At 44.9% G+C, this 253,050-nt stretch overlaps 2 protein-coding genes across 2 annotated transcripts; one reads left to right on the top strand and one right to left on the bottom strand.

Moving 5' to 3' along the window:
• Window positions 1-10,327: 10,327 nt before the first annotated feature.
• LOC101935709 (aryl hydrocarbon receptor) lies at window positions 10,328-148,339 on the bottom strand. The gene is given in 12 exon segments (XM_005311491.4): window positions 10,328-10,548; window positions 12,484-14,560; window positions 15,207-15,348; window positions 30,766-30,875; window positions 33,802-34,004; window positions 34,650-34,783; window positions 37,668-37,749; window positions 37,751-37,792; window positions 46,464-46,553; window positions 64,226-64,344; window positions 142,070-142,257; window positions 147,921-148,339. Coding segments are annotated over 12 exon segments (3,330 nt in total). The 5' UTR covers window positions 147,980-148,339; the 3' UTR covers window positions 10,328-10,464.
• A 33,794-nt stretch (window positions 148,340-182,133) lies between these two features.
• Window positions 182,134-243,175, top strand: NDUFA10 (NADH:ubiquinone oxidoreductase subunit A10). Its single transcript, XM_005311490.5, has 10 exons — window positions 182,134-182,291; window positions 189,391-189,559; window positions 190,174-190,389; window positions 191,739-191,825; window positions 198,794-198,915; window positions 201,963-202,042; window positions 208,581-208,635; window positions 217,561-217,646; window positions 227,934-228,042; window positions 242,724-243,175. The coding sequence occupies exons 1-10, from the start codon at window positions 182,211-182,213 to the stop codon at window positions 242,790-242,792; spliced, it is 1,074 nt and encodes a 357-aa protein (XP_005311547.2). The 5' UTR covers window positions 182,134-182,210; the 3' UTR covers window positions 242,793-243,175.
• The last annotated feature ends 9,875 nt before the right edge of the window (window positions 243,176-253,050 follow it).

Raw genomic sequence — 253,050 nt, 5'->3', positions numbered from 1 at the left:
GTCATATACAGAGACCCAGTAGATGCTGGTCCCAGTCCAGGGTCCTTGCTCCTGGGGGAACTTGAAGAACGTGTGAGTTGTGCGGTGCAGCTGTGATATGAGTGTGCTATTAATGTCTCACTGACACTGCACGTGCATTGGGACCTGTAAGCACTGGGAAATGGACTTTCATTATGGGCACCCATTTATGTCATGCCTGTGAATCGCTTGATGTGTGTTACGAGTATGGAGATGAAACTTATTGACGCTACTGTGCCACTTGAATGCAACCACACGCTGCGTTTCTAACAGCACATGCCCGAGTGAACGCTCCACTCCAGAGCCGGCAGGGTAGAACTAACCGTGTGCAAGAAGCACTATTAAACAGGATTCCGAGTAGCAGCTCTTGAGTACCTCCACACACACATCGCAGGTGCACTTCTCTGAGCCATCTCCAACTGCTGCCAGTTCTGGGATTTAATCTCTCCTGTCATTCTGGACCGTAGTCCCATTCCTAACTCCCATTCCCTACTGAGACACGCTTCTGTGAATACCCTTGGCCGTGCCTACTCCAGCACCCGAAACCTGTCAAAGATGATCTGATTATCAGTCCGACAACCCATCATCTGCAGTTGGCTCTTCAGGCACCAGAGCGGAGGGTGTTATGACAGCTTTTAGGTTAACACTGCCCCTTTCCTATACAGAATTCCTACCTTCTCTGAAACTGCCCCTACTGGTTGCTAGTGTGACAAAGCTTCCTCTCCACCTCAGTGGAGGCTGGGGTATTCCTCTTTTCCCTCAGGATTTTCCCCACACCCCTGCATTTACTGTCCACACCCTCTCGGCCTCCCAGTCTCTGGTAGCTCCTCTGGGCGTGGTGGCAACAGACCAGACACCCAGTTCAGTCTCTCCCCTCTGGCAGTGTCTCTTCCCTCAGACCTCTGGGGCCCGGAAGGGCCGTCCACCCTGTTGGGCAGGGATCTCCCGTTCTTCGCCTCTGTAACTGTGTGGCTTCTCTCCTAATGCTTGTCAGAGTCTGCGCTGCCCAGCTCTCCAGTAGTTCACCTTCTTCCCTCAGCTCCTATCGTGCACCTCTATCTGGCTGGAGGGGAGGCTTTTAACAGGTTCTGTCAGGCCCTTGGTTGCCCCAAGTGTCCTAATTAACTTAGAGTAACCCCTGTTCAGCTACCAAGGGAAAAGGGACCCATTTATCCTAGGGCTAATATATCTGCCTTCCAAGGAAACATCTGTACACGCTCGTGTGCCACATCCTTCATTTCCTCACCCTTGTGTCCTGCCCCGATACGAAGTGGCAGGACCTACTATCACCTCTTGAGGGTGAGGCATCCTGGTGGGCCAGCCAATCTTCCACCTAGTCCCATGGCCCACCAGGGTATTAGTTGGTGGCTCCTCCACAGAGCCATGAGCATGGGCATATACTTGGCGCAGTTCAGCCCCATCCCTGACACCTGCCCCTTTTGCAGCATGAGGGAGATCCTGGCGCACGTGTACCTGTTGTGTGCCAGGTTGCAGCCCCTATTCCGGCTCCTCCCGGACATCCTTTTATGTTTCTGGCTGCACTTTTCCTCTCACCTTTTCCTATACTCACACCCTATCAATGGCCCCACACAGTCATGGGACCTCCTTGTCAACCCCCTCCTGGCGATGGCCAAATGGGCCATCTACAAGACCAGTGAGAGGAGATTGGCTGAGGGGGTTTCCTGCAACTGTGGGACCTATTTCTGATCCTGCCTTCACTCACGTATCCAAGCAGAGTTCCTTTGGGCAGCGTCCACTGGCTCCCTTGCCACCTTCGAGGAGCAGTGGGCACTGTCCGGGGTTCTCTGCTCTGTGTCTCCTTCAGGTTCCCTTTGTTTGACCTTCACACCTGTCCCTGTTATATTTTTTGTTGTCCCCCATAATATTCTGAATTCCTGGACCTTGTGGATTCTCCCCACTGGCTGGGGGAAGGTCCTTTAGCAGTGGGCCGGCTTGCACCCGCCCACTTCCCGGGACCCAATATTAGCACTCTCCTGTAGCCATCTGGCCTGACCCTGTCACACTAGTTACGTGGGCAATTCACACACTTCTGATGGCAGAAGAGGGGATAACTTTCTTGCCTGGAGTAATTTATTGTTGGTCCATCTTTTTCTTTCCAAAATTTTTATTCCAAGGGGATATCCAGTTCCAGTCAGTCCTTTGCCTCATTACTGAGATGGGCACCAAGAAAGCCAAGTCGTGGCAGTCAGGGTAGCTTCAGTTTGTGGACTCTGGTCCACTAGAATCATATTGAGAGATTTCATATAAGGCACCGAAGAGCTGCCATAAGGTGACTTCGAGCAAGCATGAACCTGGGTTGGATGAGAATAACAAACTCGCTGAGAACTGCTGGGTGCCCGTCTCAGCTCCCTGGCCCACCCCTGCTGTCTATTCGTACGTGAACCGTTCAAGACAGAACTAGTGAGTGCCAGTGGAGATTCCTGTGCAAGCTGAGCTGGGCAGGCAATTTGGTGAACTTCCCCCTGCACCATCCTGGAAGAGAGTGTTCTGCTCTTGCCCGATCCTGTGGCTGAGATGTAGACTTTCTATGGAAACCAAGCAGTCAGGGACCGTACTACTCTTATAAGAAGATGGCTCTGTTTTGCCATGCTCTGCCAGAGGTGCACTGTTTTCTGCCAGCACATCTCGGGAAGACTTTCCTTCTCTCTGAAATTGGCTGCTGGGCTCTTAATCCCTCAAGGATCTCTCAGCACCTGACTTTGGCTGCAGCCCAGCTGTCGTAGCTCAGAGCTCTGCAATAGAAACAGTGGTGTAAATATTCTTTCTGTCCCTTTGGACTGGAAGTTGCCAAGATCTGCTTTCTGCTCTAGGAAACTCTTGCTTTCCACTAGCAGCCAGAGGTCTCTGCTATACAGGACATGGGGATTAAATATGGGTTGCTAGAGAGAATCTCTGTCCTGTTAAGATATTTTTATTTGCATCCCGGACAAATTTCCCTACATGTAGTCAGAAAGGCAGGAAGGTTAAGCACACGGCAAATGCATTCCCATGGCCAATAAATCAGAGATTTAAGAGCGCCTTCCTAAGGAACCTGGCAAAATGAAAGTTGACCATGACTTTTAAGACAGTGAGGACATACTCCAAAGGTCACACACACTCATGCAATGACTGTTCCTGCAGCAAGATTGACTTGAAAGCATTCTGGAGGAATTCTGTTTATGGTCAATTAGCTCAGTTGAATGCTCCCAGACATTCAATAGATGACTGTAGAAATATGCCCTCCCAGCCCTATGTTGTAGATCACAATGAACTAGAGGTAAGACAAACACCATGAGTATGTGTAGCAGATGTTTGGCCTGATAGGTACAGGCCCGGATGACAAACGGAGGAGCTAGTTTGTGTCTCTTCCCCCAGCACTCTGTGTGGTCCTCAATTCCCAGCACTCCATACTTGTGTTCATCTGCACATGTGTACATGGGGCACACGATCCCAGCATTTGGCTTCCCTTGGACCCCCTGGCTCCCTAGTCACAGCTGCTCCTGAGTCTGGCAGGGTGGCAACAATAACACACCATCATGCTGTATCAATGGCTGGAGGAAGGGCAATGTGTGCCCACCCTCTCCCTGCCATGTCTCTGCCACCTTTTCCTGCTGCATCCTGGACTCCGAGGGGCCTTCACAGGGTCTTGGAGAGGAGGGTTGGGGGTCAGCAATGACTATGCAGGCACCACCCTCCATGCTGGAGTGAGGAAGTCCATCCTTCATCCTTATCATACCCAGATATGGGGAGTGAAAGGAGAGGGGATGGTCTTATCTGATTGAAGCTACACAGCACGAAGGCAGCGTCAGAGTGTAACATACTCATCACAAGGGGTGGGAAGGCTGTAACGTAGAAGGAAAAGCTACCAAGAGAAGACGGCAGCTCTGCATATGCCTTTTTGTATCCTGCTCCCTCATTGCAGCCTTGCATCTCCATCGCTTCATCCTTTATGGTCCGCCAAAGGACGCTCTTGACCTGGCCCCTTCACGCACAACAAATCTGTTCCTTGTGCGTATCCGGAGTCATAGCTGTTGACTGGATTGATGTAGCTTAAGTCTCTATTATGTTTTACTCTTGTTAGCATTTGAAAAATGAACACAGCTATGGGAGAGGGGATTGGATTCATTGGGGCTGTGCACGATCAATGGACTTGCCAACTAAGGGCTTGTCTCCACTTACTGGGGGACCAACGCGTGGCGATCGATCCACCGGGGGTCGATTTAGTGGATCTAATGAAGACCCACTAAATGGACTGCTGATAGCTCTCCAGTCAACTCCAGTACTCCACCAGAATGAGAAGCATAAGATAAGTTGATGGGAGAGTTTCTCACATCTAGACTTTAGTAAGGCATTTGATACGGTCTCGCATGATATTCTTATCGATAAACTAGGCAAATACAATTTAGATGGGGCTACTATAAGGTGGGTGCATAACTGGCTGGATAACCGTACTCAGAGAGTTGTTATTAATGGTTCCCAATCCTGCTGGAAAGGCATAACAAGTGGGGTACCGCAGGGGTCTGTTTTGGGACCAGCTCTGTTCAATATCTTCATCAACGACTTAGATATTGGCATAGAAAGTACGCTTATTAAGTTTGCGGATGATACCAAACTGGGAGGGATTGCAACTGCTTTGGAGGACAGGGTCATAATTCAAAATGATCTGGACAAATTGGAGAAATGGTCTGAGTTAAACAGAATGAAGTTTAACAAAGACAAATGCAAAGTGCTCCACTTAGGGAAAAAAATCAGTTTCACACATACAGAATGGGAAGAGACTGTCTAGGAAGGAGTACGGCAGAAAGGGATCTAGGGGTTATAGTAGACCACAAGCTAAATAGGAGTCAAGAGTGTGATGCTGTTGCAAAAAAAGCAAACATGATTCTGGGATGTATTAACAGGTGTGTTGTGAGCAAGACACAAGAAGTCATTCTTCCGCTCTACTCTGCTCTGGTTAGGCTTCAGCTGGAGTATTGTGTCCAGTTCTGGGCACCACATTTCAAGAAAGATGTGGAGAAATTGGAGAGGGTCCAGAGAAGAGCAACAAGAATGATTAAAGGTCTTGAGAACATGACCTATGAAGGAAGGCTGAAAGAATTGGATTTGTTTAGTTTGGAAAAGAGAAGACTGAGAGGGGACATGATAGCAGTTTTCAGGTATCATAAGAAGGAGGGAGAAAACTTGTTGACCTTAGCCTCTAAGGATAGAACAAGAAGCAATGGGTTTAAACTGCAGCAAGGGTGGTCTAGGTTGGACATTAGGAAAAAGTTCCTAACTGTCAGGGTGGTTAAACACTGGAATAAATTGCCTAGGGAGGTTGTGGAATCTCCATCTCTGGAGATATTTAAGAGTAGGTTAGATAAATGTCTATCAGGGATGGTCTAGACAGTATTTGGTCCTGCCATGCGGGCAGGGGACTGGACTCTATGACCTCTCGAGGTCCCTTCCAGTCCTTGAATCTATGAATCTACCCAGCATGGTGTAGACACCGCAAAAAGTTGACCTACCGTACGTCGACTCCAGCTACATTATTCACGTAGCTGGAGTTGTGTCGACTTAGCCCCATAGTGTAGACCTGCCCTAAGACTCTGAACCTACACTGAACAACATGAGGGCAGACCCCCATGGCTTAGTCTATACGGCAAAGTTTTGCTGGCATAACTATGCGAGCTAGGAGTATGGGGGGGAAAAAATCAGACATCCCAACTGACATAGCTAGGGCAGCAAAAGCCTTAGAGTAGATGCAGAGATACCAGCAAAAGAGTCGATTCACTGACATAGCTTATGTCATTTGCGGAGGGGGTTTAACTGTGCTGTCAAAAGAACTCCTTGTGTCAGTATAGCCCGTGTCTCTTCTAGAGGCTTTTTAGGCATAACTCTACTGGTATACCTATGCCAGCAAAGCCTTTGTAGTGTAGACAAGCCCTTAGAGTCAGTGAGGCTCAGAGCGGGCAGACGTGCCTGACCACATAGAGTTGTTTGCAGGATCTAAGTCCCAATCAGCAAATCTGTATCAAACACGGAGCCCCCAAATGCCAGTTTTGCAGGGTCTCTTTTCAAAGTATAATGGCACTTGAACATGTAATAGATGTGGTTCTATTTCAGTACTTGGTGTAGTAAATGGTTTCTTGCTAACTGGACTCATTGGATATTAACAAAACAAGCAGCTCCTTGGAATCACAGCTCAGTCTCTCTGGCATTTCTCAATCATGCACCTCTCTTGTGAATGCTTTGAACCAACAATCAATAAAAAGCAAAGTGCATTTTAATGTATAACAAAGTAGGTTCACTTTAAGTACATTTTTTCTCCAAATTCACAACCTACAAGGTCACCATGAAGCATAAAATAATCAAAGTGTACCCAACATTATATATGAATATACATAATATATAGAGAGCAAGTCATAAGTAACAGAGCTAGGCACTAGATACACTGAAAAGTCTCTTCTCTGAACCCTGATCAACAGTACAGTCTCTTTCTGACTGCACATGTGTGCTGCAAAAGGGTGATGAACAGAGCTTTTAATTAGAACAGCTATTGTTTTCATTGCAACTCCTACAGAATTTAGGATTCTATTCTTCTCTTAGGTTTGCACCACACAGTTTTTGTATCAGTATAATTATGTCAACTAGGGGGCTGATTTTTATATGAATGAGTTACACCAGCCCAACCCCTGCTGTTGATGAAGTTATAAATGTGCTCAGACTGGTATAACTACACCCACAGTAGGGGCATTGTATTACTTTAACCAGACTGGCATAGTTGGTGGCACAACTATTATGTACAGACAAAGCCATGGGGTGTACCAGGAGGGAAGGGTTTAAAGAAGTGCTTAGTATGAAACTATGTTAATGCAAACTAGGTATCTTTTAGTTGGCACCAGCAGGGTCTACCTGGGGCAGTTAGAGGGCAAGACTTTGCAGCATGCTACAAAGCACATCCCCATAGTCCGGACTGCCCTAACTCTTCGCCTGTTGGCTTCAACAGGAGCAGAGTTTGGCCACCGCTGAGTGCTTTGGCAAAGCCGACGTCATTCTATTAGTAGTAAAGGGAGGTAGGCACACACACCGTGGTGGGAGGGAGTCAGACCATTGACACAGCTTTGATCTGCCAAGGGGAGGGTGAATTTAGGAACTGTAAGTAAACTCAAAGTTGCTTTTTCAGCTGAAAACTTGCACTTGGTGCTGCCTACTATTCGGATTCAGATTATAGGCACCTTTATTATAACGGAAAACTGCATCTTTTTTTTTTTTAACTCTGCTTATTTTTTGTGGTTCACAATATCTTTCATTTTATTTGAAAACCCCTTTGGCCCTGTAGGCCTCTGAAATCAAACTAAATTACAGATGCCTATTTCTTTTTAGTTTTGGCTTTATTAAGGGCCCAAAGTTGTCATTGTCTTGAGTGGGAATTGATACCTGAAAGATCAGGCTTTAAATTATTCATTCAAATCACAGACATTCTATACCATTAACCAAGCCTTCTTGATATCTGTTTATAATGAGGGCAGAAACATTTAAAATTACTGTACTAAAGAAAGCAGGAGTATTGTTTGAGGCTGATGTAGACTTTGCATTACTAGCACTGGACTTTCGATGAATAAAGTACATGCACTAGAGCTGATTGGAAAAAAGTGCTTTTTCCCTATGAAACACTTCAACTTTTTGGTGTAAAAATCAACTCCCCAAATATTTCCATTTAGAAATGCCACAGTGGTGTCTCCTGGGAATTGTAGTTCTGGTACCTTGTGTTCCCATTCTCCTCTACAGGCCTCGCTCCCTAGTTGGACTACATCACCCAGGATACATCATGGGAGTCTCATGGCCATGGTGCATCATGGGCAATAAAGTCTGGCTGGGGGGCACAGCCCACAGAGGAGAATGAGGACATGAGTCACCCAAATTGCAACTCCCATAAGGTACTGCTGAATAAAATATTTCAATTTTTGGCCAAAATCAGAAAACTTTTCATTTGTTTGGCATTTGGTTATTCAATGGAAAATCAAAAATTTCCATGGAAAGCAGACACTTTCAATGTAAAACTGCATTTTGTCAAAACCCCAATTTTCCATCAAAAAACAGTTTGACAGAAAATTTTCGACCAGCCCAAACATACACAAAACTTCCCAATATTTTTTCCACTTAACTGACAGTAGTTGGGTCTTTGTGGCTCCATTTAAATACAGAGGACTTGATTGAGCAAAGCACTTAAGTTCTTTTCTAAAGAGAGATGGAGCTAAGCACATGCTGAAGTTAATTAGGTGCTTCAGTCGTATTGAGGTCAGTCAAACACATGCTTAACTTTAGCATGTGTGTAATTTGTTTGGTGAACTGGGGCCAGAAAAAGGACAACAGATATGTACTGGGGCACAGATAACTTTGCTCGGGGGCAGAACCCTGGTGGAGGCACTAATGTATAAAGTTTTGTGAAAGTCCAGAAATTTGATATAATGGATAATCAATGACATGACAAAAATATAAATAAACTGTTGAACTATGTGACACCTGGCTTTAAGATCCAATATTTCATAACTAGAAAAGGGCAAGGGGGGAATAAACAAAAAACTCCCTTGGCGGGTCATTGAAAATAAGTTTGGAGTGGGTAAAATCTTCCTGAGCTGAGTGATCAAAAAGATACGCACTCAATCCCTGATTGTAGATTGCTCTGTATGAATCACCTGGTTGAGTTCAACTGGAATCCCAGAGGGATACGTTACAAATGCATACAGTATTCAATATGGTATTTTCTCTGCATGCCCAAATAGGGGCTAAGGCGATATGCTCAAGTATCCTGAAGGCAGATAGGGAGAGACAAATAAAACACATATTAGTATACAAACAAGATTGTTGCCAGGCAATGGCACATTCCTACATTGATAATGCCACATCAAAGCATTACACATTATATATTTATACCCAATGACTAGATAGGGCGTTGAAGCAGCCACATGGAGCAATGGCTCTAAGTCAACTATATTCCAATCAGGTTCAGAGATTTGGCATCAGCCAGCCACTGTATAGAACATCACACACCAGCAAATACCACATTGGGCCAAATCCTTCTCCTATTTACTTTTCAATGGGCTTGCGTGGGGGAAACAAGGAGAATCTGGCCCAGTGTCCTTATATATGAGCTGAGCCAAATTCTGGGCTGAACTACATCTTGTGCAACTCCACCAAAATCATTGCCATTGCATAAAATATAATGTAACACAATATGCAGCATACCCTATCTATTGACTCTCATGGCTTTTGATAAACAAGTCAGCACAGTACATAGAAAAGTTACCATAAGCCTTGGCTATATTTATGTGGAGAAAACAACTGTGTGGCCAATACATGTAAAGCAGTGGTTCTCAAACTGTGGGTCGCGACCCCATTTTAATGGGGTCGCCAGGGCTGGCTTAGATTTGCTGGGGCCTGGGGCTGAAGCCTGAGTCCCACTGCCCCAGGCCAAAGCCAAAGCCCAAGGGCTTCAGCTCTGGCTGGCAGGGCTCAGGTTACAGGCCCCGTCTGGGCTGAAGCTCTTGGGCTTCAGCTTTGAACCCCCCCCACCACCACCTGGAGCATTGGGGCTTGGGCTTTGGCCCCCACACCTAGGGCTGTGGGGCTCGGGTGGCCTCAGGCTTTGGTCCCCATTCCTGGGGATCTATAGTAATTTTTGTTGTCAGAAGAGGGTCATGGTGCAATGAAGTTTGAGAACCCCTGAAAAGTAAAATAAGTCAGTACAAGGCATATAGGCATCTTTGTTAGCACTGATACCCTTGGGTTGATTTCAGTCATTCGGTCATGTACAGTCATTCGAGAGGTAGATGCTGCTTGGATTTAGAAGTGCTCCCATTCCATATCCAGATCATATCACGCACAACTTCCCAATGGACAAGAGCACATGCACAAATAATGTTTGCAAAGACTGCGACCATATCTTCACCCCCTTGAATTAGAACTCTGGGCCTTAGTGTTCAAGCAGGAGATCGGACAGCAGCCTTATGGAATTTCTATTGCAACATCTCAGACATTTTTCGTACATCTGTGTCGTCTTGTTAATTACCTGACCTGGAAAACTCATTGGAAACTCCAAATACTTGTTCCCAGTTTTTTAAAGCTTATGGTGGCTCAGTTACTTTAGTGCCTAATCCAGTTATTGGTGCTTAATTCTCCTTGGCTCTACTCAGAAGATCAAGCAGAAGACAACTGGTTAAGAGGAGCACAGTTTCTTCAGTAGAAAATGCATGAGTGTTCAAGTTCGTCTCTGTGGAATCCACAGTAGAGTGTCTCAGGAATGTGTGTGTGTTCACTTAGAAAAAGCCACCAGCAGCAACAATTATAATAATATCGAAATATTCACACATCAGTAGGGGAAAAAAAGGCTTGCCAATCCAAGGCCATGAAATCAGTCCACAGCTGGGAGCAGGGTCTTTTCCTTCTCTATTGCTACATTCCCTCTCAGTACTTGAGGAAACACACACTGTCTTTAGCAATTGTAGGAGTAAATTCCATGGAGGCATTCTCTTCGTTTTGGTGACACTGCTGAGCAGAAAAAGAAGAGATGAGTTAGAATCGCAATCAGTCAAGGAAAAAAGGAGGAGCAGTGTCAGCATCTCAGCAGAGCGATGGAAGGGGAAGATTAATATATTCCAAGGCCAGAAGGATCACTGTGATCATCTAGTCTGACCTCCTGTATAGCACAGGCCAGAGACTTTCCCCAAAATAATTCCTAGAGCAGAACTTTTAGAAAAACATCCCATCTCAATTTAAAAATGGTCAGCGATGGAGGATCCAACCATTTGGAATTAACCAATTGTTCCAGTGGTTAATTACTCTCACCATTAACAATTTACACCTTATTTCCAGTCTGAATTTGTCTTAGCTTCAACTTCCAGACATTGGATTGTGTTAGACCTTTCTCTGCTAGACTGAAGAGCACATCATCAAATATTTGTTCCTCGTGTAGGTACTTATAGACTGTGATCAAGTCACCCCTTAACCTTCTCTTCGTTCTGCTAAATAGATTGAGCTCCTTGAGTCTATCACTATAAGGTATAGTTTCTAATCCTTTAAAATCATTCTCATGGCTCTTCTCTACACCCTCTCTAATTTACCAACATCTTTCTTGAATTGTGAGTGCCAGAACTGGACACAGTATTCAGCAGCAGTTGCACTAGTTCCAAATATAGAGGTAAAATAACCTCTCTACTCCTACTCAAGATTTCCCCTTTTGTTCACCCCAGGATCACATTAGCTCCATTAGCTACAACATCACACTGAGAGCTCATGTTTAGCTGTTTATCTATCACAGCCCTAAATCTTTTTCAGAGTCACTGCTTCCCAGGACAGGGTCCCCCATCCTGTAAGCATGGCCTACATTCTTTGTCTGTAGAAGATAACTCTGAAGCCAGATATGCAGACTGGTAACAGCTGGCTGCAGATCTGAGAAAATATATTTATCTTCTTTGATTGGAAATACATATTAGAATACAGTTGTCCTCTGGACTTGAAGCCGTGTCTGCCACAATCCAGGTGAATGCTCTAACAACTAGGCTGTTTTCTAGTGGGTCTCTCTTAATTGCTCCTGTTGGAGCTGTCCTATTTTGTATAAATCATTAAATATTCCTGGGCCTGCAGAAAGATAGACTCAGCCTTGTGGGGAAGGCACTCAATGGGGGTGTAGGTGATCCAGGTTCAAGTCCCTGATCTAAGACTTGAACTTGGAATTCCCACATCACAGGTGGGTCCTTCACTTTGACCAGAAATTTAATCCTGGGCCTGAGAAACCTTCCCATCAAAACTGATGTGTCATTTCCATGACAAGTTTCAGTTTTGATGAATCAGCATTTTCTGATGAGGGTGGGGGTGGGGAATGGGGGTGGTATTATTGAAAAAATCCCAACCACCTCTATTTCAGGTGTTCAATTTGGGACACCAGAAATGGCTGTGATTTTTAGGAAGTACTGAGCACCCATCTTGTGAAAGATGCCCCTTTAAGGGGTCTCAGGTTAGGTGCCCACAAAAATTAGGCATCTAAAATCACTAGCCACTTCTCAAAATTTGGCTTGTAGGCCAGAAATAGCTTGTACTATTGGTTCAAGGATCGTTATTATAATAGACTTTTCAAATAGTGCTTTGAACACAGACTGTGTAAGGGGTTGTGAAGAAGAATATGCTGAAATGGCATTGTTAAGATAAAAAGTGGGCTTGTTTACATTTTTAAAGCCATTTTTATAGAACAATGGCCTTCAAGAAATACTGATATCCCAGACATCTTCCTTCCTCAATGGGTTGAAAGCTTTTGGCTCTCAGTTGCAAGTATTCAAAATCCATCTGCATTGTGTCTGTATAACTACAATAATTACAAAACCAAACCTTATATAACGTTCATGTCTCAGCTTGTCACTTAACATGCACAGCTCGGTTGTTCTTGTGTCTGTCAGTTTTCACACCTTCACATATGCCCCCCTCCCTCACCTTGAGCTGAATATTGTAAGTGAAGAGCTGTTGCTGACTCTTCATCTGCCTATCTGTTAATGACACGGGAGGAAAATTTGGTTCCAACTGGTAGAAAGGTCCCCTCAACCCAGCTTCCATGGGAGGAGTCACTGAGGAACCCAGAATGGGTTCCTTAGGCCTTTGGAAGTTACACATTTTTGGATTGCTCTCACCATGACAGGGCATGGTATTTTGTTGCTGGGGAAGAGATGTCACATGAGTGGCTTTAGGAAACGCAACATCATTTTCAAAGGATAAGCCACTGTTTTCATATTCCCATGAAGCTAACATGACATCACTAGATAACGTACTACATGATGAGGACTTCAATGAGCTTTCAAGAATATTGTCCATTTGCTGGTTTCCCACCCGGGAGCGAACGTGACACCAGCTACTTGGCTCCAAGGAGCTGGCCAGTGGAAATCCATTGTGTTGAATTTGAGTTGGCCTGCAATGAGCTTGAGGATACATCCTTGCTTGCATCAGCTGCTGTTGCTGTGTTGACAACTGTTTGTTCTGAAGCATCTGCTGCTGCTCTTTATTGTAAAAATGTGGCACTAAGTGAGGTCCATGTGAAGAGGTATGTTGGGGAAAGGAATGGCTTCCAGACAGGTGGCCAGCTTCTAATGGACTAGATTTTTGCTCAAGAGAACCAGATATTTCATTCTGTAGAGCTTGCACTGGAGACACCTGCATTATGCTGAATTCTTGCATGCCCTGATCATTGTTATGAGCAGGCTGTGATGAGGAAATCCATGGATTTGTTACTTGTGATCCAAAAAGATTCAGTTGGTTATTTGCCAGTAGAGTTGGTGACTCTATCTCCATTGGTTTGATTCCCAGCTGATTTGGAGTGGCAGATTTCCAAACATCTAACGAGTGACCTCTTGGAGAATTATTCTGATTGAAAGTGATGACTGGATTCATTGAAACCAATGGGTCTGGCCACTGACTCTCTTGTGAATTCATTTTTAATGGAGCTGGATGATTTGAGTCAAGCAGAGTTGAGCTCCGATGTATCTGATTTTTAGGAATAACTTTCCCCCAGGAAACTGGAGCAGGAGCCTTTGGCTGAAATACCTGTGCAGGATTTGTTAGATTAATTCCCGTAGTTTCCTGGTTATTGAACCCCAAGGAATTTAGTATATTCCCACTTAGCAAATTTGCTTGATCAAAACGTGCTTGCTTTTCTGGTTTAGAAGTGATATCCTGGGACATATTGGTGACTAAAGGACCCTGAGGATCATGGTCTAGTGAATTTTGCTGTGAAGTAGACATTGGATTTTGGAATCCACATGGTGTAGCGGCTGCTGAATTAGCCCCCCAGAAATGGTGACAATTCACCAGGGGATTGCTTTGCTGATTGCATTTCCTATTATTGACAAGCTGGTTTTGAAGTCTGTTTAGCTCAGTGCTTTGTGGAATTTGTTCCAGAGGAATTTGTTGAATAAGGGCCTGAGATGAAGCCGTCACATCATACCGTGGGAACCCCAGATTCTTTCCATTATCTTTTTTAAACAATATCTCCTCCACACAGGAGGTCACCTTGTCATTCAACCTCTCCTGGAAACCCGGGGCCACTGGCTTCTTGGTGTCCATGTTGCACAAGATCTCCTCCCATTGCTTTAATTCCAGGTCATCCATTTCCTGGCTCTGCAGAGTCTTAGAGATGTCACCATCCACATTGCTCTTTTCAAAGGGTGTTTCAATGACGACTAGGAGTGAGTCATTCTCTTTGACAGCTCTCTTATTTCCATCATCGAGCCATGGCTCTTCCGGTATGTCGACAATATCCGCCAGGGAGAACTGTGGCACATTATCGGCGTGGGAGACGTATATGGATTCGTCTTGGTTCATCATGGCCCCTAGGAGCGAGTTGGGATCTATTGAGCCCGGCTCCAGGGGGGTCTCTCTCTTTGCCTTTGAAACCTTCTTGGTGTGCAAGTAGTCCAGGAACCCGGGCGGACTGTTTTCATACAGGACTGCTTCACCCGTGGCAAAGTGAAAAGGTAGCTGCAGGCTCCGCTTGCACAAATGCTCCTCTCCTTCTTCATTCCTGCAGGTATATGAATGGGACATTAAGAAGAGGGTGACAGGACAATGAAATACATAGGGCTAGGCAAAAAACAGCTGCTAGAGAGCGAGACGAGAGCCAACAAGTTGGCATCGGTTTGGGTGTTTTATCTATTTAAAACCCTACAATTGGGGGGCGGTTGTTTGTTTTGGGGGGATGGGGTTGGACAAGTTGCTTTGTTTTCTGGCTTGCTCTGAAATGGGAAATGCTCCCAACTCGGATAAATGGAGCCAGAGATTGTGCCGAGAGTCAGTGTGACTTACGTAGCTCTGCTGAAAGGCTACTTTTCATAGGTTTTGGTTTTATAGATGTTAAGACCAGAAGGGACCATTATGATCAGCTAGTCTGACTTGCAGAACACTGGACAGTTTGTCAGCCTCTGATCTAGAGATCTGCCCCAGATCTGAACACCCCTAAACTTTGGGGAAACTTGGATGCCATCTTTGAGGCTTAGGACCAGATACAATTTCAACACAGCTGCATTGCAGCATGGCAAGTGATTTTGTCCAGGCCCTGAGGAAATAGGTGCTGTGGGATGAAATCCTGACTTGAGTGAACTCAGTAAGAGTTTTGTCATTGACTTCAATGGGGCCAGGATTTTACCCTTGCCATCTGCAGGGACACTTACGACAGGGCCCGCTGTCTGGAAATGATGCAGTCCGGTTGGCCTCCTTTATACACCAGTCTCGCATTTGCTTGGACCCAGAGCCAGCCTGCTTTCTTCGTCAGTAGCCTGAAAACGGTGATTCCGCTCTCTCCGGTTTTCATAACTAGGGCAAACAGAAGAAGGTAGCAAGATAAGCTCAGCAAAATGCAGCAAGAAATAGCCCTCAGCCTGCTCCTGTCTATTACATCTAGAAAAAAATTACCAACAGAGATCTGCAGAACCATTTCACGGTCCAACTCACAAACCATGCAGGCAAAACCTTTACAGTGAGACTGCCAAGTAAGGCCAGGGCATAGCTATACAAAGTGTATAATGTTAAAGGAAAACCTTACTGGCCCTGGGTTCATTGCCTGGGATCAGCACTGGGCTATAAAACCTCAGGTTTCAGGGTTTAAACCAACCTATAACTACTAGGGATGAGAATGAGACCTTCATGGGGCAGATTACCACACACAACTGCCTATTAGAAGCTCAGAAGATCTGGTGCTGGCCAAGATACTGGGCTACATGCACTTCGGGGGTGATCCAGTCTGGCTATTCCTATGTTCCTATGAATTTTCTCAGTGACTTTGAGACATTTGAGTCTTGGTGGTGTGACATGTTTGTCCATTAGCTTTTCATATCTGGAGGGCTGCGGTCAAATCAAACCTGGATCACAAATGAGTGATTTCAGAAGGTTTGGTCAGATTCCTAGTGGATGTCTGTCTACATCACAGAAACACAGCACAGCTTAACAAAATGGGCAATTTCTGGATAGGACAAGGTTAGGACTAAACTAACATGGGCTGCTGCAAGTCAGAATTCAGAGCTTGTCTACATGTGGAAGTTTACCAGTATAACTCTACCAGTATAATTATACCACTATAGTTATGCCAGTATAGCTACCTGGCTTAGCTCATACTCAGAGGCACTCTATGGGAACAAGTATCAGAGGGGTAGCCGTGTTAGTCTGAATCTGTAAAAAGCAACAGAGGGTCCTGTGGCACCTTTGAGACTAACAGAAGTACTGGGAGCATAAGCTTTCGTGGGTAAGAACCTCACTTCTTCAGATGCACATCTGAAGAGGTGAGGTTCTTACCCACGAAAGCTTATGCTCCCAGTACTTCTGTTAGTCTCAAAGGTGCCACAGGACCCTCTGTTACTCTATGGGAAGTTATACTTGTATAGGAGGAGGTTAGTTATTGTAAGGGGAAGTTTTTCAAGATGTGCGGTCCCTATCTGGATTCCACACGTGGGCATGCATTTGTGTCATGTGCCTCGGTCTGGAATTTTTTCTAAGTAGTGTCTGTTGACCTGCACATGTGCAGTACCTTCCCTTGTGCTCCCAACCAAGGGCATAAGGTCGATGCCTCTCCAGTTCCTCCTCTTACCACAATGCAAGTGAGTCTGCAGCAGAGGGTAAGGAAGGTGGGTAGTGGAATACAGATAGGGACTACACATCTTGAAGAACTTCAAGTTACAGTAAGTAACCTCTTCTTCTTCAAGGGCGGGTCCCTACGTGTATTCTACAGGTGGGTGTCGTGCAAGCAGCAAGCAGTGCGGAGGTGGGTGTGAAGAAGCTGCTAGCAGAGCTGTTTGTAACAGCCATTCCTACTGCAGCATCCAGAGTACCACTTGAGTCGGGGCGTAGTGAGCCATAAACAAGTGGACCGATCACCGAATTGTGGCTTTGCAAATGTCCTGCAATGGGATATCTGATAAGGATGCCATGGAGGCTGCTTGTGTTTGCATGGTGTGAGCTGTAACACCCTCAGGAGGGGAACGTTTGCTATCTCATAGTAGTCAATACTCATCCTGAGACCCACTTAGAAATTCTCTGTGAGGCTATAGCTTGGCCCTTTGACCTTTTCACTATGGCGACAAAGAGCCTCAGAGATTTTCTAATGGGTTTGATTCTCTGCAGGTAGAAGACTGGGTCGCATCTGATGTCGAAGGAGTGCAGTTTCCTGTCCCCAGGAGAAGAATGAGGTTTTGGAAAAAATACAGGTAAGTGAATTGATTGGTTGATATGGAATTCGGAAACAATTCTGGGGCGGAATTTGGGGTGTAGCTGGAGGGAGACTCTCTCTTTATGGAATACTGTGTAACAGTGAAAAGAAGAACAGGAGGACTTGTGGCACCTTAGAGACTAACAAATTTATTAGAGCATAAGCTTTCGTGGACTATAGCCCACTTCTTCGGATGCATATAGAATGGAACATATATTGAGGAGATATATATACACACATACAGAGAGCATAAACAGGTGGGAGTTGTCTTACCACCTCTGAGAGGCCAATTAATTAAGAGAAAAAAAAAAAAAAAAAACTTTTGAAGTGATAATCAAGCTAGCCCAGCACAGACAGACAGTTAGATAACAAGTGTGAGAATACTTACAAGGGGAGATAGATTTCAATGTTTGTAATGGCCCAACCATTCCCAGTCCTTATTTAAACCGGAGTTGATTGTGTCTAGTTTGCATATCAATTCTAGCTCAGCAGTTTCTCGTTGGAGTGATTTCCCTACTCCCCCCCCCCCCGTGAATTTCCCCAACCCTCCCCCCCCCCAGGTTTGTGAACTAGTTACATGCCAATTTAGTGACTGTTTGGAAATTTGAATTGAAATTGAAACATTAATACACACTTTAAAACCATATACAGTGTATGATAAAATATGTGTATCTGAAAAAGTATAATAGATTTGAAAAGTATGAACATAGTCTAGCTTCCTTATACAGCTGTTGTTTTTTATGACAATGTCAATGCATTCATTTCGGTGATGTTGGCCAACCTAATAATTTCAAATGATGATTTGTAAGCAAAGTCTAAATGAGCTCTCCCTGACAGCTAGTGATGAGCTGGGGCTGGGGGGAAAGGCTTCAGGACCAGATTGTATTCACATTCACACCTAATCTACCTAGGTATCCAGCAAACAGAGCTGTGTTGCCCAAGTGATAGATTTTGGCTGGGTTTGGGTTACAAATCACTTGAATGCGGGGGGGGGGAGGGGGAATAAAATGTTGTTGTTCTCATTGTATGAGTAAAGGGCAGTAGAACTGTACTTAGCCTGTGCTGATTGAGGGCATCAAGAGAGAGGATGGGGACCTGTCCCTCTCCACTGTTTAAAGACTGAGCTGATTAGGCTCCATAGATAGTCTTTTGTTCTGTTAAGTGACCACTGCAGCTGAAATCACTGATAATCAGGTCTAAGTGCTTAGTCCTGCTGTGGGGACAGTGTTTCTGTGGAAGAGACAGCCCTGACTGCACTAGCAGCGAGGTTCCTCCACTGAGAGCTCAGCTGAAATCACTGAGAGCTGGGTGGAACCTCAAGAGATCAACTCGCAGAGGTCACAGTGGCAGCAGAAGGTGACTGCGCAGGGCCATTGGCAACAGAGTGGTGGAGTGAACGATGGCACAACAAACAGCAGTGGCCAGAGCGAACAGTGAGCAGCTGGAGGAACGAGCAAGGTGCCTTCTTGCCCCCACCTGGGAGGTGTACTCACGTGAAAGCACCTCTGAACTCTGAGTCTCCACCGACCAAGAACAACACCGGTGAGTGGGGTGCGGTGGAGGGAAAAGTGAGGGACACATTAAATAAACATCTGTTTGTTGGACCATATTTTAGTGACTTTGCTCCAGAATACTAGATTTGTGACTGGGAATGGAAACTTATATAAATATGTTTCCTAGTAGGCCAAGATTTTTAAAATGCATTATTTGCCAAGGTTGTTATCTCACATCGTTGCTATCTTGAGAGGTCATTATGTTGGGGAGTTTCTGTACTAAACATTTTTATTATTATAATTAATTTTTACATAAGAATGGTCATACTGGGTCAGACCAATGGTCCATATAGCCCAGTATCCTGTCTTCCGACAGTGATCAAGGCCAGGTGCTTCAGAGGGAATGAACATAACAGGGAATCATCAAGTGATCCATCCCCTGTTGCCCATTCCCAACTTCTGGCAAACAGGCTAGGGACACTCAGAGCATAGTGTTGCATCCCTCCCCATCCTGGCTACTAGCCACTGATGGACCTATTCTCCAGGAATTTATCTAGTTCTTTTTTTAATCCTGTTATAGTTTTGGTCTTCACAGCATCCCCTGGCAAAGAGTTCCACAGGTTGACTGTATGTTGTGGGAAGAAGTACTTCCTTTTGTTTTTTTAAAACCTGCTGCCTATTAATTTCATTGGGTGACTGCTAGTTCTTGGGTTATGTGAAGGATTAAATAACATTTCTTTATTCACTTTCTTCACACCAGTCAAGATTTTATAGACCTCTATCATATCCCCCCTTAGTCGTCTCTTTTCTAAGCTGAAAATTCCCAGTCATTTTAATCTCTCCTCCTGTTTCATACCCCCTGATCATTTTAGTTGCCCATCTCTGTACCTTTTCCAATTCCAATATATCTTTTTTGGGATGGGGTGACCAGATCTGCACCCAGAATTCAAGGTGTGCATGTATTATGGAATTATAGAGAGGCAATATGATATTTTCTGGCTTATTATCTATTCCTTTCTTAATGATTCCCAACATTCTGTTTGCTTTTTTGACTGCCGCTGCACATTGAGTGGATGTTTTCAGAGAACTATCCACAATGACTCCAAGATCTCTTTCTTGAGTATTAACAGCTAATTCAGACTCCATCATTCTGTATGTATAGTTGAGATTACTTTCCGATGTGCATTACTTTGCATTTATCAACATTGGGGAACAAAATGGCAGATGAAATTCAGTCACCCAGTTTTGTGAGATCCCTTTGTAACTCTTCGCAGTCTGCCTGGAACTTAACTATCTTGAATAGTTTTGTATCATCTGCAAATTTTGCCACCTCACTGTTTACCCATTTTTCCAGATCATTTATGAATATGTTGAACAGTAATGGTCTCAGTACCGAGCCGTCAGGGATACCACTATTTATCTCTCTCCATTCTGAAAATAGATAATTTATTCCTATCCTTTGTTTCCTATCTTTTAACCAATTACTGATCCATGAGAGGACTTCCCTCTTATCCCATGATGGCTTACTTTTCAAAAGTCAATTTAAATTAAATACATTTTTTTAATTTATATTTTTTTAGAAATCTAGACCAGTTATGTGTTTTGCTGTAACTTGCATAATCCTTATGTTAAATTTGCATTATCCTAACAAAACACTTACTTTATTCATATCTCTTTTATATGTTGCAGGTCAAAGTGAAAATGAAAAGACAAAAAACTAGACAACAATTTTTCCACTCAAAGGCCTCAAAAACTAACCAAGGTGAAAAACACATCAAGAACCAAGAATATATCAACATGTCATCTGAAGGTTCAAGTGGTATATCTACATCCGACCATCCCAAAGCACAAATACAGCTACCTACTGAAGAAACAGTGTCTCCAAAACCTAAAGGCAGTTTCCGATGTTTGTCGGTCAAAGTGTTCCCATTTATTGAAGTTACTAAAGATGGCTACTGGTGCACCTCTTGCAAAAAAGTTTACAAAGAAGAAAAGCTTCCCAATGCTATAACTGGTAAAAGTGGAGGAGCTTGGTTTGTCAAACCGATCAGCAAAGCCAATGCTGACAAACTACGTGAAAAGGCAGCAAAACACCCGGCCTCTGGAGTGCATCAACATGAAGAAAGCCTTATAAGCCCACTTTCAAAGCCAATTTTAGAAGTACTTAATGAGACTGTTAAGAATGCTGGAGACACAACACAGTTAATGCAAACAAACATGGCTGTGGCATCCTACTTTCTATTTAAGCAAGAGATATGACACAGTACAAACTGGAGGCCAATGTTAAGTGTGTTGTCACTTGTTCATCCTGAAGTTGAACACTGGTTCTGAACAAGACCAGCGAATGCTCACTATCTTTCTGCAAGAAACTCAACTAACTGGTATGTGGTGAAAGATTCAACAGTTGAAAAAGTGAAGAACTCTCTCACCACATTCAAAAAATTTGCATACATGGCTGATGAATGCACCGATGCAAATGGGCATCAAGTATTAAGTCATTGTGTACGTTATCTTGATGTCAGGAGTAGGCCAGTAGATGCATTTCTAGATGTTCAAGTTATAGAAGATACAATGGCTGCATCTGTGACAACCCAAATCTTAGAAGAGTTAAATGCTTGTCAATTGGACCCCAAACAAATGGCTGCTTGTGCAGTTGATGGAGCTGCAAACTTCTCTGGAAGACATGGTGGAGTACAAGCTTTGCTCAGAGAAAAGTGTAACCCTAATCTCTCCTATACACACTGCAGAGGCCATGTATTCCTGAAGGAAAACATTTCCAGGGAAGACTGGAGCCTCCTGGATGACTGCGACGACTATTATGAGAACTTCAGCAAGAGACTGGAACTGTGCGTGAAATCAGCTGAGCATGAAAGACCAAAAAGAGCTAGTGGAAGAATCTCGGAGAATACAAAGACCTTATTGGAGAAGAGGAGGAAAATGAAAAGAAATGGCAGTGACAGGCTTGAGTATTCCCTTCTCTGCAAGCTCATACGAATGAAGCTGAAGGAAGACTTCGAGAAATTTCGAACCGAAAAGCTCCTGAAGGCTGTTGAAGATCGTAAAAGTCTCAAAAAATGCAAACAGGAACTGGAGTTGTATAGGTCATCATTATCGGCTTTGAAGAACAAGGATGGAGAATCAGTAACCGATCAAACAGAGATGGAGGCAATCTGCAGTGATTTCTATACCCAGCTCTTTGCATCCCATATAGACGTCCCAATGCCATCACTTCAACAAACCAATGAACACATACTCCCAGTTCTCATCAGCGAAGTCCATCACGCAGTCCAGCAAATGAAAGAGGGGAAGGCTCCAGGCAAGGATGGTCTGACAGCAGAAGTGCTTAAGGTGGGAGGTCAGGAACTCTGGAAAGCTCTCGCCCAAAGGTTCAGCCATTACCTGGAAATCCAGAAGATACCATCCAGTTGGAAAGAGTCCAATACCATCTTGCTGCATAAGAAAGGCGATCGAGAAAATCTAAAGAACTATCGCCCAATCTGCCTGCTTTTGCATGTCTATAAATTGTTCACCAAAATAATAACAAATCGACTGTCGCGAAACCTGGATGAACAGCAACCTAGAGAGCAAGCCAGTTTTTGAAGAAATTACAAAATGATAGACCACATCTATACCCCAATGGAACATTAGCCTCATCCTGTCAACCCTCACAGGCCTGCCCTTCAAACCCATAGCAACATGTGCCATGACCCACCTGTCCATGAAAGTGACATTCTTAGTAGACATCCCTTCAGCCAGAAGGGTCAATGAACTCACGGCCATGATGGCACACTCACCTTACACTGCAGTGGTTTCCCCAGGAATTGAAATGGGTGGGGGGTGTTCGAATTTACAGGGGTGTGTGTGTCAGGGCCAATGAGGGGTGAGACTGTGAGGGTGAAGGTGGACTGTATATGGCACCATAGTAAAAACTAAAAAAATGTTTCATGACCATTTTATTAGATTTAACTCATGTTTTAAAATCATCACACAAATTAAAGTTGGCTACTCAAGCCTTCTATGAAGCACTACGTCTACATCCTTCTTGGTTTCTTGTTATAATTTTGCACAATTCTGTTAATGAACTTCTTGAATGCAATGCGTTCCTCTTTGGTGGCTTCTCGTGTGTCCAGTACTTCCATTCCTTCAATTGATAGGCTCATTAGTTCATTCACATGATCAGGCAGAAGGCGGCTTCTTTCAGAACACAAAATTCTATTCAATGATGAAAAAGAACGCTCAGCTGTAGCTGTTGTGACTGGGAGTAGCAAGAGATGAATTCCTACTTCTTTCATCCCAGGAAACAGAACACAAAGATTGGGTCGAGCCACTAGTGATGATAAAAAAGAAGTTGAAGTCAAATCTTAATTCATTCGTCATATCATATTCCACTCTGTGTTCAAATTCTCTATTCTGTCCTGATCACATGGCAGCCCCATTGCTGGTAGTGCCTCACTCCACTCAACTGTTGGTGTTTTATAGGACAGGCATCTGTAAAAGCTACATAGAGGTTGGGTAGAATCTAGAAGTCACTGTTGTAGATTTTTAAGAATCAAGTCTGTAAAGCGACAAAGAGTCCTGTGGCACCTTATAGATTAACAGAAGTATTGGAGCATAAGCTTTCGTGGGTGAATAAGTCTGTTAAGACAACTGAAAAAGTACACAAACACTTCTTGTCTTCTTCACTTAAGGATTCAATATAAATGCCTTCATTAGTCAACTTCTGGACTGAAGTCTTTGCTTCTTCCAGTACTTTTTCAATGGATAGCTCTTTGATTGATCCAAATGTAGCTTCTATTGCTGGACAAAGATCTACTACTGTTGTAGCAGATGCCTGGATGGCATTGTTTAATGACCCAAGTGGTTTCAATAGTAGACTTACGAGAGAGAGAGAATGGCAATAGTCTTCTCTGAATGTAGTAGCAAAAGTAATCCACCAGCCTCACTACTTAGATCCATCCCATCTTGGTAGATACTTTCCAAAGCCAGTAATAACGGCTGGAGTAATTTTAAGACAACAGCCAAGGATCACTCATGAGAAAGCCAGTGAGTTTTCCCAGGTTGGACTAATTTGAACTTCAGTCCCAGTGTATCTTCTATATTTTCTAAGAAATTCAGTCTTTTTGGACTCTTGCTGAAAAAAGCCCTGATGTTAGGGCAAGGAGATAGTCGAGGATAACTGGAATGCCTACTGTGCCAAGGGACTGGTGGTGGTGATCCATCCAACTTGAGAAATTAAGCCATTTAGCCTTGGTAGCACGCTTTGGTTAAATCTTTTCTGCTTTGGTTAAGGATCTCCTGGACCAAGGCAGAGCATGAGCATTCTATTTCCAATGCCCATCCAAACAACAGGTGGTGAGGTGGAGTGAGTTCAGGTTGGGTTAGGAGATCTTGGAATGGGTAGATCATGATGGGCGGGCGTGTGGACAGCCTTAGCAGATCCATAAACTAGAATTGTCTGGGCGAACAGGGAGCTAGGAGGAGGCTCCATCTTGGCAAATCTTCTGAAGAAATTGCAGTCTGAGGGGAATGGGGGAAAGGTGTATCTGAGGTCACCGGTTTAGGGGAGCAGGAGAGCGTCCCCCTGAGAGTCACTGCCTCTGGCTCCCCTGGAGTAATACTTGGGAAGTTTTCTGTTCGTCTGGCATGCAAAGAGTACCCCATAAGGTAGTACCTCACCGTGTAAAGATGTTAGCCAGAACTGCATCATTTATTTCCCATTCATGGTCTGTGGAGAGACTTCTGCTTAGTCTGTCCTCTAGGGAGTTCTGAGTGCCAGGGAGGTAAGTGGCCGTACGGTAACTTGATTTCCGACACACCAGTTCCCCCATCTGACTGCCTCCAGACAGAGGGGATGAGATCTCGCTCCTCCCTGTTTGTTTATATTGTATGATAGGATTTACACAGGGATTTGCACAGGCTAGGCAGACTGCTCTGAGTTCCAGTGAGTTTATATGCAGTCTGGCCCTCCTGTGGTGTTCATGTGTCCTGGGCTGTGTGAGGATACAAATGAGTGCCCCATCCTGTAATGGAGATGTCCGTCACAATGGTGGCTCTCAGTATAGAAGGAGTGAAACTGGTCCCCACCACGACACTATTTGGGTTTGACCACCAAGCAAGAGAGGCGAGCAATCCTGAGGGAACGGTGACTGGGGAGGCGATGTGGTCCCTGGTCAGCTGGTAGGTCAAGTGGAGCCAAGCTAATCGGCCCCGCAAGTAGAGCCTGATGAAAGGTGTCACAGAGGTATATGAGGCTATGTGGCCCTAGAGGGAAAGGCACCAATGAACCATACTTCGGGGCTTGTGGGTAATGTGGGAAATCAGGCTGCTCATAATGCAAAACTTTTCCATGGGAAGGAAAGCTCATGCCAAGATCGAGTCCAGCCTTGCTCCTATGACATGTATTGTTTGTATGGGTGACAAAGTGGACTTGTCTTCGTTTATGCACGTAAGGTGGCAAGGAGGCACCAAAGAGTCTCTATTGCAAAGACAACCACTTGTCAGGATTGTCCCACCAGAAGCCAGTTGTCCAACTATGGGAACACCGTATGTCACTGGTGTCGCATTTAGGCTGCTACTAACATGAACACCTTTGTGAAGACCCTGGGTGCTGTTGCAAGACAAAAGGGGAAGGCACTTTATTGGTAGTGCTGCTGGCCAATCCTGAACCATAATAACCTCCTGTGCGATGGGTCAATGTCCACATGGAAATATGAGTCTGAACCACACTCCCTCCTGAAGGCCATGATGTCAGTGTAATCATCCTGAATTTCATCTTCCTGATAATGATATTCAGCTGTCGAAGGTCCAGGATGAGGAAATATAGGGAGTAGAATCCTCTTCCCTGGTATTGAGGTGGGATACTCTCTATTGCGCCCCAGTGTAATATGGAGTCTATCTCTTGTTGAGGAATCAATTGGTTGGAGGGGTCTCTCAGAGGTGTGGGTGAGGCAGGTGGGAGGTTTGTGAGGAGGGAAGGAAAGGAACTCTATGGAGTATCCATGATAGATAATCTCTAGAATCCAACTGTCCATGGTGATCTTGCTCCAACTGTGGGTGAAAAAAGAAAGGTGGTCTCCAAAGATGATGGATGGCACCTTAGGCGGCATCGGTGGTGGTATGCAGGTCTTGACCTGTATGTCAAAAGTGTAATTTGGCCTGCGGTTGGAAGTAAGTGGAGAATGTGGAGGATGTGGCAGCACAGGGGTACTCAATAGGTGGCCCACAGGCCAAATCTGGACCACTCAAAGCTTTTGAATAGACCCCAAAATCTTATTTACTTATCATTGTTATAATTTTTTAAAATTATTATTTTCTCTGGAGTCTGGACCTTGACTATACCTTGACCAAGAAATCTGGACCCTGACAAAAAATAATTGACTACCCCTGTGGTAGGGGTTGGAGCCTGGAAAAGGGTTCTCTGAGATCTGGGTCACTGGCGATGAGGTTCAGGTGGATGCTGGTAGTATGAGGAAGGAAGCTGTGGTCTGAAGGGCTGTTATGGATGTTTTCTCCTGGGGACTAGACTGCAAATTCACAGGGACTTCAGGGTGGAACTCGAGTCCTTCAGGGAATGCAGAGACTCATCTGTCTTTTCATTGAACAGATTGGCCTCATCAAAAGAGAGGTCCTGAAAGTATTTTGGACCTCTCTAGGAAGCCTGATGACTGGAGCCAAGAGTCTCTATGAATGACCAGACCTGTGGCCAAGGACACAAGGATGCAGTATCAGCTGCATCCACCACAACCTGGAGAGCCACCTTTGCCATCAGTAACTGTATGATCTCATTTTGAATTGTTTTTCCAAGGTAGTGGTGTGTGTACATTTCTTGGGTGGTGACTCTTCTTAGATGCTCCTGGAGTACAGCATCAAACTCAGCCATCAGCTCCACAATTTTAAGAAAGTTTCCATTGTTTGGCACATACAGCTGATCTGAAGTGCCACGCAGTGCTAGATTTTGGGTAGCAAGCATTCTCACAATGGCAATGAGCCTTTTCAGAACATTTAGCCAGTAAAGAGACTCTGATGCATCTTCTCTTGATGCTGATCATCTATGGTGGCCTTTAACCTTAGTCTCATCTCAAGCTCTTTCCACCTATGGAATGCTCTCTGGTGATTTGCTGCCTTGTCATGGCATGCCAGATTTCTAGCAGATTTTTCCAGTTCTTTGTTCCTGTAGAACCCAATGTGGCTGGAACATTAGACTGGAAGAGTTTGCAACAAAAACAGTATGCAGCATTCTGGGTTTTTGAGTAGATAAGCCATGGCCTCTCCCCTTTGTCACCATTGGGGATTTCACACCAGTAATGTGTTGGATGGAAACGTCTATTTTCATTGTCTTTGGGGAACATGAAATTTTTCACTTGCTGTGGCCCATGCAGTACAAGGAAGTCCCTCAGGCTACTGCTCAAGTGGGTCCTCAGTCCTGGATTATCCTTTGTTCCTGTAGTACCCAATGTGGCTGGAACATTAGACTGGAAGAGTTAGCAACAAAAACAGTATTCTTTCATTCACGACTGCTGTTCTGTGCCAGCTATAGTGGCTCTCAACACTCAGTTGAAGGGGACAAATAAGCAGGCTGGTAGCAGGGCCTGAGTGAAGGAAGATATCAGCGTCTTAAGGGCCTAACTGGTTCCTACTATTTCAGTTGACCGCCTGTTTTTCTCAAGTGGGTTCAGGGAAGCAGCAGGAAACAGGAAGCTCCCTGAGAAGCTGGTGTTAATCAGTCCAGGCTCCTGGGGGTGCTAGAGAGGTACATAAGAGGCTCCTCCTCCTCTCTCTCCCTGCAGTTCCTGCTGCTTTCTGTTATTCCCTCACCTTTTCTCCTTCCTGCCTGTTATGTCTCTTGTGCCCTCCTTCCTCCAGCGTAGCACTCCACCATCTTTGTGCATCTAGAGCAGAGAGAATACATATGCACCAGCAGCAGACACAATTTTCTACACTCTGAGTCCTAGTGGTGCCTCCCTCCCCCAGTCTTGCACCTGAGGCGGCCGCCTCAGTTTGCCTCATGGTAAGGCCAGCCCTGACAACAATCCTAAGAAAATCTATTATGATAGGAAATGCGTGGAAGCATTCAGGAAACTGAAAACACAACTATGCCGGGCACCTGTGCTCTTCAGCCCTGATTTTTCTCAGGAATTCATACTACACACAGATGCCTCGAATGTTGGTCTCAGTGCCATCCTCTCACAAGACTTTGAAGGAGAAAAGCACCTGGTCCTATACCTAAGTAGGAAGCTATTCCCTAGGGAAAAGTCGTACTCAGTTATTGACAAGGAAGTATTAACTTTCCAATGGGCAGTTAATTGGTATTACTTGTTGTGTAGCCCCTTTTCCCTGATCACTGATTATGCGCCCCTATGCTGGATCCAGACAACGGGGGATATGAACCCTCCTATGATGAAATGGTAGCTTGCACTACAACACTATAGTTTCCGAGTACAACACTGAGCGGTAAAGGACCACACAAACCCCAATTTCTTTTCACGGGAGATTAGCGATGGAGACAACCCAACCCCAAATGGCCTTCCCATATTGAGGGGTGAGGCATGTGAAGGGACACACCATCACTCAGATATGAAGGAAACTAACAAGTTCTTATGGGCCGGTTCCATGGTAACAAGATGCACCTTCAAGACTTGTTCAGCCTGGAGGAGGAGGAGCTTAAAAGGGGGAATTTACCATAGGAAGGGGCAGTGATCAGGAATAAGGCTGCTCCACCCAAAGACTGTTGGTCCTAGCCAAGGAGGGAACAGCCACAAGATGCACCACTCCCGAAGCTGCCCTGACTGACAGCAAAGCAATATGCCCCAGGAAGAGTGGTAGAAGGCAAACCCTGTGAAGGAGCAATAGAAGCAATAGACTCTAGGATTTTAACCCCTTAGAGCTGAATATCCAGGGGCTGTCTGAGAGACTGGCCCTCTTTCCAGGCAGATCCTCCTCTTTTGCAAGGGGAAGGAAAAAGGAGGAGCCAACCCTCTGCCCATGTGCGGTTGCCTCAGAGAACTCCCCCAAGTGCCGCCAACTGGGGGAGAAAAGAAGGCAAACAACAGACAGTGGGACCGGGGGGAGGGGGAGGAGAGTGGCCAGGGAGCCCTGCTACCTCACAGGGCAGTACAAAACAATGCCCCTCGGCTCACTGCAGGGTGGGGGTACTCAATGCTGGAGCAGGCCAAACCGTTCTAGCCAGTCCCAGGATGACCTCATTTATTGGATGGGATAGTCCCTGTGGCTGTAAGATGTCCAGGAGATGGTGTTGGGGGCCCTAGGCCTCCTCCGGTGGGATTTGCAAGTCATCGGCCACCCTTTGGACTAGATCTTGAAGAGAGGGTGGCAACTGGATGACCACGTCGTCCTGTCATGAGGAGGCTCCGGTCAGAACTGGCAGTACCGGCACTGTTTCTTCCTCCTCATACACGGATGGAACTGGTTGACGAGAGGGGGAAGAATGGTAGGACCCTTGTGAAAGTTCTGGGCATCTGCTATGAGAATCCCAGGGGCCCCAGTAAGCCAGAAGAAGGGATTTATCGGTTGTGGTGATACCCAAGGGAAATGACCAGGTATCCCTGGGCAGGGGGGTGTCGTAGTCAAGAGGATCGGGGTGCTGTGGCTGTCTGTCTAGGCTCCTGCACCTTCCTGGAGATATCGGTGGAGCTATTGCCTCTGACTCCTCCGAGTCTGAAGATGGTTCCATCAGAAATGGTGGTGCTGTCGGTACTGAGATGCTCCTGTCCGATGGATCGGGATGGGGTCTCTCCTGTGACAGCAACAACAGTTTGGCCTCCCAGCTAAGAACTTCCCTGAGAACTGCAGGGTCCGACAGAAGTGGAGACTGTGGGTGGGGGAGAAAGACATCCTCTGGTGTCAGAAAATTCTCTGTACACCCAGAGTCTGCGGAGTTCCCACTAAGGCACCAGAGGGACCCGCTTTATCCATCAGAGCTGGCCACTCTCTGAATTGCTGAGGCAGTACCAATGGTACATCTGGACCTGCACTCATGCTTGGGATTGGCCTGTCTTTCTGACCCGGTACTGTCCTCACTGTTGGGACTGATGGATCCCTTTTCTTCTTTGCCTTATCCTCCAGCGCAGGGGGCTTTGGCACCAGTTCCATGGGATCTGTATATGACGTCTCACCTGACCAGGCATGGCTTGGGAAGCAAACATGTTCCTTGTGGGCAGTCCACTGCGGGGATCTGCCCTTATGCCCATGAGTGTGTTTCTTACTCACATGGGGAGCCCTGTGTCCTGAGTCCTTGGGCTTTGGTGCCAGTGGTTCTGCTCCATGGCTCGTGCTTGGAGGGGCATTGCTGGTCAGCTGAAGCCAAAGTACAGGGAGGTCCCTTTGGCCCAGATCAAAGCAGGGCCTCAAAGCTTCTTCTATTAGGTGCTTCTTCAGCCTGAGTCCTTCCTTGGGCCTCTCTGGTTCTGGGCAGGAAGGACACTTCTCAAACCTATGCGCCTCACCCAGACAGTAGAATCACCATTGATCATCGCTGACAGAAAAAGAGCAGAGGCAGGAGATGCAGTTCTTGAAGCCCAGGAACCTGGGCATAGTCCCCAAGACAAAGACAGTCCCCGACTGAGGGGAGGGGTTTACTAAGCTGTTCTAAACTATATGACATACAACTAAGATTTCTAAACTACAGGATAATTATTTGCAGCCAATATGTACCATAACTCTTCTTGAGATTGCAAGAGCGAAGGAGGACAGGATTCTGACTCACGCCATGCGGCCATAAGAGTGAACTGGAGAGGTATCGACCCGTACTGCCCCCTATACCTTCGGTTGGGAAGCACGAGGGAAGATACTGTGCATATGCAGGTCATTGGACACTGCCTGGAAAAACTTCCAGACTCAGTCGCGTGGTGCGCACCCACATGTGGAATACACAAAGGGACTAGCATACAAAGAACTATAATTATGCTGGTATAATTATGCCAGTAATTTTCCCTGAGTAGACCAGACCTGCATAAAATAGGACAATACAATCATGTTAGCTGAGTTGGGATCTTTGATCTTACAACTCGGCCCCAAACTCACTTTTCACATGATTCTCTGCACAGTGCATCATGTCTGCGGCATGGACAAACTGGTACCCGGAGCCTCTCATGCAGAGCTCAGTTTCTGTGTATCCCAGCACAACTTTACCTCTGGAACATAAAACAAACAAAAAAAGAAATGGAATTCATGGAACTTTTAGGACCAAGGATGAATGCAGAACACAGCTATGTGGGTCCACTAGCTAGGGCTTAACCTAATCTGTGCAGTTATCTGATAACAGGGAAAACTATGGTGGGCTTATCTATCCCTCCATCTGAGTGGAGAGGCATTTTCCATTCTGTGAAAAATTCTGGGATTTTGAAAATGTTTCAGTCGCCAGCAGGGTAAAACAAACCAAAGAAAAATCAACTCAAATTTTTTTGCAGAATGACTGCCCCAGCTGGTATTTACAGGTATTGCAGAATGGCTGCCCCTTGGTATTCTTCCCTTTTCCTCCCTTGGTATTCTACTGTTAATTGAATTGGCTCGTTAGCACGGATCCCCCCACTTGGTAAGGCAACTCCCATCTTTTCATGTGCTGTGTATTTATACCTGCTACTGTATTTTCCACGCCATGCATCTGATGAAGTGGGTTTAGCCCATGAAAGCTTATGCCCAAATACATTTGTTAGTCTCTAAGGTGCCACAAGGACTCCTCGTTGTTTTTGCTCCAGCTGGGAAACTAGGCAACCTGCCTATCCAAGGAGCCATCCTGCTGGGCTGCCCCTGTCCTCAGGGAGCTGCCCTTGACAGGAAACCAGCCTCCTAACTCCTCGGGGAGACTGGGAGCTGGGGCCTGCCCAGCCAGCTACCCCAGACTGGGGATCCTGGAAGCCTGGGCTGTCAAGGAACTGCCAGCATCTGAGCCTGGGTTTCTAGCCAATCAGCTCCCATTCAGCCCAGCAGGCTGGCTGCTGAAGAGCAGGACATCTGAGCTGGTATGAACCAGGTTTTGGATTGAACCCTGGCTGGGTCCACTGAAATTTTGTCAAGTTCCTGTAGAACGTTTTGATTTCAACAAATCAACATTTTCCAGCAGAAAAATGTTCCAGCCAAAAAGTCCCATCCAACTCTGCTCACTTCACGGAAAAACAGTTGGGAAGAGTCATCTTCAGTACGTTCTCCCTGCACCTCTGTCTTTAGACCAATGGTGCGCAAACTTTCCCAGTTGTGTCCCCTTACCAGTAATGGAATCTGCCTGTGCTCCCCCCACCCATTACTGCACAGCCAAGGCTCCCTCAGCAGAGGAGCTTGGGCTGAAGGCAGAGCCTGGGGCGGAACTGGGGATAGGGGAGGAGCTGGTCTGGGATGGAGAGGGAATGACAGCAGAGCTGGGATGGGGGTGGAGCTGGGGTTGAGGGTGGAGTGGAACTGTGGGCGGATCTGGCCTGGAGGCATGGTGCTCCCACCCCAATCCCTATGGGGGCTGGCCCGGGGCTGGAGACAGAGCGGGACTGGGGGTTGACAGGGTTGGGGGAGGAGCAAGGCTGGGGGTGGAGTTGGTCTGGGAGCAGAGCGGGGACAGAAGCATGGCGCTCCCTCCCTGCTACCTGTAGGGGCTGGCCCACTACATACCCCCCCGAATGTTCCTCCCTAGGGGGCGCTCCCCACAGTTTGGGGACCACTGCTTTAAAGATGTTTCTGGATGTTCTCCAAGCTGAGCATTTGTAGCAAGATGCCTTCTACATGGAAGGACAAGGTAGAAGAGCAATAATAATTGTAAAGTAAAAGTAATGCCCTTAAATAACCATGACTGGGTTTTCAAAGGAGCCCAAGTTAGCTGCCCAACTCCGACTGCATTTCAGTGGCAGCTGGGCACTGTAACAGGGTGGCCAGCCCCTTTAACAGCCAGAGGCCTGGAGCTGGCCAGGCCCATACAATTAGCCCTGCCTTCCACAGCTGGGATGGGGCGTGGGGTTTCATTAGTGGAACCAGCAGGGTTTGCAGGAGCTGATTCTTCGATAAGGAGCAGCAGGAAGCAGGGGGGTCCCATGTCTGCACGCTTGCTTAGCTTGTAAAAAGCAACAGAGGGTCCTGTGGCACCTTTGAGACTAACAGAAGTACTGGGAGCATAAGATTTCGTGGGTAAGAACCTCACTTCTTCAGATGCAAGACTTGCATCTGAAGAAGTGAGGTTCTTACCCATGAAAGCTTATGCTCCCAGTACTTCTGTTAGTCTCAAAGGTGCCACAGGACCCTCTGTTGCTTTTTACAGATTCAGACTAACACGGCTACCCCTCTGATACTTGCTTAGCTTGCTTACTCACAGAGGGAAAGAACACGAGTGAGGCTGAGGGAGAGATTTCAGCAGACGCCTGCCAAGGCAGGGAATGGCTGCTGGGTGGGAATAGGCTCCAGCAGGAAACCCAGAGGAAGCAGGTGGGAACTGAGAGACTACAGTGGGAAATGGGAAAGACTACAGAGGCTGCTGAGCATAGGCAGCCTCTGGGCGGGGACCTTGAGTCTTTAAAGGACAGACGAGGCAGAGAAGGTCTGGCGGGAAAGACTAGGAGTGGGAACATGTGGAAGATTTGAGAACTCTGTTTTGGGAGTCTAGGGAGAACTGCTGAACTTGAGAAGAGTTTTTCTGATAATTTGAGTTATAGGCCAGAACTGAAGAAAAGGGAAACCGAGGCAGGGATGCTGCAGAGTGACCGCAGGCCATGAGCAAGCTCTTAGGAGGCAGCTGGCCCATGGACAGGCACCTAACTTCTTTATGTTGCTGTGATAATCCCAGCCTATGCCGATAGCTGGAAATCTGTTTTGAGACACAGTGGGTTTTAACCTGATGATGTCCCTTTGAATGTCATTATGTTTAATGCAGGTTATTTGTAATGCAACGGGACAAAGTTTGCATAGGAGATTTTCTTTTCTCTATTCATTTAATCTGGCATTTGGCCAGGGTTACAATCTACTGTTTTCTCTGTTTCTACAACAGCAGTACTAACAGCTATAGCATGATGTCTGCCTATATCCTCAGCAAACTTAACGAGAGCTGTGAGCATGTGGCATCTTGGCCCCGACTCTGTGCCATACCTTGAATCACAGGCCACGGGGGTAAAGTCCAGCTTGTGTTTTGTTTGGAAGATGAAGGTCTTGGTTCGAAGCTCCAGGATAGAAAGTGGTTGGAGCGGAGTTGCGATGGCAAACAGAGCCAGCTGGGGAGGCCTGAGGGTCCCATCTTCTGTTCTCTTTTGCTGCCCATGGAGGAGTTTCAAACGGCCGTGGAAATTCAAGGCCTTTGGGGAAGAAGGAAAAAGTGGGGATGACAAAGATATACACTAGTGACATGGATCATTCATATCAAAATCTCTCCATTCAACTCCCCACCACTGTAGCATCTGGGCACCACACAGACATTACTGAATATATCCCTCGTGAGCTGGGGAAAATTATCCCTGTTTCACAGATGATAAGACACTGCCATTATCCCTACTGGGCACATGAGAAACAGAGGCACAGTGAGATTTGCCCCAGGGCACACAGAGAGTTGAACATGGTTCTTCTGAGGTTCAGGGCAGGGCCTTGGCCTCCAGGCCATCCTTCCTCTTACTGTCTCATCTCAAAATCCCAATGTCCAGAGAAAGCTTGAGCCTGGCAGAGTTCTGTGGACTCCCCACAGCGTGGCATGAATGGGGAAATATCCCAATACTCCCCAACAACTCTGGTCAGGTTTGCACCACCCCACAGCAGAAACTAGCACCTACTCGAAAAGCCAGGCTCAGAGTCTGTTCCCGGGGGTGTGGCTGTCATGGGACAAGTGCAGCAAGGGAGCAAGACCTAGATCCTCAAAGGTATTTAAGCACCTAGCTTCCATTGAGAGGTAGGTGCCTAAATCTCTCTGGGATCCGATCCGAGCCCAAATGCCTTGCTGGCTGGATTACCAGGAATCCCGAGGAGTTGTCCAACAAGCAACGGAAGCGACAGATGAAGCTTCTTTCTAAGAAGGAGGAATTCTCAGGTGGCAGGTGCTGGGGGTCATCCATGGTGGTGGTGCTGCTGTCTACATGAGGCATGGCTGGGAAACCAAATCAAAACAAGAGAGAATGTATTCATCTGGTTTGAAATCACTTCAGAACATTCCTGTTATGCTGAGTTCTTAATGTCCACCAGGCATGGAGGAAAGGCTTGGACAATGCAGTTTGGAATGAACGAGCCTCTTGGAGCCTGTTCTCCTCTCCATACACATGCAGCGATCCCGTTCATCTTCTCAGAAGACACTCGAGCACATTGGAAGCTGAGCAGACCCCTAATTATAGCACTGTGTGAGAGTCAGTTGGCATTCCCAGCACAAGTGCTTCTTTTCTGGGGTCTGTCCCTTGGCTTTAGAGGGATGATCTGGCATCAAGCTTGCCAGGCACTGTCTCCGTCCAGAATAGAATAAGGTGCTGTAATTGATTAAATTGGAAATTAATTCAGCCCTTTTAAAGTTTCATGCCTGTGAATAATGTATCATGCATATACACAGACGCACCCTAAGGCCCTGATTCTCCAAAGACTGAGACACATGCTTAGCTTTCTATATTGTTTGTAACCACTGAAGTCAGCATGCACGTGCTTAAGTCTTTGCAGGATGGGGGCCTACAGGCTATCATCTAAGCTTGGGTAGGTGGATGCCAGCTAATGAAGGCAAGAGAGTTCTTTTCTCTTACATCAGCTCTAGACATCCAGTGGACTGCTTATGTGCTTATGTGAATCCAGAAGCTTCAAATTAGGTGGTGAAATCTGTCAGAAGAAATTAGCAGCCCATAATATGGTCTGATAATTTTTTCCTATTTAAAAAAAAAAAAAAATATGGCCAAACATACATGATTACAGTCAGTCCCAGGGCTAGTGCCGCAAGCATTTTTAGCAGGCATCTCAAACAGTATTTAGCCACTAATTCATCAGTGTTGTAATAAACATGGCTTTAAAGGCAGACAGGGAGCAATTCCTGCCTCACAGGCATATACCACATAGACTAGAGTGATGCCAATGACGGAGAACACATATTCGCTGTTGGTCCTCTCTTTTTTGTTACTAAAGAGAGCTTCAATTCTAAAAAGCCCCCTGGGAGTAAATTCTCTCATGGTCTTGATCTACACAAGCATAGGAAATGCAGAGTAAGGCCAGGCCAGCATTAGATATTTGTCAGTACAGTAATGAGGGTTAGCGGGTGATTTTTTTATGACATATCTACACTGACAAAAGTCCTAGTGTAAATACAATAAAAACTATATCAGCAAATGCACACTTTAGCTGGTATAAGCTGCATCGACACGAGAAGGATTTGTCAATATAGTTATACCAGTATGGCTACATCAGCAAGCCTTTTCTACTGTCTTAGGGCATGTCTACACCCCAGCTCGAAGGGTGCTTCCAAGGGTGTGTAGTCACCTGAGTATGTACCCAGGGTGGGGTAGGTTTGTACTCAGGTGGTATGCACGAGCCCTTGCCTGTGCCACCGTGGCCACACTGCTATTTTCCAGCAGAGTTGGCACACGTCTGTGTACCCACATGGGGAAGTGCCCTCCCACCTGCTGTGTAGATGTACTCTGCGCGCTAGTTCCTCATTCTGTTGAGCCATCTGAGGTGCAATGATGAGCCTGTTGAACATGATTCACCTTGGGCATTGCTGCCCCATCTCAAACCTTCCCTTTGGCTGGAAGGGTCATTCTGAAAGATGTAGCCAGGTGACTTGAGTTTCATCTGAGTCCTTCAGGTTTTCAGCCTGAATATGGCCTAGGACTCTGTTGGTCTTTTCTATGGATGATCTCCTAGGGATGGACAGGGCTCAGGCATTGTCAGCTCTTAGCCAGCCTTCACCCTGTTGCCCAATAAGCATTGTTGGCTCTTTTGAAGGCTCTGGAAGGGCCAGGCAGGAGAACATTCCCTGCCACTATGAGGACTCGGGCACTGATGCACCTCGGTCCTTCCGATTCTCTGCCTGTGCAGACCATGGACTGTCACGCTTTAGTCTAATTTTGGTTGCTGGGTTTAGTGTACAGGTGCTGGTGTTGGCCTGTGACATACAGGAAGTCACACTAGATGGTGCTCCGTTCTGGCCTTAAACGCTATGATTCGGTGTTGTGGTGAGTCTTCCCCGTAGGAGCTGCCAGAGGTGGAGTTGTGCAATGGTTCCTTTGGCTCACAGGGATCTATGCTGCCGTCCCTGCTTGCTCTGTGTACGGGGGTCTGCTTGGAAAGGCCGTGAGATGTTCTGGGTGGGTGGCAGTGCCACCATCATGCTGATGGAAAGTCAGTCTTATGCATCAGATCTAGGTGCTGCCTCATGATTTTTTCAAGGTTTTCTTGGACAGAGACTCCCACTGATTCTGATGGGCACTGGTCAGGCATGGAGCCAAAAAGATATTATACCCTGGCTCTTACCCCTCTCTTCTCAAAGCCATATGTGGAGGTCTAGCTTCCCATTCTGTGGGAGGCCATGAATGGAAACCCTGCACCACCCTGAGAAGGGTAGAGTGGGTTTGGCTCTCTCTCGAGAGATTTTGTTTCCATTTTAAACAAGCTGGTAGATCCAGCTTAGACACACTGGCGCGAGTTTATTGGCTCCTCCATTCCTTGACCTTTCTAACTGGCTTGGCTCTCCATAGCCCATCGAAACAGATTTGATTCTCTCACTAAGAATAAGTTTTCTTCAGAACAGCATCCTGCTCAAAGCAGCCACAAATTGCATTGCCAGCTCTCCCCCCCTCCCCGGCCTTTCATAGGCTGGGCTGTAATGTAAGGCCAGGGTTCCCAATGGGATTGCAGTTCCATTGTGCTTTACAGCCCTTGTTTGCTTTAGCACTTTAGGCTTGTCAGTCTCCATGGGGCTTTTCCTGTAGAGCTCATTGAGGGAGCAGTAGTCACGGCTCTCACTGCACAAACAGTCTTGTGTTCCCTCAGCCCTGGTCACTCACCGGCTGTGCCTCGCTCCGGTTCCTTGTATGGAGGCAGGTTTAGGGACCAATGCAGCTGGCACTGGAACATGGCTCGATCGTCCCGTGTGGATCAGCTCAAACACACTCTGGTAGATGATGTCTGACTGAAAAAAAATCAAAGGGAATGCGCCACTGAATGCCCACTCAGCTGGGAGACACATGGAGCAAGAACTGAAGGGCACAACTAATTCATCGCAGCAGCACTGCTCTGCAGCCCGTATCCCCGCCTGTGGCTCTACACCTGTGCATGGTCTGGCTTCCTCAGCTCTGCCAGACTGACTAAGTGTCGCAGGCCGACCCTATGACAACTGCCACGGAGACAAGTGTACAGCAAAGCGGTTAAATCAGTCACATGTTAGAGTCATTCAGACTAGCTGGAGAATGAAGGCTCTGAAAGTGGGGCTATAATCTTATGACTTGTTTTACTGTGGCATTCAAAGCCAGAGGCCCCCTGGCTGGGAAGCATTGCTCTGGGTTAATTCTTTGATGCTGAATTACAAAGTAACAGTTTCAGCTGAAAGCCAACTGTTAGCAACAGAAAAATAGAAATAAACATTACAAACACTACCTGATTTCCCTGCTGGCACCATGTTCAATGTTTGGTCCATAGTCTCTTCCCAGGCCACCTGCTGTACAAGACCTGTGCACAGCAATCTTTAAAACTACCTATAAGCCTAGGCCACCAAGTGCCTTTTCAGGTTGAGCCTCTCCCGGGGTCAGGAATGTTAAGATCCAGGATTCTGTTCCAAACTGTTTGCTATGTGAAGTGTTCCCTATGCACGGGCTAACGGGAGCAGCACGCCCCAACTGGTTTGGATTTGTTCCCTCCATCAAAAGGCAAGACAGACAAGTTTAAACATTTTAAATGACTCGTACGCTGGTTGTACAGCGAGGAGCTGTGCTAAACGTTCACAGCCAAATGAGAAAAGTACAAGAGGGAACAATTTGAAATTGCTGGGGGTGGAGTTCAAAACTCTTGTAAGGCCCATCCTGGACCCTCCGTTCCACAACGCTGCTCCCATTTGACAGATGTAGGGCCAGGAGCCTTCCTCAAATTCTGGCTACACAATTGATCTTCTTGTGTGTCTCCTTGGGCTGGGGATAGAGGGGACAAAAATGATCTCCTATGCCCTCCCCCTTTTAGGGGATAACTGGCTGGCCTGTACCTCCTACCCGTCGGTCTTCAGGGGTTGGCAAAGAGACGCTTGTCCCTTCCCACCCACCAATCCATGGGAAGGCTCTTTGGGGAAAGAGGGCACCAGCTGGAGTACAGGGAATGCCCCGCTCTTGCTATTAACAACCCTGCATTGAGCCTCTGAGGTCTTTTCAGAGTTGCCCTGTGTGGGGCTAGGAAAGGGACGCAACTAGAGAAACTCAACTCTGGTTCAGCTGAGGAGTCTGACATGTCAGGGAAAACATAACTCAAAGAGATGGCAGAATCCCCACACTAGCTCCGCCGCCCTGGGAACATGGGAAGTGCTTTGGAGCTGGTGCTGGATACGAAGAGGCTGTAACTCTGCAGTGTGCGGCATGGCTCCGCGTTACCAAGTAACAGCAGTGACTTCCCTGCAGCAGGTTCTGTAGCTGCCTGTCACTGCCAGGATGGGCTCCTGTTCTCAGCCCAGCCACCTCGCACTGCAGCTGTATCCCGTATGCTGCAGCCAGACAGGAGATTAAAACCAACGACGCTCTTGTGTTTTTAAAAAAGGGCACTGCCAAGACCTTGATAGAAAGTTGTGCAATGTTTTTTTATTCTTGGTGACTAACAGCAGCCCACTGGAAGCTTTGATAAAAAAAAAAAAATCCTTTTCTTGCCACATGTGCTGTTGCCAGGAGGTAAGGTTTGATTTTCCCTGGCAAGGCCTTCTTCAAAATTTTTACCTTTTGGGATAAACTCTGCACTGTGGCGATGGCTTCACAACATTCTGATGCTGTCACATTCCACCATGGGCCATTTTAGACCTGTTGTTAACAGGATCTTACACTAGATCTGAATTTGTCCCCAACAATAAGAGGATATCCTGTAAGATATGGGCTTGCTGCAGAAATTTCTGGGAGTTATGCAGGAGGTCAGAGTAGGTGATCATTCTGGCCTAAAACTATGCTGACCATATACTTATGTGACTATACTACTTATATAGTCACATTACTGTAGTATCTGAGCACCTCACAATATTTACCAGGCTCCATGTAAGCAGTGTATCCGGTGTTTTGGCTTGCTGGCTTGTATTTAAAGACCCTTCGGATGTCTTACAAATGTGGGACAAGTTCATTAAAACTAAGATGACCTCACTTTCCCCCCTAGTTTTATAGGACCTCTAATTAAAAATCATGTAAACTTGCTACTATGTCTTTAGCATTCAAAGCATGATACTGTGCCAAACTTCGAAACAAACAGAATGGGAAGAAACTGGATTTAATGTAAACAGAACCTAATCATGCTAAATGTTAGCGACAAGAGATAGGGCAGAGAATAAGTAGAAGTGTGCCATTCTTCAACCCCTAAAGTGCTACCTGATAGCTATTTTTGACATAAATGCAAATCAAGGAAGGAAACGCTTTGGAGAATAAAATGAAGTGAGGTAGGTTGTTAATACACTGCATCTAATGCTACGAATAGTCAATAAAATTACAGTTGATTGTTTGGTTCTGTGGAGGGGACTGTGTTCAAAGCTGGCAACATTTTTTGCAATAACTTTTTCCAGAGAAAAATGCAGATGTGGCAACATGGAAACATTCTGTGAATTCATGTCGATTTCAACAAATTAATTACTGAAAAAAATTGAATGTTTTGTTTCAACATTTTCTAAACAAAAGGTTTCAACTTTTTGGTTCAAAAGTTCCTTTAATTTTCATTTAAAAAAAACACTGTAAAAATGTTGTAAATGGTTGGAATCCAAACAAAACATTTTTATTTTGTCAAATGAAATGTTTCATTTTCACCCACAACAATATTTTTTCCAAATTGATTTCCTGAAAATTTTGAAAAATGTTGGGTTTGGTTTGACCCAAAACAATTGTTTTTTGTGACTGTATGTGTGTGGGTGAGAAAGAGAGAGAGAGAGAGAAAGAGAACTGCTAACAAACAAACATTTGTCTACCTCTGTTTATGGTGGGAAACGTAATAGGCACTAAGATGGGAGCTGACATTTCAGCTCTTGGCATTTCACAAACTACAGAAAAAAAGAAAAAAATCCTACTGAGGTTGTTGCCTTTTTCCAGATGAGATGAAGCAGAAGGCTTATTTCAGAACCCAACACGGTGAAAAAATATGTTACCTTTGGATAGTGCTTTTATAATCACACTGTGGCAGGAAACAAAATATATCTTTCACAAGAAGGAATTGTGTAAAGAGAATATACATGTATACTCCATACAATTTCTAACTTTAAGGCTTCATTGTACACCCTTATTTCTGTCCCTTTGTGCATATGTGTTACGACACCGTCTTTAATGACATAAGCATGTTGTTTTTCTCAAATCATGCCCTGAGGGAAATCCTGGCCCCATTGAAGTCAATGGGAGTTTTGCTACGGACGAGGTAACACAGCTGCATTCGGGTTTGAAATGCTGCCTCCCTTAACTGCAATTCTGAAGATGGCTGAGTTCACCATGAAGCCTATTAGCTGGGCTACAAACACACCAGCAAATGTTCATTATTACTCTGCTTTACTTAACAGACCTGCTTTGCTGGTGCCCTACATCTGGCCTAGGTCACTTCCACCAGTGCAAAGCATGCACACTCACTTTGCACAGGAAAATGATGAATCCGGCACAATGCGCAGCAAGGGAAGTGCAGTTTAATGCTATAATTACATACTTTGAAACTCTATAGCAGTGATACTCAGATCGCAGTGGTTCCGGAGCCAAATTAGCGATCATTATCCAAAAGAGCCACAGTACTGTGAACTCATCGTTTTATTTACTATAGTACTATATATTCCTATTTAATCAGTATGAGAGGGAAATATTTAGTGTGTGTGTGTGTATACACACACACACACACACACACACACATACACACATACATATACATATTTATTTAGGGCTGCCAAGCGATTAAAAAAATTAATCGTGATTAATTACACTGTTAAACAATAATAGAATATCATTTATTTAAATATTTTTGGATGTTTTTCTACATTTTCAAATATGTTGATTTCTATTACAACACAGAATACAAAGTGTACAGTGGTCACTTTATATTTATTATTGATTACAAGTATTTGCACTGTAAAAAAACCAAAAGAAATAGTATATTTCAATTCACATCATACAAGTACTGTAGTGCAATCTCTCAGGGCCGCCCAGAGAGGGGGGGCAGGGGGGGCAAGTGGGGCAATTTGCCCCAGGCCCCACAGGGGCCCCCACGAGAATGTCGGAGGCTCGCCTTCGCCTTCCCCCATCCCCCAGCGTCTCAGCATGCCGCGTCCAGGAGTGGCCCTGGACAGCGCTACAGCGGCGGGGCCCGGGCGGGGCCTGAGGTCCTCCCGCTCAGAGCTGCTTGGTAAGGGGGCAGGGCTGCGAGCTGGGGTGGGCCGAGCGGCAGGAGCTCCTGGACGCAGCTCGCTCTGGGAGAGGAGGGAGCTGGGGGTAAGTGGCATGGTAAGCCCCGCTGAGCCGGGCACCCCCTGACCCCATCCCCCACCAAGCCCTGTCCCCCAGCTCAGAGCCCAGCCTCTCTGAGCCAGGCACCCCCCGACCCCATCCCCCTGCAGCCCTGACCCCCAGCTCCAAGCCCAGCCCCTCTGAGTCAGGCACCCCCCGACCCCATCCCCCCGCAGCCCTGACCCCCAGCTCCGAGCCCAGCCCCTCTGAGCCGGGCACCCCCCCCTGACCCCATCCCCCCCGCAGCCCTGACCCCCAGCTCCGAGCCCAGCCCTCTGAGCCAGGCACCCCCCTGACCCCATCCCCCCCACAGCCCTGACCCCCAGCTCCGAGCCCAGCCCCTCTGAGCCAGGCACCCCCCTGACCCCATCCCCCCCACAGCTCTGACCCCCAGATCCAAGCCCAGCCCCTCTGAGCCAGGCACCCCCTGACCCAGAGTCCAGCTCCCCACCCAGCCCTGGGCAAAAGTAGCACCACCCCCAGGTAGCGACAGCCCATTGGCACCAACCATCACCATCACCCAGTGACAGCCCATTATGTAATTGCAAATGTATACATACCATTAAAGCATTTAATGTTGTTAAATAATATATTTTGTGTATTTTCAAATTATTAAAAAATAATTTTTGAATGTATTTCACTGGTTATTTTTTACATTTCTAAATACATGTTACTATAGTATTGCAACTTTTTTTTATGGAAGGGCCCCCCAAAATTGCTTTGCCCCAGGCCCCCTGAATCCTCTGGGCAGCCCTGCAATCTCTTTATCATGAAAGTTGAACTTACAAATGTAGAATTATGTACAAAAACCCCTGCATTGAAAAATAAAACAGTGTAGAGCTTGCCAGTCCACTCAGACCTACTTCTTGTTCAGCCAATCACTCAGAGAATTTTGTTTACATTTGCAGGAAGAAAAATAATGCTGCCCACTTCTTGTTTACAATGTCACTTGAAAGTGAGAACAGATGTTCTCATGGCACTGTTATAGCCGGCGTTGCAAGCTATTTATGTGCCAGATGCACTAAAGATTCATATGTCCCCTAATGATTCAACCACCATTCCAGGGGACATGCATTCATACTGATGACTGGTTCTGCTTGATAACAATCCAAACCAATGTGGACTGACACTTTCATTTTCATTATCTGAGTCGGACATCACTGGACAAGCACTGGAATGGGTTACCTAGGGAGGTGGTGGAATCTCTTTCCTTAGAGGTTTTTAAGGTCAGGCTTGACAAAGCCCTGGCTGGGATGCTTTAGTTGGGAATTGGTCCTGCTTTGAGCAGGGGGTTGGACTAGATGACCTCCTGAGGTCCCTTCCAACCCTGATATTCTATGATCACCAGCAGAAGGTTGATTTCCCTTTTTGGTAGTTCAGGTTCTGTAGTTTCTGCATCAGAGAGTTGCTCTTTTAAGACTTCTGAAAGCATGCTCCACACCTCGTCCCTCTGAGATTTTGGAAGGCACTTCAGATTCTTAAACCTTGGGTCAAGTGCTGTAGCTATCTTTAGAAATCTCACATTGGTACCTTCTTTGCATTTTGTGAAATCTGCAGTGAAGGTGTTCTTAAAATGAACATGTGCTGGGTCATCATCCGAGACCGCTATAACATGAACTATATGGCAGAATGCGGCTAAAACAGAACAGGGGATATATAATTTCCTCCCCCCCCCCCCCCCCCCCGAGGAATTCAGGTCACAAATTTAATTAACACATTATTTTTTTAACGAGTGTCATCAACATGGAAGCATGTCCTCTGGAATGGTGATCGAAGCATGAAGGGGCATACAAATGTTTAGCATATCTGGCACGTAAATACCTTGCAATGTCGGCTACAAAAGTGCCATATAAATGCCTGTTCTCAATTACTGGTGACACTGTAAATAAGAAGAGGGCAGCATTATCTCCCGTAAATGTAAACAAACTTGTTTGTCTTAGTGATTGGCTGAACAAGAAGTAGGACTGAGTGGACTTGTAGGCTCTGAAGTTTTACTTTGTTTTGTGTTTGAGTGCAGTTATGTAACAAAAAATCTACATTTGTAAGTTGCACTTTCACGACAAAGAGATTGCACTACAGTACTTGTGAATTGAAAAATACTATTTCTTTTGTTTGTCATTTTTACAGTGCAAATATTTGTAATAAAAATAATATACACTTTGATTTCAATTACAACACAGAATACAATATATATGAAAATGTAGAAAAAATATCCAAAATATTTAATAAATTTCAATTGGTATTCTATTGTTTAGCAGTGCAATTAAAACTTTTATTAATCATAATTAATTTTTTTAATTGTGATTAATTTTTGTGAGTTAATCATGTGAGTTAACTGCGATTAATCAACAGCCCTAATATATATGTGTGTGTGTGTGTGTGTGTGTGTGTGTGTGTGTGTGTGTGTATAATTATTCTCACAACAAAATGACTGACCAAGTATTATTTTAGCAAATGTAATTGGTTAATAACATCCTGATTGGTTATTAATTGAACCACATAGTGTTTTAATATTATGTGCTGCAAAGAGCTGAAAGAGATGCATTAAAGAGCTTCTTGCAGCTAGCAAGCCTCAGTCTGAGTATCACTGGTCTATAATTACATCTGCATCAAACTATACACACACCAAGGGCCAGAGTAAAGGCTGTAGGTAGAGTTATTGTTAAAATTATTGCAGAGGGGCATGGTTCTGCTGAGCACCCTTTACTCAGTAAGTTAACTAGGAGTGCAGAAGGTTCTCAGCGCCTTACAGAATTGAGCCCTATTCTTTTTTTGTATCACTACTTTATTAATATATGGAGATATACCTATCTCATAGAACTGGAAGGGACCCTGAAAGGTCATCAAGTCCAGCCCCCTGCCTTCACTAGCAGGACCAAGTACTGATTTTGCCCCAGATCCCTAAGTGGCCCCCTCAAGGACTGAACTCACAACCCTGGGTTTAGCAGGCCAATGCTCAAACCACTGAGCTATCCCAAATACTTCCCAAGCCTCCTGTCAATCATTCTGATTCAGGACCCCACCTGAGGCTGTCAAATCTCACACTCCAGGTGACTTTTTAGGGGAAATCTTCTCAGGCTGTTTGTTTTGCAAACCAGCTAGTCTCTCTAGCACCACAAAAAGTCACAATGACCTGGCTTCAAATCCCAGCTTCAGTCACAATGAAAATGAGTGTGGTAACCTCCTGCTTCTCCTACTGACTTTACTCATCAGAAGTCCAGGACTAATGCTGCTTAAGACTAAGGGTATGTCTACACTAGAAATGTAAGTCAACCTATATTATTAGGTCGTTACAGCCACTGCAGTAATGCATTTCCACACCAGGGGTGCTACTACCAACCTAAGAAGGGCAGTGTGGGGAGCTGAGAATCCAGTCTGCCCCCCTCTCCTCTCCCCTTTGGGTTTGGGTCCAAAGCCACCAAAGCGTCTCCCCTCCCTGTTCCCTGCCAAGAGCCGGGGGAAACTGCCTAGGGCTTCTCGCCCCAGGGAGCGAGGTCCAGCTGCCCCGGCTTCTCCTCCTCCTCCTCCAGGAGCCGGGCAGCCTTGTCAATGTCATGGCTCACCAAGAGGAGGGAGGAAGGCTGTAGTGTAGACACCGACATAATTAGGTCGACATAAGCTGCTTTAGGTCGACCTAAATGTGTAGTGTAGACCAGCCCTGATATACATTGACAGAAGTGGGGATGGGAAAGTGGGCAGCAGAAGTGTGTGAACATAGGTCAGTATAGAGGAGCACTGGCAGAATTGCTCATGGGAACCTTGCACAGAAAATGCTTGTACTCGGTTTTGTGCAATCCAGTGCAATTGGTACCCTGTCTTTTGTGAGCACTGAATTAAACTCACATATTTAACAAACACACATCCCTCCACCATATGTTATAACATATGCTAAAAAGCTTGATTTAAGTCCCAAACAGAAAGGTACACATATGTGGTGTCTGCCAATGCAGTGCATGCACACAGCTCTGTCTGCATGTGCTAACATTATATTAAGGACAGTGTCTGTTTGTTTTCATTATCCCAGGATAATGCAATTGATTTAATAACATAGAGGTTTATGATCTTCCAAGAGAAGAACCAGCATCTCAGCTAGTAATGGACATTAGCAACCGATCACGTTTCAACCACACCATGCTTTTCTTAAATCGGGGAAAAAATGCTACTCACCTGATGAAATCCCAGGTAGTCCTGAACTGTAGGTGAGACGTAGAAAACATAACCCTCTGCTGTGACTGCAATGACAAATCCATTTAGTGCCTGAAAGAAAGAAGAGATCCAGTCCTAGAGGGTGACAACCATCTTTTCTGTGCACGTGCATAGGTTCATGACATGGGGGAAACACCACCGGACTGGGTGTGAACTTGTTACCCAGGGTCCTAGAAATCCCTTTGCCACAGAAAAACATGGAATTTGCATTTTTACAGAGAATTGCTAGTTTTTACATTTTATGAAAAAATAAAAACATATACAGTAGAACCCGGATTATCCGAGCCTCCATTATCCAGCTCTCCGTATTAACTGAACCACCAGCCGCCCAGGGCTGATAGCCATGGGGCAAAACAGATTGAGGGGCATGATGGGGGATTGTAAAGAAAGGTGAGTCTTTGGGCTGTGATTCAGCAAAGCACTAACTTAAGTGCTGTTGATTTCAATGGGTTTTAAATACAGGCTTAAGTGCTCTGAGGAATCAGTGCCTATTTTAGAGATTGTTCACTGCAATTCAGTTGTCTATTTCCTTGACAAATGCCCCTTTTTTTGGATCATTCCTGAACTAATGATTTACCACTGACAGAAACCAGGATGGGGGGTGGTCAGGCCTAGAGATTGGAGCCAGGGGTCAAAACCAGAATCAGAAGGCTAGAGCGGGGCTGGAATGAGGCCAGAGTGAGAGCTAGGCTGGAGCAGGGCTAGGAACAGGGCTAGAGCAAGTTGCCACTGTTAAGCAAGGAAGAGTCCCAAGTCCTAGAGTGACGTTGGGCAGACTAAGCTGCTGTGAGGCTTATATACCTGCCCTGAGAGTCACCAAGCCAGTTCCTGGCTTGTGGATTGGCTGGAGCCTAGCACAGCCTGACTCATCAGTGCATGTGTCTTAATCAGGCATGGTCTACACTACGAAGTTAGGTCGAATTTAGCAGCATTAAATCGAATTAAGCCTGGACACATCCACACGACGAAGCCCTTCTTTTCGACTTAAAGGGCCCTTTAAACCGGTTTCTTTACTCCACCTCCGACGAGGGGATTAGTTCTGTAATCGGCCTTTGCGGGTCGGATTTGGGGTAGTGTGGATGGAATTCGACGTTATTGGCCTCTGGGAGCTATCCCTCAGTGCTTCATTGTGACCGCTCTGGACAGCACTCTCAACTCAGATGCACTGACCAGGTAGACAGGAAAAGCCCTGCGAACTTTTGAATTTCATTTCCTGTTTGCCCAGCGTGGAGAGCACAGAGGACCACGCAGAGCTCATCAGCACAGGTAACCATGATGGAGTCCCAGGATCACAAAAGAGCTCCAGCATGGACCGAATGGGAGGTACGGGATCTGCTCGCCATATGGGGAGACGAATCAGTGCTAGCTGAACTCTGTAGCAGTAAACGAAATGGCAAAATATTAGAAAAAGTCTCAAAGGCCATGAAGGACACAGTGCCGCGTGAAAATTAAGGCGCTAAGGCAAGCCTACCACAAAGCCAGAGAGGCAAACGGAAGGTCCGGGGCAGAGCTGCAAACATGCCGCTTCTATGCGGAGCTGCATGCCATGCTAGGGGGTGCAGCCAGCACTACCCCAACCATGTGCTTTGACTCCATCAATGGAGAATCACGCAACAGGGAAGCGGGTTCGGGGTATGAGGAAGATGATGATGAAGACAATGAAGATAGCTCACAGCAAGGAAGCGGAGAAACCGGTTTCCCCAACAGCCAGGATATGTTTATCACCCTGGACCTGGAACCAGTAACCCCCGATCTCACCCAAGGCATGCTCCCAAACCCTGAGGGCACAAAGGGACCTCTGGTGTGTGTACCTTTGTAAATATTACACATGGTTTAAAAGCAAGCCTGTTTAATTATTAATGATTAATTTGCCCTGGCAATCGCGGCCAATACAGCTACTGGAAAAGTCTGTTAACATGTATGGGGATGGAGCGGAAATCCTCCAGGGACATCTCCAGAAAGCTCTCCTTCATGTACTCCCAAAGCCTTTGCAAAAGGTTTCTGGGGAGGGCTGCCTTATCCCATCCGCCATGGTAGGACACTTTACCATGCCAGGCCAGTAGCACGTAGTCTGGAATCATTGCATAACAAAGCATGGCAGCATATGGTCCCGGTGTTTGCTGGCATGCAGACAACATCCATTCCTTATCTCTCTTTGTTATCCTCAGGAGAGTGATATCATTCATGGTCACCTGGTTGAAATGGGGTGATTTTATAAGGGGACATTCAGAGGTGCCCATTCCTGCTCGGCTGAACAGAAATGTTCCTCACAGTTAGCCACGCGGCGTGGGGAGGGGTGAAGTGATTATCCCAGAGAATTGGGTGTGTGGGGCGGGGGGTAGTTGGGTTTGTGCTGCATGTTAACCCGGAAAATGCAGCCTATCCTTTTACATTGCAAACCCATTTTAAATAGCCAACCTTGGTCCTTGGTATGGGAAATGAGGGCGCTGCTGTTTGAAACCATCCCCACATGTTATGAAGGTTAAAAAAAGCCAAAAGACTGTGGCTTACCATGGCTGCCTGCAAGCCGAATTTTGTTGCCTGGCACTGCGTGAGTGATCTCACACACCAAACCGGCAGAGGAAAAATGCGACCTTGTAACGAAAGCACATGCGCTGTGTAATGTGAACAGCAAAATTTAATGTGAAAGAGTGTACCCATTGTTCTCTAAAATGTGTCTTTTATAACCACCTCTCCATTCTCCTCCACCAGCTGCAAATGTTTCTCCTTCACAGAGGCTAGTGAAGATTAGAAGGAGAAAACGGCAGACTCGGGATGATATGTTCTCGGAGCTCCAGATGTCCTCCCACGCTGACAGAGCACAGCAGAATGCATGGAGGCAGTCAATATCAGAGTGCAAAAAAGCACAATATGAATGAGAGGAGAGTTGGCAGGCTGAATCGTGGGCTAAAGAGAGCAAATGGCGGGCTGAAGAGGATAGGTGGCGTCAGCTTGCTGACAGAAGGCAAGAGTCAATGCTCCGGCTGCTGGAGCATCAAACTGAAATGCTCCAGCGTATGGTTGAGCTGCAGGAAAGGCAACAGGAGCAGAGACCGCCGCTACAGCCCCTGTGTAAATAACAGCCCTCCTCCCCAAGTTACATTGCCTCCTCACCCAGACGCCCAAGAACGCAGTGGGGGGACCTCCGGCCACTCCACCCCAGATGATTGCCCAAGGCTGGCCTTCAATAAGTGTTAAAGTTTTAAACTGCAGTGTGTCCTTTTCCTTCCCTCCTCCCCTACCCCTCCCGGGCTACCTTGGCAGTTATCCCCCTAGTTGTGTGATGAATTAATGAAGAATGCATGAATGTGAAGTGACAATGACTTTATTGCCTCTGCAAGCGGTGCTCGAAGCAGGGAGGGGAGGGTGGTTAGTTTACAGGGAACTAGAGTGAAGGGGGTGGGGGGAGGGTTCATCAAGGAGAAACAAACAGAAGTTTCACACTGTAGCCTGGCCAGTCACAAAACTGGTTTTCAAAGCTTCTCTGATGCGCACTGCTGTACTCTTCTAACCGCCCTGGTGTCTGGCCGCGCATAATCAGCAGCCAGGTGATTTGCCTCAACCTCCCACCCCGCCATAAATGTCTCCCCCTTACTCTCACAGATATTGTGGAGCGCACAGCAAGCAGCAATAACAATTGGAATGTTGGCTTCGCTGAGGTCTATCCGAGTCAGTAAACTGCGCCAGTGCACTTTTAAACGTCCAAATGCACATTCTACCACCATTTGGCACTTGCTCAGCCTATAGTTGAACAGGTCCTGACTACTGTCCAGGCTGCCTGTGTACAGCTTCATGAGCCATGGCATTAAGGGGTAGGCTGGGTCCCCAAGGATAACGATAGGCATTTCAACATCCCCAATGGTTATTTTCTGGTCCGGGAAGAAAGTCCCTTCCTCCAGCTTTTGAAGACGCGAGCATCATGTACCTTTCCCGGCCATCCCACGTTGATGTTAGTGAAACGTCCCTTGTGATCCACCAGGGCTTGCAGCAGCATTGAAAGGTACCCCTTGCGGTTTATGTACTCGGTGGCTTGGTGCTCCGGTGCCAAGATAGGGATATGGGTTCCGTCTATCGCCCCACCACAGTTTGGGAATCCCATTGCAGCAAAGCCATCCACTATGACCTGCACGTTTCCCAGAGTCACTACCCTTGATATCAGCAGGTCTTTGATTACGTTGGCTACTTGGATCACAGCAGCCCCCACAGTAGATTTGCCCACTCCAAATTAATTCCCGACTGACCGGTAACTGTCTGGCATTGCAAGCTTCCACAGGGCTATCGCCACTCACTTCTCAACTGTGAGGGCTGCTCTCATCCTGGTATTCTGGCACTTCAGGGCAGGGGAAAGCAAGTTACAAAGTTCCATGAAAGTGCCCTTATGCATGCAAAAGTTTTGCAGCCACTAGGAATCGTCCCAGACCTGCAACACGATGCGGTCCCACCAGTCTGTGCTTGTTTCCCGGGACCAGAATCGGCGTTCCACACCATGAACCTCCCCCAGTAACACCATGATTTGCACATTGCTGGGGCCTATACTTTGTGAGAGGTCTATGTCCATGTCAATTTCCTCATCACTCTCGTCGCCGCACTGCAATCGCCTCCTCACCTGGTTTTGCTTTGGCATGTTCTGGCTCTACATATACTCCAGGACAATGCGCATGGTGTTCATAGTGCTCATAATTGCCGCGGTGATCTGAGTGGGCTCCATGATCCCAGTGCTATGGCGTCTGGGCTGAAAAAAGGCGTGAAACTATTGTCTGACGGAGGGGCGAGTGACGACATGGCTTACAGGGAATTAAAATCAACAAAGGTGGCTGTGCATCAGGGAGAAACACAAACAACTGTCACACAGAATGGCCCCCCCAAAGATTGAACTCAAAACCCTGGGTTTAGCAGGCCATTGATTTCACGGAGGGAGGGGGAAGCAAATGAATACAGAACAAATCTGGTCCATCTATCTTTTACATCTTAGGCTGGCAGCAGACAGTACAGCATGACTGATAGGCATCGGCATCTTCTGGGTGCTTGGCAGAAGATGCTGTATTACGACTGCTAGCCATCATCATCAAGACGGTTCAATAGGACTGCCGGCAGGACTGAGTCGCCAGGAGACAAAACATGTCTGCCCAGGTGCCCCTGACTGAACTCACTGAGGAGTACGACGACGACGGATACCAGTCATAATACACCATCCACTGCCAAAAGGCAAGGAGCTGCTGCTGTATAGCAATGCAGCCCCACGTCTGCCAGCACCCAGATAGCCGATGACGCCTACCAGTCATACTGCATCGTCTACTGCCAAAAGGCAATTAGCTGCTGCTGTGTAGCAATGCAGTACCATGTCTGCCGGCACCCAGAGGACATATGGTGACGGTGAGCTGAGCTGAGCGGGCTCCATGCTTGCCATGGTATGTTGTCTGCACAGGTAACCCAGGTAAAAAGGCGCAAATCGATTGTTTGCCGTTGCTCTGATGGAGGGAGAGGGGCCTGACGACATGTACCCTGTGACACTGTTTTTGCATCATCAGGCATTGGGATCTCAACCCAGATTTCCAATGGGCGGCGGAGACTGCGGGAACTGTGGGATAGCTACCCACAGTGCAATGCTCCGGAAGTCGACGCTAGCCTCGGTACTGTGGATGCGGTCCGCAGGCTTCATGCACTTAGAGCATTTTATGTGGGGACACACACAATCGACCCGATTTCTATAAAACTGACTTCTATAAATTCGACCTAATTTCATAGTGTAGACATACTCTCAGGCTCTAGTTCAGGGATGACTCATCATTTTACAGTCACAGCCAGTGCTCCGAGTACTCCATCCGCACTGTGTGGCTGGTCAGATAGGCTGCTGTTAGGTTACTGTTTCTGCACACTCACCCAGGTATCCCCACCCCACAAATGCCCAGGCAAACACTGCCACCATCAATACTTGTGGAAATAGAACTGTGGTCCATGTGCATGTGACTGTGTGCCTGAATAATACAGGGTCTGAGGCTGCTACAACTCTTCACTGAAGAGCCTGGCTTTTTAGCTCCAGCTGAAGCAAATCAGACATTTAGCTCCAGAGGCCCCTGATTTAATCCCGGCTGCTATCCAAGATGGTGGCTATCCCCAAATGTATGCATATGTGTATTTGTATATAAATAAACATTAATAAAGCTTTGCACTGGCCACTGTGGCTTAACATAAGGACTGGGGGAGCAGGGAAGGTGGGTGCTGGGTACCTCTGAGGCTGAAATAGGAGCCAGTATTCCCTGCCCTGTGCCCTCTTGCCTCTGAGGCCTCCGATCTATGTGGGACCCTACCCTTACATCTGTGGTGCCTGCAGTTACTTTCTCTCTCTTATTAGAAAGGTGCAAATTCTTTGACACAACTTCAAGAAGGCAATAGCATGCTTCCCATCTGTCTCATACACAGGACCACAGTTCGTTCACATCTGATTTCACGCTGGTTCCAGCCAAATGGTGCGAATGTTCTAAACGTCTTTCAACATATCCTAACATGGCACTCACTCGGCTGAGAATTGCACTGGCAAATAGACTGCGCTCTTACCTACCTCTCCAAGGGCAGATGATAAAGCTTCTAACATGGACCTAATCTGTACAAATACTCACTGCTTCTGTTAATTGTATTCATGTCACCTGCTAACTTCACCTTTAGCTCTGTACTCAGCAATTAAATACAAGGCATCTTCTAAAAAGGAAAAAATTAAATTGATAGCTCCTCAATGGCAAAGCAAAAATCCCCCACATTAGAGAAATGGTCCCAAAAATATGGAAGATCGTGGTTATGGTAAAATAATATTCATGCATCGAGTACACCCATCAGAATAGACAGAGATACTGAGATATTTGGTTGCCATTTATACAATGCTCAGATATATTGAAAACTCATCTGTGAAAAAATCCCACCAATTGCACCGGATTGTCTTTTTGCAAAATTGATTACTCGAATAGATCTGATGTGGTTTGTTAACGAGCAAAGAGTGAATTATTTTGCAGTTTAAGAAAATTCCTAGAAACAAAGGGTGAAATCCTGGCTCTAATGAAATCAATGGCAAATCTCTCATTGACTTCAACAGAACCAGGATTTTGCCTCCCATAGTGATTGAAAGATGTCAGTCCTCTAATGTGGTATTACTGTGTCCTGTAGAGACACTGGGCAATGTCATTGCATTGTGTCTCTCTTCCACAAAAAGTGATATGTTCATTTTTGTCATTGTTAATATTGCATTCACAGAACCTGCATGGCAATGATTTGTAAAATGGCTTATACTTTCTAAATAGACAGCTACTAAAAATATCAAGTCTTGGTCACCTGCATTCTTCTCAAATCCTTCAGTCCTAACTCAGGTAAAGTCCCAGTGAAGTCAGCAGGAATTGTGTGTGACTGTAGGAATTGCTCTGCTTCTACTTGTAATATATCTTACCCAAGTAACGTACAGGCCACCTGCGACTTGAGTAGTGAGAAATCTTTCACCCTGGTTTTGTAATCTCCAACAGGAGCAGCACACAGAATACTCTATGTCTAGCAAAAGAATGCAGGATTCCTGGTTGGTCTAAAGAAAATAACTTCTTTATTTGTTTGGAAAGAAAAGAGGAAGAAAAATCCATAATACCCTGAGAGAAAATTGTTTCTGGTAAATTGTGATTGATTAATGACTGCTTTGTTCTGGTGTTAAAAAAATGCCACTGCGTACAAGGAAAAAAATTAGGCTTCAAGTCACGCAAAAGGATTGCTTTCCCTATAAACAATGTGCTTTTAGCTTCTTGATGTTATTATTTAAACGTTTGCACTTGCAAGGGTGCCAAAAAAAATCAGACCCTTTCAGTTAACTGGATTCAATATTGGCTTCAACTGAACAACTCATGTTACTGACTGTTTGGAGTACTGTCTTCAGTTCGTCCTGCTACTGGTTCTGTTTGTGCACTCTCCACAGTGAATCAACAGTCAGATTTTTCAGGTTACAGAAACTTTTTATGGGAGCTAGTTTTAATCTTAAACGGTTTGATCTGTGTTCCAAAGGACTTTTGCTCTCAGAGTTGCTATATTAAAAGGCCGATACTATGTGAGTTTGATCCTATGCCTATTGAAGTGAACTATAAAGCTCCCATTGATTAGAATGCTGCAGGACCAGCTCTTAGAAGCATTTCTCCCTACACCACAGTCCTTTTTTAATGTAGATGCACTAATCCATACCTTGTTTGCTCCTGTTATAAGTCAAGATCTTGTGTGATGAGATGTGAGCTTTCAGTCCAGATATATTGAACGAGGCCCTCAGTGGAATACAGATAGGGACCATATATCTCAAGAACCTCCAGTTACAGGTAAACAACCTCCCCTTCTGTGGCCTGTAGTGTGCAGGAAGTCAGACTAGATGATCATGACGGTTCCTTTTGGCCTTAAAATCTGATATATATTAAATATAGATTTATAATCACCAGTGAAAGCAGGGACATCATTTGCTATAGGGTAAGGGGGGACAGTTGGCATCCCCACACTTTTCATAGTTTATACGATCCATTATGTCTTCCACTTTTTGTCTCCCTATCCCCCCGCCCAGTGCCCCAGCTTTTCAGGATATAATGTTAAGCAGAATGTTCTACATGCTGACACAACTTCTACTGCCCCCAGGAATTTTTCTGAAATGAGGCCCCTGATGATAATCAGCTGTTTATTAATTATTATTCATATTACTATTGCCCCAAGATGATCCTTGCCCCATAGAGCTTACAATCTAAGTAAATTCAGACTGTAATGCATACTGTGTAATAACATTGAAATTACTGCCATAGCTAAGGTATGATGTTAGAAAGCTTATTTCATGATCAGGGCAAACAATGATGGCTAATGGTTTTCAGACTGATAACACTGGACGAGTTAGCATAAGCAGGGGATAGTGAATTCTTCCTGGGGTTCATATGCAGTGCATATGGCTTGTCAAAGTACTTACTAGAAGAACTGGATTCCAAATGCCCCAAGGCAGGAGTAGGAACTGGTCACAAAAAGTGAAATATTAAAATCAAAGCACAGATTTAAGAAATGAAAGATCACAGGAGAACCAGGGAAATTAACAGAGGGGCAAGAAATAAGAAAATCATCCTGCGGGTTAGGTTTGAATATGAAAGCAGAAAGCACAGCAGAAGCAAGACTGAAGGTCCTGTGCTACTTAGATTTTAAATTCCTCCAGCAACAGCACTCACAGCCTCACACTGCCTGGCCCAGCTCTGGGACTCTTTCCCTTGCTGTGCACGCTGATGCGGGAGCAACTCAGCTAAGGGGTGTCGGAACGGGTGGGGGGCCAAGGAGTCATGGCCCCATTGTTTTTTCCTGCTTTAAGGATGAGCAACAGGTAGAGGACAGGGGGTGGAGAGGAGCAAGAGGCAGGCCTTGGGGGAAGAGGTGGAGTGGGAGCGGGGCCTTGGGGTGGAGGGCAAATGGAACTATGATCCAGGGGCCAGAGGCCCCCCCTCTTCTAGGAAGCTTCCAGTGGCGGCACTCCAAAGGTGGCAGGCTGGCATGCCTCCAAAGGGTGGTGACTTGCGCTGCATCCTGCATTTCTTGCCCCCTGCATGGCTAGCCTTTTTGGGGGGAGCTTAGCTTCCCCAAGCCTCTCATATGTGCCGCCCACGTTCATGTACCAGAACTGATAGGGCCAGATTGGAGCTACGAGTATCACAGTGGCTGTTCCAGAGAATCTTGACTAGTACTTGTGGCGGGAGGGGAATGGGAGGAAAGGTGTAGCAGAAGTGTTCTGTCCAGGGGAGGAGGAGCCTGTTGCCCCACAAGTCCTCCCCTATTGCTCCACTGGAACAATAGAGAGGCAGGTTCCAGTTCTGATGAGTGGCAAAGAGGTCCCACCGAGGGGCACCCCAGTTCTCAAAGAGGTACCTTAGCATGGTGGCATCATGCAGCTCTCACTCGTGATTGAAGTAGAGAGTCCTGCTGAGTGCATCGGCCAGGGAATTCTAGGTGCCTGGGAGATACATGGCTTGAAGCGTTATGTGGTTTTTATGCACCAGTTCCAAAGGCAAAGAGACTTGAAGCAGAGGAAGGGTGACTTGGTGCCACCCTGCTGGTTGATGTACACTACTGCCATGTTGTTGGAGAGCAGTTGAACATGGAAGGACTGAATGAGTGGGGGAAAGGCTTGAGAGAGAGACAGTGGCAGAACATGGTGTGGAGTCTGTGATGCAGGTCCACGATGATGGATGTCAGTGTTGCAAAGTGGTCTACTGGAAGGAAAGCTCTCGCCACGATGGAGTCGAAACACGCACTGATAAAGTGCATCATCTGTGTAGCTTTCAATACTGATTTTTTCTCATTGATGCAAATACCTGAAGATGCCAATAGCATGTGAAGGGCGAGGATCGCAGAGGTTACTTCCTGGTCCGATAGCACCAGGAGGAGCCAGTAGGGGTATACCGAATGGCCAAGGTGGCAATTTGGGCTGTTACCACAGTGAAGACCTTTTTGAACACTTGTGGAGCTGTCAATATACCAAACAGAAGGACCCAAAACTGGTAGTGTTGGTGTCCTACCTGAAAATGGAGAAATTTGCAGTGGGCTGGGTGAACATCTACATGGAAGTAAGTGTCCTTCACATTGAAAAGCCCAAACCAGGCTCCCTGGGGGAAGGAGGGAATAATCGATGCCAGTGTTACCATACAGAATTTGGACTTTCTGGTAAAGGTGTGCAGCACCCGAAGATCTAGAATGGGGTGGCGCTCTCCGCCCTCCTTTGGGATGAGGAAGTACAGTGAGTAAAAGGCTCTTCTCTTGTATTGCGGTGGGACGGGCTTTATGGCCCCCTTGAAAAGCAGAGTGTCCACTTCTCGTTGGAGAAGGCATTGATGGGATGGGTCCCCTGGGGAAGTCCATGGTGGGGTGTTGATGAGGTGAGAACGAGAGGAATTCTATGGCGTATCTGTGGTGGATGATCTCCAGTATCCAATTCTCCATGTGCCCCAGTTGTGGACGAATAGGGCAAGACAGCGCCCAAAGACGATATGGGGCGCTGGGGGTGGCATCGGGGAAGGTTCATAGGTCTCAAGCTGCATGTCAAAACTGAGGTTTTGGCTGCTGCCGGGAAAGAGTCAAAGAGGTGATTGTGGTGAAGGTGGGCAAGTACGGCCATTGCGAACGATGCTGCATACATGGTACCTCCTGTTGGCATTGGTAGTAGGCCAGGTAAGGAGAGTGTTCACGTGGATGGAATGCTGGTCTCTGCTGCCTGCATCTTGGGGCCGGGGTGTACATATGAAGGGATCATAGCGTAGCCCGGGAGTCCTTCGGCAAATGAAGGGATTTGTCCGTCTTCTCGTGGAACAACTTGTGCTCATTAAAGGGGAGGTCCTTGATTGTATTTTGGACCTGCCTGGGGAAGCTGGACAATTGTAGCCACGAGTCCCAGTGCATAATGACCAGGGTGGCTAGAAAGCGAGAGGATATATCGGCTGAATCTCCACCAGCCTGGAGGCCCACCCTGGCCACCATTCGCCCCTCATTTACCAGCGCCTGGAATTGCTGCTGTTGGTCCAGTGGCAGGCTGTCCTTGAACTCTGCTAGCCTACTGTAGTTACTAAAATCATGCTTAGCTAGCAGAGCTTGGTAGTTTGCAATCCAGAACTGTAGTCTCACCAAGGAATACACTTTTCTGCCTAGCAGGTCCATCCTCTGTGCCGCCCTGTCTGGAGGAGTAGACTTCTGTGGGTGCTGGCGTGCCCGCTCTGCTGCCACGTGGACAACGAGAGAGTTGGGGAGTGGGTGTGTGAAGAGAAAATCTGCCCCTTTAACAGTCATGAAATACCTCCTCTTCACCCTCTTCGGTGTGGGGGCACAGGAGGCAGGAGTGCGCCATGCTGCCCGCATCAGTTGAAGGATTGATAGAGTCACCCAAGTGGGCACCTGGGGTTGGAGAAAGTCCAGGAGCTGCTGTTGTGGGTTCTTGACCTCTTCCAACGGAATCCTCAAGTCTGCCACTGCCCTCTGGAACAAGTCCTGGTCCTGGCGATCATCTTCGAGCAGAGAGCATGGGAGAGGAATGAGCGCTTCGGCTGGCAATGATGAAGCAACAGTGGGGACCAGTGGAGTCGGTGGTACTGGTTCGATGTCTGCCCCTTCCCCATTTGCCGATGGAGCCCTTGGACAAATGGGGGACTATCGATAAGATGCCTGCAATGGTGCCTGGCGTCCATGGTAGGGATCACAAATTGTCCAGAATGGCCAAAAAGAAGGGTCCCCAGCATGTGGTGGGCCCTGTGGGTAGCGGTACCAGGCCTCCGCTGCTGGATCATATGCTGGGCGACGAGTCCAGACTTTGGTGAGGCATTGGAGAAAATGAGGGTTCCGGCTCCGAGGACTCCAAAGATGGTTCTAGCAACGGGGGGACCATTGGTACCGGAGGGCTGTGATGCAGCAATGGGACAAGGTTTCTTCGGCAGTCACAGCAGAGGTTTGTCCTCCAGAGTGGGGATGACACTGGTGTGGGGAGGGGGGGGGGGGTCCAGAGAGACGTGGAGACTGCGGCTATGGAAGGATCAGCTCCTCCGTCAGTAAGAAAGGCTCAGAGTCCCTGGTGTGTGTCTGGAAATGACAGAGGGCCCAGGTGATGTCTGTGGGGTCGGCCTATCTGGGTGTGCAGAGGCACCGGCGAGATTGGCGGTGCACATGCTGATCAGTGTTCTGGACGCGTGGGTACCAGGGCAGGCGTCGGTACCGTCGGATCCCGTTTGTGCCTGGCCTTACCCTCCACACAGGGAGGCTTGGGCGCTGCTCTGGTCACACGCAAGATCTCATCCAGCCTCACCCGGATGGGTAGAAAATGCTGCACATAGGAGCAGTCCATGACGTGAGAGTGTTTTTTACTCTCATGTCAGGACTTGTCCTTTGTCTTCAGTACCGATGGATCCAGGGTATGCAAGATGCTTGGAGGAGTGCTCAGCACCAGTGACAGTTGCAATAAGACACGGTATTAATTTTGGCTGGCAAAAACCACCCTTGGGAGGGTCACTGAAAGCAAACAGAGCAAGAGGAGCAGGGGGAAGGCGATGAGCAGCTTCGTGGAAGCAGGGATCTGCCCTAAGTCACTCTCCTTTATAACATTTTGCTGCTTGTTTTCATTCCCAAGACTCCATCACAAAGGAATTCTGGAGGTGGGTTATTTGGTTTAGACATACAAGGCCAGGGCAAAATGGCCAGCTCTCAAATGGCAACATTTAGAAGCCAAATTGGTTTTGGCAGAGACATGGCACCATTACTCCCCACTGCGCATTCCCTCTCACCCACAGCCGACGATGACCTCAGCTGGCAGAAGACTCTGAACTCCAATGATGTCTAGTAAAGATGTCACCGTGAAGACGAGCCTTAGTGCATTACAGAACCAAGTTCTGGAGCTGCCCAAGGAGTCTGCATCAAGGGCGCCAGAACAGCAGGGGCCAAGGGACCATGGCCCTCTCACTTTTTGAAAGTGGACAGGCCTGGCCCATTCACTTTTCACCATGTGCCGCCCCCCACCCCTCCTCTTCCCCCGGGGCCCTGCCCCCCACCAATATAAACTTTTTTTTTGCATTAATATTTATAAGCCAGAAGCGACAAAGAGTCCCGTGGCACCTTATAGACCAGGGGTAGGCAACCTATGGCACAGGTGCCGAAGGCGGCACACGAGCTGATTTTCAGTGGCACTCACTCTGCCCGGGTCCTGGCCACCAGTCTGGGGGGCTCCGCATTTTAATTTAATTTTAAATGAAGCTTCTTAAACATTTTAAAACCTTATTAACTTTACATACAATAGTTTAGTTATATATTATAGACTTCTAGAAAGAGACCTTCTAAAAACATTAAAATGTATTACTGGCACACGAAACCTTAAATTAGAGTGAATAAATGAAGACTCGGCACAGCACTTCTGAAAGGTTGCCGACCCCTGTTATAGACTAACAGACGCATTGGAGCATAAGCTTTCGTGGGTGAATACCCACTTCGTCAGATGCATGTAGTGGAAATTTCCAGAGGCAGGTATAAATATCCAGACTAAAACAGCTACCCTCTGATACTATAAGCCAGAGTGCATTTTCAGTATTACCTACCCAAGTGTCGAAAAATCATGCGTCAGAACCGCAAAAATCAGGAGATTATTTTTTTTAAAATCATGATTTTTAAGCCAAAGAATACATTTGAAGTTCATTCCATTTGCCTTCTGGTTTGTCTCTCTCTAAGGTCCATTTGGGTCACATTTTCAAGCTTTTCTTTGGAACCATTAAGCTAGAAACATCTTTTAAAACAATGGAAGCTGAGAGTCCCACCTAATCACTTAACTCCAGGAGTTGGGACTTTAAGAAAGTCTCCAAATATTGTGAAATATGATAAAATTGTGACAGTTGGCAACACTGCAATTCCTCCCAACACAAGATTTCAGAGAGGATAGAACTCTGAGATGCTCTCCTTTTGGAATGGAAAATGTCTAGATTTAAACATTCAGGAGTATCTTTGCATATCAATGACCCTCCTTTTCTCTTGAAATTCTTTCTACAATAGTGCTTCTAAAATGTCTTCTCTCCAGGTAGAGATCAGTAATAGACAGAGTCTGTAAAGGTGTATGGCTAGGAGTTAATTAAGAGCTTCAAGTTAGGCTCCTGCACCCAGGTTTAGGTTCTAAAGCCCAGATTTGTAGAGATACTTTGCTCAGTGTTGCTAAGGTCTAAATGACACAGGAGCTTAAGGCTCCTTGACAGGCAAAGCCAAGGCTTACACCTCTGTTTAACTTCACTCACTTGAAAAGTCCCATTCATCACAAACAATTATGGGAGTTCTATCAGGGAGCTCTGACTGGTCAGATGCAGTAACTGATAGAATCATGGAACATAAGGAGATCCAACTCCCTGCTCAGATCAGCACCAATCCCCAGACAGATTTTTGCCCCGATCCCTAAATGGCCCCCTCGAGGATTGAACTCGCAACTCTGGGTTTAGTAGGCTCAAATCACTGAGCTATCCCTCCCACTCTGATTGGATGAGTGTACATTCAGGCTGATGTCAGAGTCCGAACCCATGACCGTCAGCACTGAAAACATGAGCCTCTGCCATCTCAGGAACAGGACTAATTTTTGAAGCAGTCACAGCTCTGGGAATCAGCTACTAGGATCCAGATTAACACGGTAACACCTTTTGCAACTATTCATCATCTTTGGAGCAGGGATTTTCCACATCACACATGCTGTGCTAGTGCCCTGCACAGTGCAATGGTTAGTGAACTCTCCGAGACCCTAAAACTACCCGTACTTTGTGGTCTTGGCGTGGCATGTGGCCTACTAACAGGGACACAAAGAGTCAGAGTTTAATTGAGACCTAGCTGTGCAAAACAAACGGTGTCCCCATGAGACAGAGAACTACAGGGCCTGTGTGTGTGGGTGTGTTTCCATCGATAAAGAATGCCCTGTGTGTTTGTTCCCTCTAGGCCCTGTAGAGGGACATTACAAGAGTGTTTCACGGAGCTGAGTTCATGCTCTGCAGCTTGGCAGGGAATGACCAGTTTCACATTTCTCCTTGAACTCCAAATACCATCTTTGTATATGTTATTATTAGGGCTGTCAAGCGTTTAAAACAATTAAACGTGATTAATCGTGCTATTAAACAATAATAGAATACAATTTATTTAAATATTTTTGGAAGTTTTCTACATTTTCAAATATATTGATTTCAATTACAACACAGAATACAAAGTGTACAGTGCTCACTTTATATTTATGTTTGATTACAAATATTTGCTCTGTAAAAAACAAAAGAAATAGTATATTTCAATTCACCTAATACAAGTACTGTAGTGCAATCTCTTTATCATGAAAGTTGAACTTACAAATGTAGAATTATGTACAAAAATGCATTCAAAATAAAACTATGTAAAACTTTAGAGCCTACAAGTCCACTCAGTACTACTTCAGCCAATTGCTCAAACAAGTTTTGCAGGAGATAATGCTGCCCACTTCTTGTTTACAATGTCACCTGAAAGTGAGAACAGGAGTTCGCATGGCACTGTTGTAGCTGGTGTTGCAAGCTATTTATGTGCCAGATGCACTAAAGATTCATATGTCCCTTCATGCTTCAACCACCATTCCAGAAGACATGAGTCCATGCTGGTGTTTAGCATATCTGGCACGTAAATACCTTGCAATGCTGGCTACAAAAGTGCCATGTGAACTCCTGTTCTCACTTTCAGGTGACATTGTAAATCAGAAGCAGTTAGCAGTATCTCCCCTAAATGTAAACAAACTTGTTTGTCTTTGCGCTTGGCTGAACAAGAAGTAGGACTGAGTGGAATTGTAGACTCTAAAGTTTTACATTGTTTTGTTTTTGAGTACAGTTATGTAAAAACAAAATCTACATGTGTAAGTTACACTTTCATGAAAAAGAGATTGCACTACAGTATTTGTATGAGGTGAATTGAAAAATACTATTCTTTTGTTTTTCACAGCGCAAATATTTGTAATAAAAAATAAATATAAAATGACCACTATACACTTTTTATTCTGTATTGTAATAGAAATAGGGTGATTAGATGTCCCGATAAAACCAGGACCGTCCCAATATTTAGGCGTTTGTCCTGCATCCCAATGTTTGGTTGGGACACAGTTTGTCCCAATATTTTGGGGTACTCCTTTTTTTGGTTCCGCTGGCGGCACTCCGTTTTGCTCCGCCAGTGACCCCTCCCCCCCCCCCGTCCCGATATTTTCTTCCTCTCATCTGGTCACCCTAAATAGAAAACAACATATTTGAAAATGTAGAAAATCGTCCAAAAATATTTAATAAATTTCAATTGGTATTCTATTGTTTAACAATGCGATTAATCGTGTTAAATTTTTTTTTAATAAAAGTTAATTTTTTTGAGTTAATCGCATGAGTTAACTGCGATTAATCAACAGCCCTAGTGATTATCCATCAGATATATTTGTATACAGTAGTCTCTGTCATCCAAGGAGCTCCAAGCACTTTAAAGACTAATTAAGGGTCTGTCTTCACTGCAGAGTTAACTCGGGTGATTGGCACCCAGGTTGGCCTGGGCCAGGTGGGAGTAGCCCTGGTGCAAAGTTACACTGGCATTCCTGCATCCGTCCTGGTGCTGCACTTCCCTGTGTGTGCCACCGAGGCTTCCCTTGGGTCTTTGGGCTACAGTAACTGAGCTGCTCTGGGATTCTTTCCCACTGAATTGTGAGAGAGCCTGTCTGTCCATCTGGGGACACAGGAGGAATTGTGGGAAAGGCACTGGAGGACAACCGGTACGGAGCGACTTAGCCTGCATCCTCACTGCCAAGTGGGTGGGTTATCAGCCCATATGCAAGCTGCCCCTAACCTCTAGCCTACAGGCCAGCAAGATTGGGTGTAAAGCACTACCCCACTTGGGTGAGAGGGCTTTGTGTGTGGACAGGATAGGGGCCAGGGGCAATACCTGGGTAAGAGCTCAAGTTAACCCTGCAGTGAAGACAGACCCAAAAATCTCACAGCATTCAGGAACAACACTCGCATTAGACTCATTTCAGAGGCAGATTACACGGAGGCACAGGGATGTCCAAGCACACACAGCTAAGCAGTAGCGCAGGATTCAAAGTAGTGACTTTGCCACAGCGCGTTCATCCATTGCACACCATCAACTGAAGTGCAGGATATTTCTTAGTTTAAAAATGCTGTTTGCACTCTGTGAGTGTAGAGGGCTAGGATATAATACGGTACCTGGAGCAGCATGTCCCCTTCGGAGAACGTTTCCCCGTTGATCTGCAGATTCATCTGTCCGTTCCCTCCAAGCGTCCCAGGCTGATCTGCTACATGGCCGCCGTGGTTCGGCACAGTGGCTGTGAACAAGAGGGTAAGAGAGGACAGTGATATCAGCCCACCGTGAAGGCATCGCCACTCTTTTCCTTCTTTCTCACATCTGGGGGCCTCACTCTCTTTCAGCTGCATCATGCTGCCTGCTTCAGGGGCTTCCAATCTGACTAACCCCGGTCAGAGACAACCTGACGGAGCTGAAACACGAAACCTGGAGCTGAAAGGAGAGCTGGTGCAGAGAGGCTGTGTGCTCCATCTCCCTTGGGGGCTGTACAGATAGCTAGCGATCCCCTGCCCACGACAAACGCCCTTCCCTGCTCCTTCTCATGTTCAGGCCAGGAGCTGAAGCAGAAGAGCTAAAATACAACAAGACAAATGGGAGTTAGACACTGAACTCTTATTGACTTTAATTGGACCTCACAGAGCTTCCAGAAGGTTCCAGTGAGAGGAGCAGTAGGACAGCTGTTTCAGCCTGGTTTCCTATGGAGTTACGGTAGTGTTTCTAATGGGTTTTAGTCTTCTCCAGGTCAGTGACTATAGGGACCTTTAGACATCAGGTTTGTGGAGAAAGGCCTAGCTGGGATGGGCTCATTGGGGTGAGAAAAATGTTGGCAGGATGGGCGAGGAAGGTGGAACCATGGCCCCACCTTCAAAAGGCATTTAGGTCATGTATTTTGCAGTACCTTATTATTGAAGAGGGTAGAATAAAGTAGACTGGTCACTAGAGACTCTGTAAGCTGTGATGGACACCAGGAAGATGACTGTGGATGACCATTTGTATTGTGCTAATGCCAAGTGGCCCTATTGTGCTAGGCTTTGTAAAAAAAAAAACAGTCTTTGCCCCAAAGAGCTTCCAATTTAAATATAAGATGAGAGAAAACAGGTGGATTCAATGCAAGCTAGCAATGAGATGATTAGGAACAACATGGTAAGCCATGGTCACAGCATACCAACTGCCTATCTCTCAAGTGTTCTGTAGATATCACAGTTCTGTTGCACTGAGTGGCTCAAAAGGAGGTTTTTGTTTTTTTAAAAAAGCACAAGAGTAGGAGCTAGGAGACCTGGGTTCAATTCCCAGTTCTGCCACAGACTTCCCATGTGGTCATGGGCAAATCATGTAATTCTTCTGCACCTTAGCATTCTCACCTGTAACATGGGTATAGTATTTACCTAGCTAACAGTGTTGGATGTGTGGCTGAATTAACCAATGTGTGCAAAGCATCCTGGGAGCCATTGTGGCCTGCAATGACAACACTGGTATTGTAACTGCTGCTGAGTACATCACAGGAGTCAAAGCACAAGCGTGGAACTCATCTCTGATACACGTAGAGCTCCCATAGGACCAAAGGCTGGATCAAAGGAAACAGCGGGCTAAGTGACGTGGTCTCTTGGAGTGGATGTTCATGTCTATCTAATAGGGGAAAATTGCATCTAAAATTAATTGTGGCTTATAAGTATAAATGATACGTATCAATACCTGCAGCTCTACAAGTGTCTTTCATTCCAACGTGCTTTACAAGCTGTGCTGGGATTACTTCACCTGCTACTGAAGTAATAAGAGCAGTATTTTGTACCTACCATATACAGAATAGCAACCCGTTCCGGAGTGAAACATGTCAGCTCTTTAATAGTGCACAACACCCGTACATTACAGTTTGGGTTGGAAAGGGAAGAGTATCCTATTCAGTGTGTGTTTGAGAGATAGACAGTGGCGGGAGTGCAGTGGGAGAGAATTTTAAGTTGGTTGAATGTAGGTGCCAGAATTGGACGCTGAGCAAAGCAATCTTTTCGAACAGTGACAATAGACCTTTAATGACCACCAGCAAGTTATACCATTGGGATTTGCTTTTAGATCCCATCTAATGCATGGTGCCTCTGTAACCCACACACCTCCTGGGTGTGGTGCTCTGTCCCCTCTAGTGGCACTGACACTACTTAAAGATTAAAGAGTCTGCTATAGCCTTAGCTACCAGCCATGTGGCTTTTAGCTCATGCAGTAAAGGCTCATGCACTAAGCTTCAAACGTTCCAAGTTCAATCCCGCCCACCACCGACTGGGGTCTATCGGTGTTACACCTCCACCAAACACAGTGCCATTTACTAGAATCACTGGTGCCGTTCCTATGCTTTCCTCACAAGTTTCCCAGGCTCAACCTTTGGTAACGTGAGTGAGAGCTCAGTAGGGAGCCCTATTTCCCCAAGACCAACAAGCACATTCCATTGGTTCCATCTTCCTGGGCCCCTCACTCTCTCTCTGCTGGTGCCTGACATTTCTGTTTTCCTTGCTTCATCCATCTCCACCACCAAGCGTTGGCAGGCTTACTTGCTACACTAGGAAATGCCATGGTCCCTGGAAGCTGGCATCCCTGATTCCTTTGTTTGTAGTTGCACTTTCACTGCAAAGACAGGATCTTTGATCTCCCATTATTTTGTGAGAAGTTTCCACATTTGAGCATTGCTAGCTGGCATCTCTGTGGCTGTCTGCATTGCGTAATTAAATGTTACCACCCAACAAAGCTATTTTTGTGGCTTGGAGAAGGATTCGGATCATTGTTCATTTCTTTTGCCCATCATTGCTAATTCTCATTAATTACACTGGTCTACAATTTTTGAGAAGTTGTCTGCTTCAGAGATAAAATGTGCTATTTATTATGTATTTTGATGTGCTGAATTTAAATATGACAATTAAAACAACTGATTGGCTACTGTTTCTAAGATATTTAAGTTTTTACATTTTATGTCTATGTATATTGTGTAGATAGTAGAGTTTTAATCATAAATTGTAAACCTAGGTCTTTTCATGTGTTTATGGTTGCTTTACATGATAATATTTCACCTGTCCTGTTTATGTAACACTTTAAAAATCAGCAAAAGGGTTATATAAATAAAATTTATTATGAAACAAAAGGCAAAAAACTATTATGTACATAGTTTAGTCCTATTCCGTGTCTACTCGGCGCTTCTTGGCTTGTCTCTTGTATTCATTAAATGGAGCATCTCTTGTCACTGTCCAGCAATAGTCTGCAAGCATTGATGGGCTCCATTTGCCCTGATAGCGTTTCTCCATTGTTGCAATGTCCTGGTGAAATCGCTCGCCGTGCTCGTCGCTCACTGCTCCGCAGTTCGGTGGAAAAAAATCTAGATGAGAGTGCAAAAAATGTATCTTTAGTGACATGTTGCAACCAAGGCTTTTGTATGCCTTGAGGAGGTTTTCCACCAACAACCTGTAGTTGTCTGCCTTGTTGTTTCCGAGAAAATTTATTGCCACTAACTGGAAGGCTTTTCATGTCGTCTTTTCCTTGCCACGCAGTGCATGGTCAAATGCATTATCTCGAAGAAGTTCACGAATCTGAGGACCAACAAAGACACCTTCCTTTATCTTAGCTTCACTTAACCTTGGAAATTTTCCACGGAGGTACTTGAAAGCTGCTTGTGTTTTGTCAATGGCCTTGACAAAGTGCTTCATCAGACCCAGCTTGATGTGTAAGGGTGGTAACAAAATCTTCCTTGATTCAACAAGTGGTGGATGCTGAACACTTTTCCTCCCAGGCTCCAATGACTGTCGGAGTGGCCAATCTTTCTTGATGTAGTGGGAATCTCTTGCACGCCTATCCCATTCGCAGAGAAAACAGCAGTACTTTGTGTATCCAGTCTGCAGACCAAGCAAGAGAGCAACAACCTTCAAATCGCCACAAAGCTGCCACTGATGTTGGTCATAGTTTATGCACCTCAAAAGTTGTTTCATGTTGTCATAGGTTTCCTTCATATGGACTGCATGACCAACTGGAATTGATGGCAAAACATTCCCATTATGCAGTAAAACAGCTTTAAGACTCGTCTTGGATGAATCAACAAACAGTCTCCACTCATCTGGATCGTGAACGATGTTGAGGGCTGCCATCACACCATCAATGTTGTTGCAGACTACAAGATCACCTTCCATGAAGAAGAATGGGACAAGATCCTTTTGACGGTCACAGAACATGGAAACCCTAACATCACCTGCCAGGAGATTCCACTGCTGTAGTCTGGAGCCCAACAGCTCTGCCTTACTCTTGGGTAGTTTCAAATCCCTGATAAGGTCATTCAGTTCACCTTGTGTTATGAGGTGTGGTTCAGAGGAGGAGGATGGGAGAAAATGTGGGTCCTGTGACATTGATGGTTCAGGACCAGAAGTTTCATCCTCTTCCTCTTCCTCGTCTGACTCAAGTGAGAAGGATTCTGGTGCATCAGGAACCGGCAGTCCTCCTCCGTGGGGTACTGGGCGTATAGCTGATGGAATGTTTGGATAATGCACAGTCCACTTTTTCTTCTTTGACACACCTTTCCCAACTGGAGGCACCATGCAGAAGTAACAATTGCGGGTATGATCTGTTGGCTCTCTCCAAATCATTGGCACTGCAAAAGGCATAGATTTCCTTTTCGTGTTCAACCACTGGCGAAGATTTGTTGCACAAGTGTTGCAGCATATGTGTGGGGCCCACCTCTTGTCCTGATCTCCAATTTTGCAGCCAAAATAAAGGTGATAGGCTTTCTTAACCATAGTGGTTATACTGCGCTTTTGTGATGCAAAAGTCACTTCACCACAAACATAGCAGAAGTTATCTGCACTGTTCACACAAGTATGAGGCATCTCTGCTCACTTTGGCTAAACAGAAATGTGTCCCTTTGCAAAATCAAACCCTGACAAATAAGAGAGCACGACACTGTATGATTTCTAGAGCTGATATAGGGCAATTTGTTCAGCAGAGTGATGTAAGCTTCGTTATGATTGCATCATCCATGACTTCTAGGAATAACATGATGCAATTCATATCATGTATGACGCAATACCAGCTTCAGATTGCATCATGCATTGTTTTGCCTAAAAAGCAAGTACTGTCCAAACCCAGTCATAGATTTATTCATAGATCCTGTCAAAGATGTATTTTAGTCATTTCTGGTTTAAATTGAGATCCCTTCCCTTTATAACTCACTTATCCTCTGCCATTCCCAAGTCAAGGGTCGTATATACTGACCCAATAGCATATCTTGAAAACTAGAGCCAATCAACAATTTTAAGCATCATTTTCATTCTCAGTGACGCAGAATTAGTAAAGTTTGACTACATTTATTTCAGAAGCATTTTGGCTGTAGAGCAGTGACAGGCCCTCAAGGTAGACTGTGGTGAACTTTGTGATTTCTGTGTGAGCTCTTTCCACATGGGAAGAAATAAAGAAACAGTGGTTTCAAGTTCCCACAGATCGGCATGTTGACTGCGTTGCCATCTAGGTATTTTTCATGGACTGCTCTAGCTGTGCGTAAGCCTACTTCACTGAACTTCATATCACACTGAAAAACTCGCCCTAGTCTGGGTCAATCACAGCTCCAGAATGAACTGCTTTTCAAACATGGGCAAGAATCTTACCCAGAGGCCAAACATTGCCCAATGACTCTTTATTGAATACAATGGAAAAGAAAGGCAAGAGCAGCTGGCCTTCTGCATTGTGGGTCCAATTCTTAGCATCCACCAGGGCCAAAACTGCCCTGGACATAAGATGGAGCAAGAGCTTCACAGTGCAATGTGCTACAGACCTGCCCTGTCTTAGCCTGCCTATCTCCTGCACTGGAGTTTGTGAGGCAGCAGTGTAAGGCTGCTTATGGCAGTCCTACGGGGTGCCCAGGCCAGAGAAATTCTCCTCCAGACCCTCACGGCATCTCCACGGTCCTTAGATGCCGCATGTGGATCTGAATCTCTCACTACGTTTAAATACCACGGTGGAGCTCTGCTTAGGTATGGAGCATAAGAACAGGAGAAAGACTCTTTATTGTCTGGCTCACCACACTCACCCCAGCTTAGCAACAGCTTTTGTGAGTCTCACTGTTAGCTCTGGGTGCGAAGAGCAGCTAGGGACAATGGGAACCTGCTCATGTGATGAAAATACAATGAAGACCCTCTCTGATTTCACAGGGTGTTTTGCCTGCACAAGGTGCCAGGATTCAGCACTCAAAGGGTTTATGAGAAGAGGCACAAGCTATCTACTCCCCCCCCCCCCCCCCCCGCACCGCCCCAGCGACCCTGCCCCAGGGAAGCCTTTCCTAAGTCAGACTGTGGGGAGGAATTTCTTAGGTGGGGACGGGGGCTCTAGTTTGCTTTGCTGTTTGAAGTTGAATCTCTCCAGGGCATCTCACAGTGGATGCCTTTGGCTGTGTCCGCTCCAAGCATAAATACACCTATTGTTCAAGAAAGGAAGCCTTGTTCCTGAAGGTATCACATTACTGCTGCTGGGGGCTGGCTGCTGCTGGGCATTGCCAATGCACTGCAGAACCTCTCGCCTTTGGTCAGTAGCCAAACTCCAATCCAACTCAGCAGGGATCGTACATTGTTCCCACCTAGTAAGTGGTCAGTAGCCTGGGCACCATGGGGCTCAGTTCCAGGTGTTACAAACTAACCACTACACATGGTGGACTAAGCAGAGACGCCAACAATTGCATTGGTCTTGAGCACTGAGCTACTGCTCTGAGCCCTAGAGAAAATACCCCCCAGATCAGCACTGTGCAAAGTAATGCACATTGGAAAACATAATCCCAACAATACATATAAAATGATGGGGTCTAAATTAGCTGTTACCACTCAAGAAAGAGATCTTGGAATCATTATGGATAGTTCTCTGAAAACTTCCACTCAATGTGCAGTGACAGTCAAAAAAGGGAACAGAACGTTGGGAATCATTAAGAAAGGGATAGATAAAAAGACAGAAAATATCATATTGCCTCTGTATAAATCCCTGGTATGCCCACATCTTGACTACTGCATGCAGATGTGGTCGCCCCATCTCAAAAAAAGATATATTGGAATTGGAAAAGGTACAGAAAAGGGCAACAAAAACAATTAGAGGTATGGAACAGCTTCCATATGAGGAGAAATTAATAAGACTGGGGCTTTTCAGCTTGGAAAAGAGACATCTAAGGGGAGATATGATACAGGTCTATAAAATCATGACAGCTGTGAGAAAGTAAATAAGGAAGTGTTATTTACTCCTTCTCATAACACAAAAATGAGGGTCACTCAATGAAATTAATAGGCAGCAGGTTTAAAACAAACAAAAGGAAGTATTTCTTCACACAACGCAGAGTCAACCTGTGGAACTCTTTGCCAGAGGATATTGTGAAGGCCAAGACTATAACAGGGTTAAAAAAGAACTAGATAAGTCCATCAATGGCAATTAGCCAGGCTTGGCAGAGATGCAAAATGATGCTCTCAAGTGACTCTAGCCTCTGTTTGCCAAAAGCTGGGAATGGGCGACAGGGGACAGATCACTTGATGATTACCTGTTCTGTTCATTCCCTCTGAAGCATCACTGTCGGAATACTGGTTACCGAGCTAGACAGACCTTTGGTCTGACCCAGTATGGCCGTTCTTATGTTCTTATGACTGGGTGACCTGGCAGGCCAGTGTGTGTGGGAAGCCTGCCATCCTGAGGCCTTGTAGATAAACAGAGAACTTCACTCATCAGGGCTCTGAAGCCAGTGCCTTTCACCAGTGCTAAATCCACACCACAAGGTTTCATGCAAATCACTGACAATTATGCAAATTGTCTCATGGACTAATTTGCATAGAATGACACGCATGGAGCTGCGCAGAACTTGGCAGCCATGTCCTTGTCCATTTCCAAACTAGGATCGTGCAGCTGCCTGGGTTAATAAAAGGCAGCACATTCTGAGCGTATTGCATAGAATTGGCTTTGATATCTGCCACAGAAACAAAAGTGCCGTTCCTGACCGCTCTCTTGCTATGCGTACTAGGCAGCTGGATTAGAAGGTAACAGTATATTTTTGCAGCAGGCATCAATAGATTACAGGGCACACGACTAAGACAAAATATGGACATCAAAGTTTAATACAAAACCGAGCTAGAAAAGAAATGATGATCTCGGGGTGGGAGCACAAAAAAAAGATGTTGAAAGTCAGAGCATTTTCAAACCAGATCACTGCAATTCCACTGCTGCCCAGATTGCCCCTAAGAATACAGTGGGTGGAGGAACAGAAGACCCAGCATCTCCTGTGGATTTCTTCACTGACACTTTAATACCCACTAAAACGCAGAGATTACAGGTGACTGCAATTCTGGGTCCTTTGCTGCAGAAGAGGAAGAGACACGTTTGCTTGGCAGAAGAAAGAAGGCTGGAGAATTTTGCTGGAGAAGCTCTAGTGGCCCTGAGAATGCTACCTGGATTTCTGACCTGAGAAGAGAGCAGCAGATTTGATTGGTTTCCCACCCCGCTTGCTTTAAAAGCAATGGATCTTCTCAGTAAACTGAGTTTTTCCCCAGTTTTTGAGCACTCTCTCAGCACAACACTGAGGTACCAGCTTCTTCTCTTCCCTGACTTTCCTCTAGCTGTAGTCACAAGTAAAGGTCATAGTAGCTTTGAGGGGATGGGGGGGGCGGGGAAGGCCTTAAGATCACATGATTATTTATATGACCATAGTCCCTTGGAACCCCAATCAAAGAACAAAGCCTCAGCATGCTATGTGCTGTACAGACAAATTCACATCTACATGTCCAAGATGCTGCAACAGACGGGTGGAGAGGGGGTGGTTCATTCGGATGAGGTTAAAAGAGCAGAGCTAAGCAGACTAGAAGTCACTGCTTACCACATGCCTAACCAACGCCAGACTGGAGTGACTTGGAAGCAAATGTGACTTCCCGCCGCCTTCCCCTGAGCTGCTGTGGTTGCTCGGTCCCCCAGAACTGTCAGAGCACTCCAGCCACACCCTAGCCCATGCTGGGAAGTGTGAAGGAGCGGGAGAGGGAAGTCACCCCAACTCTCTGAAGATCTGGCATGGGCCCTTCTTTTCAGGACCTGTCTTGAGATCCCTGGAGGTTTGGAAACCCCAGCACCCCCATCCCAGTGTTGTCTCCCAGCTTGTTGTCACCCCTTTGCAGATTGGCCACCCGAGGGAGCCACTGGCTGGTGAAACTGACAGCAGGCTGGTTGACCGTATGTGGGCCTCCAGACCCATCCTTCACAAGGGCCATCACATGTCGTCACTTTACCCTGAGGTCTCCCACTGACTTCCCCAAAAGCTGAGCCAACTCTCCCCCGAGGTGAAACTGGCTGGAGTCAGAGACTGGCTTTGTCTGCGGTAGATCTGGGAAAAGTGAGCTTACAAACAGCACAGCCATAGACAGGGAAAGCAGGCGATTAAATACAGACAGCAAGTCTGGCCGGTACAGTAAAGGAGAAAAGACAGGAAGGGGAGAGGAAGGAGTCAGCATGTCTCTACCTGTTACTTGTCCCTGACAGCCACCAAAACCACTGCGCTTTCCACCTCCCTAATATAGGAGGCCTAGTTTTTTCCCTTTGAAAAATCTGGTTGCCCATGCACAGCTGTCTTGCATACACAAGTCATAGCATCTGAGTCACTGCAAACCCTCAGAGGTCAGATGTCCATTGGTAGCAACAGCACTTTGCTGACCAGACCTGCCTCTAAGTCAGTACACCCTACACTCTTGGAAGAAGTGACCCTCAGAAGAAACGTAACAGTGAGACTGGCCAACATGGGCCCCACCAAGCTCAGGACTCTTTGCTCATGTGCATTTGGCTTGGCTTTCTTATTCCGTGCCATGCTGTCATTCAGCATATGGTTGTGATGAGCAAGGATCAAACAGCAGCACAGAGCTGTTACGGAATTAGTGCTGGATAGTGAAAGAAAATAAGAGACCTACGTCTCTCCAAGTGGAATTTGCAGAAAGTTCATCAGTGCCACAAAACCCTGCTGATGGGAAGAAATTCCCGAGGGCCTGCTATTTTGGGAACTCCCAGATGCTTCCCACAAGTTGAAATAACAAGAGACCCTTACAGAGCTGCACTGTTCTCATTCAGTGACTGTCTGGTTAACAACCTGGGGGCTTTATGTTGTACATAGCCAACTGCAGACTGCCTCTTAGGGTTACTAGCATTGCCTTTGCTAGTAGAAGCCATGGTGGTTATGGCACCATCAGCTTTAATAACTGACCTAGTTAAAAGGAAAAATCAGCAGCTCAAGTTTCAGGGTAATCCATTTCACATTGAAGTACCCCAGCTCCTATGCAGCAGTCAGAGAATCCTTTGATTGATTGACAAGTACAGCTCCAGCAAATCCAGGCTCCAAATCTCAGGAAAGGCTTAGCTCTTAATTCCCAGATCAAGAGAGTTTCCTCAGTTCCCCTTTACAGTCTTGGCCTGTCTGTGTTTTGAATCTTGCAGTTTCAAAATTCTTCACATGCCAGGACCAAGGAGACCTACTGTCCTGCCCTCCTTCCCAGCCCCGGCCCCACTCAGGCTGATGTTTTACTCCTACGAATGCAAACGAAGATTGGGCTGGGTTATGTCTGCTGTGAGTCTGAAGGAGTTCTCCCACCATTGGTCTAACTCCAGTGCAGTTCCATGGGTATTAGCAACAGCACAAGCATTAGTTAGACTGGCCACTAGTGATTTTACTACCTGTTGGTCTAGACCTTCTCTGAGCAGGATCAGGTGACATGGTGGTGGTAATGCAGGTGGCTGGTCTACGCTCACATGGCCAACATTGCCAGGCCAATGGTGAGAGAATTCCCGACACAGCCTCTGCGAGTCTCACTGGCAGCTCAGGGTGGATTTTCACAAGCTCTCAGCATTGGCCTAACTCTGCTCCCACTGAGGTCAATGGGAGCAAGCTCAAGTCAAGGCCGAGTGCTTCTGAAAACCCCACTCCATCTTCTTCTTCAGGTCTTTTTTCTGAGCATTTACTCTGATCCCCAACTGCACCCAAAACACTTCCCAACTCACTTGTGTTGCATAGGTGTTGAAATGGACAGATAAAGTAAATGGGCAACTCAGAGAATTCCAAATGATCATCTCCTGCATCACTAATGAGAATCAAATAAACTGATCCTTGGTGGATTCTGTGGTGTTGGGATTGATCTTTAAAGCCCGACATGGTTTGGGTCTTAGCTACTGGACCTGAGAGACTTCCTTATTCCTTGTATTCTGTGGTGGAGGCTCTCGCTCTAGGGCACATGTGTCAAACTCAAGGCCCGCGGGCCACATCCGGCCCGCCATACAATTATATCCGGCCCGCGAAATCGTTTTATATATCTGTTTTTAATGGCCCTGTGATATGACGCCCCAATAACACACACTACAAATCCCATGATGCAGTGCAATTGCCGCCAACGGCAAGCCGCGGTTCAAGTTCGCGGTCTGTTGATGTATACAACGCTAATATCAAATCAAAGCTAGACCCCAACAATGGCCAAGAGAAAAATTGATTCTGAAAACCGAGGCTTTCAAAGCCGGTGGGAGAATGAGTATATGTTTACTGAAATTGCAGGTAAACCAGTGTGTCTCCTTTGCGGGAGTAATATCGCTGTAATGAAGGAGTATAACCTAAGACGGCACTACGAGACGAAACATGAGAACAAATTCAAAAACCTGAGCGCAGGACAGAAGCTACAAAAGGTAGAGGAGTTGAAGAAGAATTTGACATCCCAGCAGACGTTTTTCACCAAAGCAAAATCACAAAGTGAAGCTGCTGTGAAAGCAAGTTTCATTGTGGCCGAAGAGATCGCCAAATCAGGACGGCCGTTTACCGAGGGGGAATTCGTAAAGAATTGTATGATGAAAGTGTGCGACGTCCTTTGTCCAGATAAAACGCGAGCGTTTGCAAATGTAAGCCTCAGCAGAAACACTGTTGCTAATCGGGTTTGTGAGATGGCGACTGATTTGAAAACACAGTTGATTGAAAGAGCAAAAGATTTTGTTGCATACTCCCTTGCCGTGGATGAAACTACTGACGCGACTGACACTGCACAGCTGGCGATATTTATCCGTGGTGTGGATTCCAATTTGTGCGTAACAGAGGAAATACTGGACATTAAATCGATGCACGGGACAACGAAAGGAGAAGACATCTTTGGAAATGTATTTCAAAGTGTAACCGACATGAAACTGCCGTGGGAAAAACTCGTTGGACTTACAACAGATGGCGCACCTGCTATGTGTGGTGAAAAAAATGGACTGGTGGGAAGGATGCGCTCAAAGATGCGGGAGGAGAACTGTGCCGGTGAGTTGACAGTGTATCACTGCATCATACACCAGGAATCGCTGAGTGCTAAAGTCCTAAAAATGGATCATGTGATGAACACTGTAACACAAACCGTCAACTTTATCAGAGCCCACGGTTTAAATCACCGCCAATTCCAGTCTTTTCTGCGGGAAATAGATAGCGAGTTTGGCGATATGCCATATCATACGGAGGTCCGGTGGCTAAGTCGGGGAAAAGTTCTCAAAAGACACTTTGAGCTGCGAGAGGAAATCTGCCAGTTCATGGACAGTAAGGGGAAAGACTGCACAGTTCTGCGGGATGAAAAGTGGAAATGTGAGTTGGCGTTCCTGGCTGACATAACGTCGCATCTTAGCGCTTTAAACCTTCAACTCCAGGGACGGGAGCACATAATAACCGATATGCATGATGCAGTGAAGGCATTTCAAGTGAAGCTGCGCTTATGGGAGACACAAATGCACCAATGCAACTTGTCTCACTTTCCCTGTTGCCAAGTAATACGGAACCAAGAAAGTGCCACAGTTTTCCCAAATGCCACCTTTGCTGAAAAACTCAGCGCGCTGCGCACTGAGTTCGCACGGCGCTTCAGTGACTTTGAGGCACAGAAAAGTAACTTTGAGCTGCTTCGCAACCCGTTTGCAGTCGATGTGGAAACCGCACCTGTAGAAATGCAGATGGAGCTGATAGAACTGCAATGTAACGGGACACTGAAGGCAAAGTACGACACTGCGGGGCCAGCACAGTTCACTCGCTTCATTCCTGAAGCGATGCCGCAGCTCCGCCAACATGCGGCTCGAATCCTGTCCATGTTTGGCAGCACATATCTGTGCGAGCAGCTGTTCTCTGTGATGAAAATTAACAAAACGTCACACAGGAGTCGCCTCACTGATGAACACCTGCAATCGATCCTGAGAATCTTCACAACACAGAACCTAACCCCAAACATAAACGAACTTGTTGCAAAGAAAAGACTCCAAGTATCAGGCTCTGACTAAATAGGACAAGAAAATGGAATGTTATGATTTGTTATGATTATACTTTTGCTTTAAATTCAATTTTTTATTTATATTTTCAGATTTTTTAATATTCCAGCATGTACAGATTTTGAATGTATTGTATTGACAGGATATTTTTTTATGAAGAGCAAAATATTTTAAGTTGAAATGTATTTATTTTGGAATGATATCCTGTATTTTGGTTCATATTAATGGTTAAAAAACATAAATATTTAGTCTGTTAAATAAATGGTTATACTGTTCGGCCCGCGAGTTTTGAGTTTTGGCCCCCTGTGCAATTGAGTTTGACACCCCTGCTCTAGGGGAATGTCTGTCTAAGAGCTAGTAGAATGGCAACAGCCATGGAGGGTTCTTCAGTCTAGAACTTGCTGCCCTAGGAACCTGACAGAACTAAGTTTGTTCATTTTCACAGTTCAAAAGGTATCATTTTCTTCAGGCTTATGCCTAGGGCCCTACCAAATTCACAGCCATGAAAAATGCGTCATGGACCGTGAAATCTGCTCTCCTCCCTTGAAATCTAGTCTTTTGTGTGCTTTTACCCTACACTTTACAGATTTCATGGGGGAGACTAAAATGGGCGTCCTTATCCAAAAGGGAGTTGCAGGGGGGTCACAGTATTGCCATCCTTACTTCTGCGCTGCCTTCAGAGCTGGGCAGCCGGAGAGCGGTGGCTGTTGGCTGGGCGCCCAGCTCTGAAGGCAGCAGTGCAGAAGTAAGGGTGGCAATACCGTACCATGCCATCCTTCTGCGCTGCTGCTGGCGGCGGCTCTGCCTTCCGAGCTGGGCTCCCGGCCAACAGCCACCATTCTCCAGCTGCCCAGCTCGGAAGGCAGAGCTGCCGCTAGTAGCAATACAAAAGTAAGGGCAGCAGTATCACAGCCCCCCTTGTGACCCTCCCCCCAACTCCTTTTTGGATCAGGACCCCTTAAAATTACAACTCCGTGAAAGTTCAAATTTAAATAGCTGAAATCATGAAATTTATGATTTTTTAAATCCCGTGACTGTGAAATTGACCAAAATGGACCATGAATTTGGTAGGGCCCTACTTACACCCGATGGCTTAGGAGTGGTATTTTGATACTTATTTTACTATGATTAATATTTTTATTTACTATAATCAACTTTATATGTTTTTGTGCCCAAGTGACAAGCTCTGGTGAAGAAAGCCCTTTAAATAAATGTAAATAGGATGCTGAATGCAAAACATACATCATTCATCACTGGCACAGTGCCCTCTAGTGCCCTGGGGAGGATCGCCTTTGAATGGAGTTCCCCACAGCAACTCTGCTAAAATCCCATCCTGTGCCTGCCTTGGACCTCATGCCCCGGTGATAAGAAAACCCTGTCTACATTTGGGCTGGTCAGGACACAGAATACTGGCACTGACGCCACATTTCCTATGGATGCAGGGCACAGTGAAAAGCTACCTCAGCAGGGAGGCTGAATTCCTGTCAGAATGGCCTGCCCTTGGACGTCTGGGGTCAAAGGTTAACTGTGAAGACGTGCACGATTCAGCTCCCTGAGCCATGTGCCGCTGGTGACAAACAGCAGTATGCCCAAAGGTGGCAGCCAAAATAAGGCTTATGAACAAGAGAGTCCTTGTGCCTCCAAACAGTTCAGAGCAATGACTCTGCATGTGCACTTTCAGGCAAGTTGGGACACCTGATAATCAAGGGAGCTGCATCCCCAGGCAGAACATCTGCCCCACTTTCCATTAGCACAAAGACTCCAGCACAATGGCTGCTTTTGAAGAGTTATGTCCCAAGCAGCTGTTTTGCACCAAATAATGTTTGTTGCAAGGATTATTTCTTCACTTAGAAATGGCCAATCACAGACTGCACATGAAAGAACGCGCTAGGATTTACAAAAGGTTCTGCCATTTTCCCTCAGGGCAGGATGGAACAATACACCCACTCTATTCTGTATAATGCAAATGAGTTTTAAAGCCGCTCCCAGAGGAGGAAAGAAAATTAATTTGTCCTCCTCAAAGTTGCTCTGTTCAAAGGCCTCATGGAAAGGCAGCAGAGTGAATGGCATCAAAATCCAAACAGTCCAGGCTCAGCTTTCCTCAGGAACCCACACTTTGAATGGATCTGAGGGGTTCTGGAATTCATCTCGACCTTCCTTCATTTCCCTGTTTGGCACCCGGCTTCCTCCAGTCCCCTGGTACAAGGATTCAGTCTCACAGCCCCTGGATCTACAGGCATGAGGCAGCTGATTGGAAAGCAACTCCTGCCAATCGTTGGCATGTTTCCACGCTGGGCTGTGAAAGAAGTAAATCTTTACAGCTTTGTATTGTCTCCACCCACATGTCTTCTTAGTATGGATAAGTGAAGCTCTGCAATATAATACATATAGGGTTGCCAATTTTGTAATAGTTAAAAGACGGAAACACTACAGCAGGAGTGCCAGAACCTCCCCCCCTGCCTCTTCCCCCCCGAGGCCCTGCCCCTGCCCCACTCCCCCGAGGGCCCCACCTCTTTCCCCAAGGTCCCACCCCCATTCACTCCTCTTCCCCTCTCCTCCTGTCACTCACTTCTTTCCCCCTTGCTCTCTCCTACCCAGGTCGGGAGGGACTCACCTACAGAGCTGGGGCTGGGAGCTGCAGCTGCCTGACGCAGGTAGGAAGCAGCCCTGGCTGAGTAGAGGATGGTGCAGGTGATGACCCGGCTCCTCCCCGCCTCCCCCGCCCGCAGTAACCGGACTTTGAGTATCCAGTCAGTAGATCTGACTGGACACTGTCAGGTCCCCTTTTCGACCAGGCATCTGGTCACCCTAAATACATACCCAAGACTATGGTAAAAGAACATGAAAGGTCTAACAAACTCACACAGCCAGGAAATTCCCGTTTGCCCACCTAGGGCAAGAGGCCTTTTCCTGGGGATAGATTCATAGATTGTAGGGCCAGAAGGGGGCATTATAATCATCTAGTCTGACCTCACCACACTTCAGTTTTCATCTGACGTTTTCCTTTCAGATGTGCACCTTGCTGGCTTTCCACCTCCAGCTGCCACAGCCATCACGTGTGCTACTCAGGGAGACAGCTGAAGAGAACACGGATGGAACCGGGCCCTGCTGAAGTCCATGGGAATTTTGCCATCAACTTTTAATGGGGCCAGGATTTCATCCCCTCTGCTTATACAGAATGCAGAATTCAGAGCCTGAGGTTGAATAAAGCCATTTCCCCTCTTGAACTGGCAGCTCACTGGCTGCTCACCAAAAGCAAATCTGAGCTAGCAGCAGCCAGGTCAGAGTGGTCCCTGCCTGTGGCATTCGACTTTCCTCTGGCAGGTAATTTGAGCCACAGTTTGGCATTTGTCCATTTGACTGCAGAGCTGGCTTTCGAGAAGTTTCACAGTCAGCATTTCAGAATCTGCCCTTCGCTGCCCCTGGGGAGAGACTCTGGAGGAGGGTTAAGCGGGGGACAACCGGTGAACAGCAAGGGGAAGGGAAAGAGCAGAGACTGATTTAAACTGTCTTCAGGGGCACCTCCCATGTTAATACACTGAGACTGGACTGTTAGCATTGATGACGGATACGAGCAACACCAGCAGTCCCCACAGACTGCAGCACTCAGTGATCTGGAAAAGGAACAATGGAGTAAGGCGCCCTCTGTTACTGCTCACCTGGAAGAGCTGCCTGCAAATAGACCACCCAGATAGAATCATAGAATCTCAGGGTTGGAAGGGACCTCAGGAGGTCATCTAGTCCCACCCCCTGCTCAAAGCAGGACCAACCCCAACTAAGGAACTCATGCTGGTCCTACAGCTCAACCTGTTTGTAGGGCTGGATGAGCCATTTTGGCTAAGACGAAAGAACTGATCCACAGAGGAAGCTTGCAGCTTTCCAGCACTTCTGGTCCATGCCAGGAACAGGAAACTTAAGCAAAACATTTCCCCACACTATCTTTCTGGCCTGACCAGAAGCAGGAAGAGTTTCCAGCTCAGTGCTGAGGACTCCGCGGTCTGGATCAGTCAAAGGAACAGAGAAGCTTCAGAACATTTGGATCCAAACCTTTAAAGATCTGGTTACCACTATCAGTGTCCCAATGAATCATTGAGCTATCCTGCCAATGATCTCATGAGGGATCGGTTCACCTTGGAACTATTGTTTCCAGCAGAAATCAAGTGTCAAGGCAACTCGTCAGATACCACCCTAGTGCATCACTGTACCATTTTTTGTTGTTGCATATAGCTACAATCCCGAAAGATGGACCAACCTCCTGTTGAACCTGGGCTCTATTTCAAGCAAACTCAGTCCATCTCCTGGGGGTTTCAGACTGAAACCACTAACAAAAACAGAGGGTGTGCTGCTATTTTGCATGGCTTAATCCCCACCCCAGTAAAATCACACTGGGGCTCTGTCTCACTTTGGTGAAAACAACAGTCAAATCAAAACACAGCAGGGAGGTTTCCCAGGCCCACCCCCTGGTGAATGGAAGCCCAGAAGCTGTGCACAGATTGCATACATTTTCATTCAGAGAGATTCTTGTTGTGCCATGCATCCTCTTTGAGTCACAAAATAAAGAGAGACAAAGGTGAGGTGTCTATGGGACTGTATTTGTATTCTGCTAGGAACACCTTCCACTTGAGTGAAACATTCTCACCTTCAAAATATGGTCATTGCTCTAAATGTTCATAAGGAACCCCATATAATTTGTGGGAGCATGATTTCCCTGGGGACGAAAAGAGAGTTAAGTTTAATAAAACTTATCCTAAAAGATTACTAAAACACTATTGAGCAAAGGTGGGTTTCTTCTCTTTTGCATGTTTCAAATGGACAGACATTTCAGAATGTAGCTGAAATGAGCAATAGATTTAATCATTTCTTGGCACAAGGGCTCTGCTCGACACAGTAAGGTTACAAGAATGAGAAAATGGGACCTAAGCATCCAAATCCCTTCCATAGCTTTGAAGATCTCAGCCTGTGTCTGTACAGCACTTAGCACAACAGGGTCGTGGTCCAGGACTGTAGGCTCGGAGGCGCTACAGTTCTACAAATAACAAACAGTAATGTAATAATACATGCCTTCAGCAGGGCACCATTCTCACCTGATCTCATTTTGCTCCTGTTTTAAAACTAGAAACTGCAATTGAAAATCAAAGAGCGAATGGTGCAGTAAAAATGCTCCTTTTATTAGCCTGGCCCTTGCTTGAGAGCTCTTGCTATCTGGATGAGATCCATATGCTCCTCTGCTTTGCTAGAGCTTTCATTGTACAGGGTCCCGGGAAGCTGCCATTTACTGTTTTACTCTAAGAGTTACCGTCAGAAAGTTCCAAAAAACCAGCCGCTTAGGCACGTCCATAGTAATTTTCATCAATCCTGCTAGATACCAGAATGGAAAGTAGCTGAGCCAGGACATCGAATATAGGAAAACACTGGCCACTCAGCATTCTGGGAGAGTTAAAAGAAAAGATGGGAATTATTATTATACCACCAAACTCTTATGGAGCACTTTTCATCATCAGATCTCCAAGCACGTTACAGTAGAGGTCAGTATTATGTCCATTTAAGAGCTGGGGAAACTGAGGCACAGAGCAGTGAAGTGACTTACCCAAGGGCAACCAGCAGGCCAGGGACAGAGATGAAACTAGAACCCAGGTCTCCTCAGTCCCAATCCAGTGCTTTATCTATTAGGCTACCCTGCATTCTATGCAGTAAGGGGAGCCCTTTGACCTTAAATAGTCCCTGTGGTATTAATCCTCCCATATTGCATATTACTGATGCCAGAACTTGCAGACCTGTAGCTGTTCTAGTTCCTTGACTCACATGATCAGATATTAACAATAATTTTTAGAAGAACTAGCTAGTTTATTACATCTGTGACCTAAGACAGATATTAATTAGGGGTGAGATAAGAAGAATCTTCCTAAACCTGCACTCAAGCCTAAACCAAAAACAGTTTGAGGTTAAAAAAAGAGTTTGGCTCAATTGCTCCTTATTAAAATTTTGATTAAAACATACAGCCACATTTTGCAATTATGCCTACCTCTGAATGGCTAGGTTCCAGCCTATGCTGCATAATGAAATCCCCAAATACTACTAGAAAGGCTGCTCCCAGGAATCTGCAATGCAATTTAGGTGATACATACACAATGTGCGGGGGGAGGGAGGAGGCTCTATCCTGGGAAACAGCGTCTTTGAAAAAAGATTTGGGGGAATCTTTTTCAGGAAGAGTAACGAGATTATTTGACCTCTATAGATGGCACTGGTACAACCACTGCTGGAACACTGGATCCAGTTTTGGTGTCCACAATTCAAGAAGGATGTTGATAAATTGGAGAGGGGTCAGAGAAGAGCCATAAGAATACTTAAAGGATTAGAAAACGTACCGTATAGTGATACATTCAAAGAGCTCAATTGATTTAGCTTAACAAAGAGAAGGTTAAGGAGTCACTTGATTACAATCTATAAGTACCTATATAGGGAAGAAATATTTAATAATGGGCTTTTCTGTCTAGCAGAGAAAGGTATAACATGATCCAAAACCTGGAAATTGAAGCTAGATTCGGACTGGAAATAAGGAATACGTTTTTAACACTGAAAGTAATGAACCATTTGAACAATTTCCCAGAGTCATGGTGGATTCTCCATCACTGACAATTTTAAAATCAGGATTGGATGTTTTTCTCAAAGATCTGGTGGAGGAATTATTTAGGGGAAGTTCTATGATCACAATGGTCCCTTCTGGCCTTGAAATCTATAAATTTTGCAGATTCAAGAAGTTGCAGCATTTGAGGATCTTATTCAACTGCAGACCAAAAATTTCAAACCTTGAAGTTTGCCCATATTACACTTTAATACAAATTTCATTTCCAACAGTGACAGAGTACCAAGCAGATCTGGGCAATCACAAGAAATTGTTCCATAATTGGTCACCCTCTTCTGGAAGGTACCACCAGATGGCAACAGTTACACATACTTCTACAGGCTCTTCTTTTCTTTGTGTGTGAACAGCATAGAGAAATCATATATTGTTAGTTTTGTGATGCAGTTTCAGTGGGGAAGCTGTTGCAAAGTGCCTCTCTCTCTCTGCCTTAATCTTTCTAATTAGAGTCAATTCTTGGGGCAGAGTTCCTCTCTGAGAACCTAGGCATTGGTGTTCAGGCAGAGATTCCTGAAACAGGGGACTGCCTGCATGAGGTTTAGGACCATCTCTGTTCCAGGAATGATATACATAGTGTAAACAAACAAGTTACAATAAAAATATACTAGATTTCACATCACTGATTTCTCCTCTGCAATGGGAACAGACGTACAGGGAAATCATGCCTCATCAATCTATTAGAATTCTTTGAGGGGGGTCAAAACATGCAGACAAGGGTGAACCAGTGGATATAGTGTACTTGGACTTTCAGAAAGTCTTTGACAAGGTCCCTCGCCAAAGGCTCTTAAGCAAAGTAAGCAGTCATGGGAGAAGATGGAAGGTCAATAACTAGTTAAAAGACAGGAAAGAAAGGATAGGAATAAATGGTCAATAAATGGAGAGAGGTAAATAGCTGTGTCCTCCAGGAATCTGTATTGGGACCTGTGCTGTTCAACATATTCACAAATGATCTGAAAAAAAGTGTAACCATTGAGGTGGCAAAATTTGCAGACGGTACAAAATTACTCAAGACTGAAGTTTGCTTTGCATTTAACTAAGAGTTACAAAGGGATCTCAAAAACTGGGTGCCTGGGCAACAAAATGGCAGATGAAATTCAATGTTGATAAATGCAAAGTAATGCACATTGGAAAACACAATCCCAACTACACATAGAAAACGAAGGGATCTAAATTAGCATTACCACTCAAGAAAAATCTTGGGGTCATTCTGGATATTATTCTGAAAACATCCACTCAATGTACAGCAGCAGTCAAAAAAGCTAACAATTTTAGAAATCATTAGGAAAGGGATAGATAATAAGACAGAAAATATCATAATGCTGGTATATAAATCCATGGTACGCCCACACCTTGAATATACAGCTTCCATCTGAGTAGAGATTAAAAAGAACGAGAATTTCCAGCTTGGAAAAGAGACGACTAAGAGGGGATGTGATAAGAGGTCTATAAAATCATGAATGGTGTGGAGAAAGTTAATAAGGAAATGTTATTTACCCTCACATAACACAAGAACACAAGGTCCCCTAATGAAATTACTAGGCGGCAGGTTTAAAACAAACATAAGGAAGTACTTCTTCACACAATGCACAGTCAACCTGCAGAACTCGTTGCCAGGGGATGTTGTGAAGGTCAAAACTGTAGTGGGGTTAAAAAAAGAATTAGATATGTTCATAGAGGCTAGGTCCATCAATGGCTATTAGTCAAAATGGTCAGGGATGCAACCCCATGCTCTGGGTGTCCCTAGCCTCTGATTGTCAGTAGCTGGGAGTGGATAATGGGGATGGATCATTCCATGATTGCCTGTTCTGTTCATTCCCTCCAGAGCACCTGGCACTGGCCACTGTTGGCAGACAGGGTACTGGGCTAGACCATTGGTCTGACCCAGCATGACCATTCTTATGACATCGCTCTCATTTGGCAGAGGAATGACCATTCAAACTAAACTCTTGAAACCAGTTCAGTGGTATGTCTGATTTGTTTGTTCAGACAAGTGGGTTTGTTTGTTCAGACAAGTGGGTTTGTTACTTGCCCCAGTACTTATTCACAGGAAAACTCATAGTGGAAGTGACTTGTTCTAGCCATACTCCTGTTTACAGCAATTTCAATCATCCAATCAGGGAAGAGAAACAATACCATGTGATCAACATAACCAATCACACATGAACACTCAAATAGTTGCAGCTCACAAATAATTCCTAGGCTGAAATATTTGAATGAGATGGTGGAAGAATTTTACCTAATTCTTCCATGGATTTTGTCCACGTGGCAAAAAAATCAGGAAAGCCAAGGCAAAGAATGAGGTACAATTGGCTAGGAATGTTAGAGACAACAAGAAGGGGTTCTTCAAATACGTCAGACAAAAAAGAAAGATCAGGGATGGTGTCGGTTCGCTGCTCAGTGGAGAAGGTGAGCTGGTAATAGAAGATGAGAGAAAGGCAGAGCTGCTCAATGCCTACTTGCTTCAGTCGTCACACAAAAAATAACACGTGACCAGATGACTAGCGAAGTTATCAAAGACAATAAAGGGGAAAGGATGCAGATCAGGATGAGTAAAGAACAGGCCAGAAATCTTCTGACCAATTTGAATGAATTCAAATCAGCAGGGCCTGATGCTATTCACCCCAGGGTACTGAAGGAATTAGCTGAAGAAATCTCAGAGCCACTGGCAATAATATTTGCAAACTCATGGATGACAGGAAAGATCCTGGAAGACTGGAGAAGGGCTAACGTAGTGTCCATTTTTGTAAGGGGGGAGAAAGGAGGAGCAGAAAACTACAGCCCAGTCAGCCTGACTTTGATACCTTGGAAGCTACTAGAGTAATGTATAAAATACTCTATTTGAGAATACCTGGAGGATGACGGGGTAATCACTAACAGCCAGCATGGATTTATCAAGAACAAATCATGCCAAACCAGCTTGATTTCCTTCTTTGACAGGGTAACTGGTTTGGTGGATAGGGAGAGTGCAGTGGACATCATATACCTGGACTTCAGCCAGGCTTTTGACACCAGTCCTACAAGACATTCTGATAGGTAAGCTGGAGAAATGTGGGCTTGGCAGAACTACCATTAAGTAGATACATAATTGGTTAAATAACCACATAAAATAACTATGAATGGAACGATGTCAGATTGGAGGAAGGTCTCAAATGGCGTTCCCCGGGGATCTGTTCTGAGTCTGGTGTTGTATAACATCTTTATTAATTATCTGGATGTAGGAATGCAGAGCGTACTGATCGAATCTGCAGATGACACAAAGCTGGGAGGGGCTTGCAAGCACTTGAGGATAGAGCTAAAATTCAGAGGGATCTTGATAAACTGGAGAACTGGACCATAGACAACAAAATAAAATTCAGCAAAGACAAATGTAAGGTGCTACACTTAGGGAAGAAAAACCCTAAGAAGAAGAATGGGGGATAATGGGCTTGGTAGCAGCACTGCTGAGAAGGATCTGGGAGTTGTGGTGGATCACAACCTCCACATGAGTCAGCAATATGATGTTGTGAAAAAAGCAAATGCAATTTTGGGTTGTATTAACAGAGGCATAACATGCAAGTCAAGGGAGATGATAGTACCGCTCTGCTCGGTACTGGTTAGGCCTCAGCTGGAGTACTATGTACAATTTTGGTCACCGCTACATAGAAAGGATGTGGAAAAACTGGAAAGAATCCAGAGATGAATGACAAAGATGATCAAAGGGATGGAACACAAGCCATATGGGCAAAGGCTGAAGAAACTGGGTATGTTTAGTTTGGAAAAGGGGCGGGGGGGGGGAAATATGATAGCGGTCTTCAAGTACTTGAAAGGCTGCCATAAAAAAGATGGAGAAAAGTTGTTCTCTTATTCATAGATTCATAGATTCTAGGACTGGAAGGGACCTCGAGAGGTCATCGAGTCCAGTCCCCTGCTCGCATGGCAGGACCAAATACTGTCTAGACCAGGCCTGCACAACTCGTAAAGCGGCGAGGGCCATATTACTCCAAGGAAAACAGCCAAGGGCCGAAACACCCCAAGCGCTGCCAAACCCCACTCCCAAGCGCCACCCAGCCCCCCCGAAACACAACACCCCCCCGGCGCCACACACCACACGGAAACAACCCCCCCAGCGCTGCCGAAACACTACCCCCCCAGCGCCACCTGCCCCGCGAAAACAAACCCTCCTTCCCCAGCGCCACCCCATCGAAACAGCAGTATTGAACCTCGGTAATTTGTTATAGCGGGCCCCTAAGGTAGTATAATTAAGGTACAAGAAAAATGTCTTTTTGCTAGAAGTAGAATAAGATCTTCCCCCCACTTTGTAATCAATTGCCCTGTTGAATGAATGAGGTGTGAATGAGGAAGGCGTGGAAGGCAGGCACCTCCAGACAGCTGCAACTCTTGGAGAGGGCACGGCCAGCTCTAGGATTTTTGCCTAGAGGGCAGGGCAAGAGGCAATGGGTTCAAACTACAGGGGGGAGGGATAGCTCAGTGGTTTGAGCATTGGCCCACTAAACTCAGAGTTGTGAGTTCAATCCTTGAAGGGGCCATTTAGGGATCTGGGGGAAAAAACTGGTCCTGCTAGTGAAGGCACCTGCATGAAGCATAGTGGGGAAAAAACAACAAGAAGTCCAGTGGCACCTTAAAGACTAACAGATTTATTTGGGCATAAGCTTTCTTGGGTAAAAAACCCACTTCTTACCCACAGAAGCGTATGCCCAAATAAATCTGTTAGTCTTTAAGGTGCCACCAGAGTCCTCATTTTTGTGGATCAGGGCCGCCCAGAGGGGGGGGCAAGTGGGGCAATTTGCCCCAGGCCCCTCAGGGGCCCCACGAGCCCTGGCCCAACAGCAGTCCGGGTCTTTGGCGGCATTTTGGCAGTGGGGGGCCCTTCAGTGCTACCGAAGATGCGGAGCGACTGAAGGGCCCCCCGCCACCGAAATGCCACCGAAGACCCGGACCGCCGCCGGGTGAGTACAAGCGCCGCAGCTCCCCCACTTTGCCCCAGGCCCCCTGAATCCTCTAGGCGGCCCTGTTGTGGATACAGACTAACACGGCCACCCCCTGAGACTTGGGGAAAAAACAAATTGCTGGGGCTAGACCTGAGGAGTGATTTCATTTCTGAGCTCTCCCTTTTGCTTTATGTGAAGACCTAGCCTGCAGCAGTGCAGGTGCAAGACTGACAAGCAATGCAGTGTGCATCACAGTAAGGAGCTAGAGATATAGGCCAGGGGAGGGTTGCATCTGGCACACTTCATTGGCCAGTTTTGATGAACTAATTGTCGATGTCGTGATTAAACAGATGGGCACTATTTCCCCTGCTCTGCATAGTATATCCAGCATTTCCTTCTTCGCCTACTCACTGCCGGTCAATTTCATGCTAAGCTGTTAGGCCTAGAGACTGGCGGTTTGGGGTTATTGAGATGCAACACCATAAACAGCAGCGCCATCTCCCCCAGGACTGAAAGGGTTACTGCTCATAAGCCCTTCTGATGTGTATTGCACGCTGAGTAAGTGTGAGGTTAGGAAAAAGGCAATGCACCTGCAAAGTACACAACAGGGAGAAAGCACTCTGTCCAAAGACACTGCAGCTCTTCCAGGGAGGGTAATCCAGGAGAAGGGGGAACAGCCCTTGGGGGGTTGGACCGTTCTGAACATCATTCTTTCAATTCCTTCTTTAGAAGCTGGAAGGTGGGGTTTGTTTTCTTTCTGAAAGCCTACCTCTCATTCCTTTGTTATTGTACGGTTCCTCTTGGCAGGTGGGGATGACCATTAAAGAAGCTGTTTTGAGAGCATTCATATAGAGAGATGTATGGAAAAACTGATGAGAAAAAATAAAAAGCAGCACAAATTTGGGACCTAGCCATACCGACAACCTTTAAATAATACTGAGCCAGATTCTGCCATCCTTATTCCTAGGGAGTAGCACCTTACCATGTGAGCAAGGCCATTGATTTGAGTTATGGTGGCAGAACTGGTCCCATTGAATGTCTGCTACGCACTAGGAATGGGGCGAGAAGCAAGCTAAGCAGTTTGTCTGATCTCTGACTTGCACCTTTAAGTCTCTTAGGAGATTTGGATGCCTGATTAATTTAAAGGGAGATGGGGCATCCAAATCCCTTTGGAGGTCTCAGCATTAGAACATTCATTCCTGAGAGTTTCCAAGCTTACATAACAATATATGCAAATCTTCAGAGGATCAAGTCCCTACCAACCAACCGAGCTAGCAGATTGAAGCTGGGAGGTTTCTGTTCAGCTTCACTCCCTTGGGCATAAACAGGGAAGCGTCTTGTGGATTCTAGAGCTAGAAAATCTGGAATTCCCTCCTGGAGCCTCAGATGAGAGATAAAATCTTGGGGAGAGTGCCAAGCACTAACATTTTAATAATAATGATAATAATAACTTTATTTGTAAAGTACCCGCTCCCTCGCTAAAAGCCTGGGGGTTCTGAACAACAGTCTAAGACAATTTCTCTTTAACTAATCAAAAAAACATCCCAACCTCAGCAAAATTACAGACAAGGTCAGTAAACAGAAAACATCTATTAATTCATCTCTCAATTGCTGTCACTCTAGCCAAAGAAAATGGTAGTAGACCAAAAGTTTAATGTATATCCCTTCAGAGGATCTCCAGAGTCATCTTCTTCCCAGCCTTCCATCACTCTTATCTCCTTACTGTGGGGAGCATCTGAAGAGTAACAAACGTGGGCAGACACAGAAAGAGGGCAGGCAAGGCACGAAGATCCAGGATGCTAACAGGGACACAGCTAGCATCCCCCTCTCTCTTATATCAACACGGGCTCTGCTGCCCACTCTGATGGCAGTGCCTCCCGGCGAGAGGCATGTTTCAGGCCATCCAGGGCTTTATAAAAGGTCAAAAGTATCATTTTAAAGCAGAGGCAGCAAACTTTTTGGCCTGAGGTCCATATCGGGTTTCGTAAATTGTATGGAGGGCCGGTTAGGGGAGGGGGTCATGGCCCGGCCCCCACCTTCTATCTGCACCTCCCCCCCTCGGGGACTCCTGCCCCATCCAACCCCCACATTCCCTGATGGCCCCTCTGGGACCCCTGCCTCATCCACACACCCCTGCTCCCTGTTCCCTGACTGCCCCAGGACCCCCGCTGCCCCATCCAACCCTTCCTCTCATTCCTGACGGTCCGCCCGGGACCCCTACCCCTGACTGCCCCCTGCTGCCCCATCCAACCCCCCCTCCTTCCTAATTGCCCCCCGGAACCCCTGCCACCATTCAATCCCCTGTTCCCCCCCAACCATCACCCCGAACTCCCCTGCCCTCTATCCAACCCCCCCTGCTCCCTGCCCCCTTACCACGCTGCCTGGAGCACCGATGGCTGGCAGCGCTTCAGCCGCGCCGCCCAGCTGGAGCTGGGCCACGATGACAACGCCACCATGCAGCACAGAGCATTGGGTCAGGCCGGGCTCTGCAGCTGCGCTGCCCCAGGAGCTCACAGCCCCGCCGCCCAGAGCACTGCGCCAGCGACAGAGCGAGCGTGCTAGCTGAGGCTGCGGGGGAGGGGGGACAGCAGAGGAGGGGCCGGGGGCTAGCCTCCCGGGCCAGGAGCTTGGGGGCTGGGCAGAACATTCCCACGGGCCGGATATGGCCCGCGGGCCATAGTTTGCCCATCCCTGTTTTAAAGTCAACCTGGAAATCAACAGGCATATCGCAGAGCCCAGGTTTAACGTGCCTGCATGGACGGATGCGCCACTTAATAAGCACGTTGGCGAACTCTGCAACGTCCAGATGGCTTTAAGATGTGGCCCAACATGGAGCATGTTTCCGGTGGTCTAATCTCAAGGTGACAAAGACATGGTGTGTAACAGTGGCACCGTCTGCATCCAAAAGTGATGGTGCCTACTATCCGGCTACCAACCGGGGAGCAAAGTGCTTAGCCCAACGGGGTCCAGTCCACGACTGGGCTCCTAGGTGCCACAGTTATATAAATCAGAAATAACAGTAATAAAAGCCAACCTGGCTGTGGCTACTGGTAGAAGCTGGGAGTCTAACCAGGTCCCCAAATGTAATGATGACGCTGACCCACACATGGTGGATCTGCACCTCCCGATGAAATGGGCAGCGATTACTGGTGCCATATCCTCCAGTTACTCCCCTCCATCTTATCTGGAATGAATCTAAACCAGCTAGCCCCCAGACCTGGCCCAATCTCTCCCCCCCACACATTCAATTTCTTTTTAATTACTGCTATAATTTATATTTTACAGAGACAGACAAATCATCCAATAGGACAAGCAACTTATTCCTTGTAGACTGCATGATGCCAAGGCTATGCCTACCGAACAAGTGAGACTCCCATTAGGACAAGGTTGATGTCTTGTAGGATTACCATGTAAGACTTCACTGGCGCTTTCATTTGGGATCTGTAACGTTTTCTCCTTCACCAAAGTTGCCATCAAATCTAACAGCTGACTCTGGCTTTCCTATGATGTCCCTATTGCTCACTGGAATTTCACTTCCTAACTAGGGAACAGGAAGGAGGCAAGAGCCAGCCCATGAAATTAGCTCAGAGAATGGAGCCCAATGAACAGCTCCTGGAGTGTGAAACAGGCTGGCACTGACAGCCACGTCAGGGTACGTCCCCCTGCTCCTCTCAGAAGGGAAACACACACTGCAGTAGTTAGCTGGATCAAACCCCAGTGGGCAGAAAGAACTCTCCTTTCACTGAAAGCTGCTCCTGCACTCCCTGTCCTCTGCCCCAGGATGAAAGCTGAAGTGCATACCCACCCCTGCCAGCAACACAGTCCCATTGGGTCAAGGCAGCTGACTCAGGTGATGTTGGTCTTTCCTTTCAGGCAAGTTTTAAAGCAACTCTATTTCTTCCCCCTGGGCCGGCTCAGGCCCCAGAACATTACTGAACTGAATTAATGGGGGCTATATGGAATCCATTCAACACTGCAGATTGCTTGGAGATTATGTTCTCGTGGCTTTCTACAGCCATACGTTCGGGAACAAGCAACCTAATGGTGTGTGCTAACAGGTTCCAAAGCCACAACCTTGCAGCCTAAAGTGTGCAGTTCTCAGGATATCCAGGACTGAAAGTCACTTTGTTACCCCCCACCCCCACCACTAGTGAGAGGGAGTTGTGCCCGTGATAGCTGTGTGTGAGCTCCCTGACACCGCCAGACTTTCAGTCACTCAAGCCCTCCCCTCAGGGCTGTGCCAGCTCTGTCTTTTGCCTTGAAGGTTAACAGGAGGTGCCCCCAAGTCCCCAAGTTCCTTTGACGCATTCCCCTGTGACATCCAGCCCCCAACACTGGCTACTCACCGAAATCCCAGGTCCTCTGCCCCAAAGAGCAGTTACCCCAGTTTACTAAGTCTACCTTAAACCAGTGGCTCTCAACCTTTCCAGATCACTGTACCCCTTTCAGGAGTCTGATTTGTCTTCCGTATCCCCAAGTTTCACCTCACTTAAAAACTACTTGCTTACAAAAATCAGATATAAAAATACAAAAGTGACACAGCACACTAGTACTGAAAAAATGCTTACTTTCTCTCATTTTTACCATATAATTATAAAATAAATTAATTGGCATATAAATATTGCACTTACATTTCCGTGCATAGTATATAGAGCAGTATAAACAAGTCATTGTCTGTATGAAATTTTAATTTGTACTGACTTTGCTAGTGCTTTTTACGTAGCCTGTTGTCAAAGTAGGCAAATATCTAGATGAGTTGCTGTACCCCTTGGAAGTCTCTGCATATCCCGAGGTATGCATACCCCTGGTTCAGAACTACTGCCTTAAACCACTGCTCCTGTGTACTACACAGCACTTGTGAGCCCCTATAATAAACCAAGAGAAGCTTATTTAAGAAAGAACAGAGGTTCCACTAGAAACGATAGAGAGAAACAGAAACAAATGGTTATAACACAAAACAAAATCATAAAACGTCAACTAGGGCATACATATATTAATGGAGTTAGTTACCTTTCCTAGCTAATAACATAGGTTTCTCCACAAAGTTCAGATCATTCAGAGCTGACTGAGATCACCAGGAACCTGCAGGAGTCAATCTTTCATGAAACACCCATGCTCAATGAGAGGTCTCCTCTGCGAATGGATCCAGAGAGCCTTTCCCCAACCATGCGATACACTGAATCAGTCTTTTGTCTTTCCTCATAGACAGAACCATTCCCTGTCTGTTCTACTTTTTCTTTTTACCTCCATGTGGTTTCCATGTCTATAATCTGTTTTTTGATGGTTTTTCATTGACTTTTCTGTGTGGTTGCAATGGTGGACAATTGATTATGTAAATGACTAGCCAGGGAAGGGTGACAACTCCCTCCCATTTGAATGAGGCATCACTAAGACATATTATTCCCTGGTGACTAACTTTCACTCCAAGACCACCAGGCATACTTTCCAATATAGTTAAATTATTCCTTAAATACTACCTATGTGAATCTTGGTAAGTTGTAACTTTCAGCAGAGACCTCACTTGCTACCCTTTATGGATAAATACCAAGAAAGTGGTATATTAGGTGTAGTGAGTTTGTCAGGTCTGAGACAGGAGTTGCTTGTAAAGAACTGTGAACACCAAACCCATTGGCATTACAGGGCCTCTGGGTCACATGCTCCCAGCTCAATGCACAATAAACACACAGGAAACACACCACGCCAGATTCTAAAGTCAATTACATTCATGTAAATCCAGAGTAAAATGACAAATATACTGAAGTTTTTGCAGGGATTGTCCTTTGTTTTTCTAAAAGCACGACAGGGCACTTTGAGAGTAAGTAAGGGATGTCTTCCCCAGTCCACTCTCCAGTTTGGAAAAGGTATTTTTTTAAATATTTATTTTTTGCTGCTGTTTTATAATACAATGGGTACTGTTAAAACAATCCTTTAGATTTTTACCGTGAAGCAAGATATTACTGGTTTCCTTATATTAAGAGATCTGATCCAGCTCCTATTGATGTCAATGAAAGTTGGATCAGAGCCATAATGAGACATCTGTCAGAAACTGTGATGGGGATGGTCATGCCTAGTGGTCAGAGCCGGAGCAGCCAGGCCTAGTGTCAGAGCCAGACTCGGGAGCCTAGAGCAATGTTGGAGTGAGGCTGGAGCAAGAGCAAGTCTGGAGCAGGCTAAGGCTTGGGGAGTTCGTTACCAATGTGAGGCAGGAGTGAGTTCCAAGCCCTGGAGTGATGTTGAGCAGAGTGAACTGCTGTTCCCTGTGTGGCTTATATACCTGGTCTGCCAGTCACACGACCTGTTCTGGCTTATGAACTGGCTGGAGCCTAGCACAGGAGTGGCGCATCACCTTAAAGTATCCACCTCTGGTCTTGTGTATTTTACTGAGAGTTTAAGCTCTTTGGGGCAGAGACCCTCTTTTTGTTGTGTGTTTGTACAGCGTTATGTTCACAGTATAGACACAGAGAAGTTGGATAAAAACGTAAAATACTCTTGCTGGAAGGTGCAAGGTAGACACCAAGAACCCCAAAACAGAGAGAGAGACGAAGCAGGCTGTTCCCTAAGGCAGAGAGGCATAACTTGCCCGACCTTGTTCCAGGCTGGCTCTTTACAGACTGACTCTGACTGCACGCTTCCTTGCAGAGCCCCCTAGCCTGCAACCCGGACCAGGCAACTCCCCACTCTTAAAGTGATAGGTTGCAATTCCAACACAGTCTTCAATACACCACACAGAGCACAACGAAGTCCTGGTCCATGATAGGAGTTCCTAGATGCTACCACAATACAAACAACTAATAAACATCAACAATAACAGTCACTAGTGTTTAATATTTCTGCCATGTAAATTACATGGGTCGGGCTCACTGCACCTCTGAGGCCACAGAAGGAAACGGGACTGAGTCTATTAACGCTGCCCACACCACAAATGAACCCAGCCCTGCTCTGCACAGAGATAATGCAACAAAAGGAGCCTTTGAGGTCTTTGCCTTTGGAACAGGCACCTGAGAGATCCTGTCACCAAAGCACATTTATTTCCAGGAGGCACACAGGCAATGCAGGAGAATTATTATTGCAATTCAAAACCCATGGAGTTACAGCAGATTAGAGCAAAACAATTCCAGTTCTATCAAGCATGGGAAATTCCCGGAACAATTTAACAGAGCATGTTCCCCATGGTTTAATATGAAGCGGAGACTATTCACATTCAATACAGTGGAGAGGGAAGACTCAGACTAAGCCAAGAGAGCTAGAGGAATGCCATTACTGGCAAGATCTCAATCTGAGCCCATCAGAGCATTCCTCTGACAAATAGCACTAGGCACCAGAACCAGCTACAAGAAGCAGCCTCTCTGGACACAGGCATTGATCCCACGGGCCTGCTTTTTGTTGTTTTTACACACTCACAAGCCAACACTTCTGCTTAGATTGGGGCGGTGAGGGAAGAAGATAGATATTAGATAGCTAGACATTAAAAGAATTGCCTGTTCATTACACTAGACATGAGGCACCTACATAAGAACATAACATAAGAACGGCCATACTGGGTCAAACCAAAGGTCCATTTAGCCAGTATCCTATCTACTGACAGTGGCCAATGCCAGGTGCCCTAGAGGAAGTGAACCTAACACGTAATGACCAAGTGATCTCTCTCCTGCCATCCATCTCCACCCTCTGACAAACAGAGGCTAGGGACACCATTCCTTACCCATCCTGGCTAATAGCCATTAATGGACTTAACCTCCATGAATTTATCCAGTTCTCTTTTAAACGCTGTTATTGTCCTAGCCTTCACAACCTCCTCAGGTAAGGAGTTCCACAAGTTGACTGTGCGCTGTGTGAAGAAGAACTTCCTTTTATTTGTTTTAAACCTGCTGCCCATTAATTTCATTTGGTGGCCCCCAGTTCTTGTATTATGGGAATAAGTAAATAACTTTTCCTTATCTACTTTCTCCACATCCTCTATCATATCCCCCCTTAGTCTCCTCTTTTCCAAGCTGAAAAGTCCTAGCCTCTTTAATCTCTCCTCATATGGGACCCATTCCAAACCCCTAATCATTTTAGTTGCCCTTCTCTGAATCTTTTCTAATGCCAGTATATCTTTTTTGAGATGAGGAGACCACATCTGTATGCAGTATTCAAGATGTAGGCATACCATCGATTTATATATGGGCAATAATATATTCTCCGTCTTATTCTCTATCCCCTTTTTAATGATTCCCAACATCCTGTTTACTTTTTTGACTGCCTCTGCACACTGCGTGGACGTCTTCAGAGAACTATCCACGATGACTCCAAGATCTTTTTCCTGATTTGTTGTAGCTAAATTAGTCCCCATCATATTGTATGTATAGTTGGGGTTATTTTTCCCAATGTGCATTACTTTACATTTATTCACATTAAATTTCATTTGCTATTTTGTTGCCCAATCACTTCGTTTTGTGAGATCTTTTTGAAGTTCTTCTCAGTCTGCTTTGGTCTTAACTATCTTGAGCAGTTTAGTATCATCTGAAAACTTTGCCACCTCACTTTTTACCCCTTTCTCCAGATCATTTATGAATAAGTTGAATAGAATTGGTCCTAGGACTGACCCTTGGGAACACCACTAGTTTCCCCTCACCATTCTGAGAATTTACCATTTATTCCTACCCTTTGTTCCCTGTCTTTTAACCAGTTCTCAATCCATGAAAGGATCCATGACAACTAAATTTACATAAGAGCCTTTGGAGAGGGACCTTGTCAAAGGCTTTCTGGAAATCTAAGTACACTATGTCCACTGGATCCCCCTTGTCCACATGTTTGTTGACCCCTTCAAAGAACTCTAATAGATTAGTAAGACACGATTTCCCTTTACAGAAACCATGTTGACTTTTGCCCAACAATTTATGTTCTTCTATGTGTCGGACAATTTTATTCTTTACTATTGTTTCAACTAATTTGCCCGGTACTGATGTTAGACTTACCGGTCTGTAATTGCCGGGATCACCTCTAGAGCCCTTTTTAAATATTGGCGTTACATTAGCTATCTTCCAGTCACTGGGTACAGAAGCCGATTTAAAGGACAGGTTACAAACCATAGTTAATAATTCCGTAACTTCACGTCTGAGTTCTTTCCAACATTTGAGAACTTCCACATTGTGGGTTCCCGCACCAGCTGCTCCAAGAAGCAGTCATTTAAAGTATCGAGAAATTTTGTCTCTGCATTTCGTCCTGAGGTGAAATGTTCCCAGTCAATATGGGGATAATTGAAATCCCCCACTATTATTGAGTTCTTAATTTTGATAGCCTCTCTAATTTCCCTTAGCATTTCATCATCACTATCACTGTCCTGGTCAGGTGGTCGATAATAGATCCCTAATGTTATATTCTTATTAGAGCATGAAATTACTATCCATAGAGATTCTATGGAACATGTGGATTCACTTGTGTTTTTACTTCATTTGATTCTACATTTTCTTTCATATATAGTGCCACTCCCCCCTCACACGACCTGTTCTGTCCTTCCGATATATTTTGTACCCCGGAATGATTGTGTCCCATTGATTGTCCTCAGTCCACCAGGTTTCTGTGATGCCTATTATATCAATATCCTCCTTTATCACGAGGCACTCTAATTCACCCATCTTATTATTTAGACTTCTAGCATTTGTGTACAAGCACTTTAAAAATTTGTCACTGTTTATTTGTCTGCCCTTTTCTGATGTGTCAGATTCTTTATGTGAATGTTTCTCGTCTGATCTGGCCCTTACATTATCCTCTTTCATCCTCTGCTCCTGAATATAACCTAGAGAATCTCTATCAATAGACTCTCCTCTAAAGAGAAGTCTCTGTCCGATCCACGTGCTCCTCTGCAGCAGTCGGCTTTCCCCCATCTCCTAGTTTAAAAACTGCTCTGCAACCTTTTTAATGTTAAGTGCTATTATATGGCATATACCTGGCTGGTTTTTTTTTATCCACTATCGTTTTGCTGGTGTCCAATGTATGCTGGTGAGTGGATTTCATTAACTGAATAGTCATTTGTGTTCTGACTCCCGTTAAGTTTTCATAACTTCACCAATTCTGAACCAATAATGAAGTAATTAAAAATACTTTACTACTTAGTATAAATCCTCATCTTTCAGCTCAAGATCTGGGGCATTCATACCAGATACAAAACCATTCCATCGCAGGCAGTCTGTGCTCAGGAAAGGCACAGAAGGATGGTCCAGGGTGCAGGATGGCATGGTCTAGTAGGGTTACCATCTGTCCGGGTTCTACCCAGACAGTCCAGCTTTTGACTTCTGTGTCAGGGCGCCATTTAGGGTTGCCAGGTGCCTGGTTTTCCACCAGACAGTCTTTTTGAGTGGAGCAGGGGCGGGGCCTTGGGGGAAGAGGTGGAGCAAAAGGCGGAGCCTCGAGGGAAGAGATGGGGCAGGAGCGGGGCTTTGGGGGGAATAAGCAGGGCAGGGCCTCTGGGATCCGGTTACCAGCAATTAGAAAGGTGGCAACCCTATGGTCTAGATCAGTGGTTCTTAACCTGCAGCCCAGCTGTGTGCTACATACAGGGCGGTGGGGTCCAGGGCCAGGGCTGCCATGCAGTGGGGTCTGGGTCAGGCCTGCCGCCCGGCACCACACAACAGAATACAGGGTCAGGGCTGCCGCCCAGCCCCCTGTAGCAGGGTCCGGGGTTGAGGCTGCTGCCCGGGCCCCACACAGCAGGGTCCGGGGTCAGAGTCGAGGCTGCCACTTGTCCCCACATGGCGGGGATCGGGGTTGGCGGTGGGGTCAGCCGCCCGGCCCCACACAACAGGGTCCGGGGTTGGGGTCGGGGCTACCACCCAGCCCCCTGCGGCAGGGTCTGGGCTTGGGGCTGCCACCTGTCCCCACACAGCAAGGTCTGGGGTCAGGGGCGAGGCTGCAGCTTATCCCCACATGGCAGGGGTCGGGGTTGGCGGTGGGGTTGGGTCAGGGCTGCCGCCCAGCACCACACAACAGAAACCGGAGTCGGAACTGCCGGCCAGCCCCCTGCAGCAGGGTCCAGAGTTGGGGTCAGGGCTGTCAGGCAATGGGGTCAGGTCGGGGCTGCCACCCGGGCCCCACACAGCAGGGTCTGGGGCCTTGTTCATATTACTGTGAGAATGCCCCTACCCAATAGTGCGTCTACAGCACTAAACGAATCACATCATAGATAAATTAAACAAACCAACCCCAGTCCAAGCAACCTAATCCTGTAAAACAAATCCAGCTGTTCAGCCAGAGCAATGGAATACAGAAATACTTAAGCCGATCTCCAAACCGCTCTTTCAGTAATGTTCCCCCATCACTATTGTCCAGGGTGTTAAGAATCTCTACAGTAGGCAAGGAGCTAAAATGGCTTATTAATTTTTATATACACATATACATACACACACACACACACACACACACACACACACACTTATTTCCCTCCAGACCATTTCCAGCACATGAACACTCACCCCATCAGCACAATGGTGGCCCTCTGAAAGCTATCACAGAGTGATCTGGTTTTCCTTCCTTTCCCTTCAGATCAGCTCCCCGAGGAATTTTTCAAAAAGTCAAATCACGTTTTTTATTCCACGATTCCATCTCCTCATCTCCCAAAATTAAGAGCAATCCTAAGAGTTCCTTGGCAAACACTTCAAAGAATGTGGGATAAGGAACACAGGTCAGCAATGAGATGTTTCTTCAGCTCTTGCTGGTTAGCGAACAACATGCTTTATCGCTTTCAAACCCAGGGCAAAAATGAGAGCAAGCTCTGTAAGCATCACAGACACACAGAGCGAGGGTGTTATGCTTAGCTCACAACTGGATTTGTCTCTGTTGTGACCATTACAAAGAATAGCTTTGAAGTTTGGGAGGCTTCAAAGGGGCTGCAGTTGGTATTTAGTTCCAGACAGCATTTGTCGAGAAGTTTAAATTATTCACATTCTGAAGAACTCACCAGTTGCTTGGTGTCCCTAGCCTCTGTTACCAGAAGCTGGGCGTGGAAAACAGGGGATGGAACACCAATAGCTTTGCAGATAGCCCAGAAAAATGTATGAGCTTCCTCCGTTTGCAGGGAGTTGTAAGGCACGAGGTGAAAACTGAAACAACAACAAAAGGCCTAGGAAGGTGTAGTTGCTCTTTGCCTTCCTTTCCCCTCCTCCCCAATTCATGTATAGCAGCATGGGGCTCACATTCCATTCTCCTATGCTAAAGGCTAACCCATAATTAAAGTAACGCACAGATTCAACAATGAAACTGCACAATGAGCATATATGAATATGCCCCATTAGGGTACCCCTCACAGCACAAGTGTTGCCGTACAGCAACTGTAAGCTCTTCTCAACCCCAGATGCCAAACAAGACCATATCCACATAACAAAGGAGAAGCCCAGTTTCCTTTTCTAGCTGTTGTTTGACCCCTCACAGTCAACAACTGCTAGAAGGAATATGGGTTTGGGTAAAATGTAATCTATTTGCTAAGCATGCATACAGAAATAATAATGGGCGTTATTGAAGCTGTAACAGCAAGCAGAAGACTCAAAACATGTATTAAAAATAGGCGTGGGTATAGGTTTTAAGTACTGTATTAAGCATTAAAGGGTTTAGAGTGAGGCTCTGTAGAAGCTGGCAGTTTTCATAAGCTAACATAAGTAATATGTGCTTCGCCTAAGGATATAAAATTTAGCAATATGTATCTTGTAGTAGTTTAGCAATGCATTCTGTGATAAATAGCTAACCCAAAAACAAATTTATGGTAGCATCTTAGAGTATTTTTGCAATAAGGTAATCATGGAGCTAACAGTTGTAATGTAACGAAACTACATAGACTTTAATTGTTGCAAGAGGCTTCTGTCAGTGGTCGGAAGTTTAACTATGGTTACTGGAATACCACGCATGGGCAAGGGTCAAAACCTTATCAAATATGGTTGTAGACATGTGTGGGTAGATAGAAAAAGGTGTATAATAGAGTGGTTATCCATCCTATTATTGGGATACTGGGGGATGACATGGGACACCCGTGTAGGCAGTCTGGAGGAAGCTGCAGGAGGTGAGTCATGAGAGGATATATTTTAAATCAAGTCCTCCTGCTTCCCAGACCTTCCTTAACCCTGATGTGAACTTGCCATGTGGTACAACCCTGGCATGTTTGACTGATTGGGGTTTCTTCCACTCCTAATGCTTTGGCACAAGACCAAGCAGCTGTTTTTTTGTAATTGAAAGATGGGGGCTTGGCAGCAGATAAAATGGAAGAACCAGGAGGCGGCCTCCATTCATGCCATGTGGTCTTTAAAGAACAGACATAGAGAACGACATACCCCCTGGAACAAGTGACATCCTCTGGCCTCAGGTACCAAGTGGTACAGCAGGTTGTTTGGCATTTTCTGTTTGTTTCATAAGATGCCATGGTGATGGGCATGATATGAGAACCTGACCAGGATCAGTTGATAATTATTTGTTCTGTTCATTCACTCTAAAGCACCTGGCATTGGCCCAAGGCTGGCCTTACCATGAGGCGAACTGAGGCAGCCACCTCAGGTGCCAAACTGTGGGGGGCGCCACTAGGACCCAGAGTGTAGAAAATTGTGTCTGCTGCTGGTGCATATGTATTCTCTCTGCTCTATGCACAGAGATGGTGGAGTGCTGTGTTGGAGGAAGAAGGGCACAACAGACATAACAGGCAGGTAGGAGAAGAGGTGAGAGGGAATAACAGAAAGCAGCAGGAGCTGCAAGGAGAGAGAGGAGGAGGAGCCTCTTATGTACCTCTCTAGCACCCCCAGGAGCCTGGATTGATTAACACCAGCTTCTCAGGGAGCTTCTTGTTTCCTGCGCTTCCCTGAACCCACTTGAGGAGAACAGGCAGTCAACTGAAGTAGTAGGAGCCAGTTAGACCCTTAAGACGCTGATATCTTCCCTCACTCAGGCCATGCTACCAGCCTGCTTATTTGTCCCCTTCCATTGAGTGTTGAGAGCCACTATAGCTGGCACAGAACATCAGTCATGAGTGAAAGAAGAAAACGCCCCTCTGGGGCAGCATTCAGAAAAAGAAAGAAAGCAAAGGAAGCTTTTCTATCTACGCAGGAAGGAGCTCTCCTGAGATACATAGACACAAATGTTCACGGTGAGCCTTCCGGCCCCAGGGAGGATGTGAGTGGTGAGGAGATGCCTGATCTTCCAGTTAGTCAGAGTGCAGGTGACCTGGCAGCTACTGCAGCATCCATATCTCCATCTCAAATGGATGTAACCATGCACATTCCTGAAGAAAAGTGTAGATCAGAGAAGAGTGTGGTGGAGGCGCAAGAAACAGCTGCTGCTGAGTTCAGTTCCTTAAGTCTAGATGATCCAGGACTGTGGACCCACTTGAGCAGTAGCCCGAGGCACTTCCTTGTAGTGCATGGGCCACAGCAAGTGAAAAACTTCATGTTCCCCAAAGACAATGAAAATAGAAGTTTCCATCCAACACAGTACTGGCATGAAATCCGCAATGGTGACAAAGTGGAGAGGCCCCCCAGTTCCCCCCTCACCAAGCTTTGGTTCTGCGGCTCCCGGGCATGTGAGTTGCCGCTGGGGCGCGGGGCCCTGAGACTGCTCCAGAAGGGGCAGCGGTGGCTCACACTCCCGGGAGCTACAGAGCCCGAGCATGGCAAGGGGGGAGCTCGGGCGGTGCACATGGGGGCCTCTGCCCGCATACATCTGCTGCAGGAGCCCCCAGGAGCCCCCAGAAGGCAGCTCCTCCCTGCCAAGCTGCTGCAATGGCCCAAGCTCAGCAAAGCCAGTGAGTGGACTCGGGGCGGGGGCCGCCGGGGTGGGGAGGGCTCGCGGGGGGGGCTGTGCACCCTCCCCAGGGGAGTTCAGGGGGCAGGGAGAGGGGAACCTGGTCTGGGGAGCAGCCCCTGGGTACGGCTGGCCCCTGGACAGGCTAGCCCCTGGGGTCTATAAAGGCTCGTTGGGATTTGCCCCTCAATGAACCGATGTTATGGGGCGGGGGGGCAAGGTGGAAGTTTCGCCTAGGGTGCAAAATATCCTTGCACCGGCCCTGCTCATTGCCATTGTGAGAATGCTTGCTACCCAAAACCTAGCACTGCATGGCACTTCAGATCAGCTGTATGTGCCAAACAATGGAAACTTCCTTAAAATTGTGGAGCTGATGGCTGAGATTGATGCTGTACTCCAGGAGCATCTAAGAAGAGTCACCACCCAAGAAATGTACACACACCACTACCTTGGAAAAACAATTCAAAATGAGATCATACAGTTACTGGCACCAAAAGTCAAACAGAAGATTGTGGCAGATTTGAAGCCAGCAAGATATTACTCTGTTATTCTGGACTGCACACCTGACATCAGCCATACGGAACAAATGACTTTAATGGTGCGCTTTGTAACAATGGCAAATTTTGAAGCAACATCTGGGAACATTCTCTCTGACACTGAAACCACTGAGTGCCACACGATGGAAAGTCGAGTGGAGGCGATAAAGCCTATCAAACCCCACATTGGGAAGATAGATGATGCCATAGTTGCCATTATGGAGGATAATGTTATGACAGGAACTGTTCTTGGGAGAACAGTGGCACCATACACACCACTGCCAGCCAATCCCGTTTACTGTGATCATTATTCAGATGTGAGACATGGTAAATCCAAAGATACCCCACTGACTTTCAGCCTCTTTGCGGCTGAAACACAGCTTGCTTTTGACTTTACAATGCTGGCCATTGGGATAACGGTTTCCTTCATGGTGTGGAACGACACCCACATCTTCCACTTGCCTCAGAAGGAGAAACCCCCTTAAAGCTTTAATGGATGTGTTTAGTGTCGAGTGGCTTGGAATCCCTCCAGCTAGCTCTGGAACCTTGCACTGGGGTTGATTTCCTAATGCTAAATTCAAATGCTGTGCATTTCCGGGAAGCATCATGGAATGGTTGCAGATGTGCTGAAGTGGTGGCTTAGCCAAGGGCAAAGTGAGGGTTTAGAGAGAATGGCCAGAAAAAAGGGCTCCGAATATATTGATTGGCAGAGTGAAATAGCCTGCTGGGTGCCCTGAAAATTACTTTCCTCTACATCCTATTCATTGCTTCAGGCTGCAGAAGTCAGGACTATGTAGAGGAGAGAAAAAAGCTGTGTGCACTTGGATGTCAGGGAGATGCAGCTTCAGTAGCCAGCTTCAATCCCTTGCACTTCAGAGCCTAGATTGTTTAAACCTTCCTCCTGTTAGTGGATGGGGTTATTAGTAGAGCCCTGTGCAGGTACAAAATTTGTATCCATATCCAATCCACAATCCGCAAACATGGTCCGCCCTAGTCCCATTCAGCTAGGTGTCTTGCCAAGGAGCATAATCTAACCCTGTGGAGCTTCTGGTCTAAGAACATAAGAATGGCCATACTGGGTCAGACCAATGGTCCATATAGCCCAGTATCCTGACTTCAGATAGTGGCCAATGGAGGGCTGGCCCACAACATTTTAGCACCTGAGGCCCCATGCCCCCTTGCTTGGACCAAAACTTTGAAAGGTCTCAATTCTGCCTTCTTCCTGTTCTACCCCTCTCATGGTACTGCTCTGCTACCTGCCTCAATAAAGGAGAACTAACAACTTAAAATGCCTTGTTCAAAAATTTTAAGTAACACTTAACTTTCAAACACCTGAACAGCAAATGTAACTTTTCTTGTCTGCATGGTAAACACTGGCATTTTTATCTGTTTGAATAATCAAAGTGGTGCTTTCCGTGCCTTCTTGGTTGCAAAGATTTTAACTGCTTCCTGCTGAAGGTCCACAGTCTGGGCCAGCTCATGCTCTATTGAGATGGTTGCAAGGCCGACCAGCCTCTCCTGTGTCATTGCGGTGTGTAGATGTGTTTTTATTAACTTCAGCTTGGAGAAGCTGCGTTCTCCACTGGCAACTGTTACAGGAAGTGTTAGAAGTATGCGCAGAGGAACAAAAGCATTTGGAAAGAGGGTGGACATCTTATTTCTGCACATATATTCCAGAACAGCCTTTGGAGTTAATCCTGCTGAAATGTATCTTGAAAGGGCTTTCAGTTCATCACCTAAATCACTCGCATCAATATCGCATATGTCATCATGTGTCAACACTGTCTCTAGTGCCCTGCATTGCTGATGTAGGTCTTTTTCAGGTATAGTGAGGAGTTTTGGAATACCATACAAACATCCCAAATATACTGCTGTGTTCCTTGAGCTGCAGGAAACATTCCTCAACTGACTGTATTGCACAATCTAGCACCTGGTTAAAGAATTCAACTTTGAATTGTTGTTTGGGGTCTCTTATGGGATTATCCGATGCCTCGTAATCAAAATGTCGTCTTCTTCAGTGACTCTTGTATTCTTGAATGGGTGGAAAAATAGCTTCAGTGTGAAATTCCTCTGCCAAATTCTGTGCACTCTTCAGAACATTTTGAAATCCCTCATCTGACCAGTAAGACTGTAGGTATGACTTTGCTTTGTCCAGTTGTTCCAGATATAGCAAGGTCAACACCTTGGAGTCTCTTGCTTACAACAGTTATTTCAAACAGTATGTCATGCCACAACACTAAGCCACACAGAAATTTTAAGTTATGTATATTTCTGGTGATTCCATTTCCCTCTGCCACTGTTCTCCCACAAACAGTTCCTGTCATAGCATTATCCTCCATAATGGCAACTATGGCATCATCTATCTTCCCAATTTGGTGTTTGATAGGCTGTATCGCCTCCACTTGACTTTCCCATCGTGTGGCACTCAGTGGTTTCAGTGTCAGAGAGGATGTTCCCAGATGTTGCTTCAAAATTTGCCATCGATGAGTTGATGCAGAGAAAAATACATAGATGCTTTGAATTACAATAAAAAATTCAGCAGCCTCACTAGAAGCTGATGCTGCATCACTGACCACCAAGTTCAATGAATGAGAACTGAATGGGACAAAAAAAGCTCGAGGTTTTAACTCTCGGATCCGTGTCTGCACTCCCCTGTTCTTTCCTCTCATGTTGGCACCATTATTGTAGCCCTGTCAGCTATCGCAATTCCCGTATCTTCCAGCTTTTTAAGAAGCACATTTGTCATACCAGCTCCTGTAGTATCATCAATGTCAATAAATTCTAGAAAATGCTGTCTGACAGTCACCATTGCAGGGACATTTTCACTAGGTTCTGTTGTTGTTACAAAACACACCAGTAAAGTCATTTGTTCTGTATGGCTGATGTCAGGTGTGCAGTCCAGAATAACAGAGTAATATCTTGCTGGCTTCAGATCTGCCACAATCTTCTGTTTGACTTTTGGTGCCAGTAACTGTATGATCTCATTTTGAATTGTTTTTCCAAGGTAGTGGTGTGTGTACATTTCTTGGGTGGTGACTCTTCTTAGATGCTCCTGGAGTACAGCATCAATCTCAGCCATCAGCTCCACAATTTTAAGGAAGTTTCCATTGTTTGGCACATACAGCTGATCTGAAGTGCTATGCAGTGCTAGTTTTTGGGTAGCAAGAACTCTAACAATGGCAATGAGCCTTTTCAGAACATTTTGCCAGTAAAGAGACTCTGATGCAATCTTCTCTTGATGCTGATCATCTATGGTGGCCTTTAACCTTAGTCTCATCTCAAGCTCTTTCCACCTATGGAATGCTCTCTGTTGATTTGCTGCTTTCTCATGGCATGCCAGATTTCTAGCCAGATTTTTCCAGTCCTTTGTTCCTGTAGAATCCAATGTGGCTGGAACATTAGACTGGAAGAGTTTGCAACAAAAACAGTATGCAACATTCTGGGTTTTTGAGTACATAAGCCATGGCCTCTCCACTTTGTCACCATTGGGGATTTGTTGTGTCAGTAATGTGTTGGATGGAAACTTCTATTTTCATTGTCTTTGGGGAACATGAAGTTTTTCACTTGCTGTGGCCCATGCAGTACAAGGAAGTCCCTCAAGCTACTGCTCAGGTGGGTCCACAGTCCTGGATCATCTAGACTTAAGGAACTAAACTCAACAGCAGCTGTTTCTTGCGCCTCCACCGCACTCTTCTCTGATCTACACTTTTCTTCAGGAATGTGCATGGTTACATCCATTTGAGATGGAGATATGGATGCTGCAGTAGCTGCCAGGTCACCTGCACTCTGACTAACTGGAAGATCAGGCATCTCCTCACCACTCTCATCCTCACTGGGGCCGGAAGACTCACCGTGAACATTTGTGTCTATGTATCTCAGGAGAGCTCCTTCCTGCGTAGATAGAAAAGCTTCCTTTGCTTTTTTTCTTTTTCTGAATGCTGCCCCAGAGGGGCGTTTTCTTCTTTCACTCATGACTGCTGTTCTGTGCCAGCCATGGTGGCTCTCAACACTCAATGGAAGGGGACAAATAAGCAGGCTGGTAGCAGGACCTGAGTGAGGGAAGATATCAGTGTCTTAAGGGTCTAACTGGCTCCTACTACTTCAGTTGACTGCCTGTTCTCCTCAAGTGGGTTCAGGGAAGCAGCAAGAAACAGGAAGCTCCCTGAGAAGCTGGTGTTAATCAGTCCAGGCTCCTGGGGGTGCTAGAGAGGTACATAAGAGCCAGGGCGGCTCCAGGCACCAGCGCAGCAAGCGTGTGCCTGGGGCGGCAAGCCGCAGGGGGCGGCCTCTCGGTCGCTGTGAGGGCTGCAGTGAGGCCGTCTTTGGCGGCATGCCTGCAGGAGGCCCACCAGTCCCGTGGATTCGGCGGCAATTCGGCAGCGGGGACGCCAAAGGTGCGGCATCGGCAGACCTCCCGCAGGCATGCTGCCGAATCGGCGTGACCAGCAGACCTCCCGCAGGCGCACCACCAAAAGCCACCTGTTTGCCGTGCTTGGGGCAGCAAAAACATAGAGCCACCCCTGCATAAGAGGCTCCTCCTCCTCCTCTCTCTCCCTGCAACTCCTGCAGCTTTCTGTTATTCCCTCTCACCTTTTCTCCTGCCTGCCTGTTATGTCTCTTGTGCGCTCCTTCCTCCAGCACAGCATTCCACCATCTCTGTGCATCTAGAGCAGGGAGAATACATAAGCACCAGCAGCAGACACAATTTTCTACACTCTGGGTCCTAGTGGCGCGCCCCCCCCCCCCCACAGTCTGGCACCTGAGACAGCTGCCTCAGTTCGCCTCATGGTAAGGCCAGCCTTGGCTGCAGAGCGCCTAGTAGTTCTGAAAGCACCCACTTACTTGTTACCGTACAGTGTGACACAGCTCGTAGGAAGAATGACCAACAAAGATAATGGGTCATTGACAGTGCTCTATTCACACATGTACACCAAGCATCACCCAATTCCTAACAGGCTCCAAAACAGCAGGGCCAGGTAAAGCACAGTACATCAAAATGTGTTACCAAGGGTCACTGCTAAAGTGCTCTTTCAAAGCATCCCTGAGCCATATATCTCCGTGTTGAGCTCTTCTAATATCCCATGTGTCTGGCTATTCAAACTCAGCAGATAGCTGCTCTGCCTCCACAGAAACTTTCCCCCTTTGCTTCACAGATATTATGTAGGACACAGCAAGCAGCTATATCCATTGCAATATTTTTCTCACTGAGATCCAATCTTGTGAGTAAACAACACCAGCGACGCTTCTAATAATCAAAATCACATTCAACTGTCATTCTGCACCTGCTGAGCTGGTAGCTGAATCTTTCCTTGGTGCTGTCAAGGTGGCCGGTGTAGAGCTTCATGAGCCAGGAGACTAAGGGGTAGACTGGGTCTCCCAGGATCACTACTGACATTTCAACATCACCCATTGTAATCCACCACTCAGGAAATTCCTTGCTTGTAGCTTTCTGAACAGTCCTGTGTTCTTAAAGATGCAAGTGTCATGCACCTTCCCTGACCAGCCAATACTGATGTCCGTGAAGCATTGTTCGTACAACCATAGAAAAGTAGCCAATTTTGTTGATGTACTCTGTGGTAAGGTGGCCTGGTGCCAAAATAGGGATATGCATGCTTCCCTTGCCCACTGCAGTTCGGGAACCCCACTGCTGCAAATCGATCCACTGTGTGCTGCATGTTGCTGACAGCCACGTTCCTGTGTAGCAAGAGGTAGTTAATCACCCCCATGCTTGCATAACAATGGCCCCCATAGTGGATTTTCCAATTCCAAAATGATTTCCCACTGCCCAGCAGCAATCTGATGTTACAAGTTTCCACAGTACGATTGCCACCCGCTTCTCCACAGTCAGGGCGACTCTCATTGTGGTGTCCCTACGCTGGAAGGCTGGGGCGAGCTTGGCACACAGAGCCAGGAACGTGGCCTTGCTCATGCAAAAGTTCTGAAGCCGCTGCTTGTCATCCCAAGCCTGCATTACAGTGCGATCCCCCCAGTTAGTGTTCATTTCTCAGGCCCCGCAGAAGCTCTCCACCACTGGCAGCTGCTCCATGCAAAATCTCAGCCCAAATAATTAAAGTTTGACCAAGTTATTAGCAACTAAAATCAGAGGCTTTTAATGGTAAGTGTTGGGCAACTTATAACACAAACACACACATTTTAGAGCACATGCATTATGTAATATATGTATACATATATCTATTATGAAATATTAGGGTGACCAGATGTACCGATTTTATAGGGGCGGTCCTGATTTTGGGGTCTTTTTCTTATATAGGCTTCTATTACCCCCCCACCCCTTGTCCCGATTTTTCACACTTGCTGTCTAGTCACCCTATGAAATATATATATTTAATATCAAGTTTAAATATATTTCAACATTCTAAGGCTTTTCTTTCATAACCCTGAAGCTCCTAGTTTCTTTCAGTTATTCGGATAACAAGTTTTTCTGCTTTTCTATTAAAGAATGAGGGGAAAGAGAAGGAATGTTTAAATGCTCATAGCAAAGAAAGTTTGTTACAAAACATGCATTGAGTTGTGCAGTCTGACCGCACATTTTTGGTTTAAAAACAATCCCACTACAAAACAAACTCTAAAGGGCACCATTTGGATTTAAAAAACAGAAAGCCCCTCTCCCCCTAAAGTTCTCTGCTGCATTCCCTGGGGGTAGACACAGGTGCCCGTTTGTGAATCAGTTACAACCCCAGCTGCCAGTAGGGTGACCAGACAGCAAGTGTGAAAAATCGGGACAGGGAGTGGGGGGTAATAGGAGCCTATATAAGAAAAAGACCCAAAAATCAGGACCGTCCCTATAAAATGGGGACATCTGGTCACCCCAGCTGCCAGGAAGATGACAATCCAGATCACACATATTGGAAAAACAAAAAGGAAACAAGAAATAGCCGTCTCTCCGCTGCTGACGCACTGAGGGCAAAGTCTTGTATTTAGTTGCCTTCGGAGATTTAACCCCTGAAATGTAGGAGCCCGGTGAGAGGGGTTGGCTTTTCATTTCTCCCTTTAGCCCAGGGTCTGTACACTGTGCATTGAGGAATTCAATGCTTATTCGGCAAGGGAGCATTACAGTGAGGTGGGGGATTGAGAGGGGACTTAAGAAAACACACACATGCACACAGTAGGTACACATCCTTCTCCCAACCCTGCCCTAAAGCGCTGATTAGCAAGGAGGTGAATGAACTCTGACTCACAGTGTGTGTCTTACCACATGTATTTCTAGAAATGATTATTGAAAACATGCCAAGAACCTTGTTAGCTGGTGAAAGGGGTCAACAGGAAGGAAAGCTACTAGAGCACCTGGGTGTTAGGCACCAAAATACCTTTAAAAACATAGTTCCTAGTGCACACTCCCTTTCGCTTTCATGCAGCGTTATATAGAGCTGGTCAGGAAGTTTTCAACAAAATGTGATTTCATTGAAAAATGCCAAGTCCAAAACCAGAACTGTTCCTTGGAAAGGGTTGGTTTCAACAAGCTTCCTGGGCCCAATAATAATAATAATAATAATAATTTTGAAATGTCACATTTTGACATTTTCAAAACGTCAAGTTTCAGCTCAAACTGATTCTAAAACAGGGTGCAGTTAAGTAAAAAGACAAGAATCAAAACATTTCAATTTACCCGAACCAATATTTTTTGTTTGTCAGTTCATAAAAGTTTTCAAGATTGAATTTTCATTCCAAATTGGGATGGGACTCTGAAAATTCTCACGGGAAAGTAAAACCATTTCCTGCCCAGCCCTCGAATTAAGGAAGAAATGAGAACGATATAAACACCCAGTGGTAATGCCAGCACTTGGGGGTGGTGAAAACCTCCCCAACTTGTGGGCTTTTTTTGATCATTGTGAATTAGATGCTGCTGAAATTGAAACACAGGCTGGTGGCATAACCGACACTCCTTCGCTGCTGGCCCCCTGCACTTCCCCAGTGCAGACTGCTAGTCCTGCCAGTTTGGGGGTTAGTTTTATGATGGTACAGAGACTCCAGGTCTCATGTGAAATGAGTTTGGAAGGACTGGATTTTAGGTCTCCCGCAATATCTTCCCTCTCTAATCAGTAGAGCACTTAAGCACATGCTTACATCTAGGTGTGGAAGGATTCAATTTTTTTATCAGTAGATGTCTTTAAACATTGATTTTAATATACACACAAACAAAAAATTTCCATCAATATTCACTGAAATTTTCAGATAGGCAAAGTAAGAAAAGTGATGTGTGAGAACTTCTTAAGAGTTTGAGTTAAGGATATTTCCTGTGTATATTTTGACATGTGATGTTGACAATGTGTGTATCAATGGTTATAAAGCTTTAACTTTAAACACTGATATTATCTGTCAAAATTATTCAAAAGTAAAACTGAATTCTGCCACACCTACTTCTGGCTCATTGACTGCAATGCAGCTGAAGCATGCACTTAATTGGGATAGACTTCAGTACGTGCACAAAGTTAAACAGGAGGATTACGCCTTCCAGTAGGAAATCTTGTGCAGGACGACTTAGAGAAATCCAACACATAAAAGTCAAGACCATCATGTCTATTACACACCTCTTCATGGGATCTCATCCTTATGCCTTCTACAGTTTCTCTAGGATGAAAACATAGTTAAAATAAAGGCTACAAGACACGCCCCCTAACAGGATAGATTTAGTGGTCAGGACTGTGCCAGTCCACAGTCTGAAATACTGCAAGGCTGCCAATCTCAGAGGGCTCTCCATCCCCATCTCCTATTCATTGCATGTGTGCCACGTATATAATGATCCTGCTATCACAGCTGGGACATGGACAGTCAGAACTGGAGTTGGCAGCTAGGAGGCAGGCCAGGTCAGGATACAAATCAGAGTCCGAGATAGGCCAGAGAGAAAAACAAGAGTCAGGTGTCAGGAGGCAAGCAGGGCCAGCTTACCAGGAAATCAGAGTCAAGGCAGCAGGAACAGATAGCACAGGGGACTCAGCCCTAGGCATGGTTAACCCAGTTGCATAGACAACTTCCTGTTCCACTGCATGGAAATAAATATCTGGATCAATTCATAGTCCCAATTACAAACTGATAGAGATGCCATGAAATGGACATTCACACAATTCATACTCAAAATGGTATCAGAATACCTTTTGGAAAACACCATATAGACCCACAGAAAATGCTAATCTTTCTATGTTCAGTGTTGTTTTAGCCGTGTTGGTCTCAGGATATTAGAGAGATGAGGTGGGTGAAGTAATATATTTTACTGGACCAACTTCTGTTGGTGAGAGGAAGAAGCTTTTGAGCTTACACAGAGCTCTTCTTCGGGTCTGGGAAAGGCACTTGGAGTGTCACAGCTAAATGCAAGGTGGAACAGATTGTATAGCATAAGTAATTAACACATAGTCCTCAACCATGACGACTACATTAATGAGGGCAACCAGCAACTCTCCAATGTCACCTACTATAAAGAACACAAAGAAGACGCCACTCCACAATTTACCCAGGAATTTAAGGATACCATCAAATCCTTCCCCAAACAACTCCAAGAGAAACTCTACAAACTCATCCTTCAAGAACCTACATGCAAGATACACACATAAGGAAACCCAGGCAGACCCTTCATATCTGACCACTGTACTCTTACTGAGAGAACATTGCAACGGATAGAAACCAGCCTCAAACCACACACCACACAAAGGGCCAGCTTCCTGCAGGACACAACCAACTTCCTCCACAAACTTCGTAACATTTTCAACCTCCCTCAAAACACCATCTTTACCACCATGGATGTCACCTCCCAGTACACCAATATCCCCCACAATGATAGCATAGCTGCCTGCCTCAAATACTTACAAGATAATGGACAACCCTCAGATATCCATTTTACATTCAACAACAATCACTTTGTCCAAACCATGGGAAACAGCTAGGGTACTGGGATGGCTCCCCAAAAAGCCAACTTCTTCATGGGCCATCTTGAAGAAGAATTTCTGGCCAAATGCATCACAAAACCAATGATAACCTGAGATACATCAATGATATTTTCGTCCTCTGGACAGATGACTTCAACTCCCTTATAGATTTCTACCACAACTTCAACAACCATGACCCATCTACCAAACTCTCTCTAGAACACTCTCACACCAGCAACAATTTCCTGGACATCACAATCAGCTTCCATACTGGAACCCTACAGATAACTACATACAAGAAACCCACAGATCACCATACCTACCTTCATAAATCCAACAACCACCCCAAACACACTAAAAAATCTGTTATCTACAGCCAGGCACTCAGATACACAAAATATGGTCTGAGGAGAAAGTCCAGGATATACACATTAATGCACTCAAAACTGCCTTCACCAAACAAGGACACTCCACCAGAGAAGTAGATCACATCATGGAATGGGCCACCCAAATACCCAGAGATAATCTGTTTCAATACAGAAATAAAAACCCCTCCAATCACACACCCCTAGTTGTCACCTATCACCCCACACTGGAACCCAAACAGGGTATTCCCAACAGTTACAACCTATACTCGACAGGGATCCCATCCTGAAAGAAATCTTTCCTGAACCCCAATTCTGGCCTTCAAACAACCCCCCAAACTCTCCAAGCGCATCATCAGAAGCAACCTCCCCACAGACCAGGGGACACCAACTCAAAGCAGCACCAGACCCTGCCAAAACAACACATGCAAAACCTGCAAGCATAGCTCCAGTGCTAAAATAATCAACACCCGACACAATACACCTTTCAAGATCCATGGGTCCTACACATGCCTATCACAACATGTTGCGAACTTCATCCCATGCACTAAATGCCCCAATGGTCACTATGTGGGTGAAATCAGACAGACAATCTCTACATTCTCAAATGAACGTAACACAGGAAAATGATAAAAGAAAAAAACACCCTGTCACCTGTGGGTGAACATTTTTCACAAAGCGATTGCTCTATGTCTGACATATCAGTCTTCATCCTCAAAGGAGACCTGCACAACACTTTCAAAAGACGAACATGGGAGCTTGAATTCATAACTTTGCTAGATTTAGTGAAAATATGGGAGTTGTCCTACCAACTCTAAGCGGTTAATTATTTAAGAGAAAAAACTTTTGTAGTGATAATCAAGATAGCCCATTACAGACAGTTTGACAAGAGGTGTGAGAATACTTAACATGGGGAAATACATTCAATGTGTGTAATGGCTCCCACCTTTTCATGTTCTCTGTATGTGTATATATATCTCCTCACTATATGTTCCATTCTATGCATCCGATGAAGTGGGCTGTAGCCCACAAAAGCTAATGCTCAAATAAATTTGTTAGTCTCTAAGGTGCCACAAGTACTCCTGTTCTTTTCACCTTGAATGGTCCCTTGAAATATGTGTTAACTACTTATGATAATCTGTTCCACCTTGTATTTAACTCTTAGTACCTTTCCCAGATCTGAAGAAAGCTCTGTGTGGCTCGAAAGCTTCCTTCTCACACCAACAGAAGCTGGTCTAATATCACCTCAGCCATCCTTTTATAAGCTTTTTGAGGCTTGCCGTAGAATTGAATAAGAAATCACATCCTGGGTGTAAAATTCTACAGGAAGATGCAAAACAGGGCTAGAAAATGAAGATCTTTCTCTGTTAAATACTGTAAGTTTCTGCGGTAGTTTCTACCCTGTTTGATTCATTTAGAGCTGGTTAAAAAAAGGAATGGCAGAGAGGGGGAAATTGTGACACCCCCCCCACACACACACACACACAAAACTTCCCCTTTTTTGAAATGTAAAATTCAAAAAGAGTTTTGACTAGTTCTATAATTGGATGGAAAATAGGGGAAAGGGGGAATTCATGAAATTTGGCAAAAAAAATTCCCATTTCCCCCCCAAACTTTGACATTAAAACAAATGTCAATTTGCTCTGGTTTTATCCCGGTTAAGTTCTGTAGGACATTTTCATAAGCAGTATGGTCTTTGACCCTACAAAATAGCCAAGAACATGCATGGTTGATGTGGTCTTGAGAAAAGAAATGAAGAGGGGAAAAATTAAGAAAACAGAGGAAAAGAAGGCAGAGAAAGAGAAATAGGGAAAAAATAATCCATTTCTATTAATATTTGATTTCACAGGCAAGGTCATATTCATTGGCATCAGGATTCAAATATTGGCTCCAAAAATCTGAAGACAAACACGACTCTCAGTCCAAGATGGGCTCAGCCCTTCATTGTGTATCTTTGAATATTTTTATAGTTACTTGTACAGTGACAGGTTTTTTTTAAACTTATGCAGCCACCTGTACCACAGATATCCAAATCCAGAGTCAGAATCCTAGTCACAGCCAGGAAAAGGACAAGACATTCCTCTCCTTGTTCAACAATTTATTACAGCACTGTACCTTGGTTCCCATCTACACCACTTTAACCCTTCTGCTGCTAGTGACTCTACCAGGGACATTCCACAGCCACACTGTACCTGCCCTGTGTTACTAAACCAAGAAACATAGAACCTACCATATCAAATCAGAGCAACGATCCACGTAATCTAGTACAGAGGTCTCAAACACGCAGCCTGCAGGTGGCATGCGGCCCGCAGAGTTATTTCCTGCGGCCTGCCATAGGCGCTGACTTCACTGGCAATCAAGCTCCTCTCTCCCTCCACCCCCCTTCCTCCCACCCCCAAGCATGTCATGTTCCCGCTCCTCTGCCTACCTCCCAGTGCTTCCCGCCTCCAAACAGCTGTTTGGCGGCGCTTAGGACTTTCCAGGAGAGAGGGTGGAGGAGTGGGGATGTGGCACGCTCAGGGGAGGAGGTGGAGAAGAGGCTGGGCCAGGGCAGGAATTTGGAGAAGGGGTTGGAATGGAGGCGGGGCCTCATGGACTAGACGAGCAGTCTGAGCTATGAAGTTCAGCATGTATGATTCTTTGCTGTGAGTAGTTGGGAAGAATGTTTGTTAAAAGTGGCAACATATTTTGTATGAATAGTTACTTTAAAAAGTTCCTGCCTTTACAGCTATGTTGATAGACTGTTAGTGTAGATCATCATCAGTGTTACTGACCACATAAGGAATAGTTACAGGTATTTATATTTTATTAAAACCCCTCTTCACTACAAAAGTTAATACATTGACTTTTAATAGCATACTATATTACTCTTCACTTTTTTCATTTTTGACTATACTTTTGTAACATTGTATGAAAAGGTTTCAGTAATGCAGCCCCCGGGCCAATGTACTTAGGGTTACCAGATAGCAACTGTAAAAAAATGGGACAGGGGGTGGAGAGTAATAGTTGCCTATATAAGAAAAAGACCCCCAAAATGGGGCTGTCCCTTTAAAAACGGGATATCTGGTCACCCTAAATGTATTAGTCCTCATGTGGCCTTCGTGATTTGAGTTTGAGATCCCTGGTCTAGTAGCAAGTGGCTAGTACCAGATTCACTAGAGGCAAGTGCAAGAAACCCATTTCCAGTTAATGGAATAACCTGCACAGAGGGGAAGCTTGTCAGTTGCCCGATGACACATACTCTGATGCATGAGGGTTTATATACCATAATACATTCACCCTACCTAATACATTTGTGAGTGTTCTGATTATCTATGTAAATGTCCCAGCCTTCTTTGAAATTCTACTAACATCTTGACCTCAATTACATCTTGTGGCAATGAGTTCCACAGGCTAATTAACATTCCTTCTACTACACTGGCATGCCACTGAAATTCTAGAGCCAGGGCTATGAACAAGGGCCCCACCTGGATTCATGCATTCGGAGTACTGGAAAGGCTATGCACTATGCCATGATCTGATTCCAGTTTCTATTAAGAAAGCAACCCCTGTTCAAGACTGGTGGAAGAGAAACTGGAGCAGGATTGCCAGGTGATTGAACAGTTGGGAGGTTTGCAAGAAGTAAGAGAAATTTATTCAAGCCAATAGAACATTATAGCATAGCCCTCCGGGGAAGACAGCTCTCTGCCTTTCATCTTTCTGGCAGTTCCCTTTGTTTTTGAGATGATAGCTTGAGCTTACTCAATTGAAAATTCCTTCTGCAAAGCAATCCTTGTCTACCGGTAATTAGGACCTGCAGACATTGGGGCAGTTCCCAGTAGCAGACCATTTCCAAGGCCTCATGCTTTGCCCACAAGCTACAATTACATTTTTAAGGCATGTGTTGTGGGGGACGAAAAGACTGTGTGACAGTGTAGGTTAGGTTGCATGTGTTACCAGGAGAGGATTACAGAGACAGAGACCTCAATCAGGCTACAGAGCCTGAGACCTCAGGCTAGGATTGTCAAAGGAAAAGGAGACATGTGGGTGTCCAAATCCTAGTGGCCCCCGAGTGGCTAAATCTCTCAGGCTCCACAGCCAGTTCCAACCTTCCAGCGATAATCTGGCCCCAAATCACAGAGAACAGCCTATGGTTGGTGCCTCCTTGCTCCGTGTCAGAGCGATGCAGATAGAGCCAGAAGTGCAGGTGAGCCGAGGAGACCATAGGGGAAAGACTCCTTTTTACAGGCGCCTGTCAAGGGGGTGCCTCAGCCCTCTCTGATGCGATGCGATGGTTCCACTGGGTCCCATCACTGGTATTCGGGCTCAGGTCTCCCAGCTGGCAACAAAGTTCTATCTCCCAGCCCTCCCCTCGCCGTGCCCTCCCGAACCCCGGGAACCTGCCCATTGCCTGTAAGGAGGGCTGCACCATAACTGAAATTAAAAGGGATTTTCCTGGTTACTCTACAGCCAACTCATTCACATTGGGATGGGTAGGTGGGTGAGCTTTCACCCCAATGAGGTCAGGAGGTCACTGCACAAAACTGTATCATCCCCTTCCATATTTCATTCCCTAAAACCCCTTCCAGTTTGAATCTGAATTAAGCTGCTGCTGAATTTCCTGGCTGCAAGATTGCCTGGAAGCCCAAGGGGCCTTGCCCCCAGCCACTGCATGTTGGGCCCGGTGCTGCAGTTTGCAGCCCCCACACAAAGGAAGCTGGGGAAGTGATGGAGAGACTGGCTGCAGGAAAGCAGACAGGCCGCAACCGCTAAGACAGAGGGGTCTATGGGGGAGGGACCGGGACTGTGAGTGAGACTCTGCTGGGAGGCCAGGGCCCGACTCTCCCTCACCTCTTGACCAGGAGGAACAACTGGACTCTAAAGGTATGGCTACACTGCAATTACAAACCCACAGCTGGCCCATGCCAGCTGGCTCAGGCTTGTGGGGCTCTTTAACTGCAGTGTAGACATTCGGGCTGGAGCCCTGGCTCTACGAACCTGCAAGGTGGGAATGTCCCAGAGCCGGGGCTGCAGCCCAAGGCCAAATGTCTACACTGCAATTAAACAGCCCCTTAGCCCGAGCCCCAATCAGCTGACACAGGACGGCCGTGGGTGTCTAACTGCAGTGTAGACATAACTCAAATGAGATGAAACGTCCCCCCTAGCTCAGGCTCTGAACTTCTGCAAGCAGAGGTCGTGGGCCACACCCCAAACTGAAGGGAAAATAGCCAGGAAAGACAGGAAATGGCCCAGGGGAAGTTAATCTGAAGCAGTGGCCAGAAGGGACTTAGCTGCCTCTCACCTCTCAGCCCTGGGCCAGGACCTGGTGGAGAAGGAGGCCCAGGTCCCTCTACCCTTCCCTCCTTCCTTGGCCTACTGAGAGGTCGCAGAGGACTCTGGGGGCCGGAAGGTGATTTGATCACTAGGCCTCACTCGGGCAGCCCGGAAGAGTGGTCCCAAGACTCAGAGAGAGTGTTTGACCACGGCCTGACCACTAGACTTTCTGGCCATCTACTGTTCCCTATTAGGACAGACGCACTCCCTTTGTATCCACCTGCACCATGTCCTGGCACAGTTGCCACCATTTTCCCATCCGCTGGCTCGCTCTTATTTCTCTTTTCTCTTCTGTTCCTTTTTCTCCCTTCTTGTCTTTCTTCTGGGCATCTTTTCTCTCCTGCCCCCCAACTCCTTTATTTCCCCTACCACCATTCTTTTCCTGCTCCTTCTCTCCCTCCCTCACTTCTGCCTCCTGTCAACTTAACAGGAGCTACAAGGGTGTATCTGAAGCTAGAGTATGCCTGCATCCCATCCTCCAGTACTGTAACACACGAGGTAGAATGGAACTATGGAGCAAACCCACAGACACGTGTGATTATTTGTAAACAGAACAGCACATGGACACAACTCCCCCTCAAACACTGGCTGAAAAGTAAACTACACAGGAGCACGGAAGCATTGTCTCTGGGAGCGGTCCACATCCTGCAAAAAGAGAGTGGCAAGCTGGCACGTGCAAAGAGTGAGCAAATATCCAAATTAAAGAAGGGGTTGACAAATGATTCAATTTTTAGTGGTAAATATCAATTTCATCAGACACACACAAATGAACAAATATTTCCATCAGGACTAATCAATAGTTACAGATGAGCGAGAAAAATCCTCATTGAGAACTCAGAGTTGGATTTAAGGGTATTTAATTGGCATATTTTGACATGTGATGCTGACAATTTGTCTGTAACTGTTATAAAGCTTTAACTTTTTGAATCTCAACATCTACTGTCATTAGAAACTGTCTGACCCCTCAATTGCCTCCCATGGCATAACTTCCAGCAGCTGTGAAAATTTACATTGATAAAAACTGAACCAAAGGTTTAAAAATAAACATCAATACCAACCATCAAAATTGTATATAAAAAATCCAATTCTGACAAGCCTGTAGATATTTTACAGTATGGCTCACATCATGAGAGAGACTGCTATAGATACCTCTCCTCCCATTCTATCTAGGGTAGTGGTCCCCAAACTGTGAGGCACACCCCCGGGGGGCCACACAGGAACATCCAGGGGAGTGCGGCAGGGCTGGGGCCTGGGCCATAAGGTGCACCACCCCACCCCGCTCTGCCCCTAGTACCCCAGGACAAGAACTGGGAAAAAGCCTGGATCCCTACAGCTTGAGCAAAACCCTTCTACCTAAGGAATGTGTGTAATTATGTGGATAAATTAATGATAGAAAGGTAAGGGAGATGTCATTTGATTTGTAAAAATCTACAGACTCAGAATGTTCGAGGGTGTCACCCTCTGTGACATGGCAGGGGGGGCTTCTGGCCCCAGCTCCAGGTCCAGCTGGTGGAAATTTCGATAATACAGTGTTGGAAATGGGCCAAGTTGGGTATCATTCAAAAGCCTTTTCTCCTACAAACACGGTGGTACCAAACATGACAAACCTAGAACAATTTTGCAGAGATACATTGGAGAAAATGCTTAAAAATCAACTTTTTAAATTATATTCTTACCACAGGCCATGTCAAACATGCATCCCTTACAAAGTTAAGTACTCGACTGACAGAACTCTGTTATCAATTAATGCTCAGTAAACTTTTTTTTTTAATATGGAGATATACCTATCTCATAGAACTGGAAGGGACCTTGAAAGGTCATTGAGTCCAGTCCCCTGCCTTCACAGCAGGACCAAGTCCTATCCCTGACAGATTTCCCCCCGCCCCCCCAGATCCCTAAATGCCCCCCTCAAGGATTAAACTCACAATGCTGGGTTTAGCAGGCCAATGTTCAAACCACTGAGCTATCCCTCCCCCCGTACATGATACCTGATTAATATTTTTATTATTACAGATTACTAGAATTGTAAGGAGTACTTCAAGTTGATTTGCTGTCATCAGCACACACAAAAAAAGAAGCAATTCAGTGGTATTGATTATCAGCTTGGTTTATTATGCTGAAAGAATTGTAATGAGGCACTGATTAAGATATCAGCATCCAACCAGAAATTACTAGAATCCACCTGCAAACAGTCTGCACATAGTTACATAACATAATTAGACCTCTTAGCTGAAAAGCAGACAGACGTGTTTGAAGACATTTCTCAAAGGGTTCAGGACTTGCAAGGCCAGTTCCACATATCCAGTGTACATTCCACTCTCACTGACCTATTGCGCATGACAGAGGGCTGCAGTATCACAGAACGGAGCAAGCAATTCGATGACAATTGACGACAAAGACAACTTTTGGGATGGTGCCGTGATACATGAAGATCCTTGAATCTTTGCTGCTCTTTACTCTGTCAGGACTGCTGATTGGAACGTGCACCTGGCAGCACTGGAAGACTTAGTGAAATGCATTTCTGCTTTAGATTTAACCAACTGTTTGCTAGGATTGCCTGGTATCTCACTGAAATAAGTGGTGTAGAAAAGCCTGACCCTGCCATACAGGAGGAGTTTTGACAAGGAAATCGGGTTGTTAAAAAGTTACCATTTCCCTTCTGTGCACTTGATTCAGATGAAGCCCTAGAACAGAAAAACAGAGCAGGGGAAAGTGTTACAGACTTGATAGGCATAACACAGCATCCAAATGCTCTTTTCCTGACAACCCCAGAACTCCATCGAATTCTGAAGTGTGTCTGGGAGGACTTCCCCAGAAGTAACCATGCACCATCTAGACTCATTAAATGCCAAGAAGGGGCAATTTTAAAGCTACAGGATGAGTGTGCTCACAATGGGAATCTGTTTGCATATGACAGACCATAGTGCATCAATGTCCTGATGAAAGCGTGTTCAAATCATAGAATCCTAGAACCATGGGGTTAGAAGGGACCACAAAGATCATCTAGTCTAACCCCCTGCCAAGCTGCAGGATATGTTGTATCTAAACCATCTAAGGCAGATGGCTCCAGCCTCCTTTTGAAAACCTCCAGGGAAGGAACTTCCATGACCTTCCTAGGCAGTCTGTTTCATTGTCCTACTGTTCTTACAGTTAGGAATTTTTTTCTGAGATTTAATCTAAATCTGCTATGTTGTAGTTTCAACCCATTGCCTTTTTTCCTGCCCTCTGTGACAAGAGAACAACTTTTCTCCATCTTTTTTCTGGCAGACTTTTAAGTATTTGAAGATAGTTATCATGTCCCCCCTTAATCTCCTCTTTTCCAAACTAAACATATCCAGTTTCTTCAGCTTTTGCCATATGACTTGTGTTCTATTCTTTTGATCATCTTTGTCACACTTCTGAATTCTTTCCAGTTTCTCTACATCCTTTCTGTACAGTGGTAACCAAAACTGGACACGGTTCTCCAGCTGAGGTCAATTCAGCACCGAGCAGAACAGTTCTATCACCTCTTGTGACTCGCATGCTGTGCCTCTGTTAATGCAACCTAAAATTGTATTTGCTTTTTTTTGCAACAGCGTCGCATTGCTGACTCGTGTTGAGGTTGTGATCCACCACAACTCCCAGATCCTTCTCAGCAGTGCTGCTGCCAAGCCAGTTATCCCCCATTCTGTATTTGTGCATTTGGTTTTTCTTCCCTAAGTGTAGCACCTTACATTTGTCTTTGTTGAATTTCATTTTGTTGTCTATAGCCCAGTTCTCCAATTTATCAAGATCCCTCTGAATTTTAGCTCTGTCCTCCACAGTGTTTGCCACCCCTCATCCACAATCTTTATGTCATCTGCTGATTGATCAGTAGGCTCTGTACTCCTACATCCAGGTCATTCATAAAGATGTTACGCAACACCAGATCCAGGACAGATCCATGTAGAACCTCACTTGAGACCTCCCTCCAATCTGACATCATTCCATTCATAGCTAGTCTTTGTTTGCGATTGTTTAACCAGTTATGTATCCACTTAATGGAAGTTCCACCAAGCCCATATTTCTCCAGCTTGCTGATCAGAATATCATGTGGGACTGTGTCAAAAGCCTGGCTGAAGTCCAGGTATAATATGTCCATTGCATTCTCCCAGCCACCAAACCAGTTACCCTGTCAAGGAAGGAAATCAAGTTGGTTTAGCATGATTTGTGCTTGGTAAATCCATTCTGGCTGCTAAATTACCCTTTTATCCTTCAGGTATTCACAAATTGAAAGTTTTATACGATGCTTTAGTAGCTTCCCAGTTATTGAAGTCAGATGAACTGGTCTATAGTTCCCTGGCTCCTGCTTTTTCCCCTTTCTAAAGATGGGCACGACATTAGTCCTCCTCCAGTTTTCCGAGACCTCTGCTGTCATCCATGAGTTAGCAAATATTATTGCCAGTGGCTCCAAGATTTCTTCAGCTAATTCCATCAGTACCCTGGGATGAATAGCATCAGGTCCCGCTGATTTGAATTCATTCAAATTGGTCAGAAGATCTGACGTTCTTTATTTATCCCAATCTACATCCATTCCCCTTTATTGTCTATGGTAACTTCATTAGTCATCCAGTCACATGCTATTTTTTGTGAGAAGACTGAAGCAAAGTAGTCATTGGGCAGCTCTGCTTTCCTATTATCTTCTGTTACCAGTTCACCTTCTACATTGAGCAGCGGACCCACACCATCCCATATCTTTATTTTTTGTCTGATGTATTTGAAGAACCCCTTCTTGTTGTCTCTGACATTCCTTGCCAGCTGTAACTCATTCTTTGCCTTGGCTTTCCTGATTTTGTCCCTATATGCTCACCCTATTCCCATGTATACTTCTTCGGCGACATGCCCCTCCTTCCATTTCCTGTAAGTAACCCTTTTGGGTTTTAGATGGCTAGAAAGCTACTCATGCAGCCACAAGCTATAGATGGTATGGCTGAGATACAAGCTCTCGACAAACCAGAAACCATTAACACCTGAGGAGAAATGGTTGAACACTTCATTATGAGGCTACAGAGAAAATACTGGACCTTTGACAAAGTCTACCTCAAGTCTGAAATGTATTCAAAGGAATAAATTAAAAATATTACCAGAAAAAAAGAGATGTCATGTCCAATAGAAAATCATTGACTCCACAAACATCTCCAACATCAAAATGAAGAAGCTACTGTCTCATGCTTGCCCAAAGGACAAGTGAACCACATAGCTTGCAGGACAAATGCTCCAGCATGTGAAGAATTGCTTAAAGAATGTTGTCATCACATGGCGTAATGAAGCTGCTGCCTCACACTGTTCAGTGGAGTTTCTTCTGTAATTCCCAGGAGGAGGCAGACATTAAACCTTGCATGTCATCAGTGCCATTGAGAGAGGTGCTTTTAAACTCTGGATTTTTGTTCTAGTGCTCTCGGTGAGACTCTACCTGAGACCTCCGCAAGGTTCTGTTTTTCTGCCTTCTGCTAGAAACTAAATCTCTGTATCACTCGGACCATTAAAAGCCCCCACTCTGCCAGGTTTCCACGTCCTTTCAGGATGTGACACTGCTGGGAGGTTGGCTGGAAAGACCAAATTATCTTACTGGAAGGCATTTGATTCAGCCTCTGATGAGTCGCTCCTCATTCTGAAGGTGCTCAGAACGGCTGAGCCAGTGGCAGATGAGGTCATAATTGCACTGGAGGCATTCATGTGCCAAGTTTACCATTTGAAGACCAACATTACGACACTTGCAGAGCTACGTTGGTGGATGTTTTCCAAGAAGTAGACAAATGGAGATAAATTGCCACCGACGAGGGCTGCATTTATACCTCCCATCAAGAGGACAAATTATCAAGCAATGGAATGAGTCTGAGATGATTGAGTGCATCCAAAACCACTTCCCTTGCCAGGCACGGAGGATGGACTGATCAGACCAGTTATGTGTTTTCCCAAATCAGTCCCACCTAATCAAATGCTCGTGTGCACCACCCTGCAAATATTTGGCCAGCAACTTGCCTTGTACGGAGATGTGTGTGCGCAGCACGGGCAAGGATCAGTGTGATAACGTGTCTAGCAGCAGTGCCTTAGACGGAGATGACACAGATGATGACTTTGACGAAAAAACATTTTCAGTCGTACATGTCAGGGCCAACTTCTCTACAATTCCCAGAGATCAATGCCTTTTTTATGTAAGTAATGCATCCCTGCAGTAAAGTATAACTAAAACTGTTGATTTTTAAATATTTTCTCAAATACGTAGCTACATAATTGCTCTAGGTTTGTCATGTTTGGTACCACTGTGTTTGGGGGTGAAAGGGCTTTCAAAGAATACCCAACTCGACCCATTTCCGACGACACTATTATCAAAATTTCCACCACCCAGAGCACCTGGAGGTGGGCGGTGGGGCAGCGAGTCCCCCCTGCCATGGTACACCACTGAAATGATGATTCTGTAGATTTTTACGAATCAAATGACCACCACCACCATCCCGTGCACACACACTTACCTTTCTGACACTAACTGGCCCATGGAGTGACACTTTATCACATTATGCTCCCAAGTACATATCACCCACATATCCAGCACACGGGGACAGAACTCACCCTGCCCAGGAGGCTGCATATGTGCTCTGAGTGCCAGGCTTCCTGCTACAACCTGTACCAAGAGGTTTTAAAAAGATCTGAGAAAACAAACATTAAAAACCTCCCAAATGTCAGATCCCCTCAAATGACTACACTGTATGAACAAAGACAGCAGGCTGAGGACCCCCAAAGGTAATCCCACCAAGAGGAAACAAAAATGGAGGGAAAACAAATTTTACTTTGCTCCTCCCAGCAGTGACTCATCTGTTACATGAGGGTGTGTCAGCATCACCAATCAACTCACTTTAAGTGCCACACGTGGAGGCCACCCACACTGGAGGTGCAGAAATGGCCAAGTGATTGGATATACTATAAATACAGCCCACACACGGCAAGAAAGGCTTCTCGTCACCTGAATTTGTTAAATGTTAGGTGGAGCAAAATGGGCCCAGCTCTCCTGCCAGGTGCTCCAGTATTTTAATTTGCTCAGTGTTGACATGATGTAGACAACTAGGAGGAAAGCCATCCCATCTCATTGCTATTGTTCTGGAAACAGAGGCATGGTACATTCCCTCAGCATGGAGGAGAGGCTGCCAGCTGTATCTTCAGGACAGAGAGCTGTCGGAGGTCTTCCATAACTACTGGGAAAGTTCTGGCTCCATGGGAAACAATGTTGATCTTTCCATACCCGTTTGCTTTAGATGGTGTTATGAGAATGCTCTAGAAAAGAGATGTGTGTCTATCCACCTGTAAGCAGTTAACAAACCATCTTCATTGGTTTTGTAGAAGCAACAGACATTGTGGTGTACTGCAAATGGCTCCTTATGGACAACTCTTCACATGCTGCTCTTCATGGGTGACACCCTGATCTTTTACCAGAAGCACAATTCCCGAATGTCAAGAGCAAGTAGCAAGGGTTTGGTCTCAAAGGCAGACAAACAAAGGCAATTACATGCAGTGTCAGCTCAGCCAATGGGGCATGCAGGAATATTGCAAAATCTGTTGGCAGGTCAGGTTCAGGAACTTCAGGCCAATGAGAGCAGGAGACCCAAAGCATGGCTGCAGGTGCAGGGATTTGATACAAAGGCTTTAGTTGTCTGATTTTGGCCTACCTCCCAAAATGATACTTGTCACATATTGGTCAGGTGACTAGTCCCTTTTGCCAGGTAACAGGCAAACACTTCTGCCAAGACCATCCTTTCATACCCATCCGTTCCATTTGGCAGCACCACATCTGTAGCACTGGAAGCCAGTCAAGCCATGGTCCAGAATTATATTCCAGATCTTTATATACAAAGAGTTTTCAGACATGTATCATCTAAGAAAGGAAAAACTAAAGGAGAGTTCTGACCTCATTCCTTCCACTAATAGCTACATGCACCGACTCAAAGGTCACGGAGACCAATTTGAAATTGCTCTCATGGTTATGATAGTAACTATGATAGAGGGTCAGCGCCTGTTTTCCCAGTGACCACCCCATCTCCCAGGGAATCCACCTTAAAATTGAGGCTTTTGCTTTGAAGATCAGCAGCAAGTCTTCCCGTCACTTGAAGACACAATATCTCATTCTTTTATTAGCAGGTGCCTCCCACTGGAGCCAACGTTGCAAAATGTTTACCAAATGTACAGCATCAAGAAGACTGGGGAGGAATGTTGTATGCTCTCTGCCCTGCACATGTACCATCTTCGCTCCTTTAAATGCAAACAGCTTCCACTACCTCATTCAGACAAACACGGAACATCAAAAAAGCCATATCTGCATTCTTCTATCCACCAAACCAGTTACCCTGTCAAAGAAGGAAATCAAGCTGGTTTGGCTTGATTTGTTCTTGGTAAATCCATGACCAACAGGATCCAATGAGAAAAGAGAAGGGTTGCCTTGCCTTTGCGCAAATTCCCTTGGCCTTCCCCGCCAACAGAACAGCCTTTTGTGTCTCTGCTCTCAGCTGCAAAAGCCTCTCTTATCTAACAGTTACTGCTCTGCAATGCTGAAATAGCTGCTTGCACAACCAGCTTGTCAAAATAACTCGGCTGGCAGCCCTTCAGCATTTCTTAGCACCACGGCTCGATTCTTAGAACTGAAGTTCCTGTCCTACTGGCAGAGAGCAAAGCGGAATGATTCACGTGTGAGGAACTGCCTTCTCTGTGGAATTAATCAGATGAGCTGAAGAAGCTTCACTTCTGTTTGTGTGCTTGTTTCTGATAACATGGCTGCTGCATAGGCTCAGATAACTTGGCAGTGCCCGATACATCCCAGCATATCAGTGTGGAGTGTTGATGTTGAAAAAGCAGTGTGTTTCTCTAGCATGATCTATGGTGGATCAGACCACACCAATAGGGCAGGGAAGGTCTTGTGGGTAAGGCATTGGACTAGGACTTGGAAGCCTTGGGTTCAATTCCCCACACAACCCCAGACTTGTAGGACCTTGAGTAAATCACAGGGCTTGTCTACTCAGACTCATTTAAAAAAAAAATCGCTTTTAAAGTGGATTAGTTGAAATGCCTGTGGGGGTGCTCGTATTCAGAATAAAGCGTTCTGAATTTGATTTAGTTTAACTCACTTTGAAGTGAATTAAAATGAATTAGACTAAATTGAGGAAAGATCACTTTAATTCTGAATAAGAGCATCCCCACATGGTTCAATGCAGTTTAACAAATCTCTTAAATTCACACCTTTAGTTAATTTAGATTAACATTCCTGAATGTCCCAGGAAGACAAGCCCTCCAGCTCCCTTGTGCCTCTGTTTCCCCATCTATAAAGTGGAGACAGCAGCCCCCTCCCTTCCAGGCATGCTGTGAAGGATAAACTCATTTATGATTGTGCTGTGTTCAGATACTATGGTCACGGAGACAGCTAAGTAGGACAGTGATATTTCTATGGGATTGTTTCTTTGACTGTTTTATCCATTTTTACCTTCAAAAACCCAGGAGGAGCAGCAAAGACTTAACATGAAGAGGCAAATCAAATCTGACATTATCAGTGGCTGATTGCTGACATTCTAAAAACAGAGGGGATTCAGATTCCAGATTTTCCAGGATTGAGTTTCACTCCCTAGCGAGACACAGGTCCCCACCACTGTAGCTCCCAGCCCCCCAACAATTCTGGGTGGATGAGATAAAGTACAAGATTAACTATGGTTCAGAGGAAGTCTTTAATAAGTTAAAACACACTGCGGGGCTGTGTGTTTGTGACAAGGACACAGTGTCTTTAAATGATCACTTCTCCTTCCCTACTGCACGGTATTGCTCGCTGCCTAAATGCACATGCTGTACACAAACACACCCATGTTGTATCAGCAATAGTACATGCCGGATAACATCACAGGGAACTAATCTGGATTCAGACGTGCCCCAGAATCTTTCCCGGAAGATCTGGAAGTGTTAGTCTTGGAAGTTAGGTATGGTCAGTTAGGCTGGGCTAAAAAGACACTAGGCATAATAAAGGGTCACTGGCTTTCCACTGTGTCTGAAAACCTACCATTTGCCTTCATCAGGAAAGTGCACTGACCTAGAGGCCTGGACTAGGAGGTGACCAAAGGGCTCTGCTCAGTAGTGAGTGACCTTGCCAGGAAACCGGGGCCCCAGCCCAGCTTTTAGAGGCATGCTTGGCTTTCTCCAGTGAAGCAAGACGTGTAAAACCTGGGCTGTGAAAATCCTTGACAGTATCTCAGGGTGAAATGGAACTAGATAATAGTGCTCCTCATCCCAGCCCAAATTGCAACATCCACCCACCCACCCACAGCTAAAAGGCTTCAGCTACCATTCAGAAGATTAAGGAGAAGGCTTAGCCCTGTCTATGGGGTGGGAAGTAGATGTACCACCCCAGAAAGGAATTTTGCTTCCCTGCTGCTCTGAGGGGTGGGGAGAGAAGAGGTAAATAGGAACCATCCCTCTCAACTTCCAAGCCTACTTATGCATGAAAAATGACCCACATGCACAACACCTGTATTTTGTTGCATGTCACACCATCATTTACAGACTCTACTGGCTCTTAACTATAAAAGCTGCTGGCCAAGGTGACGCATTTCTTTTTCACAGGTCAGGGAAGAACCAGTAACACCCAAAGGACTGAAAAAAAATTTGGTCACGAATGAGCAGTGAATCCTCCCAAATGAAAAATAGCAGCATATTTCCCACCCATTTGGAACCTAGGTTAGGACAAAAGTTCTAAGATGTAGCATCACCGACATCTATAGAAGTGCAAGGTGTTATCACATCAGACCTATATGTCCTGCTCATGTTCACCATCAGCTCTGCTGAGTTGGCTTTTTAAAAGCAGAATCTGAAACATATTTGCTTTTTCCAAGTGAACACCGAACTCTCTTTGTCACACATGGAACTGCCCTCTTCTGAGGCCTGATTACTCCCTTCACCTATTTTCTCCTATCCACTATTCTCCCATACACATTCTTCAGCCATAGAGTGCAGTGCTTTAACAAACAAAGCCAACCCGACAGTGGTGGCAGGCTTATTGAAGAAACATCCTGGGCCTCTTCAGTGGCAAGACAAAAAGAAAGTCACAGGCAGAGCAATTGGAGCTTCCACCGTGAAAGAATCTTGCAAGAGAAGTCCCAGAACTGGAACAAAGAATATGAGCTGGAAAGTTCCTAGCCTAGTGGAAAGGTTATTGCAATAATTGTCTCTGTAAGAGGATGGGAGATAAAGGATTACATTGGTGAAAATGAAGAGGTGGGAAACAGAAGAACTTCTGTAACGGGTAAACAATAGCTCAAAGCAGTGGTTAGACAGGTACTTAAATGGAATAAGAAGTTAGCCAAAACTTTTATGGGGTGTTATAAAACCCTCGGGCTGTGAGCTTGTGTAAGAACAGACCAGCTGCACAATAACGCTGGAAAGTGTGTGTGTGTGTGTGTGCGTGTAAATTGTACAAAGATTTTTTATTTTTCAAAATTTGAAACGTTTTGACCAGCTCTGAAAATAAAAGAAAATAAAAAAATCTGCAAAAGTTTTGTCTACATTTTTCTCTCTTTTTTTTTTTTTGAATTTTATAATGTCCAAATTTGAAATTGTCAAAGCTTCAGACTAGAAAAATTTCAACCACCTCTACCACAAGGTCAGTCACGGGTTGGGTCTCTGGCCTGTGCTATGTAGGAGGCCAGGGCATAATAGGCCTGTTGTAAGGTGCTGCACAAACAGAATGAAAAAGACCCCCTTGTGCACATCAGATTCTTGGTGGCAGATCTTCGTTTAGTGTAAATTGGCAGAGTGCCACTGTTCCTGTGTCTTGTTGTCCAGTAGGGAACAATTTCTACTTGCCATGGGACACCTCTCCAAGTCAAATGCGAGAGGAAAAAGAAATTCAGAAATACAATGTAGCCGCTGTCCAAACAGTTCAATTTAAACTTCACCGATAGAGTAAAGGAACCTAGATGCAGCCACTAACCTGCACCGTGAATGCAGCTAGCCTGTCAAGGGGACAAATAATGACTTTTCTCATTAGGGTTGCTAAGACAACATATTTTCAGGTTTTAGAGTGGTAGCCGTGTTAGTCTGTATCAACAAAAACAACGAGGAGTCCTTGTGGCACCTTAGAGACTAACACATTTATTTGGGCATGAGCTTTCGTGTAGGATTCTAGGTTACCGCAAAAGTACGAAAGCTTATGCCCAAATAAATGTGTTAGTCTCCAAGGTGCCACAAGGACTCTGCATTGTTTTAACATATTTTCAGTGTATCACAAGGAGAGCATTTGCCAGCACAACAGCCTGTTGCTAAGTAATTATCTGTAGGTTACAGTATTGTGCAGATTAGGTTTAACTGCTGTCTTCTGATCTCTATAGGTGATCACTCTATTTGGAAGCGTATTTGCTGGGATCCAGGCAGGTTTCCTAACTGACATAGGGATGCTGACAGTACTTGTCATCTTCTGCTACAAAAAAAAAAAGTAGAAAAATATCTAACTCGTGGGCAGATTAATGGGGAATGGCAAGTGTACAGTCAACTGACCTAGAGAGAATTTCAGCCTCTCTCCTCCATACTGTAGGTATGTTCAGCTCAGTTTGCACGTTGGAGGGGCTGCAGCCTTTAGAGAGCATTACAATGGAGTTGACACACAAAAGATATAATGAGTCTATGGTAGCTGGGTTGCAACAGGACTGTCTAAACACTCCCTGCTCAGAGTTTCCTCTGGCTTCCTGGATAATGGAGGAGACCCTTCCACCTCTCATCTGGGTACAGGAGCAAAGGGAAGCTGGGTGTCCTGTTCCAATGCCCAAGGGCTCTTTAGCAAAATCAATCATTAGCACGAGCACCCTCAAGACTGTGACACACATACCAAAAGCTATGCCATACTCTTGCAATAGCTTTGCATTGAGATGCAAAGTCCATACTGAAGACTGGTGGCACCTTCCTCGCTCATAAGAGGGAGGGCTAAACGAATAAATTAGAGCTATACTCAGTGGGTTGCAGCTTCCCCACTATGGCATGTGGGGACAATGTGGATTTAATTTAGACTAAAGCATGTACACTGAGGAGGACTATAAGCCTTCCATGCAAATGCTCATGTCAAAAATAACCTGAACGTCATCGACACTGTTGCTTTATGCTTTTAAACAGATGGCATGTCTCACCCCGGAGGTGGCTGCATTTCAGCAGCAGAGGAAGCAATCCCACCTATACACACCCACAGTGGGGGTTATGTATCAGCTTGTGAAGCACCAGAGAATTCTGTCAAATGAACCATGTTCTATCCTGGAGACCCTTGAACGTCAGGCACGCTAGGGGAAGAGCAGTAGTGTAAATCATCAGCAATGCCACCCATGGGATAAAACATTGAGAAGCTCACTTGAGTAGAGAATCCATTACTTTATGACATGTTTTATTCCCTTCTTTTCTGTGCCATCGAGGAGAGGAGTAATTTGCCGGCACAGGAAGTCTGCCTCTTGAATGGCATTATGGAGGACAGCTGGAGAGGTAAACACAAGTAGATTGGTTTGCCAAATAAATCAGCTTCAAGTCTTTTCCTGCACAAATGAATCAGGCTCGCTGGGTATCATGTGTCACATTAAATATCATAAAACATGCTTCTTGGAAAAACAAACCTTTTGGTTTTCTTGAATCCATCTATCCCGGCTGCTCCTGGCAGGGGTTTTCTAAGGCTGTAGCAACACACAGCTTCAGAGACCACAAAGGGATGGGGGAAGAAAACGGAGTGAAGAAGATACTGAATTGAACAAGCGTTTTAGAGGAAGCTTGTATCAGCAGATCGGCATCCGCACCAAACTCAACCAGCCCCAATGGCCTTTCCTGTTTTGCAACCTCCTTCCTGTTGAGGGAAAGGACTATTGGTGGGGAATGCACTGGACTGAGGCACAAATTCTGTGCTCCGGTCCCAACTCGGTCACAGACACCTGGTGTGACTTTGGCCACTTACTCTCTCTCCACCTCAGTGCCCCATATGTAAAATGGGGATAATAAAGCTCCCTTTTCCCCTACCCTTTACCTGCCTTGTCTATTTAGACTGTAAACTCTCCCTTACAGCACTCTACACCATCAGGCCCTGATGTGGATTGGGACCTCTAGCAACTACTGCAGTCATACTAATACAGGCAGTCCTCGGACTTATGACACAATTGACTCCTGAGAACCATGTTGTAAGCTGAAAATGTTGTACCTTGAATCCCATAGGAAGACTATGGGATCGAGCGTCGTAAACTCAGAACGGGACATCAATTTACAAATAAGAGATAGAATCATAGAATATCAGAGTTGGAAGGGACCTCAAGAGGTCATCTAGTCCAACCCCCTGCTCAAAGCAGGACCAATTCCCAGCTAAATCATCCCAGCCAGGGCTTTGTCAAGCCGGGCCTTAAAAACCTCCAAGGAAGGAGACTCCACCACCTCCCTAGGTAACGCATTCCAGTGTTTCACCACCCTCCTAGTGAAATAGTTTTTCCTGATATCCAACCTGGACTTCCCCCACCGCAACTTGAGACCATTGCTCCTTGTTCTGTCATCTGCCACCACTGAGAACAGCCGAGCTCCATCCTCTTTGGAACCCCCCTTCAGGTAGTTGAAGGCTGCTATCAAATCCCCCCTCATTCTTCTCTTCTGGAGACTAAACAATCCCAGTTCTCTCAGCCTCTCCTCATAAGTCATATGCTCCAGACCCCTAATCATTTTTGTTGCCCTCCGCTGGACTCTTTCCAATTTTTCCACATCCTTCTTGTAGTGTGGGGCCCAAAACTGGACACAGTATTCCAGATGAGGCCTCACCAATGTCGAATAAAGGGGAACGATCACGTTCCTCGATCTGCTGGCAATGCCCCTACTTATACAGCCCAAAATGCCGTTAGCCTTCTTGGCAACAAGAGCACACTGTTGACTCATATCCAGCTTCTCGTCCACTGTGACCCCTAGGTCCTTTTCAGCAGAACTGCTACCTAGCCATTCGGTCCCTAGTCTGTAGCAGTGCATGGGATTCTTCCGTCCTAAGTGCAGGACTCTGCACTTGTCCTTGTTGAACCTCATCAGGTTTTTTTCTGCCCAATCCTCTAATTTGTCTAGGTCCCTCTGTATCCGATCCCTACCCTCTAGTGTATCTACCACGCCTCCTAGTTTAGTGTCATCTGCAAACTTGCTGAGAGTGCAGTCCACACCATCCTCCAGATGATCTACTGTCCAACGCAAGAGCTGCAATAGCACTAAAACCTCCATTTCTAGGCTGGGTGAAACTAGCTGTATACAGCAAGTGCACTCACACATACTACAGCAGCTTATTCCCTTTAACTGGTTGAACACTGCAATTGATGAGAATTTTTTCTCCCAGACTTCAGAGAAAGAGGCACTTGTCGTTTTACTCCTCTCTTTCCAGACTCCTAAGGAAAGATCAGCAGCGTGCAAGCTGGATGGACTTGTGAGCATATGCAGCTATATCAAATCAACATCCATAACAGATTCAGGGCTGCTTGTCAGTGAGTCACTTAGCCCAGGCCCTGGGATTTCAAGATGGACAGAGCCATCACTTAGGTCAGGGCTGAGACAGAATCCAAAACTTATCAGTGGCACATTTTAAACAAGTGAGATGTTATATGATTAAAATATGACCATGTAGATCATTGTTGCTACCACTGTTACGCAACTGCAACAAAACTTGTACAAACTATGTCATGTAGGGTGTGAATGGAAAAGTTAGGGTTTACTGAATACAAATAGGATAATGACATTCATGTATCATTTTTGTATCTGGAGTTATGAAATATTGACTATGTACCTGTATTTCAAATGTGTTTGCTCCTGGGTAACACCCACAGGATACTTACATCCAGTCTAGCTAGCATATTATGTTGGGAATGTTTACGCTGACGGCCCATCAACGAACACAACGGGCCATGGAAGAAGCCTATCCCCACCTAATGAACTTTCCAGATGGACGTTCTAACTAAAATATGGGTAATGGCCCCTGCTATGACACATCGAAGCATGCAAGGGCATGTGACTAGATCATGTGGTACTAAACTCCATCTTGTGCCTGTACTTTTCCACAAACGATGTTGAGGGCTTTTTTGGGACAATGACGTTTTCCTCCACGTGGCAGAAGCTATAAAAGGTCCTGGAAACATCTCCATTTTGCCTCTTTCCTGCTCAAACCTCTGGATTATGGATTTATACCAATGGGAGCATTCTAACCAAGGGACGGAGGTCCTTCCAATGATTTGGAAGCAACTAGAGACTTAACAAGCCAGCAGTTTATTCCATCTCTGTTCCAAAGCTGATCCAAGAACTTTGCAATTACTGTATGTATTTGATTCCTTTAACCAATTTTAACTCTCACCTTTCTTTCTTTCTATAAATAAACCTTTAGATTTTAGATACCAAAGGATTGGCAACAGCGTGATTTCTGGGTAAGATGTGAGTTATGTATTGACCTGGGTGTGTGGCTGGTCCTTTGGGATCAGAAGAACTCTTTGGTTTGATGAAATTGGTTTTAAATAACCACTCATCTTTAAGTCTAGTGTCTAGGTGTTGAATCCAGGACTGGAATACCTAAGGAGGCTGCATTTCTGTCTTCTTGTTAGCCAGTGTGGTGAGACAAAAGTTTACTTTTGTTGCTGGTTCGGTACATCTTATGGAAGAATAACCACCAGTTTGGGGCTGGTCAGCAGCTTGTCCTGAATTTGGTATTCTCAGTTGTGACCCACTGAGGCATGGTGACAACAAGGAATGAGGAGGATCAGATTTTTCATACCACAGCTTTGTTTTTCTCTCTACCACTCCAGAAAAATAAAGGGAAAGTCGCAGCAGCCTTTATTTTGCTTGTATAAAGTGAATCGCTTGCATACTTGAGAATGAGAGCTTAAGAGGCATCCATTCAACAGAAACTGTCCTATTTTTACATTTAAATGCAACTTTAAAAATACTAATTAAATTTTGCCTTCAACTCTGTTATTCACAATTCCCTTTCTACAGTTATATTTCATTTTCCATTTGGCAAGGTCTGACTTATTCTAACCACTCCCATAACCAAACACATGGTAGAAATTAACTGAACTGCATGGGTGTAGTTTGGGGGCAGGGGGCATTGCCCCCTGAAACTGCAAGCCTTGGGCAGGCGTAGAATTTGCTCCTCCCCCCACATGCAGCCCCATTGACCTGACTGGAGCTGCCCCCTTCCCCCCAAATATAGAAGTCAAATTACACTTAGTGCAATGGTCTTCTTTTTGTTGGTTTAACTTTTATTTACATAACACTTTGCCCTATTGATCTCTCATATTTTTGACCTCCAGCATAAATCACGAACATCAGAAAAGCTCTAAAAACACCAATTCATTAGTTCTGCTGCTGAAGAAGCCACAGAGGGGGCAGAAGAGATTAGTGTGTCTCCAGAGGCCCCGGTATAGATAATGTCTATTCTTTAATAAAACATTTTGAAGAGTGGTGGAGTACAATAAAAACGAATTCTCCAAAACCTGCACAATTTTCCACAATCAGGTTGTTTACAGTTCTAAAATAAATTTATTAGACCTCAAATCTAACCAAAAAGCCTTTGCTTTGACACAATTGTTGGAGAAATTTTTCCAAAATGAGATTTTTTTCCCCCTCCCAGCTCTTTCAGTGTCACTTTTCTGCCACAGTTGAGTTTCCCCCTTGTACATACCAGAAAAGGGCTAAGAGTATGTCCATCTTGACTCAGACACCTACAAAGGCTCTGGTACAGCAAGCAGCTTGCTAAAATTGTTAGGGTTTTCTTTTTGTGGGGTGGGAAATGATGAATGTCTGCAGACATCACCAAACTGTTTGACACTGCTGAGACAAGGTGGCCTTCGTCTCTAAGTAGGGTTGCCAAGCGTCTGGTTTTCAACCAAAATGCCCGGTCGAAAAGGTACCCTGGCAGCTCTGGTCAGCACCACTGACCGGGCTGTTAAAAGCCTGGTCAGTAGCGCAGCGGGGCAGGCACCCCCAGGAAGCTGCCGGCATGTCCCTCTGGCTCCTAGGCACAGGGGCGACCATGGGAACTCTGCGTACTGCCCCCACTCCAAGCGCCGGCTCCGCAGCTCCCATTGGCTGGAAACTGCGGCCAATGGGAGCTGCTGGAACAGTACCTTGAAGCAGGGGCAGCGCATGGAGTTACGTGGCCGTCCCTGCGCCTAAGAGCCAGAGGACATGTCACTGCTTCCGGGAGCTGCCTGAGGTAAGCACTGCCTGGAGCCCACACCCCGAACCTCCTCCCGCACCCCAACCTATTGCCCCAGCACTGAACCCCCTCCTGCACCCAAACTCCCTCCCAGAACCCGCACCCCACATCCCCTCCCACACCCCAACTCCCTGCCCCAGCCCTGAGCCCCCTCCTGTACCCCAAACCCTTCATCCCTGACCCCACCCCAGAGCCTGCACCCCCAGCCAGAGGCCTCTCCCTCCCCCCACCGCACCCCAACCCTCTGCCCCAGCCCCATGAAACTGAGTGACTGAGCAAGGGTGGGGGAGAGCAAGCGACAGAGGGAGGGAGGAAGGAGTGAGCATGGAGTGGAGTCTCGTCAAAGGGGTGGGGCCTCAGGGCAGAGGTGGGGCATGGGTATTCGATTTTCGGCAACTAGAAAGTTGGCAACTCTATCTCTAAGACAGGGGTTCTCAAACTGGGGGTCGGGACCCCTCAGGGGGTCGCAAGGTTATTACATGGGGAGTCACGAGCTGTCAGCCTCCACCACATACCCCGCTTTGCCTCTAGCATTTATAATGGTGTTAAATATATTAAAAAATGTTTTAAATGTATAAGGGGGGGGTCACACTCAGAGGCTTGCTGTGTGAAAGGGGTCACCAGCACAAAAGTCTGAGAACCCTGGCTCTAAGACAGGTAGGACAAGCTTGGTAATGGACTTCTTACAGAAGGCAGTAACCTGTCATGGGGTGAAGAGCAAAGGGAGATGCCTGAGCCAATGCCAACAGAGGTGATGGTTGTATAGTTGGTGGCAAAGGCTCAGAGTGGGGCTTGTTCCAACTACAACCTGAGCAGAGAATTAAACTATTAAAATAATTAACTGCAGTGGGCTATGAACTCCTCATACCCTGTAGTTAGATGGGAACTCCCAGGAGACCTGCACATCCATGAGAGAGCCAGGAAGCTGCTGCATTTCCAGTGGGAGCCCCTGGATAAGGCTTATCAGAGCTACCACTCTTCTAGCAATGGAAGGCTGAATGGAACCATCGGTGCTGTTCCTCAGAAGTGCTTTGTGCCTGGCTGACTAATCCTTTGCCTTGCTCTTCCAACTCCCATCAGAGGATCCCAAAGTGCTTTCTCAGCATGAAACCATTATGCCACAATGGCCCTGTGAGCTCAGCAGAAGCTGTAAGCCACTTTTTACAGGTGGAAAAATAAAGGCAGAGACCTCAAGGCCAAAGTCTTCATAAAAGCATCTGTCTTGAGACACCGAGGGTTTTCAGAGGGGTTGAGAATCCACAACTCCAGTAAGTGGTGATGAAACCCTGGGTGCGCAGCCGCCAAAAATGGGGGCACCCCAAATGAGTGCATCCTGGGCACGCAGTGGGTCAGTGGCAGCAGAAGCAGGATTAGAGCTCAGTTCTCTCCCAACTTGAAGTCCATGACCCCTCCCAACAAGCATGACCACCCCTGGCATGTCCTGAGCACCTCCCTGAACCCACAAACTGGCCCTGATGTTCTCAGGTCTGAGCCACAGCCGGTTCAAAAGTCCTGCTAATGCAACGTTACGGCAGAACACACAAGGGTAGCACACCACAGTGCCCCAATGCAGTGGGGCACAGATACAGCGTCTCTCTGCAAGAACAGTCTCTCTGCCCAGAGGAAGACCAAAAATAGACAGTGACTCCGTTCTCCTCTCCCAGCCTCTCTCCAAAGCAAAACACTTCCCAGGATACCACATCAAAGGCTGATCTGACTGTACAGCAGCCCAGATCAATTCTCTCTTCACTTTGAAATAAGTCATGTTGAGGGAGGGAGCACAGAACAAGTCCCACCCTTACAGAGCTCAAATGTAGAGATTTTCTGCAGCCTTATCAACAGAAATATTTAAAACTTACATGCTTATACTGAATAAAATACTCCAGTTGACAACATCTTCTTGTTATACCTAGGTACCTACAGTACGCCCATCACCATATGTGAGTGCTGTCCAGAGCTGTCTATCAAACACAGATACACACATAATTATACTTTTCTCCCCTACCCCACTCCAAGAGTTTAGAAAACTAAGTGGAACCATCAAGATTCACATTTCATTTTGTGCCCAATTCAATGAAAAGTACTAGAGCTCCCACAATGTTGTAACGGTTCCAAAGCTACAGAATACACCCGCCCATGACCTACATCTTTCTTTCAGTTCTCCTTGTTGAAGTCTGCAGGTTTCTGTGATGTGGAAACAGGATGTAATTTGTCTTGAATCAGGCCCTTTACAATACCATGGTATTTCAGCCAAGCCCAGGCCAACCAAAACGAACCCCAGGACCAGAGCTAGATGAAAAAAAATCTTGTTCCCTTACAGGAAATTTTGACTCTTCATTGAAAACCAAAACTGAAACATTGTTTGGCTTATAGCTGAATATTTATTTTTAGGAGTGGGGAAGGGGGAAGAGAATTTTCCAATTAAAAATCAGAAATTTGAGGATAGCAGCCATTTTCTGTGACAATTTTCAGTTAGTTGAAAACACAATTTTCCACCAAAAAAAAAAAAAAAAATGGATGGGAAAATTTTGACCAGCCCTACCTAGGACGTGCTCAGTGGGATCACAAACCACCTTGCAGATTTTACATTGAAAATGGACACCAAAACAACTCTATCAAATTCCCAGACAGAAACAGTGACTTGTTTTTTAGAGTGTTCTACATTTGCTAAATACGACCCTATCTCAATCCCTCTGTCCGCTGGGTAGAACTACTAAGGCTTACACATGGAGATAAATATCATTCAACTAAAATTAGGATAAAACTTATCACAATACGGATTTTCCGAATCATTCAGCATTGGCCTAACTGCTCCCCTTGACAGCCGTAGGAGTTTTACCTTTGACATCAATGGGGAGCAGAGATAGGCCAACACTGTGCATTTTTGAAATCCCCTCTTTTATATTTAGCATATTAAAGATTTCAAGACAGAGGAAGGTTATGGCTGAAAGTTTTGCTTCTTGCTCCCCTAAAACTGGGACCACAACTGCGACATTACGGTTACCTGAGGAGCCTACGTAGGATTAGATGCTTTACCACGTGCATTCTTGCGCTATTAGTCAAGCAAGGAGCAAAAATAGAATGTTGGCCTAGGACTCCCTGGCCGAGATTCTCATCTTTCTCAAAAGCACAGGGATACTCCACTAACGTTCTCCATGATACCGTCCCTGCAACTCCAGCCATCAGGCAATGGTGAGTCTGGGTGCTTTCCATTTTATGTTTCTAAGCAGTTGGCCACCTACAAGTATCTCCTCTTTCCCCATTGCACCCTCTGTATTTCCCAGGAGCAGAAGCAAACAGACAAGGGAGGAAGGAGTGAGATTTCTATCCTCATTCCTAGAAGCACTGCACCCGGAAAGTGAGATTTCTGGAGCCAACCCTATGATGAATATCTAGATGGAGCAGATTCTCAAAACCAGGCAGTCTCACGAACCTGTGTACAGGCCCGTTCCCCAAAGTGCTTAGTAATATTGATCCCCAGGGTCTTCTCCAACACAGAGCCAACAGGCTTCATCAAGAAGGAATGTTTCTACCTGGGCAGCACCTCCTCCCACAAGCTACTCTCACAAGCACTGACTAAGTCACAGAACAGCGTCCATTAAAAAGGGCCTCAGACTCCTCCTCTTCCCAGAAGTTTTTGCTTGGAGTTCGACAAGTGAGCCTGCCTTCCCCCACTTAGGGTGGGGATGCTAGCCTGCTCTGCCTCAACCTCCCAAGTCCATCCTCTAGGCAAGGACAAATCTCCCATGGCCCATTTCCTCCGACCACTAAAGCTTAATAGTAATGAGTTAAAAGCGCAGCCCTGAGCCACTCTGCTCTCCTGGCCTTAACGAACAAACAGGGAGCATCAATCCAGTTTCCTAGGAAGCATGGTCTGTCCTGCCCTAAGACTGCTCCCTCCTCCCCAGTGGCAGCTCATTCTGGCACAAATTGCATTCAGGACTGTGAGGCCATCTGGCTCAGAAGAAGATAAAATGCTGCCTAGCAGATCCCTGAACATCCCTTAACACCATCAAGCCAGGAAGCCCTCCCATTCTCAGCACAGGAGTCTCTTTGAGTTGCTGACACTTACCCATGAGGTAGTTCTTCACTTTCAGGTATCCTACAATCAGCCGGAGGACGGAAAGCTTATCGAGTCTGGCCTGGACATCCTCAGGGAAGGGCAGCAAGCTCGTCAGTTTGTTCAGCTCCTGATTGAGGCGGTCCCGGTGCCGCTTGGAGGGGTTTGACAGTACGCCCTCGGGAGGTGGTGGCTTCGGGCTAACAGATGGAAAGAAAAATGCAAATAAGAAGGGAACTATCAGCATAAACCTGGCACAAGTCACATCCCCCTCTGCTAGGCCCTTCCCAAACTCCATTTGTGCACCACTGTAATCTTAATCGTCATCAAATAGTCGCTTGCATGTTCTTTGTCCACTTGTTTAAGAGAACCACACAATGGGAACTGCTTGACCCAGGTCAGAGCAAATGAGCTTTCCAGCAAGTGGGAAGAAGATATAAAAGGGGGAAATGACATCATGATGGTACCTCACTCTCTCTACAATCACACATCTGGAAACACCTGAGGAACAAAGACTGAACTGGGGGAAGTGATGGTCCCAGGCTAAAGGGATTTCTAGCCTGTGTATGAAAATCTGGGAAAGCCAACCTACCCAACTTAAAAAAAGAATGTAATACTTTAGAGCCTAGAAGTTGAAGCCTTAAGAATGTGCCAGCCTGTTTATCACTCAGGGTGAAAATTTGTTAATTCATATCTTACCTATCTAGTATGATCAGCTCAGTTTGCAGTTTTGTTTATTTACTAGGTAATCACTTATAATCACTTAAAATCTACCCTTTTGTAGTTAATAAACGTATTTTATATTTTAACCCAGATCAGTGTGCATTTGATTAAGGTGTCTGGGGAAAAATCTCAGCTTCGTTACCACAAGTGTGCACGGTCCTCTTCACATTGAGGGAGAGGCGGACCGGGTATTAAACTCATATATGGGACAGATTTGCTCTGGGGTCCTAGGCTGGGAGGCTGGTGGTTGGAGAGCCGGCGTGTAACTGCAGCTGGGTGTGTCCCTACCTGTGTGAATGCTGGTGAAAGTGCAAGCTAGGAGGGCTTTGCAGCGTCTCACAGCAGCACAGTGTGAGAGGGAGCCCAGGCTAGTGCGTCACAGGGCTCAGTGGCACCCCGGTGGGAACTCGTCACAGTAGGATTAACTACTTTATAATTAGAATCCATTTTTCAAAGACTTCGTCACACTTTCATTACAGAATCTGTTCATCGGAAGTTTAAACTTGGGCTAGAGCAATGGATCCATGTAGAGATAGGATGAGAATTTAAACAAAAAAATGCTTTACTAGAGTTTTCAGTTCCAGATTTCTAGGAGTGAGAAAATAAAATGATCTAGGTTTAGCAGTTCTACATCAAACATGATTCTTTGCTCTCTTGTTACTCAAAAACTGCCCATGAGAGTCCAGAAAGGAGAATAAATAGGAAGTAAGTTTTAAAAAGGGATTGACCACTATTTCACCATAGTATTTTTTTAGGGCTGTCGATTAATTGCAGTTAATGCATGGGATTAACACAACACAAATTAATTTAATTTTTTTAAATAGTTGTGATTAATCACAGTTTTAATCGCACTGTTAAACAACAATAGAATACCAATTTAAATTTATTATAAATATTTTGGATATTTTTCTACATTTTTAAATATATTGATTTAAATTACAACACAGAATACAAAGTGTACAGTGCTCACTTTATATTATTTTTATTACAAATATTTGCACTGTAAAAAAGAAATAGTATTTTTCAATTCACCTCATACAAGTAGTGTAGTGTAATCTCTTTATCATGAAAGTGTAATTTACAAATACAGAATTATTTTTTATATAACTGCAACAATGTAAAACTTTAGAGTCTACAAGTCCACTCAGTCCTACTTATTGTTCAGCCAATTGCTAAGACAAACACATGTTTACATTTACGGGAGATAATATTGCCCACTTCTTATTTACAATGTCACCTGAAAGTGAGAACAGGCATGGCACTGTTGTTGCCGGTGTTGCAAGGTATTTATGTGCCAGATACGCTAAATATTTGTATGCCCCATTATGCTTCAACTTGTAAGCACTAAAGTTTTACATTGTGTTGTTTAACTTGCACTTTCAAGTTAAAGAGATTGCACTACAGTACTTGTATGAGGTGAACTGAAAAATACTATTTCTTTTGTTTCTCTTTTTTACAGTGCAAATATTTGTAATAAAAATAATAATATAAAGTCAATTAATCATGACTATTTTTATCTCACAATTAATTGTAATTTTTTTGTTAATCATTTGACAGCTCTAGTATTTTTAATGATATTTTCACATATTGTACCAAGGTAATACGTGTGACAACATACTTGCAGTGTACTATTCAACCACTATATGTCTGCATGCTGCATAGAGTCTGAGAAAAGGTTTGTTGCTTGGTACACGAGAGACTAAGTTGGAACTCAAACTGTGTGGAAGCCTGGTTGAGTCTGTAGTTTATAATTGTTTTCTTTAATAGATGTCTCGTTTAAGATGATGAGGGATTCTGTACCTCAAGACAATCAGATTGTTGGATGTCTGATCCTTATCTAATGAAAAAGTTGTTTTTCTGTCTTTTTAGAGGGAGTCAGAAACTAGCTTGTTCACAGAAGTTCAGTAAAGTTAGTTTACACAAACTGTAAGATTATAAAAAGCAGAACAAAATGTAATGCTCTTATATTGCCCCATTTAAGGCATCTAATGCATTTTAGATCTGGGACAAATTTCCTTAGAGGGGACCCACTTTCTAGTAAAGGCAGAAGAAGATCATTCTTCATTCACAAGGTCCTTCCAGGAGACGGGGACAATGTTAAGAGAAATAGGCAGACAGCAATGATACAAGAGGCTCTGCTTAGAAAGAATGATAACTGAGTATGCTGAGACAGTGGGAGGCTTTTGGTGAGTTGCCAGTCAGGTGCAAGGGTGAAGGATCATCCTTAAAGCTACTCTGCCCCTGCTTTACTGTAGCGCTTCTCTTAGAACCTTCCCTAGCCCTGCCAGCCTGGCTTTTTACTCCAGATTTAAAGAGAACAATACAATTATGCTCATAAGCACTTCCAGCTCCCAGCATGAGAAATGAAGAAGTCCCTTCATATCCAAACTAGACAGCCTACTTCTCCCATTTTAAGGTGGTTCAGTGGAGTTCCTAGAGCAAGCTCTTCTACTTTAGTACTTGAGATTTTTCTTCTGCGGGGCTAATACATTAAAAATTGGTCTGTCTAGGTCCTGTGTCCCAGCCAAGGCCATGAGACCCCCTACTACCCCATTTCACTCTCTTTAATTCCCCATTCGTAAGACCCAAACACACACAAACTGCAATCCTTCCTGCCAGCAACTGCACAGGAGTACCCATTGAACTGCTCCTTCATTGGCCAAAGGAGTTACTGTTGAGTAATAGGAGTCTCCCCACTCTGTGCTACAACAAACATTTTCCCAGTAGGGGGTCCTATCGGGCGATTATCAACTAGCATCATAAGCTGAACCACATGCATCAGAAGGCAGAGCATGGCCAGTAAATGGGTCAGCTCTATGAATTTGTTTACTTGTCAGAGCCATGACAAGACACAGCTATATTATATGTGTATGTTTTACAGTGTGAAACTCAGCAAACAAACACTGGGCTGCGGCCCAAAGCAGTTTCTCCCACCGGAATTTATGATGGAACTGTCAACAAACCTAGCAACACCAACATAAACAGCAGGGGTGTTGCTGGTAATAAAACTGTTCTCTAATAGGGCAAAGACAACTGGATTTGTTATACACTATCACACTGCACTATTCTACTTACATTTGCTACAGTATTCCTCTACACCGGTGCTTCTCAAACTGGGGATTGTGACCCCTCAGGGGGTTGCAAGGTTATTGCGTGGGGGGTCACGAGCTGTCAACGTCCACCCCAAATCCCACTTTGCCTCCAGCATTTATGATAGTGTTAAATATTTAAAAAGTGTTTTTAAATGTATAAGGGGGGGGGTCGCACTCATTGTGCAAAAGGGGTCACCAATATAAATGTTTGAGAACCACTGCTCTACACTCAGCATGGGAAACACTGCAGGAAGCTGAACTATTGCAAGCTGGTGAACCTGCAACTGCAATAGTGCCTGTGCTGTAAATTAATAACATCAGTTACGGTTTTCTGTTTGGGGCAGCAATGTATATATTGCATAGTTAAACAAAGATGTGAGGTAAGGAGTAGATACATACTCCTGGCTTTGTCTTGCATATACAGTTTATTGGGATGCCTATTAATAGCATCTCATATATTAATTATATTTACAAATGGTATTTAACCTATTCCCCACCTCCCACCCCCAACAATTTGAATGAATTGATATTGGACCAAACAGCCCTGCTTTAACAAACATAATTTCCCTTCCTACTGCACTTTGCCCCACCTATGCCTATCTGTCTTCCAGTCCTGGCACATCCTGAGGAGGGACTGCCAAGTACTCTGAATGCTCTGGGTCTGGGATATGGTCACATGTAGAGTTAGTTGCAAAACTTTTGACAGAACAGTTTTCCATTAGAAAATGTGTCAATTTCAGTGAATTTTTTGATGGGAAAAAGTCAAAATGAATCATTCTGATAATGTCAAATTGTTTCATTTCAACTTTATTGTTTCAATGCATTTCATTACTGCTTTTATATTATATTAAACTTAATTTTAATCTGATATGTATATAAAACATTTATATTATAATGTTTCAACACTAACCCAGTAGACATTTTGAAATGGTAAGCGCTTTGGAAATCTCAAGGAGACAGCAGGGGAATCCTGATTCCCCATTTCCCCAAAATTTGTGCAATCATTTACACCCATGCAAAGTGAGCATGAAGCACTCATTTTTCTGATCTGAAAGCATTTTGCACAGCCTTAGTGCAAAGCAGTAGAGAATCAGAGCCATTATCTTTTGCCCTGACTTGGCACTCCAGCAAGGGCAAAGGTCTCTCTCTCTCTCACTGCAGCTCCAGCGGAAGGAATCATCTTTCCTCTAGGGCACTAGGAAGGAAAACCTGATTCGTTTTATTAGTATAAGAATAGCCCAGTGTCTCCACCACGCTGATCTACTTGGAGGACATCCTGAGAACCCGGCCCAGAGCCTGGATTGTTATCCTTAGATTACTTAGAGCAAATGTCCCAAAATTCCACAAACCACTGCCCATTTCATTTTCTGGAGATTTCTGTCACGTTCTCACAGCTCCAAAGGGAATTTATAACTTTAAAAAACATGGGAAGGATTTTGACTAGACTTCCCAAAGCAGGAAACAATACCCTTGTGCTCTCTTTCTTCCATGGGAATGGCTTTTTTTAAGAGTTAACTTGTCTTTGGAGCGGAGCTGCTAAGTGAACCCAGGGAAGCACATATATCCAGCGTGAACTTTTGTGTGAGTCTTTGGACAATTTCAGATTTCACAGTCAAACAATGCAGTCCAGATGGGATTTAAATGGTATCAGAGAATCCGCGAGCTATTTCAGCAGCCCCATCCCAGAGACCCAGGCTTCTCTCGGAGTGTATTTCACAACCAGTTCTGGAGCAAATACTTTAGACATAAGTGAGCCAAAGGGGGAGCAGAGAACCAAGCCTTGTGAGGTCTGTCCAGGGACAGGGGGGAAAGGAACTCGAGGACGCTGAATGGCACCAATGAGAAGGACTAGAGCCAGGGGACAACCTGCCTGGACACTGGAGCGAGCAGGAGTCAGGGGCAGAGGAAACACCTGCCCTTTGATTAAAGCAAACAGAGGCAGCACCAGCACCTCCCCAGACAGCCCTGCAAAGCCCCAGGGGTGGGCACGGGTGATTTACACACGCTCCGGGAAGGGGAGCTGCTCTCTGTCTTTCACACACACCTACCTTTTCTGCACCGGCTTTTTCCTCTTTTTCCCGGCATAAACGCCTCCCGTCCGCAGCATGACGAGCCTGGGACACAAGCCGCCCCCAGGGGAAAGTTCTCCCTGCTCTTCCTGGCACGCAATGGGGCGGCGGGGAGGAAGCCCAGACTCCCAAGGGAAACCCACCGAGCCCGGCCTGCCCCGCGACGGGAAGGGGGGAAAAGCCCCAACGCTGCTGCAAGCCGTGGCGCGAGCCTGCCCCCTTCCGCGGCCGGTCCCGGCTGCCCCACGCCACGCGCGCCCTCCCGACCCAGCTGGGACTGGGACAAAGTTGACGCAGCTGGGCAGGTACAACCCTGCAAGGCGGGGCCGCGCGCCAGCCCCCTCCGCTCCCCGGGCAACACCCCACCCAGGAATCACAGCCACGCGGGGAGATGCTTTAAGGTGGATCGGAAAGTTGACACCGAGTCCCTGGCAGTGGGGGGTGGGGAGTTGCCTCCCATTGCCCCCTTTCCTGCTGCCCCCTGGGGGCCCTCACCCCCCTGCTGCCAGCTCCGCGGGGGAAAGGCAGGGAGAAGGGTCGCCTGCATGGCTGTAGAGCTCCCTGCCTCCTGCTGCCCCCCTCAGCCTGGCTCCCCTGGGCAGCGCGGGGTGGGGGTCCTGTGCTATAAGACCCCAGCCCCGCCAGGCAGAGCACGAGGGAGAGACTCATAAAAAGAGGGGGGGGGTAGGGCCGCCCAGAGGATTCAGGGGTCCTGGGGCAAAGCAATTTCGGGGGCCGTCCATAAAAAAAAGTTGCAATACTATAGTAACAGTATTTGGAAATGTAAAAATAATCAGTGAAATACATTCAAAAATTAATTTTTGAATGTAATTTGAAAATACACTAAATACATTATTATAAATGCTTTAATGGCATGTATACATTTGCAATTATATAATGGGCTGTCACTGGGTGATGGTGATGGTTGGTGCCAATGGGCTGTCGCTGCCTGGGGGCGGCACTACTGTTGCCCAGGGCTGGGTGGGGAACTGGGCTCTGGGACGGAGGGTGCCCGGCTCAGAGGGGCTGGGCTCAGGGATGTGGGGGGATGGGGTCAGGAGGGTGCCCAGCTCAGAAGGGCTGGGCTTGGAGCTAGGGGTCAGGGCTGCGGGGGGGATGGGTGTCAGCCTCAGAGGGACTGGGTTCAAAGCTAGGGGTCATGGCTGCGGGGGGAGGAGGGAGGTAGTGCCCGGCTCAGAGGGGCTGAGCTCGGAGATAGGGGTCAGGGCTGGGGGGGGATGGGGTCAGGGGGTGCCCAGTTCAGAGGGGCTGGGCTTGGAGCTGGGGATCAGGGATGGAGGGGGGATGGGGTAGAGGGTGCCCAGCTCAGAGGAGCTGGGCTTGGAGCTGGGGGTCAGGGCTGGGGGGGATGGGGTCGGGGGTTGCCCGGCTCAGAGGGGCTGGGCTCGGAGCTGGGGGTCAGGGCTGGGGGAGTGCCCGGCTCAGAGGGGCTGGGCTCAGAGCTGGGGGTCAGGGCTGGGGAGGTGCCCAGCTCAGAGGGGCTTACCATGCCATTTACCCCCTCTCCCAGAGCGTCAGCGAGCTGTGTCCAGGAGCTCCTGCCGCTCGGCCCGCCGGAGCTTGCAGCTCCGTCCCCTTACCAGGCGGCTCTGAGCGGGAGGAGATCAGGCCATGTGGCTGCAGCACTCTCCAGGGCCGCTCCTGGACGCGGCGTGCTGAGGTGCCAGGGGATGGGGGAAGGCGAAGGCGAAGACGGAGGGGAGCCTCCGACATTCTCGTGGGGGCCCCTGCGGGGCCCAGTGTCTGGGGCAAATTGCCCCACTTGCCTCCCCCCCTCTGGGCAGTCCTAGGAGGGGCTGGACAGGACCTGAGAAGCTGACCAGGTCCAGCCCCCAGCAGGAGAGAGTCCAGGCCTTGTGCCTTGCCTTTTTAGCCTTCTAAGACAGTGGTTTTCCAACTTTTTTTCTGAGGACCCAGTTGATGAAAATTGTTGATGCCTGCGACCCAAGGGAGCTGGAGATGAGGGGGTTGGGGTGTGGGAGGGGGACAGGGCTCTGGGCAGGGGGGGCACACTCTGGGGTGGGGCTGGGGATGAGGGGTTTGGGTGCTGGAGAGGGTTCTGGGTTTGGGGGGTCTCAATGGGAGTGCGGAGCTGGTCCTTGGGGTGGAGAAAGCGCACAGAGTCCCGTGGCCCCCCTGCCTAGAAGCTGTACCCACTGCTGGCCGCTGTCAGGGCGCAGCACAGTGTCGGAACAGGTAGGCACTAGCCTGCCTTAGGAGGGCAGCACCACCGACGGGACTTTTAACATCCCACTCGGCGGTTCTGACCAGAGCAAGGTGACCCAGTGCCTTACATGCCGTGACCCAGAACTCGGTTGTGACTCACGGTTTGAAAAACACTGTTCTAAGATCATCTTCCTGAGTGGAGAGCTGCTTCTTAGCCTATGTGCAGAGTGCCCCAGGTGGCACCTGACCAAGATTCATCACCGAATTTGGTCCTGGTTGGATCATTAGCTTCCCTGGCCCAGGTCAGGTACTGACATAAGAACATTCAAATGGTCATACTGGGTCAGACCAAAGGTCCATCTACCCCATCAACCTGTCTTCCGACAATGGCCAATGCCAGGTACCCCAGAGGGAATGAACAGAACAGATCATCATCAAGTGATCCATCCCCTGTCACCCATTCCCAGCTTCTGGCAAACAGAGGCTAGGGACACCATCCCCGCCCATCCTGGCTAATAGCCATTGATGGTCCTATCCTCCATGAATGTATCTAGTTCTTTTTTGAATACTCTCATAGTCTTGGCCTTCACAATATCCTCTGGCAAAGAGTTCCACAGACTGACTGTGCGTTGTGTGAAGAAATACTTCCTTTTGTTTGTTTTAAACCTGCTGCCTATTAATTTCATTTGGTGACTCGTAGTTCTTGTGTTATGTGAAGGAGGAAATAACACTTCCTGATTTACTTTCTCCACACCAATCATGATTTTATAGAGCTCTATCATATCCTCCCCAGTTGTCTCTTTTCCAAGCTGAAAAGACCCTGTCTGATTAATCTCTCCTAATACAGAAGCCGTTCCATGCCCCTAAATCATTTTTGTTGCCCTTTTCTGAACCTTTTCCAATTCCAATATATCTTTTTTGAGATACTGCGTGCAGATGTGGTCGCCCTATTCAAGATGTGGGCGTACCAGGGATTTATACCGAGGCAATATGATATTTTCTGTCTTATTATCTATCCCCTTCTTAATGATTCCTAACATTCTGTTCACTTTTTTGACTGCACATTGACGGGGAGCGCTACCTGACCGCTGATCCATGCCCTGCAGCGGAGAGCTCATTTACGATAAACATAAAGGGAGCAAACTGCAAAGAAGGAAGAAGAGGTATTATCCCCAGGCTCTCAGCAGAGCTGTTCTGCACAGCTCACTCCTGCCCTACCATGGACTCCCTTGCTCTGCTCCCCCGCTGCTCCTCTATACAAGAAGAGCCAGTATGACAATGGGCTATTTGGGAGCTAGATGGGCACTGAAACGGCTCTATTTTTCTTTGGAGACTTCCTGTACAGTACATTTCCGACGAGTGATTTGACTTTGTAACATCTAAATCCAGTGTGTTTCTGCAGCATATGGGGCCCAACCATGCTCCTACTGCAGTCAATGGCATTTTAGGGGGGAGGAAGCAGGATCAGGCCCCACCCTGGTGAACACCGCTAGGGAGTGCACATTTCAGAGAACAACCCACACCCCAGCACGCACAGATGGCAACCTTCTAAAATCCTGCATCTAAGACACACGAGAGGATATTTTTAAGCGCCCCCTCCCCCCCCAAAAGAGAACTGGTGGAAAGGGGGATAGTGAACACATTGTTCTATCTCTTAACCATTGGGTGGAAGGGAAGACAGATTTCTCACTAGGTAGCCTGGGAAGAGTGCCGAGAAGGTGTCACCACTAATTTGATGCATGGCATCTCTTTTCCTGGGATATATTTACCTAGTTATCAACCTTCAACTAAGTAAGAAAAATCTACAATTGATTCTGTTTTCTGTTCTTTTCTCCTTTTTTTTTCTGTTCCCTCAGAATAAAAGGATGTTCGATGAAATTGAAAATTAGCAAACTGAAAACTGATCAAACGAAATACGTTTTTGTACAAAAAGTGTAATTCAAACTCATTGCTACATGAAGTTGAAGTGTGGAGCTCATTGCCACATGAAGTCTTTAAGGCCAAGAATTTAGCAAGGGTCAAAAAAGAGATTGGACATTTATATGGATATCCAGAACGATCACAATTAATGGTTCCAAAACATTTTGGAAGAAACATTAAACATCACGTATCATGGCTTAAGTCAATCTCTAACTATTAGAGACAAGGATCAGATCCAGTACAGGTGTGGATTATCCCCCACCCCTAGTTCTTGAAACTTCATCTGAAGCATCTGGCACTGGCCACAGTCAGAGATAGGATCATGGGCTAGATGGGCCTCGGGTCTGATTCAGTCTGGCAATCACTATGTTCTTTTCCCTTCTGTGTATTTTCTTCACTATTTAAAAGGATTCATGTTTGACTCTATCCTTTGTGTCTCTTTTCTGTGATACTGTCCCACCACCCTAGATTGCCCCAGTCCTCCAGAACTGCGCAAAGAACCTCTCCCTTTCTGCCTCTTCAACACAGAACTGCTCTGGGCTGCACTCCCAAGAGGTTGAATGGAGAGTGTGGGACTGGCCCCGTGCCCTTTATCTTCTCTCCCAATCACAGCCCTTCTCCAAACTCAATGGCCTTCCTACAAACCCAAGGCACCGTCAACCATTTCTGAGATGCAAGAGACGTCAGGCCTAGCTGTTGTCATAAGGGCTAAATATCAGAAAATTTCTAATGGAGATTATGGCGAGACCAGATTGATCCCTTTTCAAGGCCAGTAGTGAGAGCTCTTCCATTGGGATGAATGCGCAAACCACTCTCCATTACACAATCACAAACCACTCTCCATTACACAATTACTCCATCACAATCATTATGTGAGTAACATACTAGATATGACTAGTGGGAAATTTTCCATCAAAACTGTTTTTTCCATAGAAAATTGGGTGTTCAACTAAATTTTTTCATAAAACGTATCTGCTTTCCATGGGAAATTTAGATTTTTCATTAAATAAAGAACACACAAAAACAAATTTGATTTGGACATGCTTCTGCAGTGCCTATGAGAATTGTAGTTTGGTTACCTTAAATCCATAGTCTCATCTATTAGTCTGTTGGTCAGGCTCACTGGTCAGACTACATCTCTCATGCTGGACCACAGCCTGGGACTCCCATGATGCCCCACTTCCACAAAAAGAAGAGTGTAGTGCATCGTGAGAGATGTAGTCCAACTAAAGAGCCCTGTCTCTAGAGAAGAATGGGAGCAGCGGGAACCTGAACTACAACTTCCATGAGGCACCACAGTATTTCCAAATAAAAAATATTTCATTTTGTTGGCCCAAATACTCTGATATTTAAATTTTTGCTGAAAAATAGAATTTTTCAGCAGAAAATGTAGACACAAAAGTTATTTGTCTTTCTCAACATTTTCCAACTAGCTCTGCTCCTGTCTCTTTGATTGCTGAGAGTGTGGTGTGTTGTAAGGAGCTGTGTGTCTCTTGATACCAGAGCCCAGACTACCTCCTGATGCAGCTCCGCTAACCCATTGCCTTGTTTTGTATTTATTTCTGTTGGTTAACATTACCCAAAGTTTACACGTCTGTGCTCCCTCCCCAGACCTGACTTCATTTATTGTAGAAACAAGCAGAGAGTAAGACAACATTTAGTAGAAACTGCTATTCACATAAAGACACGAAGCAAGCAAAGGAGAGTGTTAGGAAGAGGTACTAAAATAGATACTGATACTTAGCATATCTAACCATGTAATATTTTGACTATTATCTCTACCCTCCTCTTGTTTTCCCCTGCTAATGTTTATCATACTCCCTTGTTGTGTCTTGTCTTAAATCAGGCCTCTCTCGTGGAATCACTTATGTATGTGAATAGTCCTATTGGCCTAGTCTTGACTAGTGTAATGAGGCATAATTCTCCAGCCCCTCTTCTTTTAGTGTCCACTCCATATAATGTATTCAAGTCTTCTCCACCAACACCTGTAGAGTGCAATACCTCTTACCGTCAGCCCCTCTTCATCAAAGCCCTGGGAGGAAAACAGGTCTCCCTTACATGGATCAGATTAGGGCGGGGCCAAAGCCAGACCTGCCCTACCCCGATAACATTTCCTTCCTGCTTTTTATCAAGATAGTCATCTGAGGGGCCAGTTAGTTCCTTGATTTACCCAGCCTCCCCATCTGATTAGCTATTTCATCCCCATTTCCTCAATCAGCTGTCACTAGGGAAAGTAATTGATGCTACAATGATCAGAGGGCTAACCCATCTTTTACACCTCAGCAGTCTATCACAACTAGGAAGAGGTCATGACTGACAACATGTTATGGGTTTGTCCTTCCTGCAGACATCTTTTAGCACACTAGCTAGTTGTGGTCAACCTTATGAAGGAGTCTAGGGTCAACCATGACCAGCTAACACCTGTTAAAAGCTTTCTACACCAGGAACAAAGCCATGGCTGGTGTTGTATTAGCCAACATGATGTCAACCATGACCACTTTCCCTAGTCAAGCCATTGCCTTTGAACTAATAGATTAATAGATTTTAAGGCTTACTTCTGAGGGAATTCTGTGCCAAAAAATTAAAAAATCACCACAAAAAATAAAAATGATGCACACACTATTTTAAAATTCTGCATATTTTATTTGTTAATAAGTAAATGTGGAGGTTCCGCATGGCAGAGAGGAGCACAGACAACTGGCTGCACAGAGATGGGAGATCACTCTGCAGTGCCCAGGCACTGACACAGTGCAAGGGCTGGGCCTGCCCCAGAAACACCCCAGGGCCCTGCCCCTCCACACCAGGCACACCAAGATAGCAAGCGAGAGGGACAGAATCTCACACACATGCCCAGCCCTGGCCCCCAATCTGGGTGTGGGGCAAGCAGGCTCAGCCTGGCAGGATCCAAGTGTGGGGGGATCCAGATGTGGGGTAAGAGGGTTCTGTGTGGGGCAATCTGGGTGTGGGAGTCTGGGTGTGTGACTGAGGAGTGATGGGGGCAGGAAGGGGGAGGTGTGGTGTGGAGCTTCCTGCAGCTGGGTGAGGTTTCTGAGGGTGGGTCTGCCCCAGCCCCAGCTGCTCCTTGTATGGGAAGAGGAAGTCCCATCCTCCCCAGCCCAGACAGGACGAGCAGCGGGGCCCCGGCACAGGGTAGGACCCACTGGCCAGGGTGTCCTCAGCCTTGCACACACCCCCCCATCCCCTGTGGTTTTTACCTCTCCGCCAACTGCTCCAGGTACCTGAAATGATGCACCCACACTGCTGGGGAGGGGCGTGTGATAGCTCTTGCGGCTTCCCTTTGCTTACCAAATAATCTCTATAGAAACCACATTGGAAAAAATGAGCTAGAGAAGAAGGATGGCCCAGTGACTAGGGGACTAGTGTGGCTCTCAGAGGACTAGCATCAACTCACTTCTTTACCAACAATTTCTCTCTCATTCTTAATGCCAGCTGAGCCACTACTGTTAGTCAGATCTCAGACTTCAGAGTAAAGTGGATTGCTTCCGGGGGCAGAAAGGCATTTCCCTTCTCCTCTCTCACTCTGTACGTACAACATTACTCTATCGGGTTAGAAGCTCTTGCTTCCCTCTGAAACCTCAGCTATTGGTCTCTGCTAGAGGCAAGATACGTGACTAGAGGGACAAAATCTTCGATCCTTGAGAGCAGGTGACCCATTTGTTCTTGTCGAAGGAGATCCTCGATGAGGAAGAGGAGTTAGTGGGATCTTCACACTGAAACATTCTGAAAGGAACTTATCTAGAAGGAAACATGGATTTGGCCAATATTTCCATATATCTTTTTCTCTCAAGTTAGGTTTTAAGAAGAGTTTCCTCCTGACAGCTCAGTTTTTTCTGCTTCACCTGCCAATGAAGTTACATTTGAAGATGTGATATTCCAATTGACTGTGGCCCATTTGGACAGAGATGCCAGGAGATCCCCAGCTGTCAGGTTATATATGATCTTCTAAGCAGTGCCAATTACTCCATGATCTAGGAGTGACTGAACCATGTGGTCCCATCAACATGACCAGCTGCTCCCTAAGCCATGGTAAAGATGCCTATAGTCAGCATGTTTCTTTCAGTGTCCTAGCTATCAAGGAATGAGTTGCTGTGTGCTAAAGGGCTCTCTGGCTCTAACACAATCCAACAGAGTAATGATTTTTATTATTTGTAGGCATTTCTTGGCTCGGTGTGGAAGGAATTCTAGCCTATGAAGTCACAGAAGAAATAAAATGATTGCTTCTAGCTCCTTACTTATTCCATTTTGGGGTGATTTTAATTGTATGTCTGAGAAATTTGGTAACAGCAGACAGATGGTTTTGAGAACAGATGGTAGACTTCTACAATCAGTTATGTGAAGTCAGCATCAGCAGAAGATATCCATAGGGAATGATAGCTGAATAATCCTGGATGTAGTGGACATATGCAAGATTATGTCCTTAAAGTCTAAAACAGAAAAACCTACCAGTGAAATGAGACAAACCTTTTTCAGAGTTACAGGAAAGAAGCGTTTGAAGAAAATAATTTCAAAAACAGTTGAAAAAAGGCTAGAGAGACCCTCTCAAACTGAATCTAGAGCTAGGTGGGAACTGGAATTACCATTCTGTGGGAAATTCCAACATTCTGGTGGGAAAAAATTGTTTCAAATCAGAAACAAAAAATCAAAATTTCCCTTGAAACAAGAATTCTGAAAAATTTTGCTTCAGGACCAGCAAAATGTTTTGTTTCAATGGTGCCATTTTGTTTAATTTCATTTTGACTTTCATAATATATTAATATTAAAGTTAATATTTTAATAATATTACTGTATAAACAAATCATTTTGATTTTTCCCCATTTAAAAATTTAATCAAAATGGATATATTCCCACAAAATGTTTCGATTTCAACAGAAAACTGTTCGATGGAACATTTTTCGACCAGCTTTACTGAAATATATTGTTTTTTAAAAAAAGTGAGTATAAACAGTGTTAGCACTACATCTGCCTTCGAATGCCCTGCCCATTTATGTGGCTTCATAAGCGCATCTTCCTGTTTTCTTAAAAAAAATTCTCTCTCCCGTTGCTTGGTGGAAGACCCAGTCACAGAACAAGGAGAAATGGACAGAGGATACAATGAAAATGATCCTAGAGACAAAGTGCTGTCAAATGCACCAAGTAAACCAACTGAAAGGAAGAAAGTATCTTTTCTGATCTTTCAGTTTTAAGAATCATGAGGGTTGCTTGCAACAACAGTAGGTGAAAAGATGCAGAGAGGTTTGTGATTTTTTTTTAAGCTGCTGGTGTCCTTTTAACAAAAACAGGCAATGAATAATAATACGAGATGTTAGTAGACATGTATTCCAAGAGAGCATTGCAGTATGAGGGGAAAGGGAGACAGAAATCAAAGACGTGAAATAAAAATGGGACGGTTATTGATGTCATTTGTATAACAATAACACCTAGTTGCTGCAACTGAGATCAGGATCCCATTGTGTTAGGCACTGTACAAAAAGGTAGTAAGAGACAGTCTCTGCCTTGAAGAATTTACCAAAAAGTAGAAAAGCTAAAATAATGGGAGGGCAAACAGAGGCACCGAGATACAGCCTGATTCCCAGCTCATTGCAGTCTCCACTTGGCCATGTTATCAGTTTCAGGCAATCAGCAACTGGAGCCTGCCTTCGTGGTCTTCTCTAGCCATCACCTCTCTTTGGGCAGGGACCCACGTCCCACTTCCTTCTCACTATGCATTTTAGGCTGCAGTCACCTAGCAACCACTGTGATTCTTCCCAAGCAGGTCTGACAAATGTCCAGCCCCCCTCTTTAGCGTCACTCTGGGGACAATGGCAGTGATTTACCAGTGACCATACAGTCTTCCAGAGCACAGTACATGTATTCAAAGATAAAAGCATTCTGAAAAAAACACAGAACCCCAAAACAGTATCGAAAGCCTTTACCAGTAGTTCCCCATCAGTCCTATGGAGACCCTGCCAGGTTCCAGTCTTTGGGTCCCGCCTTGGGCCAGAGGCCAGGTCCATTGGTTCAATCTAAAGGCAGGCCCTGAGGTTGTGCCTTTATACCCAAGCTCTTGCTTTGCTTTCCAGGTAAAACTAGACACTGCCCCTCTCCCCAGGAGGTCAGACCTCCCCAGGAGGTTGGTTATCTGCATAGCCAGCTTTGGACTTCTGCATCAAGCAGCCCCCAGACATTTTAGTTCCTGAGGGAATGCAACAACCCTCCACCATGGAGTAGAATGCAATCCCGAAAGGTACTGCATGTGGTTGTCACACATACTGCCCCCAGATCATTATAGTAGGATTAGTAACATTATATAGGATAACTACAGGGCCTGATGCATCCAATTCCTCTCTAAATCTTCCCGTTTCTATGACACAAAAGACAAACTAAATGGTGTAATTTGGGGGGGGAGGGGTTCTATGGAACTGAAACCTCATTGAATTTGCTGAACAGGGTCCTAAATGAGAGTAACAGTCATCAGCTTTCAAGCAGAACACTTTAAAAGAAATGCTTGCTAAGGACATCCTAGAATGCCAAGGTGTTAAAGAGAAAAGAAGGTAAGAATAAAAAAAATCTTCATTTCTAAGAAACCCAGAGGGGTTTTTAAAGCTGTTTGAGGATTCCAAGGATACATTCTTTGGAAGAAATGCAATTAGTAGTTGCTCAGGGGCTAAGCAGAAGTTGCTACTGCTACTAGAAAGATCTTAGCAAACATTCCTCAGGTCAGATGATCTGATATCAGCGTTTTCTGAAAAGTTTGTTAAGACATTAATCTATGACTAGATGTTGAGATCTTAAGGATCAGAAATGTAGCTAGACCACAAGCATTTCAATTACGTAACTTAAGACAAAGATTCAGTTTAGCTCTGGAAACTGCTCTCCGAATCTCTGTCAAATGGAGAAGGGAAACCACTGTAATCTCAGCTAACAATCAGTGTAGTAACTTGGCCTCAGAGTTTCAGGAAGTCCCCAACTCCTACTGAGCTAGAGGGAGATTGTCATAGGCACAGATGGGAGTTCAGTGCCCAACTCCCACTGGAAATCAGTATGACCTGGGCACTAACTCCTGTTTGGACCTTTGAAAATCTCCTTTGTATGCCTAGCTCCTTGAGGCTGAGACTGGGGCCTCCATCAGTAGGAAATGCCCCTGGCATTCCTAAATGGGAAGGATGGCCCAGTGGTTAAGGTGCTAGTTGGGAATGCAAGTTGAAGTTCTTGCTTTGCCACAAACATCTGATATGACCTTGGCCGTCATTTAATCTCTCTCTGTCTGTGTTCCTGATCTGTAAAATGGACATAAGAGCAGTGCCCTGCCTCATAGGAGTATTGTGAAGATAAATACATTAAAGATATGAGGTGCTCAGATACATTAATATAGAATTAAAGGACAGTAATATAATTAATGCCAATCAACCTAGGTTTATGGAAAATAGATCCTGTCAAACTAATTTGATATCTTTTTTGATGAGATGACAAGTTTGGTTGATAAAGGTAATAGTGTTGACTTAGATTTCTGTACGGTGTTTGACTTGGTACCTCACAACATTTTTATTAAAAAACTCCAGTAATATAAAATTAATATGGCACATATTAAATGGATAAAAAGCTGGCTAATTGATAGGTCTCAAAAGGTAATTGTAAATGGGGAATCATAAAGCGGGTGTGTTTCCAGTGGGGTCCCACATGAATCGGTTCTTGACCGTATGCTAGTTAACATTTTGATCAATGACGGAAGAAAACATACAGTCATAAAGTTTGCAGATGACACAAAAATTGGAGGAGTGGTAAATAATGATGATAGCTCACTGATATAGTGATCTAGATCACTTGGTAAACAATATATGTTTTAATACAGCTAAATTTAAATTTATACATCTAGGAACAAAGAATGTAGGCCACACTTACAGGATGGGGGACTCTATACTGGGAAGCAGAGACAGAAAAAGACTTGGGGTCATGATGGATAATTAGCTGAACATGGGATCCTAGTGTGATGCTGTGGCCAAAACTTGGCTGCATAAAGAGGGAAATCTTGAGTAGGAGTAGCGAGTTATTTTACCTCTGTATTTGGCACTGGTGTGACCACTGCTGGAATACTGGGTCCGTTTTTTGTTTTTCACAATTCAAGAAGAATGTTGCTAAATTGGAGAAGGTTCAGAGAAGACCCACAAGAATGATTAAAAGATTAGAAAGTTTGCTTTACAGTGATCAACTATTTAGTAAAAAGAATGAGGAGTACTTGTGGCACCTTTGAGACTAACACCTTTATTTGAGCATAAGCTTTCGTGGGCTAAAACCCACTTCATTGGATGCATGCAGTGGAAAATACAGTAGGAAGATAGATATACACACACACACAGAGAATATGAAAAATGGGCGTTGCTGTACTAACTATAATGAGAGTAATCAATTAAGGTGGGCTATTATCAGCAGGAGAAAAAAAAACTTTTGTAGTGATAATCAGGATGGTCCATTTCCAACAATTGACAAGAAGGTGTGAGTAACAGTAGGGGGGGAAATTAGCACGGGGAAATAGGTTTTACTTTGTGCAATGACCCATCCACTCCCAGTCTTTATTTAGTAATTCCCTTATTCCCTCCAGAAAATGCATAGTAGCTTCCAGAGTAATCTACTGGAAAAAGCCCTAGAGAGTACCGAGATAGCCTTTAAGCAAGTATCCGGAATCAGATCACTGCAAAATTAGAATTATTGTTATTATTACCATTTATATTATAGTAATGCCTAGAGTCACCAACTGAGATCAAGGTCCACTGTGCCAATGCTGTACAAATATATAGTATGAGTGGCATTTCCTGCCCTGAAGATCTTACCACCTAAATAGAGAAGACAGAGAAAGGATGGGAGGAGAAACAGATGCACAGAGAGGTAAAGTGATTTGCCCAAGGTCACATGGCTGGCAAAGATGGGCATAGAACCCAAGTCACCTACCTTTCAGGCCATTGGGCAATACTGCCTCCACCTAAATACCTTCCCCTTGCCACGCTCCTACTACATTCAAGAGAGGTACTGGGAAGCAACTGTACAGTGAGCTCCCATAGGCGAGATGAGTCTGGAGACTTCATTGGAGTTACATGCTATAGTGTTCCTCTTTGAGAGAGTCTGCCTAAATGCAGGTCCCCGTGTCTTGATCTAGATGTCTTAAATGCATGTCTCCATTGTAGTGGCACTGTTTTATGAAGGGGAGGGGAAAAGGAGGTTGGTGATAGCCAATTGGCCGACATCTGCTAATGTTATGAACAGCTGTCTTTCAAAGAAGTTCAGGAACAGCAGGGATGTCAGCCCAGGTCGGCCATCCAGACAACAGAACCAGCATTGCATGTGCTTGAATGATTGAAGTGGGCATAACATGCAAGCAGAGAGAAATGGAGGGACGCATCAGAAGTCTGCCATTCCCAGGTGCTCCCACTGTATGGAACCAAGGAAGACCCTGCCTCCCTTCCATCCCATAGGAAAGCAAGGAAAGCCATCCTCGCGTGTGCAGATGATTAGCTCACGGCTTTCTCATTTGCAAGGGTGTTCCAGAAGCAGGAAAGAATGAGCTGTGAAATGCACTCTGTGAAGCTCAGATGAATAAGTCATGAATTCATTCACCACTGCCCAACATCTGCTGTTATGCTGCCAGGCAGATCAAACCTTCACAGTTAAAAAAAATTTTTAAAAAAAAAGGCAGCTTTAGGCTTACTATACATTTCAGTCCAGACCTGTTTGCTTCTTAAAGAAATGGCACCATAGCAGTGTCATCACATGGAGTCCGCAAACCCCTTCCCAATGCAGCACTGGGGACCTGCCACAGCCCTCACACTTCCCAAGAGCTTTAAGGGCAGACTTTTCCAGGGGGAAGTAAGGCCTCTAGTCAGTGACAACCATGGGCTGTGAGACAGGCTGAACTCTTCCCGCTCAAAAGGGAAGTGCACTCCAGTTGCATCACCTCTTAGTCTGGGACTTTGTACACTGGAGAACTTCTGTGGATCAGAAGAATAATACTTGGTCTGTGATTAGTCAAAGGCCAACAGAATACAGAAGAAACATTTCCCAGCATCTGTTAGTTACGAGCCAGGTTGTGTCCTCAGGAGGACAGGAAGGGTTCAAAGTTTAATGCAGGATTCCAACTGGCAGCCCTCTCTAATGCAACAGCTTTCCCTCCCCCTGACAGGGTTCATAATGTGTGTGATTTTAGTGATGCGTAGATCTTTTGCTGGTGAATTTCACCCCCTGAGACTAGGGGAACAGAGGCAGCTGAAATTTCATGTTCTCTATGGCAACCCAAGGGGAAAATCTGTTAAATGGTTGATTCTTGTAGTACAACCCCCTACTGATGTAGAGTCCCTCGTGGAAGACAGACGGAGACCCCTCCTGCAGAGCTGGTTTCTTCCTTCCTTCGTCCAATTGCCCGGCCAACTCTGGTGATATTTTGGTGATTTTCCTCAACCCCCAGCTTCTGGAGTCATCTGATTACATGGCAATCTCAGGGTTTGTTTTTAAAATAAGTTTCTAGCCCTTGTTGGTTGCAGAAACAAGTTGATAATGGACCCAAGAGTAAGCTAAAGGCTCAAAAAGCAGAAGGCAAAGAAAAAGGAACCACACATTCATTATTTTAAAAATATCTGATTTTTAAGGCAATCTCATGATTTTTTGAGGTCCGCCACATGAGTTTTGAAAACTGGGGATTGGCCATATTGGCCTTATCACAGAAGGTGGAGAGTTGGTTATTCTTACTGCAGGGATCTCTTTGTGTCAGGTTTCCCTGGAGCAAGAAGAGGCCACTATGCCTGATAGGGGCTGTGAGACTCCATTTTGGGTCATGCAAGGAATGCTGCTGTTTATTTGCACAGCACCATCTGATGTTAGGAATGCAGGACTGCAAGGAAGGCAACACTACTGCTTCCCAATGATGAGTGGTGAATTGCTAGCTATTATAACACCGCTTAGTTTAGTCTCGTATTGGTGGGGGCCCTGTACTTCTTTCTGGCCAACTGAGGGAAAAGGTTAATGGAGGGGAGCGTGAAATACATCCATGGAAAAAGAAGAGAAAAGGAAAAAAAACAACCTCCCCAAAAGTGTAGAGATCACAGTATGGGGAAACTTGACATGGCTAGATCCTAATGCAGGAACTGGGCTCTTCTCCGGAACACAGCAGTGGAGTTTGGCAGAGTGGATGCCAGTTCTCATTTAGCCCAGGCTTTCCCAAGGTGATATCTGCTTGGCTGACAAAGGTTCCAGCTGTGTGAGTGTTGTCTGGACAGATAGCCCGTACAACAGGCTCCGATCACACTGCCCAATAACCACAGACTCCTTTAGAAGCGATGGCACTCGATCAGGTTTATTGCCAATGAAGCATGGTGCTAATGCCCCGGCTCAATGGTTACAGGTACACTAACATATATATGCCCGTGACAATGGACCAGCTCAGTCACTGGCGGGACATTCCACTGCCCCCTAGGCCAGACAAAGGGTTAAAGTGAGGTATTCCAACATTGGTAGATTGAGACAAATACTCTGGGATAAACAACTTACATATCACGTCACGTGTTTTATGACATGTTTGTTATCTCCCCTTGTACTCTTCTCCTGATGTTTCAGACAAAACATCCCTATACACCACCTGTCTTTGTACCTTTCCTCATGATGTTTCCGACAAAATATCTCTGTTCATCACTTTTGTCAAACCATTTTATTGTGTGTTTGGCCAGGGTGTTCTTGTGCTGACCTGCTGGAATGCATTTACACATTCAGTGTGTTTTAGCAATGCTAGCAATACTAGTGCTGAGTTCATGTACTGGACGCTGACTTGTCAGCAAGCATCTGCTTTTGACAGGGCCTGACTGTTGCTCATAGCATAACTTTTGCTGACTTTGGTTCAGGCCTCAGGACTTGCACCAGGACCATGCTTCAGACTCTCTCTTTCAATTACTTTCTCCCACTTTTTGTGTTTTTATGGGGAGGATGTTTCCCCATCGTCCCAGAAAAGCATAATGCATGGACTGAAGATGACCCAGTGGGTTAGAATCATAGAATCATAGAATATCAGAGTTGGAAGGGACCTCAAGAGGTCATCTAGTCCAACCCCCTGCTCAAAGCAGGACCAATTCCCAGCTAAATCATCCCAGCCAGGGCTTTGTCAAGCCGGGCCTTAAAAACCTCCAAGGAAGGAGACTCCACCACCTCCCTAGGTAACGCATTCCAGTGTTTCACCACCCTCCTAGTGAAATAGTTTTTCCTGATATCCAACCTGGACCTCCCCCACTGCAACTTGAGACCATTGCTCCTTGTTCTGTCATCTGCCACCACTGAGAACAGCCGAGCTCCATCCTCTTTGGAACCCCCCTTCAGGTAGTTGAAGGCTGCTATCAGATCCCCCCTCATTCTTCGCTTCTGGAGACTAAACAATCCCAGTTCCCTCAGCCTCTCCTCATAAGTCATGTGCTCCAGACCCCTAATCATTTTTGTTGCCCTCCGCTGGACTCTTTCCAATTTTTCCACATCCTTAAACAGTTAAACACTGTTATGTGGTCATCTTACTTTACCATCCATATATCCATGCCTCAACTGTCCTTTAGTCTGCACAGTCCCTTGTATGACCAATGGATCGATTTTATTTTCCAACTGTGTTTAGTCCTTTATGGTGGGCCTGGGAACGTTAGGCCCAGGGCCATGATTGAGGAGTAGGGTTCATAATTCATAGATTCATAGATTCTAAGGCTGGAAGGGACCTCGAGAGGTCATCGAGCCCAGTCCCCTGCCCTCATGCCCTAATTGTGCTTTGATGACCTTCGGGTAGTATTATAAAGGGAGCCACCTCTTGCACTTAGTTGGTGGTCAATAATATGGGCTTTGGTCAGGATTATAGATTACATTTGTCATTGTGCTTATACTTTTGAATATATATATGATTACATGATATACCTATCTATCTTGATAGTTTACTTGAATTTATATAAACGAATATGCAGCTCAGGGGAGTCACCGGTGGACAAGGTGAACGGAAAAGACGTCATTCAGGTAAATGAACAATTTAGAAATAACGTTAGAGGATTTGTGTGTGCACGTGTGTGTGTGAGATGGAGTTAGGAACCAGGGTGGTGTAAATCTAAAAACAAGCACTGGGAACTTACACTTGTTTCTTTTCTGAAAATCTCTCAACAGCTCGACGATGCCTTTCTAGAGGACCCAGAGGCCCTGGACAGTGTTGCATCAAACAGCGAAGATGAACCGGGCCCGCCTTGTTTTTGCTCAACGCCGATACAAATTGTTGAAGAGGACTCTGAGGCTGACAGCTATGAAGAGTTTAGGAGGAGGCTTGGCATGGAACTAACTGAGCCAGTGCCAAGTTGTGAGCGTAAACAAGTCATGCAGACTCCTGTACATGTTGCTGTTTATGCTGTCCTTAATCACTGTCTTAGGGAAAAGCTTTTTGAAGCTTGTAAGGGCTGTGTCATAGATGGACCAGGCCAGCGGCACTATGACTGTGTGACTTGGACTTCAACGGATATAAACTGCAAGCTCTGGGGCCTGTGTGCTGAGCTGTGTTTGGAAAACTTACTAAAAACTGTTATTGCCGTAGGTTATGCTACATAATGTCTGTGCTTAACTCAAGAACATTTAGTGCAAGGGGTGACCTTGATAAATGCTGTGAAATTCAGTGGAGACCCTGATTGTGTTTTAAAGAAAATGACCAAACCAGAAGATGCCTGCTTACAGCGTTATATTGACCGTCTGGTCCGCACAAAAGTTACAGAACCCCATTTACGAAAAAGTCTATTTGTAAGAAATCTAAAAGGATTAAATTAGAGAATGGTGAGGGGACAAACATGCGATATAAAACTTGGTAGCTGTAAATTAAAAAAAAAAAATCTATTGAAAAGGGCTTTGTGACTATCTGTCTTTCTGTTAGAAGGTCTCTGTGGCCCTTAAGTGAGCTAAAAGTTTGAAAGGAGCATCTTGGTTTGTTTTGAAGGAGCTGTATGTCTTTTAAATAAAAAAATAGTTTGTGAGAACCTTGTCTTTGTGTAAAAGAGACCCATTTAGAGCACAAAGCTGAAATGTACGTTCATAGAATATCAGGGTTGGAAGGGACCTCAGGAGGTCATCTAGTCCAACCCCCTGCTCAAAGCAGGACCAATCCCCAAATGGCTCCCTCAAAGATTGAACTCACAACCCTGGGTTTAGGAGGCCAATGCTCAGACCACTGAGCTATCCCTCCCCAAAAGATATGTTTTAGAATCTTGGGGGGGGGACCCTAAAAAGGTGTTGAAAAAAAAAAGCAGGGATGGTTCAGACACGTTGTTTGAGTACAATAGAGCTGACTCACCCTGTGGAACTGAATGGTTTTAACCACACCCCCACTGAATAGCCAGGGTGACTGAGATTACCCACCCTTGTTGCCATCAGGGTTAATCGTGTTAGTGATCAGTAATTAAATTTGATGGGTGTACACCCACAGTAAGGGAGGTGGGTGGGTGAGCATGGTGAACTCTGATTAATAGGAAATGAAATAAAACCCCAGGAGCTGGCAGAACTCTATTGGACAGTTTAAATAAAATCTCAGGAGTTGGTTGAATGCTATGGGTCACTCTTTCTAGCAAATCAAAGTCATTAAAAGTTTAAAATAATATATTTACAAAAATAAACAAGAATCTAACCCCAAACTGATATGTTTCCAGAGTTCATAAATCTCACCAACAAGCTTTTGTTCTAAAGAAAATCAAATATTTAAAAGCTATGGGTATTTGTAGGGTGCTTACTATGGTTGTGATACATCCATTTTATTTAAAAAACAAACCCCAAACTTTAAGCATGAAAGAAACTTATTTAAAAAACAAACAAATAAACAAGCCCCAAGACATCCATTGATATCTGCAAGGGACCCCCACTTGGGAATGGGTACAGTAATGTTACGGACTGTTGTGTATGGTGATTTACTGTTTAATACTGTAAGAAGACCCTACAGAAAAAAATAAACTATATCGGGGTGTCCGATAGGGTATTTTTTGGTTTTGTTTACGAAAGGGTACAGGCTGGTAAAATCATAATAGTGGATTTCTTCTCCGGGGTTAGGTTTGTAATACAGGCGGGACTTCGGCAGCAGCTCAATTGGCTGCCGGTACCTTCGCCGGCATGTCGGTGTAGGGTCCTTAGGCACCTTGTGGGGCCCTCTTAGGGGCACGGGGCCCGATTTGGGGGAATCGGGTGAATCGCCCTAAAGCTGTCCCTGCCTGCAAGCTCCCTGTCTGTGTCTTTCATCACCTCCCACTCGTGCTCCCAGAGAGTCCTCGCTACAAAACCAAATGGTTTCAGATAGTCCGTCTTGAGCTGTGTCTTGTAATAAAGAAACCCAAAAGTTGTCCCCGTCATAGGGTTCTGGGCTTTTTCACAATAACAGGTGACACAGCCATGGAAAAAACACCGTTAAACTCAAAGGCCGTGCATACCCCGTCAACATTGGCGTAACTGTCTAAAATGTAGGGGCCTACCTGTAGTTCCCCACCCTGTACAACATGCCGTAGCTGTATATTTTCTGTGTGAGAGGTATGCAATAGCTACTGAATAGATGGGGTCGAATATCTCTTTTTCTGTCTGTGGTAGTTGTCTGGAGGGAGAAGAGCTACTATGTTAGGCTCCAAAAACATAAACCTGTACATAGCCATTCAGACAGACGCCAGCATTATGTACCGGAAAGGATCTAGACACAGTTTTATTTTGGTGAATTTATCAGGGCCTCTCTCTATATCTCCCATCTCTGTCATTTTCATAATCTCTGTGGGAAAATGGGCCTACTAGCCACTGGGACAGATTCCGGCCTAGACGAGACTTACAGGCCACAGGCCTGAGCCAGACTATATGTCAAGGTCTCTGCCAGCATCGGTCAAGGGTTATGGCCAGAGGAGGGAGGGAGAGGCCGACGGAAAACAGAACAAAAAGCCCCAGCAGACATAGCACGTGTGTTTACACTTGGCGAAATATAATAACTGCTTGTGTGAAGCAATAAACGAAACTGTAACTAATTGAACTAGAAAAGAACAGGAGTACTTGTGGCACCTTAGAGACTAACAAATTTATTAGAGCATAAGCTTTCGTGGGCTACAGCCCACTTCTTCAGATGCTGTAGCCCACGAAAGCTTATGCTCTAATAAATTTGTTAATCTCTAAGGTGCCACAAGTACTCCTGTTCTTTTTGAGGATACAGACTAACACGGCTGCTACCCTGAAACCGATAATTGAACTAGCTAATCATATCGCTGCATTTGGCTGCCCTAAACCCCCCCTTCTCCAAGTGCATGAACTCCCTTCCCGTATGCTGCACCCTGACGGAACCATTTGCACAAGAGGCACCCAAATGAGGCAAGATAATACCAGGAGCGGAAAACCACCCGAAACCCCTCTACTTAATTAGCACCCTATTCCGAGAAAATTGCCCAAGGGTTGCCGAGAAGGGCGGAGGTTGCCGAGAAGGGCAGAAAGACCCTAACTCTCCTATTCTGATAAATGACATGTAACGTGTAATATGTTTGCGGTTTTCGACTATAAAGGTAACTCTGTATGCTCAATTTCGGGGAACGGTTTGTAACCTCTACCCCCAACGTATTGGTATGTATTGCAATAAACGGGCCTCAGGCTTGAGTCTCTGATCAAAATGATGCGTGGGTAACTTTTTCCACGACATCTCTTTTCTGTATAGGATTCAGGTCTGTCTCAAAATTTTGACATCCTGCTGACAGTAATACTTGAGCTCTTTCTGCAAGTCAAAGTCTCATATCTGTAATCCCGATACCGGCCGAGAAACTCTGTTTTCTCCCTGGGCATCATGTTGTCTAAGCAATAGTACTCCACCTCAGGCATACGCCCCACGTAATTTTGATTTTCTAGTGTTAAAAAAATATCCTTTACACCCTTCAAACTCCATCGCCTTCAGGAGCTTGCTAAGCTTCATGGGCAAGAAGTTTAAAGAGTCTATAAAACGAATGCCCAGGGCCTTAAATTCCACACACATTAGTTTACTACCCTAAGTGATTAGTTTACTATGCACGTCTTTTCCTTCAGTAACTGTCTAACGATGAACTACGCATCGTAACCTTTGGAACTGTGCACTAGGAATGTGTAGTCCCGGAACTCTTTGCCAGTAAAGGTCTTAACAAAGTTAGAAAGACACTCAACGCCCTTAAATTCCCAGGATTTTTCTGGCTTTAGGGACATAGCAAAAATGTAATTGGGCATGTGCAACCCAGTCTCCTACGTGCATTCAAAATAATTAACAAATATACTTTTCTGATGATTCGGGCTTTCTAAGGCTGTCCATAAAACACAGGTGGCTGTCTACATCACTGGCGATCAAACCCTGACATGGCTTACAGCGCCTGCCTTTACACCTGTGCTGCTTGTCCACGTAAGACTGACACTTATCACACAAAGTTTTAGACAGGCATTCGACTTGTTTTTTTGATACACAGTCCACATGTCTGTCTGAACACTCTTTGGAGCAACAATACAGTCTTCAGCTAGGACACCTCAGCTGCATGCCCACACTGTTTGAGCACATTACGCTCAAGCAGAGGCAGCATCGATACCTGCACGAGTGGTTGTGACTGTACACCGTGTGGCAAAACTCACAGTAATTTTTCGCTCCGAACAACTTTTTCACATCCAGAACCCCATAGTAATGCTCATCGTGCAACAGAATGAAATAAGTCTTGGAGTATACTGGGCCCCCAGTTTAAAAAAAAACCTGTCTGCCTTTCACCGCATACAGCACCACCTGTATGTTGACCCCCTAAATGCTGTTCAAATGTTGCTACATCACTGAGCAGAACCATTTTTTTAATCTGACCACCCCAGTTTCTCATGCAACTTTCTCACCCTCGCAATTCCACATCTGTAGGTTTACAGTCGGACATGACAGCCAAAAGCCAGCCCACAAAACACAGATTGGTACTGGTGTAAGTCAGGTCTACTAAACACTGTCTCTTTTTATGGATGATTTGACTACTGAGAATAGAATTTAAAACTCTATGACTGCCCCCACCCGTTTTTTACAACTGTCACAATCGACATGCATCTCTCTATTGCTCTGTAGCAGCTTTGAGGTCTGATTTAAGAAATTCTCAGCAGACAACTCATCCCTAGTTCTTCTGACAGAAAACAAAGGGTTAGTTAAATTACGGCTCTTTAAACATAACTGAACATAATCATCAGGGCCTACCCTACCATTAACGTCATCGAGAACTAACTGTATCTCCCTGTACATGGCTTCAACAACCTGCTGAGCTGAACTTATTCGCTCAAGATTGACAAAAGGAAATCTCTCACAATACACCGACCCCCACAATCTAGGTAATTCACATTGTCAACTTCTCACTCTCTCCATATACACCTCTGCATTTTCAGGGTTACTTGGGGGTTCCTCTACGTGGGACCATCAGCGGCATCTTCTACATCAGATGCTATTTGAGAGTCAGACTCTGAGGGGCCTCCGTGAGGGTCATCAGGAGTAGACGGGAACCCATCTAGAGAGTCCTCTGGGAAATTTTCTAAATCAGACTCTGTGTGAGAGTCACCACCACCCTGCAGGTCGGATTCCACCTCCCCATTTTCAGACAAGCCAGTTTGAGAGCCTCCAGTAGGGGCCATCTTTTTTTGTTTTTTCCCCCCTCATTACCTCTTTAGCCTTTTAAAAAAAATTTACAACGACCCTGGCCTGGAACTTTTCGGCAGCCGTCTGTTTATCCCCCAAGCGCTGTCCCCCCTTTTGTTTACACTTTATCTGATGTGTACCCTTGAGGGTGCCCCTTTCACCAAGGCCCCTTTCCACGAATAGTTGTGCCTGCTCAGAGCCACCCTTTGGAAAAATTGAAGTATTTTTCAAAAAGTCACCCGTAAGAGCTTTTGCATTTTTGATGTAGTTTCCAGTCCTCCTTTCTTTTAGAACCCCTGAAGATACGGTGTCCACCGATATTCTGAATGAAGCGTCATATTTTGCAAATTCCTGATTCTTTGGCGGTTCTGGTGGAGGTGTCCCTGTAGCTCTGACTACAGCATTGCAGGAGAGCTGCCCATGCCTAATTAGGGGGTGGGAAATATTTTACAAAACTTAACTTTACCATCTTTCTCCCCCACACCTATGTATTTACTTAAAATACACAACCCCATAAAACAACCAAACCAATAAGCAAAATATATTTACTGAGCTTCATCCAGCCATCAGGTACTGATGCTGGTGAGTTTTCCTTTTCAGCGGTCTCTTTCCATTTTCTTTTGAGCTTGTTTATCCTCTCATCTAAAGGTCTCTCATGTTGTGACCGTACTGTGTTTTAAAACACATAAAACAGTATTGTAAACTTAAAAATAAAATACTCATTAGGCTGTTATTCTATTTAAAAAGTCATAGCTTTAAACAAAATAATACATTTCAGGCTGTACAACAAACACAGGTTTTGCTTCATTTCTACCACTTTAAAAAAATAAATAAAAAAACCCCACAAACATTTTTAAAAACACATCTCATTTTGCAGAATAAAAACCAAACTGCTTTAAAAACTAGAACACTCCAAACCAATAGTTTGCAGCCATATACTTTTTTAAAAAAAACAGCAATATACTTTTGAAAAAATGCATCTATGTTTTGCACAAACTCAGACACACACACAAAGCAGTTTAAAACACCAAACCAACATTTTGCAACAAAATATTTTTTAAACACTCACAGTTATCTCTAGCGTAGGCCCCTGAATCACTAACAATTTAAACATTAAAGTGAACTCTTTTAAGAAGACAAACCACCCCATTTAAAAAAAAAAAAACCATCTTTTTTTTTGCAGAATTAAAACCAAACCGATTTTAAAAATCAACTTTTAAAAACCATTTTGCACAGAAAAACAGTTAGTTTAAAAAACACCATACCATCAGTTTGAAGCCATAAAACTCCAGCAGTTTAAAACAAAGTTTGCAACAAAATACTATCAGCAGTTTGCACCCATAAAAACCCTTAGCAATATACTTTTTGTTTTTTAAAAAAAACAACCTACTGTATACCTTGAACAGCCCCTAACTCACAATTTAAACATTACAACTATTTAAAAAAAAAAATCCACACACACGCTTTAAAAAACAATTGCAGAAGGTTACTTTCCACCACAGGATAAAGGGTTGCTGGCATGTGGTTGTTCCGTTCCCCCCCATGTGTGTTTGGGCCTATGGGTTAAAGGACAAACAAAAATTTTAGTTAGTATTACCCCCAAAACCCTATGCAACCTGTGTAATACCTGAAGGGTTTTTTTTTTATTTAACAGTATTAAGCTCAACTGTAGTTAAAAATGGTTTGTTGGTTTATTTTGTTTTTGTTTTGTTTTTCTGTTTTTTTGGTTTGTTTTTTACCTTAGTCTGGTGGTGAAATGCAACTTAAAATTGCTACTTCCATGCTAAACAGATCACACTTTAATAAAGATAGGTACCATTATTTAGTAAGGACAGCATGGCCAAAGAGTGACATTATATAATATATATTTTCAGAGTTAAAAACAGGGAGCATACCTCCTCTTGCAATCCAGCAACAATTCAATTCAACATAGTTTCTGTTGAAAGAGGACAGTGTCCAAAAAACTGAGATTTTTATACCATCCTAACTTTTTGTTTCAAACACACTTCAAAAGTCTGTAGTTAGCAGGTTGATTCGATCACCACAACTCTGAATTAATAGATACTTAAGGGCTTTAGGCACCCCACCCCTAACATTCCCTTTTGTGATCTGGGGTGGGGGGATTAAGTCGTCTGCACAACTGGGCTGCTTTTGGCTAATTTTTTTTTCTTTTAGTTAAAATACATTTTCTTAAGGGGGCCAAGGGGCAGGGTTAATGTTTGATTGATGGTAGGGCCCTTATACTACTCAACATGGAGGCTAAATGGTTGCAAACATAATCTCAATCAGTACCAATAATTATTTTTGTTTGTTTGTTTTTCATTATTTTCAGCACTTCTACAACCACTGATACTTTTAGGGATTGGGTTCCTTCCTACTGTAGTTTATACTGAAAATTCTTTTTTACTTGCCCATCTCCGGTAAGGCATATTCCTGCAAACCCTGTAACTTGCTTTCCTTCCTTATAATAGGAGCTTCCATTCACAAACCAGACATTTCCCCCCCACAATTACCTGTTCAACCGGGTTGCCTTAATGACAGGGCTCACAGACATGTATCTGACCCATTAAAGTTAGTTCCCAGATATTTCAGGCTCTTTTAGGGTAACCAATTGAGCATTTTTTGTGTTGGGAGCAAAGACCTATTGTATAGCCTTATGCACTTTCACATGCCCCTTAGATAAGTTTTCCTGACTTACTAATTTTTCCAGAGCATGATGACTTTTAACAATTACTTTACTTGCTCCAATAATTACCTGTGCGTTTTGCAGCATCCCGTAGGCAGCAAGGACAGGTTTGCTCACAGATTCCCAATTTGCTTTCTGGAGCTGTTAAAGCTTGGCTATGATATGTCCTGTTTTTTTCCCAGCACCAGTATCCTGAGTGATCAAGCTGACAATACAGAAATTTTTAACCCCAGGATACAACACAAAGGGGAACTCATTGTTGGGGCAGCCAAAGTAGGCGCTTCCATTACCCCCTTTTTAAGCTTTCCCATACACAAGTTGCTTCTTCTGTCCAGGTCCATTGCGGTCTTTTAAGTACCTCATACAAGGGTCCTGCTTTTTCTGCATATCCCACCATAAATTTTCAGCAAAATTTAGTGAGATCCAAAAGAGACTGCAAGAATTTAGTATCCACTGGCATTGGAAGGTTAACAATCACTTCTCTCTCTCCTTATCTACTGATCTTCCCCCTGCACTGAGTCTGATTCCAAGATACTGCACCTCTCTCTCTTTGATCTGGGATTTAGAAGAGTTAAGTTTCAAGTGTATGCCTGGCAGCAACACAGTAACCTCCACACTAACCCTGCATGCTCCTCTTCTGTTTTGCTTACTACCAAGATCTTATTCCCATATTGAACTATTTTACCCATTTGCAACAATCCTTCCTTTTCCAACATATTCCTTACAGCAACATGAATATTGTGGGGGCGTCGAAGTACCCCATAGGCAGAACTTTCCAACAATATTTAGTACCCTGGAATACAAAAGCCATTCGATACTGGGATTCCAAGCTTAAAGGTAAGCTTCAAAAAACATTTGCCACATTAAGTACAGTAAACCACTTCATTTCGGGGGGCACTACCTCCAGCAGCTCAAGATAAGCAGCTAGAATGGCGGGGGGAGAGCTCTTAGCGGTTTTATTTAACCTTGATAGTTAATTTCCATGTTCCATCAGGCTTTTTTACCAGCAAAATTGGGGCTGCATTAGGCGCTGAGCATCTCCAGATTAGTTTTCACTTTTCCAGTTCTTCTATGACCTGTTTCAGTGATTATTTTGCTTCCTGAGGTATCTAATACTGTTTAATGTACAGAGGGCTGTCTCCTTATACTGTAACTGAAGTCTGTACTTCTCCTGTATCTAAAGAGTCTGTAGCCCACACGTTTTGTATTTTAGTCCACCACGTTTCCCAGCCTTCCAGTGTGGGAGGTGGCTTTTTTGGTTTTATTGCCTTTACTGTTTGAGTAGCAAGCCCCATGGGGATCAGACTAACATGTTCCTTCCCCTCTTTTACAGCAAGGGCTTGTTTGTTACAAATATTTGAGCTACAGTCTTACTAAAGACAATCTAAGACAGTTTTTGAAAACTATTCTGACAACATTTTTGGCCCTGTCCCCACCATCTCCCAATCTGAGCTCAAAAAAGATTTACTGGAGAACTTTGTTAGAAAAGCACAGCAAACGCAGCTCTTTGCAAGTATAGATGAGCTCCGTCTCTCACAAAAGTGAGCTCTTTTAAGGTAGTGTGGTTGAGTGGCTGTAGCGATAGACTAGCAGGTAAGAAGTTTAAGGATCTAGTCCAGGGGCGGGCAAACCTTTTGGCCTGAGGGCCGCATCGGGTTTCGTAAATTGTATGGAGGGCCGGTTAGGGGTGGGGGTTGTGGCCTGGCCTCCACCTCCTATGTGCCCCCCCGGACCTCTGCCACCCCATCCAACCCCTCCTCTCATTCCTGACAGCCCCCCCGGGACCCCTGCCCCATCCAACCACCCCTTCTTCCTGTCCCCTGACAGCCCCAGAACACCTGCCCCTTGCCGCCCCATCCAAACCCCCCCTCCTTCCTGACTGCCCCCAGGATCCCCTGCCCCCATTCAACCCCCTGTTTCCTCCCAACCCCTATCCACACCTCTGCCCCCTGACCACCACCCCGAACTCCCCTGCCCTCTATCCAACCCCCCCTACCCCCTTACCACTCTGGCTGGAGCACCGGTGGCTGGTGGCTCTACAGCCACGCCACCCACCTGGAGCCAGCCACGCCTCCACCATCACCATGCAGCTCAGAGCACTAAGCCAGGCCGGGCTCTGCAGCTGCGCTGCCCCAGGAACTCACAGCCCTGCTGCCCAGAGCATTGCACCGGCGGCGGAGCGAGCGAGCTGAGACTGCGGGGGAGGAGGGACAGCAGGAGAGAGGCCAGGGTCTAGCCTCCTGGGCCAGGAGCTCAGGGGCCGGGCAGGATGGTCCTGCGGGCCGGATGTGGCCCATGAGCCGTAGTTTGCTCACCCCTGGTCTAGTCTGAGTGCTGCTATTTTGCTGCTGGGTGGTCATTCAAGTCAATTCCCTCCTCAGTTTCCCACCCCACCCCCTTTGTGAAATGGAGAAAATGACCTGGCTTTCAGATCTATGGACGGAAAAACTAAATATTATCCTGCAGTAGGTGCATTTCCCCACACTGTCCTCACTGCCCATCTTAAACCAGCACTTAAACCTGGCTCCAGGAATGACCAGATACCTCTCAGGTGGGGCTCATCCTGTAATCAGGGTTGGCTTAGCCCGAGGCTCTCCAGCCCCTTGGGCAAGCCACCCTGTTACAGTCCTGATTCGAGATGGGAACATTTTTCAAAATCTTGCAAATTCTCACAGGATAGGAAAACCATTTCTTGCCCAGCAGTACCTAGTACTTGACATCCCCAAGACAGCAAGCATGCCCCTTGAAGGTTGGGGGGCACCAGCTGGGGCACTGTCTTGTCCTCCAACCTACTGGTCATTGAAAACTACAGATCACTTGAGCAGTGTTTTCTAGTCCTGCCTATTGCTGCGGGGGGCACAATTCACCAATACACTCATGCAGTGGTGGGCAAGATTTTGCTCAATACATACAAAGAAATGAAAGAATCCTCACCACCTTGCTGGAAGGTGGCAGCTTTTTACCCACACCTCGCAACCACACACAAGAGATTAGAACTGGAAAATAATATTGTATCCAGTTATACCTGTAGGGCAGTTCAGGTAGAAAGAATATGTTTACACTAGCTGGAATCTGGAGAGATCACTCCTTTTGTGGAGGTGATGTGGAATTGTTAGTGGACACAAATGGTGAAGACCTCAGTTTTACAACTCATCTGAAAGAAAATACTCAAAAGGCACAAAAAACAGTGTTTACAAAACTGGGACCACACACTGCCCCTTAGATCTATTCATACAATTCCTACTGAAGATAGATGTTGCAATTTTTTAATGGTAAGCATGACTCAAAATGATGAATCATAGAAGTGTAGGACTGGAAGGGACCTTGAAAGGTCATTGAGTCCAGTCCCCTACCTTCACAGCAGGACCAAGTACCATCCCTGGCAGATTTTTGCCCCAGATCCCTAAATGGCCCCCTCAAGGATTGGGCTCACAACCCTGGGTTTAGCAGGCCAATGCTCAAACCACTGAGCTATCCTCCCCCCAAAGACCAGAGTGTGTGACGAGAAAAGTTTATACCAGGAGTGGAAGCAAATTCCTGACTACAAGAAGTGCTTTTAAAAAGCTGGAAAACAGGCAGGGTTGAATTTCAGCCTTTCTTCTCTGGAAAAACTTGAGGAAAGTACAGGTTTGGAGATCTTGACCCCACCTGCACCGGCGCAGTACACTGTCTGAATGGGATCCTAACTGTCTTGAAGGTCCCATGGTATTCTTAGCTAATCTTTTCATGGATAATAGCGATTTTCACAGCCACTGAAATCTGACATTTCTTTGATCTTTCCAGACCATCCAGCTGATCCCTGGCGATGGGAGGTGGCAGCAGCACAGTGACTGCATCCTTCACATCTCATCACATGTGGGCTAATGTAAAGAGACACGACAGACACAACATGCGCCGTGTTAGGGTACATCACATCACAGAAGACTAAACAGGAACAAACAGTTAATCTACAGTGAAAGATCTGAGTTTCCAGAAAACTAACGACTCTAAAGCATTTAGCAACTGCTGCAGAGCCCCTGGAAGTCAACGGTCCCATTGACTTCAATGGGCTGTAGAGCCAGTTCTTGGATACTAAAGTGATTGGGAAATTAGAAGGATTATACAGTACATAATATTACCAAGATTTACATTATCTCTGATAGAGACAAGGTAGGGGAGGCCCAACAGAGGTTAGTCCAGTAAAAGATACTACCTCACCTACCTTGTCTCTCATATTTTGGGACCAACGTGGCTATGTCAACACTGCAAACATTATCGCTGATAGACCAGTTCATGCAAAGCCCAGTGTCCAGAGGATAGTACCATATGCATAATATTATAACATTATAATTTCTCTTTCTGAAGCTCCATTATACAGCAACACTTGCAAATATAGGTATTTCTAAGTTGGGGAGAAAGTCAAAATCCAACAAAATGGGCAAAGTCACTGGAACACAATCATTACAACAGGCCCTTGTGCTCCTCACACTGCTCCACTGCTGAGCCCTGTCATCTGGCTCCAACTCCTCTTATTTATAAACTCCCCCCTCCCCTTGAGTTCCCATTTAGTTCCACTTTCAGAGCGCGTGACAGGGTTTGGAGGGCAATCCAGACCAGGGAAGGGTTGTGTCACCACTTGCCCTGCAAACCCGAGTGCCTCACGATGCTTTGCTGCTATAGCTCCCAACCTGGAATGCTCCCAACCAGCCTGCAAATATGCAAGTCATACCCTGAAGGGTCTGTGGGCTTAGACGGCCCTGGTTCAGCAGCCTGTCCACAGCCCCACTCTGGCTTCCACCAGCCTTGGTTACAACCAGCAAGGTGAGCCCAACACATTCCCAATCTCAAATTTTCACAAAACCATGTGCTCTGTAATGTCCAGCCCTTTCCTGGATAGTTCACAGCTGTTCATGCCTCTAATGACAAAAAAGGAGTCTGGCAAGTGTGAATGCAGACAGGGGCATGCGTAAGTGGGGCAAGCAGGGCCACAGGCCCCGCCCACCAGTGGGGGCACAGAACTCCTCTGGGGCTGGGCTGGGGGATGACATTCCTAGGCCTGGGGAGAACCAGGTCCTCCGGCCACAGGGGATGAGCCAGCTCTTCCAGGCAAGGGGGGGGGGCATGGGAGAAGAGCCAGCTCCTCCGGCTGTGGGGGGGCCCAGAAAGTGCCCCTCCAAAAGTGGCCACATATTTATTTCTGGGCATGCCCGCACATGCAGAGTCCCCCAAACAAAGATAAGAACTATGTATCCGCCCCACTTATTATACCTTCCCTTATTTACAACACTGAATGCTACAAAACAAGTATGTGGGTACACAACCAATAGACGCCTTGGTGGGAAAACCTGTGCCTAATCCTAGGAGATAGGGGATATATGGCAAAGATAGAATCCTAGGACTGGACGGGACCTCGAGAGATCATCTAGTCCAGTCCCCTGCACTCAAGGCAGGACTAAGTATTATCTAGACTATCTCTGACAGGTGTTTGTCCAAACTGCTCTTAAAAATCCCCAATGATGGAGATTCCACCACCTCCCTAGGCAATTTATTCCAGTGCTTAACCTCTCTGACAGTTCGGAAGTTTTTCCTAATGTCCAACCTAAACTGCCCTTGCTGCAATTTAAGCCCATTGCTTCTTGTCCTATCCTTAGAGGTTAAGAAGAACAATTGCCCCCCCTCCTCCTTGTAACAACCTTTTATGTACTTGAAAACTGTTATCATGTCCCCTCTCAGTCTTCTCTTCTCCAGACTAAACAAACCCAATTTTTTCAATCTTCCCTCATAGATCATGTTTTCTAGAGCTTTAATAGTTTTTGTCGCTCTTCTCTGGACTTTCTCCAATTTGTCCACATCCTGAAATGTGGCACCCAGAACTGGACACAATACTCCAGTTGAGGCCTAATCAGCATGGAGTAGAACAGAAGAATTATTTCTCATGTCTTGCTTACAACACTCCTGCTAATACATCCCAGAATGATGTTTGCTTTTTTTGCAACAGTATTACACTGTTGACTCATATTTAGCTTGTAATCCACTATGACCCCCAGATCCCTTTCCACAGTACTCCTTCCTAGGCAGTCATTTCCCATTTTGTATGTGTGCAACTGATTGATTGTTCCTTCTTAAGTGGCATACTTTGCATTTGTCCTTATTGAATTTCATCCTATTTATTTCAGACCATTTCTCCATTTTGTCAGGATCATTTTGAATTATAATCCTAGCCTCCAAAACACTTGCAACCCCTCCCAGCTTGGTATCGTCCACAAACTTTCTAAGTATACTCTCTATGCCATTATCTAAATCATTGATGAAGATATTGAACAGAACCGGACCCAGAACTGATCCCTGCGGGACCCCACTTGTTATATCCTTCCAGCATGACTGTGAACCACTGATAACTACTCTATGGGAACAATTTCCCAACCAGTTATGCACCCACCTTATAGTAGCTCCATCTAGGTTGCATTTCCCTAGTTTGTTTATGAGAAGGTCATGCAAGACCGTATCAAAAGCCTTACTAAAGTCAAGATATACCACATCTACCACTTCCCCCCTATCCACAAGGCTTGTTACCTTGTCAAAGAAAGCTATCGTTGGTTTGACGCAATTTGTTTTTGACAAATCCATGCTGTTATTTATCACCTTATTATCGTCTAGGTGTTTGCAAACTGATTGCTTAATTATTTGCTCCATTATCTTTCTGGGTACAGGTTGTATAAGGTTGTCCTTATTTCCCTTTTTATAGATGAGCACTATATTTACCCTTTTCCAGTCTTCTGGAATGTCTCCCGTCTTCCATGACTTTTCAAAGATAATGCTAGTGGCTCAGATATCTCCTCAGTCAGCTCCTTGAGTATTCTAGGATGCATTTCATCAGGCCCTGGTGATTTGAAGACATCTAACTTGTCTAAGTAATTTTTGACTTGTTCTTTCCCTATTTTAGACTCTGATCCTACCTCATTTTCACGGGCATTCACTATGTTAGATGTCCAATTGCCACCAACCTTCTTGTTGAAAACCGAAACAAAGAATTAAGCACCTCTGCCATTTCCACATTTTCTGTTATTGTCTTTCCCCTCTCATTGAGTAACGGGCCTACTCTGTCCTTGGTCTTCCTCTTGCTTCTAATGTATTTGTAGAATGTTTTCTTGTTTCCTTTTATGTCCCTAGGCAGTTTGATCTCATTTTGTGCCTTGGCTTTTCTAATTTTGTCCCTACATACTTGTGTTATTTGTTTATATTCATCCTTTGTAATTTGACTGAGTTTCCACTGTTTGTGGAACCACAAAGTGGCATCACACTACGCTGAAATTTGCCACTGGAACAGGAATGGACAGTAATGATAAAGAAATGGGCATGTAGCTCTGTCCTGGGTTGGTTGTACCTACCTCTGATAGATAACCTGACCCATTTCTTTTTACTGTCTGGCAATCCTTGTGTAGCTTGTCACAACAAAAAAACAAAACCCAGTGAGTTGAATTGTATTAAGTATGGTGTCAGACTTGAATAATTAACCTATGGTGATTCCCATAGCTTTATTTTTCTATAATACTGTATACAAGGTGTCTGTGTTGTTTGGGGTAGCATGTCTGCACTTTTAAGTGTTAAACAGTGGAGACAGTTTGGGAATTAACATTGGTTACAGCTGCCTAGAGCAATGGGCAGGCAGACTCCTGTACTCATGCAGAGCACCACTGATTTCAAACAGAATCTGGGTGGGGTGGGGCACTCCCCTATAGAGATGATTGCAGGACAGTGGTCTTAGAAAGTAACCTCTTTGAAGACATGGTAGGGCCATTGTCTTCCCTTTGTTCTGTGCGGGACCACGCATATCCCTAGGGCTAACAAATAACGGGTGACTCTACAGTTGAGCTACTCCTCCCTGGCAAGTGGAGTGGACTGCTCATCTCTCCTGGGGTGGCATAGGGCAGGAGTCAGCAACCTTTCAGAAGTGATGTGCCGAGTCTTCATTTATTCACTCTAATTTAAGGTTTTGCGTGCCAGTAATACATTTTAACATTTTTAGAAGGTCTCTTTCTCTAAGTCTATAATATATTACTAAACTGTTGTTGTATGTAAAGTAAATAAGGTTTTAAAAATGTTTAAGAAGATTCATTAAAAATTAAATTAAAATGCAGAGCCCCCTGAACCGGTGGCTAGGCCCCAGGCAGTGTGAGTGCCACTGAAAATCAGCTCACATGCCGCCTTGGGCATGTATGCCATAGGTTGCCTACCCTTGACATAGGGAGTGCATGATGATCATTACACCCTGTCCCACAGGTACTTTATCCACGCCCCCATCAGTGTAGCAGCTGAACCTGCCCTGCTCCTGAATCACTCCCCTACCCCCGCATGAGGCAGGGCAGCAGTGCCGCTGTTGCCATGTGGCACTTGGGGAAACTGAGGCACAGAGAGACTAGTGTTTTGGCCAAGGTCACAGGGGGAGTCTGTGGCAGAGCAGGGACTTGAACCCGGGTCTCCAGGGGCCTGGCCCCCTTCCAGCCCGCAGGAAGGGGCCATGCTCCGGCCCGGCCCACGGGGGCACCCCCAGCCGGCGCTGGCCCCTCGGTGGTGCAGCGGGGCTCGGAGCACCCCACGCTCGGCCGAATGGGACACTCCCCGTGGCAGGGGGAGGGTCACAGGAGAGAACAAAGCGGAGGAGAGACTGAGAGCAGGCGCCTCGCCCACAACTCACCCTATCCACTCAGGCGCTCGCCACGGTCACCTATGCACCAAGTCCTCTTACGTCATATCCGCGCCGGTACCCGGTTAGGCTCCCCCCTGTGGGTCCTTCCGCTGCTGGCGTCGCGTTGGTCGCAGCGGAAGAGCGTTTTCCAGCCGTTGTGCTGGGTCCGCGATGTCCTTGCGCCTGGGGAAGCTCGCCCGCCCGGGGGCTGCGGCCGCTCGGGGCCGCCCGTGGCTCGGCGCCGTGCGAGTGGTGAGGCGGGGCGGGGGGCTTGCGGCGTTCCGCGTCCTAGGGCGGACCCTGGCAGCGGGTCCCTCTTTATCTCTGTGAAGCGCCGGGCCCAGCTCCTGTGCTCAGGGACTGACAGGTCACCGTACGGGGCGGGGGGAATTTCCCCCAGGACTCACGGGCAGTGACCTTGGCGGGTTCCCACCCTCCGCTGCAGCCTGGGTTGTGAGTCGCTTGCCAGACTCATCTGGGGAGAAATTCCTGCCATTGTGGGGGGCCTCGGGCACTGGTGTAGCTTGGCCCTTCCTGTGGCACATCATAGTCTAGTCTTTTGTAGGCTGTAATACTTTGGTCTCATTTTGGTGGCTGGGTTTAATGTGCAGGGGCTGGGTCAAGGTGGTGATCTGTGATCTACAGGAGGTGGGACTAGTTCTTTCTGGCCTTAAGTTCTATAACTTTAAATGTTACCTCAAGCCGTGTTTAGTAATAATCCTGGGGAAGAGTACTGGATCGGTATCGCATCTTGCTGTCACAATTGACTGGATACCACAGAAGTGATGTACTCGACCTTTTGCAAGGGTTCAGAGTTAAAAAAGTGACACGAGGATCCTTTATAAAATTCATGTTTGGCACCCACATTATATCGATATATATATAAAATATGCACACACACATCTAGGTAAACTTAATTCATATTCTAACCTGGAATTCATTACAAATTTGAAGACACTCCTTGTGTTTTCTAAGACTTTGGCTACATGTTACATGTAATCATTAGCAGATCACTTGGACAGGAAGAATGGTTTTGTTATTAAGGCACAGGGCTGGGAGTCAGAAAAATCAGCATTCTGCTCATTCCTCTGACAGATTTCTTTTCACAAGTCATTTCACCACTCCAGCCCAGTTTTTTATCTGTAAAATGGAGCCCCTGATACACTACTACGGTACTATTCCAAAGACTTGAGGCTTGATTTACCCATGTTTGGAAGGCGCTTGGAAAGCTTTGGGTGGAGGGTACTATAAAGTAGCAAAGCACTATTTATTTTCTTTATTCTTAGAGCTCTACATTTAAGAGCTCAGTCTTGCAAACATGTTCATTTTTACCAGTCTAAAAACACAATCTTCTTGGCTGTTCTTTTTGATGATGATGAGAAAACTAGTGATGTTTTACTAAGCTCAGTGGGGGAGAACAAGAAGACAGTCAAGGAAAGTGTGGGACCCTTACTGAGTGAGGGAGGCAACCTAACGACAGAGGATCTGGAAAAAGCTAATGTACTCAATGATTTTTTTGCCTCTGTCTTCACGAAGAAGGTCAGCACAGTATGGGGAAAAGGTGACCAGCCCTCTGTGGAGAAACAAGTGGTTCGGGACTATTTAGAAAAACTGGACAATAACAAGTCCATGGGGCCGGATGCGCTGCATCCGAAGGTGGTAAAGGAGTTGGCAGATGTGATTGCAGAACCGTTGGCCATTACCTTTGAAAACTCATGGCGATCGGGGGAGGTCCTGGATGACTGGAAAAAGGCTAATGTAGTGCCCATCTTTAAAAAAGGGAAGGAGGAGGATCCGGGGAACTACAGGCCAGTCAGCCTCACCTCAATCCCTGGAAAAATCATGGAGCAGGTCCTCAAGGAATCAGTTCTGAAGCACTTAGAGGAGAGGAAAGTGATCAGAAACAGTCAGCATGGATTCACCAAGGGCAAATCATGCCTGACTAACCTAATTGCCCTCTATGAGGAGATAACTGGGTCTGTGGATGAGGGGAAAGCAGTGGATGTGTTATTCCTTGACTTTAGCAAAGCTTTTGATACGGTCTCCCACAGTATTCTTGCCACCAAGTTAAAGAAATATGGGCTGGATGAATGGACGATAAGGTGGATAGAAAGCTGGCTAGATTGTCGGGCTCAACGGGTAGTGATCAACGACTCCATGTCTAGTTGGTAGCTGGTTTCAAGCGGAGTGTCCCAAGCGTAGGTCCTGGGGCCGGTTTTGTTCAATATCTTCATTAATGATCTGGAGGATGGCGTGGACTGCACTCTCAGCAAGTTTGCAGATGACACTAAACTGGGAGGAGTGGTAGATATGTTGGAGGGTAGGGATAGGATACAGAGGGACCTAGACAAATTAGAGGATTGGGCCAAAAGAAACCTGATGAGGTTCAACAAAAACAAGTGCAGAGTCCTGCACTTAGGACGGAAAAATCCCATTCACTGCTACAGACTAGAGACCGAGTGGCTAGGCAGCAGTTCTGAAAGGTTGCTGACCGCTGCCCTAGGTCCTTTTCTGCAGAAGTGGTGTGCTGAGTCTTCATTTATTCAGTATAATTTAAGGTTTCACGTGCCAGTAATACATTTTAAAGTTTTTAGAAGGTATCTTTCTATAAGTCTGTATTATATAACTAAACTATTGTTGTATGTAAAGTAAATAAGGTTTTAAAAATGTTTAAGAAGCTTCATTGAAAATTACATTAAAATGCAGAGCCCCCCGGACTGGTGGCCAGGACCCAGGCAGCGTGAGTGCCACTGAAAATCAGCTTGCATGCCGCCTTCGGTACGCGTGCCATAGGTTGCCTACCCCTGACCTAGGGGTTACAGTGGATGAGAAGCTGGATTTGAGTCAACAGTGTGCCCTTGTTGCCAAGAAGGCTAACGTCATTTTGGGTTGTATAAGTAGGGGCATTGCCAGCAGATCGAGGGATGTGATCATTCCCCTCTATTCGACATTGATTAGGCCTCATCTGAAGTCCTGTATCTAGTTTTGGGCCCCACACTACAAGAAGGATGTGGAAAAATTGGAAAGAGTCCAGCGGAGGGCAACAAAAATGATTAGGGGGCTGGAACACATGACTTATGAGGAGAGGCTGAGGGAACTGGGATTGTTTAGTCTGCAGAAGAGAAGAATGAGGGGGGATTTGATAGCTGTTTTCAACTACCTGAAAGGGGGTTCCAAAGAGGATTGATCTAGACTCTTCTCAGTGGTACCAGATGACAGAACAAGGAGGAATGGTCTCAAGTTGCAGTGGGGGAGGTTTAGGTTGGATATTAGGAAAAACTTTCACTAGGAGGGTGGTGAAGCACTGTTACCTAGGGAGGTGGTGGAATCTCCTTCCTTAGAGGTTTTTAAGGTCAGGCTTGACAAAGCCCTGGCTGAGATGATTTAGTTGGGATTAAGTCTTGCTTTGAGCAGGGGTTGTACTAGATGACCTCCTGAGGTCCCTTCCAACCCTGATATACTATGATTCTATGAAAGCTGTTCATCATGGACAAGCAGAACATTATGAGACTGTGCGGGTTGATCCCTTCAGTTTAATTGTAAATCTCTAAACGTGGACATGCTGTTGCATAGAATATGATCGCTTACATAGCACTAGCGTAGCAATGTAGCTCATGTTACGTGGATTGGATGGAAACTGGTTAACTGACAAATTAGAAAGTAATTGTATGTGGGGAGTCATCATCCAATGGGGGTATTTTTAGTAGGTCCTGCTGATGCTGTTCAATAGCTTTTTTTAGTGGCCTGGGAGAAATTTAAAATCACTGTTGGTAAGGTTTGGAGAAAGTAGTTAAGGACCTTGAGGTCAATGGCAATTGCGACAAATTACAACATGGTTTTACCAAGGGCAGATCGTGCCAAACCAATCTGATCTCCTTCTTTGAGAAAGTAACAGACTTATTAGATAAGGGAAATGCGGTGGACCTAATATACCTTGATTTCAGTAAAGCGTTTGATACTGTACCGCACGAGCAATTATTGGTTAAATTGGAAAAGATGGGGATCGATATGAAAATCCAGAGATGGATAAGGAACTGGAGACTGCAGCGGGTCGTATTGAAGGGTGAACTATCGGGTTGGAGCGAGGTCACCAGTGGAGTTCCTCAAGGTTCGGTTTTGAGACCCATTTTATTTAATCTATTTATTACTGACCTCGGAACCAATTGTAGGAGTGGGCTGATAAAGTTTGCGGATGACACAAAGCTGGGAGGTATTGCCAATTCGGAGGACGAACGGGATATTCTGCAGGGAGACTTGAATGACCTTGTGAATTGGAGTAACAGAAATAGGATGAAATTTAATAGTGAAAAGTGTAAGGTGATGCATTTAGGGATGACTAACAACAATTTTAGTTACAAGCTGGGGACGCATCGGTTAGAAGTAACGGAGGAGGAGAAAGACCTCGGGGTCCTGGTAGACCGCAGGATGACTATGAGTCAACAATGTGACGTGGCGGTGAAAAAAGCCAATGCGGTCTTGGGATGCATTAGGCGAGGTATATCTAGTAGGGATAAGGAGGTGCTGCTTCCGTTGTACAAGGCACTGGTGAGACCACATTTGGAGTACTGTGTGCAGTTCTGGTCTCCCATGTTTAAAAAAGATGAACTCAAACTGGAAAGGGTACAGAGAAGGGCCACTAGGATGATCAGAGGAATGGTAAACCTGTCATATGAAAGGAGACTCGAGGAGCTCGGGTTGTTTAGCCTGACCAAACGAAGGCTGAGGGGGGATATGATTGCTCTCTTTAAATATATCAGAGGAATAAATACCAAGGAGGGAGAGGAATTATTCCAGCTCAGTACTAATGTGGACACGAGAACGAATGGATATAAACTGGCCGTGGGGAAGTTTAGGCTTGAAATTAGACGAAGGTTTTTGACCATCAGAGGGGTGAAATATTGGAACAGCCTTCCAAGGGAAACGGTGGGGGCGAAGGACCTGTCTGGTTTTAAGATTAAGCTAGATAAGTTTATGGAGGTAATGGTTTAATGGGATAATATGATTTTAGTCAAATGAACAGCGTGCCATCGCTGGTAAATAGTATGATGGCCAATGAGGGTCTGGCAGGAGAATCTTGCCTGCATGCTCGGGGTTCTACTGATTGCCATATTTGGGGTCAGGAAGGAATTTTCCTCCAGGGTAGATTGGCAGAGGCCCTGGAGGTTTTTCGCCTTCCTCCGCAGCATGGGGCAGGGATCGCTAGCTGGAGGATTCTCTGCTAATTGAAGTCTCTAAACCACAGGATTTGGGGACTTCAACAGCAGAGTCAAGGGGAAGGGTTGGGACGGCTTTGTGGCCTGCATCATGCGGGAGGTCAGACTAGATGATCATAATGGTCGCTTCTGACCTTAAAGTCTATGAGTCTATGAGTCTGTTGTTCTTATTGGTCGAGGTAATGCAAATGTGTATCCGCATCCAATCTGCTATCTGCAAAAATTATTTGCGGATATTCGTGGATTTGCAGGGCTCTACACTGGGGGCCAGGCTGAGGCTCCCACACATCCCCCTGCCGGAGTCCAGTCAGTGAGAGCCGCAGGCAGCTTTAGGGAGCCCACGCGGCGTCACAGACCCTCCACCTAACCTCGGCTGGGTGGGGATCCTGGGGAGCGGGGACACGGTTGGGGACTGCTCTCAGGCCCCCCTCCGCACCACGGGCAGGTGAAGGGTCCACAACAGCTCCCCAGCTGGGCTCCATGCTGGCCTGGGAGGGGGAGGCCTGGGAGGGGGAGACCTGGGGAGCTGCCCGGGGGCTTCTCAGGCCCCCCACCCAGGGCAGGTAGGGACCCAGGCTCCCCACAGCTGCCCACCCAGCTCTTACTGTGTCCGGGCTGCGGCTCCCAGCCGCCTCCCACCCTGTCCGGAGCTGGGTTTGGGAGAGCCACACTGGCAGCTGTGGGGAGCCGTGGCAGACCCTCCACCTGCCCTGGGCGGGGGGCCCGAGCAGCCCACAGGCAGTGTGCCAGCCTTCCGCCCAGGGTAGGTGGAGAGACCCAGGCTCCCCACAGCTGCCAGCACGGTTCTTCCAGACCTAGCCCAGTGGGGTGGCGCTCGGGGTTGTAGCCTGGCCATGATAAGAGCTGGGCGGGTAGCTGTGCGGAGCCGCGGCGGACCCTCCACCCACCTTGGGCAGGGGGCCCAGGCAGCCCCCCGCCCAGTTTCCCTGCTCCCCAGATCCCCGCCCAGGGCAGGTGGAGGATCTGTACTGCAGTTCCTCATAGCTGCCCGCCCGGCTCTTACCGTCAGAGCCCTGTGTGGATACAAAATTTGTATTCGCATCCAGGCTGCTATCTGCAGAAATGGTCCATGGATATAAAGTGGATACCCGCGGACTCTGTATGTAGTACCAATGAGAGCATTAGTAGAATGCTGTGTCCAGTTTTGATGTCCACACTTCAAAAGGGAATTGGAAAAATTGGAATGAGTTCAGACAAGAACTCCAACAATCATTAGAGATCTGGAAAACTGCCTTACAATGAGAGACTAAAGCAACTCAGTCTATTTAGTTTATCCAAAGGAAGGTCAAGAGGTGACTTGATCATTGTCTGCAGGTATGAACACGGCGAAGCAATTTTTGTTAATAGATGGCCTTTTAATCTTAGTAGAAAAAGGCACATAAGGAGATCCAATGGTTGGAAGTTGGAGCTTGACAATTTTGGAGTAGAAATTGGGAGCAAATGTTTAACAGAGAAGGCAATTGACCATTAGAACAGCTTACCTAAGGATGTAGTGGTTTCTCCATTGCTTGAAATCTTTAAAACAAATCTGTGTGTCTTTCTGAAATGTATGCTATGGCTCAGCAGATGCAGAAATTACTGCGTGAAGGTCTATGGACTGGTAAGCAGAAGATCTGGCGAGATGATCAGGATGGTCTCTTCTGGCCTGAGTAGTGGACATAGATACGTATAAAATTAGTAGTAAATAAATTGTACCTTAAAATAAGTAATTTAAGATGTTTGGCACTTTTTAGACTAGGGATATCCATCCTTTTCTTCTGGCCAAGTTCTATTTTGTGGTAACGTATTCAATCACTTTAAATCACTCGTGATTTCTATTAGATACTATTTTCTTCACTTCCTGGGTTACGCTACAGATAAATCTAATCATTTAATAGATCCTGATTCTACAATCAGGGCTGCAGGACAGATGGTTATACTCTCATGGATCTGATTACAAGATCAAGTCCTAAAACTAAACACTCCAAGGCGGGAATGATGCCTTTAATTGTGTTAGGCGCTATACACACTGATATAGGCATTGATCCTGATTGGGGCCTCTGGGTCATTGTATTAATATAAATAGTATGTTAAAATCAACAATTTGAATTCATTAGTTTGGTTGTGTTTTCTTGCAGGCAAAAATTCACGTGAGCGCTCAGCAGAAGTTGCGGTATGGCTGGTTGGCTTATATGCTGGGAGAGAGAGCTACTAAAAAGTTCAATAAATACAGCAAAATCTTTACTGTGGATGGCAACTTATCTTCTGGGAAGGGCAAACTTGCACAACAAATAGCAGAAAAGCTAGGTATGGCTGATTCTTTTTCTGTCCTCTATAGTATTTTATGGAACATAACACATTATTGCAATCCTTGTACAAGCAAAGGCACTGAGTCATCAAGTGTCAGTGGTTTGGGGTGGCTTGAATAGTTCTTTGCTGTCACATTTAATATAGTGGTTTGACTGGCAATGAGAATACCAAATACATGGCAGACTGGGATTTCTGGATGTCACATTTTCCAAATGTGTGGGCAGTTATAGAGGTGTTGGTGGAAGAAATCCTGGCCCTAAGGAAGTCAGTGGGAATTTTCTCAGTAGGTTGTCTTGGGTTACACTGCAGTAAGAATGTTCTCTCAGCAATGGAGTGGGGTTATAAGAACGGTGGACAGGGAAAGGGCTGCTCAGAACAACAGCTTAGAGGCCACTTTGAAGAAGGAAGAAGAAACTGAAAGATGTATTCATTGGAGAACATTGTGTAGTAATATTTTGCCCAGAACTTGTGGAGATGAGTTATGTATGCATGCCTGTAAATAAAATAATTTCACTTTAAACTACAGTTTTTAAAATAACTAAAATGAATAGGAAATGTCCAGTTTAAACCAAAGCAAACAATTTTATGATCTTGATTCCTCTTTGTCTCAGGTATGCAGTATTTCCCAGAAGCAGATGTGCATTATTTGGACAGGGTCACAGGAGATGGAACACTACTGGATGAGAAATTTAATGGCCATTGTAGTCTAGAGAAATTTTACAACGATCCTAAATGTTCTGATGGAAATTCATATCGCCTACAAGCCTGGTTGTACAGTAACCGTGTTTTGCAGTATTCCGACGCACTGGAGCTCCTCCTGTCTACAGGTTAAGTTTCATTTCTAAATTAATTGGTGAATTTGGATTCTAGAGTTGTTAAAATGATTAAGCTGCCTTTAACAGTTTGGCTGCCTCCCATAGCTGTATTTTAAAATATAAAATCTCATTATTCCATTAGTTTTTTGAATAGTCCTTTTTATAAAGTAGTGTTTAAAAATGAGAAACCATCTGAATTATTAAAAAACAAAATAGCAGTTCTATTCAGAATATAAACGATACTATTTTTCATTATGTCTGTCTAAAAGGCATCACACTGTGATGGTGAGCTTCATTAGCTCTTTCAGGGGGATAGCAGAGTTAGGTTGGTAATCCGTCAGTTCAGCTTGGCAGAATTTTCCAGAGGAAACTGCACTTAGACCTGTTAATGTGGCTTTTTGAATATAATCATTAAGGTGGCACAGTTAAAATCAAAGCCCAAAAATACATAACTGAAATTGTACAATCCTCTTTCAGGATAAAAATGCGCTTTGCCTTGTAAGGGTCCATACCTGTGGCCACTCTGTGACTAAGCAGAATTGATCTGGAAGCTTGGGGGGTGGGAAGTGGTTTTTCTAACATTCAGTCTTGCAAGCTTGACCTGGAATCTGAAAGTTAAGCTGTGGTGTTTCTGGCTCACACATCACCAAGAATACAGATTCTGTGATGACGTGTAAGCCAGAAAAAAAATCTGACTCCCTCTTCGATAGCTGTATCAGATTTGCCTCATTAACAGAGATAAAAATTAACAATCTTATTCTAATCAGTGTAAAGTAAGCAAACGAGAGGAACAGGTTGGTTAGGTAAGAAGTTGCTATTTCCATAGCCACTTTTGTACCCTAACTATACTTTTAAGGTTCCAGCAGCAGCATTAACTCAGCCATCTTGCACCTGCTATGTTTGTTACATGTATTTCTAGGGTAGCCCTCACTGTAGTATCTGAGTGTATTTTAAACACGAGAGCTCTTTCCTATAAGGAGGAACAATAATATCCTTGCCTTCACATTAACAAACTAGATTTCAGATGGGGTCTCCTCATGATGTATTGCTTATTGCATCATTGGAAGGTATTTGGATATTATGATGATAGGTGTGCTATAAAAACCTGAATAGAATTTATCAATTGCTACGTTCAGTAGTGCTAGAGATGTACGTTCATTTGAACTTATGCCTGATATTATGTTGAGGGGTGAAATCTTTACTCTTTTGGTACGTTAACTTGCCCAGAGAAGAGTGTGTTCCAAGATTATGTAATTATAAGAGCCTGACTGTTGCTTATTATCTAATAGCTATGACTTGAGATGTTGTTGCAGCATAGTTTTATTGAGCCTTTCATGATTAGAACCTGTTTGTAATCATAGGACAAGGTGTAGTGATGGAACGCTCCGTCTACAGCGACTTTGTGTTCATGGAGGCGATGTTTCAACAAGGCTATATCCACAAAAGATGTAAGTCCCTACCTGCAAAAAGAAAGTTAATTTGTAACACTGTCTGAGGAATATGATGGCCATGTAAACAGATGGAAAGGCAACAAGTCTGAATCCTTAATGTCTGAAGGTGTCATTTAGCCAGTGGGCCATGCTACTGACCTGTGCACCAAGGAACTCTCTAGCTGCAGGATTCCAGTCCCTTTCCTTCAGTGCTTCAGTTTTATTTCTTTAACATTAAAGTTGTTGAACACAAGTTCCTCCTATCAATTGTGTTCTTTTCCCTGATTTGGGAACATCTGCAGAAGCACTCCTGGTCCTTGCAACTCTCCCCCTAATTGTGCTCTTGCTGCCTCTAATGAGGACCAGGTGATCTTCAGGCTATTATCTGATCTCTGGCCACATAGCGCCAGCTGGGAGACGGCTGATTAGGGCTAGGCCCAATTCCATTTAAAGGGCAAGCCATCTTGCGCCGGGGTTTAACGGTATTCTTAACAAATCAAACAAAGTTGCTTCTACGGTCTTTTTAATGATTACCCAGGCCTCTTAATCTGTGGTGTGATGTTCTACATTTCCTTTCACACTTCTTATCACAACATATGAGTATATATAGGGGACAGTTCTCCTATGGTTATCCCCTTAATTTTGCCTGGATTCAGTGATACCATAATTTTTTGTTCTTTCATGAAATCATAATCTATTGCTATGGAAATAGTCCCTGAGTAAATCTGCAAGGGAAAGGGGGCAGATTAGGAGGAAGAGCTAACTTGGTGATCAGCAGGCAGGAGAAAGAGACAATACAATATTATTAAATCCACACTGTCGCACAGCTGGGAATAAAACTCAGGAGTGGAGTTCCTGGCTCCCAGCTCTCTGCTTGGTGCACTTGACCATGATGCTTCTGGTGCCTGCTTTCCCTGCCCCTGGTGGAATTATTGAGATGCTTCATCTCAGAAGTTGAACTAACAACAAGAATTTTTGCTATAAGATGGGGATTTATCAGTTGGAAGGGATAGAGGAGGAGAAAGATCTGAATGTATTGGTTGATCAGAGGATGACTATGAGCTGCCAGTGTGATTCAGCTGTGAAAAAGGCTAATGCAGTACTAGGATGTATCAGGCCAGTAGCGACAGGGAAGTATTAGTATCATTATACAAGGCACTGGCGAGACTTCATCTGGAATATTGTGTCTAAGAAAGATGAATTCAAACTGGAACAGGTGCAGAGAAGGGGCTACTAGGATGATCGGAGGATTGGAAAACCTGCCTTATTAGAGGAGACTTAAAGAGCTTTGTTTTTTTAGCCTAACCAAATGAAGGCTGAGGGGAGATATGATTGCTGTCTGTAAATACATCAGAGGGATAAATACTAGGGAGGGGGAGGAGTTATTTAAGTTAAGCACCAATGTGGACACAAGAATAAATGGTTATAAACTGGACTTCAACAAGTTTAGTCGTGAAATTAGATGGTTTCTAACCATCAGAGGATTGAAGTTCTGGAACAGCCTTCCAAGGGGAACAGTGAGGGCAAAAAACCGAACTGGTGTCAAGACTGAGCTTGATAAGTTTATAGAGGGGATGGTAAGATGAGACTGTGTACATGCTCATTGTAGGCAATCTGTGATTGCTAGCAGCAAATATCTCCAGCAGCCGATGATGGGACATTAGATGGGGAGGGCTCCTGAGTTACTACAGATAATTCTTTCCCAGATGTGTGTCTGGTGGGTTTTGCCCACATGCTCAGGGTCTAACTGATTGCCATGTTTTGGGTTGGGAAGGAATTTTTCCTGGGTCAGACTGGCAGAGACCCTGAGGGGTTTTTGCCTTCCTATGGAGCATGGGTCACTTGGAGGTTTAAACTAACGTAAATGGTGGATTCTGTCACTTGAAGTCTTCAGTAACTCAGCCAGAGGTTAGGGATCTATTACAGGAGTGGCTGGGTGGGTGAGGTTCCGTGGCCTGCAATGTGCAGGAGGACAGACTAGATGACCTTGATTGTCCCTTCCGGTTTTAAAGTTTGAGTCTATGAGAAGTGAGGCAGCTTCTTGAGCCAAGCAGGAGTATTTCATACCAGCTGAGAATGGTCCTTAGAAGCTTCAAGGGGGAGCTCATGGGCTACTGAAAGATTCAGAAGTCTGTAGAAATGACTCTGAAATGAAGCGTAAAACCTTCCCCCAAATCAGTTCTTATTGCATGGTTGTTTTTGTCAAGTACAGGTTGATAAGCCAGTTGGGAGTTTGTTTCTGAGGTGATGTTTCAGAACAGTTAAACATTTTTCAGAAAGTGAAAATCCCTTGTCTGTCTTACCTTGTATGTTTCAAATGTGTTATCTGATTCAGGTTGGATTTAGTTAAAAACAAAATCACCTGTTGCGAGACCACTGTCTCATTATGGGGTGCAGTCCAGACCAGTGCAGAGTTGTCACCTCTTACCTGTAACGCTGAGTGCCTCAGTGTTTTGCTATCCTAGTTCCCATGCGTGCAGGTCACACCCCAAAGTATCTGTGTACTAGACCAGAGGCTCTCAAACGGGGAGGCACGGAATGTCGCTCTCTGGCCGCCCACCTCTGAAGGCAGCACAAGAGTAAGCGTTGCCATGACCCCCCCCCCCCAATAGGCTTGCAATCCCCTTTTTGGTCAGGACCCCCAGTTTGAGAAACGCTGCCCTGTATACTTAAATGGCTCTCTTTGAATCAATGCCTTATTGTTTTTAATATTTAGGGAGAGTTGAAGGACCCATCTTTCTCAGCTTGTAAGAGCTATATTTTCTTGTATCTGTCTAGTGATGGATGCCAACGATGGCTTCTGTCCTTGTTTATATCACCAAAAGTTCAATGATTTTGTTTCAAGAGGCATGATAATACTCAGGGTGCTTTTCCCTTCCTGTGAGTGTCCTATCCCCCTGCTGATCTCCATGTAAATGCAGCTTCCATTGTTTCTGGTCACACCTAGCTTAATTTACAAAGCTGTGACATTCCCTCCTGTCTGGGTGGGAATTGTTCCTTTCTTTCTTCAACCACATGCTTCCCTCCTGTCTGGGTGGGAATTGTTCCTTTCTTTCTTCAACCACATGCTTTAAAACATAATATTGAGTATCCATAATTCCTTCTGTAGTGTTAATGTATACATTTCACAGTGATATTAATCACCAGTATGGCATTATCTTTGAGAGAAGACCTCACTCTCTACGCTTACATTACCGTAATGTTGTATGCAATCAGTTGATTCAGTTGCTTACCACTTGAGGTTCAGCCCCCAGTCTTTATAGACCAGTAAACTGTTGAAACGAATTCTTTGAGAACAAGCTTCTCTCTCCTGCTGGGTGTAGATGCCATGTTGTCTTCTCCCACACTTGCTAGTGTGAGGTTTGCCTCCATCCCTCATTAGCTTGATGTCTGTTTGCTGCTTATATGTAAAATTGAGGAAAACACACATTCCTTTGAGCATGGCTACACTTGCAGATGTAGAGCGCTGAGAGTTAAACCAGCCCTCGGAGAGCACAGTAGGGAAAGCGCTGCAGTGGGTCCACACTGTCAGATTCAAGCGCACTGGCATGGCCACATTAGCAGCTCTTGCAATGCCACAGAGAGCAGTGCATTGTGGTAGCTATCCCAGCATGCAAGGGGCTGCAACGTGCTTTTCAAATGCGGGGGGTGAGGTGGAGTGTGACAGGGAGTGTTGGTATGTGTGGGGAGAGAGAGTGGGTTTTGGGGGGGCTGAGAGCATGTCAGCATGCTGTCCTGTAAATTCAGACAGCAGCAGACCTCCCTCTCCCCACCCCTCTCTCTCTCACTCACAACAAGCAACATTCCACGCTAATGGTTGCTTTGTCTCGGAGCAGATAAGCAGCTGGCTGTCAAACAGAGCTTTCAAAGGGCATATCCAAAACAATGACGAGTGGTCACTTGACTTAAGGGGATTATGGGACGTTTCCTGAGGCTGATTGCAGTAATGCAACACCTTGTTCACACTGACTCTGGGGCCTTTCAGCCGAGGCGCAGCAAGCGTTATGCTTCTCATGGAGGTTGATTACCAGGAGCGCTCCAGCTGCAGAGTCCAGGCACTCTAAGTGCCTTGCCAGTGTGGACGGGTCGTGAGTTAGGGTGCCCGGGACTGCTTTAATGCGCTCCAACTTGCAAGTGTAGCCAAGTCCATAGCTTAGGATTGACCCGTTTAACAACTTACCTTACATATCTGTCTTAAAAATATTTTAGTTAACATTCCTGCATGTGTCCATATCTCTTTATACCCACCACATACATACATGATACAAAGTGATACCTCACAAGGCATATTATGCACAAAGATTATTACAATAGCATGTAAGGTGTGAATAGGGGGTGCTTAGTGTCACAACCACAGAGGAAAAATTTCACGCAGAATGGATTTGTTTGCAGGAATTTTGTGGAGAGAGGTGTGTGTCAAAATAAGGCTTACAATAGAAAGTTAGTCACAACCTACTGTGGTGTTCATGCAAACAGCTCAGGAACCTTAGAACAATAACATCTTGTTTAGGAACACACCCTTGTGCATAAATCTTCTTTTATAGGAAGCAACTAATCTGTTATGAAACATCCAGCAATACTGATATCCTCAAACAACATATACTGTACTAACCATAAATATGGACATCCCAGTAAAGACAGTGACAGTGTTTTATCAGTGGTGCTAAAGATCATCTTACAAATCTGGAAAGCTCTCCAACTATTTGGATTAGAACACAATAAAATATATGTAGCCAAATTCACTCTTAATTTCCCCTGACTTTATTGAAAACGTACTAAAGATAAATTTAACAGAGGCATTCTACGCTACAGTTGAAAAAGCTACTACAGACGAAAAGATTTTCATAGAAATCTGTTCATGGATGGTTATTTCTGGTTGTGCTCAGAGGCCTCGGTCATGGTTTGAGCGAAGGGGGAGGGTCCCAGAGGCCAGACTCCAGCCCGAGCCTGAACATCTACACTACAGTTAAACAGTGCTGTAGCCTGAGCCCCCCACAAGCCTGAGTCAGCTGACCCAGGCCAGCCGCGGGTGTTTAATTGCAGTGTAGACATACCCAGAGGGTCTTTCTTTACTGGAAGCTGAATCTGGGTTTTAACTAGTCATCCTCCACTCCACCATCCACGCAGAAAAAACAGGTTTGGAGGTGCTTTAAGCCCAGGCTAATTTACTTGACTGAGGCTGTGCATTAGAGCCCAGGTTCCACTTCAACTCTGGCTGGAATCCACCAATTTTGCTGCGGATGCAGGCAAGTGTAGATAGAAGTCCCATGCCTTCCCACAATTCTTTGCAAGGTACAGAGAGATTTTCCCACAATTGCCTGGGAAAGAACCCTAAAGCTGCTTTGCACAATGAACCCTGGGCTATGCTCCCAGACCTGCACGGGCAAGTGTAGAAACTCTGAGGGTACCGTATGGCTTTGTGGGAATGCTTACACCTGGATTAAGCTAGCTCAGGTGCTTAGACCTGGTGGTGATTATCCAGGTTAACTTCTTTCCTGATGAGATTGCACAGAGCTGTTGGGAAAGTAGCAGTAGAGCAGCGGTTCTCAACCCATGGCCTGTGGACTGCATGCTGCCCGATTAGCTCAAAGCTGCAGACCAGCTCAGCTGTGTGCTGAAGGCCGGCCCATATGCCGGGGTCCTAGAGGTTCCCTCCTGCCTGGCGCAGAGTGGACCAGGCTGCCCCAGCACAGCTGGGTCGGGGTCTGGGCAGCCGCCCAGCCCCACAAACTCCAGGATCCGGGGCAGCCGGCCGGCCCTGCCGCCCAGGTAACACATTGTGGGTTGCATATGCAGCCAATAATGTGTAATAAGTTGAGAACCACTGTAGTAGAGTCTGGGGGCTCCACAGACTGTAGTGGGAGGGAGCACTAGGCTCACAGCTCAGTGCACTCAGATGCTGGGCACCCCAACAATATTTCCCTTCCTCCGAGACGTCCCTTTCTGATGTGTGTGTGTGTGTGTATTGTGGGAGCACAGATGTGCCTCTCACGCTTCCCCTCAGATTTCTTTAAGATGGGATAGGATGGGTTTTTTGTGGAGTGACATGACGTGGTTATTCCTCCTTTTCTTCCCTAGACTCCTGAGAACCCATGATTCTTTCTAGAATCCCTTTTGCCCCGCTGCCATGTTCTCAGTGGGTGCAGCTCTCCTCATACTGTGGCTATTGGAAGTAGCAGCCTGCTGCCTTCAGACAGTGTCTGCAGCTGCCTCTGCCCTTGCTCTCTGCTGTTTCTATAAGAACCTACCTGTGCAGGTTGGGGGAAGGGTCACTTTTCTGCAAGTTCATGAAAGGAGGGAGGGTTGGAGGCAAAAGGGCTAATGCAAAATAATTAAAGGGAACTGGGATTTGTGGCTTGTTAGGCTGAGACTCTTCCTGTTAATAACAGTGACCTCAGTGAATCCGGCAATATTTAAGTCAGAAGTAAACTACCCTATAATGTAATAGTGGCATATGAAAGACTAATATTTGTTGTCAAGTATCAGAGGGTAGCTGTGTTAGTCTGGATCTGTAAAAAAACAGTGTGTCCTGTGGCACTTTTAAGACTAACAGATGTATTGGAGCATAAGCTTTCGTGGATGAATACCCACTTCGTCAGATGCATGCTGATTAATATTTGTTGCTTATTTTCTATTTTTATAAGGCTCTTTCGGCTTTAAATTTGTTAAATCTCTTTGCCTGGGGGAAAAACCCAACCTGAACTGTGTATTCCAGCTGAAATCTTTGCAGGGAGATAAGATTTCATAAACACTTCTGCTGAGCAGACAGACTTCTCTGAAAATGAAATGCAGTTACAAATGCTGACAGAATCCTTTCAAGAGGCTGTATTGATCATTTACCTGGTGGGTGGGATGATGGTGATCAAAATTAAACTGTTTTTTTTTTTTCTGTTGTTTGTTCTTGAGCTTCATTATATATAGAGAGATACGTAACCATCTGTATTCTCCAATTAAGGAATTCCATGCTCTTGTTTTGTTTTTTTCAGGTGTTGATCATTATAATGAAGTCAAAGGCATCAGTATCTGTGAATTCCTGCCACCTCATTTGGTGATCTATATTGATGTACCAGTCTCAGAGATACAGAAAAGGATCCAAGAGAAAGGAAAGGTAATTCTAGCTGTTAGCTTACTTTTTTTGTGTTAAAATGTCATGATCAGGGCCTTGTGCATGAATCATGCAGCTGTGGAACTTATTGCAGAGTCTGTCCCTCTGCTGCAGAACTGTGCTCCAGAATCTCAAGTTTCTTTTTTTAAAAATTGTGTTTCATCCTCTTGTGAAGAAAACCTTCAGAAATGTTCGGGGTCCCATCAATGAGGTTCTGTCTTCCTGAGCATGCACTTAGCCTGACGTGTCAGCTCTGACTATCTCCACGGGGCTCTACTGCTGCCATAGAAAGTTGGTTGACTGTTAAAATGTGTGCATTGCAAACTCTTTTGGCTGGGATTTTCCAAGGAGCCCAGGGAATTAGATGCCTGACTTCTATTGGAAATCCTGGCCTTCACTGCTAATCATTTTTAGTACAAACATCCTGCTCTGACTGGGCTTATCCCAAACGTCTTAGCAGCCTCTCCACTCAACTGCAGCCTCCCCTTCTGGCAACCCTTAGCGTGCAGTTATATATTGTCAGCATGTAGTCAGTGTAAAACGAACGGAACTTGGTATTCAGATAAATAACATGAAGGCTACTGTACTGATTGCTATTAACTTTCATCTTTGATTCAGTAAAATCTTTTTTTATATTTAAATGAAATTGCCATAGAGGTTTCCACATGCTGCAGAAACCAGAGGCTGGTTCTTAAGTCCAGCTCATTGCAGAGTACACAGAGACTTGGCTATTATTTCAATTATTCATTGTAACATAGAAATGATTTCACTTCCTAGTCTCAAATTTTGGTGCCTGAACTCTCCTGAAACTGGGATATTCTGTGAAACTCAAGGGTGTTCTCCCTTTTCTTTTCAAAGTCTTCTAAAAGTAGAATAGTTCTGTGGGAGACGAGAGAGAATCTGCCTTTTGTTAACGTATGGTACTGAAAGAAGAATAACAGTTTTCTTGAATGCTTTGACTTCTGGTATTCTGTAACAACATGTTTTAAAATTACCCCTCTAATGGTTCTAGTAAATTGGGTCAGTAACACAGTCTGAGAGCAGGAGAGCTGTGGAGTGTTTTCATTTAACAGATAATCTGAACTAGTTTTCCTCCCCCCTCCCTCCCCAATGGTATTGGGCCATGTATCAGTAACTGTTCCCAGATGTGCTACAAGAGCCAAATGATGTTTACCCAGCACCTTGTTCAAAGGTTACAGGAAATTGGATCTGAGTGAGGAATTTAACCATGAGAAGTCTAATTAATAATAATAACAATTAAAAAAAGCCTTTTATTCAGATATCTACAAACATTTGACCACATCTGTTTTCCAAAGCCCTTTTGTGTATGTTAGAATATCTGAGAGGGAGCTTTGGTGACAGACTTAGAAATTGCTGTGCTCGTGTCAAAGCAAAGTTGACCATTGTCCAGGAAAGGTGTATGTGTAGTGGGGGGGAGCGGGGGGAAACATAGGCAGTTTTCTGTAACTTCACTGTGATAACATTCTGCTAAGATAGGTTTGTCACTGGCCTGAGTTGCTTTGTATATCACAGTCTTGCAGTTCTTTAATATAGTAAAATGCCTGACAGATATTCAAACCATGACTGAACGTTACCCTTTTGTTTAAAAAACAGGATCTTACTTTATGCACCAGTAATAATGGGCTGTTTCTTAACTAGAGGAGAGCTACTCCGTTTAAATTAAGCTGCTTTTTTGAATGATACCTTATGAAGTCCCATGAGAGGTTTTCTAATTTTTACCTCCCTCAGCTTATCTTGGGGAAAATAGAACTGGTCTCCTTGACCTTGCAGTCCTTTTTATTCTGGCACAAACTGCTCCTACAATAACATTTCTCAGGGGTAGAGGCCTTGAAGGGTGAATGTATTTATTAATACATCCTTGTTTGATAGCAGCAGTCTGGATCTCTTCTGTCTGTTTACATTAATGGCTTGTAGTTGGCATTGACTGAACAGTAATTAGAGGCTTGGAATAGAAAAGTACCTCTGTGTGCTCAACTAACTGAGGAGCCTGATTCCCCGAGGTGCTGCACACGATCTCTGACATGCAGGTGAGGGCATTCTGTACCTCACAGGCAGGATCAGGCTGCAAATGGGTAGGGAAAGAGCAGAACAGATCTGCTTCCCTTAAGAGCAGGAAATCATGATGAACCATGCACTCAGGAAATGTGATGAAAGAGCTATATAGAGTAACTGATGCTTGCCGTTGATGGGTAACCCCTTGATAGTAGATTTGCAGTCCACTTATAAGAAAAAGTTCTTCGGCTTTGTATTGAGTGCACTGATGCTCATCTGTCTGCCTAAAAATTAGGGAGGATTATATCTGGGGTGCACGCTATAATCACGCACGTCCTAATCAATCCTCAAGAGAAGAAATGATGGTTAGTTGGCCCATTCTGATTAACTTGCTGAAAGGGTCAATGTGGGCAATCCTTTTTTTTTTTTTTTAACCAACTGACTATACATAACTTCCTTAAATGTGCAGGTGAGTAGGATTAGTCATCTGTTTGGAAATTAATCTGTCTGGAGCCTGTTCTTGGTTGGTAACTCTGTGTAAGCTTAGAAAAATTGAGATTCTTCCACCTTTCATCTCAGTCTGGTAGAGAAGTGTCTCTTTGTGCATTCTTCAGCAGTACTTGCCTTTTTCTGTCTTTCCAGACTCTCTTCTGTACCAAGAGACTCCTATTCATCCGATCGTTATTAAAAGAATTGCAAAACAAATACATTCAGCTTTATGGAGAACATACGGAAAAGTACAGTGAAAAGCTATGATTCTACAGCAGCTGCAGCTTATTCCGTTTGCCACATATGTAGTGTTCGATATGTTAATACAATATTCTGTAATCCCAAATACTCCATATGTTACTTGTAATTTTGAAGTCTTCATAAATGCATGTGGATGTAAATGATTGTTTGGCTGTTTAATACAGGAGCTGTGCTTCAACAGATGGTGTGGGAGCCGTGGCTTCTACTTGGGATCTCTGGCATCTGTACCAGTGTAAAAAGAAAACAAACACCCACGTTTCACAGCGTTTTGTTTTCTTTGTGTTTAGCCCCATGAGAAAAAGGTGTCTCCTGCCTACCTCCAGAGCATTGAAGATGTCTACAAGAAATCTTTCCTGCCAGAGATCAGGTTAGCAGCTAAAGCCATTTTATGTGACAAATATTTATGCAAAACTATTTGTGCATGTAGAGCTAGACTCGCCACACATACACTTGATTCAAACTGCTTATATGTAAAAATCCTCCTTGTGTTTTGTTACCATATTTAACTCTGGATGTAGTAAGTTATGCACCTACACAGTTGGGTCCCTATGCTAGTGCTGAAATTTACCCTTTGAAATTATTCACTGCAGTTACCCTTCATGTCAAGGAACTCTGGCTACCAACATCATAGAATCATAGGACTGGAAGGGACTTCGAGAGGTCATCTAGTCCAGCCCCTTACACTCATGGCAGGCCTAAATATTAACTACATCACCCCAACAGGTGTTTGTCGAACCTGCTCTTAAAAATCTCTAATAATGGAGATTCCACAACCTCTCTAGGCAATTTATTCCAGTACTTAACTACCCTGACAGTTAGGAAGTTTTTCCTAATGTCCAATTGCCCTTGCTGCAATTTAAGCCTATTGCTTCTTGTCCTATCCTCAGAGGTTAAGGAGAACAATTCCCCCCCCCCCCCCTTCCTTGTAACGACAATAATTTTCAAGTACATAAAAGGTTATTTCCCCTCTGTCTTCTCTTCTCCAGATTAAACAAACCCAATTTTTTCAGCCTTCCTTCATAGGTCATGTTTTCTAGACCTTTAGTCAATCTTCTCTGGACTATCTCCAGTTTGTCCACATCTTTTCTGAAATGTGGCACCCAGAACTGGACACAATACTCCAGTTGAGGCCTAATCAGCACGGAGTAGAGCAGAAGGATTACTTCTTGTATCTTGCTTACAGCACTCCTGCTAATACATCCTAGAATGATGTTTGCTTTTTTGCAACAGTGTTACATTGTTGACTCATATTGTGAGCCACTATGACCCCCAGATCCCTTTCTGCACTACTCCTTCCGAGGCAGTCATTTCAATTTTGTATGTGTGCAACTGACTGACTGTTCCTTCTTAAGTGGCATACTTTGCATTTGTCCTTATTGAATTTCATCCTGTTTATTTCAGACTATTTCTCCATTTTGTCCAGATCATTATGAATTTTAATCTTATCCTCCAAAGCACTTGCAGCCCCACCCAGCTTGGTATCATCCACAAACTTTTTAACTGTGTTCTTTATGCCATTATCTAAATCATTGATGACTATATTGAACAGAATCAGACCCAGAACTGATCCCTGTGGGACCCCACTCGATATCCCTTCCAGCATGACTGTGAACCACTGATAACTAATCTCTTGGAGCGGTTTTCCAACCAGTTATGCACCCACCTTTTAGTAGCTCCATCTAGGTAATATTCTCCTAGTTTGTTTATGAGAAGGTCACGTCAGACAGTATCAGTAGCCTTACTAAAGTCAAGATATACCACATCTACCACTTCCCTCCATCCCCATGCCTTGTTACCACATGACCTGTCAAAGAATGCTATTAGGTTGGTTTGACATGATTTGTTCTTGACAAATCCATGCTGACTGTTACTTATCACTTTATTATCTTTTAGGTGTTTGCAAATTGATTGCTTAATTTTTTTTGCTCCATTACCATTCCGGGTACAGAGTTTAAGCTGACAGGTCTGTAATTCCTCGGGTTGTCCTTATTTCTCTTTTTATAGATAGAGACTATATTTGCCCTTTTCCAGTCCTCTGGAATCTCTCCCGTCTTCCATGATTTTTAGAAGATAATCGCTAATGGCTCAGGTATCTCCTAAGTCAGCTCTTTGAGTATTCTAGGATGTATTTCATCAGGCCCTGGTGATTTGAAGACATCTAACTTGTCTAAGTAATTTTTAACTTGTTCTTTCCCTATTTCAGCCTCTGATCCTACCTCATTTTCACTGGCATTCACTATGTTAGTAACAGGGCTATGCTGTCCTTGGTCTACCTCTTGCTTCTGTTGCATTTGTAGAATGTTTTCTTGTTACCGTTTGTCTCTAGCTAATCTCATTTTGTGCCTTGGTTTTTCTAATTTTGTCCCTACATACTTGTGCTATTTGTTTATATTCATCCTTTGTAATTTGACCTAGTTTCCACTTTTTGTAGGACTCTTTTCTGAGTTTCAGATCGTTGAAGATCTCATGGTCTCTTGCCATACTTCCGATCTTTCCTACTCAGTGGGATAGTTCACTCTTGTGCCCTTAATAACGTGTCTTTGAAAAACTACCAACTCTCTCTTGAACTGTTTTTCCCCTTAGACTTGCTTCAATGGGCTTAAGAAAGATGAAAGATTTTATTTGAACTTTTAGGTTCCACTGGCTTTCTAAAAGCATAAATTTATTTTTGGGGGGCAGAGTAGTTGCTAATGGTCACTTGGATTGTAACTCAACTGGATTTCGAGACTGAACTCAAATTCCTATATGGTAGCAGCATTGAATATATTACAAGGTTTATGGACCCAAGTCCATAATTCAGTGCTTTTCGTCTTAGTATCTCAGAGCACATTATAAACAGCCTCACGATTCCACAGCTGGGTGGGGAAGTATTATTGCATTTTACAGAAGGGTGCACAATAGTGCAAAGAGTTTCTGGCTTGCTCACAACCAAACAGTATGTCAATGATAAGGCAAGGAATAAATCCCAGGATCAGAGATTGCTGTCCTCTTTATTCCAACTATGAGAGATGTCTTCCTTGCCTCTCTTCTAGTGATGTACTGTGGGCATTTGGCATTAGCATCTTGGCTGCTTATCCAGTTGACAAGATATTGTGGACAGCCTATAGAGGTGAAGAGAGCACTTTCCTAGAGTGGTGTCTTTATTGTTGTCTGTGTTTGTAGGGGAAGGGGCATTGCAAGATGAGGAGGAGCGGAGGTGTCCTAATATGATCACCTGTCAGATTTGTTTGGAGAGAATACTTGCTTCCTCTCTCTTTTACCCCCCCCCTCCCCCCCAAGAATCTACTCATGTGGTAGCTCTGTAGTTGTCTGTTTTAATTTTTTATTTTTTTGGACAACTGATGATAAAATAATTCAGGGGGATTTTCACATCCATCTCTTGCTTTAACTCTCTATCCTCCTATCCCATGTGGCAACCACTTTCTGAGCAGTCTTCTGTGGCCAGAAAAGACTCTTTAGTTGATCTTGTGGAACTCTTTAGTTGATCTAGTTGTCCTTGAAGGAAGGACCTAGGAACTGAATTTGAGATTACAGTATGGCAGCTCTGAGCAATACCATGGAGACCATTTCAATGTGTCCCCATTCCAGTTCTTATAGGAGAGTTTTGATTTTGATGGGTCTATCTTGTGGGCTAAATTTGCATGAAAGTACGAGTCTTTGGGGCAATTAACATAGGCCATTTCTACATTACAGGTGCTGTAGCGGCAGTTATGGTGCTGCAGTTATGACTCTGTAGTGTAGATGCTTCCTACATTGACGGAAGGGGTTTTTCCATCACCGTAGCTAATCTGTCTCTGAGCAGCAGTAACTAGTTTGACAGAAAAATTCTTCTATTGACCTAGACACATCTACTTAGGTAGGCTTATCTATAGTGTTCTGGGGGGAGTCCTTTCTCTCTGCCGTAGCCCCCAGGGAGCGTGCACCCTAAACCCCTCATCCCTGGCCCCACCCCAAAGCCCACACCCCCAGCTGTAGTCCCAGCTCCGCACCCCAGCCCTGATCCCCTCATCTCTGGCCCCAAACAGGAGCCCTCACCCCCCCCCCACCTCCACCCTAATCTTCTGCTCCAGCCCTGAGCCCCTCTCCTACACTCCGAACCCCTCGGCCCCACCCCCACCACATGAATTTTGGTATGTGCATCAATATGGAGTTGATGTGTGATGCATCACCTCCATATTGATGCACATACCAAAATTCATTCCACATGTGCATGGGAAAAATTAGAGGGAACACTGGTTGGCTTGTGTATACATCTGGTTATCTAGTCTCATTGATGCAAGTCAGAACAAACCTTAAGGTGTATGGTCCATCTCCTCTTGTTTTCTTGCTGCAACTCCCAAGATAAATCAGGGTAATTGTGCTGCCAGCAATTGAACTGAATAATTTAATGTCGTCGTCTTGAAGCCTGTCTGTCATCTGGGGCTTGAGATGTTGATGCAGCTAAGGTCAGCTGCCTCCCTTGGCGAGTTCACCCCCATTGATAAGCAGCTAGCGCACAGCTGTCGGAACAAAGTTGGAACTAAAGGCTGAAGAGAAAGGGTGGGAAACTTAGGACTCCCATCCCTGAGGGTAGAATTGTTTTAATTCACCAGTGAGGAGAAAACTGTTGCTTATTCTTTGAATCAAATCGAGCCCCTGAAACATACCACGTTGTTAAGTCCTGGTCTAGCTTGTCCTGCTGTGATTTCAACTCTTCATCTGTATGTGGTTTAATACACTTGTTAAGCAATCACTCTGCATGGCATCTCCAGTGTATGGGTTTATAACAGCCTGTCAAACTGAAGTTTGTTCTCAGTTTCAAAGGAGGACACATCTGCCCCTATGATGTTAAAAGTTTTAACATGTATGACACTTAAGTTTCACACAACAATGGAATTCATCAATAGTTTGTGTTAGATGAAAACAGGAGGTTGATGTCCTACTGGAGATACCAGAACCTGTTCGTGCATCATCTGATAGTCTCATAAACGACTAATGCCGGGATAGGTACTTTCTTCATCATGTTGAACAGACCACTTCACTTCAATCCTTTTGGTGGTCGTTTCCTGGCCAGAAGCCTAAAATTGCAAATCTGTTCTTAATCTTCATATCTAATTCTGCTATCACTGAGCAGCTGCTTCCTCTTTGTGAAAGCTGCCAAGTATCAAGTGGCTTGATCCACTCTATAATGCAATTGCCAGTTTAGAACTCTGTATTTGGTCAAAACAACCCACTATCCTTTGTTCAGTGAAACTTGAAACTGAAGATGCAAACATCTGTGCTGTATTGTGACAACAGTCCCCTTTTGGGGAGGAAAAAGCAAGGCAGTTTTGTTCCTCTGCCAGTTGACTGTAGGGAGATGAATGTTAGAATTGAGGATTTCAAGAATCCTACAGCTTCTTCTTCGAGTAGCGTCCCTATGGGTGCTCCATTGTAGGTGCGCTTGCGTCCTTGCACTGCTGATCAGAGAACTTTGGTATCGGAGTCTGTTCAGCCTGCGTGTGCTCTGTCTCCTCTCGTGCCCCAAAATGAGGTTAACCAGCGCGTGCAGGCGAACTCCCTTTAGTTCTTTCTTAACCACAGAATCCTTGACAAGAACTCCAAAGTAGAGGGGTGGAGGGTGGGTTGTGGAACACCCATAAGGACACACGTCTTGAAGAACCATCGTTATTGCACCAGATGAGTAAAAAGAACAAAATAATGAAATCCCTTCTTGTAACCAGGAAACTCTTTAAACATTAAAGTGCCATGGGCAGTGGCTCTCTAGCCAGTAACTGACTGTGTATCAGTGGTGCGGTGACATGCTTTGGGATCCTTTGGAATAAAGGGCATATGTTTCTTATTAACAAAGCTGTCTGGATGGACCACTATTAACTCAGGCTTCAAGCTGGTTTTGGCCTCCACGCTGCTGCCGTCCTGAATTGTCACTTACTGGTAAGATGACTGCTGCCGGCAGTAGGCTTCAGATTGCCAGGTTTTACTTCCACTTTGGACTTGCAGGTTGTTCTGCTAAGCAAAAGGTGATTTTTTTCAGAACTTTCTTTAGCTGCAAATTAAATAAAATGCTGTACTTAAAAATTGCTTGGGCTGTGAACTTCCATCTTTAAAGAACCTAGAAGAAAAATAAAAGCGTCCAAGATTGCTATTTGCTCCTGTAAAAAGCACAAGGGTGTCTTTTGAATTCACAGGGGTTTACTTGGGAGGAACTGGGGGAACGAGCGTGGAGTTACAGTACTGCAAAAAGTGTTTGTGAATCACAGAAGTGAATGGAACCAAGTTTGTTACTTCTATTGCGGTAGTGCCCAGAAGTGCCAGTTAGGCACCAGACCCGATTGTGCTAGGTTCTGTACAGACACAGAAAGATGGTCCTTGAGCCAGGGTGCTTTACAGTCTGTTTTGTGGGCATTTTTCCATCCATAAATATGGACCCAGCTTTAATGTCATATTGTTTGTTACCTTTTATCTTGGTAAATAAAGATAAACAATTTAATCCTCTCCAGAAATAATCCACAAATGTAGTGGTTATAGTAAAATGCAAGACTCTCACTGAATTTTGGGTCAGACAGCTGCTAATAGTTTGAAGAGTGGTTGTCTGGACTGAATAGGAGCAGAAGTGCATAATTAGGACAAGTCTCATATTAGCAAACTCTTAGATTCAGCTGTACTTAGATAGTTTTCAGTTAATTCTGACATTTGGAGTTTTTAACGTTTTCATTGCAGGAAAGAAACATTGAGCAATACAAGGAGCAACAACTTCTCCAAATAACTCCTCCACAAAAAAAATCTTAATTTGAAATTATTCCATTTATCTTGATGTATTACATCTTAATTTCATTTCAGCATGAATAATTGGGGTCTTTTTTTTTCTGGGGGGGGGGCAAGGTAGCTATATCCAGTAATTTTATTATTATTTCTTTTCTTTGTAGTGAGACCTCTGAGGTTTTGCGGTACACAGCGAGGGAGGCGCAGGATGTAGAGAAGGTAAAAGAGCTTGCTGCATGGAGTAGATATCATTAAGCTTTGATTAAGGAAATCTGTTTTTTTGAAATGCATTGTCCTGACCATCTTTTGTAGTTAATCTTGGATTTGCAATTTAGTCATGTCTTTTAGAATAACAGCAACATAAAATAATCCACTCTAGTCTTGGAACTAGTTTCTTTTAAAAATTAAAGGGAATATTAAGTTATTTTATTACTTTGCTAGAAAACTACTAGTGGATCTAAAGTTTGACTCCTTTTACCATCCCACGGATTCTTCGATCTGAGAAAAATGTTTGTGATAACTGTAAGAGCCAACTGCTGGAAGGTAGTCATGCAACTACAAATGTTGAGACTGCTAAAAGGCCAGTCACTTGATCTGTATCGACCGTTGCATATGGTATCTGTGAATTGCAGTTCTTCTCTCCAAATGGATTGGTGCAGATCAGTGTGGACGTGGGGAGAATCAGCCAAACTGCAGGATAATAGGCCAGTTTACAGTATCCAATTTGATTAGCCTGGGGTTGATTCTCTGTGACTTTATTCTGGAAAAATGCAGTCCACTTGGTCACAATGTGGGGAGAAGTCGGAGAAGGTTTAGAGGATTCATAATGGGATAATTAAGGCCTTTCACCTCTTGTTTGTTGGTTTGTATCTACAGTTGTGGCTAGTTTCTAATTCCTGCTCACTGTCTTCTATAGCTTTGGAAAAGTTTTTGTAGTAATTTGATCCCTCATCAAAGGATCATCTTTCATTTTCAGTACACAACTCCTTAAAAGTACAATCAAATTTTATACAAGTGATAAGGTTCTGCACAGCTCCTAAGATCTACATCACCCATATCTTTTTGTTGTTGTTGTTGCCAATTTAACGGAACCCCATTCTCCCCATACTTGTTGCTTTGAAGGTCTGATGTTATGGTAACCTTCCTTGTGTTTTCATCAGGAGCCTGTCTAACTTAACTCCTCTCATCTGCTAGAGAAAGAGAGGTGCAAAGAATCTTTCCCAGGGCTGATTGCATAGCCCGAGAGATGAGACCCAGACCCCTGCATGGTAGCATGTTGCTTACTTCTGAAAGAGGAGGATTGGGAAGAGAGGATTTACAGAATGGTGACCTCCTGAGGGAGATGGGGACCTAATTAGTTCAGGGATCTACTAGCAAAGTAATCCTCCTAGTTAAACCCAGACTTTGCTACGGATGAAACCGTCTCAGGAACAGCTCTGTTGATGCATCGGGGGTAGGGAATGTTCTATCCAGGTTTCCATGGCAAATGTGGAGTTGGGAGGTTTTTATGAACATTTGATAATAAATTAGACACAGGGATGCATATTGGTCTTAGAAAATGTGCTAAAATCCCTGCTGACAACAGCTGTACATAAGCATACATGTTAATAATACAGTTTCTGCCATCATGTGAAAAGGATTTTGCTCCTTCACCCTTAAGGTATGTCTATGCAGCAGCTGAGGTTGTGTTTTCCAGCATGGGTAGACAGACACTCACCAGCTCCGCTTGAGCTAATGCTCTAAGAATAGCCATGTGGCCACAGCGGCTTGTGCCAAATACCTGAGTACAAACCTGCCTGACCACCTGCGTGCGTATTTGTGGTGCTTTGGCCACATTGCTATTTTTAGCACTCTAGCTCAAATAGAGGTTGCGTATTTCTGTCTACCCATGCTGGGAAATGCCACCCCAGGTGCAGTATAGGCACACCCCTAAAAATAGAAGAATTCAGACATCTCATAACTTTCATGAATTTCCTGCTGCTGTGGAAAGCCCGCCTTCCGTTTGGTGATCAGTAGGTAAATAAACACATTTGAGGACCAGTCCAGAAATGGTTAAACAAAAGGGTTAAGTAGTTAACATGGGCAAGTTCAACCATAATATTCCATTATGCTTTGTCTTGTTCTGATCAAAAATGAAGCCTCATAAGAGATTGGTGACTTTCTAATGGTGACAGTGTACTTCAAGGATGTGAGGCAGATGTGAATTTCGGCTATACGTTGTTGTTGAGCAATCAGACAGCAAAGCAAAGTTGTAGCTTTGTAATTTTCAGAATTCTGCCTCTTGATAAGGCTGAAAATATCAACAAAAATTTATCACTGTGAATTCATGTTGGATCAGTTCATTACTCTGATTTTATTTTTAATGAAAAGTGGTGCATTTTTGTAAGGAGTGGGCTATAAGAACCTGGATGTAATGGGATGTACATTTGAATTCAATGCAACACTCAGATCCAAGTATACATCTATTTTCCAAACTCTGTACAACTGGGGGATGCCGAACTGATTTTGTTTTAGCTGTGAAAATAGCTTTTCCACAAGTCTTTGCACAGACTGCAAAGTTACGCAAATCTTATGTAATAAAAGCATTGTTTTTCAGTGCTGGGTAGTAATTTCAGAGTGTTTTTCTATGATGAGCAGCACACCTAAATTTGCCTTGGGAGTGATTTTTATAGCATTCAGGTTGGTATATTAATACCATGCTGCCGGTTCTTACTTCCCCATATGATGATCTTGAGTTCCTCTTCTCCACCTGGTCTGCAACGAGATGCTTAACTGAACATATTTAAATGTAGATCGGCAGTTAATAGCAAAAGAGGCTCCTAACCTAGCTACCATATTGCTACCTTTGTGAAGTTTTTATACTGGATTTTTGCCTTTCAATGTTAAACGGCTTTAAAACCTTTGTGCCTCGCTCATTGATAATGACAATGCAGCATCAGGGTACAAATGAAACATGGAAATCCTGAAATCAATTGTCTTTGGAATCTCCAGAGAAAACTAATTGTGAACTGTAGCTGAATAGACTCTGTCAGGCAGCAGGAAAATCTTTGTGCCACCCAATTTCTGTTGGAATCATCTCTGTAATTCCTATCAATTCATGTTGGGTAATATGTGTATAAATTCTACTTTCTGAATTGCAGAATGAAATGGGTTTGTGTTTTGACCAGGAGCAGTACAAGGCAGAGAATGGGAGACATATGATGTAATACCTACCTCCAATTGGTAGATGTATCTAATTCGCAGGTATTGCAGCCTAGGGTTTTAGCTGCATCTCATGGGGAAAAAAGTGTCAAATGAAACCTCATCCCAGGTGATGTATGTTTAACTATTTAATCCAGATGGTAAAGTCTAATAATTTGGTCCAATCTCCCCTCTCTTATTGATTGGTTTTGGTGGCATTATTTATGTCCTGTCAACTCTATTAAAATCTTGAGTTGGGGAACCTAGTTACCTCATGCTGAGTGTAGAGCAGTAGTTCTCAACCTGTTTATCATTGTGGGCCGCAGGTTGAGAACCACAGCTCTCCCCTCAAATCCCCCCCACACACACACTCCCCTATGCCGAGTGGCCCCCCTGCCCCCGCCCAGAGACCCCTCCACAGAGGGGCCAAGAGCAGAGCTTTGGGGCCAGGCAGCCTAAAACATTGGGGTGCTGCAGCACCATCACAAACCCCTAGTTCCTAGCGCCTCCCACCCCTCACTGCCCAGAACACCTCTCTCCCCCAAACCTGACCAGAGACCCACTCTCCTGCCCCCTGCCGCACTCATCAGCCCCCTGGTGGCAGGAGTGCTCCAGCAGGCTGCCAGACGCTGTGTGCCCCTCAGCCAGCCCCGCCCCCTTTCAGGTCAGAGCAGAAAATTTTGAATTTTTTAGCACAAAGCTGGGCTGCAGCATTTTAGTTTTGCTGCACATTTTAGTCCATTTTATGTTGGTAATACAGATGTGTGTTGGGTACTACTGTGTTGTAACCAGAATCCGTAACACTGAATAAGCAAAGGCTAATTAAGAAAATCTGATTTAAGAGGTTGGTTGAGGGACTTGTCAGGCAGCTTGATTTCAAAATCACAAACAGGGCTGGTTGTTTCAGTGTGCATATGATAATGGAGTGTGTTAACCATTTCCCCAGAACACACATTTTTAAGCAATGATTTGCGTCTCATGTCGGTGGTTATTAAATGATTGTCAAAATAATTATTTTAGAGATAAAGATGTGTAATAGCTGTCATTGAAAGCTTGCTTAGAACTGCTGACAAAGCGCTGTTCGCACCGGTGCTTTTCGTCGGTAAAACTTTTGTCGTTTGGGGATGTGTTTTTTAACACCCCTGAACAACAAAAGTTTTGACGACAAAATGCCAATGTAGACAAACCCTTAGTGAGCCACAATGGGGAGAGCACCCGTAGAGCAGTATAAAAAAGGTAACATTGAGATCAATAGGGTAACAAGGTAGATGTCATTGATGGAGGTGGGGCTGGAGATTATAAGAGGAGGTCAGATGCAGGAGCAGATTCGTGTATGACCCTTAAAAGCAAAAGAAAAATCTCTTAGATCTGAAGTGTTGTACAATGTGGTGCAAGTGAAGTGATTCAAGAAGGATTGTGATGTGGTCAGATCAACAGGCAAGGAATAACATGTTCGATACTTCATTTTGGGCGCACTAAGGAGAGATGTTCAGATATGCAAGGGAGGAGGCAGCTGTAATAAACGAGAGGAAATAATCAGGGTGTTGATGAAAGAAACAGTTGGATTTTCAATATGTTGCTGAGGAAGATACAGCAAGATTTGACAGGACCTGGTTGTGTGGGAGGAATCAAAAGATGATCCCGTGTTGTAGGGCTGGGGGGTAGTCACAGGGGGTAGGCCCAGGCTCAATAGGGAAGTGGAGAGGATTTAGGAGAAAAGATTACTTACCTTCTATTCCTTCCTGGTAACTTTTAGCAAATCCCATTGCTGACAATTTTATTTTAATCCTGTAAATCGGGGTTTAAAGTAGCCTAAAGGTCTTATTGCTCAAGCAGATATTCCTCCGGGCCAGCAGTATTACATCATCACAGTACATGGCCAGGGAGTGTGTTTATGACCCATGTCACGCCCATGTTTATTTTGGATTTGAGCAGATCTGGAGTAGAGTAGGAATTTATTATTTTCAGTCACGGACTGCAAGAATAGCATACAATTTAGCAAGTTCGACGCCAAGTGGGAACCACAAACATGGGTATTAATTCTGCTTACAAGAAACTTATGCTATATTTTCCCTTTTTGAGGTTGTTTCCCATCAAAGTGAAATTTTCCTTTAAAAACTGATGGAAGACAGACAAAATCATTTATAGTCTATAGATTCTGTAGACAAAAAATACATGCACATGCACACTGTCACCCACCAACAGTAAAACAATGATGTGATACGGATAAGAAGCTGCTGAAAAGATGCTCTTTCCCACAGTCACTTGAGTAAATGCAACTGATTAGAATACTGATTGATTTCACACATGCTGATTCATGATGTTTTTAGAAATTAAAATGCGAGAGCTCTTTCGCCAGCCATTTTCGGCATGAAAAATAATTGCTTTCACATTTGTCAAGTGAGTATTTGGAATCTAAAATTAAGAATAAAGAAGGGGCATTTAAACTAACTTGCCATACCATTCCCCAAGAAATATTTAGTGAAATCAAAGACAGTGAAAAATAGGATATTATATAATGCTAAGGTACATGCTTTATAAATCATAGACATTGTAGACTTTGGCACAGTTAATTAGCCCCTTATCTTGCCACTATTGCAGTTAGTAACAGGTCAACAGTGTCAAGTATCAGAGGGGTAGCCATGTTAATCTGAATCTGTAAAAAGCAACAGAGGGTCCTGTGGCACCTTTAAGACTAACAGAAGTATTGGAGCATAAGCTTTCGTGGGTGAATGCCCACTTCATCAGATGCAAGTAATGGAAATTTCCAGAGGCAGGTATAAATCAGTATGGAGATAACGAGGTTAGTTCAATCCGGGAGGGTGAGGTGCTCTGCTAGCAGTTGAGGTGTGAACACCAAGGGAGGAGAAACTGCTTCTGTAGTTGGATAGCCATTCACAGTCTTTGTTTAATCCTGATCTGATTAAACAGGTCAACAGTGGGCATAGAGGGTTCAGGGTTTTCTTTAGATTCTGTCAGGTTTTGAGACTATCGCACATCAACCATCTGTTTATAAGTTTACATCAAACTAGATGGTCTTAAGAGAAACGTACACTACAATGCTCAAAGTAATGATGATCATTCAGTTAGTCATACCTGTGTAAATTAACTCTTGTTCCTACTTAACATGAGGAACAAAGCAGAATTGTTTAGGTAATAAAGACCCTTTTGTAATATAAACAATGGATACCTTTGCCACCCCTTTCTGTTTAAATGCCAAGAAGCATTTGATGCTCTGTGAGATACAGGGAAGTGATTACCATACAGCTCATATGAACATAGTGTGTCATACTATGTAGCATAGAATAGAAATGTCTGTTGTGTGTGTAAATAAGTAAGTGTCAGTAAATAGATAAATACAAGTGGGCTGGAACCTCTGCTGCTGTAGATTATCGATCCCTTCAAGTCAGTGGAGCTATAACAATTACACCCGCTCAGGTTCTGGCCTTGTAGATGTATTGCTAACTGTTTCATCTAAAGCAATGGTTCTCAGTCAGGGGTTTATGTACCCTTGGGGGGACACAGAGGTCTACCAGTTGGTACATCAACTCATCTAGATATTTGCCTAGTTTTATAACACGCTACATAAAAAGCACTAGCATAGTCAGTACAACTAACATTTCATACAGACAATGACATGTTTATACTTCTCTATATACTGTACACTGAAATTTAAATATAATATTTATATTCCAATTGATTTATTTTATAATTATATGATAAAAATGAGAAAGCAAGCCGTTTTTCAATAATATTGTGCTGTGACACGTTTGTATTTTTGTCTGATTTTGTAAGCAAGTAGTTTTTAAGTGAGGTGAAACTTGGGGGTATGCAAGACAAATCAGATTCTTGAAAGGGGTACAGTACTCTGGAAAGGTTGAGAGCCACTTATCTAAAGGGTCTTCCTGGAAGATCTGTTAGGAACTACCCTCTTCACTGCAGCCTCCAATTTTTCCCCAGCTGTTAATCCTCACCTCATAAGAACATAAGAATGGCCAGACTGGGTCAGACTAAAGGTCCACCTAGCCTAGTATCCTGTCTTCCAACAGTGGCCAATGCCAGGTGCCCCAGAGGGAATGAACAGAACAGGTAATCATCAAGTGATCCATCCCCAGTCACCCATTCCCAGCTTCTAGCAAACACAGGGTAGGGACACCATCCCTGCCCATCCTGGCTAATAGCCATTGATGGACCTCTCCTCCATGAACTTATCTAGTTCCTTTTTGAATCCTGTTATAGTCATGGCCTTCACAACGTCCCTTGTTTAACTAACTTCCACATTTTTGTGTAGTCTCCCTTTCTGAAATTAAATGCTACAGTGTTGGTCTGCTGTGGTGTTTTCCCTGCTACAGAGATGTTAAATTTGATTATATTATGGTCACTATTACCAAGCGGTCCAGCTATATTCACCTCTTGGACCAGATCCTGTGCTCCACTTAAGACTAAATCAATAATTGCCTTTCCGCTTGTGGGTTCCAGGACTAGCTGCTCCAGGAAGCAGTCATTTAAGGTGTCAAACTTTATCTCTGCATCCCATCCTGAGGTGACATGTACCCGGTGTATGTGGGGATAGTTGAAATCCTCCGTTATTACTGAGTTTTTTATTTGTATAGCCTCTCTAATCTCCCTGAGCATTTCACTGTCACCATCCTAGTCAGGTGGTCAATAATATATCTCTGCTGCTATATTCTTCTTATTCAAGCATGGAATTACTATCCATAGAGATTCTGTCGTACAGTTTGGTTCATTTAAGATTTTGACTTCATTTGATTCTATGCTTTTTTTCCCACATATAGTGCCACTCCCCCATCAGCATGACCTGTTTTGTCCTTCTGATATATTTTGTACCCTGGTATTACTGTATCTCATTGATTATCCTCATTCCACCAAGTTTCTGTGATGTCTATTATATCAATATCTCATTTAATACGAGGTACTCTAGTTCTCCCATCTTATTATTTAGACTTCTGGCATTGGTATATAAGCACTTAAAAAAAAATTGTTATTTTTTAGCTGTCTGCCATTACATCAGGGGTGGCCAACCTGTGGCTCCGGAGCCACATGCGGCTCTTCAGAAGTGAATATGCAGCTCCTTGCCTATACTAGGCACTGACTCCGGAGCTGGAGCTACAGGCGCCAACTTTCCAATGTGCTGTGGGGTGCTCACTGCTCAACCCCTGGCTCTGCCACAGGCCCTGCCCCCACTCCACCTCTTCCTGCCCCCTCCCCTGAGCCTGCAGTGCCCTCAGTCCTCCCTGCTCACCCTCAGAGCCTCCTACACGCCACGAAACAGCTGTGTAGGGAGGGAGGGGGAGGCACTGGGAGGGGGGGGTTGGGGAAAGAGCTGGTGGGGAGCCGACTTATTACTGTGGCTCTTTGGCAGTGTACGTTAGTAAATTCTGGCTCTTTCTCAGGCTCAGGTTGGCCACCCCTGCATTACATAATGTAATTGAATGGGCCTCTTTTTCATTTCACTGTTTCTCATCCGATCCTACCCGTATTTTATCATCTTCCATCCTCTCCTCCTTACTAGGACATAGAAAATCTCCATTAATAGAGCCTCCCTTAAGGGATGCCTCTGTGTAACAGCTGCAGTCTGGACCACGTGTGCATCTAGTCAACATCCTAGCCAGTCACTTTGGAGTGTTTTGAGAGCAGTACAAACAAAGCTCCTACCGCCACCCTAAGTATTCCCCACCTAGCCCTCCATAGGGACGTAAAGCATCAGTAAGTGAACTCAGCAAGAGTTCCTCAAGGACTTCAGTTACTGCCTTTGGGGTGTTCTGAACCTGTGATCGTTACTAACATTTTGCATTATTGTTGGAAGGTGATAGCAAGTCACCTATTGGGATGGTTTTGTTGTTTAGTTATATGTATTGTTTGCTTGACTGACTTTTATTTTTCTTGACTGAGGATAGTAATTTTGATAAACTCTTGTAATTGTAACGTATGCCTCTCTTTCAGGTAATTGAAGATATTGAGTATCTGAAGTTTGATAAGGGACCTTGGCTGGAACAAAATGATGTTAGTCTCCATCACTTGAGGCTTTAGTAAGTAACTAATCCTATTCAAGGTTGCCGCCGAGGGGAAACTTTTATTGTCTTTTACTTAAAAAAGCATATATGCACCAAGACTTAGTTTTATACATTGTCTGTCAGAGGTAAACAATGATAGTAGAATTCCATGGTGTAGGTAGGCTTTTGTGAGAGGGTGGTTGCCACTGGTCTGGTTTGGGGACCACCAACTTTTAGTAAGCCGGACATCAGATGGTGGTGGCTCTTTGGTTACTACCAACTTGAACTAGATTCAGCCAGAGACCCACAGATGAAGGCTCCATACCCCATTAATCAGTCCCCAAACCACAGAATCCTATGCTTATTTCATAATATAAGAGTTTTGCCACGAACTGTGGCTTTTTGAGCTTTGGGAAATTGTGTTTAATGTGCAAGTTATATCAGTGTAAGTACTCTTGTCCCCAAACAGTAACCGTACCACAATGAGAGCCTTAAAAAACAAATGCTGCAATGTGCAGTTAGCTACCCTGTATCTTTCACTGTCCCCTTTTGTTGGGAGATGATGGTTTACTAAAACTTGCTGAGATATGTTGCTGTTAAATTATAACAGAGCCAATCTTAAAGGTTTGGGGGTGGGGAGGGAGCCCTGTTAAGCCCTTGTGTGCTGCACTTCCATTTCCGTTTTCAGATCTCTGCTATTCAGGGAGAGCAACCAACAAGGAATCTAAAGGGAATGTAGGAGAAGAAATGCAACTTATGCCATCTTGGATGGTTGACAGGAACACAGTTACTCAATCAATACTGTTTTTCCAGTAAATAATCCTAGATAAAGAGCCTTAATTAATCCTAATCTGTGTTTTAGAATATTGCAGGTTTTGTCATTCAAAGATTTTAGAATATTGCTCTTTCAGGACATTTTTTAAAAGGTTTCTGTTTAACTGGATCAATAGAGATAGAATCAGAAGAGAGAAGACCTTACTGAAATAATCTGTCAATGGGATCCTTCTTTTTAGGCTAGATTGTCAGTGAATATCTACATTAAGCTCTTCAGTAGTGTGAGAGGCATTGATACTAGTGCAAAGAGTACCCGACAGATCCAATTAACTGCCTGGACATTCCATTTGTCCGAAGAGAGATCCAGTGCATGTATGCTGAGATAGGAGCAGGGGATTGACTGCTTTGCTGACTAACTTTGGTCCCCTTGGTGCCCTTCCTACTCAAGGAGTGCTTTCACTGACTTCAGTGGGAGTTCTGCCTGAGTGTGGAGGGCTGGTTCCAGGCTCTGTCAGTTGTCGGAAAGGGAGATGGTGGAGTCATAGCTATATGTGCAAGAGAGTTGAGGGACGAGAGAACAGCACTGGCAAAAGGAACACTTGCATGATAAAGAGCAGGGGCTGCAGTGTTGTGACTCTCTGAATGCACCTGCTGGCAAACACAGCCCACTCCAGGGAACTTGCCCTTAGTTCAGTTAAACATGGGCACAAATTTAGTTTAATACCTCCGTTTATTTTTGAATTGACAGCCATTTGCACTGATTTTGCTACCTGTGAACCAACTCTAGAGCTGGAAACAGATCAGCTAGCCCCTCTCCTTTCATGTGCAGGATTGCCCTGGGGTAAATTTACTAGTGTTTTCTGCCAGTCTAGATTTAAATGGTGAAGTGGTCCAGTTCCCTTGGGAGACTATTTCTTGATATTTTTTCTTTCTGAATTTCATCCTCCTATTCATAGTGTCATAGATTCCAAGACCAGGTGGGACCATTGTGATCATCCAGTCTGACTTCCTGTATAACACAGGCCAGAGAATTGCCCTAAAATAATTTCTAGAGCAGATCTTTGCATTTTTTTCTAAATATTGTTTTAAAATGGTCCGTGATTAATAATAATACCTTCTCGATGGATTGTATCCTTTAAGCATTGTAGATTGTCAGCCCTTATCCTGTGCCCTTAGTTCAAATGCATAGCAATGTTGGAGGATACTATTTCATTATGAGGACGACGACTTTTTGCCTTTTCATGTAGTTATATGATGAAAGTCCTTTATTCTCGGTTTAGATTATCCTTTTTAAAACAAACAAAAATTTGCTGTTTCTTCACTAAAAATTCTCCTCCCTGAAGTTACTGCTTTTGTAGCTCTTACATAAGCACACAGCATAGCGTTCTCCCTATGTTGGCTGCAGCAGTTAACGAACTACCACTGTAGATTCACAAAGGCACATGTCTGGGTAGATGGAGGTGCTCTTTAAAGAAAATTGCTACTTCAGTGTCATTTGCATGTAAATTGAAAGAGACAATTATTTTAAAGGGGAAAATGTTCAAACTTCTACAGTAGGTTTATAAGCAATGAAGAGTAAAAGACCAAATCTAAAAATGACTTGAGTGGCCTTTATACTTCTAATTAGAATTTTCACACCGTATTTCAAGACAAAATCAGCTGGCCACTTGCACCCAGGGCAGCTTTCAAAAGCGAGTTTTGTTTTGAATGACACAAAATAACCATAATGTTAGTTTTTATTAATGGAAAGCACTAAATCTATTCCGTCATACTAAAAGCGACAACGGGTAATTGTTATTGCACAAAGCGTAGGAGGGAATTAAAGGGAAGCATTCAAATGAAATGGGTAATGTTTAAGTTTTATTGTGAGCATGACCGTGAGTAAGCTATACTTCACAATATGAAAGGCGGCAAATTACATTGCTCAATAGTTCTTTATTGAAGGTAGGAAAGAAAGAGTTTCCTTTTATATGTCAGTGCTTTCATTCATGGTACTTGATTTGTTCTTAATTGTTCATGGCAAACAACTCTGGCTGAACAATTACAATATCGCAACCAGTTACTAACAGAAATGTTCTGTATATGGGTTTTACTGTCCTCTGTGGCTTACTAAAAATCAAACTGTCTGCCTTCATGAAGACAATCTTTTGTTTTTAAATTCCGTTTACAAGAGTGTTCAGTGTTTGTGTAACATGCTGCCTCTCTCTTAAGATTGTCTACTCTTACAATGCTACAGCTGCAGTGCTGATGCTGACGAGAGAGGTTCTCCTGTCGGCATAGTTAATCTAGCTCCCGGAGAGGCGTAGCTCAGTCAATGGAAGAATTCTTCCGTCGACCTAGTGCTGTCTATGCAGGGGGCTAAGTCAGTATAGATACCTCTCTTAGGGATGTGAAAAATCCACACTCTTGAGAGACCTAGCTATACTAAAGTGCATTCCTAGTGTAGACCAGGCCTAAGTAAAAAGTCAAAGGTAATGTGCTAATTTATGAATGATCAAGCTGACACTTTTCCAGGAGCTTCCCCCTTGTTTTTTTTTTTTAAACTGCTTTCCCTTTAAGTCACCCACAAAAAGATTGTTTGTTGTAGAATCTAGGCTGATGGACTGTTTGAAATGGTGGCTGTGTCTATACTAGAAATGCTACAGTGGTATAGCTACAGCTGCACCACTGTAGCACCGTAAAAGACACTACAGCGATGGAACAGGTTCTTCTATTGCTGTAGTAAATCCACCTCTCCGAGAGACAGTAGCTAGGAAGATTTCTTCCGTCGACCAACCTACCGGTTGCAGTTTTTTTCCTCAGCAGAACTCAAGGAGCCTGCCCTGGGTGCACAAGCCCTACTTATGTGTGACTTGCCAAGTGTTAAAAGCTTTTATTTGTTACGGAAGAATCTACTTTTTTTTTACTTATATATTTCTCGTGTGCTCGGTGAACTGCTGTCCATGTTCGTGCACATGCTGCCCTCATGTGGACATTAAAAGGGATAAGCTATTAAGTTAATGTCTCATTCTGTGGTGAAGTTGAGTTGAAGGGACCTCTTGGATCACCAAGTCCAGTCCACTGCTATTGCAGACAACACCATCATATAGTCCTGTCCATAAAGTTAATTCGCGAATACAGCATGATGCATCTTATAATTTTGCATCACGATCATTCGCACCAAATTCCTTCCAGTTTGTGTAGAGCAACACTCGCCCCTTTAGTTTGATTTAATATGAAAGAAGCCTGTTCTAGGCTCCCTGCCATTAACTAAAATACAGGGACGCAGCATGATCTGGTGTCTAGGGCACAGGACTGGGAAATGAGACCTGGGTTCTATTCCCAGCTCTGGTAGTGGCCTGCAGGGAGACCTTGAGCAAGTCACTTCCCACCTCTATGCCTCTATTTCCCTTCTCACCTTTGTCTGACTTGACTTCTTAGATTGTAAGCTCTTTGGGGCAGGGATTGTCTTTAACTGAGTTTGTGCAAAGGCCAGCACAGTAGGTCTGTTATGCATAAGAACGGCCATAGTGGGTCAGACCAAAGGTCCATCTAGCCCAGTATCCTGTCTTCCGACAGTGGCCAATGTCAGGTGCCCCAGAGGAAATGTACAGAATAGGTATTCATCAACTGTTGCCCATTCCCAGGTTCTGGCAACCATAGGCTAGGGACACCTTCCCTGCCCATCCTGGCTAATAGCCATTGATGGTCCTATCCTCCATGAATTTATCGAGTTATTTTTTGAACCCTGTTATAGTCTTGGCCTTCACAACATCCTCTGGCAAGGATTTCCACAGGTTGACTGTGCGTTGTGTGAAAAGATGCTTTCTTTTATTTGTTTTAAACCTGCTGCCTATTAATTTCATTTGGTGGAACCTAGTTCTTGTGTTATGAGAAGGAGGAAATAACACTTCCTGATTTACTTTCTTCACACCAGTCATAATTTTATAGACGTCTATCATATCCCCCCTTAGTCATCTCTTTTCCAAGCTGAAAAGTCCCAGTCTTATCAATCTCTCCTCATACGGTAGCCGTTCCATACCCCTAGTCATTTTTGTTGCCCTTTTCTGTACCTTTTCCAATTCCAATATATATTTTTTGAGATGGGGCGACCACATCTTCACACAGTATTCAAGATGTGGGTGTACCAGGGGTTTATATAGAGGCAATATGATATTTTCTTTTTTATTATCTATCCCTTTCTTAATGATTCCCAACAAATAATATGCAAGTAATAAATAAGTTAAAAGGGCAGACCCTTCCCACATAAAACAAACCCAGTGTAATAAAATCTCTTACCTCCCTGTCCCCTTTCCCCTCCCAAACAATTGGGGGGGGGGGTGGTGAAGGGCCTCTGCACCATAGCCTGAAGGTAAAAGGTCATGACTATTTCCGTGTGTGTGGGGAAAGGGGATCAGAAGTCCAAGGGCCCTCTCAGAGAATGCTTTACCAGTATCTCCCATTCCTATGTTCCAAGACTCCCATTGACTTCAACAGGCTTTGGATCACACCCAAAGGGAAGCCCCAGTGTGATTGCTGCCTGAAACAGAGAGAGGTTATCTCTCAAGTGGGCTGGTCCCAGGCCATTTAGGGCAGCACTAACACCTTTGAACTCCAGAAACCAATGGCCCTGAAGTGCATCTCATAAGCATCGGTGTCATGGGCTCCCAGTGACCTACTCACTTAACATGTGGGCTGCTGGATTCCACTCTAGCTTCAGCTTCTGACTGGAGTTAATGCCTAGTCACTTGTAGAGCACATTGCGATAGCCCAGTCTGGGGCAGACAAAGGAGTATCCTCTGTTCCAGGATTCGTGTGTGTAAATAAGTTACAGTTGGAATATTCCCAGACTGAGTGTTGCTTCCCCTGGGAAGCTAATCTGCAAAGCCCAGGATGTCTGCTACAGTTTGGCAGAGGGTTAGTGCTGTTGTTAGAATGAGACACTGCTGTTGATAAATTGGAGGATGATATAAAAGTCAGTGCTTTTAGGCCCCAGGGCAGAAAGGTACTTAAGCACCATGCCTAATGCTAACCATGTGCAAAGTCCTATTGAAGGCAATAGCCATGGTTTGATGTCTTGTAAACAGGTGCCTCAGAGACCTAATCATGGGTCTCAGAGATCTAATTTTGGTAAGTTCTGTACAAATACAGACCAAAAAGACAGTCCCTGCCTCAGAGAGTTTACACTCTATAGTGCTGGCAGACTTCCCTTAGAGGGGCTGGGTGTAGATGTGAAAAGAGTCACCACTTGGAGAGATCCCTTCTGCATGGGAGGAGGCTAAGTTAATTCCACTTTAGTGGCTTGCCCCTGTTCTACAGAACCTATATGGACCAGATTTAACATATGGCAAGGACAGAAATGCTCTTTACTGAGCCAGTGGAATTCACAATGGGAATCGCATGTGATTTTTATACTATTCTTCCAAGCAGAACTTACTCTGCCTTAGGTTTTTGCTTCTCTTGGGGGGGGGGGGGGGGGAGATGAAGGTGCAGGTGTGGAGCGAGTCATTGGCAGTGTGGCTCCTAATAGACCCATATTTGTCTTGGCTGGAGGGTCCATCTTCCTGTCCTATAACTTGTGGATGATGCTGGCTTTGGAGACTTGGCTTCCTTGTTACATCCAGGACGACTCTGGTTTTCCTGGTAAACACCATCTTGCAGATAGGGTTATAAATCCCCAAACCTGTTCTTAAAAAAAATCCCAAAAAACAAAGTACCAGTCCTCTCCTGCCCCAATATACTAAATTGGAAGGGAAAAATGATCTCTGATTAAGGGAAAACCACAGTTTTATAGCAGGTAGTATGAACAATCTTTTCAATTGTAGGAGAATTTCTTTGACATTATTTCATCCTAACTTTGACAAATGAGCATTTACTGTTATTCATTTTTTGATCTTGGAATAATATTCCGGTTGTTAGTTCAGTGTTGTTTTGTGTTCTCTATATGTAATAGAGTAGCACATAGATTTATATCTTAACTCACAAACCATTTGGGTTAGTATTCAGTTGTGAATTAGCTAGCTAACTCATGGGTTACTGTGTTCTTCTATGTTCTAAACAGCATTGAGCACAGCGAGGTCCTGATTTGAACTCTTGGAGCACTACTATAATACAAATGATTAACAGTAGTAATTAATTGAGTCACCCTTTTCTGCACCATGTTTACTCCTTTGCATGCTGGTGTAAATATTTCTAGAGAAATGGCAATCCCTGAAAACCAAAAGCACAGCAGTGTTTGTGTGTCTCTGTTTTTGAATTCATTGTCAATTGCAATGCCATGATGGGTGTGCTTTCCTCAGACTTTATATAGATGGCACTGTTCCTCTGTATATAATTTCTTCATCTACATAGTTTTGCTTTTCTAGCAGTTTCTTAAGCTCTTCAAGTAAATGTTAGATTTTTGAATGTGCTTAGTGTTGCTACAGAGTATCCCTTTTGTGGTGAATTGCTGCTTATATCTGTACTAATCAGAGGTGAACTGCAGCAAAATCCTAATAGCACAGCAAGGTATCTCTAAATGTTCCCATTTTGGTAAAGGGACACTGTTGACTTCAAAATCATGTTTCCAGTTGAAATTCTGTTGCTGCTTGTTGCATGTAACATTGAGGATTAATGTAACTCAAACATTTCGGATAGGAAGTTTGGGGAGATAAGCATGAATCTAATATTTTTGTTCTGTTTGGGTTCACTTGTCTACTTGGCAATTTTTTTTATATGAATCTTATGATGAAACGTGACAAAGTGCTGAACTTGATATAGGAATATAGCAAGACAGTACTGTACATAGTGAATTTTCTTTTTACATGAAATTAATGTAATATATATTTTAAAACTGTTTCAACTTCAAAACTTTCAAAATATCTGGAGCAGCTATTGAAAGGTATGGAAATGCAGGGTTATGCTACTCATAACAGTGTTATCTATATCCCCAGGATGCACTATCCAGTTTATGGGCATAGCGATTTTTTATAGATATGAAGTTCCAAAAGCCGGACCACTTCTACAAAAGTCAAGAACTTCTCTTGCTTCTGTCTTCTTCCGAGTGTCTTGTCCAATTAGCACCTAATCTTTCCCCCAGTCCTATCCTTCTCTTCAGATGGGAAAGAGACTTGTTAGAAGTTCATTAGTATGACATTCTGAGGTGCAATCCTGATCAGTGAGGGGCTCTATCACCACCTGCCCTGCAACTTGGGTGCCTCACAGTGTTTTGCTGCTGTACCTTCCACCTGGGCCACTCGCGGATAGCATGCTTGTAACACTCTGAGTGTCTATAGAGCCACAGTCCCAGTCCAGCAATTCTGCCCCCCACAGCCTGTCAGCAGCTCACCAGCCACACTCTGGCTTCTAGCAGCCTTGGTTACTGCCTGCAGGGTGACCCCAACACACTGCCAGTCCTGGGTTTTCCCCAAAAAACATGTGTTCTGCACTGTCCAGCCCTCTCCTGGACAGTCCAGATATATTAGGTCCAATGCCTCTCTGAGTGGATCCATATACAACAGTTTGCTACTCTAAATGGAGTTACCTACACAATTCTGTTTAAAGACAACACTGGATTTGTTTTAATTAAAGAATAAAACAAGTTTATTTAACTATAAAGCGAGAGTTTAAGTGAGTACCTATATAAGGCATTAAAGTGAGAAATGGTTACAAGAGAAATAAAGATAAAATGTTAAGTTTAGAAAACAACAAACTAGACTTGGGTCAAGGTGAAGTCCATTCCCACTAACATTGTTGACCAAATTCTCAGGCCAGCATCTACTCCCAAAGTCCAACACCTGTTTCTTTTGTCATCTGAGGTGGAGAGAGGGAGAGAGAACTTGGAGTGTTTTGCCCCTCACTTTCATAGTTCAGGGTCACTCTTTGAAATACATTGTACTGAGGATTACCCCTAGTTAAAGTTCATTCAAACAGTAAAGAAGGCAACATGATGTCTGGTGATGAAAGAGGTTACATGCAGTTTCTTCTCACCTATGCTGAAATGCAGATTTTCCTTGTCTCCTGTCTTCTCCCTCTCACTATCTGAGGACCCTGTTTACAACTTACATGTAAATTGAGGTAAACACACATTTCTTTAAGAGCTGCTTGACCAGTCTGGCCTAACTGCGGCTACATGGGTTTGAATATGTGCTACCAACATCATTCAGGGAGAATTCATAACTTTATATGTAATGTTGCTACACACATTTCATCATGATGTTATTGACCAGTGAGTGATTACTTTTCAAATAATACCTCACAAGGCATATTTTGCACAAAGATTATTACAATGGTGTATAGGTTGTGAATATGGGGTGCATTCCATCACAATTGGGCAGTTGTGGATAGCTCAGAAACATATTGCTGTCATTGGCACTTGTCTTTCTAGTTTCCCCTCTTGTTGTTTTCTTTCCTATAACCCCCTGCCATGACATCTTGTTGAGAGAGGCTAGAGAAGGATTGACTAACCTCATCTGAGCCAACCTAAGGAACACTGTAGCTCCACACGGTGGTAAAACAGGGTTTTGCTGTGAAGAATGGTAGCATATTGAGCATATTTCCTCTGCTCTAGCCTCAGATCCCACCAGTTGAGAGATTGGGAGATTGCCAGTAATTGAAGCAGGTGTTGTATGTGACCATGTCAAGAGCTACCATTGGGCCAGTTCTTGTTATGTTGAATATTTGTGCACATGTATTACCTGGTGTGTTGCCAGGTACATTTAAAAACATTTTCATACAAATTGTTGCTTTTTCAGTAATAGAATTTAGATGCTGCGTATTTATAGCCTCGTAATGGAAGAGGAGACCTATTCCCTCACTTGTTCCTGAGCCCTTAAGAAATGAGAATGTATTAAATGATTTTGAATGCATTTAGAAGAAAATGCGAGTAAGATCTCTATTTACTAGTTTCATGAGTTGGGCTAAACTTAATTTACACAATTTAAGCAAACTGGATTAAAAAAAGAACAATATGAAGCTGTTGTATTAAGCTCAAATTTTATCTGGGACAGAGCCATACATGTGCGATTTGTTCATTTCACTGAAGATGGAAATATAGATTAATATTGATGAGAAAAGCATCCTTCCACTGAAAATGAAATGCCAGAGCATGGATGCTATTTGCAAAATATTAACGGAGTACAAAAAATCCATCTGTTTTATTTATATCTGTTACTGAGTTACAAAATGGAAATGTTTCATAGAAGCAAGTAGCTGCAGCATTTTGACACACCAGGCTTCCAGCAACTGCAGAGCTACCATTAGAGGAGTTAGCCTTTCTTTCAAATAAAGGCCAAATGGGAAAAGGGCTATACTGAAATGGGGTAGGGAAGGGTGCAATGGGCAGTCTGTTCATGCATACAGTATAGCCAAAAGAGAACCCTACATCTGCAGAAATATAGTTAAAGTATACAAAAAATCAAATTTTTGCATTTGGTTTGCCTGAAGTAATGACTTCTTTATTGTCCTCTGCATCCAGATTATTAATGCATTTCAGTTTGCATTAATGTATGTCTCTGAATTTCAAAGTTGATTGAATTATTTCCAAGAACGATGGCTATAACTGTTTTATTTTCTTCTTTCTTTCTTTTTTAGTATGGAGGACAAACATAAAGTGGTGAACCCTACAACTATCCCTCGCTACATCCCAGAAATCACAATTGGAGGCAATGAATTTGATAAAATATATTACCAATACAGATCGGTAAGAAATGTCTGTAGGGGATGAAAATGTTGTGGACAGGAAAGGTTTGGGGAATGAAGATATTCCTGTAAAGGCATGAGCCCATGCATAAAGTGCTCTGTGTAGCTCAAAGGTTTCTTTCTCACCAACAGAAGTTGCTTCAATAAAAGCTATTACCTCACCCACCTTGTCTCCCTAATATCCCAGGCCAACCACTGCTACAACCACTCTGTCACTTATGTCAATTTTATGCGTAATATGCTGATGTCTTTCCAGGAGTGGGGCCTCTTATCATATGTACTAGCTTTGTATAGAACCCAACTTTTCTTAAAATCTAGCTTCTATTTAGGGGAAATAATGAAGCAAATTGTTAGATCTATAAGCTGATTTTTTTTCTCTCTAAATTTGGACTAAAAGATAAATCCTTTTTTTATTCATCTTTCTGCCCTCTGGTAAATCTAAAATACTCCTAAAAGTCCAAAGAGAAAGTTGAATCCCCATTGAAACACCTTTTTTGATACAACTATAAAATACTTGTTGCTTTCAAAAAGTAGGTGCTAAGGATGTGAACGTTTCATTGTTTCAGTGAAATGTTATTGCTTTAAATAAACATGTTCCTATAAGTGTGCAATATGCTGCACCGCTTCCTGCAGCCCACACATGATATGTCTACGCTGCAGTTAAAAACCCATGGCTGGCCTGTGGCATCTGACTCACGCTCAGATCTAAGGGACTGTTTAATTGAGGTGTAAACATTTGAGCTCAGGCTGGAACCTGGGCTCTAGGACCCTGCAAGGGTCCCCTTAGACGGAGTCCTGCAAGCCAGAGTCAGCCTGCTTGCGTCTATTTTCAGTGTAGACATACCTAGAGACTCCCAAACAAATTAGCTGCTTGCCTTGCTGGTTTTGGAGATAATGGCTTGTAATGGCTTGTAATTGGCTTCCTACCTTTATGCAGTCAGTCTTGCATGGGGTTTTGTGGGACTTGGTGAAAATTAGCATCACCTGCTCTTAATGGTATTCTGCAGAATTTCTGTAGGACTTGGTAAATTCTTAGTTTGTACAAATTGAACAACCAGCTGATGGTGGTGTCTATATATTTTTAAACGGTATGGAAATTTTTTCTCTGCTGACTGCTTGGGGAAACTAGGGCAGGTAAAAGTCCAAGGAAAGTGTATTTGGAAGTTGTAGTAAACTATGATCTGCAGAGTCAAAACAGTTTAGTGCACTAGCAAGGTTAGAAAAATCACTTGTGGTATGTATAATTGGTGTAAAATTCTGGTATTTGAGACCCATTTGGAGAGTGCAAACTGTTGGGAGGTGTGGGGGAAATGTATGCATTAGGTTTAGAATTTCCAATAAATATTACCCCTTCTCGGCTCCTACTCAGTCTGTACAGACCTGGCTGTAGAGAAAGATGTTCTGGGTTCATACAATTCCACATCTTCTGAGATCTCTATTAGCAAGCATTCTCTACAGCTTGTAAATTGAGTTAGAATAGCAGAAGGCTTCTCGCTGTTGCATAAGTTCAAATCAGTTGATGTCTTTGAATACTCCCTAATAAGTTTCTGGAAAAAATACTTACAGAATTAAATACCTTTATGGTAGCTTTTGGCATCATTTCCAGCATGAATCTGAAACTTTGGACTTGATGACTAAGTATATTTGTTCCAAGAATTATTAGGATTCTTGTGTTTCAAAATGAAACAAACCTTTGTATGCATTATTGCATATTTAAGGGTGTTGCTCCGGTATGTGCACTGTCATCAGTGCAGTATCCATCTGTACCCACTATGCCTGTTCTGTGTAAGAAAACAGGCTTTCCCTGCTAAAGGATCACATTGTGGTGGAGTTCAGAATTGTAGGTGTGTGTTGAGCTCCCTCAGTAGGTGACCTCAGTGCAGCATATTGGGAACCTAGGGATGCTAGTTCTAAATACGCTTTTTTCCTAACTTGTGTAACTGACAATCTTGTGTTCGGCAACAAGGCAAGGGTGCCCTGTCTCAGTTAGAAACTGGCTTTCAAATACATCTCTACCCCGATATAACGTGACCCGATATAACACAAATTTGGATATAACGCGGTAAAGCAGTGCTCTGGGGGGGGCAAGGCTACGCACTCCGGCGGATCAAAGCAAGTTTAATATAATGTGGTTTTCCTATAACACGGTAAGATTTTTTTGGCTCCCGACGACAGTTGTATCGAGGCAGAGGTGTAGCGAGATCCACTTCCCAGATATGAAGAACAGGAGTACTTGTGGCACCTTAGAGACTAACAAATTTATTTGTTATGCATCCGAAGAAGTGGGCTGTAGTCCACGAAAGCTTATGCTCTAATAAATTTGTTAGTCTCTAAGGTGCCACAAGTACTCCTGTTCTTTTTACCCAAATGATGTATCTGCCCTCAATCTGGCCCTCCTTCCCCACTTCCCTCCTGCAAATGTGACCCAGTAGCTCCCTGCTTCCTCCTCCCACTCCCATCTGAAACCTTTCTGCTCCTGGGTAGTGTCCCTCCTTCCCTCACAGGCCTGTTCCTGCAGAGGTGCGGCATAAGAAGCATCTCCTCCTCCAGCCAACCAGCTGCCCCTATGCTAGGAAACGCCTCTGAAGTTAGGGGGCCACACAAGAGCCACGAGTGGCTAGGGCAGCCCAGGGCCAGTGTCATGCAGGGGGCGTAACAGAGCACAGTGCTACAGAAAGTCTGAGCTTGTAGGCCTTGTCAGTTAATAACTCCAAATTTAATGAACCTGTAATTAAAACATCAACAGAATTGTAAACTTTTCATTTTGGACAATGTGTGCCTGTTTTAAGTTAGTGGAAATAATACACTTACAAAGGGAATTGCACAGTATGTGTTCTCTGTTTCATAAATCTTTCACATGTGACTGTTTTTTCCCCCCAGTGCTTCTCTTCCCCCAAGGGTTGGGGCAAAATCACAACGCTGGATCTAATCATCAGTCCCAATGCTTACAAATAGATCACTAACCTCTAGGCTTTCCAGACCAGCGCATGCATGTAGTTTTGCTGTTTAATAATGGCAGTTTCAAGGTTTCTTAAATTATAGGCAGAAATTGTTTTTCATTCAAATTCTCATTAGGCATGAGGACCTATGAAAACACCTTCCTAAGAACAAGGTTTAAGGCATATCCAACCTTTTGTTTTGTTTTGTTTACAGTGAGGCAGCTGCATAAGATTTTTGTTTTTACCTTCTTCAAACTGTCATAGAAATATGGGTCTGGCAAGGAGCTTGAGAGGTCATCAAGTCCAGCCCCCTGTGCTGAGGCAGGACCAAATAAACCTAGACCATCCCTGATTGGAGTTTTGTCCAACCAGATCTTAAAAACCTCCAATGATTGGGATTCTAGAATTTAGTTACCCTTATATATAACTTCCTTCCTTCCATTTTTTTTCTTTTTTGTTGTTCTTAAATGATCTCTCTCTTTATGAGACCAGACTTGCTGCATCTTTCTTTTACTATTAAGTAAGTATCTGGCTCGGTTCAGCAGCTTTTTATAAAAGTTAAAGATGTGCGTTGGGAGGTAAAAGGAAACTCAGTAAAAAAATAACTTTGTGTCAAGTCATGCAGATCACTGGAAGATAAGCGTGTTAACTATGACAGGAAGCAGCAAAGACTTTAGAATTCTTTAACAAGTGCCCCTTCTCTCTTTCCAATGATAGACAGCTTCTGACAGAGAATACGCCAAAGTCCTTGGCCTTCCTGGGATGCTAGATTACTTAGAGGTGTCCACAGAGGGGAAGGAATCAAATAATACTACACTTCACGCTCCCAAACTGAATCAGTGAGTCCTGCTGGAACCTTCTAGGGACTTCTTTTCTCACCCCTCCAAACATGTCCTCTCTTCTCCCAAAATTAGGCAGATGATTATTTGAAGGAAAACATTAACACAAGCAGCATTTGTACCTCAGAAACCAGAGCTGGATAATTCCTCTCTTTTCACTGCAGATCAAAGGAAGACTAGTGAGTGTTTCCCCTATACACACTCTTTGAAAACCTTTGATATTGCTGTTAATTGAGAACTAAATAAAATTAGTGGGGGCTAATTATCACTAGACATCCTTGAGTCTGAGGCTGGTACTGAAGTCCACTGCTCCCTGTACGTTTGTTCAGGGCTGTAAAATGCATGCAAAATCATTTTCAGTGTGTCAGGTTCACTTGGGATTTCTCTGAAAGTGCAGCTCTGAATTAATAACCATGCAGCCCAGCAATTTGTCTCTTTTCTGGAATGTATATTATAATTACAATAGATGGAAGTCTCCCTTCTCATTCGTCTATGACAAGAAGAAAACATAGCTATTGCATTAGAGGATCAGACCTGCGGTCTGTCTAGTCCAGTGTTCTGTCTCCTACAGTACCTAAACTAGCTGCTTTAGAGGAGGGTCTGAGAAACTCTTCAGCAGACAAATGTAAGATAACTTGTCTCCCTGTAACTCTTGTCTTGATCCCTATTAGAGATCTGGCTTAAGCCCTGAAATATGAAGTTTAATATCCCTTCCCATTTATTTAGGCATTAACTGACATAACTGTGGACAAATTCTTGTCATCCATACAAATGTCCATTCCCTCTTAGAATCTTGTTCAATTACATCCTGTGGCAATGAGTTCTACAAGTATTTCTTTTGATCAGTTTTGAATTTCCCACTTTTCAATTTCACTGAATGCCTACTCCTACCTCCCAGAAAAAAAAAACAAAAAACCCAAACCCCAAAGATAAGACTTCTATAAAGAGATGTATTTTTATTGTATAATGATGATACTAGCCCAAGAAGTGAGTTAACTAAAAGAAGATACAGTGTGGGCCCTCACTGTGTGTGAAGTGCTACTCAGACACATGCTGGCAGCTCTGGTTGGGGTGGGGATGATGCCTAGAGTGGGAATAAACACTCAGGCAGGCCTCCAATCTTCCCATCCTTCTTCATTAGTAGAGAGCACTTGGGGCTTCCATACTAATCCTCCCTTTACAATAAATACAAGGACACCACAGAGCAAATACTTTAGATGCTGGGGATTCCAGAGTCAGGGTGAGCAACAGGGAGATTGTGGCAGAATAATAAATGTAGGGTTAACGCCAAAATAATTGTACTGTGGAGTAATAAACATTTTGGCCATTGGTCTCAGATTTTAGATATGGTGATTGAGACAAACACCATGTTACCTACCCAGAAAATGTCCTCAGTACGTTGAAAAGAAAAAATTCTTTCCAAGCCAGACATTGTCATGTTTTTAGAACACTGCAGCTCTTTCTTTAATGTAAGTAATTACATTGTAAATTGTGTTTCAGTTTAGCCTCTCTCTGTTTTTCCAAAATTAAGGACGCTAATTATTGTTAGGGTAACTCCCTCCCTTCTTATGTTTGACTTTATCAAAGACAGCTGCTATGGCAACACCATCTTCTGTTTTCTCTCCCCTGCTATTTTTTCCTTTACCATCTTCAGTTGTTTTCATTTTTCTGGATCAAGGTCTCCCTTTCCATTTTTTATTTTAATGGAGATATTTGACAGCTTTAATACAGAGCACTGTCTGTTCTCAGCGCTAGGAAGAAAAAGTTTAATAAAGACAGACGTGCAATAAACAAGAAAAGGCTCTAATTTCTAAGTGTTCTGCTTTGTGAAATATTTCTCTTCAAAATTACTTTTTTAGCAGATTCCAGTAAATAAAATTGTTCTTGCTATCAAATGTAATGTTTGTGCATATTATGTGAAAAGGCTGTTGTCTGATAAAATATCCTTAAGAGTCTAACAAACAAACAAAAAAAAACAGTAGATTTTTAAATGAACTACCAAACTATCTTTAAAGCTGACCTGCAATGGGGAAAATGGATGTTCTGTGCTTTTCTTTCACTACTTATAAAATGGAGCATAAAAGATTTTTGTTCGTTGTGTTTTGCTTTAGAAGTTTAAATCTTACCTGCCCTGTTTTCCCTGGAAGAATCCATAGACAGCTAAAGAAATAGTAGGATTATAAAGTAGAGTAAAAGGGAGTGAAACCAGTGTAAATGATGAGTCTGAAGGCTTGGTAGACTGCTTCAAAACTTTTTTGGGACATCATTACTAATACAATAAAATGCCAGCACCATTAAAATAATCATTTCAAACAGGAACCCAGTCAGCAGGAAACCTAAAATAAAAGAATCTCTCTTCATTGTGAGAAGCATGCTGTCAGCCCCTTCCAATGACCCTGTTGAGCGGATGTCTGTTGCAACATGCCTGTAAAGTTACCAAATTCAGGCTATAGTGGACCAAGCAAGTTCCAGACTTCTGTAGCCCTCACAGAGTGCCGCCTTCATAACAAGGGAGATCCAGCTTGAGTGTTTCTACTGACCACCGCTATGGCAGTATGATGGGGGGAGAGGTGATTCCTCAGATATGCCTCTTTAACTCAAACAGATAGCTGTAGAGAAAGTTTTGTTAAAGATTAAAACCCTGGCTATTTCACTTCTGGGGTCAGAGAACTCCCATGCCCCTCCTTTGGGCCACCCAGAAGGCCTCCAGCAAAATCAAGGAGGACAAGATTTGATGATGATCCTAGCTTCTCTTAGACAGGACTCTATTTCTTGGAATGGGGAAAGACTTCAGGCTGCCTTTTTCAGATTCTTTACTGTGCAAAGGACACTGGCCCTATTATTTTCCCTTTGGTTGTTCCTGACTTGCTCTGTAAGGTTGGATTCTGCAGGGCTTTCAAAGAGTTGAAAATATTGCATAGTTTATATGCTGGACTTTGCATATCCTAAAACTGAAGGGTCAGTTCTAATTTCTGAATTTCTTGGTTCGTGGAGAACATTGTTTTGGAAGCTCACTGACGAGAAGCACTTCTGACAACACACAAACTGAATTATGTGCAGAGCTAACTTTCTGGGGTTAAAATTGGCATTTCTAAAGCCTGCTGCTACCTTGCTAAAATATGTTAATATGACACTAACCATAAGTAAGCCTAAAGGTAAGAGGCTTCAGATGCATTTTAGTACTGACTAATCAGAAAAATAAATACCCAGTTATAATAATCACTTTATTCAGCATGGCACTAGTCAGTTGGCTCTACAGCGACTTCCTGTGGCGTCATGTGGTGATCTGGGTCTGCTCCCCACTCTGCCACTGGCCTGATGGGTCACCTGCGGCAAGACACTTCACCACCCTGTGCCTCAGTTTTCCCACCTGTAAAATGGGGATGATGATGATACTGCCCTCCATTGTAAAGTGCTTTGAGATCTACTCATAAGTGCTAGATAAGAGCTAGGTATTACCTTACTGACTAAAGTCAATGTTTACTATTAACGCTGTTCTGCTAAGAAAGAGCAAGGTGGATTCTGTTCTGCCTTGCATATGAGTGCTTAGAATAGATGTTGTAGTGATTTGCCATTATAGAAGTATATAATTTTGTTACTAATCTTTTTTAATCAGCTAAATTCTGCTGCCTGAATCTTTATTATTGGCAATGTTGTAAAAGCAAGAACACAGCTGTGCTCTAGGTTGTCTATAGTCCTGGTAGTTGGAGAAATCAACTATTAATTTGAGCAAGTTTGGTAAGTTAATCGGTGAAAGAAAACAAACAAGGAGTCCCAGAGATGTCATTGTTAATGACCCTTCTTAGCACTCTAATACCTTCCGTAGTTTTCTGACAGTTGACCCAATATGAGTAGTGGATGGAAAATATTTCACCTGGCATTGTACTCTTATGCTGCGGGTACCACAGATGTTGTTTTTCAGCATTCTGGATATGCCAGCAGAGAAGACTCATAATTTCCAATCGATGAGCAAAATCTTCACAGTACAGCTCAGTTTATATGCAGCAACATACATCTATCTATGTAAAATTTCAGAACATGTCAGCAAGAAAAAGTGTGGTGAACGTCCGTGTTACTTAAAAAAAAAATTGTATGCATTTCATTTTCTTTATTTTTTAGCAATAACGTAGAAAATATTTGGATTGCCCTGACATTACTCTTGCTTATATTGGCATCATAACTGCAGCTTAGCTCACCCTTTTCATGCCAGTGTATACATGTATTAGGCCAAGACTTTCATAAGTGGCTAGCAATAGAGGTGACCGAAAATCAGGGCCCTTTAAGTTGTTGTCGAGTTGGGCACCCAAAATCAAATCAATGATGAGAATCTTGACACATTTTATGCATTAAGAACCTAGAAGAAACCAGAGATTATTAATAACTGTTCTACTAATGAGCCTGTCAGCTTAGCAGGACAGTTGCTCGTCTGTTCATATTGTAACTTTTTTTACTTCAGTGAAGAATAGATTACTTTAATATTAGGTCAGTACTCATTATTTGGGCTAAAAAACCCATTGACTTCATTGGGAGCTCTGCCAAAATCAGGAACTGTAGCAGCGCCTTAAAAATTAGCATCTTAATTAGTGTGCTATTCTTCTGAAGCATGTGTATCTGGCTCACAGATTTTTTATTTTCTATTCGATAATTTTGCACTGGAGCAAGTAATACCAAGCCTACCCCAAAAAGTCCAATGTTTAAACCAGTGTTTAAAGAGTTCTAAGAAGAAACGGTATCTGAAGTGAAAAGCACTTTAATTTACAGCCAGCTAAAATAAACCACCTTAGCTATAAACCTCTGAAAACCAGGGCTTCTAATGGAAACAGCAATAGACCTTAACTAATAGCAGCAGTGACAGGTGCTGCTATGGTACTTACTGTAAATGGTCAGCAAATGAAAAGGCTTGGAGATTGGTAAAAGCCTCCATGCTTTGCAGAGTGATGGCTTGTGTTTTTAAATACTCTTTGATCCACAGTGTTCAAAACCTGTTATTTATGGACCTGTTTTAGCTGTTAAGCACAGCGGTTAATGAAAGCAGCCAAGGAGTTGGGGGAAGGAGGTAGTTCTTCTCTTCGGTCCAGAAATTCTGGAAAATAAGACAGGCTCCAAACTTCATGATGGATTTAGACATTTCTAGATTGTTTAAACTCTCAGGCGGCTCTAGCTACACATGTCTCATTTTTCATTTTTTTGAGGATCTGTGAAATGCAACTGTAGTGTACAGTAAACACCTTGTTGAAGCTGTTCATTATTCTATAACATATACCATTTTAAAGAGGCATTTAATCATATTCATGTTCTTGACACACTTCTGTGGTGTCGTTTTTAATTTAATTAGTAAAGTGATCTTTTATTTATCTAATTTGCTTTTTAAAAATCTGAGCAAATTAATTCCTTTGTGTGAGTCAGTTCTGTCTTCGGAGCAGCAATTCAGTTTGAGGAGTTGATGTGTCACATACTCTTGTTAAGATGGGCCCTTTGGTCAAGTTTGATTAAGTCAGTGCAGTGTTACATAGGAGATCAAGACTTGATTCCTGGTCTCCTACTTCTCTCTGCTAGGATAGTAGAAAAGGCTTTGTTGGGAATGAGCGAGAGGGGACGGGTCACTTGATGATTACCTGTTCTGTTCATTCCCTCTGGGGCACCTGGCACTGGCCACTGTCAGAAGACCAGATACTGGGCTAGATGGACCTTTGGTCTGACCCATTATGCCCATTCTTATGTTTTGCATTACTCAGCAGTGACTATCCTGGAAGGCACATTTCTGCTTTGCAAGGGAGATGTATTCAAATGATCTATTGGGTGTTTCCATTGCTCATGTGTGTCTGTCACCCCGTCTTGTGTTTGATTGGAAGCTCTTTAGGGCAGACACTTGTTTACTATGTTAGCACAGCATCTGGCCAAGGCCTCTAGACGTTGTTGCAGTACTACAAATAACTTGGCTTTGTTTACTTTATCAGAAGGTGGGTTCTGGGATTTGTATATGAAGATAAGCTGCACCCCACAATCCTCTTCTACTTGGGAACCTTAGTAATGACACAGTTCACCGATCTGGCCATGATGTGTGCAGTGCAAGGCCCAGGAGGAATTAAAGGGACAAAGGTGGCTTTGTCTGTGTTTCATACCTCCCTCCCTAATCATGGCACTTCAGGTTGCCTTTGTTCCCAGGGGCAATTCAAATAGTTGGGAATAGGCAGAGATAGCGGTGTTCCAGCTACGCCCCTTTCCCTGGCTGCACACCATAGGTTCAGCTATGCTCCTTCTGCCTCACTGGAGAAATCCTCTAAACCGGGGATTCTTTGGTTGGCCATTCATGTAATCACAAAACAGATTTAATTGGGACAGGATCCTGGCCCTAAATGTTTCCCTCTTAATTGTATGAGGAGACGCCTGCTCTGATTTTACGTTGCCAGTCAGCTGCATCTTCTCTTTAGGCTAATTCAAGCCTTAGTGAAATTGAAAAGTTTTCTCAAGCACAGAGCAGTACTGTGAACAGGCCAGCCACTCTCATTAATCATGTGGATTAACTGATTTTCATTACTGCTCTCTGAGAAACTCTGTTTTCCATGAGACTTAGAACTTTTCTAACTCACGTTAGAACAAAAGGGAATGTAGCAGGTAATCGGGGCGATCTTCGCCCACCTCTGACCAAAAAGGTGTGGGTAGGTAAGGTGGAACCACCGCCTAGGAGCCCAATTTGAGGGGAGGGGGTAATGGGACTGAGATGCAGTGCATTTCAAGTACAAATCCTGCTCTGCTTCTGCCTATTACATAAAGAGAAAAAGTTGACTTATGACTAACTGTTCTTACCCACCAGTTATTTTAAATACATGTTTAAATGACCTAAAAGGACTTTACTAGAATCACTGGAAAAGATTTTCTCAGTCATTCTGCATTCAGAGAAAGGTGGCATCCTCTGTGAAGTGTGCTCAGAACAAGCCATATATATTTCTATAATAATGTTGGAGTTACATCACTTTTTCAGTTCAGTATCCACTTCATTGCTGCAGGTTTGTTTTCTGAGCTGTTGCTACATGGCATGGCTTACTAGATATGTGACTTCATTTAACTATATTAGTTTCCCTTTGAATTTTTAGCAATTTAAGAGCCTGTCTAGTAATACGTCCTCAAATTCATATAATCTTGGCTCTGTATTTTAACAAATGTCTTTGCCAAAAGTCTGACTGAATAACCCTCCTTCGATGAATACATATTATAACAGGGGTAGGCAACCTTTGGTATGTGTGCCGAAGGCGGCATGCGAGCTGATTTTCAGTGGCACTCACACTGCCTGGGTCCTGGCCACTGGTCCGGGGGGCTCTGCATTTTAATTTAATTTTAAATGAAGCTTCTTAAACAGTTTAAAAACCTTATTTACTTTACATACAACAATAGTTTTGTTATATATTATAGACTTATAGAAGGAGATCTTCTGAAAAGGTTAAAATGTATTACTGGCATGCGAAACCTTAAATTAGAGTGAATAAATGAAGACTCGGCACACCACTTCTGAAAGGTTGCCAACCCCTGTATTATAACAATGGCTTTCATGTACTTTATATCTCTAACAAAAAACACATGGCATCTTTGTATTGGATAATTTGAATTGTGGTGGAGGTACGATATGGGTTTTTTTTTAGAGTGGATATTTACTCAGAAATTAAATAATAAAATTCATGCTTTTTTTCCCAGATACGACCTGCCCTCTCCCCCCCCCTTCCCCCATTGCTTTAATAATCTGATTATCATCATCTGGGAATTTCTTTAAATCTGCCTTAACAAAGCTGGGGAGAGCAATTTTTGTGCTAGAATTAATAGATGCAGGCTGGACACAGCAGCCTGATGCCTTAATAGATTTTATTTTTTCTCCAGCTTTCCACTGTAAATTTGTGTTGTAGAGATGGAAACAAATGACTTACGCTATCACAAATCTACTCTTCAGTCAGCAGGAGTTGCTGTTAACAGGACTGCATGATTGCATCTGATATTTAGACAAGACATTAAAAGGCAACTTTTAAATTAAAAACCTTAGTGACTCTGATCGGGGTGACTTGTAATAGTTTCTACTAGGTGGGGTGGGTGGGTATGTTTGTGTTCAAGACACGGAAACCTTTTGTGACTCATTCGATCTCTGTCGTAACAGACGTTGCTTCTTTCTGACCTTAATCCAGGATGAGGCCATTTTTGTTAAACAGATAAATATTCTGTGGCATAGTAAACTGCCATCGACCACATCAATACCTAATTGCACCCCTCTTCCCATGCTGTGAACAAGTGCACTTACTCGAAATAATTCTTTGTCCAGACTTCATTTCTTCTTTAAAAAAGAAAAACAATAAGCCTGTGGTTCTTGCTATATCACCACTATCTGTGTGGGGAACCGAGGCAGGGAAGAGTTTGTACATCACAGACCAATGTTTAGCATTGTTTAAAAAATCATTGAGGTCACAGTAGATTTTTACAGTGTTAAGTTTTCTTCACGTGCTGAGCATCATCTTACAGAACTGTGATGTGCTTTGTATATTTGATGTTAGTTATGTACCAACTCTTTAGAGGGATAGATGGCTTTTGTTATCTGATGGATCCTGCAAAGAAGAGTCTGAGAACTTCTGGCATTCTTAGACCATTGTCCGTGCCTCCGTCAGAGAAAGTGTTAACAGCTCAGAGTTTAAAAAAGGCTGAAATGTATTTCCCTCTGTTTGGCCTCTCACTGAATTTGGGGGATTTGTTGCCAAAGTAGTTATTTTATGTCTGGTTTCACCCATATGGATCAGATTGTAGACTAAGGCCTCAGTATGTGTCTACTGAATACATGCAGTATTCTAGATGTGTTGGTCCCAAGACCTGAAGAAGAGCTCCTGTGTAAGTCTGAAAGCTTGTCTCTCTCACCAACAGAAGCTGGTCCAATCAGATATTACCTCACCAACCTTGTCTCTCTACTGGGTGGGTCAGTTTACACTGGGTCTACGTTAAAACTCTCACTGGATAGGGGTGTAACTTTTCTTATGTTTCTATACTGACCAGAGGCCTAGTATAGCCACAGTTATAGTGGCATAAAAGTGCATTTGCTGATGTACCGTCTTTCACTCGGGGAACTGAAATAAGCTTTGACAGCCAGAGCACCTTTTCGTCAATTGGCAGGATAGCTATCCAAGCAAACCTTTCCTAGTGTAGGCCTGGCCTTAGACATTGTAATTTGTAATCCTTTAAAAATGCTGATACTCAAAAGAAACACCCCACTGCCTCCACCCCAAAATCTTAGCAGCTTGAAATTGAATTCTGTATTGGAGTGGGATTTCTCACTGTGTACCGTGGGATGGTTTTGTGCTGTTCCTGGATACTGAAAATGTAGGCTGTGTAATGCTTTGGTTCGACTTCCTGTTCATGTGCACAGGCAGGGGACTATGCTGTCCTGGCATTGCTCAGCAAGGCTGCCTGCGCTCCTTTCCTTCCACCTCCATACAGGAAGTAGTTCTTGAAGTAGAAGAGGTGTGTGTGTGTGTGTGTGTGTGTGTGTGTGTGTGTGTGTGTGTGTGTGTGTGTGTGTGTGTGTGTGTGTACTGAGAAATTGCATGAGACTGTCCATAAAGGGATTATCTTTTTTAATATTGCACTTGAATTTTCCATGCTCTTGCTTATACTCAGAAGGTCTGCTGATCCCCTGCCCAGCTCAGACATGGATCCCACAGTTGCTTTCCATTAAAGCTTCCCATCCTACCAAGCAATAGAACTCTTGTTCAGCTCTTCCCATGCACCTTTGCTTTACTTCCATCTATAACCCCCCTTCTTGTCCTCTCTCAAGTTAGAGGATCAATCCTATCTCCTTTCCTAGCAATCCTGGCCTCTCCCCTTTTTTCTCTGCACTTCCCACCTGTTCCTTGGTTTTCACACTTGCACGGTTCTCTCCACTCATTCCTCTTACCTGTCAACTTCAAGTCCTGATCAGCTTCCCTTTCCCTTATGATCTTAGGCCGACACATCCCAGAGGGTTGGACCTGGGCTATACCACAGAAATTGCCAGAACTGTTTTTAGATAAGTCTCTCACCAGAACTGTCTAAAAAGATGGATCATGCCAGCTGGAGAGTCCATTGGGATCCCACTTGAAGGGGACTGAACTTTCTAGAATGTTAAGGGAAAAGCTGTCTAAAATCTATCCAGAAGACTGGTTTCCATTTAAAGGGACAGTGTGTTAAGTAATAAAGAATTCTATTTGGAAATGCATTACACTGTGCATAAGTAGCATAGCATAAGGTTGTGATGTGTCCCAACCAAAGGTTGTCATCGCTTTATTTTCAGATGAAGTCGCTGAGACCTGAATAAATGGTATGAGGAACTTTAGCTGCCATGCAAATTAGGAAGCCGCTGTCTGTTAAATGCAAATTGAAAATGCAATGAAAATACTGACCCCTTGAAAAAGTTTTCTGTTTTAATGAATTCAAGTTAGATCTGCATATACAGGCTGAATATTAATGTATTTTAAATTGATTAGTTTTACTGTAATAATTAATTGGATTTTTCATGCATGCCATCTTTCGTATTGTTAATTTGCATTTATTTTGGGATTAGTATCTACACTCTTACTCTATTTCTGTGGGACAAACTTCAATGAACCCTTTAAATGTTTAGGATCCCTCCAGGTTTCTGAAGCTGTCAACCAAGAGAAATATTGGCCAATGGTTTTTAAAGCAACTTCTCATTGTGGATGCCCAACTAAAGTTACTTTAAAGAGGCCTGATTTTTAGAAAGTGCTGAAAATTGGGCACCCAAAAATCACTAGTCTTTTTTTAAATTGAAAACCTGGCCAAAGGTGTTGGGGGAAGGAGGGGGTGAAGTGCGGAGGAAGAAGAAAAAATGGTTTATCATCATAAATGGCCTAGTCCTGACTGAGCTTGTTTGTTTTTTCTAGCTTCCTGGTCGCAATTTTGACAAAGGTTACAACTCCGAGGTGGGGGACAAGTGGATCTGGCTGAAATGAAGCCCACCGTGCTTTGAAGCCCTAACACCGAATGACCACAAAACCTGAATGATAAAGAAGCTGCTTTCAATCTCTTTGCTCACCATTTACTGTATATGCAGCACAAAGGACACACGTGTAAGTGATTCGGGAATTAGAGTGTAAGAGAATGACCTCAGAGTAAGACAAACCACCGTAATATTTAATTTAAGGAAACGTCTTGCCTCCTTGTGGGATTCAGCTCATTTTTATTTTAGAATGATCCGCAATAATTGTAATAATCTGACATTGCAGTGGTAGCCTTTCTAGGATCAACATGGAATCGCCATCAAACCTGGGGCTTCATATTATACAGGATTGTGATTGTTTGACTGAACTGAAAAGAAATAAAGCCTGTATCCTTATGATTTTTCCAATTTATATTTCCATCCCCATGTCACACGCAGTTCTGTTAGGCACACCATTCTGATGCAGCTGTATTTCTATAAATAGGTCTTTCATAGGTATTGACATCAAAGCAAACAAATTATATATTTTTTTAAAAAGCCACCAAGAGTGAGGGGGAATGAGTAGTGGTCACATTTAAACAACAAAGTATTTGTTGCACTTACAAATGTAAAGATTTCATAATAATTGCCAGCAGTTGAGCACTAATTTCTTTCTCTAATATAAAACCATAAATCAAAATGTTGGAGTATAAAAGGCAAAGTAAAAGTCATTATTATTTTATATGTCTCTAAAAATCTAAGTTACAGAGTTCTTTTAAATAAATGATTCATTTGGCTTTAGTTACCAATCATAAAAATTAGGCTTCCTGGCATTACTTCGAGCAGCGCTGTCCAGATTCAGTCTGTCGTAATTCTGCATTTCCAGCTAGGGACCAAATACTTTAATCATTGAATGAAAGTGCTGCCAGGCACTCCCAACATTTAGGGCAGTGCTCTTGTCTAAGCAACCACATCTGGCCAGCTCCCTTTTCCTGCACCAAGTCTATTGTGAAAAGGCTTCTTTAAAAACTGCCTTGGGGGCCCAGTTAGATGTTGAGATAGGCAGGAAGGGGGCTTGCCTATTTCCTTGGGCTGATCAAAAATCAGCTGTTTTACTCCATTTGGTAGTGTATTGCTAACTCCCCGTTCACACCGGGGCTTTCAGATCAGCTTCTGCAGTTCCAGCATAATGTCAGATGTGCAAGTAAAGCAGGAAAGTCCTTAGTGACAAATGTGTGTGCCCAACCACCTGGGCCACAGTTCTCCATTCCAGACTGGCCTGGAGCACTGCAGAGCTCTCAGGCTGTGGGCCTCATCAGATCCTCCAGCCTCAAGGCTGGAGCTTGGCATTTCCCCCTGTGGAAATGCGCATATGCAGGTACCACTCAGAAACATGTCTGCCACAGGAGATAGGCAGGTCTAGGGGCCAAATTGTGCAGCAGGAATTGGCAACACAGTCACACACTTCCTTAGTCCTCACACCTATCCAGATGGCTGTGTGCCAGCTCTCACTTCAGCATGGGCCAGTTTTGAGACTCCTCTTGCCACCTGGACCTTGTATTAGCCTTGCAGATGAGATGCAAGCTGAACAATGAGTGTGCTAGGCATATATTTTACTAGCTTTTCCTTCTGTGTTTTGAGTGCCACCCTACAAGCAATCATTAAGGAGGGGTGGAGGAGAGATGACATCTACTGGGCTTGCTGTGACCTTACAAGTCCTTTTTTGAGAGGTCCAACACTGTTTTCATAAGCTAGTCCTCCGTGTTCTGCGGACGTTGGTAACTCACTTGGCATTGCGTGTGCAAGTGTGATATAAGCTCTTCTGCTGGAATGTGAAGTTCTGGTATTTGGAATGCTGGAAAAGAGGCTCGGTTTAATTTTCCAGGGTGGGTGCTCTGTCTGTGTATGGTGTGGAGCGGTCGGAAGCAAAGAAACAAATCTTCCCCTAAAATTCCAATCGTCCTGTTTGACGAAGTGCATATCCCCCAAGCCCTGCTTTAGATGGAACATTATTCCAATCAGAAAAAAATGCACGCACAGCTCACATTATGACACAAAACACAGCATAAACCTCTCCAGATTTAACTGGAGCTTCAAGGACTGTAAACTAAATATATAAGAAAAGCAATGTTCCTCCTCTTGATTCTAACTTCTCTCTGTTTGCTGTTACTTTTTCCTTACTGGGAAAAGAGTTCCCTCTGAACCAACACTGAAAAAGGTATTTAGATTTTAATTCCATGAATTAGCATTCGGTGTCATGCCAGCGTCAACTTACAGATCCCCGGTCAACTCTCTCCTGCCTTTTAATAGGTTTGAAAAGGTTAAGTAACTACAGTCATCAAGACACCATCAGTTAACGTTTGTTCTGTAGTATCCAGCGTCTGTGCAATATAGGCTTTAGTCTGTACTATCACCAAGACCTCTTGCCAGTCCCAGAGTGCGAATCCCATTGGAGTTTAAAGTCTCCAAAATGCTACAGATATGAACTGAACCAATCGCTGGGTGAAGTTCCCTAGCCTGTGTTATCCAGGAGTTCAGACTAGATGATCACAATGGACCTTTCCGGCTATTAAATTCTATGAGTTGATAACAACCCCTGACCAATTTTAAAACGAAGGCTATGGCTACGCTAGCAAGCTTACAACGGTGCAGCTGCATCAGAGATCTCTCCTCTTACTCAGGGGTTGAGTAATTATGTCGGCAGGAGACGCTATCCTGCCAGCATAGCACTGTCCACACTGGTGCCTAGGTCGGTGTAACTTACCTTGCTCAGGGGGTGGCTTATTCACACCCCTGAGCAACATAAGTTATACCGACGTAAGTGGTAGTGTAGACATAGCCTTAGTTCACATGGGTTTATGGAGTTCTGGGTTCCCAGTAAACCCTCCCACTCCAACCAGCCCTGCAGTTGACAACTGGCTTGTGTTTTCGCACTTGAATTGTCCATTAGTAGTTTCTGAGTCAGCTGAGGGAGAGTTGAAATCTTGCAGCGTTTAACAGGGTCAGTCTGTCTAGATTCATTATCTCCGTGCCCCCTGAACCACAGAGCAAATGCTGTATTTAAGCTTGATGTTTTAATTCTACACCTTCCCTCCCTCCTAAAAAAATGCTTCCCTTTTAGAGAATGAGCAATGACACTTGGCTCAGGGCTATGGCTTTGGGATCCAATGAGTTATTCTGCTCCCTGTCTTAAGGTACCTCCTTATGTTTTCTAACGAGATGGTTTTGATGTTAACCACACAGCTTTTTTGGCGAGAGTGAATGCAGTGATAAACTCTCCTCTGCTGAAATAGAACAGAAGATAAACTCGCTGTACCAACCACAGACCAAATTCAAACCATGCCTCTCTCCAGAAAAGCTTGCTCGGGGGCAGGTCTACATGAGAAGCTGCACTGCTGTAGCACGTCTGGTGAAGACGCTTTGTGTGGATGGGAGAGCGTCTCCTGCAGACAGAGCGATGGTGTGGACAGCGCTTCAATCAGTGTAACTTGGTCGCTCGGGGGCGTGTCTCTTTCACCCCACTGAGCGACGTAAGTTACATCGATTTCAGCGGCAGCGTAGACCTGCCCTGAGATAATGTAATTTAGATCTACAACACATTCTAGCGGGCTAGGGATGTTATTTACAAAGGAACTGGCAAAACACCATTTGTGCATAGGTTAATAGAAACAAGTGTAGCAGAGGCTAAGTAGGGGAGTGGTAACTAGGGAGCTCTCAGTTCAAGCCTTGTGGGGTAAAACCACAAGAGTACTGAGGTCAGAGGTCTCAACTCCTCCTGCTGTTGGGAGAACCACACCATTATTTGGCCATCTGTCATTAGGAGAGTCTTATGCTCAGGATGAATGTGCTGTGATTACACCTCATGTGGGACGATTGCATACAGCCTAGCTACATACCACCTGGTTTTAAGACATAGAAGTTACTTAACAAAACCATGCGGAAGTCAAGGCTTCCTTCTTTTCCTGGTCTTTTCATTGGGTTATATGGAATCTTGAGCAGGTAATTTTGGACCTGATTTTCAAAGCTGTTCAGCACCTGCAGCTCTCATTGATCTCAACTGGAGTTAAGAGTGCTCTGCAGTTCTGAAAATCAGGCCTTTATCCTCTGTCGGATTTCCCCGTATATGAAAGATTGTAAAACTACCGTGTCTAAAGCAGTGCTCCCCAAACAGTGGGGTGCACCCCCACAGGGGGGCAAGAAAGAATATTTGGGGGATGATGGGGTGTACTCAGCTGCACTAGACTGAGAAAGATCAACATTGTGGGCTGAGGAAGCCAGGCCCACCAAGCCCTACTGGGCATGCTCCAAGTGCAGCAGTAGTATAAAGAGGAGCAGCTCAGCTCAGTCTGGGCAGACAGCTAAAGGGGAAGGATGCTTGCACACTACAGGCTCCAGCCCAAGAAGCACCGACAGCGGGAGCCAGGAATGCCGAGACCCAGGCGGAGATGCAGACGTCCAGGAGAACCCAGGATCACTGGGAGCCATCTGTACCGATGAGTCTGGCGATGCCTGGACCACAACTACAAGGGACAGAGTAGGAAGCAGCCCATGGGGGACACCAGCCGCAGGGCTGAGAACCGTCCGCGTGTTGCGATTGGATCCCTATTGACTCTGTGGCAGAGACCCTCGCCACTGACAGGGCCCTGGGTTGGGACCTGATGAAATATGGGGGGCCCAGGTCCCCCTATCCTAGCTGCCACGCACCCCTAGGTGAAGCTCATTGTCTTTGAGTCTGGCCACTAGGCCTTACTACCCTGCAGATAAGGGCAACCCCAGTTGACTCTGGCCACTAGACCTTACCGCTATGCAGAGAAGGGCAAGCCACTGGACTCTAGCTATTAGGCCTGATCACCCTACGGATAAGGACAATCCTATGAACGTTGGTTCTTCGGCCTTATAATTCTGGGACCTAGAACAGGGCGGGGAACTTATGGATTGGGAGCACCCCCCTGCATGCAAGGAGGATGGGGAGCACCCACCCTGCACTAGATGCGGTGCCCATTCCCCATCACAGGGGGATGCAGCAGGGCCTGGAGTAGCCCCCACAGGGGGTGAGGAGGGAGCACCACCCAGCCACACCTTGGCCTTGGCTTGGCCCCCAATAACAGCCACGGCCCCGGTTCGGCCCTTGGCTCCCGGCCCAGCCGCAACTCCGGACTCTGCCTCAGCCCCCAACTATGGCCCCGCTCCTGGCCCAGACTCCCAACCGCTCCCCAGGCCTGTGGACAGATCACATTACAGGTAAGGGAGTGTGATGTAAAATGTTTGGGGACCACTGGTCTAAAGCATAGGGATAGTATATGCTATGGGAATACAGAGGAGTTTACCAATATCCTTCAATGGTACCAATGTGTCGCATGAGCACACCTTTCCAAAGCAGCAGTACAAGGGCTTTTAGTGTAACAAGACCCTATGCAATAAAATACTTAGATCTAAAAGAAGTACACAAGTGTCTTTGTAAGGGTCTGCAGAGTTCCAGGTGGTGGCGGGGTCTCCCAGTCACACACATCCTCACCCTGGTTGACATGAACAAATCTTCTGGGGGCTAAGACCTGTCTGGCTTGTGGAAGATGAGCTACATCCTTATCTTGCAGAGTAAGTTCCCTCCAGCTGGGAGCACTGCTAGGGCATTGCAAGGAAGGTTGCCCAGCACTCTTCTTGGCCTGCAGATAAAAGGAGCGTGTCAGCTTTCAGGGCCAAACTCCAGTATCTTTTATGAGCATTGCATTAAGTTTTTTGAAGGGGGGGCGGGGAAGTGAACAGCAGGTTTTTGCATCAATAGAGTCGTAGGTAATTTGGCTACGTCTCCGGAAGGGAATGGCACTGTTGGTAATGAAACTGGTGAGACAGCTCTGGTGTGTGGTGCATACCCCACCAAGGGTATGTCTACATGGTGCCACAGTGTGAATCAAAAGGGAAGTGCTCTAAACGCTGTGTGTAGACCCTGTTGGCGTGCTCGAAAAGTGCATGGTAAAAATAGCCCTGTTTGAAACGGGACAACAGCAATGTGAACTAGGTACCTTTTAGAGTGCTCGAGCAGGGCCTACACAGGGGAGCAGTTCTGCAATTCATCCCCCTCTAGTCTGCACTGCAGCAATGGTATTTGTACTCGTATCCACACACGAGCTGAAGCACATCATGGGAGCAGCACTGCCCTCTGGGGATCTATTCCACAGTCCCTCAGGGCACTGACTTGTGGGACACTTCAAAAGAGACCACAGGAGAATGGTAAGAAAAGAGGTCAAAGTCCCATAACTTGTTGGGGACTGATGCCAATTCCCAATAGGCTGGGCCGACCACTCTGCAGGAGGTGGAGGGTGTCCTGGCGGAGAGCTGAGATTGTTGTTAGATTGCACAGATGTATGGCTGCAGTGGTCGTTTACAACCCCGCACTGCAATAAGCAGTACTTGAAGCTGCTGCTCACTGGGGGAGGTGTTTCTTTGGGGTCCAGCCCATGAGCACAGCCGGGTGGGAGTGGCATTGCTCAGGACTGGAGTTGAGCAGCAACAGCTGCAGCACTGAGAAGCTTTTTCTGCCTGTGTGGCGAGCTAGCCCTGACGTTACACCACCAGACCATGGGGCGGAGGGTCCCCTCACCGAGGAAACGGTCTGGCTAGCTGCTATTGTTACTGCTCAGCTGAGCACCAGTTTGGGGTTGGGACATCAGCGCTGCTGTGGTGGGGAATGCACAGCAACGCACACTGTGTGCGAGGCCAGTGTGCCGGAGATCCCTGAGACATTTCAACAATGGGGTTTTCCAAATGGCACAGGAGCTATCCATGGAACCCTGTGCCCATTCCCCCTCGCCCGCTAGAAAGGTGTCTTAGGTGTGAGCATTGGACGATCAACAGGGCAGGTTCTTGGGTGGGTTTGTAGCGCGGCCAGGCACGGGGCATGAACACCAGGGCTCATGAAAACCATTCCCAGACTACATGTACCTGGAGAAACACCGTCTCCACTGCCATTCCTAGATCATGGGATGTGGGTGTCTCCTGGGCCAGCCCATGTCCATCTGGTTTCCCTGGTCCTGGTGTTCTTCCCCTCCCCCCTCTTTCCTCTCCACAGCAGTGGCTGGAGCCTGCCTGCTACACAGAAGCACATTAGACTATGCAGCAGGCTGAAAACTGAGGGAATCAGTCACGCTCCTCACAGACCAGACCTGTTTTCCACCTGGCACTGGAGCTAGGAGTACCACGCCCGTTCTGATTGTACTGGGCCACAAGGCTCTTGACCTTTTCCCGGCACTGCTTGCAGCTCTGAGTGAAGCCAGCACATCGGTCGCTCTGACACCTGCACCTGGCCATAGACCAAAGTATTCCTTATGAATGCCTCCAGCTGGGCTTGGATTTCATTCCCAGGAACCGCATGTCTGCTGAGTAGCTGCCACCAAGGAGTAAGGCCCTACCAAATTCATGGTACATTTTGGTCAATTTCATGGTCATAGGATTTTAAAAATTGTAAATTTCATTATTTCAGCTATTTAAATCTGAAATATCGTGGTGTTGTAACTGTAGGGGTCCTGATCCAAAAAGGAATTGGGGGGAAGTTGCAAGGTTATTGTAGGGGGGGTTGCGATACTGCTACCCTTCTGCACTGCTGTTGGCAGTGGTGCTGCCTTCAGAGCTGCGCTGCTGGAGAGCGGAGGCTGCAGGCCGGGAGCCCAGCTCTGAAGGCAGCACCGCCGCCAGCTGCAGCAGCAGCGCAGAAGCAAGGAAGGCATGGTAAGGGATTGCCACCCTTACTTTTCTGCTGCTGCCTGCAGAGATAGGCCCTCAGTCAGCATCTGCCACTCTCCAGCCGCCCAGCTCTGAAGACAGCAGCGCAGAAGTAAGGGTGGCATGGTATGGTATTGCTACCCTTACTTCTGTGCTGCTGCTGGCAGGGTGAACTGAGTGCTCGGCCAACAGCTGCCCAGCTCTGAAGCCAGCACAGAAGTAAGGGTGGCAATAGTGTGACCCCCCCCCTAAAATAACCTGGTGACCTCTCTGCAGCTCCTTTTTGGGTCAGGACCCCCAATTTGAGAAACACTGGTCTCCCTTGTAAAATCTGTATAGTATAGGGGAAAATCACACACAAGACCAGATTTCCCAGTCTGTGACGCATTTTTCATGACCGTGAATTTGGTAGGGTCCTACCAATGAGACATCGGTGGCAGAAGCAGGATGAATCCAGTCGCTACTGAAGAATCTGATTTGCTGGGGAAACTAGCATGGACCAGAGTCCTGTGGTATCTGCTGTGAGTGTGGGAAGCAGAGTAGAGCGGAGCAGTGCACTGTGGGACAGGAGTGGGAGATTACTTGCGCCGTTTGGGCTATTAGGCTAGCAGATCCTGGCATGGCACTGCTGGTGGCTGTCCCAGGGAAGGACCACACCCTGGCTAGCCTGGCCTGAAGTCAACATGGCCACCTGTGTGCTGCTGGGCGTGTCTGTGTAGGTGTGGACATGTGGCAGCTGGGCCAGCCCTTGGGTGCTGGTTACGGACGCTCAGTGAGCACAGTCACTGGCATAGTAAAGTGAGAGCTGAAGGTTAGTGTTTTCAACAGAGCGTACGGGCATTTGGTGACCAAATTGAAATTCGGTAGCAGCTGGGTGCCCAACTCCTAGGCTGTTCTGAAAACCTAGTTTAAGTAAAAAGAACAGGAGTACTTGTGGCACCTTAGCGACTAACAAATTTATTTGAGCATAAGCTTTTGTGGGCTACAACCCACTTCATCAGATGCATAGAATGCAACATATAGTAAGAAGATATATATACATACAGAGAACATGAAAAGGTGGAAGTTGCCAGACCAACTCTAAGAGGCTAATTAATTAAGATGAGCTATTATCAGCAGGAGAAAAAAAACTTTTGTAGTGATAATCAAGATGGCCCATTTCAGGCAGTTGACAATCTGTGAGAGAGTCCACATAGTCAGACAATCCTGCTGTTAGGGTGCCAATGCCTGAGATGATGGGGCATCCAAGATTTCCAGGTTTATGGATCTTGGGTAGCAAATAGAATACCCCTGGTCGGGGCTCTTCAACCTCTCTAGTGACTCAGTAACAGACTTAAAGGTGGCAATTTTGCAACAGAAAAGCTTCAGAAACAGACTCCAATGAGAAACCGCTGAACTGGAATTAATTTGCAAACAAGATACCATTAATTTGGGCTTGAATAGAGACTGGGAGTGGCTGAGTCATTACACAAATTAAATCTATTCCCCATGTTAAGTATCCTCACACCTTTTTGTCAACTATCTGAAATGGGCCATCTTGATTATCACTACAAACAGGTTTTTTTTTCTCCTGCTGATAATAGCTCATCTTAATTAATTAGCCTCTTAGAGTTGGTTGGGCAACTTCCACCTTTTCATGTTCTCTGTATGTGTATATATCTTCTTACTATATGTTCCATTCTATGGATCTGATGAAGTGGGCTGCAGTCTACGAAAGCTTATGCTCAAATAAATGTGTTAGGCTCTAAGGTGCCACAAGGACTCCTGTTCTTTTTGCGGATACAGACTAACATGGCTGCTACCCTGAAACCTAGCTTTAAGTATTGTGTGTAAGACCCCACCCTGCCCCTCCAGGAGCTGCTTGGCATGGTGCAGAGCTGCAGTTATTGCTTCACAGGCTGGAGATGGCTATCGTGCTAGAAAAATGAGCCCAGGTGCCGCGCGCTAGGGAGCAATTCTGAGAAAAGGGAAACCATTTCCCCCTCACAAGCAGTCAGCGAGAACCACTTAGTTTGATCTGACCCTTTTAACCCTGATAAGACAGCGGCATTCCACCCATAGTTATTAGGCAGATAGCATCGTGGTGTTTGCTCGAGAGGCAGCTGTTGAGCACAACGTGGGCAGGTTCTGCTTCGCTGAGCTGCCAGCTGAAATTTTTTGTTTTCCAAATGCGTATTCACAGCAAGATCACAACAGGATGTAGCCTGTGCTTAACCTCCCAGTGCCTAAATCTCCTGCTGGTTGTGTCGCTGGTGGGCCTCTTTCTTAGTGTATCTCTGCCACCCGCCACCTTAACACGATGTCAGGGTTCAGCCAATACCTACACTCTGGGGGTGCACAAGAAGACGCCATCTCTATTAGCTTAGTGTGTACAGAGCACGGCCAGAGAGAGCAAGGCTCCCTAACCAGCCCCATGCATGCTGTCTCCCTAAAGGAAAGACACAGACCCCCCTCCCCTCCTGCGAATGCTGGCACATTTAGTACACAGCACTGCCCCGGAGAGCGAATCCCTGACAGCACTTCTGGGAAGGAGCTAAGGCCCGTGTCCTTTGGTCAATGTGCCTGAATGCTGAATT

The sequence above is a fragment of the Chrysemys picta genome, chromosome 11, assembly GCF_011386835.1.
Source record: "Chrysemys picta bellii isolate R12L10 chromosome 11, ASM1138683v2, whole genome shotgun sequence".
NCBI classification, from domain to species: Eukaryota; Metazoa; Chordata; order Testudines; family Emydidae; genus Chrysemys; species Chrysemys picta.
The sequence above is the reverse complement of the archived record's forward strand: the minus strand, read 5'-3'. Positions and strand labels throughout refer to the sequence as shown.

Excerpts from the sequence above, each read along its gene's own strand:
- NDUFA10 (XM_005311490.5), top strand. The coding sequence starts at position 182,211 with ATGTCCTTGCGCCTGGGGAAGCTCGCCCGCCCGGGGGCTGCGGCCGCT. Across the intron at positions 182,292-189,390 it reads GGCTCGGCGCCGTGCGAGTG|GCAAAAATTCACGTGAGCGC; the intron begins GTGAGGCGGGGC and ends GTTTTCTTGCAG. Across the intron at positions 190,390-191,738 it reads GGAGCTCCTCCTGTCTACAG|GACAAGGTGTAGTGATGGAA; the intron begins GTTAAGTTTCAT and ends TTGTAATCATAG.